Here is a 241,796-nt window from a genome sequence, read left to right as displayed (position 1 = left end):
TCTGCATCGACTGTCTTTTGAAGAAGGGAATTCCAAAGACTCACAATCCCTTGAGAGAAAATATGTTTCCTCATCTCTTCTTAATGGGGGAGCTCCTTATTTTTAACCTATGACCCTTAGATCTAGATCCTTCACAAGAGGAACAACTTTTTAATATCCGCCTGGTTGTGTCCCTTCAGGATATTGTATATTTTGATTAAGTTACTTCTGACTCTTCCTCGAAACGCCACAGGATACAGGCCTATGGCTGTCTAGCCATCCACCTTTATTGGAATAAACAGTAACCCTTCTGTAATGGAAAAGCAAAATGCAGCCAGTGCTGGATGTAATCTGAAACAAAAACAGAATATGCTGGAGACAATCAGCAGGTCAGGTGGAGATGGAGGAGGAAACAGAATGAACCTGAAATGTTTCCCCTCCAAAGGTGCTGCCAGACCTGCTGATCTTTCCACCATTTCTTACAAACTTCTCCAATTGTGTGGATATGAAATGTTGCAGGTGTAGCGCCCCTGCCTCTGGGCCAGAAGCTCCAGGTTCAAGCCCCACTGCTAGACCTTATGAACAGAGGAAGTGTTCATAATATGGCCAATGGGTTGTAAATCCTTTGAATGCAACTGATGGTAGGCGATAAGAGAAGTGACATTTTCTTGACTGCTACGAGTCAAAAGTAAACGATAAACGTGGAGAAATCCATGGCTCAGTACTTGGAAACGAGAATCGGAGTGACGCCATTTGGCAATTCGCTCCACAAGAGTCTTACCAGAATGTTTATTCATGAGGAGGGGATATGATGCCAGAATTACTGCGTTGTTAACTTATTGCAGATCTAGTCTTGGTTGCACTGGGAACATACTGTGACTTTCAATGTGCAACAGCTGAGATTTACAGATAGCCTGTTCCTTGGCAATTTCTCCTTTAATGTCCCTTCGATGATAACATCTCTTTTACATAATCAGGATGACATCATGTGAATTGTATGCTCAATGAAGCAAAAAAAAACACCTGCACTTACCAAAATGCTAGACTCCAATTTGATACCTGGGCTGACTCAATTATCTAATGCCAAACTCCAGTTTGTTCCCTATATCCTTGAACACCATTACTATCTATCAAAATATCCAATGGCCTCTTAAATGCTTCAATCGATCCTGTCTCAATCACACTTCCTGGCAAATCGTTCCATGTATCCCTACTTACTGTGTGAACGGTTTTATTTTCACATTGACCTTGGTTCATTTGCACATCACTTTAAATATGTGCCCTCTTGTTCTTGTTTCTGTTACCAGCAAAAACAACTTCACCTGATCTACTCTGTCTAGCCTGCTTATAATTTTGAAAATCTCAATCAAATGATCAAATCTCTCAGCCTTCTTTCTAGGCAGAACAGTAGCATCTTCTTCAATCTATACTTGTAGCTGAGCGTTCTCATGGGATGAGAGAAAGGCAGGCAGACATGAAATGCTAGAATTACAACTGAAGCTGTATGGTGTACGGGCGGCACGGTGGCACAGTGGTTAGCACTGCTGCCTGAGAGACCCGGGTTCAATTCCCGCCTCACGCAACTGCCTGTGTGGGGTTTGCACATTCTCCCCGTGTCTGTGTGGGTTTCCTCTGGGTGCTCCGGTTTCCTCCCACAGTCCAAAGATGTGCAAGTTAGGTGAATTTGCCATGCTAAATTGCCCATAATGTGAGGTGAAGGGGTAAATGTAGGGGAATGGGTCTGGGTGGGTTGCTCTTCGGAGGGTCGGTGTGGACTTTTTGGGCCGAAGGGCCTGTTTCCACACTGTAAGTAATCTAATCTAATCAAAAAGCTCATTCATTTTTCTCCTTTTATTCTTTCACAGGATGTGGGGATAGCTGGCAAGACCAGTATTTGTTGCTCATCCCTTGTTGCCTGCAATTGATTGGTGCTCTAAGGAATTTCAGAGAGCAGTAAAGAGGCAAATACATTTTGGATTTAGAGTCACATGTAGGCTGGACTAGGCAAGGATGGCAGATTTCCTTCTCAAAAGGACACTAGTGAACCAAATGGGCTTTTTTATAATAATGAACAATGTTTACATGTATACGTCTGCAAGTAGACTAGCCTTTAATTCCTGATTTCATTAAATTCAAATGTCCCCATCTGCCTTGTTTCTGGATCAGTAGCCTGGGGCTCTGCATTACTAAAGCACTGACATTTCCACTAATTCTGCAGTAAAATAAAATTAGTTTTACTTTTGTCTGGGTCCTGTCATCAGACCCTTGAGAGCAGTTAAAGGGTTCCAACCTAAATGTAAACCCTTCTCGGTCAATTCCATGAAATTTAATCTGATTTGTCTTTCTAATTTTTTATTTCCACTTTATAACTTTAATAGTTTTCCTTAATTAATTTAATTTTATTTCCTATCTTCCTTCTTCTGTTGAGGTTTCATAGCTGACATTCAACCTTTATTACCTTTTACATGTAGGTCTAGACACAAGTAAACTCTGAGGATATTTAATGAGTGACTGGTAGCCAGAAAGCTGGCTGAATTTCTTTTTCTTAACTCAAAAGAGTAGGGACCATATGTTCCTCCTGAAGTGTCGCCAACTAATAGCAGTGAAGCAGGGTCAGGAATTGAGCTAGGCCCCTTCCCAGCCTGTGTTAAGCAGCTGAGTCTCAACTGTAAGAGCAGCTCCAGCATGACTGTCTGAATGAACTGCCAAAGATTTTCAGAACATGGACCAATATCTTCAATTATAAGTGAGCCTTTTCACTGATGAAACAAGAAATATCAGCTTCAGTCACTTCCATTCCCACAAAATTCTTCCACTTTGGGACCCTCCAACCAAACTGAATTAATGTCAATTTCACCAGTTTCCTCATCACCTCTCCCTCCACCTTATCCCAGATCCAACCCTCCAACTCGGCACCACCCTCTTGACCTGTCCTACCTGTCCATCTTCCTTTCCACCTATCCACTCCACCCTCTGATCTGACTTATCAACATCACTCCCCCACTTTCATCTACCTAACACATTCATAGCTACCTTCCCCCTCATCCCATCCCCCCTCCCATTTATCTCTCAGTCCCCTTGGGCACCACCCACATTCCTGATGAAGAGCTTATGCTCGAAATGTCCATTCTCCTGCTCCTCGGATGCTGCCTGACCGACTGTGCTTTTCCAGTGCCGTGCTTTTTGACTCTGATCTGCAGCATCGGCAGTCCTTATTTTCTCCTCCTCCACAACATTATGGGGCAACCTATACCGAATGGACTGCAGCGGTTTAAGAAGGCACCCCATGACTATCCTCTCTAGGGCAACTAGGAGTGGGCAAAAAATACTGGCCAGCTAGCCACACCTATACCCTATGAATGAATAAAACAAAATAGGGTTACTTGTGCACTATCTTAGCTAGTGAGAGAGCCAAATTATATACAGAGAACCAAAATGAACTTTATTTTTCTTTAGATTTCTTTTAAGGTTCTGGGTTAACATGTGAAAGGGGTGACTTTGTTTTGACCAATATTTATATTTTTCATCTATTTCTTCAATTGTCTCAATAAACATGGCAAACATTTCTTACAGGAATAACAATGAAAACAATTCACTCCATCAAGAGCCTTACCAGAATGTTTATTCATGAGAAAGGGATATGATGCCAGAGTTACTGCATTATTAACTTATTGCAGATCTAGTCTTGGCTGCACTGGGAACGTATCGTGACTTTTAATGTGCAACAGCTGAAATTTACAGACAGCCTGTAGCTTGGCAATTCCTCCTTTAATGTCCCTTAGGTGGTGATAACATTTATTTAACTTAATCGTGTAAATTGTGTACTCAATGAGGCAAAAAAAACCCTCCATTTACCAAAATGTGGACTCCAATTTGGTCCTAAATTAGGAAATAACAGAGACAGGTGAACAGAATTGTGAGTGTAATAGGAATAAAATAATTTTGCTGCAGTTATGTAGAATGTTATGGGACAATTATTGTGAACTTTTGAAAAAGTGCAGTGCGTTTAACTAATCTCGATGTACTAGAAACGACCCCTGAATATTTTAGATTAGATTACATTACATTACAGTGTGGAAACAGGCCCTTCGGCCCAACAAGTCCACACTGACCCGCCGAAGCGCAACCCACCCATACCCCTACATTTACCCCTTACCTAACACTACAGGCAATTTAGCATGGCCAATTCACCTAACCTGCACATCTTTGGACCGTGGGAGGAAACCGGAGCACCCAGAGGAAACCCACGCAGACACGGGGAAAACGTGCAAACTCCACACAATCAGTGTATATCTGACACCTTATATGAGTGAATGCAATATGTCTTACCTTATTTGTAAAAATTAAGATAGCATTAAAATGTGCATCAGAATAGAATAGCTCAGAAATACCTTTTTAATTGCTAAAAATATTTCAAACTAGACTTCTGCCTAGACTAATGTTTGTACACCTCAAGGATAAGAAGCTTTGTAGAATTGTGTTCACTGATAGAGGCACTGAGTAAGTGCATCTTTAGAAGTATTTGTGCTTGATCAGTAAATGAAAAGGCTGTGTGTCAAGCACTGAAGAAAACTGCTTTTAACTTTGATATCCTATTCAAGTGAGCATCTAACAATATAGCAATTACAATTCAATCTCTGTAACATCAGCTGAAGTCCCTGACTTCAGTCCATGTCATGCTGTAGATTTCATCCATTCCTTCATCATTTTCAGTCTAGACTATTTCAATGCCCATTCTCAATCTCCTACCAACTCAGCTCAAACAGTGGAGGAGGAGGAAGGGAACAGGGGTTCTGGATGGAAACTGAAAATATTGCAGTGACCACACTTCCATTACAGCTAAATGCGGCCAGCACAAATGATTTTGAAAGTGTTTGTAATATTCAGATTGGTTGAATAGATAATTTCAATTTTTTTGATGTTTGTGTAAAATGTAAATTATATGTGGGGCTCTTCCAAAATCAAAACAGGTCATCATCTCTGGGCCTACTTCATTTCTATTTGTTTCCCTTTGTGTTGTTTTTCAGATGGTAGCTATTGGTAATGATCTTGTTATTTCCCATTTGTAACAGAACTGCCTTTTGTTACTTCAGTTTTCTAGTCTAATTACAAGTTCTGTGTGTGTGTGTGTGTGTTCCAATCAGGACCACTGTGAAGGCTAGGAGTCATCATGACAACAATTGTCTCCTGGCCAGGTGGACAGCTTGATTGTGAAGAGTACAGAGGCAAAAGCCTCCAGAATATATAACAAAACAAAGATATCTCTGTATCTCTTTGTATCCATCTCTCTCTGTGCAATAAAGCAACCAAGAACTGAAAGATTGCTACTCTCTTCCAAAATTTGCTGTAAGTTGTTTCCTCTAAAAACTGAAAAACTGAGATAATGAATGTGTTAATTGTGCTGTGTCTTCAGCAAAGAACCAAAATGATCTGGAAATGAGGAGATCAGAAGGACTTGGAAGAAACAAAATGGACATCTCATCAAATCCTGTGGACTGGTGCTATTGAACTGAGTTACCCCAGTAGTTTTCCTTCATCCATAACACCTGTGTTTCTTTGTTTGTTTGTGTGTTTATCTATGTGTACAGGAGTTTAGGCAGGAAAGTTAGAGTTTTAGTCAGTTTAGTCAGAAATATATTACTAATTCATATTTTTGTTTGTCATTACAATTGATGTATTTGCAAGAGGGCATAGGTTTAGGGTGAGAAGGGAAAGGTATAAAAGAGACCTAATGGGCGACGTTTTCACACAGAGGGTGGTACGTGTATGGAATGAGCTGCCAGAGGAAGTGGTGGAGGATGGTACAATTGTAACATTTAAGAGATATTTGGATGGGTATATGAATAGGAAGGGTTTGGAGGGATATGGGCCGGGTGCTGGCAGGTGGGACTAGATTGGGTTGGGATATCTGGTCGACATGGATGGGTTGGACTGAAGGGTCTGTTTCCATGCTGTACATCTCTATGACTCTATGACTCTATGTACAGAAACCTTGCAAGTGTTCTCTGTTCACTGGAATCTATCAGACAGGTAATTCAGGACTTTGATTACTTTGATTAAATCTTTAATTTCTGTGATGACCTGGGGAGTAGTTGGGGGCTCAAGTATCAGCACATTTTCCTGAATAAGTCATGATATCACCAGAAGTTGGAGCATTGCAGTCCGTGAGTACAAAAAGTGGGAGAGTTGCTCCTGACAGTGGTAAAAATGACCATATCCATTGTGCTGAAATTCATTCCAAGCAGTAAACAAATAACCAGACTGCAACAATTTCTTACATTATATTTTAACCTTGTTATATGACCTAGAAAAACACAGCAACAGTTTGTCAGTTTCTTTGCAAGTTGGTGCTTCAGGTAACTGATGATTATCTGGTCTCTACACCGATGCAATATATGTGCTCTTGCTTATGAATCTTCTGCCTTTGCTATAATCTTTATGAAATCTCCTAAATTTCTTATTCCATTAGACCTTGTCTGAACCTTGGTATGAATCACTTTTCTGGTCCCTGATTTCTATTTGAACAGTCAGGCCTCACTGTGACAGTCATGCCTGATCTGAGCTGTAAGCACTTCACTTTTTCTTTTCCTTTGAAGTTTTCCCTTACCCATCAGGGATTTTATCTTTATTCAAGTCTGATCCACCTCTGGCTGAAATGCCACACCGGCTGCTCCCATAGACTATCAGTACCTGATGTAATGAATAACTTCCATGGCATGACTAAAATTATAGCTCCAGGAACTTCTCCTGCTGCAATGCATTATTTACTAAGTCTGGAATGCTTTTACCATTGACTGCAGAGTTTGGCTGGTTGAATTGTGCTCTGAGATTCTTTTCTGCAGAGTTCTTGAATGTCCAGCTCTTCCTATTTCCTCCTGCCTGCACAAACAGCCCTGTCTCCGACATGAGAAGGCCAGTTAAAGATGTGTCTGAAGGTATCTTCAGACTTCTACTGCTGCTGGCATGTTGTATGAGGCAGGTGAGTTAAATCTGACAATGCCTACTGCGGCTAACCACGTTGTATGAAAAATCAAGTCAGATCCGCACTGCTGCTTACCATATTGTTTGAGGCATTCTGCACAACTACACACAATGGGGTAGGATTGCTTTCACCATCCTATTTCCAAGCAGAGACCTACAAGGAGCACTTAGCTAAAGTTGAGGAAAGTTATTTTGTAGTTTAACAGGAAAAGGTTCTTGCCTTAGACAAGATCTAATGTTTAAAGTTTATGTACTCTGTGCACAAAATATCTATAAATGCATTACAAATAATTTGAATTGGAAAATGCAGCAAACAGGAATCACTGTTCTCAGCTGACCATTGTGTTCACTTAGGTGTGTCATTCCAAGTGCAAAATTGGAAGATTTGTTAAATAAGACAAGAACTGTACAGATTCCAATACAAGCTATGGAGAGTCCTGTAAGTTACCAATCCTTGCTACACTTTGGTAGAAAAACCTTTAAAAGACACTCAGATCATGATCACTCTGGTATGAGATGAAACATTGCAGTGAAATGTTACTTGTTTCACCATTCACAGATGCTGCCTGATGAATTGAAAATGTCCCGTAACACCTGCTTCCATTTCAGATTGCCACCTTCTTTATTGTTCAAAGTTTGGGTGAAGATTTGTAGCTCGGGTGCTCGTTGTTGTGGTTCTGTTCGCCGAGCTGGAAATTTTTGTTGCAAACGTTTCGTCCCCTGTCTAGGTGACATCCTCAGAGCTTGGGAGCCTCCTGTGAAGCACTTCTGTGGTGTTTCCTCCGGCATTTATAGAGGCCTGTCCCTGCCGCTTCCGGTTGTCAGTTTCAGCTGTCCGCTGTAGTGGCCGGTATATTGGGTCCAGGTCAATGTGTTTGTTGATGGAGTTTGTGGTTGAGTGCCATGCTTCTTTGTTTGGCTTGCCCTATAATGGTAGTGTTGTCCCAGTCGAATTCATGTTGCTTGTCGTCTGCGTGTGTGGCTACTAAGGATAGCTGGTCGTGGCGTTTCGTGGCTAGTTGATGTTCATGGATGCGGATCGTTAGCTGTCTTCCTGTTTGTCCTATATAGTGTTTTGTGCAGTGACAGGCCACTATAAATGCCTGAGGAAACACCACAGAAGCGCTTCACAGGAGACTCCCAAGCACTGAGGATGTCACCTAGACAGGGGACGAAACGTTTGCAACAAAAATTTCCAGCTCAGCGAACAGAACCACAACACCTTCTTTATTGTTCATTTTTGTTCCATTGATCTGAAGCTGCTTTGACATTGGTGCAGTTTGTTTTTGTGTTTGAAGGGTTTTCTAAATACAGGTGTCAGCTACAAAACAAAGTAACTGAATTTCCAATATCTTCCAAGAATGATTGGTTGGTTAGTTTTGCCTAGGCATTAAAGCCATGCGAGAAATATCCGTCCTGCTAATATGAATGCTCACCGCATCCATTATGATATCATATTACACTATTGTCACTAGACTGAACTATCCAATGGAACATTAAATGTAATAATTCACATTGAGTAGCTCAACAATCATAAAGAGTCCTTTGTTCAAGACTGTGATTATTGTTCTGCTGGCAATCCCTGATTAAAAATGAACTTAATAAACTACGCTAAAAATGCATAAATTTCATTTTTCAATAAAGTACTTTATATTGCTCATAGCAGTAATTCACTCACTGACAGTTGTAGTTACTCAAACCAAGTGGGTGTACAAGTTTAAGGTTAATGACACCTCGACTGCTTGGTTTTTAATTAGTCCAGCAATTGCTGCTTGTCCCTTGTTTGCTTTGAGACAGCGAGCTATCATCTTGATAGCTGCAAAGTCTGTGTCGTGACTCCCAGAAGAGAGGTCAGGGAAAGAGTTTCAGGTTTTTGAACCAGTGAAAATGAAGCAATGGCAATATACGTCCAAGTCATGATGATGCGTTTCAAACTGTTAATGCGATCCCCTCAACAAGAAAGCATCAGGAGAATTGAGAGAAAGCATCTTGTTGACTTAGAAACACAAGGTAGGGTAAATCTGACTCATTATTTAAAAGATCAGGGCAAAGATTAGTGGCATTAGAAAGGTTTTTTGCAGGATAAACTCATCAAATCTTAAATCCATGTTGAAATAAATCTAATGCTCTAAATGAAATTCTATTGCAATTTTATTGTTCAAAGTTATCAAAAAATAACAAGAATGTTCATTTGTGTAGTATCTCTAAGATGGCAAAATGTCCAAAGGCAATCAAAATTGACAATGTAGCAAAGAAGGATATAACAAGACAGAGGACTAAAGGGTTTATCAAAGAGGTTTATGCAGTGCTTTGAAGAAGTAAGGAAATGAAAACGTTTAGTAAGGGAACTTCAGAGCTTGAGACTTGGGTATCTTGGGTACCAATCAAAGAAAATGGACAGTGTTTAATAGAGGTTGGGAAATATTCTCCTGCAACTGAACAGTCAGAAAGATCCTGTGTCACCTCTTTTAGGGAACATCTGTGCATCAAGTGAAATTCAGGTACTTGACAGAAAAAATGGAACAACCATTAGGATCGATAAACCTAACAATGGAAATCCAGTGTGCCAAGAGCCACTAGACAATTTGATGCTGGAAGCCCGATTGAAAGCCACCTGTACTGGGTGGCTCAGTCATTAGCACACCCATCTGCAGGGGGGTAGATAGCGCAGTTCACAAATTAGTGATGGTTATTCCAAGAATGTGGCTTCTTCAGTAAGGACAGAGGTTTTGTTTGTCATTGGGCTCCCCCTTCCTAATACCATGAACCTTTTACGGGCACTGAATGCCTTTGAGAAAGAGACCTCATGTTCGGAGGGCCTATAAGCAAACATAGTCCGCACAGCAATTCCAATGTCTGCTGCTGGGTTAATACTTGCAACAAGAGGATGAGACTCTTAAGTGGGCATTAATTGCAATTTCTACTTGCCTGACCCTATGATGTCAATGTTGACTCCACTCATTTCATGTGAAGTGATTTCTTATAAGTCGAGAGTCGTGCTGACCAGATAGATGATTGGGTAGCTCTTCTGGTATCACACACTAAACTGGAAATTATGTGTTGTGACCAACAGAACAGGAGAGGTATCAAAAGCAATCCCTGAAGTTTGACACTCATTGGTAATTGGCTCCCTCTGTTGGATACAGAACTCTAGTTAACTTTTTTTGACCAAAATTTCTTATATGTAAAAACGGAGCCAAGCTACATAGAAGCGCAAAGAAAGTTTGTGCTCTCAATTCCTTTCAACAATCCATTGTGTCACTGTAGATCGAATTGTGGGATGCACTTCTGCAGTTTATTGATTTCCTAATCCTTTATTGCTGTGCATAATACAATTTGAGCTGACAGCCTGGATACAAAATACCAACTTGTCTGACAGCACTTTACACAGTGAAGTAGTCAATGTGCTTCATGGAATGACACGAGACAAAAAAATGACAGTATGCCAAGTGAAGTTGATACTATAGTTGTGACTGAATGCTTGGTCAAAGATAGCAGTCTTAATGATGGAAAAGTGCAAAGTTTGGGGAGGTATTTCCAGTGTGTCAGATCTAAACAGTTGTACTGGGAAGCGTCAAATGTTCACAGGTGTCAGAAAAATGCCAGCTGATGTGACAGTAGTGATTTAGGAAAGCTGGGGCAATGTAAAATTTGAATGAAATTGCTGTTATTATATGACATTTGCATCAACCTAACTTTGGTATGCAGAGTCCCTTTAACTCATAATAAGTTGAATCTCTGCCCATCTGAGTGTAAAATATGCAGCTGAATAAAATAACTCACTTATGAAGTAATCTCTTGCACATTTATCTAATCGGTCAAATATTTTGAGGCAAAAATGATCTTGTGGCACATACGGTTATTCAGTGTTGTGTTTTGCATGGATGTGAAGAGTGAATAATACATAATGAATAGTATGTAATGAAATTCTGTACCAGTATATCAGAACTAGAACTGTAAATTATAGATCATGAGCTTAATTATTTTTTATGCAGTTAGGCTGGAAGAGTAGAGGAACTGGATAATATTTAAAAGGAGAAAGTTGTGGAAAGTTTGGGGGGTCTCCTGCATAAAACACACACAAAAAACTAATATACTACTTCTTTGGGTAGTACAGAAAGAAAATAGAATATCATTCTTTATTTCAAAGGGAATTAAATCTAAAAATAGGAAAGTCTTGCTAAAAAAAACATACAAGGCACTCGTTACACTGTACCTATGAACACTGATTAATTTTAGTCTCATTATCTAAGAAAAGATGTACTGTACTTGGAGGTGGTCCAGAGACAGACACCAGGTTGATTGTGGATATGAAGGAGTTTTCTTATTAAGAGAGGTTGAGTAGATTGGGCCTGTACTTACTGAGATTTTGAATGAAAGGCAATCTTATTGAAACATGTATAATTTTTAAGGAGATTCAGTGATGTTGTTTGCTCCCATCCCACCACCTCTGACAAAAACAGTTGGACCTAAGGACGTAAAAGAGTTGGACCTAAGGAGCAAGGTATCACAATTTTACAACAAAGGTGAGGATTTTATTTCTCTCTGAGGTAATGAATCTAAAGAAATGCTTTACTGCAGAGGGCTTTCGAAGCTGGGTCCTTAAGTACATTCAAGGCTGAAAGAGACAGATTGCTAATCAGTAAGGGATTTGACTGTTATGGGGAAAATGAAGGAAAGTGATCAAGTGTAGCATCAAGGAACCCTGGCAAAACAAAACTCAACTGGAATCAAGAGAAAACATTCTGCTGGTTGGAATCATAACTGGTACAAAGGAAGATGATTGTACTTGTTAGACAACTGTCATCTCAGTTCCGGGATATCTCTGCCTGAGCTTTAAGGACAGTCATGTCCTAGGCCTAACCACCTTCAGCTGCTTTATCAATGACTTTCTCTTTATCATGAAGTCAGAAGTGGGGAAGTTTGCTGATAATTACACCATGTCCAGAATCATTAATGTCCATGTCCAAATGCATCAAGACCTGGAAAATATACAGGCTTGGGCTGTCAAGCGACAAATTACATTCACATGAGACAAGTGACAGGCTGTGACAATTTTCCACAAAAGGGAATCTAAACATTGCCCCTTGATATTCAATGGCATCACCATCCCTGTACACCCAACTATCAAAATTCTGGAATCTTCCATTGACTAGAAACTGACCTGGAGTAGCCACATAATTACTGGAGCTACAAGAGCTTGTCAGACCCTTGCAGCAGGTAACCTGTGTCCTCACTCCCCAAAATTTACCACCACTTACAAGACACAGGTCAGGACTGATGGATTACTCATTGCTTGTTTGGATGAGTGCAGCTCCGACAACAAATTTGACATTTTTCAGGATAAAGCAGCTTGCTTGATTGGGACCATATCCACATAGAGTCCCTCCACCCCTGAGTCACTGTAGCAGTTGTGTGGAAGCAACACCTAGTCCCCATGAATAAAAAAGAAACTGCTGTTGTTGCTTAATACACAAGATTCTGATGTCATGTATGTGCGATCAGGTGGCTTCCGTGTTTCATGCCTTTGGATGTAATTCACTCCTAGACTGGAAAAAAGAAAATGATTAGATTCCCTACAGTGTGGAAACAGGCCCTTCTGCCCAACAAGTCCACACTAACCCTCTGAAGAATAACCCACTCAGACCCATTTCCTTCTGACTAATGTGCGTAACACTATGGGCAATTTTCTTTTTAAAAAGTAAGTATTGCCAATTCACCCAACCTACACATCTTTGGACTGTGGGAGGAACCCATGCAGACACTGGGAGAATGTGCAAACTCCACACAGATATTACACAGGCTAGAATTGAACCTGGGACCCTTGTTCTATGAGGCAGCAGTGCTAACCACTGAGCCACTATGCCACCCCATGCATAAGTAGGATGGCAAAGACTTTTTAAAAGTGTTAATTGGCATCCAAAACTTAAATTTATGAAAAGAGTTCTCCTAATTTACTGCCCTAATTTTGTTTTATCATTTTGATCCTCATTCAGTTGCGATTCTCCTGAACTTCAACCCAAGTTATATTGGTTAATCAAGAGAAGCCCAGAAATTCTCAGACACAAACATAGGCTGGTGAAATTTTAACAGATTTGATACAAACAATTCATGTTGAGGAGCAATTTTTTTCTTTTTAGCAGTCAGCATGAGCTTAAAGCGTACTTTCCCATTTTACACTCATACTGGAATTGTTTTCATTGAGCATAGAATACAGCCCTTTATGCCATTAAATTGATAAATCTGGATAACTTTATAGAGAAGGTCATTAAGCAGTGGGCAATGCAGAGAAAAGTGTTAGAATTGGTCACTGTGCTGTAATAGCATGTAACTGTTCACTTGCAGAAGAAAGTGAGGACTGCAGATGCTAACGACTGTTTAACTTGCATTGACTAGAGCTAACTAAATTAAACCATCTGTTTTGAGGTAAACTCATTTAAACTTTCTGTCACTACTAGAACCATGTAAATAGTGTACTGGTAAAGGAAGTAGGGCAGGGAAACATAGACCAGATGTTAACAGCCTATGAAGTGTTATATTCAGCAACAGTTTCCTGGGGAACTGTGACTTATATGTAACCTTTCTAGTGGTAGACACAACCTGAGTACAAATTATAAAGTAGAGTTGACTCAAGAAAATTGGTGTTTTTTTTTATTGATAACATAATTGAAAAAAACATAAAGAATGGACTATTTATTGGAAATGACACTGCTCAGTGATCAATCCATGTGAATATTTTCAATTTGTATGCTGCAAAATAACAGAGCTTTGTAAGTCATAAAATATCGGCCCAAAAAGTGAAACCTCAGTATGGCAGGAAATGAGAAAATGCTGCAGAGGAAAGCCAAAACTAACAAAGGATATAAGAGCTGATAACATGATTACAAAACCACTCAAGCTAAAGGACAAAAAGAATAGTTCCTCATTTGTACCTCCTGTTAAATTTGATAAATGATCATGTTTGTTTTTGTTTTGCAAACAGATATGTGTTACATTGAATATGGAAGATATGTGGATGATCTAAGTGTTTAAGCTGATAAAGGATTTGTTCAGGTAGGTAGACAAGAGTTATTTCCTCTTGGGTGGGATTCCAGAACAATGGATAATAATCTTAAAATTAGGGTGAGGTCATTCAGGGCTGTTTACAGAAAAGGTATGAATGCATAACAGATTGAAGGGGTTGAATGTCCTACTCATGTTCCCAGATCATCTCAGGCAATACTTTGAAAGCCTTCTCTGTTACACATGTCAGCAGTATGCTTTGCAAAATTCTTGTTCAGGATGATCTGTTTCCAGCTTTGTTCCCTATGCTTTGGTAAATAATCAGTATGCTCCCTATTTTTAGCAACAGGCTCAATAGGTACTGAAGAACTTTGTGAACTGTTCAAATAATGCTTGTCCTGAATTTTTGAGTCTTCACACCGTGTGTGATAGGGAAATGCTCAATGACAGCACAGAGTAAAGGCCAGTAGATCATTACACCCTGAGACAGCAATTCTTTTTGAGGACAGTACCATTGTCGGATTGAATTTGTTTTGCAATGGCATTGTTAGAAATTAGTTGCCAGATCCTGAGGTATATCAGGTAAAATGGTGTTTTGTATGTAACATAGTTACAAAGAATGATGGATAAACTCAGTTGAACATCAGCTACACTATTGTATAAGTCATGACATGTAAAAGAAGCAATGAAAAGACAAATTCAGACGCTATGCAGATCTTTTGTTTGAAAATAAACAGAACGTGGAAAACCCCAGAGACTTTGCCAGCCTTTTGATTTGTAAGCATGTCTGATGAACTCACTGTGAAATTAGACAAGTACATGTTCAACTTAAGCTATATTTGCATATGAATAAACAGCACAGAAGTCCTCTGAATGACAATATCAGTGACCAAAATCAAAATCAAAATAACATCGTGCAAGGCCCACTACATAATGAGCGACCAGTCAAAGGGACAACATAGTGCATAAAATAGAGATTTGTGGGATACCGATGGGAAGAGAGAAGAGAAGAGAGAATATAGACATCAAACGAAAAGGCAAAACACTCAGTCAAGCAGTGGGTGGGGACTGGTGTTCCTTTATAAACAAGACCGAAGACACCGACCCTTGCTAAGTGTCATGATTTTGTGCTTGTTGTGGAAAACTTCACAACGTCTGCAAAGCTTGTGAGAACACTCTTGTGCCAAAGTGATTACGTAGTTAGTCTGAGCTGCAGATCCCTACAAATCTGCTATATATCAATCTTTAATCTTTCAATTAAATAATAGCAAATGCCAGATCTCACACTATTCTGTTCGAGAACCTAATTTGGACAATGTCATGAATCTCCACAGATGCGTCTACTTCAGTTCAGTGCTTTGCAAATCCTGCAAAGTCTACATGAGTATACAAAATATCATGTCAGGCAGCATTCGAGGAACAGGAGAATCGACGCTTCGGGATAGAGCCCTTCATCAGGAATGAGGCTGGGAGCCTCAGGGATGGAGAGATAAATGAGGCAGGGGTGGGGGTGGGGTGTGTGGGGGGGGGGGCTGGGGAGAAGGTAGCTAAGAGTGCAATAGGTGGATGGAGGTGGGGGTAAAGGTGATAGATTGGAGAGGAGGGTGGAGCGGATTGGCAGGAAGGAAGATTTACAGGTCATGAGGACGGTGCTGAGCTGGAAGGTTGGAACTGGAGTAAGTTGTGGGGAGGGGCAATGAGGAAGCAAGTGAAGTCTACATTGATGCCATGGGGTTGAAGATGAGGTGTTCTTCCTCCAGGTATCAGGTGGTGAGGGAGTGGCAATGGAGGAGGCCCAGGACCTGCATGTCCTCAGCAGAATGGGAGGGGAAATTGAAATGTTTGGCCATGGGATGGTGGGTTGATTGGTGCGGGTGTCCCGGAGGTGTTCTCTAAAGTGCTCTGCGAGAAGGCGTCCAGTCTTCCTAGTGGAGGGGACAACTGCATCAGGAGCAACGGATGCAATGAATGACATGTAGTTCCAACCTTCCAGTTCAGCACCGTCCTCATGACCTGTCCCACCGGCCAATCTTCCTTCCCACCTATCCGCTCCACCCTCTTCTCTGACCTATCACCTTTACCCCCACCTCCATCCACCTATTGCACTCTTAGCTACCTTCTCTGCTGCACCACCCCCCTCCCATTTAACTCTCCACCCCCGAGGCTCCCAGCCTCATTTCTGATGAAGGGCTCTGGCCCGAAACATCAATTCTCCTGCTCCTCAGATGCTGCCTGATCTGCTGTGTTTTTCCAGCAACACACTCTTGACTGTGATCTCCAGCATCAGCAGACCCCACTTTCTCCATACAAAATATCATGGATATCTATTGATTGGACACACAAGGTCTGTGAAGTAATGAGACAACAGCGAATACCCAAATCAACACTAATGTTTGAACAATAAAATACATCCATTATCAATGCACCCATTGACAATATGTCAGTTTGTCATAAACGCATTATAATGCAACATATATGTGATCACTGTATGAGCAACCTGAGGTGATACTCTTCAGCAATACATCAAACAACCCAACTTAAGTGCTGAATCATTCTTTGCAATTACTTTGTACCTTTCTTTCAAAGTTGGAAAAATAGTTCCTTAAAATGATTGCACAGTCCTGTCAAATCTACCTTAAGCTACAATTATTCAATAAGGCATTCAATTCTTTATTCAAATTATGATTGAATACCAAAACCGATCTTGATAACACAGATTTGTTTATATTTCTTCCAATAGTTACATTTTTTTGAAATACTACAAATATCACCAGTATCTTTTTGAGTTAAATACAACAGCAGATTGCTTTCCAGTTCACACACAGTTTACACTATTTAAAATCCATAGGATAAGCAAAGCCTCTTAAATTATTAACTTCTTATAACCTATTGCTTTGAGAGTTAATGATATAATATTAACAAAGCAAACAAAAAAAAAGTTTTCTTATGGAGTTAGGTTGTCTTTATTTCAGAAGAGAGAAAATTCTTGTATTATCAATCAATATCAGCTTGCGATACTCTCTTGCAGTTTTCAAACCACTTTGGATTACTTAGATCAGCTGAATTAACATTTCCTAAAGCATTTTGAATCAAGTCAGTCACATTTTCATGTTACTAGACATGACAGTTCCATGTTTTTGTGTACATGAAGCTTCTCATAGTCATTGAGTCATAGAGATGTACAGCACGGAAACAGACCCTTCCGCCCAACTCGCCCATGCCGACCAGTATTCCAACCAAATCTAGTCCCACCTGATAGCACCTGCCCCCACATCCCTCCAAACCCTTCCTATTCATATACCCATCCAGTTGCCTTTTAAATGTTGCAATTGCACCAGCCCCCACCACTTCCTCTGGCAGCTTATTCCATACACATATCACCCTCTGTGTGTGAAACAGTTGCCCCTCAGGTCTCTTTTATGTCTTTCCTCTCTCACCCTAACCGATGCCCTCTAGTTCTGGACTCCCCCAGCCGAGGGAAGAGACTTTGTCTGTTTATCCTATCCATGCCTCTCATAATTTTATAAATCTTTATAAAGTGACCCCTCAGCCTCCGATGCTCCAGGGAAAACAACCCCAGCCTACTCAACATCTCCCCATAGCTTAAATGCTCTAACCCTGGCAACATCCTTATAAGTCTATTCTGAACCCTTTCAAATTTCACAACATCCTTCTAATAAGGAGGAGACCAGAATTGCATGCAATATTCCAAAAGTGGCCTAACCAACGTCCTGTACAGCAACAACATGACCTCCCAACTCCTGTACTCAATACGCTTAACCAATAAAGGAAAGCAAATCAAACACCTTCTTCATTATCCTATCTACCCAATTCTTCTTTCAAGGAGCTATGAACCTGCACTCCAAGATCTCTCTGTTCAGCAACACTCCCTAGGACCTTACCACTAAGTGTCCAAGTCTTGCTAAGATTTGCTTTCCCAAAATACAGCACATGATTATTTTATATTTGTGAAATTGTTTGACTCAAATGCACACTCAATCTGCCGCTCCTCCTACATGTGCACACAAAGAGGTTTATGGGGTGAACTTGTTTTTGCAGAATTACATTTTATTTTGCTCAAAAATTGTAAAACTATACAGAGGGTTTGTCAGTCTGATATTGCATTTGAGACACAGACAGACTTCACACCTATTGCTTAAAAATCTGAGCTATCTCGAGAATGTAATTTCAAAGAAGTTCTGGGATTTACATACCAAAGAACAGAAACCAGCATATCCCATTGTAAAAGATGAACTTTTTAATCTAAGGTTGTTTACTGTATCACATCTCCATGACACTGGACTCCTTTGGCTATAAATTCTGTGAGCATGTTCTTAACCTCTACAACCACCTGATGAAGGAACAGCGCTCCAAAATCTAGTGCTTCCAAATAAACCTGTTGGATATAACCTGTGTTGTGATTTTTAACTTTGTCCAATACTGGCATCTCCAAGTCATAAGATCAGATAGTGATGGGGACAAGTCTCAAGCACTAATGTTGTAACTTGGCATCAATATGAACATAGCTTTGAAGTCTATCAGTTTATTGGCTTTGACTGACCTAATGATTTTTGTGCTTCTTATTAAATGTATCGTAACTTTGAGATGTTATCGGACTTTCTCTTCTGTACTGAAAAAAAAAACAATGGTGCTGTTAATAGTTTATTTTGCTTCAAAACTACAGTTTGGGCCTATATAACACATGTTGTTTGGATTTGGTCAGTTTTCTGAATGCCTGCAAACAGTCTGACTTTCATTCAAGATTTTTTTAACCCTCTCTTCACCCTTACTCTGTATCTGTTCTTCCTTGATGTTGTATCTAAATTCTTTCAGTTCTGACAAAAGATCATCACAATTAATGCCAATTTATCTTATCTCCCTCAAGATTATATCTAAATTGCTGAATATTTCTAGCATTTTCTCCTACTAATTCAGATTTCCAATTTATGCAGAAAGAGAAAAGTTATTTGAGGGTGTACAGTTTATTCATTCAAGTGTATGGCCCAGCCACTTCCTACAGGAAGCTAGATTCGGGACCTTCTGGAGTTCATTCTAGATTCATTCATATTCCCGAGGGAGGTACTTTAGAGTGACAGATTCCATTCATTTGTGACTAATCAAGTGCAATTCTCATTTGGGTGGTATGACAAATGTGGTGCTTTTGCTGTGTGATACCTTGAGCTATGATAGACTTCACAATATATAAAACCTGTGCACATGCAAAGATCAAGGCATAATCAAGTTAATATATTTAACACAATTAACATTGACTATTTTTTAAAAAAATGATGGCTTTGTACATGTTCCATAGAATTAAGAAAAGATTCTCGGAGCTAATAATTGGTCTATCAGCATTTAAGAAAATTCTACAAACACTAATCATTGTTTACTTTTCACATGACTATTTCCAAACTTTTCAGTGTTTATTTCCCATTTCTAATAAGTTGTACTTGATATTGTTATTCTCTAGAAAGATGTGGCTTTGGCTTCTCAAAGTTCAAAAGATGAAGGTAGCTATTTTGCAAATGCAGACTATCCCTTAGTGCCATCTGCAGGAATAGTGCTGGAATACAGTGAAATACAAAAGAAAATTATATGCATATTACAAGAATCAGCAATATTGATAAAACTGAGCGGTATTCTTTGATATTTGATCATCACACACAAGTGTGGTATGAATATGCATTGAAAGTCCTATCCTCCACAAATTAAAAAACTGATTTTAGAATGTCAACAGGATAAGGGTCGATTGGATTATAGTATCACAGAGTCACATAGCGCAGAAACAGATCCTTTGGTCCAACATGTCCATGCCGACAAGGTTTCCCAAACTGAACTATTCCCATTTGCCCACATTTGGCCTATATCCTTCTAAACCTTTCCTTCCCATGTACCTGTGCAAGTGTCTTCTAAATATTGTAACTGTACCCACCTATACCACTTCCTCTGGCAGCTCATTCCATACATCCTCTATGTGAGAAAGTTGCCCCTCAGGTCCCTTTCATATCTTTTCCCTCTGCCCTTAAACCTATGCCCTCGAGTTTTAAAATGCCTAAAGGAAAAAGACTTTTATTATTCACCTTAATTATACCCGTCATGATTTTATAAACTTCTATAGGGTCAGCCATCAACAACTTCCCTGCCTCGAGTGAAAAAAGTCCCAGCCTATCCAGCCTCTCCTTATAACCAAAACCTTCCAGTCCTGGTAATATGCTTGCAAATCTTTTTTGCATTCTTTTGGCTTGAATAACATCCTTCTTTTTATGTCTCAGGAACATAATTACATCCAATTCTCACATTTGTAATTAAGCATTCCTGTGCCTTTCTATAATCCAAAACATTACAAGTTTCAGAAATGCACAAACATTTCAGGCTGGAGAGGTTACAGTGAATTATAAACATTTCCTTTGGTGGATAAGCAAAAAAATAGAAACAGCGGTTGAGTGATTTCCAAGTCTCCATGGGAGACTGGTTAGCAAGGTTAGATCTCACAGAATACAGGGAGAACTAGCCACTTGGGTACAGAACTGACTCAAAGGTAGAGGACAGAGGGCAGTGGTGGAAGGTTGTTTTTCAGACTGGAGGTCTGTGACCAGTGGAGTGCCACAAGGATCGGTGCTGGGTCCTCTTTTTGTCATTTACTTAAATGATTTGGATGCGAGCATAAGAGGTACACTTAGTAAGTTTGCAGATGACACCAAAATTGGAGGTGTAGTGGACAGCAAAGAGGACATAGAACATAGAACATAAAACATTACAGCGCAGTACAGGCCCTTCGGCCCTCAATGTTGCACCGACCTGTCATACCAATCTGAAGCCCATCTAACCTACACTATTCCATGTACGTCCATATGCTTGTCCAATGACAACTTAAATGTACTTAAAATTGGCGAATCTACTACCGTTGCAGGCAAAGCATTCCATACCCTTACTACTCTCTGAGTAAAGAAGCTACCTCTGACATCTGTCCTATATCTATCACCCCTCAATTTAAAGCTATGCTCCCTCGTGCTCGCCGTCACTTGGAAAAAGGCTCTCCCTGAACACCCTATCTAACCCTCTGATTATCTTATATGTCTCTATTAAGTCACCTCTCAACCTTCTTCTCTCCAACAAAAACAGTCTCCAGTCCCTCAGCCTGTCCTCGTAAGACCTTCCCTCCATACCAGGCAACATTCCAGTAAATCTCCTCTGCACCCTTTCCAAAGCTTCCACATCCTTTTTATAATGCGGTGACCAGAACTGTACCAGAGGTTTTTACAGCTGTAGCATAACCTCATGGTTCTGGAACTTGATCCATCTATTAATAAAAGCTAAAACACTGTATGCCTTCTTAACAATCCTGTCAACTTGGGTGGCAACTTTTAAGGATCTGTATACATGGACACCGAGATCTCTCTCTGCTCATCTACACTACCAAGAATCTTACCATAGCCCAGTACTTTGCATTCCGGTTACTCCGACCAAAGTGTATCACCTCACACTTGTCCACATTAAACTCCATTTGCCAACTCTCAGCCCAGCTCTGCAGCTTATCTATGTCTCTCTGTAACCTACAACATCCTTTGTCACTATCCACAACTCCACCGACCTTAGTGTCATCTTCCAATTTACTAACCCACTCTTCTACGTCCTCATCCAGGTCGTTTATTAAAGTGACGAACAGCAGTGGACCCAACACCGACTCTTGCAGTACACCACTAGTAACTGGACTCCAGGATATACATTTCCCATCAACCGCTACCCTCTGTCTTCTTTCAGCAAGCCAATTACTGATCCAAACTGCTATATCTCCCACAATCCCATTCCTCCGCATTTTGTACAATAGCTTGTGTAGCCTGTGAGGAACCTTATAAAATGCTTTGCTGAAATCCATATACACCACATCAACCAGTTTATTCTCATCTACCTGTTTGGTCACCTTCTCAAATAACTCAATAAGTTTTGTGAGGAGTGACCCACCCTTCACAAAACTGTGCTGTTTATCCCAAATCAAATTATTCTTTTCCAGATGATTATAATTCCTATCTCTTATAATCTTTTCCAACACTTTACCAACAACTGCAGTAAGGCTCACTGGTCTATAATTACCAGAGTTGTCTCTACTCCCCTACTTAAACAGGGGAACCACATTCGCTATCCTCCAGTCTTCTGGCACTATTCCTGTAGACAATGACGATTTCAAGATCAATGTCAAAGGCTCGACAATCACCTCCCTGGCTTGCCAGAGGATCCTAGGATAAATCCTATCCGGCCCAGAGGACTTATCTATTTTCACACTCTGCAGGATTTCTAATACCTCTTCCTTGTGAACCTCAATCCCACCTAGTCTAGTAGCCTGTAATCTCCTCGACAACATTGTCATTTTCTAGAGTGAATGCTGTCAAAAAATATTCATTTAGTGCTTCCCCTATCTCCTCTGACTCCACACTCAACTTCTCACTACTATCCTTGATTGGCCCTGATCTTACTCTCGTCATTCTTTTATTCCTTAAATACCTGTAGAAAGCCTTAGGGTTTACCCTGATCCTATCCGCCAACAACTTCTCATGTCTCCTCCTTGCTCTTCTCATGTCTTTCCTGGCTACCTTGTAACCCTCAAGCGTCCTAACTGAGTCTTCACATCTCATCCTAACATAAGCCTTCTTCTTCCTCATGACCAGAGATTCCACTTCTTTTGTAAACCACGGCTTCCGCGCTCTACAGCTTCCTCCCTGCCTGACATGTACATACTTATCTAGGACACACAGGAGCTCCACATTTCTAATGTGCCCGTCCCCTGCAGTTTCCTTCCTCATCCTGTGCTTCCTAAATCTTGCCTTATCGCATTGTAATTGTCTTTCCCCCAGCTGTAACTCTTGCCCAGTGGTATACACCTATCCCTTTCTATTACTAAAGTAAAATTAACAGAATTGTGATCGCTATCACCAAAGTGCTCACCTACTTCCATGTCTAACACCTTGCCGGGCTCATTACCCAGTATCAAATCTAATGTGGCTTTGTCCCTTGTTGGCCTGTCTATATGCTGTGTCAGGAAGCCCTCCTGCACACACTGGACAAAAACTAATCCATCTATAGTAATCGTACTATAGTGTTCCCAGTCAATATTTGGAAAGTTGAAGTCCCCCATGACAACTACCCTGTCTCTCTCACTCTGATCGAGAATCATCTTTGCTATCCTTTCCTCTACATCTCTGGAACTATTCGGAGGCCTGTAGAAAACTCCCAACAGGGTGACCTCTCCTTTCCTATGTCTAACCTCAGCCCATACTACCTCAGTTGACAAGTCCCCAAACATCCTTTCTGCAACTGTAATACTGTCCTTGACCAACAATGCCACACGTCCCCTCTTTTACCATCTTCTCTGTTCTTACTGAAACATCTAAATCCTGGAACCTGCACAACCATTCCTGTCCCTGCTCTATCCATGTCTCCGAAATGGCCACAACATCGAAGTCCCAGGTACCAACCCATGCTGCAAGTTCACCCACCTTATTCCGGATGCTCCTGGTGTTGAAGTAGACACACTTTAAACCAACTTCTTGCTTGCCAGTGCCATCTTGCGTCCCTGAAACTTGATTTCGGACCTCCCTACTCTCAATCTTTTCTATACTCGAACTACAATTTTGGTTCCCATTCCCCTGCTGGGTTAGTTTAAACCCACCCCAATAGCCTTAGCGAAATCCCCCCCCTCAGGATATTGGTACCCCTCTGGTTCAGATGAAGACCATCCTGCTTGTAGAGGTCCCATCTACCCCAAAAAGAGCCCCAATTGTCCAAGAATCCAAAACCCTCCCTCCTGCACCATCCCTGTAGCCACATGTTCAACTCCTCTCTCTCACTATTCCTCACATCACTAGCAGGTGGTACGGGCAACAAACCAGAGACAACAACTCTGTTCATCCTAGCTCTAAGCTTCCATCCTAGCTCCCTGAATATCTGCCTTAAATCCCCATCTCTCTTCCTACCTATGTCATTGGTGCCTATGTGGAGCATGACTTGGGGCTGCTCCCCCTCCCCCTTAAGGATCAAAAACACGATCAAAGACATTATGAACCCTGGCACCTGGGAGGCAACACACCAACTGTGAGTCTCTCTCGTCCCCGCAGAACCTCCTATCTGTCCCCCTAACTATGGAGTCCCCAATGACGACTGCTCTGCTCCTCTTCCCCCTTCCCTTCTGAGCAGCAGGGACAGACTCTGTGCCAGAGCCCTGTGCCCCACTGCTTTCCCCTGGTAAGTCATCCCCCCCAATAGTATCCAAAATGGTATACTTATTGTTGAGGGGAATGGCCACAGGGAATCCCTGCATTGCCTGCCGATTCCCTTTCTGTCCCCTGACTGTAACCCATCTGTCTTTTTCTTGTACCTGAGGAGTGACTATCTTCCTGTAACTCCTCTCAATAACCCCCTCTGCCTCCCGAATGATCCGAAGTTCATCCAGCTCTAACTCCAGTTTCCTAACGCAGTTTTCGAGGAGCTGGAGTTGGGTGCACTTCACGCAGATGTAGTCAGCAGGGACAATAGTGGTGACCCTTACCTCCCACATGCTGCAGAAGGAACATTCGACTGTCCTAACCTCCATTCCCACTATTCTAAATTCCGAAAGAGACTGTTGAAAAATAAGGAATAAAAAATAAACTCGTTACCTTACCAATCTGGCACACAGAACCTTTTTTTTGGTTAGAGGAGGAGGATGGGTGGGAGACACTACCCGATTAGTGTTTCGGGTAATGCAACCACACAAATAGATGACTTCCCAGAAGTACTTCGCTCCTCCCTCACACCTCTTGGCAAATAGAGGCCACGATGCCTGAAGTAAGATTTTTAAACAGTTAGACTCACCTTCCCAGAAGTCCTTCACTCCTCCCTTGCACCTCTCAGCAAATGGAGCCATCTGGTTATCTCAGATTACAACAGGATCTAGACCAGATGGGCCAATGGGCTGAGAAGTGGCAGATGGAGTTTAATTCAGATAAATGTGAGGTGCTGCATTTTGGGAAAGCAAATCTTAGTGGGACTTATACACTTAATGGTAAGGTCCGAGGGAGTGTTGTTGAACAAAGAGACCTTGGAGTGCAAGTTCATAACTCCTTGAAAGTGGAGTCGCAGATAGATAGGATAGTGAAGAAGGCTTTTGGTATGCTTTCTTTTATTGGTCAGAGTATTGAGTACAGGAGTTGGGAGGTCATGTTGTGGCTGTACAGGACATTGGTTAGGCCACTGTTGGAATATTGCGTGCAATTCTGGTCTCTTCTTATTGGAAAGATATTGTGAAACTTGGAAGCGTTCAGAAAAGATTTACAAGGTTGCTGCCAGGGTTGGAGGACTTGAGCTATGGGGAAAGGTTTAACAGGCTGGGGCTATTTTCCCTGGAGCATCAGGGACTGAAAGGGTGACTTAATAGAGGTTTACAAAATTATGAGGGTCATGGATAGGGTAAATAGACAAAGTCTTTTCCTGGGTGTCGGGGAGTCCAGAAATAGAGGGTGTAGATTTAGGGTGAGAGGGGAAAGATATAAAAGAGACCTAAGGGGCAACTTTTTCACACAGGAGGTGGTACGTATATGGAATGAGCTGCCAGAGGAAGTGGTGGAGGCTGGTACAATTGCAACATTTAAGAGGCATTTGGATGGGTATATGAATAGAAAGGGTTTGGAGCTGCCAGAGGAAGTGGTGGAGGCTGGTACAATTGCAACATTTAAGAGGCATTTGGATGGGTATATGAATAGAAAGGGTGCTGGCAGGTGGAACTATTTTGGGTTGGGATATCTGATTGGCATGGAAAGATTGGACTGAAGAGTCTGTTTCCATGCTATACATCTCTATGACTCTGACTCTAAGTCCTTGCAGGTTTTGATGGTAGCTAGATTTTATGCCAAAAATAATACAGATAAGAAGAGAATTAATGATCACTAGAGTTTCCTTAATCTTTAATTAAAATGTGGTGGAATGTAAAAATAGCTATGAAACTCTCCATCTTTATCTGTTCCACTAGTGACAGAATCGCAGGAGATGTTTGAACAGAACTCTTCAATGGTGTATTTCTAAGTGACTGGCTCCCTCAGCAGGAATTCAATACAAAATGCAGTTTAAAGAGCCTTTCTGATAGTCCAGTTGTTCTGCTCACCTTATACCCACCAGATTGTCCACAACTGAGGTGGTGAGGGACATTGTGGTGTTTAGTGCCACTGCTGAAGTTTATTAACATCTACAACATTTATGGAAAAGCTGAATCTGACAATGACCTGGCTTGTTTTATTCAACATTACATGGTCACCAACTGGTTATAAAAATAATAAGAGGTTTTAATTTAATCTTCCAGAAATGTTGAAATGCTGGTGTAAAAATTCAAATGTTCCTGAGAATGGCTTTTATTGGTAGAGGAATTGAGTTCCGGAGCCCTGAAGTCATGTTGCAGTTGTATAAGACTCTGGTGCGGCCGCATCTGGAGTATTGTGTGCAGTTTTGGTCACCATACTATAGGAAGGATGTGGAGGCACTGGAACGGGTGCAGAGGAGGTTTACCAGGATGTTGCCTGGTATGGTAGGAAAGGCTGAGGCACTTGGGGCTGTTTTCATTGGAGAAAAGAAGGTTTAGGGGTGACTTGATAGAGGTGTACAAGATGATTAGGGGTTTAGATAGGGTTGACCATGAGAACCTTTTTCCACATATGGAGTCAGCTATTACGAGGGGGCATAGCTTTAAATTAATGGGTGGTAGGTATAGGACAGATGTTAGGGGTAGATTCTTTACTCAGCGAGTCGTGAGTTCATGGAATGCCCTGCCAGTAGCAGTGGTGGACTCTCCCTCTTTATGGGCATTTAAACGGGCGTTGGATAGGCATATGGAGGATAGTGGGCTAGTGTAGGTTAGGTGGGCTTGGATCGGCGCAACATCGAGGGCCAAAGGGCCTGTACTGCGCTGTATTTTTCTATGTTCTATGTTTTTCTAATGGGTCCAGGGATCATGGTGTCACAACCCACCTAGAAATGTGCACTGATGCTTGAACTCTCTATTCCCAGGACTGTTACAAAGGTTAAGGATTGAATCAAATTACTCAAAGCTCCTGATTTATCTGATGGACTCAAGTTAGCAGAAATCGCTGATCAGGTCTCTATATTTACAAATAATCTAATATTTATTAGAGTAAGGCAAGATTATCAGAGATAAGATGGAATTGAAATAGTTGGCTTTGACTGGCATAGACATGATGGACCTAAGGGTGTAGATCTCTGGGATTCTATAACTCTATATACTAATTCTAACCACAGTCAAAAAACAATGTGAATTATCAACACATAACACTACACACACAGACAGAAAGGCACAGGCCTACATATTAACGTGGATGTTATAGATGAAGAAAAATACTGGGCAAACACAGTTCAATAGTACCAGTCCACAGTACTCAATGAGGTGCCCTTTTTGTTCCCAAAACTTTCCCAAGACTTTCTGTTCTCTGATCCCTTTTTCCAGAGTCATTCAGTTCTTTGCAGAAAACACAGGCCAGTTGTCACATTAATTGTGAAGCCTTTCTGTCACTGGTTAGATGTAACAGCTTACAATAACTAGTGGTAGTGAATGCCTAGCTTTTTTCCAAGCTTTGGTTACTTCACTGCAACAGCCAAAGAGTGAAATCTTATTGACATCTGAGTGATGTAGGCTATGGCGAGATGTGTAGCAGAAATGGAAGAGATGTATGGTAAGGTTGATCTCAATGGTAAAATTGTCTCGTGCCATCTTGTCTGCTTTTCACAGGAGATTGTTAGAACCTTTCCTGATTTTTCTATTATTTTACGTTATTTATCATTTTTTAGGTTGGAGCGGCAAACTGTGATCTGAGAGCTGAAGGTGACCTTTGGACTGTGAGCAGCAGCTCAGTTTTTTTTGAAATAGATAACCAAAATACTGTTATTTTCTTCATGAGGCCAGGCCTGCAAGCTAATTGCAGATTGATTCTTGTTAACAATATTCTACAGATGCTTTAGCTCTGGAGAGGGGCTGTGTTCACAGGGAGCCAACCAGTCTAACAAAAAAATTAGATTTCGAACTATTATTTGAACTCTAATTGTGCCTGAGAAAGCTACAGGATGGAGCTTTGATTGTTCCCTGGTTGTCCTCTCACTATGAACTTATTGAAAGTTCAGAGAAAAGGATCTCAGATATAAATATTAAATGAATAGCCTACTGGAAGCTAGTTACATAGGTCACTATCTTTGAAAACCAAGTAAGATACAATCCATTGTGTCTGTGATGTTACGATTGTGAACTGGCCAGTTACATTTATTTAGTTTTTTCTTTTTGATTTAATCCCTTAACTGTGTATTTGTTTGTCTGTATTTGTGAGATTGGAGGGCTAAGATCAAAGAGAATTGGGTTTACATTATGGGCATTGATTATATTACATAAGATAAGAACTTGGAGCAGAGTAGGCCACCTGGCCCTTCAAGCCTACTCCACCATTCAATAAAATCATGGCAGATCTTTACGTGACCTCAACTCCACTTACCCACCCTCTCACTATAACCCTGAATTCTTTTACTGTTCAAAAATCTATGTTAGCTTTAGAAGGATGTAGAAGCATTTTTAGTATAATTTGAAAAGATAGCAACCTAAATGATATGGCAGAAATCAGATTGGACATGAACCATGTAAAGTAACTATTAAAGCACATGAGATTCATGCATCCCTATCAGAGGAATACTTGAGGGATTATGATGAGGTGAAAAGAAGTATTGTAGGTACCTATTTATTAGTCCAAGAGACATTAAGAGAGATGTTTCATAACTTAGTGAAACAACCTGGACAAATGTATCTTGAGTTTGTGAGGTATGCAACACAATTTTGACAGATGGATAAGAAGATTAACACTATTGAGTTTGTGAGGTATACAACATAATTTTGATGGATGAATAAGAACACTAAAGTTTCTTCCAATGCTCTGAGAGAAATTAATTCTTTTAAAAGAATTAAAAGTTTCTTTACCTTCTATAATCAGAACTCATGCAGAAGACCAAAGAATACCAAGGGCAAGATAAACAGCTATAATTGGCTGATGATTATGAACTGATCTATAAACACTTTTTTCATCGCTCCCAGAAATTTGACAAAAATAAAAATGTTGGAGAGTGAAAGGAAGGCAATAGCCAAATACAGAGAATGGACTGGACGGAATGCCCCAAGAAACTCCTCCTTAGATAAAAAAGGAAACTGCCAAGGATGAATTGAAGCTTAAATGTTTCCATTGTAATAAATTGGAATGTGCATTCAGAATGCTGGAAGTTGTGAGGTAAACCCACAAACCTTATGGGAATTAGAAAAAATATGTCAGAGAAGGGAACACGAAGAAATAGTACCATGTAACAGGTCGTAACTCATTCCCTAACAAAAAATACAGATGTGAATTCTGACATTAGTAAAGAAATGTAAAAAGTAAATGAGAGGTATGAAGATTTTTGTCTCGTTTATTTTCAGATGATGTAGCTAAACCCATAAACACACTAAGCAATACGGGGATAATACCGTAACATTTACAGGAGAAAGAGATCATTTTCCCTCCAGAGACCTCAATGGAACCTAAGACATTAATAAACCTAATTGGTGGAAGAATATATTACACTTCCATTCTGAAATAAATACACAGTCAGGAATCCTTCAACAAGTCATCCTTTATTTACATGTGGAGAGTCCTTGACACTGCTCCAGCTCCCTTAGAGTCAGTTTCAGGGGTGAACAGAAACTCTGACATTCCTGTTCTTTTTTTTCTTTTTTTTTAAGAGGAGAGTCCTTGACACTGGTCCAGCTCCCTCAGAGACATTCCTGTTCTTATATGTCAGCCAGGGCTCCCTGATTGTACCAGGTTAACGGCCCCAATCAAGAAACTCATATTCTATGATGTCCACCTGGCTGACCTCATTACGATCACTACACGTTCCAAGAAATATAACTGGAATCTGGTTTGTTATTAGAACAAGTAATTGCCAAAGTACTAAAGACATTACCAATTGGGAAAGTAGGTTTTCTTCTAGGTAATGATTTGATAGGACTAAAGTTGATATCTCTATCCAGAATTACGGAATGTTCAAAGGAGGATCAAGAAACAGAAAAATTGCAGAAACAGGTTCATGATAGTAAATAGTAGTTCCTGTGTAGTAACCAGAGCATGGTTAAACAAATTCCATTAATAGGGTCTAATGTGATACCACAGTGTGGTGATGCTGTCACTTGAAAAAAGATTATTTTGTCCTGGGTTTTTTTGACGAGAGGTTTAGATTAGATTAGATTAGATTACTTACAGTGTAGAAACAGGCCCTTCGGCCTAACAAGTCCACACCGACCTGCTGAAGCGCAACCTACCCATACCCATTCCCCTACATTTACCCCTTCACCTAACACTACGGGCAATTTCCCATGGCTAATTCACCTAACCTGCACATTTTTGGACTGTGGGAGGAAACCGGAGCACCCGGAGGAAACCCACGCAGACATGGGGAGAATGTGCAAACTCCACACAGTCAGTCGCCTGAGGCAGGAATTGAAATTGAACAAGTGAGGCAGCAGTGCTAACCACTGTGCCACCGTGCCGTCTACTTTTTAGACGTAAAGGCAGAGGTGCCGAAGTGGCGAGGGTACCATTCTGATTCAATGTTTGTTTAAAAGGTTTGTTTTAAGCAGATGTAATGTGGATATTCCAGGAAGGATGCAGCGAGTCAAACCACTTAGTTTTAAACAAAACAGAATTTATTTGCAAAGATACCGAATGAAACACAAAGAAAAGAGAACAGAATATAGACTAACGTAACCAATCTGAAAGCCCAGCAGACTATACCTAGAGTAGTGATAAACGGCTCCATTTCGGAATGGCAGGCAGTGACCAGGGGGGTACCGCAGGGATCAGTACTGGGACCGCAGATTTTTTACAATATATGTTAATGATATAGAAGATGGTATTAGTAATAACATTAGCAAATTTGCTGATGATACTAAGCTGGGTGGCAGGGTGAAATGTGAGGAGGATGTTAGGAGATTACAGGGTGACCTGGACAGGTTAGGTGAGTGGTCAGATGCATGGCAAATGCAGTTTAATGTGGATAAATATGTGATTATCCACTTTGGTGGCAAGAACAGGAAGGCAGATTACTACCTAAATGGAATCAATTAATGTAAAGGGGCAGTACAAAGAGATCTGGATGTTCTTGTACACCAGTCAATGAAGGTAAGCATGCAGGAACAGCAGGCAGTGAAGAAGGCTAATAGTATGCTGGCCTTCATAACAAGAGGGATTGAGTATAGAAGCAAATAGGTTCTTCTGCAGCTGTACAGGGCCCTGGTAAGACCTCACCTGGAGTACTGTGTGCAGTTCTGGTCTCCAAATTTGAGGAAAGACATTCTAGTTATTGAGGGAGTGCAGCAGAGGTTCACGAGGTTAATTCCTGGAATGGCGGGACTACCTTACGCTGAAAGATTGGAGTGACTGGGCTTGTATACCCTTGAGTTTAGAAGACTGAGAGGGGATCTGATTGAGACATATAAGATTATGATGGGTGAGTGCCGAACCAGAGGACACATTTAAAAATACGGGGTAGACCATTTAGGACAGAGATGAGGCGAAACTTCTTCACCCAGAGAGTGGTGGCTGTGTGGAATGCTCTGCCCCAGAAGGCAGTGGAGGCCCAGTCTCTGGATTCATTTAAGAAAGAGTTGGATAGAGCTCTCAAGGATAGTGGAATCAAGGGTTATGGAGATAAGGCAGGAACAGGATATTGATTAAGGATGATCAGCCATGATCATATTGAATGGTGGTGCAGGCTCGAAGGGCAGAATTGCCTACTCCTGCACCTATTGTCTATTGTCTGTTGTCTATTAATGATGCTGTTCCCAATTCTTGCAACTATCCCCATAAACACCCCTTGGGCACAAAAGGTAATATCAAAAACAGGGTCTTACAGGAGAGAGGTCAGAGAGAGGGAAGGTCAGTATGGACCTGCTTCTTTGTGTCCAGCAGCTTCACAACTGCCTGACTGCTCTCAGTGAATAGCCAGACTGCCAAAACCAAATGAAACCTGAGAAAAGTTGAGCCAGGAGAACTGGCCACTTCCCTTTTATTGTACAAGTGTTTATTTTTAAACTGAAAATCCTTTTGCATGATGCAGTATCTGTTAGCTATAATCAAATTTGGCCCTAAAACACTTCAAAATTAGACTTTTCGAAGTCTGTGTCTTTTACGACTTCTCTGACAAAAAGAAACCAGGATGACATAACCCTGTTAAAAGAGCTGCATTCTCACAAGTTTAACAATGGAAGTTGAGTGGTCTGTTCTCCCAGTTCAGAGTTTTCTTGCTTTTTATAGTTGTAGCAGTCACAAGGTCTATGAGTACCAAAAGGGCTGCAAACTTCAATCAAGGATTCTTGGCTGACTTTCTTTGAAATCTCTCTGGATGTTGTTCCTTCCTGCCTGTAAGAATCTGTGTTTGAATTTATCCTTTTGCCAAGGTGTGTGTTTATGTAAGGTTACTATATTGAAACAGTTAATTAGTTGCTATGTCCGGTTAGTTAAATTTTCCAATAATTAAGTTGCCTAAATACAGAAGAATCTCGATTATCTAAATTTCAATGGCGGGGAGTTTTATGTTTGGATAATTGAATGTTGGATAGCACAGTTTAACCAAGCATCACAACCCTGCAATCTTGTTCAGATAATCCGAAATTTGGATAATCAACATTCGGATAATTGAGGTTCCTCTGTACCATTTTCGTTTGATCATGTTTCAACTGTAGCATTTAAATAAATTCTGTTTTGCTTAAAGTTGAGTCATTTGATCAGTTGCAGCACACCTGGAACACAAACACATTTGCCTTTGAAATAAGAAAAAAGTTAGGGTCTGGCCTACCTTCTCAAAATATTTTAAAGGGGATCTGGCCTGGTCCATAACAACAGAGAGATGAAAGAATAGCTTTACTGAAAGGTGAAGATAATCCATGATTATAGGTGCCGGTGTTGGACTTGGGGGGTGACAAAGTTAAAAATCACACAGCACCTGGTTATATAATTTGGTGTTGTGTGATTTTTAACTTTGAAGATAATCCAGATGGAGTGTTTGTTTATTTAATTGTTCCAGATTGAATACGATACCTATACCTTTGACCAGTTTGCTACAAAAACAGTTGAAAATGATATGGTCAACAGAATGTGAGATAGCTTTTGAAAAACTAAAATCAATTTTAATGAATAAACTTGTCCTAACATTTACAATCCATTTAAATTGGCATAGATGTTTGTGATTTGGGGATCTAGGCAGATCACTTACAGGGTTATGAGATTGGACAGTGTTTATATAAATAGTGTTGATATAACTGCTCCCCACCCCCCGATTATTTTATAACACTCCCCCCAACCCAGTATTTATATAACACTCCAACCCAATGTTTTTAGAACCCCCAGTAATTGTATAACACCCTCCCAACCCTGTATTACTTTTTGTAATGAACAAATGCCTGATAGCCCAGTGTTTTATAAAACACCCCCATCCAACTTGTGCATATAAAAATGCCAATAACAACCTTTGAGCCAAGTGCTTAAATAAACTCCAATTTTATGAATTACTCATCCCCAACTCAATTTAATGTTGTTTTTAAAATAAACTACCCGAGTCCAGTGATTTTTTTACAACCCCTCCACCCCAGTGATTTTACAATCTCTCATCCCAAGCCCAGTGATTTATTTTTATAAGACCCCCCCACCTCAGTGACATTACAAAGCCCCAACCCCAGCCCACTGATTTCACAATTTGACTGAGAATGATCAACACAACCACACTGTCCTTCTCGTTCTCTCCCCTCCCTCCCTCTCTCCTCACCTCGAACCTTGCACTAACTTAGCGTGAGGTGCTGTGCAGGATTGAACTGTTTGTCTGCACTCCATTGCAGGTAGGCAAAGGCCAAACAGCAGTGCCTGTTCTCCAGCCATCTTGGAGCCCCCTCGCCACTAGACCATGAACTTGCTCTCCTAAGCTTGTGCAGTAACCAGTGTGCACTAGTTAGACCAGAAACAAAGATCTCTCGCATAGGCACCTTCCACAAACTCAGGATGATGTTTGGGACCTGCAACATCAGGACCCTAATGGATAGCCCCACTAGTAAGAAACCGGAACGCTGCACTGCTATCATTGCTCCCTGATTAGACCAGGTTAACAGCACCAATCAAGGAATTTATATTCTATGAGGTCCACCTGGCTGACCTCATTATACTCACTACATATTCCATGAAATATAATTGGAATCTAATTTATTATCAGAACAAGTAATTGTCAGAGGAGTAAAGGTATTACCAATTGGGGAAGTATGTTTTCTTCTGGCTAAACATTTGATAGGACTAAAGTTGATATCTTTATCCACAATTACAGAATGTTCAAAGGAGGATCAAGAAACAGAAAAGTGACAAAAAAAAAATTCTGAAACAGAACCAGTCCAACACCAGCACCTCGAAGTTATGAAACCCAATCAGGAGCTCAAGTGCTATGATGTTAACATCACTAGCCTGAGTGAAACCCAATGGGCAGGGTAAGAACAGCTCAGAGACCAAGTGGTGGCTACAACTTTTACTGGGAAGGTAAGGCTGAAAATGAGTGCCTCATCCAAGAAATCGGCTTTGCCATCAAAAACAACCTGGTGGACCAACTCAAAGACCTCTCCTGCGGAATAAGTGAATGCCTCATGACACTTTGAGTCACCCTTTCCGGGAGCCAGTATGTCACAGTATTCATTGCACATGTACCAACGCTCGATGCAGCAGCTGAGGACAATGAGAAATTCTACTCCAGCCTTGATCAATCTCTTTCACGGGTCCCTGCAGCTGGCAAACTAATTGTCCTCAAGATTTCAACACCAGAGTCAGCAAAATGAGGTGATGTAATCAGGAAAGATGGAGGTGGGAAGCAAAACTACAACGACCCCCTTCTGCCAACTAACTTCCTCATTACCAACACACTATTACACTAAAAGGACAGTTACAAGATAATGTGACAGTACCCGTGCTCCAACCATTTGCCCTCCTCGACTATGTTATTGTTAGAGCAATGGATCAGAAAGACATTAAAATCACATGTGGAATGAGAGGAGCCAATGACTGCTGATGTATCATTGCCTGACCTGAACCAGGATCAAAATAAATATAGCCCCGTCACAAGGAGACAACAGAAGCAGTGCCACAATAAGTTCAACACTGAGGCACTTAAAGACCCACAAAACATAGGCTCATACAACCAACTCCTCTTCACAAGCCTAGCGACCCTCAGTGACACTGAATCACAGGATCATAATGGTCTCTGGTCTGCCCTTAAAGTCACCATCATCAATGTCTGCAAAAACTCAGTCAACTACTCAACCAGGAAAGGCCAAGACCAATTTAATAGAATGATTGTGAGATCCAGGAACTACTAAGCCAAAAGTGCATGGCATTTCTGAGTGTAAAATAACAACCACACTCGGAAGTGAAAAGGAAGGCCTATAGGCAACTGAAGGCAGAGCTCTGAAAACAAACCTGTAACGCAAAGAACAGGGGGTAGGTGGAGAAAGCACTGGAGGCTCGACGAATGGCCAACAACCATGACATGCATGGTTCCTTCTGGGCTGTCAAAACAACATACATACCAAACACCCAAGGCCCTATCCCACCGCTGGCCAAAGACAGACTGACTTTTATTGAAGATAAGGAAGTGGGGAGGGGGGGGAACACTTCCTCTTCAACCAGGGGTCTGTCATTGATCTGAGTGTTCTTTAATGTATCCTGCAGCGTACACATAGAGATGTTTTTCCTCGGCTTCTTGTGGTTCCTGGTATAAAGTTCACTAAAGAGGAAGGAAATAATTTAAAAACTCCCCTTCCTAGATGTCACAATAGGACAAAATGCAAATGGAGAGCTGCAGACCAGCGTCTACAGGAAAGCCACACACACTGACCAGATATTCAATTACAGGAGCAACTATCTCAACACCCACAAACAGAGCTGGATCAGGACATTATTTAAATGAGCCACAATACACTCCCGCAGCCAGGAACTATGAGAGGCTGAGGAAGAACACTTATACAATATAGTCAAGAACAATGGTACACGATAAGCATAGTCTGCCGATTCCTGCACAATAGACCTAGGCAGGAAGACACAACACGCCCAGAAACTCTAGCCACCCTGCCATACATTAAAGACATCTCGGAGATGATGACCACACTACTCTGGCCCTGAGGCATCATGGTAGCCCACAAACCTACCACTACACTGAAACATTTCCTGGTGAATTTAAAGGACCCTGTACCAACAACCAGAAGAACGAACGTCATATACAAAATACCCTGCAAGGATTGCAACAAACATTACATTGAACAGATGGGCAGGAAACTAGCCACCAGGATATATGAGCACCAACTAGCCACCAAACAATGTGACCAACTATCACTGGGAGATGCACACACAGACGAAGAGGGACACCAGTTCAACTGGGACAATACATCCATCCTGGGACAGGCTAAACAAAGATATGCACAGGAATTCCTAGAGGCCTGGCATTCAAACTGGAACTCCAGTACAAACATATAGTTATGGACCCCATTTGCCAACCCCTCAGAAACAGAACTGGAAATGATATCACCTACCACAACAAACCGAGACAGATAAATAGCAAGTGGGACAGAACACCAACACTTCACCGGAGGCTCACTGATGATGTTACCTAGTAAGGTGACGAAATGTCTGAGAACAAACCCACCAGCTCAGTGAACAAACTTGTAACCTGATCCACAACCTGAGCTACAAATCTTCTCCAAAATCTCAGATTCATGAACCTTTGAGAGAAATAACTTGTCCTCATCTCTATCTTAAGTCTGCTATCTCTTAACCTAAAACTGTGACCTCTTGTTCTAGATTGCCCCAGATTCGGAAATATTCTTACAACATCCACTTTGTCAATCCCCATTAGCATTTTATATACATCAATTAGCTCTCCTTTAAGTCTTCCAGAGAATATAGGCCTAAACTGCTCAATCTCTCTTCATAAGACAAACCCCTCATCTCCAGAATCAATCTAGTGAATCTTAACTTTCAATTGCAAGGGAATACTGCATGCAATACCCTCCATACCAAATCCCCATTGCCGTAGGACTTTGGTTATAATAACAGATCCATCAGCCAACCACAATATGATTCTATAACATGTGATATAGCCAAACGCAATGTGATACTATACCATGTAAAATAATTGCCTTTTGATTTGACAGCATTCCGATATTATTAATCTTATTTGTACGTCATTGACATTTCTGGCAAAGATAATGAGACTTCATGGGGTTCAGAGTCAATGTTAACTTGGCCCAAGGCAACATCATCCAGAATATTTACATAGTGGTACTGAGTCTGCTGAGCCTACTTACCAGTGGGTCATACAGCCAGATAGTGATGGTGCCATTTGGGACATTGTCTGGCACTTATCATTCTGCGAATCTGACTATGTCGGCCTTGCTTGACTAGTCTTTGGGACAGCATTCCCATTTTTGATACCAGTCCTCAAACATTAGTAAGAAGGAACAGAAATAAAAATTGCTGGAGAAACTCAATAGGTCTGGCAGCATCTGTCATGAGAAAGCCAAGTTAACATTTCAAGTCCAGCAGTTAACTCTATTTTCTCACCACAGTTGCTGCCAGACCTGCTGAATTTCTCCAACAGTTTAAGTTTTTGTTTCAAATCTTCAGCACTTGCTGTTCTTTGCTTTGTATTAGTAAGGAGGATTTTGTAGGGTGGACTGTTGACCTTTCCAGTGTCTAGGTCAAAGCTGAGTGGTCTGAAAGCTTTAAATCCTTTCTTTGTACTTTATAGTTTGTTCATACAACTGAACAGTTTGCTTGGTCATTCCAGAGGGCAGTTAAGAGTAAACCACATTGTCATCTGTAGTTACCTGTAGGTTAGACTGGGTAAGGATGACTGATTTCCATTCCTAAAGGACATTTGTAAACCAGATGGATTTTTGTTAACAATTGACAATGATTTATGGGCCCCATTAGCCAGCTTTTACTTCCAGAGTTATTAACTGAATTTAGTTTCCATCAGCTGGCATGGTGAGATATTAACTTGCATCCTCAGAGCATGAGCCTGTAATATTACCACCATATCACACATTTTGTCTAATCATTTCACAAGTATTTGAAATGATTCAACTTCATTCTAGACACAATATAAGATCAAAGTTAGAAGGTTGATCACTGGTTCTGTCACTGATTATATATGAAGTTTGTTATTCTTACCTCGTGTGCTTTGGGAGTTGCATTTGCATTCCCTGGAGAAGTTGTACAATTGGAATTGTGCTTCTGTGAAAAGGTGATTTGGTATATTAAACACAACACTCACTCTAAGTGTGGCCAGTTCAAATGGAAGATCTATGAGATAAAACACTATGTCTCTTTTTTTCACTCTCTCTTTGCTCAGGTAATGTCTCAGTTGCTCACTAGTTATAGTACTTACTGTTAAAACGAGGAAGTAGCCAACCATAACATAATTTAGAAATCATATGAAACAACTATCCTTTGAATGGAAAAAATGGTGACAAGATAGAAAATGATTAACTCCAGAAGAAGTTCCTGTGGATTATGAAATTGTCTTTAAATGGCATAGAATTGGAAATGTTGATGTTTAGAGGAACCAAGGTGGACTCATACTGGGAACATGGAAGGTTCCAGCAATTAAGAAAGCAAATGGTATGGTTCACTTTCTTGCAGGAGAATTGGACAAAAAGAAATCTTGCTAAATTTGCACAGAGTTCTGGTGAGACCAAATCTGGAACAGTTTGGGCAGTTTTAGTCTTCATATTTAAGGAAGGACAAGGTTGTGATAATAGGAAATATGGACTATCAAATTTTAGCTTCCCTCATCTGATTGTTTTAAACCTGACACCATTTCTGGATTAAAATTACTTTCAGTGAGGAAGAAAAATCAACCAAAGATGGCTGCTATGATCACCTGACCACAGTTTGAGGCAGACTTAATGAGAAAACCTCTATGGAAGAAATGAAATCTCCTGCACTGAAATTTTCATTTTTATCACTACTCTAGGGACAGAATATTGGCATGGAAAGAAAATTGAATAGGCAATAATGAGTTATTTTCTGATTGACAAAATGAAATGAATAGTATGCTAGAGAGGTTAGTATTGGGGAATCAAAGTCTTACAATTTATACAAAAGACTTGGATAAAGGTATGATTGCTAAGTCAGTTGATGTCACAAGATAACTTGTTGGTTATGAAGAATCATAGAATCTCTACAGTGTGGAAACAGACCATTTAGCCTAACAAGTTCACATTGACCTTTGAAGAGTTTTCCACCAAGACCCAGTCCCCTATTATACTACATTTTCCCTGATGAATGCACCTAGCGTGCACATCCCTGAACACTATGGGCAATTTAACATGGCCAATTCCACCTAACCTACACATCTTTGGACTGTCAGAGGAAACCCACACAGACACAGGGAGAATGTGCAAACTCCACACAGACACTCACCCTATGCTGGGATTGAACCCAGATCCCTGTCACTGTGAGGCATGAGCCACTGTGAAACTTCAAAGGGATATAGTCAACATCAATATGTTAAAGGGAAGCCGTGTTTGTCAAGCTTGTTTGAATTGTTTGAGGAGATTGGATACCATAATATGTTTGATGCGATATACTTGGATTTTAGCAAAGCTTCTGATAGCACCCTGGACAGTACTGAAGATCAGCATTACGTTGCTGAGCATTTCCACAGATGGAAGATAGATAAGGTGGTTCAGAAGGCATACGGGAGAGTTTCCTTGATTACCTGAGGCTAAGAATATCAGAGGAAGGCACTTTTTCCCATTAGCAGAGGATTAATAACCACAGGCCATATAGTCTAAGATAATACTTGAGGAAAATTATTTTCAGTCAGAAGGTGTTTGGAACATGGAGCTCACTGCTTAAAATAATGTCTAAGACAGAAACTCTTGTAACATTTAAGAGGTGTTTAAATATTCACTTGCATGGGCCAAAAGCTTAAAGATGGGATTTGTAAATGCAGATCGTTGTTGACCAATGCAGACACGATGGGCCAAATGGCCTTCTTCTATGCTATAAACATCAATTAGTCTAGATAGGTTATGTGAACTTGCAAAGATCTGGCAAATGGAGTAAAAGGGGGGAATATAATATTGTGCAGAAACTCATTAGTGTCTGAATGATATGGACTGTGGTGGTATTTGTGGCAGAATCACGTGAGATGTCAAACGAGGACTGTCTTGGTATTGGGCACAACATATTGCATCTTTAATGAACCTGCTGGGTGTCACTAGGCAGAAGTGAGTTGCCCATTATAGGGAACTATTGCTTGTTAAATGTATTATTATCTGCACATCTTACCTTATTAAAATGCAGCTTCCAATCTTATCCCATTGAGAATTCTCGACATGGAAGCCAGTGACTTCAGCTCGCCACCATGTTGCTCCCCATTCCACATCATGTCAGCACAATCCATGAGAACCAGCTGCACACCCCCCTTGATCGTGGACATTGTTATCCAATAATTGGCAACTCCTCAGCATTCTCATGACACTTCTTTGCTCCACTTGCCAGACACTTGAGGAACACTTCCTGCACTGTAGTCAGCACACTGGGAACTTGCATTGAAACGCTCCTGCAAGGCTATTTTGTACACACAGACAGACAATCAGCTCATAGATTAGACAGATTGCAGCTCAGGGTCACTTGTTTGCTATCTTAGCACTCACATGCTTAATGCCTTCCTGTATGCTTGTAACACTTTGTCTTGTCATGCTGTATCATGCTTATTAGTATGTGGGCACTTCAGCCAGAGTCTAAGGCTACCAGTACTATCATATCGACATGCTCTTTGGTGCAAATACACAGACAGGCTGTTTGTCATCTCTCAGTATGAATATGCCTAGGCATGGGGGCATCGCACTAAACCACACATCGAGATGTCAATCAAACACTCATTTCATGTACCAGCTGCCTGAACAACAAAAAATACGACACATTTCTTCAACCAAATGGCCTTGTTGCAATTTATGGAGGAGGGGTATTGATTGGTGGTGCAGGAAGCTAATTCTGGGTCAGGGATTCCCAGTACCATCACTGACAGACTCTGCACACAGTCCAGGGGCTTGACCATTGTCATTTATCTGTTCATGTCAGTCACGGTCAAGGGATGTGTCCAAATACAGTCTGGGGAGTGGGCAATTGTCAGTCCTGCAGAAAAATCATAACCACTGAGTGGAACCTTGTACAGGAGAATTGCAAAGCTATTGGTCAGGGGTCTGGTCAGTTATGTCAAGGGGCTGGTCATCAAACTCAGTCAGAGATGAGCGATGAATACAGCCCTGGGGATTCATAACATAAAGGTAAATGGTAATGGTTATAGAACATTCTGTAATACAGTCACAGTACATGGAAACAAACCCTTCAGTCCAACTTGTCCATGTCAATTAACTTTCCCAAACTAAACTAGTTCCAATTGCCTGTGTTTGGCCCATATCCCTCTAATCATTACCTATTCATGCATCTACTGAAATGTCTTTTAAATATTGTCACTGTAGCTGCATCTACCACTTCCTCTGGTAGTTCATTCCATACCTAAACTACATTCTGAGTAAAAAGGTTGCTCCTCAAACCTTTTCCTTTTACTTTAAAAATATGTCCTCTGGCATTGAACTTCCCTATCTTGCGGAACGATCTTTACTATTCACCTTAGCTATGCCTCTCATGATTTTATAAGCCTCTATAAGGTCACCCCTCAATGTCCTACACTCCAGTGGAAAATGTCTCAGTCTATTGAAGGTCATTCATCTCAGCTACCGAGATATCATTGCAAGACTTCTTCAGTGTAGTTTTCTAGGAGCAAATATTTTCAGCTGCTCCATCAATGACTTTCCCTCCATTACAAAGTCAGAAGTGGAGGTTCAGCTGATGATTGTAAAATGTTCATCCTCATTTAGGTACTCTAAGAGCATAGTGGCTCAGTGGTTAGCACTGCTGCCTCACAGCATCAGGGACCCAGGTTGATTCCACCCTCGGGCGACGGTCTGCGTGGGTTTCCTCCCGCAGGTTAGGATGCTGAATTGCCCCAGTGTCCAAGGATGTTCAGGCTAGGTGGTTTCGTCAGGATAGGGTAGGGAGTTAGGTCTGAGTGGGATGCTGTTCAGAGGATCAGTGTGGACTTGATGGATCAAATTGCCTGCTTCCACACTGTAGGGATTCTATGATTTTTGCATTCTTAGACAGTGTAGCAAACTTGTGGTTCAAGGACTGCTATGATTCAAGAAAACAGATCTCCACTATTATCTTCACTAGGGCAATTTGCCAGATACTTATGCAGCAAAGCATCTATGATTGTGCTATTAAGTGGCAAGTAAAATTCACACCATTACAGTTGTTAGTCAATGATCATCTTTAACAGGACAGAATCTATTTATCTCCCCTAACAACACTGAATCATCTATCATTATCTAAGTGGCTACTATTGATTAGAACTAACTGGACCTGCCAAGTAATTACTATGGCTACAAAAGCGTAAGACATTAGGAATTTTGTGGTGAATATCTCACCCCCTGACTCTCCAAAGCACATCCACTATCTACAAGTTACAAGTAATGAGTTTGATAGAATAGTCTCCACTTGCCTGGATGAGAGCAACTCCACCAAAACTCAAGAAGCTTGACACCATAGAGATCAAAGCAGCCACTTGATTAGTGCGTAGTCCACCATCTCCAGCATTCTGTCCTTCCACCATTGACACAGTGTAACATCTACAAGATGCACTGCTACAGCTGACCAAAGTTCCTTCAATGGCAACTTCCAAATTTGCAACTACTACCACCTCGAAGGTGGTAGCAGATACACGGTACATAAGATACACGGTAGCGACTAGCAAGTTCTCTTCCAGCTGCAGACGATCCTGACTTGAAACAAGATTAGCACAGCAGGTCAGGCAGCATCCAAGGAGCAGGAGAATTGATGTTTCGGGCATGAGCAGAAGGGCTCATGCCCGAAACGTCGATTCTCCTGCTCCTTGGATGCTGCCTGACCTGCTGCGCTTTTCCAGCAACACATTTTCAGCTCTGATCTCCAGCATCTGCAGTCCTCACTTTCTCCTTGAAACAAGATTACTATTCCTTCATTGTTACTGGCTCAATATCCTAAAAGTCTTTCCCTAACAGCATAGTGGGCATCCATACAGATCAAGGACTGCAGCAGCTCAAGAATGCAGCTCACCACCATTTTCTGCACGGCACTTTGGGGTAGGCTGTACATGCTAGCCTAGCCAGAAACCCTCACATTCTGTGGCCAGATCAATGAGTGTTGCAAATGATTGTAAATAAAGAACTCTTTAAATAATATTTAAACTTAAAAGCCTTTTCACATTGTCCATTAAGTATCACAAAACGTGTATTCATTGAGGATACAATATCGTGTCCACCATTCAAGCATCAAAGTGACGTAAAGCATGTTTCCACATGGAGCTTTTGTGGCTCCCTCTGATATATATCTGTATCATTCATAAATAACTGGAACTAATTGTTCTGCAAATATATATATCACAGAGTGTGACATTTACTGTTGCACAGCAGTCGTGTGGAGTAACGTGTTAGTTCACCAATCACGTGGACAGCCAAAGGAAATACGCTCGATGGAACTCCACCACTTTGAGGCTAAGATGTGATTATTTTGAGCATTCAGCACTAAATGATATAACACCATCATTGTTGCTGTTGGAAAATACAGATATTAAATTTTCTAATCAGTGAACAGAAATTGCTGGGAAATCCTTCTTCAGAAATATCCTAAACAGTGAACCCTGACCAGGGCAACTGGATTCTCCCAGCAGACTTCTATATCATTATTCACTCCGTTGTAAATAGTTAGGTCTCAGAGGTCAAGATGTATGACCTGAGATTTCAATTTTCAAAAAAATACACCCTAATGTGGTAAACTGAATAGGGAAGTAAGATAATAGATTGCATCCTGTGAGATTATGACCGTTGCAGATGTTTGCACCAGTCAGAGCATTGCTGTTGCATAGAAGGACGGCAACAAGCAAAAAGTCAAAGTTCCACAATGCTGAGAGGGCTGATATATTTTGTTGTTTTGCTACACAGCTCTGTTAACACACAAGGTGAGCAAATCTTGAGATTTATAAGAATAGTGCAGTTAGATTGGGGCATGTTCAGTTCAGTGGTTGTGACTCAAAAGGAATAAAAGGGAGAGAAGCAGAACGACATTAAACAGAGGCTAGTGATTAATGGATGTCTTTCTGACCAGAGGAAGATTTTTACTGAATTATCCCAGGGATAGGTGTTGGTACTCCTGTTCTGGTGTATAGGGCAATATTTTAAAAATTGCGGATGACTCAAAACTTAGAGACATTATGAAGTGTGACACAAAACTTTAAAGGGATGTGGCCAACTTGGTGGAATAGGTGAACAAGTTGCAGACGTAGTTCAGTTGAAAGAAACTAAGTGGTTTACTTTGGTAGACACAATGCAGAGAGACAGTCAAAAAGATGGATTTTGTTGTTTGGATAGAAACTATTTTTTACTTTGCTGTTTTCATTCCTATTTTTATTATGTTGTTGTTGTGGTTCTGTTCGCCGAGCTGGGAATTTGTGTTGCAGACGTTTCGTCCCCTGTCTAGGTGACATCCTCAGTGCTTGGGAGCTCCTGTGAAGCGCTTCTGTGATGTTTTCTCCAGCATTTATAGTGGTTTGTCTCTGCCGCTTCCGGTTGTCAGTTCCAGTTGTCCACTGCAGTGGCCAGTATATTGGGTCCAGGTCGATGTGTTTGTTGATAGAATCTGTGGATGAGTGCCATGCCTCTAGGAATTCCCTGGCTGTTCTCTGTCTGGCTTGTCCTATAATAGTAGTGTTGTCCCAGTCGAACTCATGTTGCTTGTCATCCGCATGTGTGGCTACTAAGGATAGCTGGTTGTGTTGTTTCGTTGCTAGTTGGTGTTCATGGATACGGATCATTAGCTGTCTTCCTGTTTGTCCTATGTAGTGTTTTGTGCAGTCCTTGCATGGGATTTTGTATACTACATCACAGAAGCACTTCACAGGAGGCTCCCAAGCACTGAGGATGTCACCTAGACAGGGGACAAAATGTCTGCAACGCAAATTCCCAGCTCGGCGAACAGACCACAACAACGAGCACCCGAGCTACAAATCTTCTCACAAACTTTATTATGTTGTTTTGTGAGTTAATTGTCTTGTCCTGAAGTGTTTCTGTTTTTTGCAGATGGCCCCATTAGGATTTACTTTTCAGAGGGAACAAAAGGTATCGTTCTTAATGGATCAGATATTCCTGCCCTGGGCACCATTTTATGGGAATGGACCCCTCACCATCAACAATTGGCCACAAGGACATTGGTCAGACTGAAGGCCAAAGGGCTAGGATGGAAAGCAGAGCTGTTTCATCAAGATATGCAAAACAATGAAACAAAATTCCACGTGAGAAATGACTCTCTCGATCTTTCAATTGAAAATGTGCTTGAAGCAGCTGGATTATTTACCTGTCGACAGACAGAACCTGAGGAGAAAATACTGAAACAGTATGAAATATTTGCTATCACAGGTGGGTAAGAAAAGGTATTAAAATTGGACAAAATAGACTCCACCTATTACTGTATAATTATACTTTTCTCCACATCTTGTGGAGAAGAAACCCACTGTGAGTATAAACACTTATATAAAATACTGGCCTAAATCTACTTTGTGATGATAAGGAAAGTTAACGACTTCTATGAGGTTTCTTCTGTTACTCCATGGCTGAAAACTGTTTTTTTTTTAGATGTACAGCAACAGGAAAATAACCAATCTGAGTGTTGGGGCTCAGTTAGCTCAGCTGGCTGGAAGCTGATTTGCAAAGCATCTGGAAGCATTGGACCAAGTCACTTTGGTTCATTGTCAATACCTCGCTCTTCTGAAAACAAAAGCAGAATACTACCGGATGCTGGAGGTCTGAAATAAAATAAAACACAGAAAGTACTGGTGAAATTCAGCAGGTCTGGCAGCATCTGCACAGAGAGGAACAGAGTTAATGTTTTGAGTCTGACATGACTGCTTCAGAACTGAAAGAGACTGAATAATGGTGGCTTTTATGTGAGATGACTGGGAGGTATTGACCTCACTCCAGCTGCCTCTTACTCACAATTATCTTTCCACCCTGCAGGCTCCCTGCCTCTATTCCTGATGAAGGGCTGCCTGACCTGCTGTGCTTTTCCAGCACCACTCTAATCCAGACTCTTTCTCACAAGAGGACAGGGCAGTGCCAGTGGGCACTGAGCTGGAGGAGGTGCCACATATTGGCCCCACAGTGTGGTGAGGCCTTACACTACTGCTCTTAGCTCTGTGGGAGTTCAAGCTGAGCCTTTGGTGAGGACACACTGAGTGTGCCTGGGCCTTCGGGATGCAAATGCCACCCTCAAGTTAGGTCCATCACAGCTCCAAGTCCAGCAGATTCTACTGTCGGGCAGGCTCCCGAGACTCCAGCTTCAGATCCCCAGACTGCATCGAAATGTAGTGAGAGAAAGAAAACCTTTCAAGGGCACATTGATGGTACAGGCCATGGGCATGGTCAGTCCTGTGGGTCTGGTGCAGCAGTCTTTTCAAATAAGTTCTCATATTTATTAATAGATACTGACTTCTCACTAGCATTTGTTTGTGCGTGTCTCTGTGTCTCTAAAAATGCAAACTCAAAGGTACTGATGCCACCCACCCTTATCCATGGACCAAGGTGTGAAGTGTGCAACCACTGTCCTGTGAGCAGGCAATAGGAGAGTTGTAGGTGACTGAGCCTTTGACAATAAGCTTCCACCTCTTCAAATGAACAAACATAAGGGAGGTTCAGCCTGAGGGAACTTTTCAGGAAATCCTGGCCTATTGGGTTGGACTGGACACTGTAGGCTAATGTCCAAAGGTCACAAGGAATGTTGAGTTTGCAAGTGGATGTTTCAGCCTCACTGTCATGGTGGGAGTCTACTGGGATTACCCTTTGAAGGGTTCCCACATTGCTGTAACTACCCATCCCACTCTGGCCCCGTTTGAAGCTATTTTCATTTCCATTGCAGACTTGTACAGGACAATGGAAGGCAACAGCAGTAACTCCCTTGACTGCTTTGCCTCTCCATGTGAGTGAAAACCCAAACATCACCATCTCCTTCCTGGTACCAGTCCCTATAATTTCATAGGCATTACACTTCCTCTAGTCCCCACCACCACATCCATTCCAGCTTTCCCCTCCAGCCCCATTTATATGAAGTGAACATTCCTGGTTCCTCCCCAGAAACCAGGATGCTGTTCCCTCTTATCATTTCCTCCCTCCTACATGTCTCCCTACCATTCTGTGCTCTGTCTTCTCACCTATTGGGATGTTGAGTTGTCCCCTCCTTCATGACTGCAATCCCCTTCATTCCTGCATCCTGCTTCTCCCATTAAATTCCCCAGCTTCCCTCCTATAGCACTGGCTCCCTTGACATTTAGGTGATAGACCTCTTTACAGATTCCTTAAGCAACTTGACTTGACAGGTCCAAGCAATGAATGACCAGAGCCCTGACTATTACCTGGCCATAGAGTCATACAGCATGGAAACAAGCTCTTTGGTCCAACACATCCATGCTCACCAGGTTTCCCAAACTAAACTGGTCCCATTTGCCTGCATTTGGCCCATATCCCTCTAAACCTTTTCAATTCATGTACCTGCCCAAATGTCTTTTAAATGTTATAACAGTACCTGCATCTGCAACTTCCTCTGACAGTTCATTCCATGAACGTACCACTCTCTGCATGAAAAAGTTGCCCCTCAGGTCCCTTTTAAATCCTTCTCCTTTCACTTTACGCCTATGCCTTATAGTTTTGAACTCTCCTATCCTATGGAGAATATCTTTGTCATTCACCTTATCAATGTCCCTGGCCAGCTCCCTGACTGTCTTCTTGTGACTCTCTAGACTGGTTGCACTGGACACCCCCAGGGCTGACCGGGACCTACTCCCACATTGCAGAGCTCTGGACCTCCAGACTGTAACTGTTGCAGCAGGATACCAGCCTGAAACCAAGGCCTCGCACTGATATTAGAAGCTGCTATTAACTTAATATGCCAAGACCCCCCAGATTGACAATGCATGCCTAGGCATCAGTGAGAACTACTCCCCTGGGAGTTAGAGACATTGCCTTTTATTGGAACTGTATGCAATGTGTTTGCCTTGCAGCGATATGCTGTAGCTGTGAAACTGATGTATTACTATCACTTAGAGCAACACATCCACCCCTTTGACTCATGACTGCTAATAGACTCATGACTGGCTTCAGGCAGTATTATGACCCTGACATAGCACTCTGGCTGAGCAGGAAAAGGACAAAGAGGCAAGGGAGGGCTGCTGAGGGCATCCACGTTAATGAAAATTAAGTGATATGAGGCTAAGGGACTTGCCCTGAGATGCAACCGCGTCCAATCTAGGTATTGGGTGCCTGTCCCTGTGCCCAAAGTGTTCTTGTAGCAGCCTGTAGATGAGCTACAGCACCCTAGAGTGCAGTGTTGCAGCACAGAAATGTACAGTAAGTGCATCATCTTGTGCCAGGATGGCATGGAAAGACTGGTCCGTGTTGGATGCATGGACATGGAGTAGGCGTATCCCCAGCCTAGAGCTTGCCCTGAAGTGTTGGTGCCAAGTGTCCAAGATGGCATTCAGAAGAGGAAGCAGAAGGCTGAAGTGGCCTTGACTTTCCCATCAGGAATTCCTGGTCTCGAGTATGATGCCATGACACTATTTTCTATCTGTTCTGTGACACAATGGTAAGGCTCAGTGATAACAAACAATAATTTCCACTTGTTGGCATCTTGCCACTCCTGAGTGAGAAACTGGAGCTGAAATAATTCCTCTGAACCTTTCAGTTCCCAAGGAGAATCATGCTGGACTTGAAACATTACCTCTGTTTCTCTCTCTGCAGATGCTGTCAGTCCTGCAGAGTTTCTCAAGCATTCTCTATGTGCGCATGAAGGGACCTCCTTCAGCTGACCTGATTGGATTCATGCTATTTGTGAGAGGTCCATATGGTAGGAATCCATGTGAGGATGTCCTTTGTGATGGTTAATAACTTTTCATCACTAATGATTGAAAAATCCTATGGTCAAACTAACTTCCATCACCAAGTTCAAGGAAGAATTAGGATGATAGTTGACAGAGTGTTTGAATAGTGTGTGAAATTGGCCAAATATGGAGTCCTTCTGAGGCCTTATTTTTCTCTATCATGCTAAGTATTCATTATTTCATCTGAACAGACGAGATTAGCATAACAAGGAAGAAACTGAATTGTAACCGAACTTGTCACTGTGACTCTACCGTAATTGGCATTAAATGCTTTTTGTTACATTATTCCTTTTCTCATTCTTCTTTTAACACAGTTGAGCGAGATCCTCGCTATCCATTTCAAGGCAGTGATGTCTCCCTCAGCTGTACCATCTCCAGACTTGATACAATTACTCTTCAATTGAAATCTGGAGCCCTATCTCAGCAGAACAGGACAAATAGCTCAGATCCAATCCTACTGAATAACACAGTCTACCTGATATTGCAAGATAGTCAAGTCGATGATGATAAACAATATTCATGTGAAATACAAGATAATGGAAGAACTGTTCATTCTGTTCCGATTGAATTAACCTTCAGCCCCTGTAAGTACAATGTCTACTTTGCAGTATTGGAAGAGAATGGAATAGAATATCCTTTATTGTCACCAGTACTCCAGTGCAGAAGTACCAGAGTACAATGAAATGTTTTTACAATGGCTACCTCTAGTGGCACCAGCTTAGATACAAGTACCGAGATACAAATCTTGAATACAAAAGAGGAATAAAAGGAAAAGTGGTAGAATTACTTTCAGTGTCTAAAAATATTTAGGATCATGGCAGTTATAACATAGTTAAAGGATTGACATGACAGTCTGGTAACGAATTTCAGACCAACATTACATTGCAACACCAGTGCAGCAGCCCAGTCAGTATGCAGGCTGACTGCCTGGTCCAGGCCCCAGTCCAACATCAATCCTTCCCCTGCCACCGCAGGAATTGCAAAACCTGCGCCCACACCTCTTCCCTCACCTCCATCCAAGGCCCTAAAGGAGCCTTCCACATCCATCAAAGTTTTACCTGCACATCCACTAATATCATTTATTGTATCCGTTGCTTCCGATGCGGTCTCCTCTACATTGGGGAGACTGGACGCCTCCTAGCAGAGCGCTTTAGGGAACATCTCCGGGACACCCACACCAATTAACCACACCGCCCTGTGGCCCAACATTTTAACTCCCCCTCTCAGTCTGCCGAGGACATGGAGGTCCTGGGCCTCCTTCACCACCGCTCCCTCACCACCAGACACCAGGAGGAAGAACGCCTCATCTTCTGCCTTGGAACACTTCAACCCCAGGGCATCAATGTGGACTTCAACAGTTTCCTCATTTCCCCTTCTCCCACCTCACACTAGTTCCAAACTTCCAGCTCATTACTGTCCCCATGACTTTCCTACCTGCCTATCTTCTTTTCCACCTATCCACTCCACCCTCCTCCCTGACCTATCACCTACATCCCCTCCCCCACTCACCTATTGTACTCCATGCTACTTACTCCCCAACCCCACCCCCTCTAGCTTATATCTCCATGCTTCAGGCTCTCTGTCTTTATTCCTGATGAAGGGCTTTTGCCCGAAACGTTGATTTTGCTGCTCCTCGGATGCTGCCTGAACTGCTGTGCTCTTCCAGCACCACTAATCCAAAATCTGGTTTCCAGCATCTGCAGTCATTGTGTTTATCTAACATCAATCCCGCTCTGCTCCAGGCCCCAGTCCAACATCAATCCCGCTCTGCTCCAGGCTCCAGTCCAACATCAATCCCGCTCTGCTCCAGGCCCCAGTCCAACAGCAATCCCGCTCTGCTCCAGGCCCCAGTCCAACATCAAACCTGCACTGCTCAAGGCCCCAGTCCAACATCAATCCCGCTCTGCTCCAGGCCCCAGTCCAACATCAATCCCGCACTGCTCAAGGCCCCAGTCCAACATCAATCCCGCTCTGCTCAAGGCCCCAGTCCAACACCAATCCCGCTCTGCTCCAGGCCCCAGTCCAACATCAATCCCGCTCTGCTCCAGGCCCCAGTCCAACATCAATCCCGCTCTGCTCCAGGCCCCAGTCCAACATCAATCCTGCTCTGCTCCAGGCCCCAGTCCAACATCAATCCCGCTCTGCTCCAGGCCCCAGTCCAACATCAATCCTGCTCTGCTCAAGGCCCCAGTCCAACACCAATCCCGCTCTGCTCCACGCCCCAGTCCAACATCAATCCCGTTCTGCTCCAGGCCCCAGTCCAACACCAATCCCGCTCTGTGCCAGGCCCCAGTCCAACACCAATCCCGCTCTGCTTCAGGCTCCAATCGAACACCAATCCCGCTCTGCTCCAGGCTCCAATCGAACACCAATCCCGCTCTGCTCCAGGCTCCAGTTGAACACCAATCCCGCTCTGCTCCAGGCTCCAGTTGAACACCAATCCCGTTCTGCTCCAGGCCACAGTCCAACACCAATCCCCCTCTGTTCCAGGTCCCAGTCCAACGTCAATCCTGTTCTGTGCCTAGCCCCAGTTCAAAACCAATCCCGCTCTGTGCCAGGCTCCAGTCGAACACCAATCCCGCTGTGGTCCAGGACCCAGTCCAACACCAATCCCGCTTTGCTCCAGGCCCCAGTCCAACACCAATCCCGCTCTGCTCCAGGTCCCAGTCCAACGTCAATCCTGTTCAGTGCCTAGCCCCAGTTCAAAACCAATCCTGCTCTGTGCCAGGCTCGAGTCCAACAACAATCCCGCTCTAGTCCAGGCCCCAGTCCAACACCAATCTCACTCTGGTCCAGGTCCCAGTCCTACACCAATCTCACTCTGGTCCAGGTCCCAGTCCAACACCAATCCTGCTCTGCTCCAGGTCTTCGGTCTGCTCCGCCAGACACTCTGCTCCATCAAGGCAAGTTACGCAGCTCCACGACTCGCTTTTCCTCTCACAGCACTCAAAAGCAGGTTCCCCTTGCAGTGCACTGGAACACGCTTCCTCTCACTGCTCTGGGACACGCTTCCTCTCACTGCTCCAGGACAAGCTTCCTCTCACTGATCTGGGACACGCTTCCTCTCACGGCTCTGGGACACGCTTCCTCTCACTGCTCCAGGACAAGCTTCCTCTCACTGCTCTGGGACTCGCTTCCTCTCACTGCTCCAGGACAAGCTTCCCCTCACTGCTCTGGCATACGCTTCCTCTCACAGCTCTGGGATACGCCTCCTCTCACAGCTCGGGGATATGCTTCCTCTCACTGCTCTGGGATACGCTACCTCTCACTGCTCTGGGACATGCTTCCTCTCACTGCTCAGGGATACGCTTCCTCTCACTGCTCTGGGATATGCTTCCTCTCACTGCTCTGGGATACGCTTCCTCTCACTGCTCTGGGACATGCTTCCTCTCACTGCTCTGGGACACGCTTCCCCTCACTGCTCCGGGATACGCTTCCTCTCACTGCTCTGGGACACGCTTCCTCTCACAGCTCTGGGACACGCTTCCTCTCACTGCTCTGGGACACGCTTCCTCTCACTGCTCTGGGATACGCTTCCTCTCACTGCTCTGGGACACGCTTCCTCTCACAGCTCTGGGAGACGCTTCCTCTCACTGCTCTGGGACACGCTTCCTCTCACTGCTCTGGGTCATGCTTCCTCTCACTGCTCTGGGACACGCTTCCTCTCACTTCTCTGGGATACGCTTCCTCTCACTGCTCTGGGATACGCTTCCCTTCACTGCTCTGGGACACGCTTCCTCTCACTGCTCTGGGATACGGTTCCCTTCACTGCTCTGTGACATGCTTCCTCTCACTGCTCTGGGACATGCTTCCTCTCACAGCTCTGGGACACGCTTCCTCTCACTGCTCTGGGACACGCTTCCTCTCACTGCTCTGGGATACGCTTCCTCTCACTGCTCTGGGACACGCTTCCTCTCACTGCTCTGGCATACGCTTCGTCTCACTGCTCTGGGACACGCTTCCCCTCACTGCTCTGGGACACGCTTCCTCTCACTGTTCTGGGGCACGCTTCCTCTCACTGCTCCATGACAAGCTTCCCCTCACTGCTCTGGGACACGCTTCCTCTCACAGCTCTGGGATACGCTTCCTCTCACTGCTCTGGGACATGCTTCCTCTCACTGCTCTGGGACAGGCTTCCTCTCACTGCTCTGGGATATGCTTCCTCTCACTGCTCTGGGATACGCTTCCTCTCACTGCTCTGGGACATGCTTCCTCTCACTGCTCTGGGACAGGCTTCCTCTCACTGCTCTGGGATATGCTTCCTCTCACTGCTCTGGGATACGCTTCCTCTCACTGCTCTGGCATACGCTTCCTCTCACTGCTCTGGGACACGCTTCCCCTCACTGCTCTGGGACAAGCTTCCCCTCACTGCTCTGGGACACGCTTCCTCACACTGCTCTGTGATACGCTTCCCCTCACTGCTCCGGGACAAGCTTCCTCTCACTGCTCTGGGACACGCTTCCTCTCACTGTTCTGGGACACGCTTCCTCTCACTCCTCTGGGATATGCTTCCTCTCACTGCTCTGGGATATGCTTCCCTTCACTGCTCTGGGACACGCTTCCTCTCACTGCTCCAGGACAAGCTTCCTCTCACTGATCTGGGACACGCTTCCTCTCACGGCTCTGGGACACGCTTCCTCTCACTGCTCCAGGACAATCTTCCTCTCACTGCTCTGGGACTCGCTTCCTCTCACTGCTACAGGACAAGCTTCCCCTCACTGCTCTGGGATACGCTTCCTCTCACAGCTCTGGGATACGCTTCCTCTCACAGCTCTGGGATATGCTTCCTCTCACTGCTCTGGGATACGCTACCTCTCACTGCTCTGGGACATGCTTCCTCTCACTGCTCAGGGATACGCTTCCTCTCACTGCTCTGGGATACGCTTCCTCTCTCTGCTCTGGGACATGCTTCCTCTCACTGCTCTGGGACACGCTTCCTCTCACAGCTCCGGGATACGCTTCCTCTCACTGCTCTGGGACACGCTTCCTCTCACAGCTCTGGGACACGCTTCCTCTCACTGCTCTGGGACACGCTTCCTCTCACTGCTCTGGGTCATGCTCCCTCTCACTGCTCTGGGACACGCTTCCTCTCACTTCTCTGGGATACGCTTCCTCTCACTGCTCTGGGATACGCTTCCCTTCACTGCTCTGGGACACACTTCCTCTCACTGCTCTGGGATACGCTTCCCTTCACTGCTCTGTGACATGCTTCCTCTCACTGCTCTGGGACATGCTTCCTCTCACAGCTCTGGGACACGCTTCCTCTCACTGCTCTGGGACACGCTTCCTCTCACAGCTCTGGGACACGCTTCCTCTCACTGCTCTGGGATACGCTTCCTCTCACTGCTCTGGGACACGCTTCCTCTCACTGCTCTGGGATATGCTTCCTCTCACTGCTCTGGGATACGCTTCCCTTCACTGCTCTGGGACACGCTTCCTCTCACTGCTCTGGGACAGGCTTCCCCTCACTGCTCTGGGACACGCTTCCTCTCACTGCTCTGGGATACGCTTCCTCTCACTGCTCTGGCATACACTTCGTCTCACTGCTCTGGGACACGCTTCCCCTCACTGCTCTGGGACACGCTTCCTCTCACTGTTCTGGGGCACGCTTCCTCTCACTGCTCCACGACAAGTTTCCCCTCACTGCTCTGGGACACGCTTCCTCTCACAGGTCTGGGATACGCTTCCTCTCACTGCTCTGGGACATGCTTCCTCTCACAGCTCTGGGACACGCTTCCTCTCACTGCTCTGGGACACGCTTCCTCTCACAGCTCTGGGACACGCTTCCTCTCACTGCTCTGGGATACGCTTCCTCTCACTGCTCTGGGACACACTTCCTCTCACTGCTCTGGGATATGCTTCCTCTCACTGCTCTGGGATACGCTTCCCTTCACTGCTCTGGGACACGCTTCCTCTCACTGCTCTGGGACATGCTTCCTCTCACTGCTCTGGGACACGCTTCCTCTCACTGCTCTGGGATACGCTTCCTCTCACTGCTCTGGCATACGCTTCCTCTCACTGCTCTGGGATACGCTTCCTCTCACTGTTCTGGGGCACGCTTCCTCTCACTGCTCCACGACAAGCTTCCCCTCACTGCTCTGGGACACGCTTCCTCTCACAGCTCCGGGATACGCTTCCTCTCACTGCTCTGGGACATGCTTCCTCTCACTGCTCTGGGACACGCTTCCTCTCACTGCTCTGGGATATGCTTCCTCTCACTGCTCTGGGATACGCTTCCTCACACTGCTCTGGCATACGCTTCCTCTCACTGCTCTGGGACACGCTTCCCCTCACTGCTCTGGCATACGCTTCCTCTCACTGCTCTGGGACACGCTTCCCCTCACTGCTCTGGGACAAGCTTCCCCTCACTGCTCTGGGACACGCTTCCTCACACTGCTCTGTGATACGCTTCCCCTCACTGCTCCGGGACAAGCTTCCCCTCACTGCTCTGGGACACGCTTCCACTCACTGTTCTGGGACACGCTTCCTCTCACTCCTCTGGGATATGCTTCCTCTCACTGCTCTGGGATACGCTTCCCTTCACTGCTCTGGGACACGCTTCCTCTCACTGCTCTGGGACATGCTTCCTCTCACAGCTCTGGGACATGCTTCCTCTCACTGCTCTGGGACACGCTTCATCTCACTGTTCTGGGACAAGCTTCCTCTCATTGCTCTGGGATATGCTTCCTCTCACTACTCTGGGACACGCTTCCTCTCACTGCTCTGGGACACGCTTCCACTCACTGTTCTGGGACACGCTTCCTCTCACTCCTCTGGGATATGCTTCCTCTCACTGCTCTGGGATACGCTTCCCTTCACTGCTCTGGGACACGCTTCCTCTCACTGCTCTGGGACATGCTTCCTCTCACAGCTCTGGGACATGCTTCCTCTCACTGCTCTGGGACACGCTTCATCTCACTGTTCTGGGACAAGCTTCCTCTCACTACTCTGGGACACGCTTCCTCTCACTGTTCTGGGGCACGCTTCCTCTCACTGCTCCACGACAAGCTTCCCCTCACTGCTCTGGGACACGCTTCCTCTCACAGCTCTTGGATACGCTTCCTCTCACTGCTCTGGGACATGCTTCCTCTCACTGCTCTGGGACACGCTTCCTCTCACTGCTCTGGGATATGCTTCCTCTCACTGCTCTGGGATACGCTTCCTCTCACTGCTCTGGCATACGCTTCCTCTCACTGCTCTGGGACACGCTTCCCCTCACTGTGCTGGGACACGCTTCCTCTCACTGCTCTGGGACACGCTACCTCACACTGCTCTGTGATACGCTTCCCCTCACTGCTCCGGGACAAGCTTCCCCTCACTGCTCTGGGACACGCTTCCTCTCACTGCTCTGGGATATGCTTCCTCTCACTGCTCGAGGACAAGCTTCCCCTCACTGCTCTGGGTCATGCTTCCTCTCACTGCTCTGGAATATGCTTCCTCTCACTGCTCTGGGATATGCTTCCTCTCACTGCTCTGGGACAAGCTTCCCCTCACTGCTCTGGGACACGGTTCCAATCACTGCTCCGGGACAAACTTCCCCTCACTGCTCTGGGTCATGCTTCCTCTCACTGCTCTGGGACACGCTTCCTCTCACTGCTCTGGGATACGCTTCCTCTCACTGTTGTGGGATACGCTTTCTCTCACTGCTCTGGTACACGCTTCCTCTCACTGCTCTGGGACACGCTTCCTCTCGCTGCTCTGGGATAAGCTTCCTCTCACTGCTCTGGGACACGCTTCCTCTCACTGCTCCAGGACAAGCGTCCCCTCACTGCTCTGGCACATGCTTCTTCTCACTGCTCTGTGATACGCTTCCCCTCACTGCTCCGGGACAAGCTTCCCCTCACTGCTCTGGGTCATGCTTCCTCTCACTCCTCTGGTATACCCTTCCTCTCACTGCTCTGGGACACGCTTCCTCTCATTGCTCTGGGACATGCTTCCTCTCACTGCTCTGGGACAAGCTTCCTCTCATTGCTCTGGGATATGCTTCCCCTCATTGCTCCGGGACAAGCTTCCCCTCACTGCTCTGGGATACGCTTCCTCTGACTGCTCTGGGATAAGTTTCCTCTCACTGCTCGAGGACAAACTTCCCCTCACTGCTCTGCGTCATGCTTCCTCTCACTGTTCTGGGATACGCTTTCTCTCACTGCTCGAGGACAAGCTTCCTCTCATTGTTCTGGGATATGCTTCCTCTCACTGCTCTAGGACAAGCTTCCTCTCACTGCGCTGGGACACGCTTCCTCTTACTGCTCTGGGATACGCTTCCTCTCACTGCTCTGTGATAAGCTTCTTCTCACTGCTCTGGGTCATGCTTCTTCTCACTGCTCTGGTATACCCTTCCTCTCACTGCTCTGGGACACGCTTCCTCTCACAGCTCTGGGATACGCTTCCTCTCACTGCTCTGTGATAAGCTTCTTCTCACTGCTCTGGGTCATGCTTCTTCTCACTGCTCTGGTATACCCTTCCTCTCACTGCTCTGGGACACGCTTCCTCTCATTGCTCTGGGACACGCTTCCTCTCATTTCTCTGGTATATGCTTCCTCTCACTGCTCTGGGACATGCTTCCTCTCACTGCTCTGGGACAAGCTTCCTCTCATTGCTCTGGGATATGCTTCCTCTCACTGCTCTGGGACACGCTTCCTCTCACTGCTCCAGGACAAGCTTCCTCTCACTGCTCTGGGACACGCTTCCCCTCACTGCTCTGGGACACGCTTCCTCACACTGCTCTGTGATACGCTTCCCCTCATTGCTCCGGGACAAGCTTCCCCTCACTGCTCTGGGATATGCTTCCTCTGACTGCTCTGGGACATGCTTCCTCTCACTGCTCGGGGACAAGCTTACCCTCACTGCTCTGGGATAAGTTTCCTCTCACTGCTCGAGGACAAACTTCCCCTCACTGCTCTGGTCATGCTTCCTCTCACTGTTCTGGGATACGCTTTCTCTCACTGCTCCGGGACAAGCTTCCCCTCACTGCTCTGGGACACGCTTCCACTCACTGTTCTGGGACACGCTTCCTCTCACTCCTCTGGGATATGCTTCCTCTCACTGCTCTGGGATACGCTTCCTCTCACTGCTCTGGCATACGCTTCGTCTCACTGCTCTGGGACACGCTTCCCCTCACTGCTCTGGGATACGCTTCCTCTCACTGTTCTGGGGCACGCTTCCTCTCACTGCTCCACGACAAGCTTCCCCTCACTGCTCTGGGACACGCTTCCTCTCACAGCTCCGGGATACGCTTCCTCTCACTGCTCTGGGACATGCTTCCTCTCACTGCTCTGGGACACGCTTCCTCTCACTGCTCTGGGATATGCTTCCTCTCACTGCTCTGGGACACGCTTCCTCTCACTGTTCTGGGGCACGCTTCCTCTCACTGCTCCACGACAAGCTTCCCCTCACTGCTCTGGGACACGCTTCCTCTCACAGCTCCGGGATACGCTTCCTCTCACTGCTCTGGGACATGCTTCCTCTCACTGCTCTGGGACACGCTTCCTCTCACTGCTCTGGGATATGCTTCCTCTCACTGCTCTGGGATACGCTTCCTCACACTGCTCTGGCATACGCTTCCTCTCACTGCTCTGGGACACGCTTCCTCACACTGCTCTGTGATACGCTTCCCCTCACTGCTCCGGGACAAGCTTCCCCTCACTGCTCTGGGACACGCTTCCACTCACTGTTCTGGGACACGCTTCCTCTCACTCCTCTGGGATATGCTTCCTCTCACTGCTCTGGGATACGCTTCCCTTCACTGCTCTGGGACACGCTTCCTCTCACTGCTCTGGGACACGCTTCATCTCACTGCTCTGGAATACGCTTCCCTTCACTGCTCTGTGACATGCTTCCTCTCACTGTTCTGGGACAAGCTTCCTCTCATTGCTCTGGGATATGCTTCCTCTCACTACTCTGGGACACGCTTCCTCTCACTGTTCTGGGGCACGCTTCCTCTCACTGCTCCACGACAAGCTTCCCCTCACTGCTCTGGGACACGCTTCCTCTCACAGCTCTTGGATACGCTTCCTCTCACTGCTCTGGGACATGCTTCCTCTCACTGCTCTGGGATACGCTTCCTCTCACTGCTCTGGCATACGCTTCCTCTCACTGCTCTGGGACACGCTTCCCCTCACTGCGCTGGGACACGCTTCCTCTCACTGCTCTGGGACACGCTACCTCACACTGCTCTGTGATACGCTTCCCCTCACTGCTCCGGGACAAGCTTCCCCTCACTGCTCTGGGACACGCTTCCTCTCACTGCTCTGGGATATGCTTCCTCTCACTGCTCGAGGACAAGCTTCCCCTCACTGCTCTGGGTCATGCTTCCTCTCACTGCTCTGGGATATGCTTCCTCTCACTGCTCTGGGATATGCTTCCTCTCACTGCTCGAGGACAAGCTTCCCCTCACTGCTCTGGGACAAGCTTCCCCTCACTGCTCTGGGACACGGTTCCACTCACTGCTCCGGGACAAACTTCCCCTCACTGCTCTGGGTCATGCTTCCTCTCACTGCTCTGGGACACGCTTCCTCTCACTGCTCTGGGACACTCTTCCTCTCGCTGCTCTGGGACATGCTTCTTCTCACCGCTCTGGGACACGCTTCCTCTCACTGTTGTGGGATACGCTTTCTCTCACTGCTCTGGGACACACTTCCTCTCACTGCTCTGGGACAAGCTTCCCCTCACTGCTCTGGGATAAGCTTCCTCTCACTGCTCTGGGACACGCTTCCTCTCACTGCTCCAGGACAAGCGTCCCCTCACTGCTCTGGCACATGCTTCTTCTCACTGCTCTGTGATACGCTTCCCCTCACTGCTCCGGGACAAGCTTCCCCTCACTGCTCTGGGTCATGCTTCCTCTCACTCCTCTGGTATACCCTTCCTCTCACTGCTCTGGGACACGCTTCCTCTCATTGCTCTGGGACATGCTTCCTCTCACTGCTCTGGGACAAGCTTCCTCTCATTGCTCTGGGATATGCTTCCTCTCACTGCTCCAGGACAAGCTTCCTCTCACTGCTCTGGAACACGCTTCTCTCACTGCTCTGTGATACGCTTCCCCTCATTGCTCCGGGACAAGCTTCCCCTCACTGCTCTGGGATACGCTTCCTCTGACTGCTCTGGGATAAGTTTCCTCTCACTGCTCGAGGACAAACTTCCCCTCACTGCTCTGCGTCATGCTTCCTCTCACTGTTCTGGGATACGCTTTCTCTCACTGCTCGAGGACAAGCTTCCTCTCATTGTTCTGGGATATGCTTCCTCTCACTGCTCTAGGACAAGCTTCCTCTCACTGCGCTGGGACACGCTTCCTCTTACTGCTCTGGGATACGCTTCCTCTCACTGCTCTGGGACACGCTTCCTCTCACAGCTCTGGGATACGCTTCCTCTCACTGCTTTGGGATATGCTTCATCTCACTGCTCTGGGACACGCTTCCGCTCACTGCTCTGGGATAAACTTCATCTCACTGCTCTGGGGTACGCTTCCCTTCACTGCTCTGGGATACGGTTCCTCTCACTGCTCTGGGATACGCTTCCCTTCACTGCTCTGGGATACGCTTCCTCTCACTGCTCTAGGATACGCTTCCTCCCACTGCTCTGGGACACGCTTCCCCTCACTGCTCTGGGTTACGCTTCCTCTCACTGCTCTGGGATACGCTTCCTCTCACTGCTTTGGGATACGCTTCCTCTCACTGCTCTGGGACACGCTTCCCTTCACTGCTCTGGGACACGCTTCCTCTCACTGCTCTGTGACACGCTTCCTCTCACTGCTCTGGGATACGCTTCCCTTCACTGCTCTGGGACACGCTTCCTCTCACTGCTCTGTGATAAGCTTCTTCTCACTGCTCTGGGTCATGCTTCTTCTCACTGCTCTGGTATACCCTTCCTCTCACTGCTCTGGGACACGCTTCCTCTCATTGCTCTGGGACACGCTTCCTCTCATTTCTCTGGTATATGCTTCCTCTCACTGCTCTGGGACATGCTTCCTCTCACTGCTCTGGGACAAGCTTCCTCTCATTGCTCTGGGATATGCTTCCTCTCACTGCTCTGGGACACGCTTCCTCTCACTGCTCCAGGACAAGCTTCCTCTCACTGCTCTGGGACACGCTTCCCCTCACTGCTCTGGGACACGCTTCCTCACACTGCTCTGTGATACGCTTCCCCTCATTGCTCCGGGACAAGCTTCCCCTCACTGCTCTGGGATATGCTTCCTCTGACTGCTCTGGGACATGCTTCCTCTCACTGCTCGGGGACAAGCTTCCCCTCACTGCTCTGGGATAAGTTTCCTCTTACTGCTCGAGGACAAACTTCCCCTCACTGCTCTGGTCATGCTTCCTCTCACTGTTCTGGGATACGCTTTCTCTCACTGCTCTGGGACAAGCTTCCCCTCACTGCTCTGAGATAAGCTTCCTTTCACTGCTCGAGGACAAGCTTCCTCTCATTGCTCTGGGATATGCTTCCTTTCACTGCTCTGGGACACGCTTCCTCTCACTGCTCCAGGACAAGCTTCCCCTCACTGCTCTGGGATACGCTTCCTCTCACTGCTCTGGGATACGCTTCCTCTCACTGCTCTGGGACACGCTTCCTCTCACAGCTCTGGGATACGCTTCCTCTCACTGCTTTGGGATACACTTCCTCTCACTGCTCTGGGACACGCTTCCGCTCACTGCTCTGGGATAAGCTTCATCTCACTGCTCTGGGATACGCTTCCCTTCACTGCTCTGGGATACGCTTCCTCTCACTGCTCTGGGATACGCTTCCTCCCACTGCTCTGGGACACGCTTCCCCTCACTGCTCTGGGTTACGCTTCCTCTCACTGCTCTGGGATACGCTTCCTCTCACAGTTTTGGGATACGCTTCCTCTCACTGCTCTGGGACACGCTTCCCCTCACTGCTCTGGGATAAGCTTCCTCTCACTGCTCTGGGATACGCTTCCCTTCACTGCTCTGGGACACGCTTCCTCTCACTGCTCTGGGATACGCTTCCTCTCACTGCTCTGGGATATGCTTCCCTTCACTGCTCTGGGATACGCTTCCTCTCACTGCTCTGGGTTACGCTTCCTCTCACTGCTCTGGGATACGCTTCCTCTCACTGCTTTGGGATACGCTTCCTCTCACTGCTCTGGGACACGCTTCCCCTCACTGCTCTGGGATAAGCTTCCTCTCACTGCTCTGGGATACGCTTCCCTTCACTGCTCTGGGACACGCTTCCTCTCACTGCTCTGGGACACGCTTCCTCTCACTGCTCTGGGATACGCTTCCTCTCACTGCTCTGGGACACGCTTCCTCTCACTGCTCTGGGACATGCTTCATCTCACTGCTCTGGGATACGATTCCTCTCACTGCTGTGTGTTACGCTTCCTCTCCCTGCTCTGGGACACGCTTCCTCTCACTGCTCCGGGACATGCTTCCCCTCACTGCTCTGGGATACGCTTCCCCTCACTGCTCTGGGATACGCTTCCTCTCACTGCTCCAGGACAAGCTTCCTCTCACTGCTCCGGGACACGCTTCCTCTCACTGCTCAGTGATACGCTTCCCATCACTGCTCCGGGACAAGCTTCCCCTCACTGCTCTGGGACATGCTTCCTCTCACTGCTCTGTGATACGCTTCCCCTCACTGCTCTGGCACAAGCTTCCCCTCACTGCTCCTGGACACGCTTCCCCTCACTGCTCCGGGACACGCTTCCCCTCACTGCTCAGGGAAACGCTTCCTCTCACTGCTCTGGGACACGCTTCCTCTCACTGCTCTGGGATACACTTCCCTTCACTTCTCTGGGACACGCTTCCTCTCACTGCTCTGGGACAAGCTTCCCTTCACTGCTCTGGGATACGCTTTCTCTCACTGCTCTGGGATACGCTTCCTCTCACTGCTCCATGACAAGCTTCCCCTCACTGCTCCGGGACAAGATCCTCTCACTGCTCTGGGACACGCTTCCTCTCACTGGTCTGTGATACGCTTCCCCTCACTGCTCCGGGACAAGCTTCCCCTCACTGCTCTGGGTCATGTTTCCTCTCACTGCTCCGGGATACCCTTCCTCCCACTGCTATGGGATACGCTTCCTCTCACTGCTCTGGGATACGCTTCCTCTCACTGCTCTGGGACACGCTTCCTCTCACTGCTCCGGGACACGCTTCCCCTCACTGCTCTGGGATACGCTTGCCCTCACTGCTCTGGGATACGCTTCCTCTCACTGCTCTGGGACACGCTTCCTCTCACTGCTCTGGTATATGCTTCCTCTCACTGCTCTGGGACATGCTTCCTCTCATTGCTCTGGGATATGCTTCCTCTCACTGCTCTGGGACACGCTTCCTCTCATTGCTCTGGGATATGCTTCCTCTCACAGCTCTGGGACATGCTTCCTCTCATTGCTCTGGGTCATGTTTCCTCTCACTGCTCTGGGATACCCTTCCTCTCACTGCTCTGGGACACGCTTCCTCTCACTGCTCTGGGATATGCTTCCTCTCACTTCTCTGGGACATGCTTCCCCTCACTGCTCTGGGACACGCTTCCTCTCACTGATCTGTGATACGCTTCCTCTCACTGCTCCAGGACAAGCTTCCCCTCACTGCTCTGGGACATGCTTCTTCTCACTGCTCTGGGATACCCTTCCTCTCACTGCTCTGGGACACGCTTCCTCTCACTGCTCTGGGATACCCTTCCTCTCACTGCTCTGGGACATGCTTCCTCTCATTGCTCTGGGACAAGCTTCCTCTCATTGCTCTGGGATATGCTTCCTCTCACTGCTCTGGGACATGCTTCCTCTCACTGCTCTGGGACACGCTTCCTCTCACTGCTCTGGGACATGCTTCCTCTCATTGCTCTGGGACAAGCTTCCTCTCATTGCTCCGGGATATGCTTCCTCTCACTGCTCTGGGACAAGCTTCCTCTCACTGCTCCGGGACAAGCTTCCCCTCACTGCTCAGGGACACGCTTCCTCTCACTGCTCTGGGACAAACTTCCCCTCACTGCTCTGGGATAAGCTTCCTCTCACTGCTCGAGGACAAGCTTCCCCTCACTGCTCTAGGACACGCTTCCTCTCACTGATCTGTGATACGCTTCCTCTCACTGCTCCAGGACAAGCTTCCCCTCACTGCTCTGGGACATGCTTCTTCTCACTGCTCTGGGATACCCTTCCTCTCACTGCTCTGGGACACGCTTCCTCTCACTGCTCTGGGATACCCTTCCTCTCACTGCTCTGGGACATGCTTCCTCTCATTGCCCTGGGACATGCTTCCTCTCACTGTTCTGGGACAAGCTTCCCCTCACTGCTCTGGGATAAGCTTCCTCTCACTGCTCGAGGACAAGCTTCCCCTCACTGCTCTTGGACACGCTTCCTCTCACTGAGCTGTGATCCGCTTCCTCTCACTGCTCCAGGACAAGCTTCCCCTCAGTGCTCTGGGACACGCTTCCGCTCACTGCTCTGGGATAAGCTTCATCTCACTGCTCTGGGATACGCTTCCCTTCACTGCTCTGGGATACGCTTCCTCTCACTGCTCTGGGATACGCTTCCTCCCACTGTTCTGGGACACGCTTCCCCTCACTGCTCTGGGTTACGCTTCCTCTCACTGCTCTGGAATACGCTTCGTCTCACTGCTTTGGGATACGCTTCCTCTCTCTGCTCTGGGACACGCTTCCCCTCACTGCTCTGGGATAAGCTACCTCTCACTGCTCTGGGATACGTTTCCCTTCACTGCTCTGGGACACGCTTCCTCTCACTGCTCTGTGATATGCTTCCCCTCACTGCTCTTGGATACGCTTCCTCTCACTGCTTTGGGACACGCTTCCTCTCACTGCTCTGGGACATGCTTCCTCTCACTGCTCTGGGATACGCTTCCTCTCACTGCTGTGGGATACGCTTCCTCTCACTGCTCTGGGACACGCTTCCTCTCACAGCTCCGGGACATGCTTCCCCTCACTGCTCTGGGATACGCTTCCCCTCCCTGCTCTGGGACACGCCTCCTCTCACTGCTCAGTGATACGCTTCCCATCACTGCTCCGGGACAAGCTTCCCCTCACTGCTCTGGGACATGCTTCCTCTCACTGCTCTGTGATACGCTTCCCCTCACTGCTCTGGGACAAGCTTCCTCTCACTGCTCTGTGATACGCTTCCCCTCACTGCTCCGGGACACGCTTCCCCTCACTGCTCTGGGAAACGCTTCCTCTCACTGCTCTGGGACAAGCTTCCCCTCACTGCTCTGGGTCATGTTTCCTCTCACTGCTCTGGGATACCCTTCCTCCCACTGCTCTGGGATACGCTTCCTCTCACTGCTCTGGGATACGCTTCCTCTCACTCCTCTGGGACACGCTTCCTCTCACTGCTCCGGGACACGCTTCCCCTCACTGCTCTGGGATACGCTTGCCCTCACTGCTCTGGGATACGCTTGCCCTCACTGCTCTGGGATACGCTTCCTCTCACTGCTCTGGGACACGCTTCCTCTCACTGCTCCAGGACAAGCTTCCCCTCACTGCTCCGGGACAAGATCCTCTCACTGCACTGGGACACGCCTCCTCTCACTGCTCTCTGATACGCTTCCCCTCACTGCTCCGGGACAAGCTTCCCCTCACTGCTCTGGGACATGCTTCCTCTCACTGCTCTGTGATACTCTTCCCCTCACTGCTCTGGCACAAGCTTCCCCTCACTGCTCCGGGACACGCGTCCCCTCACTGCTCCGGGACTCGCTTCCCCTCACTGCTCTGGGAAACGCTTCCTCTCACTGCTCTGGGACACGCTTCCTCTCACTGCTCTGGGATACGCTTCCCTTCACTTCTCTGGGACACGCTTCCTCTCACTGCTCTGGGACAAGCTTCCCTTCACTGCTCTGGGATACGCTTTCTCTCACTGCTCTGGGACACGCTTCCTCTCACTGCTCTGGTATATGCTTCCTCTCACTGCTCTGGGACATGCTTCCTCTCATTGCTCTGGGATATGCTTCCTCTCACTGCTCTGGGACACGCTTCCTCTCATTGCTCTGGGATATGCTTCCTCTCACAGCTCTGGGACATGCTTCCTCTCATTGCTCTGGGTCATGTTTCCCCTCACTGCTCTGGGATACCCTTCCTCTCACTGCTCTGGGACACGCTTCCTCTCACTGCTCTGGGATATGCTTCCTCTCACTGCTCTGGGACATGCTTCCTCTCATTGCTCTGGGACAAGGTTCCTCTCATTGCTCTGGGATATGCTTCCTCTCACTGCTCTGGGACACGCTTCCTCTCACTGCTCTGGGATACCCTTCCTCTCACTGCTCTGGGACGTGCTTCCTCTCATTGCCCTGGGACATGCTTCCTCTCACTGTTCTGGGACAAGTTTCCCCTCACTGCTCTGGGATAAGCTTCCTCTCACTGCTCTGGGACATGCTTCCTCTCACTGTTCTGGGACAAGCTTCCCCTCACTGCTCTGGGATAAGCTTCCTCTCACTGCTCTAGGACACGCTTCCTCTCACTGCTCTGTGATACGCTTCCCCTCACTGCTCTGGGACAAGCTTCCCCTCACTGCTCAGGGTCATGCTTCCTCTCACTGCTCTGGGATACCCTTCCTCTCACTGCTCCAGGACAAACTTCCCCTCACTACTTTGGGATACCCTTCCTCTCACTGCTCTGGGACACGCTTCCTCTCACTGCTCTGGGACAAACTTCCCCTCACTGCTCTGGGATAAGCTTCCTCTCACTGCTCGAGGACAAGCTTCCCCTCATTGCTCTAGGACACGCTTCCTCTCACTGCTCTGGGATACGTTTCCTCTCACTGCTCCAGGACAAGCTTCCCCTCACTGCTCTGGGACATGCTTCTTCTCACTGCTCTGGGATACCCTTCCTCTCACTGCTCTGGGACACGCTTCCTCTCACTGCTCTGGGATACCCTTCCTCTCACTGCTCTGGGACATGCTTCCTCTAATTGCCCTGGGACATGCTTCCTCTCACTGTTCTGGGACAAGCTTCCCCTCACTGCTCTGGGATAAGCTTCCTCTCACTGCTCTGGGACATGCTTCCTCTCACTGTTCTGGGACAAGCTTCCTCTCACTGCTCTGGGACAAGCTTCCTCTCACTGCTCTGGGACATGCTTCCTCTCACTGCTCTAGGACACGCTTCCTCTCACTGCTCTGTGATACGCTTCCCCTCACTGCTCTGGGACAAGCTTCCCCTCACTGCTCAGGGTCATGCTTCCTCTCACTGCTCTGGGACATGCTTCCTCTCATTGCTCTGGGATATGCTTACTCTCACTGCTCTGGGACACGCTTCCTCTCATTGCTCTGGGATATGCTTCCTCTCACAGCTCTGGGACATGCTTCCTCTCATTGCTCTGGGTCATGTTTCCTCTCACTGCTCTGGGATACCCTTCCTCTCCCTGCTCTGGGACACGCTTCCTCTCACTGCTCTGGAATATGCTTCCTCTCACTGCTCTGGGACATGCTTCCTCTCATTGCTCTGGGACAAGGTTCCTCTCATTGCTCTGGGATATGCTTCCTCTCACTGCTCTGGGACATGCTTCCTCTCACTGCTCTGGGACACGCTTCCTCTCACTGCTCTGGGACATGCTTCCTCTCATTGCTCTGGGACATGCTTCCTCTCATTGCTCTGGGACAAGGTTCCTCTCATTGCTCTGGGATATGCTTCCTCTCATTGCTCTGGGACTAGCTTCCTCTCACTGCTCCGGGACAAGCTTCCCCTCACTGCTCAGGGACACGCTTCCTCTCACTGCTCTGGGACAAACTTCCCCTCACTGCTCTGGGATAAGCTTCCTCTCACTGCTCGAGGACAAGCTTCCCCTCACTGCTCTAGGACACGCTTCCTCTCACTGATCTGTGATACGCTTCCTCTCACTGCTCCAGGACAAGCTTCCCCTCACTGCTCTGGGACATGCTTCTTCTCACTGCTCTGGGATACCCTTCCTCTCACTGCTCTGGGACATGCTTCCTCTCATTGCCCTGGGACATGCTTCCTCTCACTGTTCTTGGACAAGCTTCCCCTCACTGCTCTGGGATAAGCTTCCTCTCACTGCTCTGGGACATGCTTCCTCTCACTGTTCTGGGACAAGCTTCCCCTCACTGCTCTGGGATAAGCTTCCTCTCACTGCTCTAGGACACGCTTCCTCTCACTGCTCTGTGATACGCTTCCCCTCACTGCTCTGGGACAAGCTTCCCCTCACTGCTCAGGGTCATGCTTCCTCTCACTGCTCTGGGATACCCTTCCTCTCACTGCTCCAGGACAAACTTCCCCTCACTGCTTTGGGATACCCTTCCTCTCATTGCCCTGGGACATGCTTCCTCTCACTGTTCTGGTACAAGCTTCCCCTCACTGTTCTGGGACAAGCTTCCTCTCACTGCTCGAGGACAAGCTTCCTCTCACTGTTCTGGGACAAGCTTGCCCTCACTGCTCTGGGATAAGCTTCCTCTCACTGCTCGAGGACAAGCTTCCCCTCAGTGCTCTGGGTCATGCTTCCTCTCACTGCTCTGGGACACGCATCCACTCACTGCTCCGGGACAAGCTTCCCCTCACTGCTCTGGGATAAGCTTCCTCTCACTGCTCGAGGACAAGCTTCCCCTCACTGCTCTAGGACACGCTTCCTCTCACTGCTCTGGGACACGCTTCCTCTCACTGCTCTGGGACACGCTTCCTCTCACTGCTCTGGGACATGCTTCTTCTCACTGCTCTGGGACACGCTTCCTCTCACTGCTCTGGGAAACGCTTCCACTCACTGCTTTGGGAAACGCTTCCACTCACTGCTCTGGGGCACCTTCCTCTCACTGCTCTGGGACACACTTTCCCTCACTGCTTTGGGAAACGCTTCCTCTCACTGCTCTGGGATACGCTTCTTCTCACTGCTCCGGGACACACTTCCTCTCACTGCTCTGGGGCAACTTCCCCTCACTGCTCCGGGACACGCTTCCTCTCACTGCTCTGGGGCAACTTCCCCTCACTGCTCCGGGACACACTTCCTCTCACTGCTCTGGGGCAACTTCCCCTCACTGCTCTGGGACACACTTCCTCTCACTGCTCTGGGATACGCTTCTTCTCACTGCTCTGGGGCACCTTCCTCTCACTGCTCTGGGACACGCTTCTTCTCACTGCTATAGGACACGCTTCCTCTCACTGCTCCGGGACACACTTCCCTTCACTGCTCTGGGACACGCTTCTTCTCACTGCTCAGGGACACGCTTCCTCTCACTGCTCTGGGACACGCTTCCTCTAACTGCTCTGGAGCACCTTCCTCTCATTGCTCCGGGACAAGCTTCCTCTCACTGCTCTGGGACAAGCTTCCCCTCACTGCTCTGGGATACGCTTCCTCTCACTGCTCCAGGACACGCTTCCCCTCACTGCTCTGGGACACCCTTCCTCTCATTGCTCCAGGACAAACTTCCCCTCACTGCTCTGGGACACGCTTCCACCTACTGCTCTGGGACACGCTTCCCCTCACTGCTCTGGGATATGCTTCCTCTCACTGCTCTGGGAAACGCTTCCCCTCACTGCTCTGGGACACGCTTCCCCTCACTGCTTTGGGATATGATACATCTCACTGCTCTGGGACATGCTTTCACTCTGCTCCGGGACAAGCTTCCCCTCACTGCTCTGGGACACGCTTCCTCTCACTGCTCTGGGACATGCTTCCTCTCATTGCTCTGGGACAAGCTTCCTCTCATTGCTCTGGGATATGCTTCCTCTCACTGCTCTGGGACATGCTTCCTATCATTGCTCTGGGATATGCTTCCTCTCACTGCTCTGGGACACGCTTCCTCTCATTGCTCTGGGATATGCTTCCTCTCACAGCTCTGGGACATGCTTCCTCTCATTGCTCTGGGTCATGTTTCCCCTCACTGCTCTGGGATACCCTTCCTCTCACTGCTCTGGGACACGCTTCCTCTCACTGCTCTGGGATATGCTTCCTCTCACTGCTCTGGGACATGCTTCCTCTCATTGCTCTGGGACAAGGTTCCTCTCATTGCTCTGGGATATGCTTCCTCTCACTGCTCTGGGACACGCTTCCTCTCACTGCTCTGGGATACCCTTCCTCTCACTGCTCTGGGACATGCTTCCTCTCATTGCCCTGGGACATGCTTCCTCTCACTGTTCTGGGACAAGCTTCCCCTCACTGCTCTGGGATAAGCTTCCTCTCACTGCTCTGGGACATGCTTCCTCTCACTGTTCTGGGACAAGCTTCCCCTCACTGCTCTGGGATAAGCTTCCTCTCACTGCTCTAGGACACGCTTCCTCTCACTGCTCTGGGATACCCTTCCTCTCACTGCTCCAGGACAAACTTCCCCTCACTACTTTGGGATACCCTTCCTCTCACTGCTCTGGGACACGCTTCCTCTCACTGCTCTGGGACAAACTTCCCCTCACTGCTCTGGGATAAGCTTCCTCTCACTGCTCGAGGACAAGCTTCCCCTCATTGCTCTGGGACACGCTTCCTCTCACTGCTCTGGGATACGTTTCCTCTCACTGCTCCAGGACAAGCTTCCCCTCACTGCTCTGGGACATGCTTCTTCTCACTGCTCTGGGATACCCTTCCTCTCACTGCTCTGGGACACGCTTCCTCTCACTGCTCTGGGATACCCTTCCTCTCACTGCTCTGGGACATGCTTCCTCTAATTGCCCTGGGACATGCTTCCTCTCACTGTTCTGGGACAAGCTTCCCCTCACTGCTCTGGGATAAGCTTCCTCTCACTGCTCTGGGACATGCTTCCTCTCACTGTTCTGGGACAAGCTTCCCCTCACTGCTCTGGGACAAGCTTCCTCTCACTGCTCTGGGACATGCTTCCTCTCACTGCTCTAGGACACGCTTCCTCTCACTGCTCTGTGAATAGCTTCCCCTCACTGCTCTGGGACAAGCTTCCCCTCACTGCTCAGGGTCATGCTTCCTCTCACTGCTCTGGGACATGCTTCCTCTCATTGCTCTGGGATATGCTTACTCTCACTGCTCTGGGACACGCTTCCTCTCATTGCTCTGGGATATGCTTCCTCTCACAGCTCTGGGACATGCTTCCTCTCATTGCTCTGGGTCATGTTTCCTCTCACTGCTCTGGGATACCCTTCCTCTCCCTGCTCTGGGACACGCTTCCTCTCACTGCTCTGGAATATGCTTCCTCTCACTGCTCTGGGACATGCTTCCTCTCATTGCTCTGGGACAAGGTTCCTCTCATTGCTCTGGGATATGCTTCCTCTCACTGCTCTGGGACATGCTTCCTCTCACTGCTCTGGGACACGCTTCCTCTCACTGCTCTGGGACATGCTTCCTCTCATTGCTCTGGGACATGCTTCCTCTCATTGCTCTGGGACAAGGTTCCTCTCATTGCTCTGGGATATGCTTCCTCTCATTGCTCTGGGACTAGCTTCCTCTCACTGCTCCGGGACAAGCTTCCCCTCACTGCTCAGGGACACGCTTCCTCTCACTGCTCTGGGACAAACTTCCCCTCACTGCTCTGGGATAAGCTTCCTCTCACTGCTCGAGGACAAGCTTCCCCTCACTGCTCTAGGACACGCTTCCTCTCACTGATCTGTGATACGCTTCCTCTCACTGCTCCAGGACAAGCTTCCCCTCACTGCTCTGGGACATGCTTCTTCTCACTGCTCTGGGATAAGCTTCCTCTCACTGCTCTGGGACATGCTTCCTCTCATTGCCCTGGGACATGCTTCCTCTCACTGTTCTTGGACAAGCTTCCCCTCACTGCTCTGGGATAAGCTTCCTCTCACTGCTCTGGGACATGCTTCCTCTCACTGTTCTGGGACAAGCTTCCCCTCACTGCTCTGGGATAAGCTTCCTCTCACTGCTCTAGGACACGCTTCCTCTCACTGCTCTGTGATACGCTTCCCCTCACTGCTCTGGGACAAGCTTCCCCTCACTGCTCAGGGTCATGCTTCCTCTCACTGCTCTGGGATACCCTTCCTCTCACTGCTCCAGGACAAACTTCCCCTCACTGCTTTGGGATACCCTTCCTCTCACTGCTCTGGGACATGCTTCCTCTCATTGCCCTGGGACATGCTTCCTCTCACTGTTCTGGTACAAGCTTCCCCTCACTGTTCTGGGACAAGCTTGCCCTCACTGCTCTGGGATAAGCTTCCTCTCACTGCTCGAGGACAAGCTTCCTCTCACTGTTCTGGGACAAGCTTGCCCTCACTGCTCTGGGATAAGCTTCCTCTCACTGCTCGAGGACAAGCTTCCCCTCAGTGCTCTGGGTCATGCTTCCTCTCACTGCTCTGGGACACGCATCCACTCACTGCTCCGGGACAAGCTTCCCCTCACTGCTCTGGGATAAGCTTCCTCTCACTGCTCGAGGACAAGCTTCCCCTCACTGCTCTAGGACACGCTTCCTCTCACTGCTCTGGGACACGCTTCCTCTCACTGCTCTGGGACACGCTTCCTCTCACTGCTCTGGGACATGCTTCTTCTCACTGCTCTGGGACACGCTTCCTCTCACTGCTCTGGGAAACGCTTCCACTCACTGCTTTGGGAAACGCTTCCACTCACTGCTCTGGGGCACCTTCCTCTCACTGCTCTGGGACACACTTTCCCTCACTGCTTTGGGAAACGCTTCCTCTCACTGCTCTGGGATACGCTTCTTCTCACTGCTCCGGGACACACTTCCTCTCACTGCTCTGGGGCAACTTCCCCTCACTGCTCCGGGACACGCTTCCTCTCACTGCTCTGGGGCAACTTCCCCTCACTGCTCCGGGACACACTTCCTCTCACTGCTCTGGGGCAACTTCCCCTCACTGCTCTGGGACACACTTCCTCTCACTGCTCTGGGATACGCTTCTTCTCACTGCTCTGGGGCACCTTCCTCTCACTGCTCTGGGACACGCTTCTTCTCACTGCTATAGGACACGCTTCCTCTCACTGCTCCGGGACACACTTCCCTTCACTGCTCTGGGACACGCTTCTTCTCACTGCTCAGGGACACGCTTCCTCTCACTGCTCTGGGACACGCTTCCTCTAACTGCTCTGGAGCACCTTCCTCTCATTGCTCCGGGACAAGCTTCCTCTCACTGCTCTGGGACAAGCTTCCCCTCACTGCTCTGGGATACGCTTCCTCTCACTGCTCCAGGACACGCTTCCCCTCACTGCTCTGGGACACCCTTCCTCTCATTGCTCCAGGACAAACTTCCCCTCACTGCTCTGGGACACGCTTCCACCTACTGCTCTGGGACACGCTTCCCCTCACTGCTCTGGGATATGCTTCCTCTCACTGCTCTGGGAAACGCTTCCCCTCACTGCTCTGGGACACGCTTCCCCTCACTGCTTTGGGATATGATACATCTCACTGCTCTGGGACATGCTTTCACTCTGCTCCGGGACAAGCTTCCCCTCACTGCTCTGGGATATGCTTCATCTCACTGCTCTGGGACATGCATCCTCTCACTGCTCTGGGACACGCTTCCTCTCACTGCTCTGGGACATGCTTCCTCTCATTGCTCTGGGACACGCTTCCTCTCATTGCTCTGGGATATGCTTCCTCTCACTGCTCTGGGACATGCTTCCTCTCACTGCTCTGGGACAAACTTCCCCTCACTGCTCTGTGATACGCTTCCTCTCACTGCTCCAGGACAAGCATCCCCTCACTGCTCTGGGACAAGCTTCCCCTCACTGCTCAGTGTCATGCTTCCTCTCACTGCTCTGGGATACCCTTCCTCTCACTGCTCCAGGACAAACTTCCCCTCACTGCTTTGGGATACCCTTCCTCTCACTGCTCTGGGACATGCTTCCTCTCATTGCCCTGGGACATGCTTCCTCTCACTGTTCTGGGACAAGCTTGCCCTCACTGCTCTGGGATAAGCTTCCTCTCACTGCTCGAGGACAAGCTTCCTCTCACTGTTCTGGGACAAGCTTGCCCTCACTGCTCTGGGATAAGCTTCCTCTCACTGCTCGAGGACAAGCTTCCCCTCAGTGCTCTGGGTCATGCTTCCTCTCACTGCTCTGGGACACGCATCCACTCACTGCTCCGGGACAAGCTTCCCCTCACTGCTCTGGGATAAGCTTCCTCTCACTGCTCGAGGACAAGCTTCCCCTCACTGCTCTAGGACACGCTTCCTCTCACTGCTCTGGGACACGCTTCCTCTCACTGCTCTGGGACATGCTTCTTCTCACTGCTCTGGGACACGCTTCCTCTCACTGCTCTGGGAAACGCTTCCACTCACTGCTTTGGGAAACGCTTCCACTCACTGCTCTGGGGCACCTTCCTCTCACTGCTCTGGGACACACTTTCCCTCACTGCTTTGGGAAACGCTTCCTCTCACTGCTCTGGGATACGCTTCTTCTCACTGCTCCGGGACACACTTCCTCTCACTGCTCTGGGGCAACTTCCCCTCACTGCTCCGGGACACGCTTCCTCTCACTGCTCTGGGGCAACTTCCCCTCACTGCTCCGGGACACACTTCCTCTCACTGCTCTGGGGCAACTTCCCCTCACTGCTCTGGGACACACTTCCTCTCACTGCTCTGGGATACGCTTCTTCTCACTGCTCTGGGGCACCTTCCTCTCACTGCTCTGGGACACGCTTCTTCTCACTGCTATAGGACACGCTTCCTCTCACTGCTCCGGGACACACTTCCCTTCACTGCTCTGGGACACGCTTCTTCTCACTGCTCAGGGACACGCTTCTTCTCACTGCTCTGGGACACGCTTCCTCTAACTGCTCTGGAGCACCTTCCTCTCATTGCTCCGGGACAAGCTTCCTCTCACTGCTCTGGGACAAGCTTCCCCTCACTGCTCTGGGATACGCTTCCTCTCACTGCTCCAGGACACGCTTCCCCTCACTGCTCCAGGACACGCTTCCCCTCACTGCTCTGGGACACCCTTCCTCTCATTGCTCCAGGACAAACTTCCCCTCACTGCTCTGGGACACGCTTCCACCTACTGCTCTGGGACACGCTTCCCCTCACTGCTCTGGGATATGCTTCCTCTCACTGCTCTGGGAAACGCTTCCCCTCACTGCTCTGGGACACGCTTCCCCTCACTGCTTTGGGATATGATACATCTCACTGCTCTGGGACATGCTTTCACTCTGCTCCGGGACAAGCTTCCCCTCACTGCTCTGGGATATGCTTCATCTCACTGCTCTGGGACATGCTTCCTCTCACTGCTCTGGGACACGCTTCCTCTCACTGCTCTGGGACATGCTTCCTCTCATTGCTCTGGGACAAGCTTCCTCTCATTGCTCTGGGATATGCTTCCTCTCACTGCTCTGGGACATGCTTCCTCTCACTGCTCTGGGACAAACTTCCCCTCACTGCTCTGGGACATGCTTCCTCTCACTGCTCCGGGACAAGATCCCCTCACTGCTCTAGGACACGCTTCCTCTCACTGATCTGTGATACGCTTCCTCTCACTGCTCCAGGACAAGCATCCCCTCACTGCTCTGGGACAAGCTTCCCCTCACTGCTCAGTGTCATGCTTCCTCTCACTGCTCTGGGATACCCTTCCTCTCACTGCTCCAGGACAAACTTCCCCTCACTGCTTTGGGATACCCTTCCTCTCACTGCTCTGGGACATGCTTCCTCTCACTGTTCTGGGACAAGCTTCCCCTCACTGCTCTGGGATAAGCTTCCTCTCACTGCTCTGGGACATGCTTCCTCTCACTGTTCTGGGACAAGCTTGCCCTCACTGCTCTGGGATAAGCTTCCTCTCACTGCTCGAGGACAAGCTTCCCCTCACTGCTCTGGGTCATGCTTCCTCTCACTGCTCTGGGACATGCATCCACTCACTGCTCCGGGACAAGCTTCCCCTCACTGCTCTGGGATACGCTTTCTCTCACTGCTCTGGGACACGCTTCCTCTCACTGCTCTGGGACAAGCTTCCCCTCACTGCTCTGGGATAAGCTTCCTCTCACTGCTCGAGGACAAGCTTCCTCTCACTGCTCTAGGACACGCTTCCTCTCACTGCTCTGGGACAAGCTTCCTCTCACTGCTCTGGGACACGCTTCCACTCACTGCTCTGGGACATGCTTCTTCTCACTGCTCTGGGACAAGCTTCCTCTCACTGCTCTCGGAAACGCTTCCCCTCACTGCTCCGGGACAAACTTCCCCTCACTGCTTTGGGAAACGCTTCCACTCACTGCTCTGGGGCACCTTCCTCTCACTGCTCTGGGACACACTTTCCCTCACTGCTTTGGGAAACGCTTCCTCTCACTGCTCTGGGATACGCTTCTTCTCACTGCTCTGGGATACGCTTCTTCTCACTGCTCCGGGACACACTTCCTCTCACTGCTCTGGGGCAACTTCCCCTCACTGCTCTGGGACACGCTTCCTCTCACTGCTCTGGGATACGCTTCTTCTCACTGCTCTGGGGCACCTTCCTCTCACTGCTCTGGGACACGCTTATTCTCACTGCTCTGGGACACGCTTCTTCTCACTGCTCAGGGACACGCTTCCTCTAACTGCTCTGGAGCACCTTCCTCTCATTGCTCCGGGACAAGCTTCCTCTCACTGCTCTGGGACAAGCTTCCCCTCACTGCTCTGGGATACGCTTCCTCTCACTGCTCTGGGACACGCTTCCCCTCACTGCTCTGGGACACCCTTCCTCTCACTGCTCTGCGATATGCTTTCTCTCACTGCTCTGGAATACGTTTTCTCTCACTGCTCTGGGACACGCTTCCACCTACTGCTCTGGGATATGCTTCCTCTCACTGCTCTGCGAAACGCTTCCCCTCACTGCTCTGGGACACGCTTCCCCTCACTGCTTTGGGATATGCTACATCTCACTGCTCTGGGACATGCTTTCACTCTGCTCCGGGACAAGCTTCCCCTCACTGCTCTGGGATATGCTTCCTCTCACTGCTCTGGGACATGCTTCCTCTCATTGCTCTGGGACAAGCTTCCCCTCATTGCTCTGGGATATGCTTCCTCTCACTGCTCTGGGACATGCTTCCTCTCATTGCTCTGGGACAAACTTCCCCTCACTGCTCTGGGATAAGCTTCCTCTCACTGCTCGAGGACAAGCTTCCCCTCACTGCTCTAGGACACGCTTCCTCTCACTGATCTGTGATACGCTTCCTCTCACTGCTCCAGGACAAGCATCCCCTCACTGCTCTGGGACATGCTTCCTCTCACTGTTCTGTGATAGGCTTCCCCTCACAGCTCCGGGACAAGCTTCCCCTCACTGCTCAGGGTCATGCTTCCTCTCACTGCTCTGGGATACCCTTCCTCTCACTGCTCTGGGACACGCTTCCTCTCATTGCCCTGGGATATGCTTCCTCTCACTGCTCTGGGACATGCTTCCTCTCACTGTTCTGGGACAAGCTTCCCCTCACTGCTCTGGGACATGCTTCCTCTCATTGCTCTGGGATATGCTTCCTCTCACTGCTCTGGGACACGCTTCCTCTCATTGCTCTGGGATATGCTTCCTCTCACAGCTCTGGGACATGCTTCCTCTCAATGCTCTGGGTAATGATTCCTCTCACTGCTCTGGGATACCCTTCCTCTCACTGCTCTGGGACACGCTTCCTCTCACTGCTCTGGGATATGCTTCCTCTCACTGCTGTGGGACATGCTTCCTCTCATTGCTCTGGGACAAGCTTCCTCTCATTGCTCTGGGATATGCTTCCTCTCACTGCTCTGGGACATGCTTCCTCTCACTGCTCTGGGACACGCTTCCTCTGACTGCTCTGGGACATGCTTCCTCTCATTGCTCTGGGACAAGCTTCCTCTCATTGCTCCGGGATATGCTTCCTCTCACTGCTCTGGGACAAGCTTCCTCTCACTGCTCCAGGACAAACTTCCCCTCACTGCTCTGGGATAAGCTTCCTCTCACTGCTCGAGGACAAGCTTCCCCTCACTGCTCTAGGACACGCTTCCTCTCACTGATCTGTGATACGCTTCCTCTCACTGCTCCTGGACAAGCTTCCCCTCACTGCTCTGGGACATGCTTCTTCTCACTGCTCTGGGATACCCTTCCTCTCACTGCTCTGGGACACGCTTCCTCTCACTGCTCTGGGATACCCTTCCTCTCACTGCTCTGGGACATGCTTCCTCTCATTGCCCTGGGACATGCTTCCTCTCACTGTTCTGGGACAAGCTTCCCCTCACTGCTCTGGGATAAGCTTCCTCTCACTGCTCTGGGACATGCTTCCTCTCACTGTTCTGGGACAAGCTTCCCCTCACTGCTCTGGGATAAGCTTCCTCTCACTGCTCTAGGACACGCTTCCTCTCACTGCTCTGTGATACGCTTCCCCTCACTGCTCTGGGACAAGCTTCCCCTCACTGCTCAGGGTCATGCTTCCTCTCACTGCTCTGGGATACCCTTCCTCTCACTGCTCCAGGACAAACTTCCCCTCACTACTTTGGGATACCCTTCCTCTCACTGCTCTGGGACACGCTTCCTCTCACTGCTCTGGGACAAACTTCCCCTCACTGCTCTGGGATAAGCTTCCTCTCACTGCTCGAGGACAAGCTTCCCCTCATTGCTCTAGGACACGCTTCCTCTCACTGCTCTGGGATACGCTTCCTCTCACTGCTCCAGGACAAGCTTCCCCTCACTGCTCTGGGATACCCTTCCTCTCACTGCTCTGGGACACGCTTCCTCTCACTGCTCTGGGATACCCTTCCTCTCACTGCTCTGGGACATGCTTCCTCTCATTGCCCTGGGACATGCTTCCTCTCACTGTTCTGGGACAAGCTTCCCCTCACTGCTCTGGGATAAGCTTCCTCTCACTGCTCTGGGACATGCTTCCTCTCACTGTTCTGGGACAAGCTTCCCCTCACTGCTCTGGGATAAGCTTCCTCTCACTGCTCTAGGACACGCTTCCTCTCACTGCTCTGTGATACGCTTCCCCTCACTGCTCTGGGACAAGCTTCCCCTCACTGCTCATGGTCATGCTTCCTCTCACTGCTCTGGGACATGCTTCCTCTCATTGCTCTGGGATATGCTTCCTCTCACTGCTCTGGGACACGCTTCCTCTCATTGCTCTGGGATATGCTTCCTCTCACAGCTCTGGGACATGCTTCCTCTCATTGCTCTGGGTCATGTTTCCTCTCACTGCTCTGGGATTCCCTTCCTCTCACTGCTCTGGGACACGCTTCCTCTCACTGCTCTGGGATATGCTTCCTCTCACTGCTCTGGGACATGCTTCCTCTCATTGCTCTGGGACAAACTTCCTCTCATTGCTCCGGGATATGCTTCCTCTCACTGCTCTGGGACTAGCTTCCTCTCACTGCTCCGGGACAAGCTTCCCCTCACTGCTCAGGGACACGCTTCCTCTCACTGCTCTGGGACAAACTTCCCCTCACTGCTCTGGGATAAGCTTCCTCTCACTGCTCGAGGACAAGCTTCCCCTCACTGCTCTAGGACACGCTTCCTCTCACTGATCTGTGATACGCTTCCTCTCACTGCTCCAGGACAAGCTTCCCCTCACTGCTCTGGGACATGCTTCTTCTCACTGCTCTGGGATACCCTTCCTCTCACTGCTCTGGGACATGCTTCCTCTCATTGCCCTGGGACATGCTTCCTCTCACTGTTCTGGGACAAGCTTCCCCTCACTGCTCTGGGATAAGCTTCCTCTCACTGCTCTGGGACATGCTTCCTCTCACTGTTCTGGGACAAGCTTCCCCTCACTGCTCTGGGATAAGCTTCCTCTCACTGCTCTGGGACATGCTTCCTCTCACTGCTCTGGGACATGCTTCCCCTCACTGCTCTGGGACAAGCTTCCCCTCACTGCTCAGGGTCATGCTTCCTCTCACTGCTCTGGGATACCCTTCCTCTCACTGCTCCAGGACAAACTTCCCCTCACTGCTTTGGGATACCCTTCCTCTCACTGTTCTGGGACAAGCTTCCCCTCACTGTTCTGGGACAAGCTTGCCCTCACTGCTCTGGGATAAGCTTCCTCTCACTGCTCGAGGACAAGCTTCCCCTCACTGCTCTGGGTCATGCTTCCTCTCACTGCTCTGGGACACGCATCCACTCACTGCTCCGGGACAAGCTTCCCCTCACTGCTCGAGGACAAGCTTCCCCTCACTGCTCTAGGACACGCTTCCTCTCACTGCTCTGGGACACGCTTCCTCTCACTGCTCTGGGACACGCTTCCTCTCACTGCTCTGGGACACGCTTCCTCTCACTGCTCTGGGACATGCTTCTTCTCACTGCTCTGGGAAACGCTTCCCCTCACTGCTTTGGGTAACGCTTCCACTCACTGCTCTGGGGCACCTTCCTCTCACTGCTCTGGGACACACTTTCCCTCACAGGTTTGGGAAACGCTTCCTCTCACTGCTCTGGGGCACCTTCCTCTCACTGCTCTGCGACACGCTTTCTCTCACTGCTCTGGGACACGCTTCCTCTCACTGCTCTGGGACAAGCTTCCCCTCACTGCTCTGGGATAAGCTTCCTCTCACTGCTCGAGGACAAGCTTCTCCTCACTGCTCTAGGACACGCTTCCTCTCACTGCTCTGGGACACGCTTCCTCTCACTGCTGTGGGACACGCTTCCTCTCACTGCTCTGGGACATGCTTCTTCTCACTGCTCTGGGACACTCTTCCTCTCACTGCTCTGGGAAACGCTTCCCCTCACTGCTTTGGGAAACGCTTCCACTCACTGCTCTGGGGCACCTTCCTCTCACTGCTCTGGGACACACTTTCCCTCACAGCTTTGGGAAACGCTTCCTCTCACTGCTCTGGGACACGCTTCCTCTCACTGCTCTGGGATACGCTTCTTCTCACTGCTCTGGGGCACCTTCCTCTCACTGCTCTGGGACACGCTTCTTCTCACTGCTATAGGACACGCTTCCTCTCACTGTTCCGGGACACACTTCCCTTCACTGCTCTGGGACACGCTTCTTCTCACTGCTCAGCGACACGCTTCCTCTCACTGCTCTGGGACACGCTTCCTCTAACTGCTCTGGAGCACCTTCCTCTCATTGCTCCGGGACAAGCTTCCTCTCACTGCTCTGGGACAAGCTTCCCCTCACTGCTCTGGGATACGCTTCCTCTCACTGCTCCAGGACATGCTTCCCCTCACTGCTCTGGGACACCCTTCCTCTCATTGCTCCAGGACAAACTTCCCCTCACTGCTCTGGGACACGCTTCCACCTACTGCTCTGGGACACGCTTCCCCTCACTGCTCTGGGATATGCTTCCTCTCACTGCTCTGGGAAACGCTTCCCCTCACTGCTCTGGGACACGCTTCCCCTCACCGCTTTGGGATATGCTACATCTCACTGCTCTGGGACATGCTTTCACTCTGCTCCGGGACAAGCTTCCCCTCACTGCTCTGGGATATGCTTCATCTCACTGCTCTGGGACATGCTTCCTCTCACTGCTCTGGGACACGCTTCCTCTCACTGCTCTGGGACATGCTTCCTCTCATTGCTCTGGGACAAGCTTCCTCTCATTGCTCTGGGATATGCTTCCTCTCACTGCTCTGGGACATGCTTCCTCTCACTGCTCTGGGACAAACTTCCCCTCACTGCTCGAGGACAAGCTTCCCCTCACTGCTCTAGGACACGCTTCCTCTCACTGATCTGTGATACGCTTCCTCTCACTGCTCCAGGACAAGCATCCCCTCACTGCTCTGGGACAAGCTTCCCCTCACTGCTCAGTGTCATGCTTCCTCTCACTGCTCTGGGATACACTTCCTCTCACTGCTCCAGGACAAAATTCCCCTCACTGCTCTGGGATACCCTTCCTCTCACTGCTCTGGGACATGCTTCCTCTCACTGTTCTGGGACAAGCTTGCCCTCACTGCTCTGGGATAAGCTTCCTCTCACTGCTCGAGGACAAGCTTCCCCTCACTGCTCTGGGTCATGCTTCCTCTCACTGCTCTGGGACACGCATCCACTCACTGCTCCGGGACAAGCTTCCCCTCACTGCTCTGGGATACGCTTTATCTCACTGCTCTGGGACACGCTTCCTCTCACTGCTCTGGGATAAGCTTCCCCTCACTGCTCTGGGATAAGCTTCCTCTCACTGCTCGAGGACAAGCTTCCCCTCACTGCTCTAGGACACGCTTCCTCTCACTGCTCTGGGACACGCTTCCTCTCACTGCTCTGGGACACGCTTCCTCTCACTGCTCTGGGACATGCTTCTTCTCACTGCTCTGGGACACGCTTCCTCTCACTGCTCTGGGAAACGCTTCCCCTCACTGCTCCGGGACAAACTTCCCCTCACTGCTTTGGGAAACGCTTCCACTCACTGCTCTGGGGCACCTTCCTCTCACTGCTCTGGGACACACTTTCCCTCACTGCTTTGGGAAACGCTTCCTCTCACTGCTCTGGGGCACCTTCCTCTCACTGCTCTGCGACACGCTTCTTCTCACTGCTCTGGGATACGCTTCTTCTCACTGCTCCGGGACACACTTCCTCTCACTGCTCTGGGGCAACTTCCCCTCACTGCTCTCGGACACGCTTCCTCTCACTGCTCTGGGATACGCTTCTTCTCACTGCTCTGGGGCACCTTCCTCTCACTGCTCTGGGATACGCTTCTTCTCACTGCTCTGGGGCACCTTCCTCTCACTGCTCTGGGACACGCTTCCTCTCACTGCTCTAGGACAAGCTTCCTCTCACTGCTCCGGGACACACTTCCCTTCACTGCTCTGGAACACGCTTCTTCTCACTGCTCAGGGACACGCTTCCTCTCACTGCTCTGGGACACGCTTCCTCTAACTGCTCTGGAGCACCTTCCTCTCATTGCTCCGGGACAAGCTTCCTCTCACTGCTCTGGGACAAGCTTCCCCTCACTGCTCTGGGATACGCTTCCTCTCACTGCTCCAGGACACGCTTCCCCTCACTGCTCTGGGACACCCTTCCTCTCATTGCTCCAGGACAATCGTCCCCTCACTGCTCTGGGACACGCTTCCTCTCACTGCTCTGCGATATGCTTTCTCTCACTGCTCTGGAATACGTTTTCTCTCACTGCTCTGGGACACGCTTCCACCTACTGCTCTGGGACACGCTTCCCCTCACTGCTCTGGGATATGCTTCCTCTCACTGCTCTGGGAAACGCTTCCCCTCACTGCTCTGGGACACGCTTCCCCTCACTGCTTTGGGATATGCTACATCTCACTGCTCTGGGACATGCTTTCACTCTGCTCCGGGACAAGCTTCCCCTCACTGCTCTGGGATATGCTTCATCTCACTGCTCTGGGACATGCTTCCTCTCACTGCTCTGGGACACGCTTCCTCTCACTGCTCTGGGACATGCTTCCTCTCATTGCTCTGAGACAAGCTTCCCCTCATTGCTCTGGGATATGCTTCCTCTCACTGCTCTGGGACATGCTTCCTCTCACTGCTCAGGGACAAACTTCCCCTCACTGCTCTGGGATAAGCTTCCTCTCACTGCTCGAGGACAAGCTTCCCCTCACTGCTCTGGGATATGCTTCCTCTCACTGTTCTGGGACATGCTTCCTCTCATTGCCCTGGGATATGCTTCCCCTCACTGCTCTGGGATATGCTTCCTCTCACTGTTCTGGGATATGCTTCCCCTCACTGCTCTGGGATAAGCTTCCTCTCACTGCTCGAGGACAAGCTTCCCCTCACTGCTCTGGGTCATGCTTCCTCTCACTGCTCTGGGACACGCATCCACTCACTGCTCCGGGACAAGCTTCCCCTCACTGCTCTGGGATACGCTTTCTCTCACTGCTCTGGGACACGCTTCCTCTCTCAGCTCTGGGACACGCTTCCCCTCACTTCTCTGGGATAAGCTTCCTCTCACTGCTCGAGGACAAGCTTCCCCTCACTGCTCTAGGACACGCTTCCTCTCTCTGCTCTGGGACAAGCTTCCCCTCACTGCTCTGGGACACGCTTCCCCTCACTGCTCTAGGACACGCTTCCTCTCTCTGCTCTGGGACAAGCTTCCCCTCACTGCTCTGGGATAAGCTTCCTCTCACTGCTCGAGGACAAGCTTCCCCTCACTGCTCTGGGACACGCTTTCTCTCACTGCTCTGGGACACGCTTCCTCTCTCTGCTCTGGGACAAGCTTCCCCTCACTGCTCTGGGATAAGCTTCCTCTCACTGCTCGAGGACAAGCTTCCCCTCACTGCTCTAGGACACGCTTCCTCTCACTGCTCTGGGACACGCTTCCTCTCTCTGCTCTGGGACAAGCTTCCCCTCACTGCTCTGGGATAAGCTTCCTCTCAATTCTCGAGGACAAGCTTCCCCTCACTGCTCTAGGACACGCTTCCTCTCACTGCTTGGGACACGCTTCCTCTCACTGCTCCGGGACAAGCTTCCTCTCACTGCTCTGGGATACCCTTCCTCTCACTGCTCTGGGACATGCTTCTTCTCACTGCTCTGGGACACGCTTCCTCTCACTGCTCTAGGACACGCTTCCTCTCACTGCTCTGTGATACGCTTCCCCTCACTGCTCTGGGACACGCTTCCTCTCTCTGCTCTGCGGCACGCTTCTTCTCATTGCTCCGGGACACGCTTCCTCTCACTGCTCTGGGAAACGCTTCCCCTCACTGCTCCGGGACACACTTCCCCTCACTGCTTTGGGAAACGCTTCCTCTCACTGCTCTGGGGCACCTTCCTCTCACTGCTCTGGGACACGCTTCTTCTCACTGCTCTGGGATACGCTTCTTCTCACTGCTCCAGGACACACTTCCTCTCACTGCTCTGGGACACACTTCCCCTCACTGCTTTGGGAAACGCTTCCTCTCACTGCTCAGGGATACGCTTCTTCTCACTGCTCCGGGAAACGCTTCCTCTCACTGCTCTGGGGCACCTTCCTCTCACAGCTCTGGGACACGCTTCTTCTCACTGCTCTGGGGGGCACCTTCCTCTCACTGCTCTGGGGCACCTTCCTCTCACTGCTCAGGGACACGCTTCCTCTCACTGCTCTGGGATACGCTTCCTCTCACTGCTCTGGGACACGCTTCCTCTCATTGCTCCGGGACAAGCTTCCTCTCACTGCTCTGGGACAAGCTTCCCCTCACTGCTCTGGGATACGCTTCCTCTCACTGCTCCAGGACACACTTCCCCTCACTGCTCTGGGACACGCTTCCTCTCATTGCTCCAGGACAAGCTTCCCATCACTGCTCTGGGACACGCTTACTCTCACTGCTCTGCGATATGCTTTATCTCACTGCTCTGGAATACGTTTTCTCTCACTGCTCTGGGACACGCTTCCACCTACTGCTCTGGGACACGCTTCCCCTCACTGCTCTGGGATATGCTTCCTCTCACTGCTCTGGGAAACGCTTCCCCTCACTGCTCTGGGACAAGCTTCCTCTCACTGCTCTGGGATATGCTTCATCTCACTGCTCTGGGACATGCTTCCTCTCAATGCTCTGGGACACGCTTCCCCTCACTGATCTGGGATATGCTTCCTCTCACTGCTCTGGGATATGCTTTCTCTCACTGCTCTGGGATACGCTTCCTCTCACTGCTCTGGCACACGCTTCTTCTCACTGCTCCAGGACACGCTTCCTCTCACTGTTCTGGTATATGCTTCCTCTCACTGCTCTGGGACACCATTCCCCTCACTGCTTTGGGATACGCTTTTTCACACTGCTCCAGGACACACTTCCTCTCTCTGCTCCAGGACACACTTCCTCTCACTGCTCTGGGACATGCTTCCTCTCACTGCTCTGGGACATGCTTCCTCTCACTGCTCTGGGACACGCTTCCTCTCACTGCTCTGGGACACGCTTCCTCTCACTGCTCTGGGACACGCTTCCTCTCACTGCTCAGGGCCACGCTTCTCTCACTGCTCTGGGATACGCATCCTCTCACTGCTCTGGGACACGCTTCCTCTCACTGCTCTGGGATACGCTTCCTCTCATTGCTCTGGGACACGCTTCCTCTCACTGCTCTGGGATACGCATCCTCTCACTGCTCTGGGACACGCTTCCTCTCACTGCTCTGGGATACGCTTTCTCTCATTGCTCTGGGACACGCTTCCTCTCACTGCTCTGGGATACGCTTTCTCTCATTGCTCTGGGACAAGCTTCCTCTCACTGCTCTGGGATACGCTTCCTCTCACTGCTCTGGGACACACTTCCTCTCACTGCTTTGGGAAATGCTTCCTCTCACTGCTCTGGGGCACCTTCCTCTCACTGCTCTGGGACACGCTTCTTCTCACTGCTCTGGGATACGCTTCTTCTCACTGCTCCGGGACACACTTCCTCTCACTGCTCTGGGACACACTTCCTCTCACTGCTCTGGGGCACCTTCCCCTCACTGGTCTGGGACACGCTTCCTCTCACTGCTCTGGGATACGCTTCTTCTCACTGCTCTGGGGCACCTTCCTCTCACTGCTCTCCGACAAGCTTCCTCTCACTGCTCCGGGACACACTTCCCCTCACTGCTCTGGGACACGCTTCCGCACACTGCTCAGGGACACGCTTCCTCTCACTGCTCTGGGACACACATCCCCTCACTGCTCTGGGATATGCTTCCTCTCACTGCTCCGGGACAAGCTTCCTCTCACTGCTCTGGGACAAGCTTCCCCTCACTGCTCTGGGACACGCTTCCTCTCATTGCTCCAGGACAAGCTTCCCCTCATTGCTCTGGGACACGCTTCCTCTCACTGCTCCAGGACACGCTTCCCCTCACTGCTCTGGGACACGCTTCCTCTCATTGCTCCAGGACAAGCTTCCCCTCACTGCTCTGGGACACGCTTCCTCTCACTGCTCTGCGATATGCTTTCTCTCACTGCTCTGGAATACGTTTTCTCTCACTGCTCTGGGACACGCTTCCACCTACTGCTCTGGGACACGCTTCCCCTCACTGCTCTGGGATATGCTTCCTCTCACTGCTCTGGGAAACGCTTCCCCTCACTGCTCTGGGACACGCTTCCCCTCACTGCTTTGGGATATGCCACATCTCACTGCTCTGGGACATGCTTTCACTCTGCTCCGGGACAAGCTTCCCCTCACTGCTCTGGGATATGCTTTCTCTCACTGCTCAGGGACACGCTTCCTCTCACTGCTCCAGGACACGCTTCCTCTCACTGCTCTGGGATATGCTTCCTCTCACTGCTCTGGAATCCGCTTTTTCTCACTGCTTTGGGATACGCTTTTTCACACTGCTCTGGGACAAGCTTCCTCTCACTGCTCCAGGACACACTTCCTCTCACTGCTCTGGGACATGCTTCCTCTCACTGCTCTGGGATATGCTTCCTCTCACTGCTCTGGGACACGCTTCCTCTCACTGCTCTGGGACAAGCTTCCCCTCACTGGTCCGGGACAAGATCCGCTCACTGCTCTGGGACACGCTTCCTCTCACTGCTCTGTGATACGCTTCCCCTCACTGCTCCGGGACAAGCTTCCCCTCACTGCTCTTGGTCATGCTTCCTCTCACTGCTCTGAGATACCCTTCCTCTCACTGCTCTGGGACACGCTTCCTCTCACTGTTCTGGGAAACGCTTCCTCTCACTGCTCTGGGACACGCTTCCTCTCACTGCTCTGGGACACGCTTCCTCTCACTTCTCTGGGACACGCTTCCTCTCACTGCTCTGGGCCAAGCTTCCCCTCCCTGCTCAGGGACACGCTTCCTCTCACTGCTCAGGGCCACGCTTCTCTCACTGCTCTGGGATACGCTTCCTCTCACTGCTCTGGGACACGCTTCCTCTCACTGCTCTGGGATACGCTTCCTCTCATTGCTCTGGGACACGCTTCCCCTCACTGCTCTAGGATACGCTTCCTCTCACTGCTCTGGGACACGCTTCCACTCATAGCTCTGGGACACGCTTCCTCTCACTGCTCTGGGAAACGCTTCCTCTCTCTGCTCTGGGGTACGCTTCCTCTCACTGCTCCGGGATACGCTTCCTCTCACTGCTCTGTGATTCGCTTCCTCTCACTGCTCCAGGACAAGCTTCCCCTCACTGCTCTGGGATACGCTTCCTCTCACGGCTCTCGGATACGCTTCCTCTCACAGCTCTGGGACATGCTTCCTCTCACTGCTCTGGGATAAGCTTCCTCTCACTGCTCTGGGGCACACTTCCTCTCACTGCTCTTGGACAAGCTTCCTCTCACTGCTCCGGGACACACTTCCTCTCACTGCTCCGGGACACACTTCCTCTCACTGCTCTGGGGCACCTTCCCCTCACTGCTCTGGGACACGCTTCCTCTCACTGCTCTGGGATACGCTTCTTCTCACTGCTCCGGGGCACCTTCCTCTCACTGCTCTGGGGCACACTTCCTCTCACTGCTCTTGGACAAGCTTCCTCTCACTGCTCCGGGACACACTTCCCCTCACTGCTCTGGGACACGCTTCTTCTCACTGCTCAGGGACACGCATCCTCTCACTGCTCTGGGACACGCTTCCTCTCACTGCTCTGGAGCACCTTCCTCTCACAGCTCTGGGACAAGCTTCCCCTCACTGCTCTGGGATACGCTTCCTCTCACTGCTCCAGGACACGCTTCCCCTCACTGCTCTGGGACACGCTTCCTCTCATTGCTCCAGGACAAGCTTCCCCTCATTGCTCTGGGACACGCTTCCTCTCATTGCTCCAGGACAAGCTTCCCCTCACTGCTCTGGGACACGCTTCCCCTCACTGCTCTGGGATATGCTTCCTCTCACTGCTATGGGAAACGCTTCCCCTCACTGGTCTGGGACACGCTTCCCCTCACTGCTTTGGGATATGCTACATCTCACTGCTCTGGGACATGCTTTCACTCTGCTCCGGGACAAGCTTCCTCTCACTGCTCTGGGATATGCTTCATCTCACTGCTCTGGGACATGCTTCCTCACACTGCTCTGGGACACGCTTCCTCTCACTGCTCTGGGACACGCTTCCCTTCACTGCTCTGTGACATGCTTCCTCTCACTGCTCTGGGACATGCTTCCTCTCACTGCTCTGGGACACGCTTCCCTTCACTGCTCTGGGATATGCTTCCTCTCACTGCTTTGGGACACGCTTCGTCTCACTGCTCTGGGACATGCTTCCTCTCACTGCTCTGGGACATGCTTCCTCTCACTGCTCTGGGACACGCTTCCCTTCACTGCTCTGTGACATGCTTCCTCTCACTGCTCTGGGACATGCTTCCTCTCACAGCTCTGGGACACGCTTCCTCTCACTGCTCTGGGACACGCTTCCTCTCACAGCTCTGGGACACGCTTCCTCTCACTGCTCTGGGATACTCTTCCTCTCATTGCTCTGGGATATGCTTCCTCTCACTGCTCTGGGATACGCTTCCCTTCACTGCTCTGGGACACGCTTCCTCTCCCTGCTCTGGGACATGCTTCCTCTCACTGCTCTGGGACACGCTTCCTCTCACTGCTCTGGGATACGCTTCCTCTCACTGCTCTGGCATACGCTTCCTCTCACTGCTCTGGGATACGCTTCCTCTCACTGCTCTGGCATACGCTTCCTCTCACTGCTCTGGGACACTCTTCCTCTCACTGCTCCACGACAAGCTTCCCCTCACTGCTCTGGGACACGCTTCCTCTCACAGCTCTGGGATACGCTTCCTCTCACTGCTCTGGGACATGCTTCCTCTCACTGCTCTGGGACACGCTTGCTCTCACAGCTCTGGGATATGCTTCCTCTCACTGCTCTGGGATACGCTTCCTCTCACTGCTCTGGGACACGCTTCCTCTCACTGCTCTGGGACACTCTTCCTCTCACTGCTCCACGACAAGCTTCCCCTCACTGCTCTGGGACACGCTTCCTCTCACAGCTCTGGGATACGCTTCCTCTCACTGCTCTGGGACATGCTTCCTCTCACTGCTCTGGGACACGCTTGCTCTCACAGCTCTGGGATATGCTTCCTCTCACTGCTCTGGGATACGCTTCCTCTCACTGCTCTGGGATACGCTTCCTCTCACTGCTCTGGGACACGCTTCCCCTCACTGTTCTGGGACACGATTCCTCTCACTGCTCCACGACAAGCTTCCCCTCACTGCTCTGGGATATGCTTCCTCTCACTGCTCTGGGACATGCTTCCCCTCACTGCTCTGTGACACGCTTCCTCTCACTGTTCTGGGACACGATTCCTCTCACTGCTCCACGACAAGCTTCCCCTCACTGCTCTGGGATATGCTTCCTCTCACTGCTCTGGGACATGCTTCCTCTCACTGCTCTGGGATAAGCTTCCCTTCACTGCTCTGGGACACGCTTCCCCTCACTTCTCCGGGACAAGCTTCCCCTCACTGCTCTGGGATATGCTTCCTCTCACTGATCCAGGACAAGCTTCACCTCACTGCTCTGAGATAAGCTTCCTCTCACTGATCCAGGACAAGCTTCACCTCACTGCTCTGAGATAAGCTTCCTCTCACTGCTCTGGGATATGCTTCCTCTCACTCCTCTGGGATATGCTTCCTCTCACTGCTCTGGGTCATGCTTCCTCTCACTGCTCTGGGATACGCTTCCTCTCACTGCTCTGGGTCATGCTTCCTCTCACTGCTCTGGGTCATGCTTCCTCTCACTGCTCTGGGATACGCTTTCTCTCACTGCTCTGGGATACGCTTCCTCTCACTGCTCTGGGTCATGCTTCCTCTCACTGCTCTGGGATACGCTTCCTCTCACTGCTCTGGGATACGCTTTCTCTCACTGCTCTGGGACAAGCTTCTTCTCACTGCTCAGGGACACGCTTCCTCTCACTGCTCTGGGACACGCTTCCTCTCACTTCTCTGGGACACGCTTCCTCTCACTGCTCTGGGACATGCTTCCTCTCACTGCTCTGGGATAAGCTTCCTCTCACTGCTCCTGGACACGCTTCCTCTCACTGCTCTTGGACACGCTTTCTCTCACTGCTCTGGGACACGCTTCCTCTCACTGCTCTGTGATACGCTTCCCCTCACTGCTCCGGGACAAGCTTCTCCTCACTGCTGTGGGTCATGCTTCCTCTCACTGCTCTGGGATACTCTTCCTCACACTGCTCTGGAACACGCTTCCTCTCATTGCTCTGGGACATGCTTCCTCTCACTGCTCTGGGACACGCTTCCTCTCACTGCTCTGGGACATGCTTCCCCTCACTGCTCTGGGACACGCTTCCTCTCACTGCTCTGGGACATGCTTCCTCACATTGCTCTGGGACACGCTTCCTCTCACTGCTCTGGGACAAGCTTCCTCTCATTGCTCTGGGATATGCTTCCTCTCACTGCTCTGGGACACGCTTCCTCTCACTGCTCCAGGACATGCTTCCTCTCATTGCTCTGGGATATGCTTCCTCTCACTGCTCCAGGACAAGCTTCTTCTCACTGCTCTGGGACACGCTTCCTCTCACTGCTCTGGGATACCCTTCCTCTCACTGCACTGGGACACGCTTCCTCTCACTGCTCCGGGACAAGCTTCCTCTCACTGCTCTGGGACAAGCTTCCCCTCACTGCTCTGGGATACGCTTCCTCTCACTGCTCCGGGACAAGCTTCCCCTCACTGCTCTGGGTCATGCTTCCTCTCACTGCTCTGGGATACCCTTCCTCTCACTGCTCTGGGACACGCTTCCTCTCACTGCTCTGGGACACGCTTCCTCTCACTGCTCTGGGACACGCTTCCTCTAACTGCTCTGGAGCACCTTCCTCTCATTGCTCCGGGACAAGCTTCCCCTCACTGCTCTGGGATACGCTTCCTCTCACTGCTCCGGGACAAGCTTCCCCTCACTGCTCTGGGTCATGCTTCCTCTCACTGCTCTGGGATACGCTTCCTCTCACTGCTCCAGGACACGCTTCCCCTCACTGCTCTGGGATACCCTTCCTCTCATTGCTCCAGGACAAACTTCCCCTCACTGCTCTGGGACACGCTTCCTCTCACTGCTCTGCGATATGCTTTCTCTCACTGCTCTGGAATACGTTTTCTCTCACTGCTCTGGGACACGCTTCCCCTCACTGCTCTGGGATATGCTTCCTCTCACTGCTCTGGGAAACGCTTCCCCTCACTGCTCTGGGACACGCTTCCTCTCACTGCTCTGGGACATGCTTTCACTCTGCTCTGGGACACGCTTCCCCTCACTGCTCTGGGATATGCTTCCTCTCACTGCTCTGGGATAAGCTTTCTCTCACTGCTCTGGGACACGCTTCCTCTCACTGCTCCAGGACACGCTTCCTCTCACTGCTCTGGGACATGCTTCCTCTCACTGCTCTGGGACAAGCTTCCCCTCACTGCTCTGGGTCATGCTTCCTCTCACTGCTCTGAGATACCCTTCCTCTCACTGCTCTGGGACACGCTTCCTCTCACTGCTCTGGGTCATGCTTCCTCTCACTGCTCTGAGATACCCTTCCTCTCACTGCTCCGGGACAAGCTTCCCCTCACTGCTCTGGGTCATGCTTCCTCTCACTGCTCTGAGATACCCTTCCTCTCACTGCTCTGGGACACGCTTCCTCTCATTGCTCTGGGACACGCTTCCTCTCACTGCTCTGGGACACGCTTCCTCTCACTGCTCTGGGACACGCTTCCTCTCACTTCTCTGGGACACGCTTCCTCTCACTGCTCTGGGACAAGCTTCCCCTCACTGCTCAGGGACACGCTTCCTCTCACTGCTCAGGGCCACGCTTCTCTCCCTGCTCTGGGATACGCTTCCTCTCACTGCTCTGGGACACGCTTCCTTTCACTGCTCTGGGATACGCTTCCTCTCATTGCTCTGGGACACGCTTCCTCTCACTGCTCTGGGATACGCTTCCTCTCACTGCTCTGGGACACGCTTCCACTCAGAGCTCTGGGACATGCTTCCTCTCACTGCTCTGGGAAACGCTTCCTCTCACTGCTCTGGGACACGCTTCCTCTCACTGCTCTGGGATACGCTTCCTCTCACTGCTCTGTGATACGCTTCCTCTCACTGCTCCAGGAATAGCTTCCCCTCACTGCTCTGGGACACGCTTCCTCTCACTGCTCTGCCATATGCTTTCTCTCACTGCTCTGGAATACGTTTTCTCTCACTGCTCTGGGACACGCTTCCACCTATTGCTCTGGGACACGCTTCCTCTCACTGCTCTGGGATACGCTACCTCTCACTGCTCTGGGACATGCTTCCTCTCACTGCTCTGGGATACGCTTCCTCTCACGGCTCTGGGATACGCTTCCTCTCACTTCTCTGGGACATGCTTCCTCTCACTGCTCTGAGACACGCTTCCTCTCACTGCTCCGGGATACGCTTCCTCTCACTGCTCCAGGACATGCTTCCTCTCACTGCTCTGGGACATGCTTCCTCTCACTGCTCTGGGATACGATTCCTCTCACTGCTCTGGGACACGCTTTCTCTCACTGACCCGGGACAAGCTTCCTCTCACTGCTCAGGGCCACGCTTCTCTCACTGCTCTGAGATACCCTTCCTCTCACTGCTCTGGGACACGCTTCCTCTCACTGCTCTGGGACAGGCTTCCCCTCACTGCTCAGGGACACGCTTCCTCTCACTGCTCAGGGCCACGCTTCTCTCACTGCTCTGGGACACGCTTCCTCTCACTGCTCTGGGATACGATTCCTCTCACTGCTCTGGTACACGCTTCCTCTCACTGCTCTGGGATACGATTCCTCTCACTGCTCAGGGACACGCTTCCTCTCACTGCTCAGGGCCACGCTTCTCTCACTGCTCTGGGATACGATTCCTCTCACTGCTCTGGGAAACGCTTCCTCTCACTGCTCTGGGAAACGCTTCCTCTCACTGCTCTGGGATATGCTTCCTCTCACTGCTCCAGGACACGCTTCCTCTCACTGCTCTGGGACATGCTTCCTCTCACTGCTCTGGGACATGCTTCCTCTCACTGCTCCGGGACACGCTTCCCCTCACTGCTCTGGGATACGCTTCCTCTCACTGCTCTGGGACATGCTTCCTCTCACTGCTCTGGGACACGCTTCCTCCCACTGCTCCGGGATACGCTTCCTCTCACTGCTCTGGGACACGCTTCCTCTCACAGCTCTGGGACCCGCTTCCTCTCACTGCTCTGGGACATGCTTCCTCTCACTGCTCTGGGATACGCTTCCTCTCACTGCTCTGGGACATGCGTCCTCTCACTGCTCTGGGACATGCTTCCTCTCACTGCTCTGGGACACGCTTCCTCTCACTGCTCTGGGACATGCTTCCTCTCACTGCTCTGGGACATGCTTCCTCTCACTGCTCTGGGACACGCTTCCTCTCACTGCTCTGGGACATGCTTCCTCTCACTGCTCTGGGACATGCTTCCTCTCACTGCTCTGGGACACGCTTCCTCTCACTGCTCCGGGACACGCTTCCCCTCACTGCTCTGGGATACGCTTCCTCTCACTGCTCTGGGACACGCTTCCACTCACTGCTCCGGGACACGCTTCCTCTCACTGCTCCAGGACAAGCTTCCCCTCACTGCTCCGGGACAAGATCCGCTCACTGCTCTGGGACACGCTTCCTCTCACTGCTCTGTGATACGCTTCCCCTCACTGCTCCGAGACAAGCTTCCCCTCACTGCTCTGTGTCATGCTTCCTCTCACTGCTCTGAGATACCCTTCCTCTCACTGCTCTGGGACACGCTTCCTCTCACTGCTCTGGGACACGCTTCCTCTCACTGCTCTGGGACACGCTTCCTCTCACTTCTCTGGGACACGCTTCCTCTCACTGCTCTGGGACAAGCTTCCCCTCACTGCTCAGGGACACGCTTCCTCTCACTGCTCAGGGCCACGCTTCTCTCACTGCTCTGGGATACGCTTCCTCTCACTGCTCCGGGATACGCTTCCTCTCACTGCTCTGGGACACGCTTCCTCTCACTGCTCTGGGTCATGCTTCCTCTCACTGCTCTGGGATACGCTTCCTCTCCCTGCTCTGGGACACGCTTCCACTCACTGCTCTGGGAAACGCTTCCTCTCACTGCTCTGGGACCCGCTTCCTCTCACTGCTCTGGGATACGCTTCCTCTCACTGCTCTGTGATACGCTTCCTCTCACTGCTCCAGGACAAGCTTCCCCTCACTGCTCTGGGATACGCTTCCTCTCACAGCTCTGGGATACGCTTCCTCTCACAGCTCTGGGACACGCTTCCTCTCACAGCTCTGGGACATGCTTCCTCTACTGCTCTGAGATGCCCTTCCTCTCACAGCTCTGGGACACGCTTCCCCTCACTGCTCTGTGTCATGCTTCCTCTCACTGCTCTGAGATGCCCTTCCTCTCACTGCTCTGGGACACGCTTCCTCTCACTGCTCTGGGACACGCTTCCTCTCACTGCTCTGGGACACGCTTCCTCTCACTTCTCTGGGACACGCTTCCTCTCACTGCTCTGGGACAAGCTTCCCCTCACTGCTCAGGGACACGCTTCCTCTCACTGCTCAGGGCCACGCTTCTCTCACTGCTCTGGGATACGCTTCCTCTCACTGCTCTGGGACACGCTTCCTCTCACTGCTCTGGGATACGCTTCCTCTCATTGCTCTGGGACACGCTTCCTCTCACTGCTCTGGGATACGCTTCCTCTCCCTGCTCTGGGACATGCTTCCACTCACTGCTCTGGGAAACGCTTCCTCTCACTGCTCTGGGATACGCTTCCTCTCACTGCTCTGGGATACGCTTCCTCTCACTGCTCTGTGATACGCTTCCTCTCACTGCTCCAGGACAAGCTTCCCCTCACTGCTCTGGGATACGCTTCCTCTCACAGCTCTGGGATACGCTTCCTCTCACTGCTCTGGGATACGCTTCCTCTCACTGCTCTAGGACGTGCTTCCTCACACTGCTCTGGGACACGCTTCCTCTCACTGCTCCGGGATACGCTTCCTCTCACTGCTCTGGGACACGCTTTCTCTCATTGCTCCAGGACAATCTTCCTCTCACTGCTCCGGGATACGCTTCCTCTCACTGCTCTGGGACACGCTTCCTCTCACTGCTCTGGGACACGCTTCCTCTCACTGCTCTGGGACACGCTTCCTCTCACTGCTCTGGGACACGCTTCCTCTCACTGCTCTGGGATATGCTTCCTCTCACTGCTCTGGGATATGCTACATCTCACTGCTCTGGGATATGCTTCCTCTCACTGCTCTGGAATCCGCTTTTTTTCACTGCTCGGGGACACGCTTGCTCTCACTGCTCTGGGACACGCTTGCTCTCACTGCTCCGGGACACGCTTCCTCTCACTGCTCTGGGACACGCTTGCTCTCACTGCTCCGGGACACGCTTCCTCTCACTGCTCCAGGACAAGCTTCCCCTCACTGCTCCAGGACAAGCTTCCCCTCACTGCTCAGGGCCACGCTTCTCTCACTGCTCTGAGATACCCTTCCTCTCACTGCTCTGGGACACGCTTCCTCTCACTGCTCTGGGACAGGCTTCCCCTCACTGCTCAGGGACACGCTTCCTCTCACTGCTCAGGGCCACGCTTCTCTCACTGCTCTGGGATACGATTCCTCTCACTGCTCTGGGACACGCTTCCTCTCACTGCTCTGGGATACGATTCCTCTCACTGCTCAGGGACACGCTTCCTCTCACTGCTCAGGGCCACGCTTCTCTCACTGCTCTGGGAAACGCTTCCTCTCACTGCTCTGGGACACACTTCCTCTCACTGCTCCAGGACACGCTTCCTCTCACTGCTCCGGGACATGCTTCCTCTCACTGCTCTGGGACATGCTTCCTCTCACTGCTCCGGGACACGCTTCCCCTCACTGCTCTGGGATACGCTTCCTCTCACTGCTCTGGGACATGCTTCCTCTCACTGCTCTGGGACACGCTTCCTCTCACTGCTCCGGGATACGCTTCCTCTCACTGCTCTGGGACATGCTTCCTCTCACTGCTCTGGGATACGCTTCCTCTCACTGCTCTGGGACATGCTTCCTCTCACTGCTCTGGGACATGCTTCCTCTCACTGCTCTGGGACATGCTTCCTCTCACTGCTTTGGGACATGCTTCCTCTCACTGCTCTGGGACACGCTTCCTCTCACTGCTCTGGGACATGCTTCCTCTCACTGCTCTGGGACACGCTTCCACTCAGAGCTCTGGGACATGCTTCCTCTCACTGCTCTGGGAAACGCTTCCTCTCACTGCTCTGGGACACGCTTCCTCTCACTGCTCTGGGATACGCTTCCTCTCACTGCTCTGTGATACGCTTCCTCTCACTGCTCCAGGAATAGCTTCCCCTCACTGCTCTGGGACACGCTTCCTCTCACTGCTCTGCCATATGCTTTCTCTCACTGCTCTGGAATACGTTTTCTCTCACTGCTCTGGGACACGCTTCCACCTATTGCTCTGGGACACGCTTCCTCTCACTGCTCTGGGATACGCTACCTCTCACTGCTCTGGGACATGCTTCCTCTCACTGCTCTGGGATACGCTTCCTCTCACGGCTCTGGGATACGCTTCCTCTCACTTCTCTGGGACATGCTTCCTCTCACTGCTCCAGGACATGCTTCCTCTCACTGCTCTGGGACATGCTTCCTCTCACTGCTCTGGGACATGCTTCCTCTCACTGCTCTGGGACACGCTTTCTCTCACTGACCCGGGACAAGCTTCCTCTCACTGCTCTGGGACACGCTTCCTCTCACTGCTCTGGGACAGGCTTCCCCTCACTGCTCAGGGACACGCTTCCTCTCACTGCTCAGGGCCACGCTTCTCTCACTGCTCTGGGATACGATTCCTCTCACTGCTCTGGGACACGCTTCCTCTCACTGCTCTGGGATACGATTCCTCTCACTGCTCTGGTACACGCTTCCTCTCACTGCTCTGGGATACGATTCCTCTCACTGCTCAGGGACACGCTTCCTCTCACTGCTCAGGGCCACGCTTCTCTCACTGCTCTGGGATACGATTCCTCTCACTGCTCTGGGAAACGCTTCCTCTCAGTGCTCTGGGAAACGCTTCCTCTCACTGCTCTGGGACACACTTCCTCTCACTGCTCCAGGACACGCTTCCTCTCACTGCTCTGGGACATGCTTCCTCTCACTGCTCTGGGACATGCTTCCTCTCACTGCTCCGGGACACGCTTCCCCTCACTGCTCTGGGATACGCTTCCTCTCACTGCTCTGGGACATGCTTCCTCTCACTGCTCTGGGACACGCTTCCTCCCACTGCTCCGGGATACGCTTCCTCTCACTGCTCTGGGACATGCTTCCTCTCACTGCTCTGGGATACGCTTCCTCTCACTGCTCTGGGACATGCTTCCTCTCACTGCTCTGGGACATGCTTCCTCTCACTGCTCTGGGACACGCTTCCTCTCACTGCTCTGGGACATGCTTCCTCTCACTGCTCTGGGACATGCTTCCTCTCACTGCTCTGGGACACGCTTCCTCTCACTGCTCTGGGACATGCTTCCTCTCACTGCTCTGGGACATGCTTCCTCTCACTGCTCTGGGACACGCTTCCTCTCACTGCTCCGGGACACGCTTCCCCTCACTGCTCTGGGATACGCTTCCTCTCACTGCTCTGGGACACGCTTCCACTCACTGCTCCGGGACACGCTTCCTCTCACTGCTCCAGGACAAGCTTCCCCTCACTGCTCCGGGACAAGATCCGCTCACTGCTCTGGGACACGCTTCCTCTCACTGCTCTGTGATACGCTTCCCCTCACTGCTCCGAGACAAGCTTCCCCTCACTGCTCTGTGTCATGCTTCCTCTCACTGCTCTGAGATACCCTTCCTCTCACTGCTCTGGGACACGCTTCCTCTCACTGCTCTGGGACATGCTTCCTCTCACTGCTCTGGGACACGCTTCCTCTCACTTCTCTGGGACACGCTTCCTCTCACTGCTCTGGGACAAGCTTCCCCTCACTGCTCAGGGACACGCTTCCTCTCACTGCTCAGGGCCACGCTTCTCTCACTGCTCTGGGATACGCTTCCTCTCACTGCTCCGGGATACGCTTCCTCTCACTGCTCTGGGACACGCTTCCTCTCACTGCTCTGGGTCATGCTTCCTCTCACTGCTCTGGGATACGCTTCCTCTCCCTGCTCTGGGACACGCTTCCACTCACTGCTCTGGGAAACGCTTCCTCTCACTGCTCTGGGACCCGCTTCCTCTCACTGCTCTGGGATACGCTTCCTCTCACTGCTCTGTGATACGCTTCCTCTCACTGCTCCAGGACAAGCTTCCCCTCACTGCTCTGGGATACGCTTCCTCTCACAGCTCTGGGATACGCTTCCTCTCACAGCTCTGGGACACGCTTCCTCTCACAGCTCTGGGACATGCTTCCTCTACTGCTCTGGGATACGCTTCCTCTCACAGCTCTGGGACACGCTTCCCCTCACTGCTCTGTGTCATGCTTCCTCTCACTGCTCTGAGATGCCCTTCCTCTCACTGCTCTGGGACACGCTTCCTCTCACTGCTCTGGGACACGCTTCCTCTCACTGCTCTGGGACACGCTTCCTCTCACTTCTCTGGGACACGCTTCCTCTCACTGCTCTGGGACAAGCTTCCCCTCACTGCTCAGGGACACGCTTCCTCTCACTGCTCAGGGCCACGCTTCTCTCACTGCTCTGGGATACGCTTCCTCTCACTGCTCTGGGACACGCTTCCTCTCACTGCTCTGGGATACGCTTCCTCTCATTGCTCTGGGACACGCTTCCTCTCACTGCTCTGGGATACGCTTCCTCTCCCTGCTCTGGGACATGCTTCCACTCACTGCTCTGGGAAACGCTTCCTCTCACTGCTCTGGGATACGCTTCCTCTCACTGCTCTGGGATACGCTTCCTCTCACTGCTCTGTGATACGCTTCCTCTCACTGCTCCAGGACAAGCTTCCCCTCACTGCTCTGGGATACGCTTCCTCTCACAGCTCTGGGATACGCTTCCTCTCACAGCTCTGGGACACGCTTCCTCTCACAGCTCTGGGACATGCTTCCTCTACTGCTCTGGGATACGCTTCCTCTCACTGCTCTAGGACGTGCTTCCTCACACTGCTCTGGGACACGCTTCCTCTCACTGCTCCGGGATACGCTTCCTCTCACTGCTCTGGGACACGCTTTCTCTCATTGCTCCAGGACAATCTTCCTCTCACTGCTCCGGGATACGCTTCCTCTCACTGCTCTGGGACACGCTTCCTCTCACTGCTCTGGGACACGCTTCCTCTCACTGCTCTGGGACACGCTTCCTCTCACTGCTCTGGGACACGCTTCCTCTCACTGCTCTGGGATATGCTTCCTCTCACTGCTCTGGGATATGCTACATCTCACTGCTCTGGGATACGCTTCCTCTCACTGCTCTGCGATATGCTTTCTCTCACTGCTCTGGAATACGTTTTCTCTCACTGCTCTGGGACACGCTTCCACCTACTGCTCTGGGACACGCTTCCCCTCACTGCTCTGGGAAATGCTTCCTCTCACTGCTCTGGGAAACGCTTCCCCTCACTGCTCTGCGACACGCTTCCCCTCACTGCTTTGGGATATGCTACATCTCACTGCTCTGGGACATGCTTTCACTCTGCTCCGGGACAAGCTTCCCCTCACTGCTCTGGGATATGCTTCCTCTCACTGCTCTGGAATCCGCTTTTTTTCACTGCTCGGGGACACGCTTGCTCTCACTGCTCTGGGACACGCTTGCTCTCACTGCTCCGGGACACGCTTCCTCTCACTGCTCTGGGACACGCTTGCTCTCACTGCTCCGGGACACGCTTCCTCTCACTGCTCCAGGACAAGCTTCCCCTCACTGCTCCAGGACAAGCTTCCTCTCACTGCTCTGTGATACGCTTCCCCTCACTGCTCCGGGACAAGCTTCCCCTCACTGCTCAGGGCCACGCTTCTCTCACTGCTCTGAGATACCCTTCCTCTCACTGCTCTGGGACACGCTTCCTCTCACTGCTCTGGGACAGGCTTCCCCTCACTGCTCAGGGACACGCTTCCCCTCACTGCTCAGGGGCACGCTTCTCTCACTGCTCTGGGATACGATTCCTCTCACTGCTCTGGGACACGCTTCCTCTCACTGCTCTGGGACAGGCTTCCCCTCACTGCTCAGGGCCACGCTTCTCTCACTGCTCTGGGATACGATTCCTCTCACTGCTCTGGGACACGCTTCCTCTCACTGCTCTGGGATACGATTCCTCTCACTGCTCTGGTACACGCTTCCTCTCACTGCTCTGGGATACGATTCCTCTCACTGCTCAGGGACACGCTTCCTCTCACTGCTCAGGGCCACGCTTCTCTCACTGCTCTGGGAAACGCTTCCTCTCACTGCTCTGGGACACACTTCCTCTCACTGCTCCAGGACACGCTTCCTCTCACTGCTCCGGGACATGCTTCCTCTCACTGCTCTGGGACATGCTTCCTCTCACTGCTCCGGGACACGCTTCCCCTCACTGCTCTGGGATACGCTTCCTCTCACTGCTCTGGGACATGCTTCCTCTCACTGCTCTGGGACACGCTTCCTCTCACTGCTCCGGGATACGCTTCCTCTCACTGCTCTGGGACATGCTTCCTCTCACTGCTCTGGGATGCGCTTCCTCTCACTGCTCTGGGACATGCTTCCTCTCACTGCTCTGGGACATGCTTCCTCTCACTGCTCTGGGACATGCTTCCTCTCACTGCTTTGGGACATGCTTCCTCTCACTGCTCTGGGACACGCTTCCTCTCACTGCTCTGGGACATGCTTCCTCTCACTGCTCTGGGACATGCTTCCTCTCACTGCTCTGGGACACGCTTCCTCTCACTGCTCCGGGACACGCTTCCCCTCACTGCTCTGGGATACGCTTCCTCTCACTGCTCTGGGACACGCTTCCACTCACTGCTCCGGGACACGCTTCCTCTCACTGCTCCGGGACAAGATCCGCTCACTGCTCTGGGACACGCTTCCTCTCACTGCTCTGTGATACGCTTCCCCTCACTGCTCTGGGACACGCTTCCTCTCACTGCTCTGTGATACGCTTCCTCTCACTGCTCCGAGACAAGCTTCCCCTCACTGCTCTGTGTCATGCTTCCTCTCACTGCTCTGAGATACCCTTCCTCTCACTGCTCTGGGACACGCTTCCTCTCACTGCTCTGGGACATGCTTCCTCTCACTGCTCTGGGACACGCTTCCTCTCACTGCTCCGGGACACGCTTCCTCTCACTGCTCTGGGATACGCTTCCTCTCACTGCTCTGGGACACGCTTCCACTCACTGCTCCGGGACACGCTTCCTCTCACTGCTCCGGGACAAGATCCGCTCACTGCTCTGGGACACGCTTCCTCTCACTGCTCTGTGATACGCTTCCCCTCACTGCTCTGGGACACGCTTCCTCTCACTGCTCTGTGATACGCTTCCTCTCACTGCTCCGAGACAAGCTTCCCCTCACTGCTCTGTGTCATGCTTCCTCTCACTGCTCTGAGATACCCTTCCTCTCACTGCTCTGGGACACGCTTCCTCTCACTGCTCTGGGACAAGCTTCCCCTCACTGCTCAGGGACACGCTTCCTCTCACTGCTCAGGGCCACGCTTCTCTCACTGCTCTGGGATACGCTTCCTCTCACTGCTCCGGGATACGCTTCCTCTCACTGCTCTGGGACACGCTTCCCCTCACTGCTCCAGGACAAGCTTCCCCTCACTGCTCCGGGACAAGATCCGCTCACTGCTCTGGGACACGCTTCCTCTCACTGCTCTGTGATACGCTTCCCCTCACTGCTCCGAGACAAGCTTCCCCTCACTGCTCTGTGTCATGCTTCCTCTCACTGCTCTGAGATACCCTTCCTCTCACTGCTCTGGGACACGCTTCCTCTCACTGCTCTGGGACATGCTTCCTCTCACTGCTCTGGGACACGCTTCCTCTCACTTCTCTGGGACACGCTTCCTCTCACTGCTCTGGGACAAGCTTCCCCTCACTGCTCAGGGACACGCTTCCTCTCACTGCTCAGGGCCACGCTTCTCTCACTGCTCTGGGATACGCTTCCTCTCACTGCTCCGGGATACGCTTCCTCTCACTGCTCTGGGACACGCTTCCTCTCACTGCTCTGGGTCATGCTTCCTCTCACTGCTCTGGGATACGCTTCCTCTCCCTGCTCTGGGACACGCTTCCACTCACTGCTCTGGGAAACGCTTCCTCTCACTGCTCTGGGACCCGCTTCCTCTCACTGCTCTGGGATACGCTTCCTCTCACTGCTCTGTGATACGCTTCCTCTCACTGCTCCAGGACAAGCTTCCCCTCACTGCTCTGGGATACGCTTCCTCTCACAGCTCTGGGATACGCTTCCTCTCACAGCTCTGGGACACGCTTCCTCTCACAGCTCTGGGACATGCTTCCTCTACTGCTCTGGGATACGCTTCCTCTCACAGCTCTGGGACACGCTTCCCCTCACTGCTCTGTGTCATGCTTCCTCTCACTGCTCTGAGATGCCCTTCCTCTCACTGCTCTGGGACACGCTTCCTCTCACTGCTCTGGGACACGCTTCCTCTCACTGCTCTGGGACACGCTTCCTCTCACTTCTCTGGGACACGCTTCCTCTCACTGCTCTGGGACAAGCTTCCCCTCACTGCTAAGGGACACGCTTCCTCTCACTGCTCTGGGCCACGCTTCTCTCACTGCTCTGGGATACGCTTCCTCTCACTGCTCTGGGACACGCTTCCTCTCACTGCTCTGGGATACGCTTCCTCTCATTGCTCTGGGACACGCTTCCTCTCACTGCTCTGGGATACGCTTCCTCTCCCTGCTCTGGGACATGCTTCCACTCACTGCTCTGGGAAACGCTTCCTCTCACTGCTCTGGGATACGCTTCCTCTCACTGCTCTGGGATACGCTTCCTCTCACTGCTCTGTGATACGCTTCCTCTCACTGCTCCAGGACAAGCTTCCCCTCACTGCTCTGGGATACGCTTCCTCTCACAGCTCTGGGATACGCTTCCTCTCACAGCTCTGGGACACGCTTCCTCTCACAGCTCTGGGACATGCTTCCTCTACTGCTCTGGGATACGCTTTCTCTCACTGCTCTAGGACGTGCTTCCTCTCACTGCTCTGGTACACGCTTCCTCTCACTGCTCTGGGACACGCTTCCTCTCACTGCTCTGGGACACGCTTCCTCTCACTGCTCTGGGACACGCTTCCTCTCACTGCTCTGGGACACGCTTCCTCTCACTGCTCAGGGACACGCTTCCTCTCACTGCTCAGGGCCACGCTTCTCTCACTGCTCTGGGATACGCTTCCTCTCACTGCTCTGGGACACGCTTCCTCTCACTGCTCTGGGACACGCTTCCTCTCACTGCTCTGGGACACGCTTCCTCTCACTGCTCTGGGACACGCTTCCTCTCACTGCTCAGGGACACGCTTCCTCTCACTGCTCAGGGCCACGCTTCTCTCACTGCTCTGGGATACGCTTCCTCTCACTGCTCTGGGACACGCTTCCTCTCACTGCTCTGGGATACGCTTCCTCTCATTGCTCTGGGACACGCTTCCTCTCACTGCTCTGGGATATGCTTCCTCTCACTGCTCTGGGATATGCTACATCTCACTGCTCTGGGATTCGCTTCCTCTCACTGCTCTGCGATATGCTTTCTCTCACTGCTCTGGAATACGTTTTCTCTCACTGCTCTGGGACACGCTTCCACCTACTGCTCTGGGACACGCTTCCCCTCACTGCTCTGGGATATGCTTCCTCTCACTGCTCTGGGAAACGCTTCCCCTCACTGCTCTGCGACACGCTTCCCCTCACTGCTTTGGGATATGCTACATCTCACTGCTCTGGGACATGCTTTCACTCTGCTCCGGGACAAGCTTCCCCTCACTGCTCTGGGATATGCTTCCTCTCACTGCTCTGGAATCCGCTTTTTTTCACTGCTCGGGGACACGCTTGCTCTCACTGCTCTGGGACACGCTTGCTCTCACTGCTCCGGGACACGCTTCCTCTCACTGCTCCAGGACAAGCTTCCCCTCACTGCTCCAGGACAAGCTTCCTCTCACTGCTCTGTGATACGCTTCCCCTCACTGCTCCGGGACAAGCTTCCCCTCACTGCTCTGTGTCATGCTTCCTCTCACTGCTCTGAGATACCCTTCCTCTCACTGCTCTGGGACACGCTTCCTCTCACTGCTCTGGGACACGCTTCCTCTCACTGCTCTGGGACACGCTTCCTCTCACTTCTCTGGGACACGCTTCCTCTCACTGCTCTGGGACAAGCTTCCCCTCACTGCTCAACGACACACTTCCTCTCACTGCTCAGGGCCACGCTTCTCTCACTGCTCTGGGATACGCTTCCTCTCACTGCTCTGGGACACGCTTCCTCTCACTGCTCTGGGATACGCTTCCTCTCATTGCTCTGGGATACGCTTCCTCTCACTGCTCTGGGACAAGCTTCCCCTCACTGCTCAGGGACACACTTCCTCTCACTGCTCAGGGCCACGCTTCTCTCACTGCTCTGGGATACGCTTCCTCTCACTGTTCTGGGACACGCTTCCTCTCACTGCTCTGGGATACGCTTCCTCTCACTGCTCTGGGATACGCTTCCTCTCACTGCTCTGGGACACGCTTCCACTCAGAGCTCTGGGACATGCTTCCTCTCACTGCTCTGGGAAACGCTTCCCCTCACTGCTCTGGGATACGCTTGCTCTCACTGCTCTGTGATACGCTTCCCCTCACTGCTCCGGGACAAGCTTCCCCTCACTGCTCTGAGTCATGTTTCCTCTCACTGCTCTGGGATACCCTTCCTCTCAATGCTCTGGGACACGCTTCCTGTCACTGCTCTGGGATATGCTTCCTCTCACTGCTCTTTGACATGCTTCCTCTCATTGCTCTGGGTCATATTTCCTCTCACTGCTCTGGGTCAAGCTTCCTCTCATTGCTCTGGGATATGCTTCCTCTCACTGCTCTGGGACATGCTTCCTCTCACTGCTCTGGGACAAGCTTCCCCTCACTGCTCTGGGATAAGCTTCCTCTCACTGCTCTGGGACAAGCTTCCCCTCACTGCTCTGGGTCATGCTTCCTCTCACTGCTCTGGGACACGCTTCCACTCACTGCTCAGGGACAAACTTCCCCTCACTGCTTTGGGTCATGCTTCCTCTCACTGCTCTGGGATACGCTTCCTCTCACTGCTCTGGGACACGCTTCCCCTCACAGCTCTGGGATATGCTTCCTCTCACTGCTCTGGGACACGCTTCCCCTCACTGCTCTGGGACACGCTTCCCCTCACTGCTTTGGGATATGCTTCATCTCACTGCTCTGGGACATGCTTTCACTCTGCTGTGGGATACGCTTCCTCTCACTGCTCTGGGATATGCTTTCTCTCACTGCTCTGGGATACGCTTCCTCTCACTGCTCTGGGACAAGCTTCCTCTCACTGCTCTGGCACACGCTTCTTCTCACTGCTCCAGGACATGCTTCCTCTCACTGCTCTGGAATCCGCTTTTTCTCACTGCTCCAGGACACGCTTTCTTTCACTGCTCTGGGATACGCTTCCTCTCACTGCTCTGGCACACGCTTCTTCTCACTGCTCCAGGACACGCTTCCTCTCACTGCTCTGGTATATGCTTCCTCTCACTGCTCTGGAATCCGCTTTTTCTCACTGCTCCAGGACATGCTTCCTCTCACTGCTCTGGGACATGCTTCCTCTCACTTCTCTGGGACATGCTTCCTCTCACTGCTCTGGGACACGCTTCCTCTCACTGCTCTGGGACACGCTTCCCCTCACTGCTCTGGGATACGCTTCCTCTCACTGCTCTGGGACACGCTTCCTCTCAATGCTCCGGGACACGCTTCCTCTCACTGCTCCAGGACAAGCTTCCCCTCACTGCTCCGGGACAAGATCCGCTCACTGCTCTGGGACACGCTTCCTCTCACTGCTCTGTGATACGCTTCCCCTCACTGCTCCGGGTCAAGCTTCCCCTCACTGCTCTGGGTCATGCTTCCTCTCACTGCTCTGAGATACCCTTCCTCTCACTGCTCTGGGACACGCTTCCTCTCACTGCTCTTGGACACGCTTCCTCTCACTGCTCTGTGACACGCTTCCTCTCACTGCTCTGGGATATGCTTCCTCTCACTGCTGTGGAATACGCTTCCTCTCACTGCTCTGGGACAAGCTTCCCCTCACTGCTCAGGGACACGCTTCCTCTCACTGCTCAGGGCCACGCTTCTCTCACTGCTCTGGGATACGCTTCCTCTCACTGCTCTGGGACATGCTTCCTCTCACTGCTCTGGGATACGCTTCCTCTCACTGCTCTGGGACACGCTTCCTCTCACTGCTCTGGGATACGCTTCCTCTCACTGCTCTGGGACACGCTTCCACTCACAGCTCTGGGACACGCTTCCTCTCACTGCTCTGGGAAACGCTTCCTCTCACTGCTCTGGGACACGCTTCCTCTCACTGCTCTGGGATACGCTTCCTCTCACTGCTCTGTGATACGCTTCCTCTCACTGCTCCAGGACAAGCTTCCCCTCACTGCTCTGGGACACGCTTCCTCTCACAGCTCGGGGATACGCTTCCTCTCACAGCTCTGGGACATGCTTCCTCTCACTGCTCTGGGATTCGCTACCTCTCACTGCTCTGGGACATGCTTCCTCTCACTGCTCTGGGACACGCTTCCTCTCACTGCTCCGGGACACGCTTCCTCTCACTGCTCTGGGACACGCTTCCTCTCACTGCTCCGGGATACGCTTCCTCTCACTGCTCTGGGACATGCTTCCTCTCACTGCTCTGTTATACGCTTCCTCTCACTGGTCTGGGATACGCTTCCTCTCACTGCTCTGGGACATGCTTCCTCTCACTGCTCTGGGACACGCTTCCTCTCACTGCTCCGGGATACGCTTCCTCTCACTGCTCTGGGACACGCTTCCTCTCACAGCTCTGGGACACGCTTCCTCTCACTGCTCTGGGACATGCTTCCTCTCACTGCTCTGGGATACGCTTCCTCTCACTGCTCTGGGATACGCTTCCTCTCACTGCTCTGGGACACGCTTCCTCTCACTGCTCTGGGACACGCTTCCTCTCACAGCTCTGGGACACGCTTCCTCTCACTGCTCTGGGACATGCTTCCTCTCACTGCTCTGGGATATGCTTCCTCTCACTGCTCTGGGAAACGCTTCCCCTCACTGCTCTGGGACACGCTTCCCCTCACTTCTCTGGGACATGCTTTCACTCTGCTCCGGGACAAGCTTCCCCTCACTGTTCTGGGATATGCTTCATCTCACTGCTCTGTTACATGCTTTCACTCTGCTCTGGGACACGCTTCCCCTCACTGCTCTGGGATATGCTTCCTCTCACTGCTCTGGGATATGCTTCCTCTCACTGCTCTGGGACACGCTTCCTCTCACTGCTCTGGGACACGCTTCCACTCAGAGCTCTGGGACATGCTTCCTCTCACTGCTCTGGGATACGCTTCCTCTCACTGCTCTGGGATACGCTTCCTCTCACTGCTCTGTGATACGCTTCCTCTCACTGCTCCAGGACAAGCTTCCCCTCACTGCTCTGGGATACGCTTCCTCTCACAGCTCTGGGATACGCTTCCTCTCACAGCTCTGGGACACGCTTCCTCTCACAGCTCTGGGACATGCTTCCTCTCACTGCTCTGGGATACGCTACCTCTCACTGCTCTGGGACAAGCTTCCCCTCACTGCTCTGGGATACGCTTCCTCTCACTGCTTTGGGATACGCTTCCTCTCACTGCTCTGGGACATGCTTCCTCTCACTGCTCTGGGACACGCTTCCTCTCACTGCTCCGGGGTACGCTTCCTCTCACTGCTCTGGGACACGCTTCCTCTCACTGCTCCGGGATACGCTTCCTCTCACTGCTCTGGGACATGCTTCCTCTCACTGCTCTGGGATACGCTTCCTCTCACTGCTCTGGGATACGCTTCCTCTCACTGCTCTGGGACATGCTTCCTCTCACTGCTCTGGGACACGCTTCCACTCACAGCTCTGGGACACGCTTCCTTTCACTGCTCTGGGATACGCTTCCTCTCACTGCTCTGTGATACGCTTCCTCTCACAGCTCGGGGATACGCTTCCTCTCACAGCTCTGGGACATGCTTCCTCTCACTGCTCTGGGATTCGCTACCTCTCACTGCTCTGGGACATGCTTCCTCTCACTGCTCTGGGACACGCTTCCTCTCACTGCTCCGGGACACGCTTCCTCTCACTGCTCTGGGACACGCTTCCTCTCACTGCTCCGGGATACGCTTCCTCTCACTGCTCTGGGACATGCTTCCTCTCACTGCTCTGTTATACGCTTCCTCTCACTGGTCTGGGATACGCTTCCTCTCACTGCTCTGGGACATGCTTCCTCTCATTGCTCTGGGACACGCTTCCTCTCACTGCTCCGGGATACGCTTCCCTTCACTGCTCTGGGACACGCTTCCTCTCACTGGTCTGGGATACGCTTCCTCTCACTGCTCTGGGACATGCTTCCTCTCACTGCTCTGGGATACGCTTCCTCTCAATGCACTGGGATACGCTTCCCTTCACTGCTCTGGGACACGCTTCCTCTCACTGCTCTGGGATACGCTTCCCTTCACTGCTCTGGGACACGCTTCCTTTCACTGCTCTGGGATACGCTTCCTCTCACTGCTCTGTGATACGCTTCCTCTCACAGCTCGGGGATACGCTTCCTCTCACAGCTCTGGGACATGCTTCCTCTCACTGCTCTGGGATTCCCTACCTCTCACTGCTCTGGGACATGCTTCCTCTCACTGCTCTGGGACACGCTTCCTCTCACTGCTCCGGGACACGCTTCCTCTCACTGCTCTGGGACACGCTTCCTCTCACTGCTCCGGGATACGCTTCCTCTCACTGCTCTGGGACACGCTTCCTCTCACTGGTCTGGGATACGCTTCCTCTCACTGCTCTGGGACATGCTTCCTCTCACTGCTCTGGGACACGCTTCCTCTCACTGCTCCGGGATACGCTTCCTCTCACTGCTCTGCGACACGCTTCCTCTTACAGCTCTGGGACACGCTTCCTCTCACTGCTCTGGGACATGCTTCCTCTCACTGCTCTGGGATACGCTTCCTCTCACTGCTCTGGGACACGCTTCCTCTCACTGCTCTGGGACACGCTTCCTCTCACTGCTCTGGGACACGCTTCCTCTCACTGCTCTGGGTCATGCTTCCTCTCACTGCTCTGGGACACGCTTCCTCTCACTTCTCTGGGATACGCTTCCTCTCAATGCACTGGGATACGCTTCCCTTCACTGCTCTGGGACACGCTTCCTCTCACTGCTCTGGGATACGCTTCCCTTCACTGCTCTGTGACATGCTTCCTCTAATTGCTCTGGGACAAGCTTCCTCTCATTGCTCTGGGATATGCTTCCTCTCACTGCTCTGGACACGCTTCCTCTCACTGCTCCAGGACAAGCTTCCCCTCACTGCTCTGGGTCATGCTTCCTCTCACTGCTCTGGGCCACGCATCCACTCACTGCTCCGGGACAAGCTTCCCCTCACTGCTCTGTGATACGCTTCCTCTCACTGCTCTGGGATAAGCTTCCTCTCACTGCTCGAGGACAAGCTTCCCCTCACTGCTCTGGGACACGCTTCCTCTCACTGCTCTGGGACATGCTTCTTCTCACTGCTCTGGGCCACGCTTCCTCTCACTGCTCTGTGATACGCTTCCCCTCACTGCTCTGGGACACGCTTCCTCTCTCTGCTCTGCGGCACGCTTCTTCTCATTGCTCCGGGACACGCTTCCTCTCACTGCTCTGGGAAACGCTTCCCCTCACTGCTCCGGGACACACTTCCCCTCACTGCTTTGGGAAATGCTTCCTCTCACTGCTCTGGTGCACCTTCCTCTCACTGCTCTGGGACACGCTTCTTCTCACTGCTCTGGGATACGCTTCTTCTCACTGCTCCGGGACACACTTCCTCTCACTGCTCTGGGACACACTTCCTCTCACTGCTCTGGGACACGCTTCCTCCCTCTGCTCCGGAGTACGCTTCCTCTCACGGCTCCGGGACACGCTTCCTCTCACAGCTCTGGGACACGCTTCCTCTCACTGCTCTGGGACACGCTTCCTCTCACTGCTCCGGGATACGCTTCCTCTCACTGCTCTGGGACATGCTTCCTCTCACTGCTCTGGGATACGCTTCCTCTCACTGCTCTGGGATACGCTTCCTCTCACTGCTCTGGGACATGCTTCCTCTCACTGCTCTGGGACACGCTTCCACTCACAGCTCTGGGACACGCTTCCTTTCACTGCTCTGGGATACGCTTCCTCTCACTGCTCTGTGATACGCTTCCTCTCACAGCTCGGGGATACGCTTCCTCTCACAGCTCTGGGACATGCTTCCTCTCACTGCTCTGGGATTCGCTACCTCTCACTGCTCTGGGACATGCTTCCTCTCACTGCTCTGGGACACGCTTCCTCTCACTGCTCTGGGACACGCTTCCTCTCACTGCTCTGGGACACGCTTCCTCTCACTGCTCCGGGATACGCTTCCTCTCACAGCTCTGGGACATGCTTCCTCTCACTGCTCTGGGATACGCTTCCTCTCACTGCTCTGGGACATGCTTCCTCTCACTGCTCTGGGACACGCTTCCTCTCACTGCTCCGGGATACGCTTCCTCTCACTGCTCTGGGACACGCTTCCTCTCACAGCTCTGGGACACGCTTCCTCTCACTGCTCTGGGACATGCTTCCTCTCACTGCTCTGGGATACGCTTCCTCTCACTGCTCTGGGACACGCTTCCTCTCACTGCTCTGGGACACGCTTCCTCTCACTGCTCTGGGACACGCTTCCTCTCACTGCTCTGGGTCATGCTTCCTCTCACTGCTCTGGGACACGCTTCCTCTCACTTCTCTGGGATATGCTTCCTCTCAATGCTCTGGGATACGCTTCCCTTCACTGCTCTGGGACACGCTTCCTCTCACTGCTCTGAGATACGCTTCCCTTCACTGCTCTGTGACATGCTTCCTCTAATTGCTCTGGGACAAGCTTCCTCTCATTGCTCTGGGATATGCTTCCTCTCACTGCTCTGGGACACGCTTCCTCTCACTGCTCCAGGACAAGCTTCCCCTCACTGCTCTGGATCATGCTTCCTCTCACTGCTCTGGGCCACGCATCCACTCACTGCTCCGGGACAAGCTTCCCCTCACTGCTCTGTGATACGCTTCCTCTCACTGCTCTGGGACAAGCTTCCCCTCACTGCTCTGGGATAAGCTTCCTCTCACTGCTCGAGGACAAGCTTCCCCTCACTGCTCTGGGACACGCTTCCTCTCACTGCTCTGGGACATGCTTCTTCTCACTGCTCTGGGACACGCTTCCTCTCACTGCTCTGTGATACGCTTCCCCTCACTGCTCTGGGACACGCTTCCTCTCTCTGCTCTGCGGCACGCTTCTTCTCATTGCTCCGGGACACGCTTCCTCTCACTGCTCTGGGACACGCTTCTTCTCACTGCTCTGGGATACGCTTCTTCTCACTGCTCCGGGACACACTTCCTCTCACTGCTCTGGGACACACTTCCTCTCACTGCTCTGGGACACGCTTCCTCCCTCTGCTCCGGAGTACGCTTCCTCTCACGGCTCCGGGACACGCTTCCTCTCACAGCTCTGGGACACGCTTCCTCTCACTGCTCTGGGACACGCTTCCTCTCACTGCTCCGGGATACGCTTCCTCTCACTGCTCTGGGACATGCTTCCTCTCACTGCTCTGGGATACGCTTCCTCTCACTGCTCTGGGATACGCTTCCTCTCACTACTCTGGGACATGTTTCCTCTCACTGCTCTGGGACACGCTTCCTCTCACTGCTCCGAGATACGCTTCCTCTCACTGCTCTGGGACACGCTTCCTCTCACAGCTCTGGGACACGCTTCCTCTCACTGCTCTGGGACACGCTTCCTCTCACTGCTCTGGGATATGCTTCCTCTCACTGCTCTGGGACACACTTCCTCTCACAGCTCTGGGACACGCTTCCTCTCACTGCTCTGGGACACGCTTCCTCTCACAGCTCTGGGTCATGCTTTCTCTCACTGCTCTGGGACACGCTTCCTCTCACTTCTCTGGGATACGCTTCCTCTCACTGCTCTGGGATACGCTTCCCCTCACTGCTCTGGGACACGCTTCCTCTCACTACTCTGGGATACGCTTCCCTTCACTGCTCTGTGACATGCTTCCTCTCACTGCTCTGGAACAAGCTTCCTCTCATTGCTCTGGGATATGCTTCCTCTCACTGCTCTGGGATATGCTTCCTCTCACTGCTCCAGGACAAGCTTCCTCTCACTGCTCTGGGACAAGCTTCCCCTCACTGCTCTGTGACATGCTTCCTCTCACTGCTCTGGGATACGCTTCCTCTCACTGGTCCAGGACACGCTTCCCCTCACTGCTCTGGGACACGCTTCCTCACACTGCTCTGCGATAGGCTTTCTCTCACTGCTCTGGAATACGTTTTCTCTCACTGCTCTGGGACACGCTTCCACCTACTGCTCGGGGACACGCTTCCCCTCACTGCTCTGGGATATGCTTCCTCTCACTGCTCTGGGAAACGCTTCCCCTCACTGCTCTGGGACACGCTTCCCCTCACTGCTTTGGGATATGCTACATCTCACTGCTCTGGGACATGCTTTCACTCTGCTCCGGGACAAGCTTCCCCTCACTGCTCTGGGATATGCTTCATCTCACTGCTCTGGGACATGCTTTCACTCTGCTCTGGGACACGCTTCCCCTCACTGCTCTGGGATGTGCTTCCTCTCACTGCTCTGGGATATGCTTTCTCTCACTGCTCTGGGATACGCTTCCTCTCACTGCTCTGGGACAAGCTTCCTCTCACTGCTCTGGCACACGCTTCTTCTCACTGCTCCAGGACACGCTTCCTCTCACTGCTCTGGTATATGCTTCCTCTCACTGCTCTGGAATCCGCTTTTTCTCACTGCTCGGGGACACGCTTCTTCTCACTGCTCTGGGACACCATTCCCCTCACTGCTTTGCGATACGCTTTTTCACACTGCTCTGGGACAAGCTTCCTCTCACTGCTCTGGGACACGCTTCCTCTCACTGCTCTGGGACACGCTTCCTCTCACTGCTCTGGGACATGCTTCCTCTCACTGATCTGGGACACGCTTCCTCTCACTGCTCTGGGTCATGCTTCCTCTCACTGCTCTGGGACACGCTTCCTCCCACTGCTCTGGGACACGCTTCCTCTCACTGCTCTGGGACATGCTTCCTCTCACTGCTCTGGGACACGCTTCCTCTCACTGCTCTAGGACACGCTTCTCTCACTGCTCTGGGATACGCTTCCTCTCACTGCTCCAGGACAAGCTTCCTCTCACTGCTCTGGGACATGCTTCCTCTCACTGCTCTGGGACACGCTTCCTCACACTGCTCTGTGATACGCTTCCCCTCACTGCTCTGGGACACGCTTCCCCTCACTGCTCCAGGACACGCTTCCTCTCACTGCTCTGGTATATGCTTCCTCTCACTGCTCTGGAATCCGCTTTTTCTCACTGCTCGGGGACACGCTTCCTCTCACTGCTCTGGGACACACTTCCTCTCACTGCTCTGGGACACGCTTCCTCTCACTGCTCTGTGACACGCTTCCTCTCACTTCTCTGGGACACGCTTCCTCTCACTGCTCTGGGACAAGCTTCCCCTCACTGCTCTGGGATACGCTTCCTCTCACTGCTCCAGGACAAGCTTCCTCTCACTGCTCTGGGACAAGCTTCCCCTCACTGCTCTGGGATACGCTTCCTCTCACTACTCCAGGACAAGCTTCCTCTCACTGCTCTGGGACATGCTTCCTCTCACTGCTCTGGGACACGCTTCCTCACACTGCTCTGTGATACGCTTCCCCTCACTGCTCTGGGACACGCTTCCTCACACTGCTCTGTGATACGCTTCCCCTCACTGCTCCGGGACAAGCTTCCCCTCACAGCTCTGTGTCATGCTTCCTCTCACTGCTCTGGGACACGCTTCCTCTCACTGCTCTGGGACACGCTTCCTCTCACTGCTCTGGGACACGCTTCCTCTCAATGCTCTGGGACACGCTTCCTCTCACTTCTCTGGGACACGCTTCCTCTCACTGCTCTGGGACAAGCTTCCCCTCACTGCTCAGGGACACGCTTCCTCTCACTGCTCAGGGCCACGCTTCTCTCACTGCTCTGGGAAACGCTTCCTCTCACTGCTCTGGGGCACCTTCCTCTCACTGCTCTGGGGCACCGTCCTCTCACTGCTCTAGGACAAGCTTCCTAGGACATGTCCCAGGACATGCTTTCACTCTGCTCTGGGACACGCTTCCCCTCACTGCTCTGGGATATGCTTCCTCTCACTGCTCTGGAATCCGCTTTTTCTCACTGCTCTGGGACACGCTTCCTCTCACTGCTCCAGGACACACTTCCTCTCACTGCTCCAGGACACGCTTCCTCTCACTGATCTGGGACATGCTTCCTCTCACTGCTCTGGGACATGCTTCCTCTCACTGCTCTGGGACATGCTTCCTCTCACTGCTCTGGGACACGCTTCCTCTCACTGCTCTGTGATACGCTTCCCCTCACTGCTCTGGGATACGCTTCCCCTCACTGCTCCGGGACAAGCTTCCCCTCACTGCTCTGGGACACGCTTCCTCTCACTGCTCTGAGATACCCTTCCTCTCACTGCTCCGGGACAAGCTTCCCCTCACTGCTCTGGGACACGCTTCCTCTCACTGCTCTGAGATACCTTTCCTCTCACTGCTCTGGGACACACTTCCTCTCACTGCTCTGGGACACGCTTCCTCTCACTGCTCTGTGACACGCTTCCTCTCACTTCTCTGGGACACACTTCCCCTCACTGCTCAGGGACACGCTTCCTCTCACTGCTCAGGGCCACGCTTCTCTCACTGCTCTGGGATACGCTTCCTCTCACTGCTCCAGGACAAGCTTCCTCTCACTGCTCTGGGACACGCTTCCTCACACTGCTCTGTGATACGCTTCCCCTCACTGCTCCGGGACAAGCTTCCCCTCACAGCTCTGTGTCATGCTTCCTCTCACTGCTCTGAGATACCCTTCCTGTCACTGCTCTGGGACACGCTTCCTCTCACTGCTTTGGGACACGCTTCCTCTCACTGCTCTGGGACACGCTTCCTCTCACTTCTCTGGGACACGCTTCCTCTCACTGCTCTGGGACAAGCTTCCCCTCACTGCTCAGGGACACGCTTCCTCTCACTGCTCAGGGCCACGCTTCTCTCACTGCTCTGGGATACGCTTCCTCTCACTGCTCTGGGACAAGCTTCCTCTCACTGCTCCAGGACAAGCTTCCTCTCACTGCTCTGGGACATGCTTCCTCTCATTGCCCTGGGATATGCTTCCCCTCACTGCTCTGGGATATGCTTCCTCTCACTGTTCTGGGACATGCTTCCTCTCACTGCTCTGGGATATGCTTCCTCTCACTGCTCTGGGACAAGCTTCCTCTCACTGCTCTGGGATACCCTTCCTCTCACTGCTCTGGGACACGCTTCCTCTCATTGCTCTGGGATACCCTTCCCCTCACTGCTCTGGGATACGCTTCCTCTCACTGCTCTGGGACAAGCTTCCTCTCACTGCTCTGGGACATGCTTCCTCTCACTGCTCTGGGACACGCTTCCTCACACTGCTCTGTGATACGCTTCCCCTCACTGCTCTGGGACACGCTTCCTCACACTGCTCTGTGATACGCTTCCCCTCACTGCTCCGGGACAAGCTTCCCCTCACAGCTCTGTGTCATGCTTCCTCTCACTGCTCTGAGATACCCTTCCTCTCACTGCTCTGGGACACGCTTCCTCTCACTGCTCTGGGACACGCTTCCTCTCACTGCTCTGGGACACGCTTCCTCTCACTTCTCTGGGACACGCTTCCTCTCACTGCTCTGGGACAAGCTTCCCCTCACTGCTCAGGGACACGCTTCCTCTCACTGCTCAGGGCCACGCTTCTCTCACTGCTCTGGGAAACGCTTCCTCTCACTGCTCTGGGACAAGCTTCCTCTCACTGCTCCAGGACAAGCTTCCTCTCACTGCTCTGGGACATGCTTCCTCTCATTGCCCTGGGATATGCTTCCCCTCACTGCTCTGGGATATGCTTCCTCTCACTGTTCTGCGATATGCTTCCTCTCACTGCTCTGGGATATGCTTCCTCTCACTGTTCTGGGACAAGCTTCCCCTCACTGCTCTGGGTCATGCTTCCTCTCACTGCTCTGGGATACCCTTCCTCTCACTGCTCTGGGACACGCTTCCTCTCATTGCTCTGGGATACCCTTCCTCTCACTGCTCTGGGATACCCTTCCTCTCACTGCTCTGGGACACGCTTCCTCTCACTGCTCTGGGAAACGCTTCCTCTCACTGCTCTGGGACATGCTTCCTCTCATTGCCCTGGGATATGCTTCCTCTCACTGCTCTGCGAAAAGCTTTCTCTCACTGCTCTGGGACACGCTTCCTCTCACTGCTCTGGGACATGCTTCCTCTCATTGCCCTGGGATATGCTTCCCCTCACTGCTCTGGGATATGCTTCCTCTCACTGTTCTGGGATATGCTTCCTCTCACTGCTCTGGGATATGCTTCCTCTCACTGTTCTGGGATATGCTTCCTCTCACTGCTCTGGGATATGCTTCCTCTCACTGTTCTGGGACATGCTGCCTCTCATTGCCCTGGGATATGCTTCCCCTCACTGCTCTGGGATATGCTTCCTCTCACTGTTCTGGGACATGCTTCCTCTCATTGCCCTGGGATATGCTTCCCCTCACTGCTCTGGGATATGCTTCCTCTCACTGTTCTGGGATATGCTTCCCCTCACTGCTCCAGGACACACTTCCTCTCACTGCTCCAGGACACGCTTCCTCTCACTGCTCTGGGGCACCTTCCCCTCACTGCTCTGGGACACGCTTCCTCTCACTGCTCTGGGATACGCTTCTTCTCACTGCTCTGGGGCACCTTCCTCTCGCTGCTCTGGGACACGCTTCTTCTCACTGCTCTGGGGCACCTTCCTCTCACTGCTCTGGGGCACCGTCCTCTCACTGCTCTAGGACAAGCTTCCTCTCACTGCTCCGGGACATACTTCCCCTCACTGCTCTGGGACACGCTTCTACTCACTGCTCTGGGACACGCTTCCTCTCACTGCTCTGGGACACGCTTCCTCTCACTGCTCTGGGGCACCTTCCACTCATTGCTCCGGGACAAGCTTCCTCTCACTGCTCTGGGACAAGCTTCCCCTCACTGCTCTGGGATATGCTTCCTCTCAATGCTCTGGGAAACGCTTCCCCTCACTGCTCTGGGACACGCTTCCCCTCACTGCTTTGGGATATGCTATATTTCACTGCTCTGGGACATGCTTTCACTCTGCTCCGGGACAAGCTTCCCCTCACTGCTCTGGGACATGCTTTCACTCTGCTCTGGGACACGCTTCCCCTCACTGCTCTGGGATATGCTTCCTCTCACTGCTCTGGAATCCGCTTTTTCTCACTGCTCTGGGACACGCTTCCTCTCACTGCTCCAGGACACACTTCCTCTCACTGCTCCAGGACACGCTTCCTCTCACTGCTCTGGGACATGCTTCCTCTCACTGCTCTGGGACATGCTTCCTCTCACTGCTCTGCGACACGCTTCCTCTCACTGCTCTGTGATACGCTTCCCCTCACTGCTCTGGGATACGCTTCCCCTCACTGCTCCGGGACAAGCTTCCCCTCACTGCTCTGGGACACGCTTCCTCTCACTGCTCTGAGATACCCTTCCTCTCACTGCTCCGGGACAAGCTTCCCCTCACTGCTCTGGGACACGCTTCCTCTCACTGCTCTGTGACACGCTTCCTCTCACTTCTCTGGGACACACTTCCCCTCACTGCTCAGGGACACGCTTCCTCTCACTGCTCAGGGCCACGCTTCTCTCACTGCTCTGGGATACGCTTCCTCTCACTGCTCCAGGACAAGCTTCCTCTCACTGCTCTGGGACACGCTTCCTCACACTGCTCTGTGATACGCTTCCCCTCACTGCTCCGGGACAAGCTTCCCCTCACAGCTCTGTGTCATGCTTCCTCTCACTGCTCTGAGATACCCTTCCTGTCACTGCTCTGGGACACGCTTCCTCTCACTGCTTTGGGACACGCTTCCTCTCACTGCTCTGGGACACGCTTCCTCTCACTTCTCTGGGACACGCTTCCTCTCACTGCTCTGGGGCACCTTCCACTCATTGCTCCGGGACAAGCTTCCTCTCACTGCTCTGGGACAAGCTTCCCCTCACTGCTCTGGGACACGATTCCTCTCAATGCTCTGCGATATGCTTTCACTCACTGCTCTGGAATACGTTTTCTCTCACTGCTCTGGGACACGCTTCCACCTATTGCTCTGGGACACGCTTCCCCTCACTGCTCTGGGATATGCTTCCTCTCACTGCTCTGGGAAACGCTTCCCCTCACTGCTCTGGGACACGCTTCCCCTCACTGCTTTGGGATATGCTATATTTCACTGCTCTGGGACATGCTTTCACTCTGCTCCGGGACAAGCTTCCCCTCACTGCTCTGGGATATGCTTCATCTCACTGCTCTGGTACATGCTTTCACTCTGCTCTGGGACACGCTTCCCCTCACTGCTCTGGGATATGCTTCCTCTCACTGCTCTGGGATATGCTTTCTCTCACTGCTCTGGGATACGCTTCCTCTCACTGCTCTGGGACAAGCTTCCTCTCACTGCTCTGGCACACGCTTCTTCTCACTGCTCCAGGACACGCTTCCTCTCACTGCTCTGGTATATGCTTCCTCTCACTGCTCTGGAATCCGCTTTTTCTCACTGCTCGGGGACACGCTTCTTCTCACTGCTCTGGGACACCATTCCCCTCACTGCTTTGGGATACGCTTTTTCACACAGCTCTGGGACACGCTTCCTCTCACTGCTCTGGGACACGCTTCCTCTCACTGCTCTGGGTCATGCTTCCTCTCACTGCTCTGGGACACACTTCCTCTCACTGCTCTGGGACACGCTTCCTCTCACTGCTCTGGGTCATGCTTCCTCTCACTGCTCTGGGACACGCTTCCTCTCACTGCTCTGGGACACGCTTCCTCTCACTGCTCTGGGACACACTTCCTCTCACTGCTCTGGGACACGCTTCCTCTCACTGCTCTGTGACACGCTTCCTCTCACTTCTCTGGGACACGCTTCCTCTCACTGCTCAGGGACACGCTTCCTCTCACTGCTCTGGGCCACGCTTCTCTCACTGCTCTGGGATACGCTTCCTCTCACTGCTCCGGGACAAGCTTCCCCTCACAGCTCTGTGTCATGCTTCCTCTCACTGCTCTGAGATACCCTTCCTCTCACTGCTCTGGGACACGCTTCCTCTCACTGCTCTGGGACACGCTTCCTCTCACTGCTCTGGGACACGCTTCCTCTCACTTCTCTGGGACAAGCTTCCTCTCACTGCTCCAGGACAAGCTTCCTCTCACTGCTCCAGGACAAGCTTCCTCTCACTGCTCTGGGACACGCTTCCCCTCACTGCTCTGGGACAAGCTTCCTCTCACTGCTCCAGGACAAGCTTCCTCTCACTGCTCCAGGACAAGCTTCCTCTCATTGCCCTGGGATATGCTTCCCCTCACTGCTCTGGGATATGCTTCCTCTCACTGTTCTGGGATATGCTTCCTCTCACTGCTCTGGGATATGTTTCCTCTCACTGATCTGGGATAAGCTTCCCCTCACTGCTCCAGGACAAGCTTCCTCTCACTGCTCTGGGATATGCTTCCTCTCACTGTTCTGGGACAAGCTTCCCCTCACTGCTCTGGGTCATGCTTCCTCTCACTGCTCTGGGATACCCTTCCTCTCACTGCTCTGGGACACGCTTCCTCTCATTGCTCTGGGATACCCTTCCTCTCACTGCTCTGGGATACCCTTCCTCTCACTGCTCTGGGACACGCTTCCTCTCACTGCTCTGGGAAACGCTTCCTCTCACTGCTCTGGGACATGCTTCCCCTCATTGCCCTGGGATATGCTTCCTCTCACTGCTCTGCGAAAAGCTTTCTCTCACTGCTCTGGGACACGCTTCCTCTCACTGCTCTGGGACATGCTTCCTCTCATTGCCCTGGGATATGCTTCCCCTCACTGCTCTGGGATATGCTTCCTCTCACTGTTCTGGGATATGCTTCCTCTCACTGCTCTGGGATATGCTTCCTCTCACTGTTCTGGGATATGCTTCCTCTCACTGCTCTGGGATATGCTTCCTCTCACTGTTCTGGGACATGCTTCCTCTCATTGCCCTGGGATATGCTTCCCCTCACTGCTCTGGGATATGCTTCCTCTCACTGTTCTGGGATATGCTTCCTCTCATTGCCCTGGGATATGCTTCCCCTCACTGCTCTGGGATATGCTTCCTCTCACTGTTCTGGGATATGCTTCCCCTCACTGCTCTGGGATAAGCTTCCTCTCACTGCTCGAGGACAAGCTTCCCCTCACTGCTCTGGGTCCTGCTTCCTCTCACTGCTCTGGGACACGCATCCTCTCACTGCTCCGGGACACGCTTCCCCTCACTGCTCTGCGAAAAACTTTCTCTCACTGCTCTGGGACACGCTTCCTCTCACTGCTCTGGGGCACCTTCCTCTCACTGCTCTGGGGCACCGTCCTCTCACTGCTCTAGGACAAGCTTCCTCTCACTGCTCCGGGACATACTTCCCCTCACTGCTCTGGGACACGCTTCTACTCACTGCTCTGGGACACGCTTCCTCTCACTGCTCTGGGACACGCTTCCTCTCACTGCTCTGGGGCACCTTCCACTCATTGCTCCGGGACAAGCTTCCTCTCACTGCTCTGGGACAAGCTTCCCCTCACTGCTCTGGGATATGCTTCCTCTCAATGCTCTGGGAAACGCTTCCCCTCACTGCTCTGGGACACGCTTCCCCTCACTGCTTTGGGATATGCTATATTTCACTGCTCTGGGACATGCTTTCACTCTGCTCCGGGACAAGCTTCCCCTCACTGCTCTGGGACATGCTTTCACTCTGCTCTGGGACACGCTTCCCCTCACTGCTCTGGGATATGCTTCCTCTCACTGCTCTGGAATCCGCTTTTTCTCACTGCTCTGGGACACGCTTCCTCTCACTGCTCCAGGACACACTTCCTCTCACTGCTCCAGGACACGCTTCCTCTCACTGATCTGGGACATGCTTCCTCTCACTGCTCTGGGACATGCTTCCTCTCACTGCTCTGGGACATGCTTCCTCTCACTGCTCTGCGACACGCTTCCTCTCACTGCTCTGTGATACGCTTCCCCTCACTGCTCTGGGATACGCTTCCCCTCACTGCTCCGGGACAAGCTTCCCCTCACTGCTCTGGGACACGCTTCCTCTCACTGCTCTGAGATACCCTTCCTCTCACTGCTCCGGGACAAGCTTCCCCTCACTGCTCTGGGACACGCTTCCTCTCACTGCTCTGTGACACGCTTCCTCTCACTTCTCTGGGACACACTTCCCCTCACTGCTCAGGGACACGCTTCCTCTCACTGCTCAGGGCCACGCTTCTCTCACTGCTCTGGGATACGCTTCCTCTCACTGCTCCAGGACAAGCTTCCTCTCACTGCTCTGGGACACGCTTCCTCACACTGCTCTGTGATACGCTTCCCCTCACTGCTCCGGGACAAGCTTCCCCTCACAGCTCTGTGTCATGCTTCCTCTCACTGCTCTGAGATACCCTTCCTGTCACTGCTCTGGGACACGCTTCCTCTCACTGCTTTGGGACACGCTTCCTCTCACTGCTCTGGGACACGCTTCCTCTCACTTCTCTGGGACACGCTTCCTCTCACTGCTCTGGGGCACCTTCCACTCATTGCTCCGGGACAAGCTTCCTCTCACTGCTCTGGGACAAGCTTCCCCTCACTGCTCTGGGACACGATTCCTCTCAATGCTCTGCGATATGCTTTCACTCACTGCTCTGGAATACGTTTTCTCTCACTGCTCTGGGACACGCTTCCACCTATTGCTCTGGGACACGCTTCCCCTCACTGCTCTGGGATATGCTTCCTCTCACTGCTCTGGGAAACGCTTCCCCTCACTGCTCTGGGACACGCTTCCCCTCACTGCTTTGGGATATGCTATATTTCACTGCTCTGGGACATGCTTTCACTCTGCTCCGGGACAAGCTTCCCCTCACTGCTCTGGGATATGCTTCATCTCACTGCTCTGGTACATGCTTTCACTCTGCTCTGGGACACGCTTCCCCTCACTGCTCTGGGATATGCTTCCTCTCACTGCTCTGGGATATGCTTTCTCTCACTGCTCTGGGATACGCTTCCTCTCACTGCTCTGGGACAAGCTTCCTCTCACTGCTCTGGCACACGCTTCTTCTCACTGCTCCAGGACACGCTTCCTCTCACTGCTCTGGTATATGCTTCCTCTCACTGCTCTGGAATCCGCTTTTTCTCACTGCTCGGGGACACGCTTCCCCTCACTGCTCTGGGATATGCTTCCTCTCACTGCTCTGGGATATGCTTCCTCTCACTGCTCTGGGATACGCTTCCTCTCACTGCTCTGGCACACGCTTCTTCTCACTGCTCCAGGACACGCTTCCTCTCACTGTTCTGGTATATGCTTCCTCTCACTGCTCTGGGACACCATTCCCCTCACTGCTTTGGGATACGCTTTTTCACACAGCTCTGGGACACGCTTCCTCTCACTGCTCTGGGACACGCTTCCTCTCACTGCTCTGGGTCATGCTTCCTCTCACTGCTCTGGGACACACTTCCTCTCACTGCTCTGGGACACGCTTCCTCTCACTGCTCTGGGTCATGCTTCCTCTCACTGCTCTGGGACACGCTTCCTCTCACTGCTCTGGGACACGCTTCCTCTCACTGCTCTGGGACACACTTCCTCTCACTGCTCTGGGACACGCTTCCTCTCACTGCTCTGTGACACGCTTCCTCTCACTTCTCTGGGACACGCTTCCTCTCACTGCTCAGGGACACGCTTCCTCTCACTGCTCTGGGCCACGCTTCTCTCACTGCTCTGGGATACGCTTCCTCTCACTGCTCCGGGACAAGCTTCCCCTCACAGCTCTGTGTCATGCTTCCTCTCACTGCTCTGAGATACCCTTCCTCTCACTGCTCTGGGACACGCTTCCTCTCACTGCTCTGGGACACGCTTCCTCTCACTGCTCTGGGACACGCTTCCTCTCACTTCTCTGGGACAAGCTTCCTCTCACTGCTCCAGGACAAGCTTCCTCTCACTGCTCCAGGACAAGCTTCCTCTCACTGCTCTGGGACACGCTTCCCCTCACTGCTCTGGGACAAGCTTCCTCTCACTGCTCCAGGACAAGCTTCCTCTCACTGCTCCAGGACAAGCTTCCTCTCATTGCCCTGGGATATGCTTCCCCTCACTGCTCTGGGATATGCTTCCTCTCACTGTTCTGGGATATGCTTCCTCTCACTGCTCTGGGATATGTTTCCTCTCACTGATCTGGGATAAGCTTCCCCTCACTGCTCCAGGACAAGCTTCCTCTCACTGCTCTGGGATATGCTTCCTCTCACTGTTCTGGGACAAGCTTCCCCTCACTGCTCTGGGTCATGCTTCCTCTCACTGCTCTGGGATACCCTTCCTCTCACTGCTCTGGGACACGCTTCCTCTCATTGCTCTGGGATACCCTTCCTCTCACTGCTCTGGGATACCCTTCCTCTCACTGCTCTGGGACACGCTTCCTCTCACTGCTCTGGGAAACGCTTCCTCTCACTGCTCTGGGACATGCTTCCCCTCATTGCCCTGGGATATGCTTCCTCTCACTGCTCTGCGAAAAGCTTTCTCTCACTGCTCTGGGATACCCTTCCTCTCACTGCTCTGGGACATGCTTCCTCTCATTGCCCTGGGATATGCTTCCCCTCACTGCTCTGGGATATGCTTCCTCTCACTGTTCTGGGATATGCTTCCTCTCACTGCTCTGGGATATGCTTCCTCTCACTGTTCTGGGATATGCTTCCTCTCACTGCTCTGGGATATGCTTCCTCTCACTGTTCTGGGACATGCTTCCTCTCATTGCCCTGGGATATGCTTCCCCTCACTGCTCTGGGATATGCTTCCTCTCACTGTTCTGGGATATGCTTCCTCTCATTGCCCTGGGATATGCTTCCCCTCACTGCTCTGGGATATGCTTCCTCTCACTGTTCTGGGATATGCTTCCCCTCACTGCTCTGGGATAAGCTTCCTCTCACTGCTCGAGGACAAGCTTCCCCTCACTGCTCTGGGTCCTGCTTCCTCTCACTGCTCTGGGACACGCATCCTCTCACTGCTCCGGGACACGCTTCCCCTCACTGCTCTGCGAAAAACTTTCTCTCACTGCTCTGGGACACGCTTCCTCTCACTGCTCTGGGACAAGCTTCCCCTCACTTCTCTGGGATAAGCTTCCTCTCACTGCTCTAGGACACGCTTCCACTCACTGCTCTGGGACATGCTTCTTCTCACTGCTCTGGGACACGCTACCTCTCACTGCTCTGGGACACGCTTCCTCTCACTGCTCTGTGATACGCTTCCCCTCACTGCTCTGGGACACGCTTCCTCTCTCTGCTCTGCGGCACGCTTCTTCTCATTGCTCCGGGACACGCTTCCTCTCACTGCTCTGGGAAACGCTTCCCCTCACTGCTCCGGGACACACTTCCCCTCACTGCTTTGGGAAACGCTTCCTCTCACTGCTCTGGGGCACCTTCCTCTCACTGCTCTGGGACACGCTTCTTCTCACTGCTCTGGGATACGCTTCTTCTCACTGCTCCGGGACACACTTCCTCTCACTGCTCTGGGACACACTTCCCCTCACTGCTCCGGGACACACTTCCCCTGACTGCTTTGGGAAACGCTTCCTCTCACTGCTCTGGGGCACCTTCTCTCACTGCTCTGGGACACGCTTCTTCTCACTGCTCTGGGGCAACTTCCCCTCACTGCTCTGGGACACGCTTCCTCTCACTGCTCTGGGATACGCTTCTTCTCACTGCTCTGGGGCACCTTCCTCTCACTGCTCTGGGACACGCTTCTTCTCACTGCTCTGGGGCACCTTCCTCTCACTGCTCTGGGGCACCGTCCTCTCACTGCTCTAGGACAAGCTTCCTCTCACTGCTCCGGGACATACTTCCCCTCACTGCTCTGGGACACGCTTCTTCTCACTGCTCTGGGACACGCTTCCTCTCACTGCTCTGGGACACGCTTCCTCTCACTGCTCTGGGGCACCTTCCACTCATTGCTCCGGGACAAGCTTCCTCTCACTGCTCTGGGACAAGCTTCCCCTCACTGCTCTGGGACACGATTCCTCTCACTGCTCTGCGATATGCTTTCTCTCACTGCTCTGGAATACGTTTTCTCTCACTGCTCTGGGACACGCTTCCACCTATTGCTCTGGGACACGCTTCCCCTCACTGCTCTGGGATATGCTTCCTCTCAATGCTCTGGGAAACGCTTCCCCTCACTGCTCTGGGACACGCTTCCCCTCACTGCTTTGGGATATGCTATATTTCACTGCTCTGGGACATGCTTTCACTCTGCTCCGGGACAAGCTTCCCCTCACTGCTCTGGGATATGCTTCATCTCACTGCTCTGGTACATGCTTTCACTCTGCTCTGGGACACGCTTCCCCTCACTGCTCTGGGATATGCTTCCTCTCACTGCTCTGGGATATGCTTTCTCTCACTGCTCTGGGATACGCTTCCTCTCACTGCTCTGGCACACGCTTCTTCTCACTGCTCCAGGACACGCTTCCTCTCACTGCTCTGGTATATGCTTCCTCTCACTGCTCTGGAATCCGCTTTTTCTCACTGCTCGGGGACACGCTTCTTCTCACTGCTCTGGGACACCATTCCCCTCACTGCTTTGGGATACGCTTTTTCACACAGCTCTGGGACACGCTTCCTCTCACTGCTCTGGGACACGCTTCCTCTCACTGCTCTGGGTCATGCTTCCTCTCACTGCTCTGGGACACACTTCCTCTCACTGCTCTGGGACACGCTTCCTCTCACTGCTCTGGGTCATGCTTCCTCTCACTGCTCTGGGACACGCTTCCTCCCACTGCTCTGGGACACGCTTCCTCTCACTGCTCTGGGACACACTTCCTCTCACTGCTCTGGGACACACTTCCTCTCACTGCTCTGTGACACGCTTCCTCTCACTTCTCTGGGACACGCTTCCTCTCACTGCTCAGGGACACGCTTCCTCTCACTGCTCTGGGCCACGCTTCTCTCACTGCTCTGGGATACGCTTCCTCTCACTGCTCCGGGACAAGCTTCCCCTCACAGCTCTGTGTCATGCTTCCTCTCACTGCTCTGAGATACCCTTCCTCTCACTGCTCTGGGACACGCTTCCTCTCACTGCTCTGGGACACGCTTCCTCTCACTTCTCTGGGACAAGCTTCCTCTCACTGCTCCAGGACAAGCTTCCTCTCACTGCTCCGGGACATGCTTCCTCTCATTGCCCTGGGATATGCTTCCCCTCACTGCTCTGGGACAAGCTTCCTCTCACTGCTCCAGGACAAGCTTCCTCTCACTGCTCCAGGACAAGCTTCCTCTCATTGCCCTGGGATATGCTTCCCCTCACTGCTCTGGGATATGCTTCCTCTCACTGTTCTGGGATATGCTTCCTCTCACTGCTCTGGGATATGTTTCCTCTCACTGATCTGGGATAAGCTTCCCCTCACTGCTCCAGGACAAGCTTCCTCTCACTGCTCTGGGATATGCTTCCTCTCACTGTTCTGGGACAAGCTTCCCCTCACTGCTCTGGGTCATGCTTCCTCTCACTGCTCTGGGATACCCTTCCTCTCACTGCTCTGGGACACGCTTCCTCTCATTGCTCTGGGATACCCTTCCTCTCACTGCTCTGGGATACCCTTCCTCTCACTGCTCTGGGACACGCTTCCTCTCACTGCTCTGGGAAACGCTTCCTCTCACTGCTCTGGGACATGCTTCCCCTCATTGCCCTGGGATATGCTTCCTCTCACTGCTCTGCGAAAAGCTTTCTCTCACTGCTCTGGGACACGCTTCCTCTCACTGCTCTGGGACATGCTTCCTCTCATTGCCCTGGGATATGCTTCCCCTCACTGCTCTGGGATATGCTTCCTCTCACTGTTCTGGGATATGCTTCCTCTCACTGCTCTGGGATATGCTTCCTCTCACTGTTCTGGGATATGCTTCCTCTCACTGCTCTGGGATATGCTTCCTCTCACTGTTCTGGGACATGCTTCCTCTCATTGCCCTGGGATATGCTTCCCCTCACTTCTCTGGGATAAGCTTCCTCTCACTGCTCTAGGACATGCTTCCACTCACTGCTCTGGGACATGCTTCTTCTCACTGCTCTGGGACACGCTACCTCTCACTGCTCTGGGACACGCTTCCTCTCACTGCTCTGTGATACGCTTCCCCTCACTGCTCTGGGACACGCTTCCTCTCTCTGCTCTGCGGCACGCTTCTTCTCATTGCTCCGGGACACGCTTCCTCTCACTGCTCTGGGAAACGCTTCCCCTCACTGCTCCGGGACACACTTCCCCTCACTGCTTTGGGAAACGCTTCCTCTCACTGCTCTGGGGCACCTTCCTCTCACTGCTCTGGGACACGCTTCTTCTCACTGCTCTGGGATACGCTTCTTCTCACTGCTCCGGGACACACTTCCTCTCACTGCTCTGGGACACACTTCCCCTCACTGCTCCGGGACACACTTCCCCTGACTGCTTTGGGAAACGCTTCCTCTCACTGCTCTGGGGCACCTTCTCTCACTGCTCTGGGACACGCTTCTTCTCACTGCTCTGGGGCAACTTCCCCTCACTGCTCTGGGATACGCTTCTTCTCACTGCTCTGGGGCACCTTCCTCTCACTGCTCTGGGACACGCTTCTTCTCACTGCTCTGGGGCACCTTCCTCTCACTGCTCTGGGGCACCGTCCTCTCACTGCTCTAGGACAAGCTTCCTCTCACTGCTCCGGGACATACTTCCCCTCACTGCTCTGGGACACGCTTCTTCTCACTGCTCTGGGACACGCTTCCTCTCACTGCTCTGGGACACGCTTCCTCTCACTGCTCTGGGGCACCTTCCACTCATTGCTCCGGGACAAGCTTCCTCTCACTGCTCTGGGACAAGCTTCCCCTCACTGCTCTGGGACACGATTTCTCTCACTGCTCTGCGATATGCTTTCTCTCACTGCTCTGGAATACGTTTTCTCTCACTGCTCTGGGACACGCTTCCACCTATTGCTCTGGGACACGCTTCCCCTCACTGCTCTGGGATATGCTTCCTCTCACTGCTCTGGGAAACGCTTCCCCTCACTGCTCTGGGACACGCTTCCCCTCACTGCTTTGGGATATGCTATATTTCACTGCTCTGGGACATGCTTTCACTCTGCTCCGGGACAAGCTTCCCCTCACTGCTCTGGGATATGCTTCATCTCACTGCTCTGGTACATGCTTTCACTCTGCTCTGGGACACGCTTCCCCTCACTGCTCTGGGATATGCTTCCTCTCACTGCTCTGGGATATGCTTTCTCTCACTGCTCTGGGATACGCTTCCTCTCACTGCTCTGGGACAAGCTTCCTCTCACTGCTCTGGCACACGCTTCTTCTCACTGCTCCAGGACACGCTTCCTCTCACTGCTCTGGTATATGCTTCCTCTCACTGCTCTGGAATCCGCTTTTTCTCACTGCTCGGGGACACGCTTCTTCTCACTGCTCTGGGACACCATTCCCCTCACTGCTTTGGGATACGCTTTTTCACACAGCTCTGGGACACGCTTCCTCTCACTGCTCTGGGACACGCTTCCTCTCACTGCTCTGGGTCATGCTTCCTCTCACTGCTCTGGGACACACTTCCTCTCACTGCTCTGGGACACGCTTCCTCTCACTGCTCTGGGTCATGCTTCCTCTCACTGCTCTGGGACACGCTTCCTCTCACTGCTCTGGGACACGCTTCCTCTCACTGCTCTGGGACACACTTCCTCTCACTGCTCTGGGACACACTTCCTCTCACTGCTCTGTGACACGCTTCCTCTCACTTCTCTGGGACACGCTTCCTCTCACTGCTCAGGGACACGCTTCCTCTCACTGCTCTGGGCCACGCTTCTCTCACTGCTCTGGGATACGCTTCCTCTCACTGCTCCGGGACAAGCTTCCCCTCACAGCTCTGTGTCATGCTTCCTCTCACTGCTCTGAGATACCCTTCCTCTCACTGCTCTGGGACACGCTTCCTCTCACTGCTCTGGGACACGCTTCCTCTCACTTCTCTGGGACAAGCTTCCTCTCACTGCTCCAGGACAAGCTTCCTCTCACTGCTCCAGGACAAGCTTCCTCTCACTGCTCTGGGACACGCTTCCCCTCACTGCTCTGGGACAAGCTTCCTCTCACTGCTCCAGGACAAGCTTCCTCTCATTGCCCTGGGATATGCTTCCCCTCACTGCTCTGGGATATGCTTCCTCTCACTGTTCTGGGATATGCTTCCTCTCACTGCTCTGGGATATGTTTCCTCTCACTGATCTGGGATAAGCTTCCCCTCACTGCTCCAGGACAAGCTTCCTCTCACTGCTCTGGGATATGCTTCCTCTCACTGTTCTGGGACAAGCTTCCCCTCACTGCTCTGGGTCATGCTTCCTCTCACTGCTCTGGGATACCCTTCCTCTCACTGCTCTGGGACACGCTTCCTCTCATTGCTCTGGGATACCCTTCCTCTCACTGCTCTGGGATACCCTTCCTCTCACTGCTCTGGGACACGCTTCCTCTCACTGCTCTGGGAAACGCTTCCTCTCACTGCTCTGGGACATGCTTCCCCTCATTGCCCTGGGATATGCTTCCTCTCACTGCTCTGCGAAAAGCTTTCTCTCACTGCTCTGGGACACGCTTCCTCTCACTGCTCTGGGACATGCTTCCTCTCATTGCCCTGGGATATGCTTCCCCTCACTGCTCTGGGATATGCTTCCTCTCACTGTTCTGGGATATGCTTCCTCTCACTGCTCTGGGATATGCTTCCTCTCACTGTTCTGGGATATGCTTCCTCTCACTGCTCTGGGATATGCTTCCTCTCACTGTTCTGGGACATGCTTCCTCTCATTGCCCTGGGATATGCTTCCCCTCACTGCTCTGGGATATGCTTCCTCTCACTGTTCTGGGACATGCTTCCTCTCATTGCCCTGGGATATGCTTCCCCTCACTGCTCTGGGATATGCTTCCTCTCACTGTTCTGGGATATGCTTCCTCTCACTGCTCTGGGATATGCTTCCTCTCACTGTTCTGGGATATGCTTCCTCTCACTGCTCTGGGATATGCTTCCTCTCACTGTTCTGGGACATGCTTCCTCTCATTGCCCTGGGATATGCTTCCCCTCACTGCTCTGGGATATGCTTCCTCTCACTGTTCTGGGATATGCTTCCTCTCACTGCTCTGGGATATGCTTCCTCTCACTGTTCTGGGACAAGCTTCCCCTCACTGCTCTGGGATAAGCTTCCTCTCACTGCTCGAGGACAAGCTTCCCCTCACTGCTCTGGGTCCTGCTTCCTCTCACTGCTCTGGGACACGCATCCTCTCACTGCTCCGGGACACGCTTCCCCTCACTGCTCTGGGATAAGCTTCCCCTCACTTCTCTGGGATAAGCTTCCTCTCACTGCTCTAGGACACGCTTCCACTCACTGCTCTGGGACATGCTTCCTCTCACTGCTCTAGGACAAGCTTCCCCTCACTTCTCTGGGATTAGCTTTCTCTCACTGCTCTGGGACACGCTTCCTCTCACTGCTCTAGGACAAGCTTCCCCTCACTTCTCTGGGATAAGCTTCCTCTCACTGCTCTAGGACACGCTTCCACTCACTGCTCTGGGACATGCTTCCTCTCACTGCTCTGGGACACGCTACCTCTCACTGCTCTGGGACACGCTTCCTCTCACTGCTCTGTGATACGCTTCCCCTCACTGCTCTGGGACACGCTTCCTCTCTCTGCTCTGCGGCACGCTTCTTCTCATTGCTCCGGGACACGCTTCCTCTCACTGCTCTGGGAAACGCTTCCCCTCACTGCTCCGGGACACACTTCCCCTCACTGCTTTGGGAAACGCTTCCTCTCACTGCTCTGGGGCACCTTCCTCTCACTGCTCTGGGATACGCTTCTTCTCACTGCTCCGGGACACACTTCCTCTCACTGCTCTGGGACACACTTCCCCTCACTGCTCCGGGACACACTTCCCCTCACTGCTCCGGGACACACTTCCCCTCACTGCTCCGGGACACACTTCCCCTGACTGCTTTGGGAAACGCTTCCTCTCACTGCTCTGGGGCACCTTCTCTCACTGCTCTGGGACACGCTTCTTCTCACTACTCTGGGATATGCTTCTTCTCACTGCTCCGGGACACACTTCCTCTCACTGCTCTGGGGCACCTTCCCCTCACTGCTCTGGGACACGCTTCCTCTCACTGCTCTGGGATACGCTTCTTCTCACTGCTCTGGGGCACCTTCCTCTCGCTGCTCTGGGACACGCTTCTTCTCACTGCTCTGGGGCACCTTCCTCTCACTGCTCTGGGACACCGTCCTCTCACTGCTCTAGGACAAGCTTCCTCTCACTGCTCCGGGACATACTTCCCCTCACTGCTCTGGGAAACGCTTCCCCTCACTGCTCTGGGACACGCTTCCCCTCACTGCTTTGGGATATGCTATATTTCACTGCTCTGGGACATGCTTTCACTCTGCTCCGGGACAAGCTTCCCCTCACTGCTCTGGGACATGCTTTCACTCTGCTCTGGGACACGCTTCCCCTCACTGCTCTGGGATATGCTTCCTCTCACTGCTCTGGAATCCGCTTTTTCTCACTGCTCTGGGACACGCTTCCTCTCACTGCTCCAGGACACACTTCCTCTCACTGCTCCAGGACACGCTTCCTCTCACTGCTCCGGGACATACTTCCCCTCACTGCTCTGGGACACGCGTCTTCTCACTGCTCTGGGACACGCTTCCTCTCACTGCTCTGGGACACGCTTCCTCTCACTGCTCTGGGGCACCTTCCACTCATTGCTCCGGGACAAGCTTCCTCTCACTGCTCTGGGACAAGCTTCCCCTCACTGCTCTGGGATACGATTCCTCTCACTGCTCTGCGATATGCTTTCTCTCACTGCTCTGGAATACGTTTTCTCTCACTGCTCTGGGACACGCTTCCACCTATTGCTCTGGGACACGCTTCCCCTCACTGCTCTGGGATATGCTTCCTCTCACTGCTCTGGGAAACGCTTCCCCTCACTGCTCTGGGACACGCTTCCCCTCACTGCTTTGGGATATGCTATATTTCACTGCTCTGGGACATGCTTTCACTCTGCTCCGGGACAAGCTTCCCCTCACTGCTCTGGGACATGCTTTCACTCTGCTCTGGGACACGCTTCCCCTCACTGCTCTGGGATATGCTTCCTCTCACTGCTCTGGAATCCGCTTTTTCTCACTGCTCTGGGACACGCTTCCTCTCACTGCTCCAGGACACACTTCCTCTCACTACTCCAGGACACGCTTCCTCTCACTGATCTGGGACATGCTTCCTCTCACTGCTCTGGGACATGCTTCCTCTCACTGCTCTGGGACATGCTTCCTCTCACTGCTCTGGGACACGCTTCCTCTCACTGCTCTGTGATACGCTTCCCCTCACTGCTCTGGGATACGCTTCCCCTCACTGCTCCGGGACAAGCTTCCCCTCACTGCTCTGGGACACGCTTCCTCTCACTGCTCTGAGATACCCTTCCTCTCACTGCTCCGGGACAAGCTTCCCCTCACTGCTCTGGGACACGCTTCCTCTCACTGCTCTGAGATACCTTTCCTCTCACTGCTCTGGGACACACTTCCTCTCACTGCTCTGGGACACGCTTCCTCTCACTGCTCTGTGACACGCTTCCTCTCACTTCTCTGGGACACACTTCCCCTCACTGCTCAGGGCCACGCTTCCTCTCACTGCTCAGGGCCACGCTTCTCTCACTGCTCTGGGATACGCTTCCTCTCACTGCTCCAGGACAAGCTTCCTCTCACTGCTCTGGGACACGCTTCCTCACACTGCTCTGTGATACGCTTCCCCTCACTGCTCCGGGACAAGCTTCCCCTCACAGCTCTGTGTCATGCTTCCTCTCACTGCTCTGAGATACCCTTCCTGTCACTGCTCTGGGACACGCTTCCTCTCACTGCTTTGGGACACGCTTCCTCTCACTGCTCTGGGACACGCTTCCTCTCACTTCTCTGGGACACGCTTCCTCTCACTGCTCTGGGACAAGCTTCCCCTCACTGCTCAGGGACACGCTTCCTCTCACTGCTCAGGGCCACGCTTCTCTCACTGCTCTGGGATACGCTTCCTCTCACTGCTCTGGGACAAGCTTCCTCTCACTGCTCTGGGACAAGCTTCCTCTCACTGCTCTGGGACATGCTTCCTCTCATTGCCCTGGGATATGCTTCCCCTCACTGTTCTGGGATATGCTTCCTCTCACTGCTCTGGGATATGCTTCCTCTCACTGCTCTGGGACAAGCTTCCTCTCACTGCTCTGGGATACCCTTCCTCTCACTGCTCTGGGACACGCTTCCTCTCATTGCTCTGGGATACCCTTCCCCTCACTGCTCTGGGATACGCTTCCTCTCACTGCTCCAGGACAAGCTTCCTCTCACTGCTCTGGGACATGCTTCCTCTCACTGCTCTGGGACACGCTTCCTCACACTGCTCTGTGATACGCTTCCCCTCACTGCTCTGGGACACGCTTCCTCACACTGCTCTGTGATACGCTTCCCCTCACTGCTCCGGGACAAGCTTCCCCTCACAGCTCTGTGTCATGCTTCCTCTCACTGCTCTGAGATACCCTTCCTCTCACTGCTCTGGGACACGCTTCCTCTCACTTCTCTGGGACACGCTTCCTCTCACTGCTCTGGGACAAGCTTCCCCTCACTGCTCAGGGACACGCTTCCTCTCACTGCTCAGGGCCACGCTTCTCTCACTGCTCTGGGAAACGCTTCCTCTCACTGCTCTGGGACAAGCTTCCTCTCACTGCTCCAGGACAAGCTTCCTCTCACTGCTCTGGGACATGCTTCCTCTCATTGCCCTGGGATATGCTTCCCCTCACTGCTCTGGGATATGCTTCCTCTCACTGTTCTGCGATATGCTTCCTCTCACTGCTCTGGGATATGCTTCCTCTCACTGTTCTGGGACAAGCTTCCCCTCACTGCTCTGGGTCATGCTTCCTCTCACTGCTCTGGGATACCCTTCCTCTCACTGCTCTGGGACACGCTTCCTCTCATTGCTCTGGGATACCCTTCCTCTCACTGCTCTGGGATACCCTTCCTCTCACTGCTCTGGGACACGCTTCCTCTCACTGCTCTGGGAAACGCTTCCTCTCACTGCTCTGGGACATGCTTCCTCTCATTGCCCTGGGATATGCCTCCTCTCACTGCTCTGCGAAAAGCTTTCTCTCACTGCTCTGGGACACGCTTCCTCTCACTGCTCTGGGACATGCTTCCTCTCACTGCTCTGGGATATGCTTCCTCTCACTGTTCTGGGATATGCTTCCTCTCACTGCTCTGGGATATGCTTCCTCTCACTGTTCTGGGATATGCTTCCTCTCACTGCTCTGGGATATGCTTCCTCTCACTGTTCTGGGACATGCTGCCTCTCATTGCCCTGGGATATGCTTCCCCTCACTGCTCTGGGATATGCTTCCTCTCACTGTTCTGGGACATGCTTCCTCTCATTGCCCTGGGATATGCTTCCCCTCACTGCTCTGGGATATGCTTCCTCTCACTGTTCTGGGATATGCTTCCCCTCACTGCTCTGGGATAAGCTTCCTCTCACTGCTCGAGGACAAGCTTCCCCTCACTGCTCTGGGTCATGCTTCCTCTCACTGCTCTGGGACACGCATCCACTCACTGCTCCGGGACAAGCTTCCCCTCACTGCTCTGCGAAAAGCTTTCTCTCACTGCTCTGGGACACGCTTCCTCTCACTGCTCTGGGACAAGCTTCCCCTCACTTCTCTGGGATAAGCTTCCTCTCACTGCTCTAGGACACGCTTCCACTCACTGCTCTGGGACATGCTTCTTCTCACTGCTCTGGGACACGCTACCTCTCACTGCTCTGGGACACGCTTCCTCTCACTGCTCTGTGATACGCTTCCCCTCACTGCTCTGCGAAAAGCTTTCTCTCACTGCTCTGGGACACGCTTCCTCTCACTGCTCTGGGACATGCTTCCTCTCATTGCCCTGGGATATGCTTCCCCTCACTGCTCTGGGATATGCTTCCTCTCACTGTTCTGGGATATGCTTCCTCTCACTGCTCTGGGATATGCTTCCTCTCACTGTTCTGGGATATGCTTCCTCTCACTGCTCTGGGATATGCTTCCTCTCACTGTTCTGGGACATGCTGCCTCTCATTGCCCTGGGATATGCTTCCCCTCACTGCTCTGGGATATGCTTCCTCTCACTGTTCTGGGACATGCTTCCTCTCATTGCCCTGGGATATGCTTCCCCTCACTGCTCTGGGATATGCTTCCTCTCACTGTTCTGGGATATGCTTCCCCTCACTGCTCTGGGATAAGCTTCCTCTCACTGCTCGAGGACAAGCTTCCCCTCACTGCTCTGGGTCATGCTTCCTCTCACTGCTCTGGGACACGCATCCACTCACTGCTCCGGGACAAGCTTCCCCTCACTGCTCTGCGAAAAGCTTTCTCTCACTGCTCTGGGACACGCTTCCTCTCACTGCTCTGGGACAAGCTTCCCCTCACTTCTCTGGGATAAGCTTCCTCTCACTGCTCTAGGACACGCTTCCACTCACTGCTCTGGGACATGCTTCTTCTCACTGCTCTGGGACACGCTACCTCTCACTGCTCTGGGACACGCTTCCTCTCACTGCTCTGTGATACGCTTCCCCTCACTGCTCTGGGACACGCTTCCTCTCTCTGCTCTGCGGCACGCTTCTTCTCATTGCTCCGGGACACGCTTCCTCTCACTGCTCTGGGAAACGCTTCCCCTCACTGCTCCGGGACACACTTCCCCTCACTGCTTTGGGAAACGCTTCCTCTCACTGCTCTGGGGCACCTTCCTCTCACTGCTCTGGGACACGCTTCTTCTCACTGCTCTGGGATACGCTTCTTCTCACTGCTCCGGGACACACTTCCTCTCACTGCTCTGGGACACACTTCCCCTCACTGCTCCGGGACACACTTCCCCTGACTGCTTTGGGAAACGCTTCCTCTCACTGCTCTGGGGCACCTTCTCTCACTGCTCTGGGACACGCTTCTTCTCACTGCTCTGGGGCAACTTCCCCTCACTGCTCTGGGACACGCTTCCTCTCACTGCTCTGGGATATGCTTCTTCTCACTGCTCTGGGGCACCTTCCTCTCACTGCTCTGGGACACGCTTCTTCTCACTGCTCTGGGGCACCTTCCTCTCACTGCTCTGGGGCACCGTCCTCTCACTGCTCCAGGACAAGCTTCCTCTCACTGCTCCGGGACATACTTCCCCTCACTGTTCTGGGACACGCTTCTTCTCACTGCTCTGGGACACGCTTCCTCTCACTGCTCTGGGACACGCTTCCTCTCACTGCTCTGGGGCACCTTCCACTCATTGCTCCGGGACAAGCTTCCTCTCACTGCTCTGGGACAAGCTTCCCCTCACTGCTCTGGGACACGATTCCTCTCACTGCTCTGCGATATGCTTTCTCTCACTGCTCTGGAATACGTTTTCTCTCACTGCTCTGGGACACGCTTCCACCTATTGCTCTGGGACACGCTTCCCCTCACTGCTCTGGGATATGCTTCCTCTCACTGCTCTGGGAAACGCTTCCCCTCACTGCTCTGGGACACGCTTCCCCTCACTGCTCTGGGATATGCTTCATCTCACTGCTCTGGTACATGCTTTCACTCTGCTCTGGGACACGCTTCCCCTCACTGCTCTGGGATATGCTTCCTCTCACTGCTCTGGGATATGCTTTCTCTCACTGCTCTGGGATACGCTTCCTCTCACTGCTCCAGGACACGCTTCCTCTCACTGCTCTGGTATATGCTTCCTCTCACTGCTCTGGAATCCGCTTTTTCTCACTGCTCGGGGACACGCTTCTTCTCACTGCTCTGGGACACCATTCCCCTCACTGCTTTGGGATACGCTTTTTCACACAGCTCTGGGACACGCTTCCTCTCACTGCTCTGGGACACGCTTCCTCTCACTGCTCTGGGACACGCTTCCTCTCACTGCTCTGGGTCATGCTTCCTCTCACTGCTCTGGGACACACTTCCTCTCACTGCTCTGGGACACGCTTCCTCTCACTGCTCTGGGTCATGCTTCCTCTCACTGCTCTGGGACACGCTTCCTCTCACTGCTCTGGGACACACTTCCTCTCACTGCTCTGGGACACACTTCCTCTCACTGCTCTGTGACACGCTTCTTCTCACTGCTCTGGGACACCATTCCCCTCACTGCTTTGGGATACGCTTTTTCACACAGCTCTGGGACACGCTTCCTCTCACTGCTCTGGGACACGCTTCCTCTCACTGCTCTGGGTCATGCTTCCTCTCACTGCTCTGGGACACACTTCCTCTCACTGCTCTGGGACACGCTTCCTCTCACTCCTCTGGGTCATGCTTCCTCTCACTGCTCTGGGACACGCTTCCTCTCACTGCTCTGGGACACGCTTCCTCTCACTGCTCTGGGACACACTTCCTCTCACTGCTCTGGGACACACTTCCTCTCACTGCTCTGTGACACGCTTCCTCTCACTTCTCTGGGACACGCTTCCTCTCACTGCTCAGGGACACGCTTCCTCTCACTGCTCTGGGCCACGCTTCTCTCACTGCTCTGGGATACGCTTCCTCTCACTGCTCCGGGACAAGCTTCCCCTCACAGCTCTGTGTCATGCTTCCTCTCACTGCTCTGAGATACCCTTCCTCTCACTGCTCTGGGACACGCTTCCTCTCACTGCTCTGGGACACGCTTCCTCTCACTGCTCTGGGACACGCTTCCTCTCACTTCTCTGGGACAAGCTTCCTCTCACTGCTCCAGGACAAGCTTCCTCTCACTGCTCCAGGACAAGCTTCCTCTCACTGCTCTGGGACACGCTTCCCCTCACTGCTCTGGGACAAGCTTCCTCTCACTGCTCCAGGACAAGCTTCCTCTCACTGCTCCAGGACAAGCTTCCTCTCATTGCCCTGGGATATGCTTCCCCTCACTGCTCTGGGATATGCTTCCTCTCACTGTTCTGGGATATGCTTCCTCTCACTGCTCTGGGATATGTTTCCTCTCACTGATCTGGGATAAGCTTCCCCTCACTGCTCCAGGACAAGCTTCCTCTCACTGCTCTGGGATATGCTTCCTCTCACTGTTCTGGGACAAGCTTCCCCTCACTGCTCTGGGTCATGCTTCCTCTCACTGCTCTGGGATACCCTTCCTCTCACTGCTCTGGGACACGCTTCCTCTCATTGCTCTGGGATACCCTTCCTCTCACTGCTCTGGGATACCCTTCCTCTCACTGCTCTGGGACACGCTTCCTCTCACTGCTCTGGGAAACGCTTCCTCTCACTGCTCTGGGACATGCTTCCCCTCATTGCCCTGGGATATGCTTCCTCTCACTGCTCTGGGATATGCTTCCTCTCACTGTTCTGGGATATGCTTCCTCTCACTGTTCTGGGATATGCTTCCTCTCACTGCTCTGGGATATGCTTCCTCTCACTGTTCTGGGACATGCTTCCTCTCATTGCCCTGGGATATGCTTCCCCTCACTGCTCTGGGATATGCTTCCTCTCACTGTTCTGGGATATGCTTCCTCTCACTGCTCTGGGATATGCTTCCTCTCACTGTTCTGGGATATGCTTCCTCTCACTGCTCTGGGATATGCTTCCTCTCACTGTTCTGGGACATGCTTCCTCTCATTGCCCTGGGATATGCTTCCCCTCACTGCTCTGGGATATGCTTCCTCTCACTGTTCTGGGATATGCTTCCTCTCACTGCTCTGGGATAAGCTTCCTCTCACTGCTCGAGGACAAGCTTCCCCTCACTGCTCTGGGTCCTGCTTCCTCTCACTGCTCTGGGACACGCATCCTCTCACTGCTCCGGGACACGCTTCCCCTCACTGCTCTGCGAAAAGCTTTCTCTCACTGCTCTGGGACACGCTTCCTCTCACTGCTCTGGGACAAGCTTCCCCTCACTTCTCTGGGATAAGCTTCCTCTCACTGCTCTAGGACACGCTTCCACTCACTGCTCTGGGACATGCTTCTTCTCACTGCTCTGGGACACGCTACCTCTCACTGCTCTGGGACACGCTTCCTCTCACTGCTCTGTGATACGCTTCCCCTCACTGCTCTGGGACACGCTTCTTCTCTCTGCTCTGCGGCACGCTTCTTCTCATTGCTCCGGGACACGCTTCCTCTCACTGCTCTGGGAAACGCTTCCCCTCACTGCTCCGGGACACACTTCCCCTCACTGCTTTGGGAAACGCTTCCTCTCACTGCTCTGGGGCACCTTCCTCTCACTGCTCTGGGATACGCTTCTTCTCACTGCTCCGGGACACACTTCCTCTCACTGCTCTGGGACACACTTCCCCTCACTGCTCCGGGACACACTTCCCCTCACTGCTCCGGGACACACTTCCCCTCACTGCTCCGGGACACACTTCCCCTGACTGCTTTGGGAAACGCTTCCTCTCACTGCTCTGGGGCACCTTCTCTCACTGCTCTGGGACACGCTTCTTCTCACTACTCTGGGATATGCTTCTTCTCACTGCTCCGGGGCACACTTCCTCTCACTGCTCTGGGGCACCTTCCCCTCACTGCTCTGGGACACGCTTCCTCTCACTGCTCTGGGATACGCTTCTTCTCACTGCTCTGGGGCAACTTCCTCTCGCTGCTCTGGGACACGCTTCTTCTCACTGCTCTGGGGCACCTTCCTCTCACTGCTCTGGGGCACCGTCCTCTCACTGCTCTAGGACAAGCTTCCTCTCACTGCTCCGGGACATACTTCCCCTCACTGCTCTGGGACACGCTTCTTCTCACTGCTCTGGGACACGCTTCCTCTCACTGCTCTGGGACACGCTTCCTCTCACTGCTCTGCGGCACCTTCCACTCATTGCTCCGGGACAAGCTTCCTCTCACTGCTCTGGGACAAGCTTCCCCTCACTGCTCTGGGATACGATTCCTCTCACTGCTCTGCGATATGCTTTCTCTCACTGCTCTGGAATACGTTTTCTCTCACTGCTCTGGGACACGCTTCCACCTATTGCTCTGGGACACGCTTCCCCTCACTGCTCTGGGATATGCTTCCTCTCAATGCTCTGGGAAACGCTTCCCCTCACTGCTCTGGGACACGCTTCCCCTCACTGCTTTGGGATATGCTATATTTCACTGCTCTGGGACATGCTTTCACTCTGCTCCGGGACAAGCTTCCCCTCACTGCTCTGGGACATGCTTTCACTCTGCTCTGGGACACGCTTCCCCTCACTGCTCTGGGATATGCTTCCTCTCACTGCTCCAGGACACACTTCCTCCCACTGCTCCAGGACACGCTTCCTCTCACTGATCTGGGACATGCTTCCTCTCACTGCTCTGGGACACGCTTCCTCTCACTGCTCCAGGACACACTTCCTCTCACTGCTCCAGGACACGCTTCCTCTCACTGATCTGGGACATGCTTCCTCTCACTGCTCTGGGACATGCTTCCTCTCACTGCTCTGGGACATGCTTCCTCTCACTGCTCTGGGACACGCTTCCTCTCACTGCTCTGTGATACGCTTCCCCTCACTGCTCCGGGACAAGCTTCCCCTCACTGCTCTGGGACACGCTTCCTCTCACTGCTCTGAGATACCCTTCCTCTCACTGCTCCGGGACAAGCTTCCCCTCACTGCTCTGGGACACGCTTCCTCTCACTGCTCTGAGATACCTTTCCTCTCACTGCTCTGGGACACACTTCCTCTCACTGCTCTGGGACACGCTTCCTCTCACTGCTCTGTGACACGCTTCCTCTCACTTCTCTGGGACACACTTCCCCTCACTGCTCAGGGACACGCTTCCTCTCACTGCTCAGGGCCACGCTTCTCTCACTGCTCTGGGATACGCTTCCTCTCACTGCTCCAGGACAAGCTTCCTCTCACTGCTCTGGGACACGCTTCCTCACACTGATCTGTGATACGCTTCCCCTCACTGCTCCGGGACAAGCTTCCCCTCACAGCTCTGTGTCATGCTTCCTCTCACTGCTCTGAGATACCCTTCCTGTCACTGCTCTGGGACACGCTTCCTCTCACTGCTCTGGGACACGCTTCCTCTCACTGCTCTGGGACACGCTTCCTCTCACTTCTCTGGGACACGCTTCCTCTCACTGCTCTGGGACAAGCTTCCCCTCACTGCTCAGGGACACGCTTCCTCTCACTGCTCAGGGCCACGCTTCTCTCACTGCTCTGGGATACGCTTCCTCTCACTGCTCTGGGACAAGCTTCCTCTCACTGCTCTGGGACAAGCTTCCTCTCACTGCTCTGGGACATGCTTCCTCTCATTGCCCTGGGATATGCTTCCCCTCACTGCTCTGGGATATGCTTCCTCTCACTGTTCTGGGATATGCTTCCTCTCACTGCTCTGGGATATGCTTCCTCTCACTGCTCTGGGACAAGCTTCCTCTCACTGCTCTGGGATACCCTTCCTCTCACTGCTCTGGGACACGCTTCCTCTCATTGCTCTGGGATACCCTTCCTCTCACTGCTCTGGGAAACGCTTCCTCTCACTGCTCTGGGACATGCTTCCTCTCATTCTTCTGGGATATGCTTCCCCTCACTGCTCTGGGATATGCTTCCTCTCACTGTTCTGGGATATGCTTCCTCTCACTGCTCTGGGTTATGCTTCCTCTCACTGTTCTGGGACAAGCTTCCCCTCACTGCTCTGGGATACGATTCCTCTCACTGCTCTGCGATATGCTTTCTCTCACTGCTCTGGAATACGTTTTCTCTCACTGCTCTGGGACACGCTTCCACCTATTGCTCTGGGACACGCTTCCCCTCACTGCTCTGGGATATGCTTCCTCTCAATGCTCTGGGAAACGCTTCCCCTCACTGCTCTGGGACACGCTTCCCCTCACTGCTTTGGGATATGCTATATTTCACTGCTCTGGGACATGCTTTCACTCTGCTCCGGGACAAGCTTCCCCTCACTGCTCTGGGACATGCTTTCACTCTGCTCTGGGACACGCTTCCCCTCACTGCTCTGGGATATGCTTCCTCTCACTGCTCCAGGACACACTTCCTCTCACTGCTCCAGGACACGCTTCCTCTCACTGATCTGGGACATGCTTCCTCTCACTGCTCTGGGACACGCTTCCTCTCACTGCTCCAGGACACACTTCCTCTCACTGCTCCAGGACACGCTTCCTCTCACTGATCTGGGACATGCTTCCTCTCACTGCTCTGGGACATGCTTCCTCTCACTGCTCTGGGACATGCTTCCTCTCACTGCTCTGGGACACGCTTCCTCTCACTGCTCTGTGATACGCTTCCCCTCACTGCTCCGGGACAAGCTTCCCCTCACTGCTCTGGGACACGCTTCCTCTCACTGCTCTGAGATACCCTTCCTCTCACTGCTCCGGGACAAGCTTCCCCTCACTGCTCTGGGACACGCTTCCTCTCACTGCTCTGAGATACCTTTCCTCTCACTGCTCTGGGACACACTTCCTCTCACTGCTCTGGGACACGCTTCCTCTCACTGCTCTGTGACACGCTTCCTCTCACTTCTCTGGGACACACTTCCCCTCACTGCTCAGGGACACGCTTCCTCTCACTGCTCAGGGCCACGCTTCTCTCACTGCTCTGGGATACGCTTCCTCTCACTGCTCCAGGACAAGCTTCCTCTCACTGCTCTGGGACACGCTTCCTCACACTGATCTGTGATACGCTTCCCCTCACTGCTCCGGGACAAGCTTCCCCTCACAGCTCTGTGTCATGCTTCCTCTCACTGCTCTGAGATACCCTTCCTGTCACTGCTCTGGGACACGCTTCCTCTCACTGCTCTGGGACACGCTTCCTCTCACTGCTCTGGGACACGCTTCCTCTCACTTCTCTGGGACACGCTTCCTCTCACTGCTCTGGGACAAGCTTCCCCTCACTGCTCAGGGACACGCTTCCTCTCACTGCTCAGGGCCACGCTTCTCTCACTGCTCTGGGATACGCTTCCTCTCACTGCTCTGGGACAAGCTTCCTCTCACTGCTCTGGGACAAGCTTCCTCTCACTGCTCTGGGACATGCTTCCTCTCATTGCCCTGGGATATGCTTCCCCTCACTGCTCTGGGATATGCTTCCTCTCACTGTTCTGGGATATGCTTCCTCTCACTGCTCTGGGATATGCTTCCTCTCACTGCTCTGGGACAAGCTTCCTCTCACTGCTCTGGGATACCCTTCCTCTCACTGCTCTGGGACACGCTTCCTCTCATTGCTCTGGGATACCCTTCCTCTCACTGCTCTGGGAAACGCTTCCTCTCACTGCTCTGGGACATGCTTCCTCTCATTCTTCTGGGATATGCTTCCCCTCACTGCTCTGGGATATGCTTCCTCTCACTGTTCTGGGATATGCTTCCTCTCACTGCTCTGGGTTATGCTTCCTCTCACTGTTCTGGGACAAGCTTCCCCTCACTGCTCTGGGATAAGCTTCCCCTCACTGCTCTGGGTCATGCTTCCTCTCACTGCTCTGGGACACGCATCCACTCACTGCTCCGGGACAAGCTTCCCCTCACTGCTCTGGGATACGCTTCCTCTCACTGCTCGAGGACAAGCTTCCCCTCACTGCTCTGGGTCATGCTTCCTCTCACTGCTCTGGGACACGCATCCACTCACTGCTCCGGGACAAGCTTCCCCTCACTGCTCTGCGAAAAGCTTTCTCTCACTGCTCTGGGACACGCTTCCTCTCACTGCTCTGGGACACGCTTCCCCTCACTGCTCAGGGACACGCTTCCTCTCACTGCTCGAGGACAAGCTTCCCCTCACTGCTCTGGGTCATGCTTCCTCTCACTGCTTTGGGACACGCATCCACTCACTGCTCCGGGACAAGCTTCCTCTCACTGCTCTAGGACACGCTTCCACTCACTGCTCTGGGACATGCTTCCTCTCACTGCTCTGGGACACGCTACCTCTCACTGCTCTGGGACACGCTTCCTCTCACTGCTCTGTGATACGCTTCCCCTCACTGCTCTGGGACACGCTTCCTCTCTCTGCTCTGCGGCACGCTTCTTCTCATTGCTCCGGGACACGCTTCCTCTCACTGCTCTGGGATACGCTTCTTCTCACTGCTTTGGGAAACGCTTCCTCTCACTGCTCTGGGGCACCTTCTCTCACTGCTCTGGGACACGCTTCTTCTCACTACTCTGGGATATGCTTCTTCTCACTGCTCCGGGACACACTTCCTCTCACTGCTCTGGGGCACCTTCCCCTCACTGCTCTGGGACACGCTTCCTCTCACTGCTCTGGGATACGCTTCTTCTCACTGCTCTGGGGCACCTTCCTCTCACTGCTCAGTGACACGCTTCTTCTCACTGCTCTGGGGGAACTTCCCCTCACTGCTCTGGGGCACCTTCCTCTCACTGCTCTAGGACAAGCTTCCTCTCACTGCTCCGGGACATACTTCCCCTCACTGCTCTGGGACACGCTTCTTCTCACTGCTCTGGGACACGCTTCCTCTCACTGCTCTGGGACACGCTTCCTCTCACTGCTCTGGGGCACCTTCCACTCATTGCTCCGGGACAAGCTTCCTCTCACTGCTCTGGGACAAGCTTCCCCTCACTGCTCTGGGACACGATTCCTCTCACTGCTCTGCGATATGCTTTCTCTCACTGCTCTGGAATACGTTTTCTCTCACTGCTCTGGGACACGCTTCCACCTACTGCTCTGGGATACGCTTCCCCTCACTGCTCTGGGATATGCTTCCTCTCACTGCTCTGGGAAACGCTTCCCCTCACTGCTCTGGGACACGCTTCCCCTCACTGCTTTGGGATATGCTATATTTCACTGCTCTGGGACATGCTTTCACTCTGCTCCGGGACAAGCTTCCCCTCACTGCTCTGGGATATGCTTCATCTCACTGCTCTGGTACATGCTTTCACTCTGCTCTGGGACAAGCTTCCCCTCACTGCTCTGGGATACGCTTCCTCTCACTGCTCTGGGACAAGCTTCCTCTCACTGCTCTGGGACATGCTTCCTCTCACTGCTCTGGGACACGCTTCCTCTCACTGCTCTGAGATACCCTTCCTCTCACTGCTCCAGGACACGCTTCCCCTCACTGCTCTGGGACATGCTTCCTCTCACTGCTCTGGGACATGCTTCCTCTCACTGCTCTGGGACACGCTTCCTCTCACTGCTCTGTGATACGCTTCCCCTCACTGCTCCGGGACAAGCTTCCCCTCACTGCTCTGGGACACGCTTCCTCTCACTGCTCTGAGATACCCTTCATCTCACTGCTCTGGGACACGCTTCCTCTCACTGCTCTGGGACACACTTCCTCTCACTGCTCTGGGACACGCTTCCTCTCACTGCTCTGTGACACGCTTCCTCTCACTTCTCTGGGACACGCTTCCTCTCACTGCTCTGGGACAAGCTTCCCCTCACTGCTCAGGGACACGCTTCCTCTCACTGCTCAGGGCCACGCTTCTCTCACTGCTCTGGGATACGCTTCCTCTCACTGCTCGAGGACAAGCTTCCCCTCACTGCTCTGGGTCATGCTTCCTCTCACTGCTCTGGGACACGCATCCACTCACTGCTCCGGGACAAGCTTCCCCTCACTGCTCTGCGAAAAGCTTTCTCTCACTGCTCTGGGACACGCTTCCTCTCACTGCTCTGGGACACGCTTCCCCTCACTGCTCAGGGACACGCTTCCTCTCACTGCTCGAGGACAAGCTTCCCCTCACTGCTCTGGGTCATGCTTCCTCTCACTGCTTTGGGACACGCATCCACTCACTGCTCCGGGACAAGCTTCCCCTCACTTCTCTGGGATAAGCTTCCTCTCACTGCTCTAGGACACGCTTCCACTCACTGCTCTGGGACATGCTTCCTCTCACTGCTCTGGGACACGCTACCTCTCACTGCTCTGGGACACGCTTCCTCTCACTGCTCTGTGATACGCTTCCCCTCACTGCTCTGGGACACGCTTCCTCTCTCTGCTCTGCGGCACGCTTCTTCTCATTGCTCCGGGACACGCTTCCTCTCACTGCTCTGGGACACACTTCCCCTCACTGCTCCGGGACACACTTCCCCTGACTGCTTTGGGAAACGCTTCCTCTCACTGCTCTGGGGCACCTTCTCTCACTGCTCTGGGACACGCTTCTTCTCACTACTCTGGGATATGCTTCTTCTCACTGCTCCGGGACACACTTCCTCTCACTGCTCTGGGGCACCTTCCCCTCACTGCTCTGGGACACGCTTCCTCTCACTGCTCTGGGATACGCTTCTTCTCACTGCTCTGGGGCACCTTCCTCTCACTGCTCAGTGACACGCTTCTTCTCACTGCTCTGGGGGAACTTCCCCTCACTGCTCTGGGGCACCTTCCTCTCACTGCTCTAGGACAAGCTTCCTCTCACTGCTCCGGGACATACTTCCCCTCACTGCTCTGGGACACGCTTCTTCTCACTGCTCTGGGACACGCTTCCTCTCACTGCTCTGGGACACGCTTCCTCTCACTGCTCTGGGACACGCTTCCTCTCACTGCTCTGGGGCACCTTCCACTCATTGCTCCGGGACAAGCTTCCTCTCACTGCTCTGGGACAAGCTTCCCCTCACTGCTCTGGGACACGATTCCTCTCACTGCTCTGGGACAAGCTTCCTCTCACTGCTCTGGGATACGTTTTCTCTCACTGCTCTGGGACACGCTTCCACCTACTGCTCTGGGATACGCTTCCCCTCACTGCTCTGCGATATGCTTTCTCTCACTGCTCTGGAATACGTTTTCTCTCACTGCTCTGGGACACGCTTCCACCTACTGCTCTGGGATACGCTTCCCCTCACTGCTCTGGGATATGCTTCCTCTCACTGCTCTGGGAAACGCTTCCCCTCACTGCTCTGGGACACGCTTCCCCTCACTGCTTTGGGATATGCTATATTTCACTGCTCTGGGACATGCTTTCACTCTGCTCCGGGACAAGCTTCCCCTCACTGCTCTGGGATATGCTTCATCTCACTGCTCTGGTACATGCTTTCACTCTGCTCTGGGACAAGCTTCCCCTCACTGCTCTGGGATACGCTTCCTCTCACTGCTCTGGGACAAGCTTCCTCTCACTGCTCTGGGACATGCTTCCTCTCACTGCTCTGGGACACGCTTCCTCTCACTGCTCTGAGATACCCTTCCTCTCACTGCTCCAGGACACGCTTCCTCTCACTGCTCTGGGACATGCTTCCTCTCACTGCTCTGGGACATGCTTCCTCTCACTGCTCTGGGACACGCTTCCTCTCACTGCTCTGTGATACGCTTCCCCTCACTGCTCCGGGACAAGCTTCCCCTCACTGCTCTGGGACACGCTTCCTCTCACTGCTCTGAGATACCCTTCATCTCACTGCTCTGGGACACGCTTCCTCTCACTGCTCTGGGACACACTTCCTCTCACTGCTCTGGGACACGCTTCCTCTCACTGCTCTGTGACACGCTTCCTCTCACTTCTCTGGGACACGCTTCCTCTCACTGCTCTGGGACAAGCTTCCCCTCACTGCTCAGGGACACGCTTCCTCTCACTGCTCAGGGCCACGCTTCTCTCACTGCTCTGGGATACGCTTCCTCTCACTGCTCGAGGACAAGCTTCCCCTCACTGCTCTGGGACACGCATCCACTCACTGCTCCGGGACAAGCTTCCCCTCACTGCTCTGCGAAAAGCTTTCTCTCACTGCTCTGGGACACGCTTCCTCTCACTGCTCTGGGACACGCTTCCCCTCACTGCTCAGGGACACGCTTCCTCTCACTGCTCGAGGACAAGCTTCCCCTCACTGCTCTGGGTCATGCTTCCTCTCACTGCTTTGGGACACGCATCCACTCACTGCTCCGGGACAAGCTTCCCCTCACTTCTCTGGGATAAGCTTCCTCTCACTGCTCTAGGACACGCTTCCACTCACTGCTCTGGGACATGCTTCCTCTCACTGCTCTGGGACACGCTACCTCTCACTGCTCTGGGACACGCTTCCTCTCACTGCTCTGTGATACGCTTCCCCTCACTGCTCTGGGACACGCTTCCTCTCTCTGCTCTGCGGCACGCTTCTTCTCATTGCTCCGGGACACGCTTCCTCTCACTGCTCTGGGAAACGCTTCCCCTCACTGCTCCGGGACACACTTCCCCTCACTACTTTGGGAAACGCTTCCTCTCACTGCTCTGGGGCACCTTCCTCTCACTGCTCTGGGACACGCTTCTTCTCACTGCTCTGGGATACGCTTCTTCTCACTGCTCCGGGACACACTTCCTCTCACTGCTCTGGGACACACTTCCCCTCACTGCTCCGGGACACACTTCCCCTGACTGCTTTGGGAAACGCTTCCTCTCACTGCTCTGGGGCACCTTCTCTCACTGCTCTGGGACACGCTTCTTCTCACTACTCTGGGATATGCTTCTTCTCACTGCTCCGGGACACACTTCCTCTCACTGCTCTGGGGCACCTTCCCCTCACTGCTCTGGGACACGCTTCCTCTCACTGCTCTGGGATACGCTTCTTCTCACTGCTCTGGGGCACCTTCCTCTCACTGCTCAGTGACACGCTTCTTCTCACTGCTCTGGGGGAACTTCCCCTCACTGCTCTGGGGCACCTTCCTCTCACTGCTCTAGGACAAGCTTCCTCTCACTGCTCCGGGACATACTTCCCCTCACTGCTCTGGGACACGCTTCTTCTCACTGCTCTGGGACACGCTTCCTCTCACTGCTCTGGGACACGCTTCCTCTCACTGCTCTGGGACACGCTTCCTCTCACTGCTCTGGGGCACCTTCCACTCATTGCTCCGGGACAAGCTTCCTCTCACTGCTCTGGGACACGATTCCTCTCACTGCTCTGCGATATGCTTTCTCTCACTGCTCTGGAATACGTTTTCTCTCACTGCTCTGGGACACGCTTCCCCTCACTGCTTTGGGATATGCTTCCTCTCACTGCTCTGGGAAACGCTTCCCCTCACTGCTCTGGGATATGCTTCCTCTCACTGCTCTGGGAAACGCTTCCCCTCACTGCTCTGGGATATGCTTCCTCTCACTGCTCTGGGAAACGCTTCCCCTCACTGCTCTGGGATATGCTTCCTCTCACTGCTCTGGGAAACGCTTCCCCTCACTGCTCTGGGACACGCTTCCCCTCACTGCTTTGGGATATGCTATATTTCACTGCTCTGGGACATGCTTTCACTCTGCTCCGGGACAAGCTTCCCCTCACTGCTCTGGGATATGCTTCATCTCACTGCTCTGGTACATGCTTTCACTCTGCTCTGGGACAAGCTTCCCCTCACTGCTCTGGGATACGCTTCCTCTCACTGCTCTGGGACAAGCTTCCTCTCACTGCTCTGGGACATGCTTCCTCTCACTGCTCTGGGACACGCTTCCTCTCACTGCTCTGAGATACCCTTCCTCTCACTGCTCCAGGACACGCTTCCTCTCACTGCTCTGGGACATGCTTCCTCTCACTGCTCTGGGACATGCTTCCTCTCACTGCTCTGGGACACGCTTCCTCTCACTGCTCTGTGATACGCTTCCCCTCACTGCTCCGGGACAAGCTTCCCCTCACTGCTCTGGGACACGCTTCCTCTCACTGCTCTGAGATACCCTTCATCTCACTGCTCTGGGACACGCTTCCTCTCACTGCTCTGGGACACACTTCCTCTCACTGCTCTGGGACACGCTTCCTCTCACTGCTCTGTGACACGCTTCCTCTCACTTCTCTGGGACACGCTTCCTCTCACTGCTCTGGGACAAGCTTCCCCTCACTGCTCAGGGACACGCTTCCTCTCACTGCTCAGGGCCACGCTTCTCTCACTGCTCTGGGATACGCTTCCTCTCACTGCTCTGGGACAAGCTTCCTCTCACTGCTCTGGGATACGCTTCCTCTCATTGCTCTGGGACACGCTGCCTCTCACTGCTCTGGGATACGCTTCCTCTCACTGCTCTGGGACACGCTTCCACTCACAGCTCTGCGACACGATTCCTCTCACTGCTCTGGGACATGCTTCCTCTCACTGCTCTGTGATACGCTTCCCCTCACTGCTCCGGGACAAGCTTCCCCTCACTGCTCTGGGTCATGTTTCCTCTCACTGCTCTAGGACACGCTTCCTCTCACTGCTCTGGGACACGCTTCCTCTCACTGCTCTGGGATACGCTTCCTCTCACTGCTCTGGGACACACTTCCCCTCACTGCTCTGGGATATGCTTCCTCTCACTGCTCTGGGATACGCTTCCCCTCACTGCTCCGGTACACACTTCCCCTCACTGCTTTGGGAAACGCTTCCTCTCACTGCTCTGGGGCACCTTCCTCTCACTGCTCTGGGACACGCTTCTTCTCACTGCTCTGGGACACGCTTCCTCTCACTGCTCTGGGACACATTTCCCCTCACTGCTCCGGGACACACTTCCCCTCACTGCTTTGGGAAACGCTTCCTCTCACTGCTCTGGGACACATTTCCCCTCACTGCTCCGGGACACACTTCCCCTCACTGCTTTGGGATACGCTTCTTCTCACTGCTCCGGGACACACTTCCTCTCACTGCTCTGGGGCACCTTCCCCTCACTGCTCTGGGACACGCTTCTTCTCACTGCTCTGGGGCACCTTCCTCTCACTGCTCTGGGACACGCTTCTTCTCACTGCTCTGGGGCACCTTCCTCTCACTGCTCTGGGGCACCTTCCTCTCACTGCTTTAGGACAAGCTTCCTCTCACTGCTCCGGGACACACTTCCCCTCACTGCTCTGGGACACGCTTCTTCTCACTGCTCAGGGACACGCTTCCTCTCACTGCTCTGGGACACGCTTCCTCTCACTGCTCTGGGGCACCTTCCACTCATTGCTCCGGGACAAGCTTCCTCTCACTGCTCTGGGACAAGCTTCCCCTCACTGCTCTGGGATACGCTTCCTCTCACTGCTCCAGGACACCCTTCCCCTCACTGCTCTGGGACACGCTTCCTCTCATTGCTCCAGGACAAGCTTCCCCTCACTGCTCTGGGAAACGCTTCCTCTCACTGCTCTGCGATATGCTTTCTCTCACTGCTCTGGAATACGTTTTCTCTCACTGCTCTGGGACACGCTTCCAGCTACTGCTCTGGGACAAGCTTCCCCTCACTGCTCTGGCATATGCTTCCTCTCACTGCTCTGGGAAACGCTTCCCCTCACTGCTCTGGGATATGCTTCCTCTCACTGCTCTGGGAAACGCTTCCCCTCACTGCTCTGGGACACGCTTCCCCTCACTGCTTTGGGATATGCTATATTTCACTGCTCTGGGACATGCTTTCACTCTGCTCCGGGACAAGCTTCCCCTCACTGCTCTGGGATATGCTTCATCTCACTGCTCTGGTACATGCTTTCACTCTGCTCTGGGACACGCTTCCCCTCACTGCTCTGGGATATGCTTCCTCTCACTGCTCTGGGATATGCTTTCTCTCACTGCTCTGGGACAAGCTTCCTCTCACTGCTCTGGCACACGCTTCTTCTCACTGCTCCAGGACACGCTTCCTCTCACTGCTCTGGTATATGCTTCCTCTCACTGCTCTGGAATCCGCTTTTTCTCACTGCTCGGGGACACGCTTCTTCTCACTGCTCTGGGACACCATTCCCCTCACTGCTTTGGGATACGCTTTTTCACACAGCTCTGGGACACGCTTCCTCTCACTGCTCTGGGACACGCTTCCTCTCACTGCTCTGGGTCATGCTTCCTCTCACTGCTCTGGGACACACTTCCTCTCACTGCTCTGGGACACGCTTCCTCTCACTGCTCTGGGTCATGCTTCCTCTCACTGCTCTGGGACACGCTTCCTCTCACTGCTCTGGGACACGCTTCCTCTCACTGCTCTGGGACACACTTCCTCTCACTGCTCTGGGACACACTTCCTCTCATTGCTCCAGGACAAGCTTCCCCTCACTGCTCTGGGACACGCTTCCTCTCACTGCTCTGCGATATGCTTTCTCTCACTGCTCTGGAATACGTTTTCTCTCACTGCTCTGGGATACGCTTCCACCTACTGCTCCGGGACAAGCTTCCCCTCACTGCTCTGGCATATGCTTCCTCTCACTGCTCTGGGAAACGCTTCCCCTCACTGCTCTGGGACACGCTTCCCCTCACTGCTTTGGGATATGCTATATTTCACTGCTCTGGGACATGCTTTCACTCTGCTCCGGGACAAGCTTCCCCTCACTGCTCTGGGATTTGCTTCATCTCACTGCTCTGGTACATGCTTTCACTCTGCTCTGGGACACGCTTCCCCTCACTGCTCTGGGATATGCTTCCTCTCACTGCTCTGGGATATGCTTTCTCTCACTGCTCTGGGATACGCTTCCTCTCACTGCTCTGGGACAAGCTTCCTCTCACTGCACTGGGACAAGCTTCCTCTCACTGCTCTGGGACAAGCTTCCCCTCACTGCTCTGGGATATGCTTCCTCTCACTGCTCTGGGATATGCTTTCTCTCACTGCTCTGGGAAACGCTTCTTCTCACTGCTCCAGGACACGCTTCCTCTCACTGCTCTGGTATATGCTTCCTCTCACTGCTCTGGAATCCGCTTTTACTCGCTGCTCGGGGACACGCTTCTTCTCACTGCTCTGGGACACGCTTCCTCTCACTCCTCCGGGACACGCTTCCCCTCACTGCTCGGGGACACGCTTCTTCTCACTGCTCTGGGACATGCTTCCTCTCACTGCTCTGGGACACGCTTCCTCTCACTGCTCTGGGACACGCTTCCTCTCACTGCTCTGGGACACGCTTCCTCTCACTGCTCTGGGACACGCTTCCTCTCACTTCTCTGGGACACGCTTCCTCTCACTGCTCTGGGATACGCTTCCTCTCACTGCTCTGGGACACGCTTCCTCTCACTTCTCTGGGACACGCTTCCTCTCACTGCTCTGGGATACGCTTCCTCTCACTGCTTCTGGACACGCTTCCTCTCACTGCTCTGGGATACGCTTCCTCTCACTGCTCTGGGACACGCTTCCTCTCACTGCTCTAGGACACGCTTCCTCTCACTTCTCTGGGACACGCTTCCTCTCACTGCTCTGGGATACGCTTCCTCTCACTGCTCTGGGATACGCTTCCTCTCACTTCTCTGGGACACGCTTCCTCTCACTGCTCTGGGATACGCTTCCTCTCACTGCTCTGGGACACGCTTCCTCTCACTGCTCTGGGACAAGCTTCCTCTCACTGCTCTGGGACACGCTTCCTCTCACTGCTCTGGGACATGCTTCCCCTCACTGCTCAGGGACACGCTTCCTCTCACTGCTCAGGGCCACGCTTCTCTCACTGCTCTGGGATACGCTTCCTCTCACTGCTCTGGGACACGCTTCCTCTCACTGCTCTGGGATACGCTTCCTCTCACTGCTCTGGGACACGCTTCCTCTCACTGCTCTGGGACACGCTTCCTCTCACTGCTCTGGGAAACGCTTCCTCTCACTGCTCTGGGACACACTTCCTCTCACTGCTCTGGGTCATGCTTCCTCTCACTGCTCTGGGATACGCTTTCTCTCACTGCTCAGGGACACGCTTCCTCTCACTGCTCTGGGACACGCTTCCTCTCACAGCTCTGGGACACGCTTCCTCTCACTGCTCTGGGAAACGCTTCCTCTCACTGCTCTGGGACACACTTCCTCTCACTGCTCTGGGTCATGCTTCCTCTCACTGCTCTGGGATACACTTCCTCTCACTGCTCTAGGACACGCTTCCTCTCACTGCTCTGGGACATGCTTCCTCTCACTGCTCTGGGTCATGCTTCCTCTCACTGCTCTGGGATACGCTTCCTCTCACTGCTCTAGGACACGCTTCCTCTCACTGCTCTGGGATACGCTTTCTCTCACTGCTCAGGGACACGCTTCCTCTCACTGCTCGAGGACAAGCTTCCCCTCACTGCTCTAGGTCACGCTTCCTCTCACTGCTCTGGGATACCCTTCCTCTCACTGCTATGGGACACGCTTCCTCTCATTGCTCTGGGATATGCTTCCTCTCACTGCTCTGGGACAAGCTTCCTCTCATTGCTCTGGGATACGCTTCCTCTCACTGCTCTGGGACACGCTTCCTCTCACTGCTCTGGGACACGCATCCACTCACTGCTCCGGGACAAGCTTCCCCTCACTGCTCTGGGTCATGCTTCCTCTCACTGCTCTGGGATACGCTTCCTCTCACTGCTCTAGGACACGCTTCCTCTCACTGCTCTGGGATATGCTTCCTCTCACTGCTCTGGGACAAGCTTCCTCTCATTGCTCTGGGATACGCTTCCTCTCACTGCTCTGGGACACGCTTCCTCTCACTGCTCTGGGACACGCATCCACTCACTGCTCCGGGACAAGCTTCCCCTCACTGCTCTGGGACATGCTTCCTCTCACTGCTCTGCGGTACCCTTCCTCTCATTGCTCTGGGACACGCTTCCTCTCATTGCTCTGGGACATGCTTCCTCTCACTGCTTTGGGATATGCTATATTTCACTGCTCTGGGACATGCTTTCACTCTGCTCCGGGACAAGCTTCCCCTCACTGCTCTGGGATATGCTTCATCTCACTGCTCTGGTACATGCTTTCACTCTGCTCTGGGACACGCTTCCCCTCACTGCTCTGGGATATGCTTCCTCTCACTGCTCTGGGATATGCTTTCTCTCACTGCTCTGGGATACGCTTCCTCTCACTGCTCTGGGACAAGCTTCCTCTCACTGCTCTGGGACAAGCTTCCTCTCACTGCTCTGGGACAAGCTTCCTCTCACTGCTCTGGGACAAGCTTCCTCTCACTGCTCTGGCACACGCTTCTTCTCACTGCTCCAGGACACGCTTCCTCTCACTGCTCTGGTATATGCTTCCTCTCACTGCTTTGGGATACGCTTCTTCTCACTGCTCTGGGACACACTTCCTCTCACTGCTCTGGGACATGCTTCCTCTCACTGCTCTGGGACACGCTTCCTCTCACTGCTCTGGGACACGCTTCCTCTCACTGCTCCGGGACACGCTTCCCCTCACTGCTCTGGGATACGCTTCCTCTCACTGCTCTGGGACACGCTTCCTCTCACTGCTCCGGGACACGCTTCCTCTCACTGCTCTGAGATACCCTTCCTCTCACTGCTCTGGGATACGCTTCCTCTCACTGCTCTGGGACATGCTTCCTCTCATTGCTCTGGGACATGCTTCCTCTCACTGCTCTAGGACACGCTTCCTCTCACTGCGCTGGGACACGATTCCTCTCACTGCTCTGGGACACGCTTCCTCTCACTGCTCTGGGGCACGCTTCCTCTCACTTCTCTGGGACACGCTTCCTCTCACTGCTCTGGGACATGCTTCCCCTCACTGCTCAGGGACACGCTTACTCTCACTGCTCAGGGCCACGCTTCTCTCACTGCTCTGGGATACGCTTCCTCTCACTGCTCTGGAACACGCTTCCTCTCACTGCTCTGGGATATGCTTCCTCTCACTGCTCTAGGACACGCTTCCTCTCACTGCTCAGGGACACGCTTCCTCTCACTGCTCGAGGACAAGCTTCCCCTCACTGCTCTAGGTCACGCTTCCTCTCACTGCTCTGGGATACCCTTCCTCTCACTGCTATGGGACACGCTTCCTCTCATTGCTCTGGGATATGCTTCCTCTCACTGCTCTGGGACAAGCTTCCTCTCATTGCTCTGGGATACGCTTCCTCTCACTGCTCTGGGACACGCTTCCTCTCACTGCTCTGCGACACGCATCCACTCACTGCTCCGGGACAAGCTTCCCCTCACTGCTCTGGGTCATGCTTCCTCTCACTGCTCTGGGATACGCTTCCTCTCACTGCTCTAGGACACGCTTCCTCTCACTGCTCTGGGACATGCTTCCTCTCACTGCTCTGCGGTACCCTTCCTCTCATTGCTCTGGGACACGCTTCCTCTCATTGCTCTGGGACATGCTTCCTCTCACTGCTTTGGGATATGCTTCATCTCACTGCTCTGGTACATGCTTTCACTCTGCTCTGGGACACGCTTCCCCTCACTGCTCTGGGATATGCTTCCTCTCACTGCTCTGGGATATGCTTTCTCTCACTGCTCTGGGATACGCTTCCTCTCACTGCTCTGGGACAAGCTTCCTCTCACTGCTCTGGGACAAGCTTCCTCTCACTGCTCTGGGACAAGCTTCCTCTCACTGCTCTGGGACAAGCTTCCTCTCACTGCTCTGGCACACGCTTCTTCTCACTGCTCCAGGACACGCTTCCTCTCACTGCTCTGGTATATGCTTCCTCTCACTGCTTTGGGATACGCTTCTTCTCACTGCTCTGGGACACACTTCCTCTCACTGCTCTGGGACATGCTTCCTCTCACTGCTCTGGGACACGCTTCCTCTCACTGCTCTGGGACACGCTTCCTCTCACTGCTCCGGGACACGCTTCCCCTCACTGCTCTGGGATACGCTTCCTCTCACTGCTCTGGGACACGCTTCCTCTCACTGCTCCGGGACACGCTTCCTCTCACTGCTCTGAGATACCCTTCCTCTCACTGCTCTGGGATACGCTTCCTCTCACTGCTCTGGGACATGCTTCCTCTCATTGCTCTGGGACATGCTTCCTCTCACTGCTCTGGGACACGCTTCCTCTCACTGCGCTGGGACACGCTTCCTCTCACTGCTCTGGGACACGCTTCCTCTCACTGCTCTGGGGCACGCTTCCTCTCACTACTCTGGGACACGCTTCCTCTCACTGCTCTGGGACATGCTTCCCCTCACTGCTCAGGGACACGCTTACTCTCACTGCTCAGGGCCACGCTTCTCTCACTGCTCTGGGATACGCTTCCTCTCACTGCTCTGGAACACGCTTCCTCTCACTGCTCTGGGATATGCTTCCTCTCACTGCTCTGGGACACGCTTCCTCTCACAGCTCTGGGACACGCTTCCTCTCACTGCTCTGGGAAACGCTTCCTCTCACTGCTCTGGGACACACTTCCTCTCACTGCTCTGGGTCATGCTTCCTCTCACTGCTCTGGGACAAACTTCCCCTCACTGCTCTGGGTCATGCTTCCTCTCACTGCTCAGGGACACGCTTCCTCTCACAGCTCTGGGACAAGCTTCCCCTCACTGCTCTGGGATAAGCTTCCTCTCACTGCTCGAGGACAAGCTTCCCCTCACTGCTCTAGGACACGCTTCCTCTCACTGCTCTGGGATACCCTTCCTCTCACTGCTATGGGACACGCTTCCTCTCATTGCTCTGGGATATGCTTCCTCTCACTGCTCTGGGACAAGCTTCCTCTCATTGCTCTGGGATACGATTCCTCTCACTGCTCTGGGACACGCTTCCTCTCACTGCTCTGGGACACGCATCCACTCACTGCTCCGGGACAAGCTTCCCCTCACTGCTCTGGGTCATGCTTCCTCTCACTCTCTGGGATACGCTTCCTCTCACTGCTCTAGGACACGCTTCCTCTCATTGCTCTGGGACATGCTTCCTCTCACTGCTCTGGGACACGCTTCCTCTCACTGCTCTAGGACACGCTTCCTCTCACTGCTCTGGGACACGCTTCCTCTCACTGCTCTGGGACACGCTTCCTCTCACTGCTCTGGGACACGCTTCCTCTCACTGCTCTAGGACACGCTTCCTCTCATTGCTCTGGGACACGCTTCCTCTCACTGCTCTGGGTCATGCTTCCTCTCACTGCTCTGGGACAAACTTCCCCTCACTGCTCTGGGATACGCTTTCTCTCACTGCTCAGGGACACGCTTCCTCTCACTGCTCTGGGACAAGCTTCCCCTCACTGCTCTGGGATAAGCTTCCTGTCACTGCTCGAGGACAAGCTTCCCCTCACTGCTCTAGGACCCGCTTCCTCTCACTGCTCTGGGATACCCTTCCTCTCACTGCTCCACGACAAGCTTCCTCTCATTGCTCTGGGATATGCTTCCTCTCACTGCTCTGGGACAAGCTTCCTCTCATTGCTCTGGGATATGCTTCCTCTCACTGCTCTGGGACATGCTTCCTCTCACTGTTCTGGGATAAGCTTCCTCTCACTGTTCTGGGATAAGCTTCCTCTCACTGCTCGAGGACAAGCTTCCCCTCACTGCTCTGGGATATGCTTCCTCTCACTGCTCTGGGTCATGCTTCCTCTCACTGCTCTGGGACACGCATCCACTCACTGCTCCGGGACAAGCTTCCCCTCACTGCTCTGGGATAAGCTTCCTCTCACTGCTCGAGGACAAGCTTCCCCTCACTGCTCTAGGACACGCTTCCTCTCACTGCTCAGGGACACGCTTCCTCTCACTGCTCTGGGACACGCTTCCTCTCACTGCTCTGGGACACACTTCCTCTCACTGCTCCAGGACAAGCTTCCCCTCTCTGCTCCGGGACATGCTTCTTCTCACTGCTCTGGGACACGCTTCCTCTCTCTGCTCTGCGGCACGCTTCTTCTCATTGCTCCGGGACACGCTTCCTCTCACTGCTCGAGGACAAGCTTCTTCTCACTGCTCCGGGACAAACTTCCTCTCACTGCTCCGGGACACACTTCCCCTCACTGCTTTGGGAAACGCTTCCTCTCACTGCTCTGGGGCACCTTCCTCTCACTGCTCTGGGACACGCTTCTTCTCACTGCTCTGGGACACGCTTCCACCTACTGCTCTGGGACACGCTTCCCCTCACTGCTCTGGGATATGCTTCCCTTCACTGCTCTGGGACACGCTTCCCCTCACTGCTTTGGGATATGCTTCATCTCACTGCTCTGGGACATGCTTTCACTCTGCTCCAGGACAAGCTTCCCCTCACTGCTCTGGGATACGCTTCCTCTCACTGCTCCAGAACACGCTTCCTCTCACTGCTCTGGGATACGCTTCCTCTCACTGCTCCAGAACACGCTTCCCCTCACTGCTCTGGGATACGCTTCCCCTCATTGCTCTGGAACATGCTTCCTTGCACTGCTCTGGGACACGCTTCCCCCCCCCCGCTCCAGGACATGCTTCCCCTCACCTCTCTGGGACACATTTCCCCCCACTACTCTGGGACACACTTCCTCTCTCTGCTCCGTGACGTGCATTCTCTCACTGTTCTCTGGGACATGCTTTGCCTCAGTCTACACCGGGACACCCTTCAATTCATGGTATTCTGGGACACACTTTCCCTTGTGCTGCTCTGTGACACATTTCCCCTTGCAGTGCTCCAGGACATGCTTCCCCTTGCTGCTCCAGGACAAGCTTTCCTTCATGCTGCTCTGAAGGCAGCTTCCCTGGTGCTGTTCTGGGGACTGCTACAATGATGGAAATTAAAAGAAAGAAATAGAACAGATGGAGCAGCGGAGCTCCAGGTGGGGTGTTCTACTCTGCTGCCATCTTGCCACAAATAAATATTAATCATTAAAGTATAATTGTTTCTGAAGAGTATCTTTTACATGCAGTGCCTCAATGTGATCTACATACCAAATCCCACAAACATGCTGAAACCTCCCTGCAATTCCATCTTTCTATTTGTGTAATGTGAAGACCTCTCTGAAAACTAAAAACTCACTATTCCTGGAAGATTGAAAAAAATCTGTCTCCTGATTGGTGCGCTTAAATCAGTAAACAAGCTATATTTTTGCACCAATCTTGAATTGGCTTTTGTGCCAATGAAATTAGAATGAGATGAAAGATGTTCCATCTTACCATGTGCAGGCGAACAGGAGTATCAGGAGGCGATTACTGCAATTGCTGTGATAGAGCCCATAGATCAGATGCTCGTAATGTTTCTGAAGTTGATGCTTGGTCGAGTGTTAGTGTTGCTAACTGGCATTTGTTCTATTGTCAATGTTACTTCTGACATTGGTGTTGGGATGTGTTCTGATGTTGATGTTAATTCAGAGATTGGTATTGACATTGTTCTGATGTTAATGTTAATTCAGGTGTTGGTACTGGTGTTTGTTCTGATGTTGATGCTGGTTTGGGTTCTGATACTATTTCTGCAGCCGGTGCTGGTGTTAGTTTGAGGGTTCACTTCGATGTTGGTACTAGTTCTTCTGTTTGTCCTTTGGTGCTTGTTCAGGTTCTGGTAATGGTGTTGTTTCTGGTACTGGCTTTATTGATGGCTTTGTTACAAATGCTGATGATGTTACTAGTTGCAGTGATCCTGATCAGGTTGTTCGCAATGATGTCAGTGTTAGTTTTGGTGCATGTAGTGATAGTGATTTTGGATTAGGTCCTGCTTTGCAAGAGAGAGAGCACCAGGTCAACTGGAACGAAAGGGTAAATGAGATGAAGAGTAATTGTAAGCATTGTTAGAATTTGTGGCCACAATACTGCCATTGCGAACAGTCTATTTTGTGCATCTGCTGCTATCCAACATTGTGCTTGTTCTAAGTGTGATTTGTTGTTCACCAGTGGGAATCTCATGGAATTCAGAATTTCATGTACTTCTTTGAGACAGGTGTTGTAATACACCTGAAATTAATGCTATTATTTATTGTGGATTCTTTACAGTGGGTAGAAATCAAAGCCCAAACCTATTGTGCAAGGCATGTTTTCTCTCTCTCTCTCTCTTTCTCTTTCTCTCTCCTATCTTGTCAACTGCACTTGTCCCTTTTATCTTGTACTAGATGCTTTACTAGGTGCTCCCACCTCACTGAATATGTGGAATATTTTTAAAGCTATTTCTTTTTTACTGGCAATGACAACAAATGGTTGAAGCCCCGTTTGTCCATGTTTCTTTGATTCTTTGTTCATCTCTGTCTATTTCAGCTGATTTTGGTCGGCAGTATACAAGTTATTGGCCAATTTTGGACAATAATTCACTGAACCTGAACTGTAGATGTAAGTCGCAGTACAATTTGTCCATGTGGACTTTGGAAATTTACAATCAAAGAAGAATTAAGGTGATATCTTCTGATAATAAAGACAAAAGGAATGAAAGCATCTCAAAGATTCAGAATCGAGTCATCCAGCAACATTTTAATGGGATGAGCTTTCCTCTACAGGTTTTTCCTGTACAGTTTGAAGACGCAGGAACTTACACATGTACCATGGACACATTGGAAGCAGTGAAAATCAAACTGATCACTATCCAAGGTATGTCCAAGAATTTCGCCACAGCCGGGCTAAAGTAAATCACAAGCTCCATCAGCCTCCTGTGGTATCTCCAGTGGGACACTGGCAGATTAAACCCTATGAGAATAGCAGCAATGTACATTTCTATTGTTTCTGTAGGGACACTCCAGGTCTGTTGTGTGGTTATAGCAGTAAAAGAAATCTTTCATTCATAAGTGATAACTTCCCATTACCACCAAATATCTCAGTTTCTTTTTAATAGCCAATGCAACTCATTTTGAAGTCTCTTCACAATTCAGGCTAGTACTAAAGGCAAAAGGAATGACACGTGATAGCTGCATTATCAAAACAAATAAAAACAGTTGTTGCAATTGACTGAAAAAAGGTTAAAAAAAAGAAGCCAATTCCTTTCACCAGGTCATGACCACATGAACCGAGTTGAAATTCTTAAACTCTGTCAAGTGTCAGCATTGATAGCTGCAGCCCTCACCATCAGCAATATCTCTAATATATGACATTGATCATGAAAATAATTGCACGTAACTGCTAACAAATGCAATATTGAGAACGGATGAGAGATCTAGAGCCAAAATATGACAAAAGGCTATTATCCAAGAGGTTTCAAATTATGTTAAAAATCACAGAACACCAGATTATAGACAAACAGGTTTATTTGGAAGTACTAGATTTAGGAGTGCTGCTCCTGCATCATGTAACTAGTATGGCAGGATCATAAAACATAGAATTTATAACAAAAGATCACAGTGCCAAGCAATTAAAATGATATATTGAACAAACCTATGTTGCTGTTAAGTCTTTCAACTTTAGAATGGGTTACAGGTTTTGTTTCATTAATATGTAAATCCCTGAACTTTTTAAAATCACATTCTCGAGATAACTTAAAGCTTTATTTAAAAAGGTGATATCTCAGCTCAGACCATGTATTAAAAATATAAAGTTAGAGTCTGTCTGTATCTCAGTCTTGAGTCAGATTGATTCTACTTCCAAAATAGGAATTTATAAAATGTTATTTGGATTGACTGTCTGCATTGACTATCAGCAGGTTGTGTGCTTTTTCAGCAAAAATAGAGTGTATCTGCAAATGCAAATTCACTGGATAGATGTGTGTGTGTGTGTGTATGTGTGTATATGCGTGTGCTTACGAGGGGAGAGGGGGAATGTGTGTATGCGAGCGTATGCATGTGAGCGTGAGTGCACATGAGAGTGTGTGTATGCATGTGTGTGCATGTTTGGTACAGTGTGTGCATGAGTGTGATGGAGTATAAGCCCGTGAGAGGGTGTGTGCGAGTGTGGGGGATGTATGGGTATGTATTTGAGAGCGTGTGTATGAGAAAGGATCTGCATGACTGTGTGAGTATGTATGGGTAGGCGCGCATGTGTGTGTGTATGTATGTGTGTGTAGTGTAGTGGGTCACCTGTAGTGTGACATGAACCCAAGGTCCCAGTTGAGGTCATCATCATGGTACTGAACTTGGCTGAAACAATCATTGAATTAGTTTAGTACAAAAAATAGAGATTGTAAGGCTAAACTGTTGTGAAATTCTTCTTACTGAAAATGTAATTTCTTTTTGTTACAGTGACAGTGGTCCCCTCTTGCCCTCTGACTGAAGGAGACAATGTTGAACTTCAATGTTCTGTTTCTCAAGCCTGTAGTGCAACAAGGCTTGCTTGGATGGATAATGGCAGGAAAGTTCTTGTGAAAGAAAAAAGTTTCAATCTCTCCAGTGAAGGAAACAACAGTCTGTCACTGTTTATTCCAAAAATTGGACAACAGAACAGAAGCTGGACCTGCCTTGTATTTAATGGGACTATGCTAAAATTTCATATCATGCACAAACTGGCAGTTAATGGTAAGATATTTTTATTGATTTCAACAGGCACAACAGATTTGCTCTTAAGATTAACAATGCGTGAGTTATTTACCTTCATATATTTCACAACATTTAGCAATATATCTCGCACCTCGCTTAAGGGTGTTACCCAGATTGTTTTTAATTGTGTGAACTGGATCCGGTACATTTTGGGGCCAGCACTTCCATTCTTTGAACTTGAATAATGTTTCAATTTGTGTTGCATTCATTTGCAGTGCCTTGCAATGAGCTCAACTGAATAAATAGAAGGATAGCTAACAGAAAGGTCTTCCCACCACTCATTTGTTGGCGTGCAGGCCTTTGGTTTATACAGTATTAATTCAAAGCTTTACTCCACTCTTTGACATTTTAGATTAGATTAGATTACTTACAGTGTGGAAACAGGCCCTTCGGCCCAACAAGTCCACACCGACCCGCCGAAGCGCAACCCACCCATACCCCTACATTTATCCCTTTAACCTAACACTACGGGCGATTTAGCATGGCCAATTCACCTGACCTGCACATCTTTGGACTGTGGAAGGAAACCGGAGCACCCGGAGGAAACCCACGCAGACACGGGGAGAATGTGCAAACTCCACACAGTCAGTCGCCTGAGTCGGGAATTGAACCCAGGTCTCTGGCGCTGTGAGGCAGCACAGTCTTGCTAATTTGCAAGACAGTTTTGCACAGTCTTGCTAATTTGCCATATGCAACCGTGGTATCTATGTGATATCAAACCGCTACATGCTTTGGACTAGAATTGTAGTATAATTTGATTATGTGGTTTCAAATAGACAATTATATATCCTATACAAAAAGCACAATGTGCTAGAGAAAACTCAGCAGGTCTGGCAATATCTGTGCAGAGAAACCCAATGTTAACATTTTGTGTTCAGTATGACTTCTTCAGGAGTTCTGACAAAGAGTAACTTCCGATTTTGTATCAGATCTTCGTCAGCCAGAGTTCTTTGTTTTATTTCTATGTATGCTTTAGCCTTGTGCTAGCATTGGGAACATGTGTTTCTGTGTCAGGACAGCCGAGAGTTTGTGCATTTGACCATGTATGACAGAGTGATATTTCTGTGCAATGCTGTGTGAGTGCTGACTGTCAGAGTAGTCAGAAAGAAAGCCAAGACTTCTCAGACATTGTGAAAGGTGCTTTAATACCCTTTGAAATACAAAGGATCCTTCCCTCATGCCATTGCTAATATTTATTACTTAGTGAATAGTATTAAAATATATTATCTTCATTATTAACTGTGTAAAACATATCTAGATCAAAATGTGTAACTTGTCCTAAAGGATTTTCAAAACTTATCATCTTCAATTTCAAAAGACACCTAATAATTAAAGTCATGAAAATAATGTAAACCAAAGTGGTGGGGGAAGGTGATCTCTCTATCTTCAAAGCTCCTCTTCACTATACCTTGCTATCAATGACATAAAGCACAACGATAAAAGCAATTCCACTCATTAATGCCATTGCCACTTATTAATCCACCAAACATCAGCATTTACTCACAACACCAATTACTTGTGTGTCCTTGCACAAGAGCCTGTTGCTGAGTGGTGACTCTAACAATGAATCCTCCTTCATGTCTTCCTGTGATTGACCAGGTCACACTCCCAGCCGCATCCACTATGTCCTTGAAGGTTGCATTTTATTTGCAGCCCCTTGAACCATGTTCTTGCCAAATGCAGCTACATCTCAAATCAGGGTCTTCTAATTGGGTTATTAAGCGCACCATGTGATCATACCCTGCCCTCAGAAGAGGGCTGCCTGCAGATGCATGACAAAATAATTGTGATCCACTTGGGCAAGATGACCTCTGTTCACATATTTGGATGACTATTCCTGAATAAGGGCTCATGCCCGAAACGTCGATTCTCCTGCTCCTTGGATGCTGCCTGACCTGCTGCGCTTTTCCAGCAACACATTTTCAACTCTGATCTCCAGCATCTGCAGTCCTCACTTACTCCTATGGCTATTATCTAGTCAGTTTTTACAGAGGGGTCTGTATATGTGAGATGTTACTTTCATGATGTTTGTGTGTGTGTGTGTGTCTTTGAGAGAGAGAGAGAGATAGTTAAAGTCTGTTTTGACTAAAACAGTTGTAATTTTGTCCCAATAAAGAAAACTGTAAGAATTCTGGATGCCAAAAATCAGAAACAAAAACACAAATTGATGGAAAGGTTCATCAGATCTGGCAGTGCCTGTGGAGAGAAATTAGATAATGTTTTGGGTCATGTGACCCTTTGTCAGAAGCGATGGTAGCTAGGAAAAGGTTGGTTTTGGCTCTATCTCCCCTTATTGTTTAATCCTTAACTCCTCCACTCAGCCTATCATTTGCATAAAATACAATTTTCTGCGAGCTACCATCAGTCCTGCAGAAAGGTCAAGGGACTTGAAACACTAACTCTGCTACCCTGCTTGTCTTTAATTGTGTGAACTGGACCCAGTACATGTTGGCACCAGCCTTTCCATTCTTTTAACTTAAGTGATGTCTCAGTTTGTGTTGCATTCATTGCAGTGCCTTGCAATGAGCTCAGCTAAATAAACAGTAGGATGGCTTACAAAAATGTCTTCCAACTACTCATATGTTGGAGTGCAGGCCTTTCTGAACCAGTTCGTATGGTATTAATTCAAAGCTCTACTGCTCCCTGTGACATTTTGCACAGTCTTGCAAATTTGCCATATGTAACCGCGTACCTATGTGACATCAAACCGCTTAATGCTTTGGGCTAGAATTGTAGTATCATTTGATTATGTGGTTTCAAATAGACAATTATGCATGCTTTACAAAAAGCACAATGTGTTAGAAAGACTCAGCAGGTCTGGCAGTATCTGTGCAGAGAAACCCAATGTTAACATTTTGGGTTCAGTATGATTTTTTCAGAAGTTCTGACAAAGAGTAACTTCCGATTTTGTATCAGATCTTTGGCAGCCAGAGTTGTTTGTTTTATTTCTATGTATGTTTTAGCCTTGGGAATGATGCTGATGTTTGGTGGATTAATAAGTGGCAATGGCATAGGGAATGTGCATTTCTGTGTCAGGACAGCCGAGAGTTTAAAGACACACTACGCTCATTTGACCATGTACGACAGAGTGACATCTCTGTGCAATGCTGTGTGAGTGCTGACTGTCAGAGTAGTCAGAAACAATACCAAGATCTCTCAGACACTGTGAAAGGTGCCTTAATTCTCTTTGAAGTACAAAGGATCTTTCTCTCATGTCATTGCTAATAGATATTCCTTAGTGAATAGTATTAAAATGTATTATCTTCATTATATTATATTCATTATATTATATATTATTGTTGTGGTTCTGTTCGCCAAGCTGGAAGTTTTTGTTGCAAACGTTTCGTCCCCTGGCTAGGCGACATCATCAGTGCTTGGGAGCCTCCTGCGAAGCGCTTCTTTGATGTTTCCTCCGGTGTTTATAGTGGTCTGTCCCTGCCGCTTCCGGTTGTCAGTTTCAGCTGTCCACTGGATTGGTTGGTATATTGGATCCAGGTCGATGTGTTTGTTGATGGAGTTTGTGGATGAATGCCATGCCTCTAGGAATTCCCTGGCTGTTCTCTGTCTGGCTTGCCCTATGATAGTAGTGTTGTCCCAGTCGAATTCATGTTGCTTGTTGTCTGCATGTGTGGCTACTAAGGATAGCTGGTCGTGTCGTTTCGTGGCTAGTTGATGTTCATGTATGCGGATTGTTAGCTGTCTTCCTGTTTGTCCTATATAGTGTCCTATATCGGGTCCTTCGTTCTGGTGAGTTGTTGTCTGAGCGTGGCTGTTGGTTTGTGTGCCGTTATGAGTCCTAGGGGTCGCAGTAGTCTGGCAGTCAGTTCCGAGATGCTCCTGATGTATGGTAGTGTGGCTAGTCCTTTTGGTTGTGGTATGTCCTCGTTCCGTGGTCTTTCTCATAATCATAAGAACATAATCATACTACCAGCAGATAAAGGCAGAATGACGGTCATCCTAGATAAATCTGATTACATCCAAAAAGCACAACAACTACTTGAAGATACCAACACCTACCAAAAGAGGGAGTTTGACCCCACCCCACAGCTCACCAATAGGATAAATAACACACTAAGGAATCTACAAAAAAACGGACAGATAACCAGAGCTGACCTACAAAGAATGAAACCGGAAAGCAACAATAGCCCCAGATTCTATGGATTACCTAAAGTACACAAACCAGACATCCCACATCATACAAACTGGCCAAAGAACTACAACAGAAACTGAAACACCTGGTCAGCGGATCTAAACACTCTATACAATCAACACAGGAATTCTTGGACATCATCAGAAATATACACATAGACAAAGAAGAAACCATGATATCATTCGACGTGATGGCACTGTTCACTTCGATTGACAAAACCCTAGCCAGAGAAACAATAGCCAACCTACTGGACATACAGAACAGAAAACAGGACGCTGAACCTATCAATAAAGACGGCATACTTAAACTACTGGACTTGTGCCTCACACTTCACATTCAACAACCAGATATACGAACAAATCAACGGAACACCCATGGGATCACCAATCTCGGGACTCATAGCAGAGGCAGTTATGCAAAGGGTAGAACAAACAGTCCTAACACAAATTCAACCCAAACTCTGGGTCAGATATGTCGATGACACGTTTGGAATAATTAAAAACACGGAAATAGAAAAAACACACCGGATCATCAACGCCACACTCACAGGAATCCGATTCACGAGAGAAGAAGAAAAGGATAGCCAACTCCCATTCCTAGACGTGATGGTACAGAGAACACCAGACGGAGAATTCACTACAAGAGTATACAGGAAAGCCACACACACAGACCAAGTCCTAAACTATGAAAGTAACCACCCCAACACACACAAACGAAGCTGCATCAGGACACTATTCAAAAGGGCCACAACACACTGCAGTACAGCAGGACTGCAAAAAGAAGAAGAGGAACACCTATACAAGGTATTCGCCAAAAACGGATACCCGCACAACTTCATCAGCAGATGCCTAAGAGAAAGACCACGGAACGAGGACATACCACAACCAAAAGGACTAGCCACACTACCATACATCAGGAGCATCCCGGAACTGACTGCCAGACTACTGCGACCCCTAGGACTCATAACGGCACACAAACCAACAGCCACGCTCAGACAACAACTCACCAGAACGAAGGACCCGATACCCAACATGAGCAAGACGAATGTAGTGTACAAAATTCCATGCAAGGACTGCATTAAACACTATATAGGACAAACAGGAAGACAGCTAACAATCCGCATACATGAACATCAACTAGTCACGAAACGACACGACCAGCTATCCTTAGTAGCCACACACGCAGACAACAAGCAACATGAATTCGACTGGGACAACACTACTATCATAGGGCAAGCCAGACAGAGAACAGCCAGGGAATTCCTAGAGGCATGGCATTCATCCACAAACTCCATCAACAAACACATCGACCTGGACCCAATATACCAACCACTACAGCGGACAGCTGAAACTGACAACCGGAAGCGGCAGGGACAGACCACTATAAACACCGGAGGAAACATCAAAGAAGCGCTTCGCAGGAGGCTCCCAAGCACTGATGATGTCGCCTAGCCAGGGGAGGAAACGTTTGCAACAAAAACTTCCAGCTCAGCGAACAGAACCACAACAACGAGCACCCGAGCTACAAATCTTCGCACAAACTTTGATTATATATTATATTATATATTATATTCATTATATTAAGAACAAAATGTGTAACTTGTCCTAAAGGATTGTCAAAACCTATCATCTTTAATTTCAAAAGAGGCCTAATAATTAATGTCATGATCAATAATATATTTCAAAGTGGTGGGGGAAGGTGATCTCTCTATCTTCAAAGCTCCTCTTCACTATATCTTGCTATCAATGACATAAAGCACAATGATGAAAGCAGTTCCATTCATTAATGCAATTGCCACTTATTAAGTTACCAAACGCAGCATTTACTCACAACACCAATTACTTGTGTGTCCTTGCACAAGAACCTGTTACTGAGTGGTGACTCTAACAATGAATCCTCCTTCATGTCTTCCTGTGAATGACTAGGTCACACTCCCAGCTGACATCCACTAAGTAATTGAAGGGTGCATTTTATTTGCAGCTCCTTGAACCATGTTCTTGCCAAATGCAGCTATATCTCAAATCAGGGTCTTCTAATTGGGTTATTAAGTGTACCATGTGATCATACCCTGCCCTCAGAAGAGGGCTGCCTGCAGATGCATGACAAAATAATTGTGATCCACTTGGGCAAGATGACCTCTGTTCACATGTCTGGATGGCTATTGTCTAGTCAGTTTTTACAGAGGGGTCTGTATGTGTGAGACACCACTTTCATGATGTTTGTGTGTGTGTCTTTGGGAGAGAGAGAGTGAGAGAGAGAGAGACAGTTAAAGTCTGTTTTGACTAAAACAGTTGTAATTTTGTCTCAATAAAAAAACTGTAAGAACTCTGGATGCCAAAAATCAGAAACAAAAACACAAATTGTTGGAAAAGTTCATCAGGTCTGGCAGTGTTTGCGGAGAAAAAGTAGTTAATGTTTTGGGTCAAGTGACCCTTTGTTAGAACTGATGGTAGCTAGAAAAGAAACCAAAAGAGAAAATGCTGGAAAATCTCAGCAGGTCTGGCAGCATCTGTAAGGAGAGAAGAGAGCTGACGTTTCGAGTCTAACTGACCCTTTGTCAAAGCTAATAAAAAGGGAGAAATAGGAAGATATTTATACTAGGCTGAGAGAAGGTGAGTCATGGCTCCAGAAGCAAAGGTAGCAATAAAGAGATGATAATGACAGTGCATAGAGAGATTAAAGGGAGATTAGGAGCTGTGAATGACCAAGACTGAAGCCAGTACTTTGTGACAAAATATTTGGGGGATGGGTGAAGCAGAGGCAAAATGGAAAACAGGGGTGAAGGGTAGCAAAGGGGGGAGGGGGGGGAAGAGGAGAGGAAAAAGGTGATGATGAGAGAGTGGGGAGCGAGAGAAAGAGAGGCAATCAAGAAATAAGAGGTACAGAACAGTGAAAAAATTTTTAAAAAAGGTAAATAAAATAAATGAAATAAAATTACGGAGCAGAATAAAAACAGAGGGGTCGAGATGGCATAATCATCTGAAGTTGTTGAATTCAATGTTGAGACCGGCAGGCTGTAACGTGCCTAGTCAGAAGATGAGATGCTATTCCTCCAGTTTGCGTTGAGCTTCACTGGAACATTGCAGCAGGCCAAGGACAGACATGTGGGCATGGGAGCAGGGTTGTGTGTTGAAGTGGCAAGCCATGGGAAGGTCCGGGACCTGATTGCGTACAGACCGAAGGTGCTCAGCAAAGCGATCACCCAGTCGGCATTTTGTCTCTCCGATATAGAAGAGACTAAATTGGGAGCAACGAATGCAATGGACCAAATTGAAAGAGGTACAAATGAAACGCTGCTTAATCTGAAATGAGTGTTTGGGGCCTTGGATGGTGAGCATGGAAGAGGTAAAGGGGCAGGTGTTGCACTTTCTGCGATTGCATGGGAAGGTGCCGTGTGTGATAGGAGAGGTGTTAGGTGTAATGGGAGAGGTGCCGTGTGTGATGGGAGAGGTGTTAGGTGTGATGGGAAGGTGCCGTGTGTGATGGGAGAGGTGGTAGGTGTGATGGGAAGGTGCTGTGTGTGATGGGAGAGGTGTTAGGTGTGATTGGAAGGTGCTGTGTGTGATGGGAGAGGTGTTAGGTGTGATGGGAAGGTGCCGTGTGTGATGGGAGAGGTGGTAGGTGTGATGGGAAGGTGCTGTGTGTGATGGGAGAGGTGTTAGGTGTGATTGGAAGGTGCTGTGTGTGATGGGAGAGGTGTTAGGTGTGATGGGAAGGTGCCGTGTGTGATGGGAGAGGTGGTAAGTGTGATGGGAAGGTGCCGTGTGTGATGGGAGAGGTGTTAGGTGTGATGGGAAGGTGCCGTGTGTGATGGGAGAGGTGTTAGGTGTGATGGAGGAGTGGACTAGGTTGTCCTGGAGGGAATGATCTCTGCGGAATGCAGACAGGGGAGGGAAGGGAAGATGTGTTTAGTGGTGGCATCGTGTTGGAGTTGGCGAAAATAGCAGAGGATTATTCTTTGTATGTGAAGGCTGGTGGGGTGAAAAGTGAGAACAAGAGGGACCCTTTCCTTGTTCTGGGAGGGGAGGGAGAGAGTGACGGTCATGGCGCTGGAGATGGACCGCACGCTGTCGAAAGCCCTGTCAACAACTGTAGGTGGGAAGCCAAGGTTGGAGAAGAAGGAGCACATATTAAGAGCACCACTTTGGAAAGTGGCCTCATCGGAACAAATGTGGCGGAGGCGAAGGAGCTGAGAGAAAGGGATAGAGTCCTTACAGGACGTAGGGTGAGAAGAGCTGTAGTCTAGATCGCTGTGGGAGTCAGTGGGCTTGTGATGGATATTAGTGGATAGACTATTGCCGGAAATGGAGACAGAAAGGTCAAGGAAAAGAAGGCAAGTGTCGGAGATGGACCAGGTGAAGGTGATGGAGGGATGGAAACTGGAAGCGAAGTTTATGAATTTTTCCAGGTCAGGACGAGAGCATGAAGCCGCACCGAAATAGTCATCGATGTACCGATAAAGTAGTTGTGGGAGTGGACCAGGGTAGGCCTGGAACAAGAAATGTTCCACATACCCCAGCTAGAAAAGGTTGGTTTGGGCTGTATCTCAACGTATTGTTTACTTCTTAACTCCTCCACCCAGTGTATCGTTTGAATAAAAAATACAATTTTCTCCAAGCTACCATCAGTTCTGCAGAAAGATCACCGGACTTGAAACACTAACTCTGCTACCCTGCTTGTCTTTAATTATGTGAATTGGACCTGGTACATTTTGGCACCAGCATTTCCATTCTTTGCACTTCAGTGATGACTCAGTTTGTGTTGCATTCATTTGCAGTGCCTTGCAATGAGCTCAGCTGAATGAATAGTAGGATGGCTTACAGAAATGTCTTCCAACCACTCATTTGTTGGAGTGCAGGCCTTTCTGAACCAGTGCATATGGTATTAATTCAAAGCTCTACTGCTCCCTGTGACATTTTGCACAGTCTTGCAAATTCACCATATGTAACCGCGTACCTATGTGACATCAAACCGCTTAATGCTTTGGGCTAGAATTGTAGTATCATTTGATTATGTGGTTTCAAATAGACAATTATATATGCTTTACGAAAAGCACAATGTGTTAGAGAGAATCAGCAGGACTGGCAGTATCTGCGCAGAGAAACCCAATGTTAACATTTTGTGTTCAGTATGACCTCTTCAGAAGTTCTGACAAAGAGTAACTTCCGATTTTGTTTCAGATCTTCGGCAACCACAGTTCTTTGTTTCATTTCTATGTACGCTCTGACCTTGTGCTAGCATAGGGAACGTGCGTTTCTGTGTCAGGACAGCCGAGAGTTTGTAGGCACACTACGTGCATTTGACCATGTATGACAGAGTGACATTTCTGTGCAATGCTGTGTGAGTGCTGACTGTCAGAGTAGTCAGAAACAAAGCCAAGACTTCTCAGACACTGTGAAAGGTGCCTTAATACCCTTTGAAATACAAAGAATCCTTCCCTCATGCCATTGCCAATATTTATTCCCTAGTGAATAGTATTAAAATATATTATCTTCATTATTAACTGTGTAAAACATATCTAGATCAAAATGTGTAACTTGTCCTAAAGGATTTTCAAAACTTATCATCTTCAATTTCAAAAGACACCTAATAATTAAAGTCATGAAAATAATGTAAACCAAAGTGGTGGGGGAAGGTGATCTCTCTATCTTCAAAGCTCCTCTTCACTATACCTTGCTATCAATGACATAAAGCACAACGATAAAAGCAATTCCACTCATTAATGCCATTGCCACTTATTAATCCACCAAACATCAGCATTTACTCACAACACCAATTACTTGTGTGTCCTTGCACAAGAGCCTGTTGCTGAGTGGTGACTCTAACAATGAATCCTCCTTCATGTCTTCCTGTGATTGACCAGGTCACACTCCCAGCCGCATCCACTATGTCCTTGAAGGTTGCATTTTATTTGCAGCCCCTTGAACCATGTTCTTGCCAAATGCAGCTACATCTCAAATCAGGGTCTTCTAATTGGGTTATTAAGCGCACCATGTGATCATACCCTGCCCTCAGAAGAGGGCTGCCTGCAGATGCATGACAAAATAATTGTGATCCACTTGGGCAAGATGACCTCTGTTCACATATTTGGATGACTATTCCTGAATAAGGGCTCATGCCCGAAACGTCGATTCTCCTGCTCCTTGGATGCTGCCTGACCTGCTGCGCTTTTCCAGCAACACATTTTCAACTCTGATCTCCAGCATCTGCAGTCCTCACTTACTCCTATGGCTATTATCTAGTCAGTTTTTACAGAGGGGTCTGTATATGTGAGATGTTACTTTCATGATGTTTGTGTGTGTGTGTGTGTCTTTGAGAGAGAGAGAGAGATAGTTAAAGTCTGTTTTGACTAAAACAGTTGTAATTTTGTCCCAATAAAGAAAACTGTAAGAATTCTGGATGCCAAAAATCAGAAACAAAAACACAAATTGATGGAAAGGTTCATCAGATCTGGCAGTGCCTGTGGAGAGAAATTAGATAATGTTTTGGGTCATGTGACCCTTTGTCAGAAGCGATGGTAGCTAGGAAAAGGTTGGTTTTGGCTCTATCTCCCCTTATTGTTTAATCCTTAACTCCTCCACTCAGCCTATCATTTGCATAAAATACAATTTTCTGCGAGCTACCATCAGTCCTGCAGAAAGGTCAAGGGACTTGAAACACTAACTCTGCTACCCTGCTTGTCTTTAATTGTGTGAACTGGACCCAGTACATGTTGGCACCAGCCTTTCCATTCTTTTAACTTAAGTGATGTCTCAGTTTGTGTTGCATTCATTGCAGTGCCTTGCAATGAGCTCAGCTAAATAAACAGTAGGATGGCTTACAAAAATGTCTTCCAACTACTCATATGTTGGAGTGCAGGCCTTTCTGAACCAGTTCGTATGGTATTAATTCAAAGCTCTACTGCTCCCTGTGACATTTTGCACAGTCTTGCAAATTTGCCATATGTAACCGCGTACCTATGTGACATCAAACCGCTTAATGCTTTGGGCTAGAATTGTAGTATCATTTGATTATGTGGTTTCAAATAGACAATTATGCATGCTTTACAAAAAGCACAATGTGTTAGAAAGACTCAGCAGGTCTGGCAGTATCTGTGCAGAGAAACCCAATGTTAACATTTTGGGTTCAGTATGATTTTTTCAGAAGTTCTGACAAAGAGTAACTTCCGATTTTGTATCAGATCTTTGGCAGCCAGAGTTGTTTGTTTTATTTCTATGTATGTTTTAGCCTTGGGAATGATGCTGATGTTTGGTGGATTAATAAGTGGCAATGGCATAGGGAATGTGCATTTCTGTGTCAGGACAGCCGAGAGTTTAAAGACACACTACGCTCATTTGACCATGTACGACAGAGTGACATCTCTGTGCAATGCTGTGTGAGTGCTGACTGTCAGAGTAGTCAGAAACAATACCAAGATCTCTCAGACACTGTGAAAGGTGCCTTAATTCTCTTTGAAGTACAAAGGATCTTTCTCTCATGTCATTGCTAATAGATATTCCTTAGTGAATAGTATTAAAATGTATTATCTTCATTATATTATATTCATTATATTATATATTATTGTTGTGGTTCTGTTCGCCAAGCTGGAAGTTTTTGTTGCAAACGTTTCGTCCCCTGGCTAGGCGACATCATCAGTGCTTGGGAGCCTCCTGCGAAGCGCTTCTTTGATGTTTCCTCCGGTGTTTATAGTGGTCTGTCCCTGCCGCTTCCGGTTGTCAGTTTCAGCTGTCCACTGGATTGGTTGGTATATTGGATCCAGGTCGATGTGTTTGTTGATGGAGTTTGTGGATGAATGCCATGCCTCTAGGAATTCCCTGGCTGTTCTCTGTCTGGCTTGCCCTATGATAGTAGTGTTGTCCCAGTCGAATTCATGTTGCTTGTTGTCTGCATGTGTGGCTACTAAGGATAGCTGGTCGTGTCGTTTCGTGGCTAGTTGATGTTCATGTATGCGGATTGTTAGCTGTCTTCCTGTTTGTCCTATATAGTGTCCTATATCGGGTCCTTCGTTCTGGTGAGTTGTTGTCTGAGCGTGGCTGTTGGTTTGTGTGCCGTTATGAGTCCTAGGGGTCGCAGTAGTCTGGCAGTCAGTTCCGAGATGCTCCTGATGTATGGTAGTGTGGCTAGTCCTTTTGGTTGTGGTATGTCCTCGTTCCGTGGTCTTTCTCATAATCATAAGAACATAATCATACTACCAGCAGATAAAGGCAGAATGACGGTCATCCTAGATAAATCTGATTACATCCAAAAAGCACAACAACTACTTGAAGATACCAACACCTACCAAAAGAGGGAGTTTGACCCCACCCCACAGCTCACCAATAGGATAAATAACACACTAAGGAATCTACAAAAAAACGGACAGATAACCAGAGCTGACCTACAAAGAATGAAACCGGAAAGCAACAATAGCCCCAGATTCTATGGATTACCTAAAGTACACAAACCAGACATCCCACATCATACAAACTGGCCAAAGAACTACAACAGAAACTGAAACACCTGGTCAGCGGATCTAAACACTCTATACAATCAACACAGGAATTCTTGGACATCATCAGAAATATACACATAGACAAAGAAGAAACCATGATATCATTCGACGTGATGGCACTGTTCACTTCGATTGACAAAACCCTAGCCAGAGAAACAATAGCCAACCTACTGGACATACAGAACAGAAAACAGGACGCTGAACCTATCAATAAAGACGGCATACTTAAACTACTGGACTTGTGCCTCACACTTCACATTCAACAACCAGATATACGAACAAATCAACGGAACACCCATGGGATCACCAATCTCGGGACTCATAGCAGAGGCAGTTATGCAAAGGGTAGAACAAACAGTCCTAACACAAATTCAACCCAAACTCTGGGTCAGATATGTCGATGACACGTTTGGAATAATTAAAAACACGGAAATAGAAAAAACACACCGGATCATCAACGCCACACTCACAGGAATCCGATTCACGAGAGAAGAAGAAAAGGATAGCCAACTCCCATTCCTAGACGTGATGGTACAGAGAACACCAGACGGAGAATTCACTACAAGAGTATACAGGAAAGCCACACACACAGACCAAGTCCTAAACTATGAAAGTAACCACCCCAACACACACAAACGAAGCTGCATCAGGACACTATTCAAAAGGGCCACAACACACTGCAGTACAGCAGGACTGCAAAAAGAAGAAGAGGAACACCTATACAAGGTATTCGCCAAAAACGGATACCCGCACAACTTCATCAGCAGATGCCTAAGAGAAAGACCACGGAACGAGGACATACCACAACCAAAAGGACTAGCCACACTACCATACATCAGGAGCATCCCGGAACTGACTGCCAGACTACTGCGACCCCTAGGACTCATAACGGCACACAAACCAACAGCCACGCTCAGACAACAACTCACCAGAACGAAGGACCCGATACCCAACATGAGCAAGACGAATGTAGTGTACAAAATTCCATGCAAGGACTGCATTAAACACTATATAGGACAAACAGGAAGACAGCTAACAATCCGCATACATGAACATCAACTAGTCACGAAACGACACGACCAGCTATCCTTAGTAGCCACACACGCAGACAACAAGCAACATGAATTCGACTGGGACAACACTACTATCATAGGGCAAGCCAGACAGAGAACAGCCAGGGAATTCCTAGAGGCATGGCATTCATCCACAAACTCCATCAACAAACACATCGACCTGGACCCAATATACCAACCACTACAGCGGACAGCTGAAACTGACAACCGGAAGCGGCAGGGACAGACCACTATAAACACCGGAGGAAACATCAAAGAAGCGCTTCGCAGGAGGCTCCCAAGCACTGATGATGTCGCCTAGCCAGGGGAGGAAACGTTTGCAACAAAAACTTCCAGCTCAGCGAACAGAACCACAACAACGAGCACCCGAGCTACAAATCTTCGCACAAACTTTGATTATATATTATATTATATATTATATTCATTATATTAAGAACAAAATGTGTAACTTGTCCTAAAGGATTGTCAAAACCTATCATCTTTAATTTCAAAAGAGGCCTAATAATTAATGTCATGATCAATAATATATTTCAAAGTGGTGGGGGAAGGTGATCTCTCTATCTTCAAAGCTCCTCTTCACTATATCTTGCTATCAATGACATAAAGCACAATGATGAAAGCAGTTCCATTCATTAATGCAATTGCCACTTATTAAGTTACCAAACGCAGCATTTACTCACAACACCAATTACTTGTGTGTCCTTGCACAAGAACCTGTTACTGAGTGGTGACTCTAACAATGAATCCTCCTTCATGTCTTCCTGTGAATGACTAGGTCACACTCCCAGCTGACATCCACTAAGTAATTGAAGGGTGCATTTTATTTGCAGCTCCTTGAACCATGTTCTTGCCAAATGCAGCTATATCTCAAATCAGGGTCTTCTAATTGGGTTATTAAGTGTACCATGTGATCATACCCTGCCCTCAGAAGAGGGCTGCCTGCAGATGCATGACAAAATAATTGTGATCCACTTGGGCAAGATGACCTCTGTTCACATGTCTGGATGGCTATTGTCTAGTCAGTTTTTACAGAGGGGTCTGTATGTGTGAGACACCACTTTCATGATGTTTGTGTGTGTGTCTTTGGGAGAGAGAGAGTGAGAGAGAGAGAGACAGTTAAAGTCTGTTTTGACTAAAACAGTTGTAATTTTGTCTCAATAAAAAAACTGTAAGAACTCTGGATGCCAAAAATCAGAAACAAAAACACAAATTGTTGGAAAAGTTCATCAGGTCTGGCAGTGTTTGCGGAGAAAAAGTAGTTAATGTTTTGGGTCAAGTGACCCTTTGTTAGAACTGATGGTAGCTAGAAAAGAAACCAAAAGAGAAAATGCTGGAAAATCTCAGCAGGTCTGGCAGCATCTGTAAGGAGAGAAGAGAGCTGACGTTTCGAGTCTAACTGACCCTTTGTCAAAGCTAATAAAAAGGGAGAAATAGGAAGATATTTATACTAGGCTGAGAGAAGGTGAGTCATGGCTCCAGAAGCAAAGGTAGCAATAAAGAGATGATAATGACAGTGCATAGAGAGATTAAAGGGAGATTAGGAGCTGTGAATGACCAAGACTGAAGCCAGTACTTTGTGACAAAATATTTGGGGGATGGGTGAAGCAGAGGCAAAATGGAAAACAGGGGTGAAGGGTAGCAAAGGGGGGAGGGGGGGGAAGAGGAGAGGAAAAAGGTGATGATGAGAGAGTGGGGAGCGAGAGAAAGAGAGGCAATCAAGAAATAAGAGGTACAGAACAGTGAAAAAATTTTTAAAAAAGGTAAATAAAATAAATGAAATAAAATTACGGAGCAGAATAAAAACAGAGGGGTCGAGATGGCATAATCATCTGAAGTTGTTGAATTCAATGTTGAGACCGGCAGGCTGTAACGTGCCTAGTCAGAAGATGAGATGCTATTCCTCCAGTTTGCGTTGAGCTTCACTGGAACATTGCAGCAGGCCAAGGACAGACATGTGGGCATGGGAGCAGGGTTGTGTGTTGAAGTGGCAAGCCATGGGAAGGTCCGGGACCTGATTGCGTACAGACCGAAGGTGCTCAGCAAAGCGATCACCCAGTCGGCATTTTGTCTCTCCGATATAGAAGAGACTAAATTGGGAGCAACGAATGCAATGGACCAAATTGAAAGAGGTACAAATGAAACGCTGCTTAATCTGAAATGAGTGTTTGGGGCCTTGGATGGTGAGCATGGAAGAGGTAAAGGGGCAGGTGTTGCACTTTCTGCGATTGCATGGGAAGGTGCCGTGTGTGATAGGAGAGGTGTTAGGTGTAATGGGAGAGGTGCCGTGTGTGATGGGAGAGGTGTTAGGTGTGATGGGAAGGTGCCGTGTGTGATGGGAGAGGTGGTAGGTGTGATGGGAAGGTGCTGTGTGTGATGGGAGAGGTGTTAGGTGTGATTGGAAGGTGCTGTGTGTGATGGGAGAGGTGTTAGGTGTGATGGGAAGGTGCCGTGTGTGATGGGAGAGGTGGTAGGTGTGATGGGAAGGTGCTGTGTGTGATGGGAGAGGTGTTAGGTGTGATTGGAAGGTGCTGTGTGTGATGGGAGAGGTGTTAGGTGTGATGGGAAGGTGCCGTGTGTGATGGGAGAGGTGGTAAGTGTGATGGGAAGGTGCCGTGTGTGATGGGAGAGGTGTTAGGTGTGATGGGAAGGTGCCGTGTGTGATGGGAGAGGTGTTAGGTGTGATGGAGGAGTGGACTAGGTTGTCCTGGAGGGAATGATCTCTGCGGAATGCAGACAGGGGAGGGAAGGGAAGATGTGTTTAGTGGTGGCATCGTGTTGGAGTTGGCGAAAATAGCAGAGGATTATTCTTTGTATGTGAAGGCTGGTGGGGTGAAAAGTGAGAACAAGAGGGACCCTTTCCTTGTTCTGGGAGGGGAGGGAGAGAGTGACGGTCATGGCGCTGGAGATGGACCGCACGCTGTCGAAAGCCCTGTCAACAACTGTAGGTGGGAAGCCAAGGTTGGAGAAGAAGGAGCACATATTAAGAGCACCACTTTGGAAAGTGGCCTCATCGGAACAAATGTGGCGGAGGCGAAGGAGCTGAGAGAAAGGGATAGAGTCCTTACAGGACGTAGGGTGAGAAGAGCTGTAGTCTAGATCGCTGTGGGAGTCAGTGGGCTTGTGATGGATATTAGTGGATAGACTATTGCCGGAAATGGAGACAGAAAGGTCAAGGAAAAGAAGGCAAGTGTCGGAGATGGACCAGGTGAAGGTGATGGAGGGATGGAAACTGGAAGCGAAGTTTATGAATTTTTCCAGGTCAGGACGAGAGCATGAAGCCGCACCGAAATAGTCATCGATGTACCGATAAAGTAGTTGTGGGAGTGGACCAGGGTAGGCCTGGAACAAGAAATGTTCCACATACCCCAGCTAGAAAAGGTTGGTTTGGGCTGTATCTCAACGTATTGTTTACTTCTTAACTCCTCCACCCAGTGTATCGTTTGAATAAAAAATACAATTTTCTCCAAGCTACCATCAGTTCTGCAGAAAGATCACCGGACTTGAAACACTAACTCTGCTACCCTGCTTGTCTTTAATTATGTGAATTGGACCTGGTACATTTTGGCACCAGCATTTCCATTCTTTGCACTTCAGTGATGACTCAGTTTGTGTTGCATTCATTTGCAGTGCCTTGCAATGAGCTCAGCTGAATGAATAGTAGGATGGCTTACAGAAATGTCTTCCAACCACTCATTTGTTGGAGTGCAGGCCTTTCTGAACCAGTGCATATGGTATTAATTCAAAGCTCTACTGCTCCCTGTGACATTTTGCACAGTCTTGCAAATTCACCATATGTAACCGCGTACCTATGTGACATCAAACCGCTTAATGCTTTGGGCTAGAATTGTAGTATCATTTGATTATGTGGTTTCAAATAGACAATTATATATGCTTTACGAAAAGCACAATGTGTTAGAGAGAATCAGCAGGACTGGCAGTATCTGCGCAGAGAAACCCAATGTTAACATTTTGTGTTCAGTATGACCTCTTCAGAAGTTCTGACAAAGAGTAACTTCCGATTTTGTTTCAGATCTTCGGCAACCACAGTTCTTTGTTTCATTTCTATGTACGCTCTGACCTTGTGCTAGCATAGGGAACGTGCGTTTCTGTGTCAGGACAGCCGAGAGTTTGTAGGCACACTACGTGCATTTGACCATGTATGACAGAGTGACATTTCTGTGCAATGCTGTGTGAGTGCTGACTGTCAGAGTAGTCAGAAACAAAGCCAAGACTTCTCAGACACTGTGAAAGGTGCCTTAATACCCTTTGAAATACAAAGAATCCTTCCCTCATGCCATTGCCAATATTTATTCCCTAGTGAATAGTATTAAAATATATTATCTTCATTATTAACTGTGTAAAACATATCTAGATCAAAATGTGTAACTTGTCCTAAAGGATTTTCAAAACTTATCATCTTTAATTTCAAAAGAGACCTAATAATTAAAGTCATGAACAATAATGTAAACCAAAGTGGTGGGGGAATGTGATCTCTCAATCTTCAAAGCTCCTCTTCACTATACCTTGCTATCAATGACATAAAGCACAATGATGAAAGCAATTCCACTCATTAATGCAATTGCCACTTATTAAGTTACCAAACGCAGCATTTACTCACAACACCAATTACTTGTGTGATTTTAGATTAGAGTGGTTCTGGAAAAGCACAGCAGTTCAGGCAGCATCCGAGGAGCAGGAAAATCGACGTTTCGGCAAAAGCTCTGCATCAGGAAGGGCCTTTGCCTGAAATGTTGATTTTCCTGCTCCTCAGATGCTGACTGAACTGCTGTGCTTTTCCAGCACCACTCTAATATAGAATCTGGTTTCCAGCATCTGCAGTCCTTGTTTTTACCCAATTACTTATGTGTCCTTGCACAAGAACCTGTTGCTGAGTGGTCACTCTATCAATGAATCCTCCTTCAAGTCTTCCTGTGAATGACCAGATCACACGCCCAACCGCAGCCACTAGGTCCTTGAAGGTTGCATTTTATTTGCAGCTCCTTGAACCATGTTCTTGCCAAATGCAGTTGTATCTCAAATCAGCATCTTCTAATTGGGTTTTTTCAGCACACCATACGATCATACCGTGCCCTCCCTCAGAAGAGGGCTGCCTGCAGATGCATGACAAAATAATTGTGATCCACTTGGGCAAGATGACCTCTGTTCACATATTTGGATGGCTATCATCTAGTCAGTTTTTACAGAGGGGTCTGTATGTGTGAGACACCACTTTCATGATGTTTGTGTATGTGTGTGTCTTTGGGAGAGAACGAGAGTGAGACAGCGAGATAGTTAAAGTCTGTTTTGACTAAAACAGTTGTAATTCTGTCTCAATAAAAAAACTGTAAGAACTCTGGATGCCAAAAATCAGAAACAAAATCACAAATTGCTGGAAAAGTTCATCAGGTCTGGCAGTGTTTGCGGAGAAAAAGTAGTTAATGTTTTGGGTCAATTGACCCTTTGTCAGAACTGATGGTAGCTAGAAAAGTTTGGTTTGAGCTCTATCTTAACATATTGTTTACTTCTTAACTCCTCTACCCAACCTATCGTTTGCATAAAAATACAATTTTCTCTGAGCTACCATCAGTTCTGCAGAAAGGTCATTGGACTTGAAACACTAAGTCTGCTATCCTGCTTGTTTTTAATTGTGTGAACAGGACCTGGTACATTTTGGCACCAACATTTCCATTCTTTGCACTTCAGTGATGACTCAGTTTGTGTTGCATTCATTTGCAGTGCCTTGCAATGAGCTTAGCTGAATAAATAGAAGGATGGCTTACAGAAATGTCTTCCAACCACTCATATGTTGGAGTGCAGTCTTTTCTGAACCAGTGCATATGGTATTAATTCAAAGCTCTACTGCTCCCTGTGACATTTTGCACAGTCTTGCAAATTCACCATATGTAACCGCGTACCTATGTGACATCAAACCGCTTAATGCTTTGGGATAGAATTGTAGTATCATTTGATTATGTGGCTTCAAATAGACAATTATATATGCTTTACGAAAAGCACAATGTGTTAGAGAGACTCAGCAGGTCTGCCAGTATCTGTGCAGAGAAACCCAATGTTAACATTTTGTGTTCAGTATGATTTTTTCAGAAGTTCTGACAAAGAGTAACTTCCGATTTTGTATCAGATCTTCAGCAGCCAGAGTTCTTTTTTTATTTTTATGTATGCTTTAGCCTTGTGCTAGCATTGGGAACGTGCGTTTCTGTGTCAGGACAGCCGAGAGTTTAAAGACACACTACGCGCATTTGACCATGTACGACAGAGTGACATCTCTGTGCAATGCTGTGTGAGTGCTGACTGTCAGAGTAGTCAGAAACAATACCAAGATCTCTCAGACACTGTGAAAGTTGCCTTAATACCTTTTGAAAAACAAAGTAACTTTCCCTCGTGCCATTGTTTATATTTATTCCTTAGTGAATAGTATTAAAATATATTATCCTCATTATTAACTCGATAAAACATATCAAAAACAAAATGTGTAACTTGTCCTAAAGGATTTTCAAAGCTTATCATCTTTAATTTCAAAAGAGACCTAATAATTTAAGTCATGAACAATAATGTAAACCAAAGTGGTGGGGGAAGGTGATCTCTCTATCTTCAAAGCTCCTCTTCACTATACCTTGCTATCAATGACATAAAGCACAACGATAAAAGCAATTCCACTCATTAATGCCATTGCCACTTATTAAGCTACAGACACAGCATTTATTCACAACACCAATGATTTGTGTGTCCTTGCACAAGAACCTGTTACTGAGTGGTCACTCTATCAATGAATTCTCCTCCATGTTTTCCTGTGATTGACCAGGTCACACTTCCAGCTGTAGCCACTATGTCCTTGAAGGTTGCATTTTATTTGCAGCCCCTTGAACCATGTTCTTGCCAAATGCAACTATATCTCAAATCAGGGTCTTCTAATTGGGTTAGTAAGCCCTCAGAAGAGGGCTGCCTGCAGATGTGTGACAAAATAGTCGTAATCTACTTGGGCAAGATGACCTCTGTTCACGTCTCTGGTTGGCTAATATCGAGTCAGTTTTTACAGGGAGTTCTGTACATGTGAGACATCACTTTCATGACGTGTGTGTGTTGTGTGTAACCATTGTAATTCTGTCCCAATAAAAACCTGAAAGAATTGCGGGTGCCAAAAATCAGAAACAAAAACAGAAATTGCTGGAAAGTTCATCAGGTCTGGCAGTGTTTGCGGGGAGAAATTTTGGGTCAAGTGACCGTTTGTCAGAACTGATGGTAGCTAGGAAAAGTTGGCTTTGGCTCTATCTCCACCTATTATTTACTCCTTACCTCCTCTACCTAGCCTATCTTCTGCAAAAAAACCCAATTTTCTCCCAGCTACCATCAGTTCTGCAGAAAGATCACTGAACTCGAAACACTAACTCTGATTTCTTTCCATAAATGTTGCCAGGTCTGCTGAACCTTTCCAGCAATTTCTGTTTTTATTAATTCTGTCCTTGCTACAATGTATTCAACCTGGAGCCTCTCCTTCTGCACAGTTTCATTTTCATACCACCCAGTTACAAGCCTTGGATGTTGACCCATCTCACAGTTGCTTATATGTTAATATAAGAACAAATGCAAGACATGTTGGAGAGCATTAAAGTAAAGAAATACTTTGCATCATGAAATGTACAGAAAACAAAATGCCTTATGGTATCTTACATCACAGAAACAATATTTAAATCACAAAATGCCTTACAATAGCAAACACCCTCAGCATATGTGCTCCAAGATGTAAACAACTTCCATTAGGATGTGTTTACACTACAATTGCAGCATTAACGTTAGGACACTTTAAAAACAATTTTTATGGGAGGTGCACATTACTGGCAAGGCCAACAGTTATTTCCCAGACTGTTTGCCTTCAAAGAGGTAATGATGATGAATGTAAAGTCACCATAATCCCACTCCCTCGTTATAGGGAAATGACCGGTGATGATTCAACCTGAGGGTAACCACACCTCAGGTGAGGGGCAAGGTTGAGAAAGAAGGACCTTTGGGGTAACCTTAGAGAGTACAGGGATTGAACTTGCACTGTTAGCCTCACTCTACACAGCAAGCCAGCTGTCCAACCAACTGAGCTAACCAACTGCAGCCATGATGAGCTGGCATTTTGAACCATTGCAGTTATGGGGTAAATGTACTTCTGCAGCATTGTTATAGTGAGAGTTCCAGGACTTTGACCCCAGTGGTGATGAGGGACAAATGATATAATGCCAAGACACAACAGTTGTAACTCACAAGTTTTGGTATTTCTAGGCTTATGCTGTCCTTGTTCTTCTGGGGTAAAGGTTGCAGGTTTGGAAACTATAGTTAAGGAAGCCTGGTGAATTTCTGCAGTGCATCTTGTAAATGCACATACTGCAGCCACTGGTGGTAGGGAATCCGAAGTTTTTAAGGGATGGTTAGGTTGTTAGAAAAAAGATTATTTTGGCTTGAAATGTGTCAAACCTCTAGATTAATGTTGGAGGTGTACTGATCCAGGCAAGTGGAATGTTTCTGTGACAATTCTGACTTGTACCTTCAACTAATGGGCAAATTCTATGGGGTCAAGAGGTGAGTTACTCATCAGAATGCCGAATCTTCTGATTTCCTTTTGTACTACATTCATTATGTGGCTGTCCAGTTAAATTTCCAATCAATGGTGGTCTCCAGGTCACTGTTCCCACACTGTTTACAACACCTCCTATCACTTCACCAATTTGGTCAGTAGTATTACTTCCAAGACATTTTTGGTGATGAACATTGAAGTCCCACATCCACAGTAATTCATGTATCTTTGCCACCCTGAATGCAGTACCAGATGGAGATCAAAATGGAGGAGTTATTATCCCTTTATTCATTGATGGGAGATGTGCATCACTGGCAAGATCAGCATTTGTTATCCATTTCTAATTGCTTTTGAACTGAATGGCTTACTGGTCCATTGCTGGATTTATGTGTAGACCAAGAGTCACATGTAGACCAGGCGTTACATGTAGATCTGGAGTCACATGTAAATCAGATTTCCTTCTCTAAAAAACATTTATGAACCAGAATGGTATTTATGACAATAAACTGCAGTTACATGGTTACCAGTAGTTTAACTTCAAGATCTATTAAGTGAATTCAAATTTCACCATTGGCTGATACAAATAGACTATTGGCCTGGATCTCTAGATTACTAGCCCAGTGACCAAGTACTAATTAATCAGCTGATGGAAAGTAGTAGCTGATAAGTAACAGGAGAAAATTTGGCAAATACCTGGCTTGATGCCACGAGACTTCATCAGGTCTATGTTATCTCAACCGTGGAATATAACCCCAGATCACCCACGGACATATCAAACTTTCAATTGCAACATGCTTTTTGTTGAAATTTTTTAAAGGGCATACAGCCAAAAAAAGGACTGTGAATGTAAATTCAGTGGCTATCTGGAGGGAGAGCCTTCGGAAAGTCAAAAGTGGTGAGGTGTCAAGGAAGCTTCAGATGGATTGACTTGAAAGGGAGAAACACACTACCAGCTGTGACCTCCCGAGATTCATCTTGACTGTGAGCATGATGGGAGAAAAGAAAGCAGTTGGGCAAGAGATATTCACCATTCTTCACCATTCAAAAGTACACAAGAACAGGGTTTAAAAGCCCTCATGTGTGCAAGTAGAAAGAAGTTGAGCTGATGTGCTCATGTGCTTGTATATATTTTGGGTTCCAGCACTAGCGGGCTGTGAAGGTCACAATTCAAGGAACTGCCCACTGGTTACTGCTGCATAGCGAGTAAAGAGCCTATTCATCTGAATGTTAGAAGCCAGCTAGTCAACAAGCCAGTGAAAAACATCAGGACAAAAGAGTTTCAATTAGCTTGCAAAGCCAAGAATCCCCAAATCAATAACTTAACCAACAATATTCCACAATCTTCTCTTCACAAGTGACTCATTGGGGCTGAGCTGTTTATTTATTAACTTAGAGTCACAGTGCTGTACAGCACGGAGACAGACCGTTTGGTCCAACTCATCTATGCCAACCAAGCATCCTAATTAATATAGTCACATCTGCCAGCATTTGGCCCATATCTCTCTAAATCCTTCCTATTTATATACTCATCCAGATGCCTTTTAAATGTTTTAGTTGTACCTGCCTCCATCACTTCCACTGGCAGCTCATTCCATACACCCTCTGTGTGAAAATGTCACTGCTTAGGTCCCTCTTAAATCTTTTCCCCTCACCTGAAACTTATGTCCTCTAGTTTTGGACTCCACTGAACTGGGAAAAAGAGCTTGACTATTCATCCTATTCATGCCCTTCAAGATTTATAAACCTCTAAACGGTCCCTCTTCAGCCTCCATGCTCTGGGGAAAATAACCCTAGCCTATTCAGCCTCTCCCTATATCTCAAGCCCTCCAACCCCAGCAACATTCTTGTAACATTTCCACATCCTGTCAAGTTTCACAACATCTTTCCTACAGCAAAGAGACCAGAATTAAATGAAATATCCCAAAAGTGGCCAAACCAATGTCCCATACATCCACAACATACCATCCCAACTCCTATACTTAATGCACTGACAAATAAAAGCAAGCATACCAAACATCTTCTTCTGTTCCCTGCCTACCTGTGGCTCTACTGTCAAGGAACAATGAACCTGCACTTTTAACACTTCTTGCATTCATTTCTAAACTGTGTATGTGTTGCATTATTCTTTTTTCTTGTGGTAAGTAATAAGTTCGTTGTTTTGTTAACTCCAGAAAGCATGGTTAACATGGCTCCTTTTAAAACCTAAATTAATTTGGTCTGAGTAAGAGGGAAAAAGGGATCCAAAAAGACAGGATACTTCATAAATTGTGATAGTGAATAAAGAAGGGGAGCCAGTTCAACAATAACTTGGGGAACATTACTCAGTCCCATTGTAACAATTTGGGGGCTAGACTGGGGTCCTTTCAAACCAGGAATCACTTTTGAGACTACCACATCAACTCCTCCCTGAAAGTATACCACTGTGCCACCTCTGATGGTTCTGTCCTACCAGTAGAACAGAACACAACCAGGCATACTGTGAATATAGCATTACATGCAGTGAATTAAATTGGGAGAAAACTAATATTTGCGATACTAAGGATCTCAGGCTGAAGACAAAATTGATCATCCACTTGGCACTTCTGGTCGAAGATGATTGTAAATGCTTCGACAATTTGTGTTCAACGGATGTCTTGGACTGCCCATTATTGAGAATGGGGTGGTATTTGTACTCTTCATATCAGGTTAGTTATTTAACTGTCCACCAAAATTTATGACTTGACAGAAGAGGTCTGCAGAACTTTAATTAGAGTTATTACTTACAATATTGCTTTGTTTTTGCGATGCTACTTCAGCTGTTTAACTTACATGTACTCTTGGTCTGTAGTTTCACTCATAGAGTGATCCAGAACAGAAACAGGCCCTTCGCCCAAACTGACTCTCTGAAGAGCAACCCACCTCCCTCTGACTAATGCACCCGACACAATGGGCATGCCTCCCCTCTGACTAATGCACCCAACACAATGGGCAATTTAGCATGGCCAGTACATCTTTGGACTGTGGGAGGAAATCAGAACAAACCCACACAGGGAGAATGTGAGGCTGGAATTGAACCTGAGACCCTGGTGCTGTGAGGCAGCAGTGCTAACCACTGAGCCACCGTGCCACTTGAACTGCAGGATTAAGTTCTGAATCTATTCTATTTATCCACTGATAGCACTCTACAGTATTCTGGAAGGTCTCCTCAGTGTGAAGATGGCACATTATTTTCAGAAAGACTGCAATGATCATGCCTAACAATATTGTTAGGGACGGTTGCACCTGTGCGCGGTATTCTGGTCTCTGTTAGTCAGGCAGAGTAATGTTCTCTTAGCTTCCTCTTGGAATGAGAATCAATGAGAATTGTTTCAGCTCCCTCTAGTGTTCAGATTAAGTATCACCTACTAGATCCAGACAGACGTCTGTGTTTTCAGTTCCCTCTTCCTGGTAGACTCCCTCTTGTTTGCCATTTCAGTAACGTTTGCTCAGCTCAATGCTGTTGTCAGTTTCAGCAATATACAAATGTCTGACAAATCGGGAGACCTGAAAAAACATGAAGTTCGTGATATCAATCATGAATTGCTAATTTTATCAAATATATGTGGATTGCCAGTTATTTATACTGCTTATTCATAATACATTTAATCTCTAACAGGTTATATGAACCACTATTTATCAGTATTGTTCTATACTCAGATTGCAAGTTTAAAACTTCCGTCAAGGTTCTGTTGGGTAAATAGGGAGCTCCCCTAGTCCCATGTTTACAGAATCAGCTGCCCTTCAGGCATTTCAGTGTCTACCATTGACCCTCCTGTATCATTGATACATAATGTTGGCAGTGCCTTGCTATATAATGGACATGGAACACCTCGGACTGTGATGAATTAGGTCAGGTTGAGGAGTGGGTTGGCTAACTTAGTTAACTGACCTGCGATGCAAAGTGATGCCAACAGCATGGGTTCAATTCACATACCATCTGAGGTTACCACAAATGACCCACCTTCTCAACTTTGCCCCTTTCTTGAGGTGTAGTGACCCTCAGGTTAAACTGACCAGCAGTCCTCTCTCTTTCTGTCTCTCTATTTAAGGAGCGGGTAGCCCTAAGGTCCTCTAGGATGATGATGACTTTGTTATCATCGAATTAGTCAGCAAGAAAGTACTTGCCTGCTGTCAGCAGCTGGCCTGGCAGATTGCCACTGATGTGGGCTTCCCTAGAGAGATTATTGCTAACAGCATACATCCAGCAGAGAGCCAGGATCATTGTCAGGTCCCCCGGCCAAAGCTCAGTGTGTTGCAGGTTGAAATGTTGTGGATTGTGGGAGGATACAGTAAGGGAGAGTCACAGGTTTTCAGTGTATCCTCCTTTCCAGTGCTGCGTTACTTAATCAGGCACTGAGTTACTGACTATTTGAGACCTTCCTGGGGAGGTCTCCAGTAAACCTGACAAGGTGTTTATCAACCTTCTGAGGGGCATGGGAAGAGTCACTAGATTATGGTGGTCACAGGGTGTCAGTTGGTTCAGCACTTAGCCTAATTGATATCCTTATTTAATTTTCTCACTATTTCCATTGAAAATTATGGCCGGTTAACATACCAATAAGGAAGGAAATTACTTTCTATGCTTTAATATTTGTCTCGGTCAACAATGTGTAAGCTCTGTATTGGTTTCCCAGTTAATATCACTAATAACAATAGAAAGACAAGGACAGCAGTTATGCAGCAAGGCCACCTCCTTCAAGTTTCCCTCCAAACCACACACCATCCCACTTTAGAGTATTTTGGGCATTGCTATGAATCAAAATCGTGGAATTCCACCCTTAGCAGCAATGGGGAAAAATAATTCCTTGGCCTCTTGTTCAGAGGAAGTTGAGCTAACAACACTCGTCTAATAAGGAGCTGCTGTTAATGCTGAGTCTGAGATTAAGAACAAGCTGACAGTGCTGAGTCTGAGAGTGAGAGGGAGCTGTTTACCACACTGTGTTTGAGAGTGATACGAAATGCTGACATTGTATCTTTTGCTCCCGATGCAGTCTCCTCTATATTGGGGAGACTAGATGCCTCCTCGCAGAGCGCTTCAGGGAACATCTCTGGGACACCCGCACCAATCAACCACACCGCCCTGTGGCCCAACATTTCAAATCCCCCTCCCACTCTGCCGAGGACATGTAAGCCTGGGCCTCCTCTACTGCCGCTCCCTCACCACCCGACACCTGGAGGAAGAACGCCTCATCTTCCGCCTTGGAACACTTCAATCCCAGGGCATCAATGTGGACTTCACCAGTTTCCTCATTTCCCCTTCCCTCACCTTACCTCAGTTCCAACCTTCCAGCTAGCACCGTCCCCATGACCTGTCCTACCAGCCTATCTTCCTTTCCACCTATCCACTCCACCGTCCTCTCTGACCTATCACCTCCATCCCCACCCCCATTCACCTATTGTACTCTATGCTACTTTCTCCACCCCCCTACCACCCCTCTCATTTATCTCTCCACCCTGCAGGCTTTCTGCCTCTATTCCTGATGAAGGGCTTTTGACCGAAACATCGACTTTTCTGCTCCTTGGATGCTGCCTGACCTGCTGTGCTTTTCCAGCACCACTCTAATTCAGAAATGCTGACAGTACTGAGTCTGAGTGTGAGAGGGAACTGTAAACATGAAAGATACTGGCATTCAGCGGCAGCTGAGATAATGGAATAGAGCAAGACAATGTGGAATTAATATTACTGAGCCTGATAATGTGTATTTCTGACAGTTTCTGATCCAGCATTTTTTATTTCCATTTCAAGTCTCTGTTAACTTTTGAACATGCATTGCAGAATTTAATATTGCTTGTTTGGTGATTTGTCTCATCACTGACACTTGTTCAAATGATTCCTTTTGACAGACAGAATAAGTATGCTCAAGTATAATTCTACCTTTATTGGTGACATTCAATATTCACATAAAATGGTGGTTGGGGATGATCCTAATCAACTAGGAGAAAGTGAGGACTGCAGAAACTGGAGATCAGAGTCAAAAAGTGTGGCGTTGGAAAGGCACAGCCATTCAGGCAGCATCCGAGGAGCAGAAGAGTCGATGATTCGAGCATAAGCTCTTCATCAGGAATGTGGGGGAGTGGGCAAGGGGACTGAGAGATAAATGGGAGGGGGCTGGGGCTGGGGCAGGGGGAAGGTAGCTAGGAATGCGATAGGTAGATGACGGTGGGGAGTGGAGTGCGGTGCAGAAGGCGGGAAGGAAGATGGATAGGTAGCACAGTTCAAGAGAGCGGTGCCAAGCGAGGGTTTTAATCATGTCAAGCCATCAATCATTCATTATTGGAGGGTTATAGCTGTTAGCCAACTGATATCTCAGTGAGTTTATCCAAAGTGTAGAGAAGAAAGGCACTAGGTTTGGCTTTTGGGTCCCAAAGCTAATTTGCTCATCAAGGGGCGGCACAGTGGCCCAGTGGTTAGCACTGCTACCTCACAGCACCAGGGACCCGGGGTTCAATTCCTGGCTCGGGCAACTGTCTGTGTGGAGTTTGCATTCTCCCCATGTCTGCGTGGGTTTCCTTCGGGTGCTCCGGTTTCTTCCCACAGTCAAAGAATGCTCAGGTTAGGTGAACTTGCCATGCTAAATTACCAGTAGTGTCAGGTGAAGGGGTAAATGTAGGGGAATGGGTCTGGGTGGGTTGCTCTTCGGAGGATCGGTGTGGTTTTGTTGGGCTGAAGGGCCTGTTTCCACACTGTAACTAATCTAATCTAATGAGATTGCTGGATTTAGGCACAACTGAATGAATTGAAGAAAGGACCAGAAATTAGAGCATGCAATACCAATTGCTAATCACATGTTATAGATCTGCATGGTTGTGGGTGTCAGGTGAGGCACAACAAAGGCAGCGGCTTTCTACAGGCGAAATGCTGTTAAAATCCATCCTCTGGGCTAATGCATTTGGTGCAGTTGGGTCAGGTACAGTCAGGTAGCTCATGCCAATGGAATGCTAACATTCAGGAGAAAGGAGTTAGCTAGAAGTTAGGTAAGGCTTTCTGTGTAAATTGTTAAAGTCGGTAAGTTGATCATTTGGCTGCTTCATTAAACTGTGTAAGAACCCACTAAATTCTGATTGATCTGTTGGGTTTTGGCACCATGCCATTCCGAACATCTACCTGTTCACTCTGCCAAAGTGAAATAATCTCTTACTTGAACAGAGTCAATTTCCTTCTTTATTACAACATTGAGTCGATTTCCTACCTTTGGTGAGCTTGGACTTTTTGGGTGGAATCAGACACAATGGCTTTATTTCAGCATAGACAAGTTGGACCTAAGGGTCTGTTTCCATGTGCGCATCTCTATGACTCTAGAAGCTGTATTACATGATATGCTGTGCTTAGCTTTGCTAGACCTGTGTTCAACTATGGGATATCAGCTCTGCGGTTTCCAGGCTGATTATCTTAGAATTTTAGTTCCTCCACTGAAAGGCCAACTTCCTGCTCCAGACTGAACGACACTGATTCTAACTTGCAGACAATGGGCTAGCTATTATGTGTCTCTGCTGGGTGTGATTTTTATCAGGACATGGGAGCTGTAAGATAGGGAGGGAAACCTCTGCTCCAGTTTCTCCATCAGTTCCTCAGCTCCATAATATGGAGGGTGAACAAGTGCTGAAGTTGGCAACCTTTGCTCCACGTGAAAATAAATAATTAAGGGTTAATAGTGTTAGCTTAAGGTTGCATTGACCCCAAGATTACTCTGTTCATTCCACAATATGGTTATCGTGAGAGTGATCAGCTTATTTTTCACATATTGTCAAAAGATGCATAGATGGGGTTGATAGTCAAAATCTTTTTCCCAGAGTTGAAATATTAGGGAGCATGCATTTAAGGTGAGAGGGGGAAGTTCAAAGGAGATGTGAGGGGTAAGATTTTTTACACAGAGAGTGGTAGGAGTCTGGAACATGCTGCCAGTGGTGGTGGTGGAGGCAGATATGATAGGGGCTTTTATGGGACTTTTATGGGACTTTTAGATAAGCACATGAATATGCAAGGAATGGAGGGATATAGGCCAAGGGCAGGCAGAAGAGATTAGTTTAATTTGGCATTATCTTCAGCCAATATTGTTGTTCCTGTGCTGTACTATGTTCTAAAAGTGCAGGAAGGATGAGGTACGATCTTTGGACAGTGCCCTTTGGACATTGAGGACATCTCCCATGAGTAAAGGATTCCTCAAATCATTCCTTCCTGCATGAAATTTACAATGCACTCCACCATCCCCACTTGCTATACACGTTGAAGTCGCCAAGCCTTCCCCAGCCAATACCCAATACCTACCTTGGGCCTTTCATTCTGGGACTGCTTGCAGTTCACACAGCACCTTCTGCAGTGCAATCAGATTGCTGGCAGTTCCAGAGGGTAGGACTTTCTCAACCAGCTTGTTAGGAATAGGCAACCTCACTAACAGAAAATAGAAAAGCTACAAGGAAGGCAGGAAAAGCAACGCTAAGCATTGAGCACATCTCAGATCCAGAATGATGTAAAAAAAGACAATGTTAAAGGCATTTTATCTGAAAATGCATGCAGCATTTGCAACAAGGTAGGCGATTTCAAGGCACAAATAGAGATTAATAGCTGTGATATGACTGCCATTGCAGAATCATGGCTGCATGGTGGCTAGAACTGGGAACTGAATATTTAAAGTTATTTGACAATTAGGAAGGAGAACCAAGAATGAGAAAGAGGTGGAGCTGAGCTTATAATATGAGATCAGTACATTCATAAGGGAGACTCTCAGATCAGAAGCACAATGTGAGAAGTCTGTTTGGGTGGAGCTCAGACACAGCAACAGGCAACAGACATGTGTTGGAGCTATTTATAGGCCACCAAACATTAATGGGACATGGTACACATCAGGAGAGAGGTGTGAGCACGTGCATCACTGTTATCATGGGCAACATCCCCCAAATGCAGACTGGGTAAACCAATTGAGCAATAAAGCTGTGAAGGGTGAGTTTCTTAGGAGTACCTACTTGAAGAGTCGACAGATTATTTTGAATCTTGCATTCTGCAGTAAAAAGGGTTAATTAATAATCATTTGTAAAAGAAGCTTTTGGTGATAAGGAAACACATCTTTTTGGTTTTAACAGTGCAGAAAGAGACCTGACAGCTCATTATGTCTGTGCCAATCATCAAGCACCTATCTACTCTAGACCGATTTTCCTGAGGTTGTCCCTTAGCCTTGTACACTATGGCTCTCCGAGTGAAGATTTGCTTCTTCAATGTTGCAATGGTCCCCGTCTTTACCATTCTTTTGGGCAGTGAGATCCATATACTTATCACCCTCTGAGTGAGAAGAAAATATTCTTTAAATCCATTCTAAACCTTACTATAAATTGAGCCCCCTGGTTACTGATTCTTCTACTTCAGAGAAAACATCTACCTATCTATCCTATCTATCCCTCTCATAATTTTGTACACCTAAGCTAGATTCTCAACTTTCTCTAAGGAAAATAACCTCAGCCTATCTGGTCTCCCTTCATTGTTCAACCACTTCTGCCCAGAAAACATTCTGGTGAATCACCTTTGCAGCCCCTCCAAAGCAATCCCATCTTTCCTGTAGTGTGGCAATCAGAACTGTAGCTATGGTCTGACTAACATTTTTTATATTTCCATCATAACCTTCCTGATTTTGCATTTAATGTCTTGACTAATAAAGACAAGTATCTCATATGCCTTGGATGGGTTCGCTCCAACAATATTCATAAGCCTGCTTGATGGCACACTTGTTCACTCTTTCCACCACTGACACTCAGTAGCAGCAGTGTGCACAATCTACAAGATGCACTGCAGCAATTCACTAAAGATCCTTAGACAACACCTTCCAAACTCATGACCATTTCCATCTAGAAGGGCAAGGGCAACAGATGGGAGCACCACCAACTTCAAGTTCCCAACCGAGCCACTCACCATCCTGACTTGGAAATGTATATATCCGATCCTTCAGTTGGGGTGTCACAGCTGTACAAGACATTTTGGAGGCCACTTTTGGAGTACTGCTTACAATTCTGGTCACCCTGGTGTACATAAGAACATAAGAACTAGGAGCAGGAGTAGGCCACCTGGCTTGAGCCTGCTCCACCATTCAATAAGATCATTGCTGATCACTTAGTGACCTCAGCTCCACTTACCCATCATAACCCTTAATTCCTTTACCGTTCAAAATATTATCTGTCTTAGCTTTAAAACCATTTACTGAGGAAGCCTCAACTACTTCACTGGACAGGGAATTCCATAGATTGACAACCCTCTGGGTGAAGAAGTTCCTTCTCAATTCAGTCCTAAATCTGCTTACCCTAATTTTGAAGCTATGTCCTCCTGTCCTAGTTTCACCCGCCAATGGAAGCAGCTTCTCTACTTCTATCTTTTCTATTCCCTTCATAATTGTATATGTTTCTCTAAAGTCCCCCCTCATTCTTCTAAATTCCAGTGAATATAATCTCAGTCTATTCAGTCTCTCCTCATATGTCAATCTACTGAACTCTGGAATCAACCTGGTGAACTACCTCTCCAGCTCCTCTAGTGCCAGTACGTGCTTTCTCAAATAAGGAGACCAAAACTGTAAACAGTACTCTCGGTGTGGCCTCACCAGTACCCTATACAGCAGCAACATAACCTTCCTACTTTTAAACTCAATCCCTTTAGCAGTGAAGGACAAAATTCCATTGTCTTCTTAATTACCTATTGAGCCTGCACATCAGCCTTCTGTAATTCATGCACAAGGACAACCAAGTCCCTCTGCATGCTGCAACTTTTTAACCATTCAACTAATAGTCCTTTTTACTGTTATTCCTCCAAACATGGATGACTTCACATTTAATAACATTGTACTCCATCTGCCAGACCTTTACCCACTCACTTAAAATATCTATGTCCCTTTATAACATTTCACAGTCTTTTGCACACTTTGTTCTACCATCATCTTTGTGTTATCTGCAAAGATTGACACACTACATGTGGTCCCCAACTTCAAATCATTTATGTAACTTGTGAATAATTGCTGTCCCTGAGGCACATCATGAGTCACTGATTGCCAACCAGAAACGCACTCATTTATCTCCACGCTTTGCTTCCTGTTAGTTAACCAAACCACTATCCATGCTAATACATTGCCCATAACATCTTTATCTTGTGCAGCAGCCTTTTCTGCATCACCTTGTCAAATACCTCTTGGAAATCTAGATGCACTACATCCACTGCGTCCCCATTGTCTATTGTGCTCATAATGTCTTCATAGAATTTGAGTAGCTTAGTTAAGCATAACCTGCCCTTCATGAACCCATGCTACATCTGCCCAATGGGACAATTTCTGTCGAGAAGTCTTGCTATTTCTTTCTTGATAATAGATTCAATCATTTTCTCCACTACAGAAGTTAAGCTAACCAGTCTGTAATTCCCTATATTTTGTCTACCTCCTTTTTTTAAAACAGTGGCATCACATTTGCATAGGAAGGATGTAATTAAACTGGAAAGGATGCCAAAAGATTTAAAAGGACTGGAAGGTTTGAGTTATATGGACAGGCTGGGACCTTTTTTCCTGAAATGTAAGCAGCTGAGCTTATTGAGGTTTATAAAATGAGGGATGGAGATACAGTGAATAGCCAAGGTTTTTTTCCCAAGGGTAAGGGAGTCTAAAACTAGAGGGCATAGGTTGCAGGTGAGAGGGGAAAAGGGATGCGAGGAACAGCTTTTTCACACAGAAGATGGGGCATGTATGGGGTGAGGTGGCAGTGGAAGTGATGGAGCTGAGTACAGTTACAACATTTAAAAGACATTTGGACATGTTCACGAATATGTGGCTAGTTCAGTTTAGAAAACCTGGTCGGCATGGACAAGATGGGCCAAAGGGTCTGTTTCTGTGCTGTATGACTCTATAATGTATGTTGTATCTGACTAGCATATTACATCATTAGAACTAACCCCTTAAACTACAGTTTGGATTAATTGTACAAGTCTTAATATCTATTTCATTGATACTCTTTTAACTAAATAGTAATTATTTGCTTTATTTTCAGAAAAGAATCAATTTGCGTATTTGAATTATATTATCATTTTTGCCACCCTTGTGCTACTTCCATGTTTCATTGCTGCCATAATCAGGTACTTCAGGATGATCAATGGGCCAGGTAAGAGAAATGGGTGTCTGTAGATGAATCAAGCATTGAATACTAAACAGAAACATGATGAACACATTAAGAACAAGGGATCATTACTTACCATTTCATTGAAGAGCTTACATGACTCAGATATTTTTAAGTGACTGCAATGAAGCATATGCCATGCAGAAATGAGCAGGTGAAGATGTCACACAATGCTAAGGAAATAGTTAACCTTAGAATCAAGTCAGATCCAACTTTGCTGAAGAGAAGAGAGATGCAGACTTGGGGCACTCAGAATTTAAGAAAAAGGTGATTTTGATGTATTAGCAATTGATGCATGTGTTGGACTACTAGACAGATTCCCAAACCTGCTTCGGTTTATGGATGGCATGGTGGCTCAGTAGTTAGCACTGTTGCCTCACAGTACTATGGACTCTGGTTCAATCCTGTTCTTGGGTGATTGTCTGTGTGCAGTTTATATGTTCTGTGTCTGCGTGGGTTTCCTCTGGGTGCTCTGATTTCCTTCCACAATCCATTGCAGGTTAGATGGATTGGCCATGCTAAATTGCCAATTATGTCCAGGGATATGCAGGCTAGGTGGAATAGTCGTGGGAAATGCAGGGTTACAGGGATAGGGTAGGAGTGTGGGTCAGGGTGAGATGCTCTTTGAAGGGTCGATGTGGACTCAATGGGCTAAATGGCATGCTTCCACACTATAGAGATTCTATGATTCTATTGCCATTGTGTGTGACTTGAAAGTCTCCAGTCAGCTATCTCCATTTGATCAGTTTGATTACTTCTATAAACTTAGTAGCTCAAATCTCACCCTGTCTCCAGAATAATTGAATGCAATGGTCAATGCAAGCTGTGAACTCACAGATTTTGATTTAACCAGTTCCCCTGACTTCCACAGGATAAAGAGAAAATAGAAGATTCGTAACCCTTGTGTCTTTCACTGTGTCTCACACCTGCACACTCACAATATGGGTGCTGGGGAAAAAAATAAGCACTACTGCAGTTAGGCAGTAGTGTGAATAAAAAGAAGAAAATAAAACCAGAATGTCAGAAAAGAAGAAAAAAATTAAGAGAAAATAGATATAGTTTCATTGTTTTATTTGGATGATTGATTTCTTGGAACACAGACAGTTATGCTTTGAGAACAGAACTTGATGCCTTCTTTCAGGGTAACGTATCTGTACTTGCATGGTCATCTGAACAGCAAACTGTTCTGGCAAAGGCAAAGTTGTGACATTCCGCACCGAGAGTCTATGACTATAAATCTTCTATAAACCAGTTAGCTCTTCCCCAGTATTGCAGACACTAAAGGCAGGAGGGTGGGGTGTAGAATTAAAATGGGTGAAGCAGCATTTCAATTGGTCTTTGTAGCGATTCAGATCATAGAGTGAGAAATACGTCTCTCTTTATGCCACTAAATCCAAAGAATGTGTTTCCTGCACTTGCTGTTGAACTAGCAAAATAGTTACTATTAATGTCAATTCTGGGGGAGATAATAATCGGATAGAAAGACTTGGACATACATTGGGCATGTTTAACCCAGAAAACTGCAGATTGTTTCTTGAAGGTTCACTGGTAAATAAAAAGGCTGCCAGAAACTGTTGGACTCCTATCACTTTCTTGAAGAAAGTGAGGACTTCAGATACTAGTGATGAGAGTCCATTAGTGTGGTGCTGAAGAGTGTGATACAACACATCAACTTCTGCCATATCTGCCACCTACAAACAGATCCCACCACCAGAGATATATTTCCCTCCAAACCCCTATCTGCATAACATAAAGACCATTCCATCTGCAACTCTCTTGTCAGGTCCATGCCCCCCACCAAGACACCCTCCCCTCCCAGCACCTTCCCCTGCCACTGCAAGAATTGCAAAACCTGCAGCCACACCTCCCCCCTCACCTCCATCAAAGGCCCCAAAGACGCTTTCCATATTTGTCAGAGATTTACCTGCACTTCCACACACATCATTTACTGTATCTGTTGCTCCCGATGTGGTCTCCTTGACACTGGGGAGATAGACCGCCTACTTGTGGAATACTTTAGAGAACATCTCTGGGACACATGCATGAAAAAAACCCCACTGCCCCGTGGGCGAACACTTTAACTCCCTATTATCACTCCCCATTGGACATGCAGGTCCTGGACCTCATCCACCACCAAACACTTACCACCCACCACCTAGAGGAAGAATACCTCATCTTCCACCTTGGGACCCTGCAATCACATGGGATCAATATGGATTTCACCAGTTTCCTCATTTTCCCTCCCCCCACCTAATCCAAGATCCAACTTTCCAATTCGGCACTGCCCTCTTCACTTTTCTTACCTGTCCATCTTCCTTCCCCACCTATCTGCTCCACCCTCCTCTCCAACCTATCACCTTTACCCCCATCTTCATCTATCTATTGCTTTCTCAGCTTCCTTCCTCCCAGCCCCACCCCACTCCCATTTGTCTCTCATGCCCCTTGGCCAACAAACCTCATTCCTGATGAAGAGCTTATGCTAGAAACATCGATTCTCCTGCTCCTCGGATGCTGCCTGACCTGCTGTGCTTTTCCAGCATCACATTCTTTGACTGCTATCACTTTCTTGACATTCGAAATCACTTCAAAAAATCTGTCCTTTATTTTGCTGAATAGCTGGGTTATTCCAGTACATTATCATGCAGATCCATGCAGCACTGAGCAAATCAAAAGACTATAGAACACTCTTCTTGATCTTATTTTATGTCTCACATCAATATATCAGTGTACTTACAGATATATTATCATCACTGTGATTATATCATGTGATCTGAGTATATAAAGGTCTCAGATGTCATTTTAACTTGGGACATCTGAACCATGACACAATAATGGAAGTGTGCTATTCTTTGTAATTAAAAAGCTTAGTATTAGCTTGAAAGGTTCCTGTGAATGTCGTGTTTATATAATTCAGTGATCTATAATAAACATCTGTTGGATCTTTTAAGTAGCACCTTAACATCCTAGTTTATTGTATTATGAAGGATAACATAAGCATTGCCACATCAGATAGGATACCCTGCTGGAATTAAAACCCACAATACCTGAGTTATGGTGTCCTGAAATCCCAATCCCTATATGAAGATTCCAAGTGTTTGTTCCGTTAAGGCTCCAGATTCTTAAGTAGTTGACCATCAGGTTCTGTTGAATCTGTTAAAAGCCAAGCATATGAGGAATAGTGCTCATATTTGTTTTGTCTTCCTGGAGTTTCCATGATTCTTCTGTCTAAGTTATAACAGATGAGTACCAGAGTAAATTGACTCTTGTTCCCGGTTGGGTAACAGGAAAAAGGCAGATGGATACAATAAACTAAAAATCATGTTGTTCACAAGTCTTCATACCATGAACCAAAAGCTGACAGTGATATAAAACTTTAATGATATTTTTCCAACATTTCACAACTCTCAAATTGTTTCACCTCTCCTTCACAGCTAATGAATGTCAAAGCGAACCCGACTTTGGTCATGAAATTTCAAACTCTGAGCCAATTGCAGAAGAAATTCATTATGCTTCTGTAATTTTTCAAAAGATGAGTCCAGGTAAATAAGAAGATATATTTTGACATTTTGTAATTTTCTTCCGTACCTGACTTCACTATTTAATTGTCCTTGTACCAAAGGTCATACCCTCGATGAACAATCTGATATCCAGCCTTCAGAAGAGGTAAGTGGATAAGTGCATGTTAAATTTATTATAATCATTCAGCTAAAGCCTCAGAATATTTTTAGCATAATAAACTGAAAGTGTGAAGTTGCAGTAGTGTAATATCTGCTTACCATATTTCCTTAGATTCCAGGAATTTCAGATGGAAATGAGTCACCCATAATCTATAGTACCATAGTTACATAGGACATGCGAGTTCACATGTGGATGTTGAAAGAAGACAAAATTGAAGAGACTTTTTTTATCAAAATGTGGCTAATTATCACACAAGTAATATCTGTTTGGATATTATCTTTTGATTTCAGAGTGACAGTAAAAAAGACATCTGTATGAAAGGTCCAGCAATGTTGTCATTTTCAACTAAGTATTTGTCACATTGTTTGAGCTGATATAATATCATGTTACACAGTAAAGTTCTCTATGATACAACAGATTTTTTGCATTTTTCTTTCAACACAACTTGCTTAAGACTGACTTTTGATAAGACCTGTCCTTTCAGGAATGTCTGAAGAAAACAGCAGAGGAGGGGTAAAACATAGAAAAAAACCTATTAACTAAATTTGCTAGATTTACTGTACAATAGTTCAAGTCTCTGTATAATCATACTCTGCAACAATCTGGCAAAGATTATCGCAGACACATTTGATGGACATTTAGATTAGATTAGATTCCCTAAAGCATGGAAACAGGCCCTTTGGCCCACCAAGTCTACACCGACTCTCCGAAGAGTAACCCATCCAGATCCATTTCCCTCTGACTAATGCACCTAACACTAAGGGCAATTTAGCATGACCAATTCACCTGACCTGCACATCTTTGGACTGTGGGAAGAAACCCACACAGACACGGAGAATGTGCTAACTCCACACAGACAGTCACCTGAGGCTGGAATCAAACCTGGGTCCCTGGTACTATGAGGCAGCAGTGCTAACCACTGAGCCACCATGCTGTCCCAATTGAATACAACAATGTCGACTATAATAGGAACCTTCTGACTAACTGCTCTCCACATTTTCTGCTGTTAAAAACACCATTTGCCAAGAGATTTAAACCTACAAGCTGATGGAATCCATTCATGCTTCACTTCACTTTCCCACTCCATAATAACCTAATCAGCTCACCTTCCATTCTTGTGCCCCATATGGAGCAAGGATCACCTGCAAAATCTATCAGCAGACATGCTTTAGTTTGGGGAATTGGAAACAATATCAAGCTCCTTGTGACAGACCCCATCTGTCAAATGGGAGGAGCTGCGCTTTTCCAGCACACATTTTCAGCCAATCTGTCAAATGATCTACCTTTGCCAGTGATTTGCCATGTTAAACAGATTCAGGACATGGCCCTGTGCAACCAATCTGCATCACTGGGCCTCAATACATTTCCCTTACACACTTGCGGAGGAACTGAAACAGCACTGCATATTCCAGAGGAACATATCTTCTACAGAGTAAGTGGTGGACTAATCATACCTTAAACTAAGAAATGAGAAAGTTATGACTTGGCTTTGGGTTTTTGTATTCACTAAATAAATCAATAAACCCTTGAAACTTAGGGTCTGTACTTCGCCACCTGGAAGTGTGGTAGAGGTAAGTTCAATTGAAGCTTTCAAGAAGATATTCAAGTTTTATTTAAGTCGAAATAATGTGTAGGGTTACAGGGAAAAGACAACAGATTGACTCTAAGTCAAAATACTTAGAGAGTTGGTGCAAACAAGATGGACTGAATGTCTCCTGCACTTTAAGAATTCAATGATTCTGATTCTGGTAGATTAAATAGACAGAAGGACCAGTAATGAGAGGATACAGATTCAAAGTTATTGAGTGATAAACATATGTAATATCATAGATTCATAAATTCATAGAAAAGTACAACACAGAACAGGCCCTTTGGCCCACGATGTTATGCCGAAGTTTAATCCTAATGTAAAATATAGTAACTTTACCTATGCACCCCTCAACTCACTGCTATCCATGTGCATGTCTAACAGTCACTTAAATGTCCCCAATGACTCTGCTTCCACCACCACAACTGGCAACACATTCCATGCATTCACAACTCTCTGCATAAAGAACCTACCTCTGACGTCTCCTTTATACCTTCCTCCTAATATCTTCAAACTATGACTCCTTGTACCAGTGTTCTTGGGCCTCTGCTCTTTGTAGGTTTTATAAATTATTTGGATGAGGAGGTTAAGTGGTGGGTTAATAAATTGCAGTTGACACAAAGGTTGGAGGTGTTGTCAATAGTATAGAGGGCTACTGCAGGCTGCAGCGCGACATAGACAGGATGCAAAGCTGGTCTCAGAAATGGTAGATGGAGTTCAACCTGGATAAATGCGAAGTGATGCATTTTGGAAGGTCAAACTCAAATGCTGAATATAGGATTAAAGATAGGATTCTTGGCAGTGTGGAGGAACAGAGGGATCTGGGGGTGCAAGTACATAGATCCTCAAAGTTGCTACCCAAGTGGATAGGGTTGTTAAGAAAGCATATGGTGTTTTGGCTTTCATTAACAGGGGGATCGAGTTTAAGAGCCATGAGGTTTTGCTGCAGCTCTACAAGTCCCTGGTGAGACTTGGAATATTGTGTCCAGTTCTGGTCGCCCTACTATAGGAAAGATACAGAACTTTGGAGAGGGTGCAAAGAAGGTTTACCAGGATGCTACCTGAACAGGAGGGCTTGCCTTATGAAGAAAGGTTGAATAAGCTCAGACTTTTCTCTCTGGAGAGATGGAGGAAGAAAGGAGACCTGGTCGAGGTGTTCAAAATATCATGCAGCGAGTTTGATTTAGTTTGGAATTCACTTCCTGTAAGATTGTAGAAACAGATTCAATAACAATTTTCAGAACAGAATTATTTGAATGTTTGATAAAGAAATATTTGTAGAAATGTCCATGATCAGTACCATGTGTCACCATTTGCTGCTATTTACTGGACAATCAATGATTTAACGTCCTCTGGACATCTCACCTCTACAGCTTCCCACATCATAGTTCTCCAAACTGCACAGTCCACTTCTACCTTCTCCCTAAAATTCACATACTGGACTGCTCTTACAGGCATGTCATTTCAGCATATTTTTACCCTACTGAACTTACTCTTTCTTGTCTTGACTCTATATTCTCTCCCCTCACCTAAACTCTTCTCACGTATGTCCTTCTGATGCTTTATGGTGATTCACAATTTCCAGTATCGAGGCCCAATTTTTTAATCATGGCCATTCAATCTCATTACATACCCATCCCTCATCAGGATGGTCTGAAGATTTTGAGTGTTCCTCTCAGGGGTGCCCATCCATGATGATTGTCCTTCACTTGGCTGAGCTAGTTCTCACTCAAAACCATTCCTCCTGGAACTAACTCTATTATCTCCAATTCAAAGATGAAGTTATGTGTACTCCCATGGATCCCAATTAGGTCTGTCCCTTTGTGGGTTTTGTGGAATATTCCTCCTTCCAGTCCTCAGTACATCAATAACATCATCAATGCTTCTCCCTGCTCTCATTAGGAATTGGAAAAATTCATTAGTTTTGCTGTCAATTTCCATCCTTCTCTCATCTCCATCTGGTCCATATCTGACTCATCCCTTCCTTGACTGCACTATTTCCATTTTTGGGTATAGGCAAATCACCTTTTTGCCCACAGGCTCACTGACTCTCATGGTTACCTTGAGTACACCTCCTCTTTCCTGTAAAGATCCAGTTCCATTGACTCAGTTTTTCCATTTCCATCAAATCTCTTCTCAATTTGTAATCAAAATTTGACTGAGTGCATATTGTTAATAAGGGATGACGAATAAGTAGTAGCTTGTATTTATGCATCTTTAACATCCTAAGACATGCCAAGATACTTCACAGCAATGGATTCAAACAAAGTCTGATGACAAGGTGCTAAAGGTGTGGTTTGAAGAATTAACAATAAGCTTAGTCAAAATGACAGGTTTTAGGAAATGTCCTAAAAGAGTCAGAGAGGTTTAGGGAGGGCTTTTCAGAGCTTAGGGACTGACGACTGAAGACCTATCTGCCAATGGTCAAGTGATGAAAATCAAGGTGAGCAACAAGCCATTATTTGAAGACCACAGAACTTTCAAAGGAATGTACAGTTGGAAATGTTATAGGGACAGGGAAGGCTGGACCCATGGAGAAACTTGGACATCAAACAGAAAAGTTTACATTTGAGGCAGTGTCAGATGGAAAGCTAATCTATGTTTGAACAAGGATATGGGCAGCAGAGGTTTGGATGAGGTTAGGTTCGAGGAGGCTAACTGGGAGGAATTTGGAATACTCAAGCCTGGAGCTAATGGCAGCATGGATAATACTTGCAGCAGCTGAAAATGTGTTGCTGGAAAAGCGCAGCAGGTCAGGCAGCATCCAGGGAACAGGAGAATCGACATTTCGGGCATAAGCCCTTCTTCAGGAATGAGGAAAGTTTGTCCAGCAGGCTAAGATAAAAGGTAGGGAGGAGGGACTTGGGGGAGGGGCGTCGGAAATGTGATAGGTGGAAAGAGGTCAAGGTGAGGGTGATAGGTCAGACTGGGGTGGGGGCGGAGAGGTCGGGAAGAAGATTGCAGGTTAGGAAGGCGGTGCTGAATTCGATGGATTAGACTGAGACAAGGTGGGGGGAGAGGAAATGAGGAAACTGGTGAAATTCGAGTTCATCCCTTGTGGTTGGAGGGTTCCTAGGCGGAAGATGAGGCGCTCTTCCTCCAACCGTCGTTTTGTTGTGGTCTGGCGATGGAGGAGTCCAAAGACCTGCATATCCTTGGTGGAGTGGGAGGGGGAATTGAAATGTTGAGCCACAGGGTGGTTGGGTTGGTTGGTCCGGGTGTCCCAGAGGTGGGACACCTCTAATACTTGCAGCAACAAATGAGCTGTGTTATGTGCTAAGACAAATGATGTTTTAAAGGTCAAAACAGTCATGAGAATGGAGCAGACCTCAGGTCAGAAGCTCAGCAAATCAAACAAGACTGAAAAATGTGTTGCTGGAAAAGCGCAGCAGGTCAAGCAGCATCAAAGGAGCAGGAGAATCAACGTTTCTTCTTCCTGAAGAACGGCTTATGTCCGAAACATCGATTCTCCTGCTCCTTTGATGCTGCCTGACCTGCTGCACTTTTCCAGCAACACATTTTTCAGCTCTGATCTCCAGCATCTGCAGTCCTCACTTCCTCCTAAATCAAGCAAGACGTCAACATGGCAATTGACCAAGACCAGAAGGCATAGGAGCAGAAATTAGGCCATTCAGCCCATCGAGTATGCTCCACCATTCAATTATGGCTAATAGATTTTCAAACACATCTTCCCGATTTCTCTCTGTAACTTTTGATTATCTTATCAATCTAGCTCTGTTTTAAGTATACGCAATGACCTGGCCTCCATAGCCTCCTGTGGCAATGAATTCCACAGATTCACCACTCTCTGGCTGAAGAAGTTTATCCTTACCTCTGTTCAAAAAGTTGTGATCTTTTCTCTAAGGTTGTGCTCTCGTGTCCTCATCTCTCCTGCCAATGGAACCACCTTCCCAATTTTCACTCTGTCCAGGCCGTTCAGTATTCTGTAAGTTTCAATTAGATCCCCCTCATCCTTCACAATTCCATCAAGCACAATCCCAGAGTTCTCAAGCATTCCTCATATGTTAAGACTTTAATTCTGGGATCATTTTTGTGAATCTCCTCTGGACCCGCTCCAGGGCCAGTACATTCATACTGAGGTATGGGGCCAAAATTGCTTACAATACTCTAGATGTACTGTGACCAGAGCCTTATAAAGCCTCAAAAGTACATCCCAGCTTTTATATTCAAGTGCCCTCGAGATGAATGACAACATTGCATTTGCCTTCCTAACTTTGACTCAACCTACAAGATTACCTTAAGAGAAACCTGGACAAGGACTCCCAAGTACCTTTACATTTCTAATTTCTGAATTTTCTTCCCATTTAGAAAATAGTCCATGCCTCTATTCTTCCTACCAATGTGCATGACCTCACACTTTTCCACGTTGTATTTTATCTGCCACTTTTTTGCCCACTCTTCTAACCTGTCTAAATCTTTCTGCAGCCTCCCTGCTGCCTCAATACTACTTACCCCTCCATCTATCTTTGTATCAGCTGCATCCAGATCATTAATGTATAAAGTGAAATGTTGTGTCCCCAGCACTGACCCTAATGGAACACCACTAGTTCAGCCTTAATCAATGACTACAGAATGGGATGGGCTTATCACAGAGACTAAAATCAATTTGCAATATTGAGTGGGAGGAAATTTCTGCTCCTCCTGTTCTGGATGTATTTCGAATAACTTGACAAATCAATGTATCTAGGTGTGACCACAAGTTCCATGTGGTTTGATGTTATTGTGACACCTCCCTTCTTCACATGCTCATCACCTATAGGCAAAATAAAGTGACTTTTCCCCTTTCACTCCTGCAACATCTTAGCTCAACGTTTTCACATGGCAGGGGCCAAATTCCAGTTTTCTCTCATTCTCTGAGGGGGAGGAGTAAATTTCAGAAACTTAAGGTTTGCCACAAGAGTAAGTGTGAATTTTAGAAAAATGTCCAAAGCAATAAAGACACCATTTAAATAAGTAACTGATAAGAATGACTATTGCAAAGAGCCAAGAACAGCAGAGCTAACTAATAAAACTTTCTTTGCTCCTTTTCAGTTCTGAAGCAAAGCTGAACAGAGAAACAGATGAGGCCCCATGTCCTGAACAAAGCAGATAGTGTGGATTAGACTGAAATCAAAAAGTGTGACGCTGGAAAAGCACAGCTGACCAGGCAGCATCCGAGGAACAGGAGAATTGACGTTTTAGGCATAAGCCCTGCTGTGCTTTTCTAGTGCCACACTTTTTGACTCTGATCTCCAGCATCTGCAGTCCTCACTTTCTCCTTGTTTAGGCTGAAGCTATGGAATTGGATTTAACTAGACCTGACCTTGGTTGACCTCTGGAAAGGATCAATTTGAGTTGGCCTGAAAGAAAGTTATATAAAAGTAGTTGCCTTTCAGCTTGGCTTTTTCTCTTTCAGCCTGTCTAGTGGTTAGATTTTCCCAGTGGGGGAAGATGACAAGGAAGAGAAGTATGTGTTGGTGGTCTGTATAGCTCAGTTCTGCACACTCATATCCCTCAATCACTCAGTCACTCACCTTTACCAACCCCATCAATCTCAATCTCTGACATAGGCCCATTTATCATGTATCACTTCCTCCCATTTGTCCCTAAGGTCTCAACACCATAAGATCTCCCTCCTTCCCCAGTCTCTGATGGCCTGATGGTTGATTCTTCCCCCAGGATAGTATCAATGTCCCCATCCCAGAGACTCACCATCATGAGTGACATGTCATATAGCACTTCTCCTCCAAGCACCGACTCTTTCACTCCCACATTTGCTGCTGTTATGGCCTTCTTCCATACTATAATAATTCTGTGATTCACCAATTTTCACTAAAAGACTCACACATTCAATTTGAAGTTTCTGTGCTTTTCTCATTTGAATGATAGGAACATAAGAACAGATCCTGTTTCTTTTGTTCAACCCCTTTGTGCCTGTTCCACCATTCAATGAAATCATGGCTGATATGTGGCCTAACTCCCTTTACCAGCCTTTGGCCCATAACCCTTAAAAGTTCTGCAAATCAAAAATTTATCTCAAAGTCAAAACTAACAGCTGCTCCTGCATCCACTGCCATTTGTGGAACATTTGCCAGTTTTTGATCATCCCAAGAATGAAACACTGCTCCCACAACCATGTCAGTTGTTAAGGATCAACATAAATAATTTTCAGCTGGATCAAATGTAGAGAAAAGACTGATTATTAGTTGTCATTAGAACAGGAGTAAGATATTCAGTCAGATGAATCTGTTATTAGATTACTTATTTACAGTGTGGAAACAAGCCCTTTGGCCCAACAAGTCCACACCGACCCTCCGAACAGCAACCCACCCAGACCCATTCCCCTACATTTACCCCTTCACCTAACACCATGGGCAATTTAGCATGGCCAATTCACCTGACCTGCACATTTTTTTGGACTGTGGGAGGAAACCGGAGCATCCAGAGGAAACCCACACAGACATGGGGAGAATGTGCAAACTCCACACAGACAGTTGCGCTGGGAGGCAGCAGTGCTAACCACTGTGCCACCGTGCCACCTAGCACAGTTATTTCATGTATTCACATCAAAGCTGGTGGGTATCCGAACTCCATCCGACTCACTCAAGCCTTGCCTAACAAAAATCGTGCAATCTTAATTTTGAAGTTTTCAACCAATCCCCAGCAGTGACAATTGCTTGTCAGAAATGATCCAGATTTCTACATTTAGAAATGTGACCTAATGTTACTTCTGATTAGCCTAACTCAATTCTTCACATTAGGCTTTCCAGTTCAGGCCTCATCCAGTCAATTCATCTGGAGTTTGTGGAGAAACTTCATTTCATCAGCATTTGCCATCAGCATTTCCTGTTGCATTTCTTCATTACGCTCTGCTATCAGTATCTTGGGCAATCAATGTTACCATGGTACTAATTCCCTTTTACTTCCACATATTTCAACTTGTCAAACTCGTTTTGAAAGTCCAGAACCACAATATCAATGGCAACACCTCACCCTTTCGGTTTTGCACTGATGAACACAAACAACGTTTTCCTGTCAGACTTCTCTTTAATAAATTCATGTTGATTGTCAGTTATTACCACAGAATTTCTGAAGTGAAAATCTGTTTGCTGTGTGCCATGTTGATTCAGATTTTAATGAAGGAAAAGGCTGTTTTTATTGCTTCCTGTTCAGCTATTTAGGCTGAGAGTTGCCGCATAAAATCCCAAATGTCATTTGTCCACTCATAGAGATTTCCTAACGACATTTGGCCCTGGAGCTTGACATTCAACATCACAAGGCCTCTTCATCTCTCCACCTCCGTATCAATCCAACTCCTGGCAAAGTCCTGTTTCTTTTCTTCTGTCACCTCCAACTTGATTAATCCAACATTTTGTCTGCCCATACTCTGCCCTCCACCTCACCTCAGCCTTCAAAACACTTTTGCCCCCATTGTAAACTGCATCAAACTTCACATATTCTTCGCTGCTGGGCTTGTTGTCTGATGTTGGCTCCCTGTCCTCTAACTAATACAAATTTAAAATTGTACTACATTACAAGTTAGGAGCAGGAGAAAGTGAGGACTGCAGATGCTGGACATCAGAGTCAAGAGTATGGTGCCGGTAAGCACAGCAGGTCAGGCAGCATGCGAAGAGCAGGAGAATCGATGTTTCAGGCACAAGCCCTTCATCAAGTTAGGAGTAGGCCATTCAGCCTATCGACCTGCTCCTGATCAGCTGATCTCATTGTAATCTCCATTCCACATTCCCATGCACCTTTTACTGTTGTCATTACCAAGAATCAATCCACATTTGCCTCAGAAAGGTGCTGCTCCCACTACCTTTTGGGGAAGAGGGTTCTGAAGATCCACGATGCTTTGAGAGAGACAGTCTCTGGGTTGAACATTACAGGGCTCTGAGAAATATGGGCAATGGTGAGATGTGCAGCAGAGTTGGATAAGATTTTTGGTGAGGGCCACCTTGATGTTGAGATCACTTTTGCGGCATATTTTACGCTTCTCTCAATTGACAGTTGAGATTCTCACTAGACAGCAGTGAGTTCCCAATTGGTGCTCATTATTGCAATGTTAAATAGCCCAACTCACCACATCAGCATTCTGGATATAATCTTATCAAACAAACTGGACATCAGGAAAAGCCGGTATGGAAACTACGAGCACAGCTTGCACTAAATGATCTCCATGTTTGACACTGGGTACCAGTATTTCAGAGTTGATAAAATATGGCGCTGGAAAAAGCAGAGCAGGTCAGGCAGCATCAGAGAGTCAACGTTTCAGGCTTAGCCCTTATGAGGAGTTAAGCTTGAAACATCAACTTTCTTGCTCCTCAGATGCTGCCTGACCTGCTCTGCTTTTTCCAGTGCTACACTTTATTGACTGACTTAGAGTCATAGAGTCATAGAGATGTACAGCATGGAAACAGACCCTTTGGTCCAACCCATCCATGCCGACCAGATATCCCAACCCAATCTAGTCCGACCTGCCAGTGCCCAGCCCATATCTCTCCAAACCCTTCCTATTCATATACCCATTCAAATGCCTCCTAAATGTTGCAATTGTACCAGCTTCCACCACATCCTCTGGCAGCTCATTCTATACACTTACCACCCTCTGCGTGAAAATGTTGCCCCTTACGTCTCTTTTATATCTTTCCCCTTTCACCCTAAACCTATGCTCTCTAGTTTTGGACTCCCCGATCCCAGGGAAAAGACTTTGTCTATTTATCCTATCCATGCCCCTCATAATTTTATAAACCTCTCTAAGGTCACCCCTCACTTCTCCAGCATCTGCAGTTCTCACTATCTACCAGTATCTCAGGACATTGTCCATAGGAACCAGTCACATGCACCCTATGACCACAGACATTAGCACCGATATGTTCCAGCTTCATAGAACATCTTTGATCCACTTACAGGAACCGTCTGCACTTCAGTGCTGTACCTCGGACTGCACCAGCACCCATCATTATGATGCTGCAGCAACGACATGTGAGTGCTTAAGGACATGCTCCCGGCTCATGGACTGGACCAGGCTGAATCGCCATGCTTTTCTCTCACTCTCGTAATACTCACTCACTCTGATCCGATTTGCTTTGCATTAGCCTTTTTGCACCTTGCAATATCAGGCTCATATTTCTCCTGTCTTGCCTCACTATTTAGCACAAAAGGAAGGAAGCGTGTCATGGTTGTCAGTGGACATCAGTCAAGTTGAAGGAATAGCATTCACTCTGGCATTCCCAGTGGCTGGGACATGTGAGAAGGTGTCCTATTCTAGTGATTAGAATGTACAATGGTGTCAGAGATTGAGATGGGTGAGAAGAAGTGGGAAAAATATTGCAGGCAGTCGTGAACATAAACCTTAGTGTAAGGTAGCTTCTGTAGCTAAGATAGAGCTAGTGTGGTCTATCAGAGAGATGTTGATGGACATTGCCCTGACTGAATGGAGAAGTGGACTGACCTTGCTGCTACAATGCTGGCCATTCCTCAATATGGCTCAGACTACATTACCAAGAGACAACCTTGGACCCAGTTGGCATGGTCTGATCCGTGAAATCCATTCCCGATCTTGGAGGAAGAGGAAGTCTCTGCAGCACCCAATCCAGCAACAGCTCCAAGTTCTTGCCCACAAACTTGGACACAGCAATTGGCTCCATCCCCCAACCATCTGTCACATGCAGGTCAAAGGTCAGGGCAGGTCTGGGCTTACAGCGCTTGTCAAGAGGCACAGAAGTTATTTAAAGATGGTGCCTGCGCCAAGGATGCAGGTAAATTCTGGAATATCCAGAGAGTGCTGAGTTGCTCCAGGGATGGTGCACTGTAAGATAGAGTGGAAATCAGATGATACTAGATGTAGGGATGGGAATGGCAATTAATGTGGCAAATTTGGAGATATTCAATGTGAAATCTGGTTTGGGCTCACTGTGAGATGAGGTGGAAATGAGTACTGCAGATGCTGGAGATTAAAGTCAAGATTAGAGTGATGCTGGAAAAGCACAGCAGGTCAGGCAGCATCCGGGGAGCAGGAAAATTGACATTTCAGTCAAAAGCCCTTCAGAAATTCCTGATGAAGGACTTTTGTCTGAAACATCAATTTTCCTGCTCCTTGGATGCTGCCTGACCTGCTGTGCTTTTCCAGCACCACTCTAATCTTGACTCACTGTGAGATGACTCCACCAAATTTGACATGACTTGAATTTGGACACAAAAAATCACAAGTTTCAGTTCTCTGTCATAAATGGTGGAATACTTACCTTCTAAGTGGTGACCTATATCAATGTTCTTCCATGGACTTGTCTGTTCCTATCTTTGTCAGATCCTCCTGTGCAAAATCTCTCTAAGCAGTCTTCTTTCAACTGGACAGTATAATCTTAATAACCCGAATTTGTGCTGAAATGACTGTGTGACTATGAAGTGTGACTGTAACATCAATCTTCCCAATTTCCCAACTTCCTTTGCAGCTATCTAGACTCAAATCTCTGGAACTTCTCTCTATAAGCCTCCATCTTCGCTATTCTCACTTTAATATTCTGCTCAATATATACCTCTGTCTAAACTTTTTGTCACAATTCTAACATGTAAACTATCTTCAATGGCAATGGTTGTTTGTAAGACACTTTGAGACATTTGTCCATTGATACCAAATAAAAATAGGTTTTTGTTATCTTTGTGAAGAAAGTTGAAGTTCTGGGAGTATGTTGTCAATTATTGTATTTTAACAAAAATGCGTGTTTCCCATCTAACTTTCCCATGTAGTCTTGGAATATGGGACCTTAAAATAATGGTCTCACTATGAGCTGCTGCAACCCCCATGACTCATAAGAGGGCTGGAGGATTAGATTAATGAGTGAAAGCTTGTTTTTGCTTCAGCATCAGAGACTGAGAGGTGACTTGGTAGAAGTATATAAATTTATGAGGAGAGTGGATAGGTTGGATAGTTGGTGACTTTTCCCCAGGGTGAAAATGTCAAATACAAGGGTTTAAAGTGAGGAAGAGTTTAAAGGAGATGTGTGAGGAAAGTTTTTCATATAGAGGGTGGTGGGAGCTGGAACTGCTGCCCGAAGCAAATATGATAGCAGCTTTTAAAGGCAGTTCAGTAGACACATGAACAGGCAGGGAATAGAGGGATGTAGACTCTATGCCGGCACTTGGGATTCATTTAGAATCACATTCTGGTCAACCAAGTGGCATGTTTCTGTGCTGTACTGTTCTATGTTCTATAAATTTTAAGATTTAATATAGAGAAGTGACTCCTTTGGATTTGAATCTCTGTAATAGATGGTATTAGAAAAGGTGCTATGACTTAATTTTGCTGTGTGTTTAATATTCTTTCAAATATTCTGCATTCAGCTATGGTTTGGAGATGCCACTGTTGAACTGGGGTATAGAAAGTTAAAAATCACAAAACACCAGGTTATAGACCAACAAGTTTAATTGGAAGCACTAGCTTTTGGAGCGCTGCTCCTTCATCAGGTGGTTGTGGAGGACACAATTGTAAGACACAGAATTTATAGCAAAAGTTTACAGTGTGATGTAATTGAAATTATGTATTGAAAAATACCCTTGATTGCTTGTTAAGTCTCTCATCTGTTAGAATGACCATGTTAGTTTCACTTCTTTCATATGTAAATTGCAAAACTTTTTTTAAAAGTTACATTCTCAGTAACAATTGGTGTCAGCCCAGATAATGTGTTGAAGGTGTTAGCCCCTGTGTGCTGCTGTCTGTGCCATAATGTTTAGAGTGATTCTAATTTGAAAAAATGAATTAACAGAATCTTACTTGGATCTATGCAGTTTTTGAGCTAAGTACAATGTAACTCTGCAAGTACAAATTCACCCCAGAAATGCATATGCATATGTGCACATGTGGGTTTGTGTGTGTGTGTGTGAGGTGGAGGGAGGGGGCGTGGCAGAGAGGTGGGGTGGGGGTTTGTGAGTGTCTGTGAGAGAGTGTGTATATGTGTGTGCCTGTGTAAGTGTAAAGGGGTTTAAGTCTGTGAGAGGTTGCATGTGTGAGTGTGGGAGAGAGGTGTGTCTGTAAGTGTGTGTATGTGTGTAGGAGTGTCTGTGCGTGCGTATAGTGCAATGGGATCAGCTGTAGTGTGACATGAACCCAAGGTCCTGGTTGAGGCCATCCCAATGGGAACCAAACTTAGCTATCAGCCTCTGCTCGGCCACTTTTCGCTGCTGCTTTCAGTTGCTGTCCATTTTTGTCTTTACACTGCACTGGGTGACAGAACAAAGTTGATACAGATCAGGAGAAATAATGAATGAGATGTTAACCTATTTGCAGGAGCTGTGAGAGGAGTGAGGTGGGTAAAGATGACATTTTCTTGTTAGGTTGCCTTTGTTTCCAATAAAGAACACCTACTAGCCTTTAATAGAATTAAAATAACAAGATAGATCTGAAGCAGCTTTACACACGAGGAGATCACAGGTTTTTAGTAGACTAGCTTCTGACTGTTCTCCTTTTCATGTATTCAGCAGAATGGGAGTACACTAGATTGAGATCCCCATCCTTAATTTTATCCCACCTGGTGTTTTTCTGTTGTTAATATACATTGTCAGGGAATTGGTGCTGCTGGGACTGCTGCCCATTCATATTGCCACAATGCAGAATGACCTGCTAGGCCATAGCAAAGATCAGCTAAGAGTCAATCACATTGACTTCTGAAACCTAACAAAGCCACAGTATGTACCATATGCTTTTTAGAATTCAAATATTAAACCAAAAGCAAGTTTCATTTCTGGATTTCACATTCAGTTGAGGTGAACATCCATGAGGATATTTTTCAGAAGCAGACACTATCCTGAGCACAAATGAGGTATAATATTAATATTTTTCATAGCTACAATTTGCATCAGAAACATCAAAATACATAGTGGCTTGCAACAAAAATATCTGTGGTGTGATCTTGAAAACACAAAACATGTCAGTTTGAGTCAGCTACAGGTTCTGTCTCAAAATTGGTTTGCCTTGTGGTTAACCACAAGCTAAAAGTTTCGTTTGACAGTTTCTACTGAACCAGAGTAAAGGAGCACTGACCAAAAGCTCCTTAGGCTGTTAATTAAGTTTGTTGACTTGATACAGGGAATGATCTTACTGATCTTAGTGATATTTAGTGGCCGAAGTATCTAACGAAATCAACCCGCAGGCCATACCTCAATATTCAAGATGAGTTGCTCAGACAAAGTATCTGCTATATCTGAGGCAGCCTTTCTTGTAAAACTCAGACATGAGTTAAATCCTCATTATTTTGCAAATGCAAGTGCTATGCAAATAATGCCTATTTTAAGTCACTGTATCAAACGCCTACATGATGGTGCAATGTCATCTTTCAGACAATCTTGGAACACACGCCTAAACTTCTATTTCTTTCTCATTTCGAAATACCTCATTTTAGTCTGTATGATTTGCATAATGTATCACACTTAAAGCAGAAATGAAGCTAACCACTTGCACCAAGGGTGAAAGTATGGTTTTGATGGGTTGTATAAAGAAACCATACAAATTGGAGCAAAACGTTTCCACAATCACTACTCATTGTGTGCAGGCTTGTTGGTTGGTTGCCCAGTATTTTCAAACTGTGGTGTCTATCTATCCTCTTTAAGTCTGAGTTTTACTGTAAGATGTCTGAATCTGTGTTACATTCTGAGAAGCAGTCGTGTAGTGGTAATGTTTTTGAACTAGCAATCCTGAAACTCAGGACATGGATTTGCATCCCATCATGGCCAATGGTGACATTGAAATTCATTTTAAGAAGTGTAAACACTATGGATTGCCTTTAAAGCACCTATGGTTCACCAATGCTCTCTAGGAAAATAAATTGTCAATTTTTACCTGGTCTGGCCTATATGTGACTCTTGATCTATGGCAATGTGATTTCCTTTTAATTGCTCTCTGGGCAATTAGGGATGGACAATAAATGTTATCCAAGTTAGCAATTTCCATGACAATAACAACAATTTATATTTATTCTGGTTTTAATATGGGAAAAGATGTCAAAGCACTCTGCAGGGATATAATGCAAAAAATTGAAGTTGAACCAAACAACAAGATATTGGAAAAGAAGTGGTCACTGAGATGTTAAGTACTAGGATGTAAATGTCTGAGTATCTGGAGGAAAGAAGAAATTGCAGAAAAAGGGAAGTGAAGGGAACACCGTGGAAAGATTACAAAAGAAGAAATATAAAATATTTAGACAGAGTTTATAGGCCAGCAAGGACAGGGAAACTTAGCATCATTAAAGAAATAGACAGCTGAGTTTTGGATGACTTCAAGATTATAGAGAGTAGAATGTGGGTGACCAGCCAGGATTATGCTGGAATAGTTGAGCCCACAAATAACAGCAGTACAAATGAAAACTTAAACTGGAATGAGGTTACCTAGCTGGAAATAGCCATTTTCTGTGATGTCACACACAAGTGTAAGCTTGGAAGCTAATTTTAATATTGAATGTGAAAGCAAAATTATGAAGATACAGGCTCACTTGCAGACTCCTGCCAGAAAGCATGAAAGAATTGACAGCAAGGAAAGGGAGGCTTGGGGCCAGGATAAAAAAAAAAGCCTCATTCTTCCTAATAGTTAATTGGAGAAAATTCTTTAACATTGGATGTTGGGTAAACAGTCTGATTATTTCAGAACAGTGGAAGATTAAAATGAGCTGGTGATGAGGGTAGAATTGTTTATCATCAATTTCGAAGTGGCACACTGGCTTGCACTGCTACCTCACATTGCCAGGAACCTGGGTTTGATTCCAACCTTGGGTGACTGTCTGTGTGAAGTTTGCACATTCTCCCTGTGTATGCATGGGTTTCCTCCGGGTGCTCACGTTTTCTCCAACAATCCAAAGATGTGCAGTTTAGGTGAATTGGCAGTGCTAAATTGCCCATAGTGTTCAGGGATGTGTGGTTTAGGTTCATTAGTCAGGGGTAAATGTTAGTAGGGGAATTGGTGTGAGTGGGCTACTCTTTGGAGGGTTGGTTTGGATTTGTTGGACAGAAGGGCCTGTTTCCACACTGTAGGGATTCTATGAAGTGAAAACTATGCTTCAGATGATAGTTACTGAGATGTACAATGTAGACCGGAAACAGAAGATTCATGGAACAAAACCATAGAATCATTACAACACAGCAGAAGATCATTTGACACGTATCTCAGCTGGCCTTCCTAAAAACTAATTCATGCACAACTGATCCCCAGGAGAGGGTGAGGGAGTGATCCTTGAAGGACAATAAGGACAATGAAGATAACAGTGAGGGAGCAGAAAAAGAAAAAGTTGCAAGTGATTCTTTTGCTATGATTTGATACGTAAGAATAGAATGCAGTCTCAGTGGAGAGACACTGGAAGAGGATGGTGTGGTCAAAGGCTGCATACTCAGGAAGAATGAGGAGGAATGGTTTATTTCTATCATGCTCACAAATGGATGTCCTTTAGATAAGAGATGTTTCAATGCTGTGGAACAGGTGGATACATAACTGCAGATTTTCCAACAGTTAGGGGTGGCACAGTGGCTCAGTGATTTGCACTCCTGCCTCACAGTACCAGGGACCCGGGTTCAATTCCAGCCTCGGGTGACTGACTGTGTGGGGTTTGCGCATTCTCCGTGTCTGTGTGGGTTTCCTCCGGATGCTCTGGTTTCCTCTCACAATCTAAAGATGTGCAGGTTAGGTGAATTGGCCATGCTAAATTGCCCATAATGTTCAGGAATGTGTAGGTTAGGTGCATTAGTCAGGGGTAAATGTAGAGTAATAGGATGGAGGAACGGGTCTGGGTAGGTTACACTTCGGAGGGTCGGTGTGGATTTGTTGGGCCAAATGGCCTGCTTCCACACTGCAGGGATTCTATGATTCTAACATGGAGCTCTGACAAAGATGAGAATGGATTTTGGAGTTGACAAGTTATTTAAGGATTTTGGAAAGGAAAAGAAAGTTGCTGACAGGATGATAGCTTACAAGGATGGTGAGTTTGTTTTTGAGGAGACAATTAATGATGGTAGAAGTAAAAGATAGAAAGAGACAACTCATGAAGACAGACAGAGCAGGAAGTTGATCCCATGGACAAGAGAAGCTCAAATAGAGGAAGAGGAAATCTTGAAGATACATTTACATCCCTTAAATAAGCAAAGCTTCATTGGCACCTTCAGATGTGACATTCCATGGTGCCCCACAGGGTAATCCAGACAGCCATTGAATTTACATAAACAGTCATATTTTGGCTGCACATTACAGTCCCTGATATCTGAACCCAAGCATCTGGGATTCTCATGCCAATAGCACCTGATTCAAAAGGGGTATTCTGGATGCTTGGGATCTGAATAACAGGGATGTCACTGGAATGAGCTATTGGAAGAGAATAATGGATCAGATGCTTTAGATCATCGAATCCCTACAGTGTGGAAACAGGCCGTTCGGTCCATCAAGTCCACACCGACTCTCCAAAGAGTACTCCACTCAGACCCATTCCCCTTCTTTATTACTCTACATTTACACCGGACTAATGCACCTAGCCTACACATCCCTGATATCTGTGGACAATTTAGCATGGCTAATTCACCAAACATGCACATCTTTGGAATGTGGGAGGAAACACACGAAGACATGAGGATAATGCGTAAACTCCACGCAGACAGTCTCCTGAGGCTGGAATTGAATCCGGGTCCCTGATGTTGTGAGGTAGCAATGCTAACCACTGAGTCACTGTGCTGCCCATTATTAAAACTGTTTTAAGAATTGTCCTTTATGCATGTGAATATTTTAGCCGCTTCTCCCCCTTTTGTTTAGTTGTCTACCAACATTCACATATGGATGTGGTGGGACTGCAGAGCTTAGATCTGATCAGTTGATTATGGGTCACTTAGTTCTGTCTGTTACATAGGAAATGAGATGAAAGGAACTATGGGAGACCCCAATCAGAATCTGATGTGACTGATGAAGAGAACACACCAGATGAACCTGAAGCAATTGAAATGCAGAATTCAAGTACATATGGTATGAACTGACAGTGAAAGGATTTTGTCCATATCCCAACAAGGTAGGAGCTGACAGGATCACAGAATTATTATATGCAGAAGGAGGCAATTTGACTCATTATTCTCGGATTGTTTCAATCATCTAGTGTCCTATTTTTACCCCAATTCCCACAACACCATATCTAATAATTATCTAATTCCCTCTTGAATGCCTTAATTGAGCCTGTCTCCACCAAGTTTCTAGGTAGTGCATTCCAGACCTTAACTACTCACTTTGTGAGAAAGTGCTTTCTCACATCACCATCATTGCTTCATTTATACATCCATACCCTCTTCCTCTTGCTCTTATTGTTCTTTTAATTTATGAGCAGGAACAATTTCTCCCTACTTACCTGCTCATGATTATGAAAACCTCTGCCAAATGTTCTTTTAGCTTTCTTCTCTCCAAGCAGAACAGTCACAACTTCTTGTGGATTATTCTTGATAATGAAGAAGGTTATCAAAGGATACAGCAGGACATAGACTGGTCAGAAAATTGGGCAGAGAAATGGCAGAGTGAATCTAATCTAGGCAAATGTGAAGGGAGGCATTTTGGGAGAGCAAATGCAGGAAGAATGTATCCAGTAAGCGGATATACTGAGAGATCTTGGGGTGCAAGCCCATAGCTTCCTGAAAGTGGCAATGTGAGTGGATAACAAAGGCATAAGGCATACTTGCCTTCATCATTCAGGGCATTGAATGGAAAGTCATGTAACAGCTATATAAAACTTCAGTAAGGCCACATTAGGAGTATTGTGTGCAGTTCTGGTTGTCAAACTACCAGAAGAATGTGGAGGCTTTGAAGAGGATGGAAAAGACGTTTACCAGGATATTGCCTGGCTTGGAGTGTATTAGACATAAGGAGAGTTTGGATAAATTTGGATTGTTTTCACTAGCATGTTGGAAGCTGAGGGGAGACCTGTCTGAACTATGTAAAATTACAAGGGGTACAGATAGGACAGATAGTCAGAGCTACAAATCTTCTCACAAAAGATAGTCAGAGTGTTTTTCCCAGGGTGGAAATGCCAAGGTTTAAGGTGAGAGGAGGAAAGTTCAAAGGAAATATTTGAGGATAGTTTTTCTTTACACAGAGTGTGGTTGGCGCCTGGAGCTCGCTGCCAAGGGAGATGGTAGAAGTAAAGACAATACCAATGTCTTAAGAGGCATTGAGACATACATGAACAGGTAGGGAATAGAGGGATATGGACCATGTGCAGGCAGATGGAATTTGTTTAGAATAATATCATGGTCAGCTCAGGCATGGTGATCTGAATAGCCTATTCCAGTGCTTTACTGTTTTAGGTTCAATATTTTTCAATCTATCTCATAACTGAAGTTTCTCTTTCCTGGAATCATTCCTATAAACTGCTCTGTCATTCTCTTCAATGCATTGGCATCTTTTGCATAATGTACTGCCAGCAACTGAACTTGATACTCCTGCCGAAGCCTGAGAAGTGTCTCGCACAAGTTTAGCATCACCTCCTCACTCTTGTACCTATGTTCACAGACATTGGCATCCAACATATGTCAGCTTCTAAGAATCTTTACAGTACATCTCCAATTCACTTACAGGATGCTTCTGCATTTCAATGCTTCACCTGGGGCTACACTATTATTGTAATGCTGCAGCAAAGACACTGCACTCGGGATAAACACCTTGCTTGTGGACTGGACCAAGCTTCATCTCTGGGCTGTTGCTCAACGACATAGCGCTAACTCATTCTGAGCCTACTTGGATGCTGACAGCATCCCTGCCTTGTCTTACTGTTTTGCAATTTGCCTCCCCAACCAATGCTATGAGGTTCATGCTTTGACTGTTTTACCTTGCATTTTAGCACAGACACAAAGCCAGGAAGCTTGTCAGTGCTGTCAGCAGACCTGTGTAGTGTTAAGGGGAAAATCCTTGACTCAGGGAGACCTGGCATAGTAAGTCAAAGGCAGCATCCAATATTCGTCCAGACTCAGCTCAGGGTGGTCAGTGACAGGACCCTGTGTACATAAAGGGTGAGGAGCTAAAACCATCACCTCTCTTGAATCTTTCTGTCCGACTATGGGCTGTTGTTCTCTTGGAATGAGAGAGAGACAAGTATGATGGGAGATGAAATTGGGTGACTATTACTCTCAGTCTAGGTGCCGTGGTGTCTCGTGAGTGAATTGGCAGTGGAGAGGGTATGCAGGACTCATGGTGTTGAAGGTTGTGGAGGGTGAGAGTGTGCGGGGAAGATATTGCAGGCTGTAGTGAGGCTGGTAAAGTACAAGTCTCTTTGGGAGGCAGAGATCCTGCTGGAGATAGTAATGCACAGGACGGACTTGCTCATGATTTGATTTGATTTTTTATTGTCACATGTACTCAAATACAAAGGTATAGGAGTACAGTGAAAATGGTGTCATGTCACTACACAAGGCACCATCTTCAATACAAGTACCTAGGTACAGAATCTGAAGAGCAAGGTAGAAGGAAAGAACAAAGTTAAAAGTTAAACATTACAGTGATTATGGTGTAGAGTAAAACCCATGAAATAAGGTTAAAAGTTACAAATTGTAGACCTTCTCAGTTTTAAGTAGAAAATAAAGAAATAAAGTTGAAAGTTCAAACATTATAGTCTTTCCTAAGCGCTTAGCCACTTTGAAGAATCACCTTAAGACTGGAAGTCCATGCTGGGCTGCACCCAGGCCCAACAGTGGAGGTCACAAAACCAGATCGTACCAGCCGGATCCAAAGTTGCCAACCAAGTTAAAGTGGTCTCAACCTTCTGTAGGAATGTCCACCCATGTAGGAAGAAGGTCAATGCCCTTCTCCACTCTGCAGCATAAGTGCCACCATAATCTCTCCAATACCCTACATTTAGTCTATCATTCCAAACCAACACTTTGGGTTTTTGTTTTTGTCCATGAGTGATTACTTTCTTTGTAGATCATATTGTTGTAACTGTGATGGTAGTGAAAGTGATTTTTTTTGTTTACTTCCATGAAAAGGGGAATATTTGGAGAAATACATTTGTCGGGACACTGTTTTTTTGTGACCCTGCAGTAGATTGCTTTCACAATAGAAGGAAGTATCTTTAAACACACGACATGAAACAAAAAAAGCACCATTACTAAATGCCCTGCAGCTTTTAAAAATAAGTATTTGCAGCAGATAAAGTAGTAACCAGGCCTTTAATTATTATCTCATTGCTTATTCGGCTTTCAAGTCTTTCACAAAGATGGAATTTTGCACATGTGTGTGCATGTATGTGTTTGGGTTAAAGTGTACAATAAGTGTGTGTATATATGTCAGTGTGTAATGTATGTCTATGGGCATGCGGCAAATATATAGCATGTATGTGTGATTAGATTACTTACAAGTCCACACCGACCCGCAACCCACCCAGACCCATTCCCCTACATTTAACACTACGGGCCATTTTAGCATGGCCAAAACACCTAACCTGCACATTTTTGGACTGGGAGGAAACCAGAGCACCTGGAGGAAACCCAAGCAGACACGGGGAGAACATGCAAACTCCACACAGAGAGTCGCCTGAGGCAGGAACTGAACCCGGGTCTCTGGCGCTGTGAGGCAGCAGTGCTAACCACTGTGCCACCGTGCCATGTGGGTAGGTCTGTGTGTGTAAATTATAGCGTGTGTGTGTATAACACATGTGTGTGTAAGTGTGTAATGTGTGAGTGTAATACGTATGCATGAGGATGTGTGACTAGTGTTTTTTCACCGGGCGTGACCAGATATAAAGAGATTGGTTTATCTTGTCACAGAAGTAGAAATACAAATTCTGCAATGTGGCTGGTTTCAGCTGACTTCCCCGAAATATTATTTTGAATGACTGGTGAAAATAATCTCACTGATGTCACTGTTTTAGTTGCAGATTCATAATTTTTGGACTTTCTCTTATCAAAACAGTTTATTTCATTTCCTCAAACCTGGTGCAATTCTACAAAAAGAAGCCTTTGAAATGAGCTTGTGCAATGTTTGGCATGCACTGAAATACTTGGACATTCTGAAAAATGGCAATCACAGATGGATTGCTCACCACTGATAACATGGAGAGTAACTAATCAGAACACAGTTCCTCTACCATGCAGGATAGCTAGGAGCAAGGCAAACCGCATCTCCTTGTACAACAGTCAGGTCCTGAGATTCAAATATCCTGCAGCACAGCCAGACACTGATGGCTGCTGTATGAGTGTGGGATGGTAAGTTTAGTGTATGCTTTGAACTTGGTGAAGGAGTATGGAGCCAGGGAGCAGGCTGCTGGGCCCAGGTTGGTAAGATGCCAAGATGGCTAGGTTCCAGCTGTGAGGGGTCAAAATTAGAGTGGTGCTGGAAAAGCACAGCAGGTCAGGCAGCATCCGAGGGCACCACTCTAACCTTGACTCTGATCTCCAGCATCTGCGGTCCTCACTTTCATCTAGCTACAAGGGGTGCCAGCACATGAATAGATTACCTAGTAAGTATTGGCATGCTGATGGCAAAGGGTGGCTGTGTGTTTGGGTGCATTTGATTGTCTGCCACAGCAAGACAGGCAAGTGGGGAATTTCAGAACCAGGGGAGTGCAAAGGAGGGGTTTTGGCGTCACCTCGTGCTCCCGCGAGGAGGTTGAGCAATTCATCAACTTCACCAACACATTCCACCCTGATCTTAAATTTACCTGGACCATCTCTGACACCTCCCTCCCCTTCCTGGACCTCTCCGTCTCCATTAATGACGATCGACTTGACACTGACATTTTTTACAAACCCACCGACTCCCACAGCTACCTGGATTACACCTCTTCCCACCCTACCTCTTACAAAAATGCCATCCCGTATTCCCAATTCCTCCACCTCCGCCGGATATGCTGCCAGGAGGACCAGTTCCACCACAGAACACACCAGATGGCCTCCTTCTTTAGAGACTGCAATTTCCCTTCCCACGTGGTTAAAGATGCCCTCCAACGCATCTTGTCCACATCCTGCACCTCCGCCCTCAGACCCCATCCCTCCAACCGTAACAAGGACAGAACGCCCCTGGTGCTCATCTTCCACCCTACCAACCTTCGCATAAACCAAATCATCCGTCGACATTTCCGCCACCTCCAAACAGACCCCACCACCAGGAATATATTTCCCTCCCCACCCCCTTTCCGCCTTCCGCAAAGACCGTTCCCTCCGTGACTACCTGGTCAGGTCCACGCCCCCCTACAACTCACCCTCCCATCCTGGCACTTTCCTCTGCCACCGCAGGAACTGTAAAACCTGCGCCCACACCTCCTCCCTCACCTCTCTCCAAGGCCCCAAAAGAGCCTTCCACATCCATCAAAGTTTTACTTGCACATCCACCAATATCATTTATTGTATCCGTTGCTCCCGATGCGGTCTCCTCTACATTGGGGACACTAGGCGCCTCCTAGCAGAGCGCTTTAGGAAACATCTCCGGGACACCCGCACCAATCAACCACACCGCTCTGTGGCCCAACATTTCAACTCCCCCTCCCACTCTGCCGAGGACATGGAGGTCCTGGGCCTCCTTCACCGCTGCTCCCTCACCACCAGACGCCGGGAGGAAGAACGCCTCATCTTCCGCCTCGGAACACTTCCACCCCAGGGCATCAATGTGGACTTCAACAGTTTCCTCATTTCCCCTTCCCCCACCTCATCCTAGTTCCAAACTTCCAGCTCAGCATTGTCCCCATGACTTGTCCGGACTTGTCCTACCTGCCTAGCTCCTTTTCCACCTATCCACTCCACCCTCTCCTCCCTGACCTATCACCTTCATCCCCTCCCCCACTCACCCATTGTACTCTATGCTACTTTCTCCCCACCCCCACCCCCCTCTAGCTTTTCTCTCCATGCTTAAGGTTCACTGCCTTTATTCCTGATGAAGGGCTTTTGCCCGAAACATCGATTTCGAAGCTCCTTGGATGCTGCCTGAACTGCTGTGCTCTTCCAGCACCACTAATCCAGAATCTGGTTTCCAGCATCTGCAGTCATTGTTTTTACCTCGTTGGAGGGGACAATGTTACTGACATCTGATAGAGGGAGGGTGGGGATGTGGCCAGTGATAGGCTAATGTAAGCAGTAGTGTTGTCAGGGCCCATGGGTTGGGACGGGTGGGGTGAGCCTGTTTTGGGTTTTGGGAGTTCTGTCTAGGGTGAGGTTGCTGTTAATGGTCAAGGAGATATAAGGGGAATAGGGTTGGGGAAAGGAGAAGTGGTATGTGCTGTGTTGTAAGCTGACAGGTCTGCCTAATACTTACCCAGGAGCTCAACCAGACTTTTAATTGTCAAACATTTTCCCTTAAACTAGTTTATCAGAAGTCAAACCCTTCAAATTCTCCAGAATTGATGTTATTTTATCCCGTTGGGTTCCAGCCACAGGGGAATGGCCCATTAGAATTTTCAGTTTCCCAAGTCATTCCCGTGGAGTCTGCTGCAGCAGAGATTCCACAAGTCCTAATGTGTAACTCCAGCCTTCTTTGCTCCAATGAGTGTCTGGCTCTTGGAATATCCAGGCCATAGACCTGGCTGCTGATTTCCAGTCTCCACTTTCAGATAACTGCCCTTTTTCCAGTTGTAGCAGAAGTACTAAATGAATCAGCAGTCCCTGAAAGCAAAAACTGCAAAAGAAAACAGCTAATATCTATTACGAGAGGACAGGAGACAACATTTATTTCCCTCCCCACCCCTCTCCGCCTTCCGCAAAGACCGTTCCCTCCGTGACTACCTGGTCAGGTCCACGCCCCCCTACGACCCACCCTCCCATCCTGGCACTTTCCCCTGCCACCGCAGGAACTGTAAAACCTGCGCCCACACCTCCTCCCTCACCTCTATCCAAGGCCCCAAAGGAGCTTTCCACATCCATCAAAGTTTTACCTGCACATCCACTAATATCATCTATTGTATCCGTTGCTCCCGATGCGGTCTCCTCTACATTGGGGAGACTAGGCGCCTCCTAGCAGAGCGCTTTAGGGAACATCTCAGAGACACCCGCACCAATCAACCAAATCGCCCAGTGGCTCAACATTTCAACTCCCCCTCCCACTCTGCCAAGGATATGGAGGTGCTGGGCCTCCTCCACCGCCGCTCCCTCACCACCAGACGCCTGGAGGAAGAACGCCTCATCTTCCGCCTCGGAACACTTCAACCCCAGGGCATCAATATGGATTTCAACAGAGTCCTCATTTCCCCTTCCCCCACCTCATCCTAGCTTCTAACCTCCAGCAACCTGATCCCCTGACCTGTCCGGACTTGTCCGACCTGCCCAGCTCCTTTTCCACCTATCCACTCCACCCTCTCCTCCCTGACCTATCACCTTCATCTCCTTCCCCACTGACCTATTGTACACTATGCCACTCTCTCCCCACCCCCACCCTCCTCTAGCTTATCTCTCCACACTTCAGGCTCTCTGCCTTTATTCCTGATGAAACGTCGATTTTGCCTGTCCTCGGATGCTGCCTGAATTGCTGGGCTCTTCCAGCACCACTGATCCAGAACATTTACCAAAGCTCAGTTGTGGTCAATATTTATCTCTCACCAAACTTCACTAAAGTATATGGGGATTAAAATGGACATGTTGGGTTGCAAAATAATTGGGATTGCATTGCTTGTAATCACAATTCCTATCTGATATGCAGTTCTGAAAAAAATAACTTGAAACGTTAGTACTTTTTTCTCTGTTTTGACGCCACCCCATTACTTATGAAATTTCTATTTTTGGTTCAGATTTCCAACATCTGAAGGCTGTTTCAGTTCTGTTCTAGGCAATATAATTGACCATTGACGTGTTGTACAACATTCAGCAAATGTAAATTTGATGGTTCATACTTCTTTTTTCTGCACTGTGGAGATTCTATCATGCTGTGACTTGCCCTGGTTTAATCCATATCCAATTTCATTGCTATTGCATGTCATTTAGGAGACCTTGTCGGATGAGATTTACACATTTGTGGGTGAACATCAACAGACTTTATTGAATATGTCTATATACAGGGCAGAGTTAGAGGGGTCATTTTATTTGGCGTTCTACAAACCTAAGCTTCAGATCCATTTGGCCTGGTGTTGCTGTGACTTAACTCCTTTTGCACATGTTCCACAACTATAAGGCTTTAAGACATAGGACAGAAGTAGCCATTTGGACCATCAAAGCTGCTTGGTCAAAGCTGACTTGATAATCCTGAGAATAAAATAAAGAACAAGAGATGCTGGAGACCTGAAACAAAAACAGAAATTGCTAGAGAAACTCAGAATATCTGGCAGCCTCCATGGGGAGAAAATGTTAACACTCTTTCTCCCAACAAATGCTGCCAGACCTGCTAAGTTTTTCTGATAATCCTTATCTCTGCTTTCGTGTCTTTGCCCCATCATCCTTCATTCCCTTACTGAAAAAAACTCTATTTCAGTGTGGACTATACTTAATGACATAGCCTTGACAGCCTTCTTCTCTAAAACTACTTCAGGTTCACCACTATCTGAAAGAAGAAATTCCTCCTCACCTCTGTCCTCATTGGGTGGCCTTTTATTCTGAGAATTTATCCTTTGGTCACGGACTCTACCACAAAGGGAAATAATTTCTCTGCCTTGACCTTGTGAAGCTTCTTAAGAAACTTACATGTTTCAATAAGATCACCATTCATTCTTCTCAACTCCCACAAATCTACTCAACCTAGCCTCATCAGACAGTCTATGCAAAACAGGAACTGGAAACTCCTCTGGACTGCCTCCAATACCATTTCATTTTTCTTTATAAAAGGGAACTAAAACTGTTCGCAATATTTTTGGTGCGGTCTGACTACAGCCTTGTTTAGTTTTTGCAACACTTTGGTATTTTTGCATTCCATTCCCTTCAAAACAAAGACCAAATTTCGATTTGCCTTCTCTATTACCGGCTGAATGTGTATGTACGTTTTTACTGATTTATGCATGAGAACTCCTATCCCTTCAGTACTGCAGCTTTCTGCAGTCTTTCTCCATTTAAACAATATTCAGCTCCTCTGTTCTTCCTGGCAAAGTGCTTAGCTTCACATTCTCTAACACAATACTCCATCTGCCATATTTTGCACTCTTGTTTAACCTGCTTGTTTCCCTTTGCAGACTCTTTGTGTCATCTTCACCACTTGACTTCCCATCTATTTTTGCGTCATCTGCAAACTGTAGTACATGCATTATCCTCATCGATGTCATTAAAATATATTGTAAATGATGTAGCCCCGGCACTCCACTAGTTACATGTCATCCAGAAAATGCCACCCTTATCCAAACTTGCCATCGTCTATGAATTAGCCAGCCTTTATCCATGCCAAACAGTATCTCCAACACCTCTTATTTTATTATGTATACTCATGTATAATCTCTTATCAAACATTTTCTGGAATTCCAAATATATTATGTTAGCTCCTTCCACCATTTATCCATGCTTGTTCATCCTCAAAGAATCCTAGGTATGATTTCCCCATGCTGACTTTGCTTGATTTTATTATCATTTCTAAATGTTTTGCTACTACATCCTTTGTAACATTTACCCTATAATAAATGTTAAGCTATCTGGTCTATAGTTACTTGTTTATTGTCACGTTCCCTTAAGAATAAAGGTTTACATTGGAACTTTTCCAATTGAGTGGCTGTTTTCCATAATCTAAGGATCCTCAGAAGATTATGGTCAGTGTATCCACTATCTTTTTTCCTTTAGTCACCAAGGAAGAATCCTATCAGATTCTGGTGGCTTATTAACCCTATTAGAGTCCCAAGTACATTTTATCTAGAAACACTTATTGTATTTAGTTTTTCTCCTCATTTTGCCCCTTCATTAGGTAGTATTTTTATAATGTTACCAGTATCTTTTACTCTGAAGATTAATGCTAAGTATTTGTTCAACACCTCTGCTATTTCCTGGCTCGCCATTATTATTCTTTCTGCGCCCTATACTGTCCTAGCCTTACACTCTAAGGAACTTTATTCACTTTGGCTCCTCTCTTCATTAAAAATATTCTTGGTGCCTGTCTTGATACTTCTGGTAAATTTGCCCTTAAAGTATATTTTCTCCCTCCTTAACTATTTTTTGTCATTTTTTGTGGGGTTTTCAGAATTTCACAATCTTCTGGCTTAGCACTAATATTTGTCACAAGATATGTTTATTTTCTTTAAATTTAATGTTATCCTTTATTGCCCAGTCAATTGACTTATCCCCTTCTGAGTATTATTCTTCCTTACTGGGATTTATCTTTGTTTGAACCATGAACTTTAAAAAAAAAATGCCTGTTATTGTTGTTCATCTGTATTTGCTGCTATACTCCTTTCCCAGTCCACTCCAGCAACCTCTGACCTTATTTAGGCTCAACACGTCTGCTCTGAGCCAAGATTTCCCCTCTCAAAATGAATTCTATATTCTACTATGCATTGGTCACTATTTCCTCGGAGTTGTTTTGTCTCTTTTTTATTGAATGCCTATAGCGTGGGGCAGGCCAAATGGCCCATTGAGTCAACACTGACCTTCCAAAGAGCATCCCACATAGACCCACCCATCCCTGGCACACCCACCTAGCCTGCACATCCCTGGACACTATGTGTTATTTAGCATGGCCAATCCAACTAACCTGTATATCTTTGGACTGTGGGAGGAAAGAGCTGAAAAATGTGTTGCTGGAAAAGCACAGCAGGTTAGGCAGCATCCAAGGAGCAGGAGAATCGACATTTCGGGCATAAGCCCTTCTTCAGGAATGGGAGGAAACCAGAGCACCCAATAGAAACCCAAACACTCACAGGGAAAATTGCAAACTCTACATACTCAGTTACCTGGGGTGGAATTGAACCCTGGCACTGTGAGGCAGCAGCGCTAACTACTAAGCCACCCTATTACTTTTAAATCTGTCTCATACACATCACCAGATCCCTGACTGGATCTAAATCAAACTGCCCCAGATATGCTCTATGAATTCTTTTTCATGGCTACCTCTGCCAATATGACTTTCCCAATCATGATTAATGTATTTCCTTTTACATATGCCTTCATTATCTCCTGATTTATTTTCTGAACTGCCACATAGTGCAGTCATGGGGTCTATAGACTACTTTCCCCATTATAATTTCTGACCTGCAACCAAACTGATTATACACCCTCTGATCGAAGATCATTTCTTGCTATTTTGCAAATTCCATCCAGTACTAACAAAACTACCACAACTCCCTTAAATTCCAACCTTTTCTTTCTAAAATTCACTTACCCCTCAATATTAAGCACTCAGCTTTGATCTTCTTGTAGCCACATATCTGTAATGTTTTTCCTAAGTTTCTACACACTGTCCTTTCCTGTCTAACTCTGGATATAATTATTCAAACAGCTGCCCTGCATGCTGCCGTATCCCCTTGCTTTATACACCAACATTTCCCCTCCCAAACCTTCCCCACTCTAATGAGTTTGAAGCCCTCTCTACAATTGAAATATTTGATACACCATGACAACGGTGGCACCATGGTCCAAGTGAAGGCTGTCTAACCGGAGGAGGTCCCTTCTACCCAGAACTGAGGCCAATGGGTCATGAACTGAAACCTATTCCACCCACAACAACTTTTGAGCCAAATATTTGACTCAACTACTTTATTTACTCTCTGTCAATCTGCCCATGGCTCAGATAATATTCCTGTGATTATTAGGTTACAATTTCTGCTTTCTGATTTAGTTGCTGGCTGTAGGGGCTAAACAAATCACTATTATTTCTTTACAGCATAAATCATTAAATAATAATGATTTATTATATATATTATTTTGAGGTACATAATCGTGGGTGGCATGCGGCACAGTAGTTAGCACTGCTGCCTTACAACGCCAGAGGCTCGGGTTCAATTCCCACCTCAGGCAACTATCTGTGTGGAGTTTGCACATTCTCTGGGTGCTCCAGTTTCCTCCCACAATCCAAAAATGTGCAGGTTAGGTGAATTGGCCATGTTAAATTGCCCATAGTGTTAGGTGAAGGGGTAAATGTAGGGGAATGGGTCTGGATGGGTTGCTCTTCGGAGGGTTGGTGTGGACTTGTTGGGCCGAAGGGCCTGTTTCCACACTGTAAGTAATCTAATCTAATCTAATGATGCAGCATTGCCTTAAATAAAACTTACCAGCAAGACAGCCTTCTAACTCACACCCTCAACTGACTACTCCAACATTGCAATAGATGGTGGTTTTGAAGAGAAATTAAATCAAGTGTGATATTTTATGTGACCATTTGATTAAACAAGTATTTTTTACAAGGTAAATACTTTTGCTTAAAAAACTATGATAATTGGACAGAATATCACAATAAACTTTATATTATTTGAGGTACATAATTGTTGTTTTAACCAGCACAGTTCATAAAGTGCTGGTTAAAACAAGGTTTGCTATTCCACAATGTTGTGGTCAGTTAGTTTATTCTTCCTGCAGTCCTCACTTTTGTTTGCACAGCTTGCAAAGGGTCTCATAATTGTTGGACAACTGCAGAAACCAAAGATTCTCAAAACACAACCCCTTCGGTCCTCATACCTGTTTTACCTGCAGGCAAACACCCCATTCCTGATCCCAGAACAATTTTGAATCTAAGCAGTGTAAATGTGCTCTGGAGCAAACTGTCCAGCTAACTTTTCCCTTCCCTCTTGTGATACAATGTCTGCAGCTCAGATTCCAGCTGCTCAACCCAGATCTAAAGTTGCATAAGTTGCAAACACTGAATACAGATGTGCTCACTCTGGATCACTTTGGAATCCATCAGCTTCCATTTGCTGCAGCAGCAACACATCACACATCCTACCATCACGATCATAATTAAACCAATTAATTAATTAAGTACTCGAGATTCTCTGCTCTTGCCACTTTACAGTAATGATATTTTTAATTAAAATCTCAGGTGCCAATATTATGCTGAAATAACTGGTGTATTTTCAGAAAGAAAGAGAAGAAAATCATTGAAGACCTGACCATAAAACAATACCCAGAGTAAAATTATGTTTTCTAAGTTTTTTTTACAGTGTTCTTAACATTTAACTACAAACATATAAAGCATTTAGTCCATTTGCCCCATCCATACAAATCTCAGGTGATCGAGAGACTAATCTCCAGCAGCATGGTTTACTCTCTTAGAGGACATAAAGGAAAGATATGCTCCATTGCCACTTTTTTGCAAGACCAACATATTAGTGGAGTATCTGATGACAACTGGTCTTTGATCTGTGACTCATATGAAGATTTGAACATGGCAGCAATGAAGACCAATCAAGTAAAAATTGATTCGAAGGGGAAATCTCAAGGGCTCACAGCATCTTGAGAAGGAATGTAAAAAGTGGAATTCTCAATCTGTATTTTATCTGAGCGTCATCTCATTTATGGGTGAATGCAATACATGAGAAGAACGATGAAGTTCTGAAGACAATGCTGGAAGTGAAAAGATGAAGAATTCTCTGCTATTTCTATGATAGTGGTGCTACGTCTTCACTTGTTGTGGCATGAGGCTGCTGAGGTGCAGGCAGAATATCTCAAACGCTACTTGAGAAAATAGGACTGGACAATCGCAGGCAACTGAATAAACTACCAAAACAGGAACAACAGGAAATTCTTATGCAGTACTCTGATTTTCAGAGTAGATTGAAAAGACAACTCTCTCCCCAAGTGAGCTCTGCTGTTAAGAGGGAAATGAGGATTCTTAAAAAACTAAGTTATAGCTCATTAACAGTAGCAATGAGTTTTTTTTCAGCTAGTCACTCACTTTGAGTTTCTTGGGGACTGAAATGAATAAACATTAAATAATAGGCATTTTTAGTATCATGGTGTTTTATTTTAAAACACTCTTGAGGCCTGGTTTTAGAGTGAATGGATTTCTATTGGACTTCCGTTTATGTTAGCTAATTTTGTGACCCAGAACAGTAAATAATGTAGCATCAAGGTTTATTAGAGACTTGTGGAACTTGTTTCATTTTAAGCTTAAGGGAAACATACATAGCTTAGAGATGGAGACTTTTGGGTTTCAGTTTTTACTTGGGTCGTGCAGTCCTGTGAAGTCCTTGAATGGGGTGACTCTACAGACCAATGCTCCTTAGCAGGGAAGGATGTATAGCGAATTAAATTACCTTAGAGTGAAGAAATATTGTTAGTCCCAGATCAGAAGTGTTTGGATAAAACCACAAATAGGTTACTTAAAGCTGAGTACCTTCAAGCAGATGTATAAAAGCTACAGGAAGAAGCTATCTGCAGTTCCATTCTAAAAGTTGAAACTACAAGTGAACTAAACATGTAACCTATAAGTGGGTTTCGTGTTGTTGAACAGACAGATCTATGGGTGCAGGTATATAATTCCTTGAAAATGGCAGCATAGGTAGACAGGGTGGTAAAGAAGTTGTTTGACATGCTTGCCTTCATTGGTCAAAGTATTTAGTTCAGGAGTTGGGATGCCATGTCACAGCTGCATAAGACATTGGTAAGGCCACATTTGGACTACTGTGTACATTTCTGGTCATTCTACTATAGGAAATATGTTATTAAACAGGAAAGGAGGCAAAAAAGATTTGCAAGGATGTTATCAAGACTAGAGAGTTGGATTTATAAGGAAAGGTTGGATAGGCTGGGACTTCTTTCCCTGCAGCACAGCAGGTTAGGGGATTACACTATAGAGGGTCATAAAATCATGAAGGGCAGAGATAAGGTGAATAGCCAAGGTTCTGCTTTCCAGGGCAGAAGAGTCCAAAGCTAAAAGGCATAGGTTTAAGATGAGAGGGGGAAGATTTAAAAGGGACCTTGGGGGCAACTTTTTCACACAGAGGGTGGTGCATGTATGAAACAAGCAGCCAGAGGAAGTGGTAGAAGTGGGTATGATTACAACATTTAAAAAAGACTTGGACAGGTATGTGAACATGAAAGGTTTAGAGGGATATAGGCCAAATGCAGGCAAATGAGACTTCTTCAGTCTAGGATAACTGATCAGCATGGATGAGTTTGACCAAAAGGTCTGTTTCCATGCTATATGACTCTATGACTCTTAAAATATTAAATTACTCAGTTAAAGTCACCCAATCCTCTGAGCGAATAAAATTCTCCTCATCTCTGTCCTGAAAGGATGACCTTTAATTTTAGATCAGTGCCTCCTAGTTCTGGATTCCAAAATAAGAGAAAACATATTTGCCACATTTATCTTTTCAAGACTATTTAGCATCTTATATGCCTCAATTAAATCATGCTCATACTTCTAACCACTAGTTTCAACAAGCCCAGTCAGTCAAACATATCCCCATAAGGTCTCCACATTTCCCCAGCATCAAAGATACCAGATTTTAGCCAATTTGATTCACTCTATATGATATGGAGAACTGCAAAAATGACAGGCCTTGACAGCACATTGGCAATAGCACTGAAGAAGTGTGAACCAGAACTTGCCATGCCCCTATCCAAGCTGTTCCAAAACAGCATCAATACTGGCACTTATGTGACATCAATCAATCCTCAATGTTGTCAAGCACCTTGAGTGCAAGTTGACTTGCGCATTGTAGGTGGGGATAAGCTTTGGAGAATTAAGATGTGACCTGCTGCAGGATTTCCTATCTCTGCCCTTGTGGTACAGTATATAGGTGGCTAGTCCAGTTCAGTTTCCGGTCAATGATAAACCTGAAGATGTTGGTTGTCGGGCTTCAACAATGATAATGCCGCTGAATGTCATCGGGAGATAGTTAGACTGTTCCTTTACTGTCAGTCATGGAATGCTGGCAAATCTGGTCCAATTTATCCTTGCTCTATCAATACATTCACATTCATCAGCAAAATGATCAAAGGGTCATCAGCTGCCAGATCAAGCTAAATAACATACTATCATCATTTGGGAATTTGCGTTTTAAAGTTGAGGTAAATTAGTTTAGTTTCAGAGAACATCTCTGAGACATCCGCACCAGCCAACCCCACCTTCCCATGGCTGAACACTTCAACTCCACCTCCCACTCCATCAAGGATGTGCAGGTCCTGGGCATCCTCCATTGCCAAACCGTTATCATCTGACGCCTCGAGGAAGAACGTCTTATATTCTGCCTTGGAACCCTACAACCACACGGGATAAATGTGGATTTCAACAGTTTTGTCATTTCTCCTCCCCTCCATACTATCCAGTCCTAAGCCTCCAACTCAGAATTGCCCTCCTGACCTGTTCATCGCCTTTCCCACCTATCCACTCACCCCCCCGACCTATTACCTTCTCCCTCACACTCATCTACCTTCCTCCCAACCCCACCCTCCCCACCCATTTATGTCTCAGACCCTTGTCCACAAACCTCATTCCTGATGAAGGTCTTATGCCTGAAACGTTGATTCTCCTGTTCCTCGGATGCTGCTTGATCTGCTGTGCTTTTCCAGCACCACACTCTCGACTCTGATCTCCAGCATCTGCAGTTCTCACTTCCTGCTAGTAAATTAGTGTGGCTTTGTGAAGCTCGTTTTTTTTTGATGCTGGAAAGTTATTTGGAACAGTAAGTTAAAAAAAGTAAAATATCCATCACTTCCAAAAAAAATGTAACTTTGGTTAAGTGGCTATTTGGGGAGTTCATTGATAAATGTTTTCAAAATTGAGGTAATGCAGCCAGAAAAATGTGGTCAGTAGCCAAAATCAAATTTCAGTTCAAATCAGGAGAAGCTGAGTTTGGTTTGTGGGAATAGGAGAATAGGAAATGAGTCTCTAGGCCATCTCACTGAAAGAGTCAGAAATTTTGCAGCTAAGCTTGGAGTGATGCTTCAGTTTGGATAGGATCCATATAATGGATATTTCTGAGGAAAAGGGTTGAATCTTTGTTTTTGCTCATTGTGTTAGGAACTTCCAAAACTGTCATGTACATGAAACTTTCTTTATTTTGTGTAATTATCTTGTATTATTTTGTTAACAGAACATTGGGCAGCCTGGTACGAATATGTCCAGTAACTAACTATCTAGGTAACTAAACTGCAACAAAACAAAATCCACCAAGCTAAGTTTCCCTCTGGGATCGTTCATATCCAGTATGACCATAAAGCAGCATTTAGTCAGTATAATATGCTTTGATGCTCAGTTTGGGTTTTGGCAGGTTCTCAACCACAATGCCATGTTTGATCTAAACATGCAACAATAGTTGAATTCCAGTAAGTCTCACATTTTGTACACATTGAAGAAAAAGTTCCACCTTCCACATTGCAAGTGACAATCAAATATTCAACAGAGACTTTATAAATTGTGACATGAACTGAGTGACACAACAAACATTTTCACTGCACAACAGTCAAGAGTAGGTAATGGCCAATCTGTGTCATAGCACTGAGGCTTATTACTACAGTGAAGTTTCATAGAATCATAGAATCCTGACAGTATGGAAGCAGGCCATTTGGCCCATCAAGTCCTCTGAAGAGCATGCCACCCACACCCACTCTATCCCTGTCATCCTGCATTTCCCATGGCTAGCCCATTTAGATTGCACATCCCTGGACACTACAGAACAGGTTAGCATGGCCAATCTATCTAACCTGCCCATCTCTAGACTGTGGTAGGAAACCAGAATATCTGGAGGAAACCCACACAGACACGGGGAGAATGTGCAAACTCCAAACAGACTGATGTCCAATGGTGGAATTGAACCTGTTCCTGGCACAGTAAGACAGCAGTGCCAAACATTGAACCACCAGGTTTAGTGACAGTGTTCAAAGAATGTGCCACTTTATAAACCACCATACAATCTGTGGAGTTAATTCCTCTGTTTACGATTGTTGTTTAAATTGTCAAAATGAATTTTCTTGTTGCAGAACCATTGCAAAAGAAGTGCTGAAGAAAATCTTTCCCCTACTTTGTTTTAATGTGACAGGATGTGGAGGTGCCAGTGTTGGACTAGGGTGGACAAAGTCAAAACTCACACGACACCTGGTTGTGGTCTGACAGGTTTATTTGAACACACAAGCCTTTGGAGCAAAGCTCTGAAAGCTGGTGCTTTTAAATAAACCTGTTGGACTGTAACCCAGTGTCATGTGATTTTTGACTTAATGTGATATGTTTAATGAGACATGAAGTCTGCACTGGGTGATTTAAGATTCACATTTCTCAATAATCATGCAAAATTATTTACAGGAAATCACTCAATTGAAGTTTGAATGTTGTCCCATTCATTCTGGGGCCTGACTTGCTGAACTCCAGCTACTCTGCCTTATCTGTGATGTTGACACTTAATGCAATTCAAATACTTTAAGTTGTCCTATGCTGACATTTGTTGTGAAATGCAGTGGAAGAGCAATGGACAATTGGTCCACAATTTTTTATTTTATTAAACTGTTCCATTGTTGTAATTTAGAATCCAATAGAATCCTGACAGTGTGGAAACAGGCCATTTGGTCCAAAAAGTCAACACTGACCCTCTGAGGAGTATCCCACCCAAACCCATCCTACTACCCTATTACTCGACATTTACACCTAACTAACACATCCCTGAACACTGTGGGCAATTTAGCATGCCTAATTCACCTAACCTGCACATCTTTGGTTTGTGGGAGGAAACAGGAGCACCCAGAGGAAACCCATGCAGACCCAGGGAAAATGTGCAACCCCCACACAGACAGTCGCCTGAGGCTAGAATTGAACCAGGGTCCCTGGCGCTGTGAGGTAGCAGTGCTAACCACTGACCCACCATGCAATGCAAACTCCTGCAACCTGTGAAAAGGAGCCTAGATCTGGAAATAAGCCCTGTCACTACACTGCAGATATTTTTGAATCAGCCTGTTCAGAGATATTATTACATACACTGGAGTAGGTGGAACTTGAACCTAAGCCTCCTAGCTCAGAGGTAGGGACACTACCATTGTGGCGCAACAGCCTCAAAAGTGATTCAACTGTATATTATAATAAACAGTGGTAATTTTTTTCTTCATTCATGGAATGTGTATGTCACTGGCTGGGCCAGTAATTATTGCCCATCCCAGTTGCCCTTGAGAAGATAGTGGTGAGCTGTCTTTTTGAATCGCTGCTGTCCACCTGCATTTGATAGAGACGACAATAGTCTAAGTGAAAATGCTAAGAAATTTAGCATGCTAAGAAAACAGCAACTAGTTTCAGAGATTCAGTCTATTTTTCGATAGAAAACATATACGCATAATAAAACATGCTTATAATAAAAACACAGAGAATAATATCAGAGAAACACCTGAAAGAAAGCAATATAATATTTCCTCAATATGGTTAGCACTTCAGAACTGGTAAACAAGTGAAATTAAACAACTTGCAAAATTATTGCCTCATTCCAACAGGGTCCTTCAAAATGAATTAAGGTTCTTCAGTTAAAAAAAAATCCGCCACTTCCTGTGATGATTGCAGCTAAAGTCTGTTTCACAATGTTTCAAACTTTGCAGTTGGTTGGTCAGAAAACATTTGATGAACCTAGTGTAATTCATGTCACATCCAGCATCCATTTGGAAAATCCCCACTTAAAAATAAAATAATTAAAGTAAAAAGCAGATAGTAATTGCTATTAGTTATTATTGGAATACAGTTGGAGAATGCGTCATCATAATTTTCACCTACCCACACACAGCAAAATCTTCTAGATCAGGCTCTCGATGTGACATTGGGTATACTGGAGGTTGCCACATCTACTTCGGCAAGTGTTAAGTCTTCTTTCACGATCTCACTGTTTTCAGCTCATTACTTATACAAGTGAATTGTTGCAGGGTTGAACAGTAGGACAATCCTTTGGGATTGGTTGTCAGGAGGTACACTTTCCTTCTGGGACCGCCTAGCATCAAAGGACAAGGTATAGATTATAGTGGTGCTGGAAAAGCACAGCAGGTCATGCAGCATCCGAGGAGCAGGAAAATCGACGTTTTGGGCAAAAGCCCTTCATCAGGAATAGAGGCAGTGTGCCTGCAGAGTGGAGAGATAAATGAGAGGGGGTTGGGGTGGGGAGAAAGTAGCATAGAGTACAATGGGTGAATGGGGGGTGGGGATGAAGTGATAGGTCAGAGAGGAGGGAGGAGTGGACAGGTGGAAAGGAAGATAGGCAGGTCATGAGGGCGGTGCTGAGCTGGAAGGCTGAAGCTGAGGTGAGGTGGGGGAAGGGGAAATGAGGAGCGAGTCTGTTTCACGACATGGTTGAAGAGCTTCAGGGCAGAGGAGATGACCTGGGGATTGCAGTGAGAGAGAGACTCACTGAGATTCTTGTAGAGAGAGGAAGAAAACTTCTTCAAGGCAGGCATCCTTGCAAGAGGATTCGCAGTAGGGTTAAAATCAACTAGGTATAAACAAGGACTGCAGATGTTGGAAACCAGAGTCCAGATTAGAGTGGTGCTGGAAAAGCACAACAGGTCAGGCAGCATCCGAGACGCAGGAAAATCGACATTTCGGGCAAAAGCCCTTACTCGGGAATAGAGGCAGTGTGCCTGCAGAGTGGAGAGATAAATGAGAGGGGGGTGAGGGTGGGGAAAAATTAGCATAGAGTACAATAGGTGAATGGGGGTGGGGATGGAGGTGATAGGTCAGAGAGGAGGGTGGGGGAAGGTAGCAAAAAGTACAATGGGTGAATGGGGGTGATAGATTAGAGAGGAGGGTGGGGGAAGGTAGCAAAGAGTACAATGGGTGAATGGGGGTGGGGATGATTTCCCCATCCCCACCTCACCCCAGCTCCAGCTGTCTAGCTCAGCACCACCCTCATGACCTGTCATACCTGCCTATCTTCCTTTCCACCTATCCACTCCACCTTCCTCTCTGACCTATCACCTCCCTCCCCACCCCCATCATCTATTGTACTCTATGCTACTTTCTCCCACCCCCAACCACCTCTCATTTATCTCTCCACTCTGCAGGCACACTGTCTCTATTCCTGATGAAGGGCTGTTGCCCAAAACGTCGATTTTCCTGCTCCTCGGATGCTGCATGACCTGCTGTGCTTTTCCAACATCACTCTAATCTAAACTCTGATTTCCAGCATCAAAGGACAGGGTACCATCTTTAAATGCTACACTCTTCACTCACTGCAAGCCTGCAGTATCAGGTGGTTTATGCTGGTTTAGTTATCCTTCCTCTCCTGGAGATACTTCAGACTCAGAGAGAAACAGGCTCCAAGCTTCATCACTAACTCGCTGGATGTTCTAGTCCAGGCTCCCATCAGAACCAGGTGGCCTGGATTGAAGTGCAGCATAGGTCAGTGCCAGTGGCCTGTTCAAAACATCCAATGTAGGAGAATCTCCTCTAGTCCACAGGGGAAGTGGTACTATCTCCTCTTTGTTAGATGACACTTATAGAGGCATCATTCAGTCTAACTGCACCACCACTTTGGATTTACATATGGACGTTGTTGGAAAGGTGACAGAAAATGGCTGATGTGTGTGCACATCCAAGTGTCCGGTACACTAGAAAACATACCATTGACAAGAAATGTAGGTGAGTGCAGCATCACAGTGAATGATCAATTTATTCCCAGCAGATCTGCTTCTCAAAGACAGTCTGTGGGTACGGTCTACTGGTAAGAACGCCAGATAGTCAGCGACGCCCACATCCCACAAATGAATAAATAAAAACAACCTGTTCTCCCCCTACTCCCTCTTCTAGCACTTTGTCCTACTCAGTGTGACCTCTCTTCATTCTCCTGGACA

The 241,796-nt window shown here is 48.6% G+C and overlaps 1 protein-coding gene across 4 annotated transcripts; it reads left to right on the top strand.

Moving 5' to 3' along the window:
* Nucleotides 1-13,886: 13,886 nt before the first annotated feature.
* Nucleotides 13,887-202,056, top strand: LOC148147491 (uncharacterized). 4 transcript variants are annotated; one of them, XM_087995176.1, is made up of 10 exons: nt 44,027-44,154; nt 45,272-45,607; nt 49,434-49,703; nt 161,329-161,462; nt 161,565-161,655; nt 163,233-163,505; nt 197,837-197,947; nt 201,394-201,501; nt 201,582-201,625; nt 201,752-202,056. In XM_087995176.1, exons 1-10 carry the CDS (start codon nt 44,097-44,099, stop codon nt 201,809-201,811), a joined length of 1,485 nt encoding a protein of 494 aa, XP_087851302.1. In that variant the 5' UTR covers nt 44,027-44,096; the 3' UTR covers nt 201,812-202,056. The 4 variants fall into 4 exon arrangements, with proteins under 4 accessions (XP_087851304.1, XP_087851303.1, XP_087851302.1 ...); XM_087995178.1 differs by lacking the exon at nt 44,027-44,154 and adding an exon at nt 13,887-14,013 and having other exon boundaries at nt 161,329-161,655; XM_087995175.1 differs by having other exon boundaries at nt 161,329-161,655.
* The last annotated feature ends 39,740 nt before the right edge of the window (nt 202,057-241,796 follow it).

Source organism: Chiloscyllium plagiosum, unplaced genomic scaffold, assembly GCF_037043375.1.
Source record: "Chiloscyllium plagiosum isolate Xiang-an unplaced genomic scaffold, Cpla_swu_hap1 HiC_scaffold_16, whole genome shotgun sequence".
Classification (NCBI taxonomy): domain Eukaryota; kingdom Metazoa; phylum Chordata; class Chondrichthyes; order Orectolobiformes; family Hemiscylliidae; genus Chiloscyllium; species Chiloscyllium plagiosum.
Note: the sequence above shows the minus strand (reverse complement) of the source record. Positions and strands in the feature narration are given on the sequence as shown.

Bases quoted from the DNA above. Each gene is read 5' to 3' on its own strand.
- LOC148147491 (XM_087995175.1), top strand. From the start codon at position 44,097: ATGCTGAGAGGGCTGATATATTTTGTTGTTTTGCTACACAGCTCTGTT. The intron at 45,608-49,433 runs GTGGGTAAGAAA...CTTTTAACACAG, and splicing joins TGAAATATTTGCTATCACAG to TTGAGCGAGATCCTCGCTAT. The intron at 201,502-201,581 runs GTAAATAAGAAG...CTTGTACCAAAG, and splicing joins TTTTCAAAAGATGAGTCCAG to GTCATACCCTCGATGAACAA.